Genomic DNA, 288358 nt, shown 5'->3' with positions numbered 1-288358 from the left:
CCTCAAGGGTCTAGAACCAGAAATACCATTTGATCCAGCCATCCCACTACTGGGTATATACCCAAAGCATTATAAATAATGCTGCTATAAAGACACATGCACACGTATGTTTATTGTGGCACTATTCACAATAGCAAAGAATTGGAACCAACCCAAATGTCCATCAATGATAGATGGGATTAAGAAAATGTGGCACATATACACCATGGAATACTATGCAGCCATAAAAAGGATGAGTTCATGTCCTTTGTAGGGACATGGATGAAGCTGGAAACCATCATTCTGAGCAAACTATCGCAAGAACAGAAAACAAGACACCGCATGTTCTCACTCATAGGTGGAAATTGAACAATGAGAACACATGGACACAGGGTGGGGAACTTCACACACCAGGGCCTGTCATGGGGTGGGGGGAGGGGGGAGGGATAGCATTAGGAGAAATACATAATGTAAATGATGGGTCAGTGGGTGCAGCACACCAACATGGCACATGTATACATATGTAACAAACCTGCACGTTGTGCACAAGTACCCTAGAACTTAAAGTATAATAATAAAAAAAGAGAAAAAAAAGGAAAGAAAAAAAGATCTGATGGAGCCTGACTATGGGGTAATGATAAAGGATAGAAAGTGCTGCATCCATTCCTGCCAAGCCATAGTAAAACACAAAATGTTCCAAGGAACATGAGGATCAGGATATAAGAACCAAATCAAACAGATTGTACCAAATGAGATAGAGTATAAAGGTTTAAGGAAAAGAGTGGGATGAGCCTTTTGATGGTAGGCTGAAGTAAAACAATCCATTCACTGTGGCATTATAATGGCCCAGAGTTAACAAAGTGAACCAGTTTCTGACAGCACTGTTAATGCTAACTAGCTAGCATCAATGAGTTGATAAAGCCCTGAGGATGTATTTTCTAACTAGTTAGCATCAACAGGTAAGATTCATCCATGCCACTCATTCATTCTATAAACATTCAATTCTTGACAATAATTTCTAAATCTGAATCACTTCTACAAAAAAAAATTGAAAATTCTTACAAGATTTTTCTTTTAGCAAGGTAAAATTTAAGCATCTTCCTAAGATTGCAATAGATCTGTACAAAATCTTTATCCCTTTCAGTTCGTTGAGAAGACGATGTTAGGAGAAGAGTTTATATAAGCTGAAGTTAATAAAACTTACCACCACTTAGGAAATGCTGATGTCCCAACTAAGCTACCTGACAATGGAATCTGATTTTTATCCCCATAGGAGCAATTGATCTTCTGAAACAAAAGACCATGAAAGTGAAAAGCATTGCAGAGATTGGAGTTGGGGTCAGTGGACTGGCTGCCACTAAGCGCTGTCTGGAGGAAAGACTTCAGCCCATTTGCTTTGAAGAAAAAGTAGCATTGGAGGAATCTGAATATATGAGGTAAGTTTGGGTGACTTCCAAATCTCTTACCTGGGAAAGCCACACCTGTGGTTCACCCACTCTACCCTAATAGCAGCACTGGACATTCCTATTTCTCAAACAAGCTACTACCATGCTTTCAACAAATGCTTACCAATCTTCTCCTATGTCAGGCACTTATATATATAACATATTATAACATATATATAGGAGTTTACAGTAAACAAAGTATGTAATATAACATATATTTATAACTGTAAATAAAACAGACAAAAATATCTGCCCTCATAAAAGAGATAAGCAATAAACAAGATAAGATAAATATTAATACATAAAATGTGTTGTATATTAGATGACGATAGTTTTTAGGAAGAAAAAATAAAGTCCACAAGAGGGATATAAAATGTGGTGCAGTGTAGGATTTAATGATTAGGTAGCCAGAAAAGCCTCACAAGAAGGTGATTTTTCAGTAAAAACCAGGAGGAAGGAATGGGCATGCAGATATCTGCAGGGAGAGAACTGAAGCAATTTGAACAACATACAGAAGGATGGCTAGTATGCTTGAGGGACAGCAAAGAGGTCAGTGGAGCTGGAGAGGAGGAAATGGTGGGGCGAACAATAGATGATATCAGAGAAGGAGCAAACAGCCAGATGGGAAGCCACTGGAACATTGTGAGCAAACCAGAGACATAATTCAAAAGGATTTCTGTGACTGCTGTGCTGAAAATATATGACGATGGATAAAGGCAAAACTGGGGAGATAAGTTCGGAGGCCTTTGCAACAACCTGGGCAAGAGACGATGGTGGCTTGGATCTCGCTAGTGGTAGTAGACTGGTGAGAAGTGACTGGATTGTGGATACATCCTAAGGACAGATCCTGCAAGATAGAGAAGACTGCAGGAGAAATTGGTTTGTTTGGTAGGGCGAGAGGAAGGAGGAATTTGGGATGCCATGGTGATTCTGTCTGCACCCCGCCCTTATTCTCAGCCTGGACCTCTTCAGCATGTGCTGCCCACTTCCAATTGCCAGAATTTGCATCACTTGCCTGTGGGCTTTCCTCAAAGCTACTCTGCTCACAGGAATAAACCAAAAACGCCTGGGAGCCTGGGATCAAGCTTCAAACAGCAACCGACAGGATTTGGCATATATAATTATTCCATCCTCCCTGAGGAGTTTAACTCTGAGGTCTGTGTTCTACAGCGTTTCCTTGAGTTTCCCCACAGAATGAAGCCCCAGTCAGCCCCAAGTAGCTGATTTGATAATGCATTCCTTTGGTCTTTCATTCCTTGTCTTGCTCTCCCACTCACCTACTGAGATATCTTCTATCTTCCAAGAAAAAAAAAAAAGAATAGGTATGGGCATTAAATCCTTGTTTTAGGGTCTGCTTCTGAGAGAACCAAAATAAAACCAAGTGAAAATTTTAAGTAGGCAATTGAAGATATACTTATGGAGTTCAAAGGGGAGCTCCCAGATAGAGATAAAAATTTAAAGACATCAGAGTATAAATGTTATGTAAAGTTGTAAAAGCAGATGAGATTGCCCAAGGAGTGGGTGTAGTTAGAAGAGACCAAGGAAAGAGTCCTGGAGAACTGCAACATTTAGAGGTCTCCAAGATGAAGACGAACCATAAAGAAACTCAGGAAGTGCAGTGAGAAAGAGAAAAGGAAAACCAGGCAAGTGGAGTGTCCTGGAAGCCAAAAGAAAGGAGTCATCATCTACGGGAAAACTGCAGATATGTCAATTAAGACGAGGATTTACAAAAACCCATAGGATCAGCAGCTAGCTTGGAGGTCACTGACCTCAGAAAGAGCAATTTCATAAAGTTGTGGGGTAAAAACCTGATTAGAATAGATTCAAGAGATAAAGAGAGATGAGAAAATAGAGACAGCAAGTATAGACAATCCTTTAAAGAAGTTTTACTGTAAAATGAGGTAGGTAGAGGCTGAAGATTCAGGGAGAAGTGGAGGTAAGAGTTTTTTCTAAGATGAGAAAAATGACAGCATGTTTTTATGTTGATAAGAATGATCTCATTGAAAGGGGAAAGATAAGCTGGAAATTTTAAAAATTAAATTAAATTTAAAAAGAAAGGGGAAAGTTGATAATGCAAGTTGGGGAGGGGGATAGAATTGCTGATGTGATGTCCTTAAATAGGTGAGAAAAAGTGTGATCTATGACTCAGATGAAGGGATTGGCTTTGGTTAGGAACCTTAGTAACAGAAGAGTAAAATATATGGGCACAGATGCAGCTAGCTGAGTAGATGAGATGGCGAGAGCTTTTGGAAGTTCTCTTCTGATTGTTTCCATTTTTGGCAACATAGGAAGCAAGGTAGTGAGCTAAAGGTAAGCATGAGGAAGGAGATGCAGAGTTTGGAAGACAGAGAAGATATGAAATAGCCATTTGCAGAGTGGAATAAAAATGGTCTAGAGAAAGTTTGATTGATGGGCAACATTCAAGGCCCAGGAAACTGGCTCAATATCATAGCCATGGAAATATTTTAGCAGCTCTGCTGGGAGGTGGGATCTGAATAGGGCTTCCAAGGCTTTGAATATTCAGGCCTTTGGGTTTATGTGACCACTCCCTACCAACAGGGATCTTTTCACATACAAATATTTCTAGACAGACCCCTGAAAGTCTGCTCTTGTTTGTAGTAAGGCAAAACTTACACACATTCAAAGATTTCCTAAGCCATTTCAGTGTCATTTAATGTGCAATGAGCCATAAATTCTATTCAAAGGAGAGACTAGACTTGGAAATAATAATGTACAATGTTAAAAGTTTATTTATTATTCTACTTTTGTTAAATCATAATGTCTTCTTCTTTAAATATTAATTTATTGTTCACAAAGGTAAATGTTTTATACCTTGGTGGGTTCACAATGTAATTGTTGCATTGTTTTTTGATTCTCTACCATTGTTATTTGTTTCTACTCTAGCTTTTATTTCTCAATTTATCTTTACACCTTCTTCCCCCCAAAGGAAACCCAAGGAATTTTCACTAGCCTATCCTCCACTTTTTCCTCTTCAATACCACATTTTTAATAGCTGTAAGATTTATTTTTGATAGCTGTGTGATTTATTGTATGGGTCTTATTTTAAAGGAATTATTCTACCCTTTATAAAATGTAAATGTTTGTATTTTTTCTTTTAGACCCCATCATATCATGAAAAAAAATCTAGACATTGGATATAGAAAACCTAGGTTCAAGCATTAACTACCCTGCTTAATTGATATATGACTTACGGATTTAACATTTCCAAACCACAGTTTCTCAAATTAAAATGGAGATAGTAATTATATCTGTATTATATGTGTTGTAAGGATCAAATAAAATAGTTTCTGGCATAGACTTTTTTAACAGTAATAAGTTTTGTAAGATTGCTATAACAAAGTACCACAAACTGGGTGGTTTAAACAGCAGAAATCTATTGTCTCACAGTTCTGGAAGCTAGAAGTCCAAGATTAAGGTGTTGACAGGATTAGTTCCATGTGAAATTTGTGAGGAAGAATCTGTTCCATGCCTCTCTCTTATCTTCTGCTGGTTTGCTGGCAGTCTTTGGTATTCCTTGGCTTGTAGAAACATCACTCCTATCTCTGTCCCAATCTTCACATGGAGTTTTCCCTGTGTTTGTGTCTATCACCACATTTCTCCTTTTTATAATGACATCAGTCATATTAGACAAGGCTCACCTTACTCCATTATGACCTCATCTTAACTAATTGTATTAATACATCTGTAAAGACCCTGTTTCCATAGAAGGTCACATTCTGAGGTACTGTGGCTTGGACTTCAATATACGAATTTATAGGGGACAAAATTCGACCCATAACAGGACCCACACTTCTTGTAAAGAGATTGCCAGCAATCTCTTAGATTGCTTAGAAAGTAGAGATGTATCTTTGCCTGTGATGCCTTGGTTCCTCCTCAGATTCAGCATCTGAAACCCAAAGTATGTTCTTCTTCATGATAAAGTAGGATCAAAGCCTTAAACTCATTGAAGACATCATTTATCTTCAATATTTGGCCTTCTTCATTATTGCAGATAATGAAGAATCAACTGCTTTCTACTTTCAACAAATTATTACACCTGGAAGCCTCGTGTTGTTCAGTTCAGGTGTCTTTACGCCCTGCAGGGGAATCCTGAAGGCTGAAAGCCAAGTGTGTACAAATCTGCTATCTGCAATGCCTCTAAGCAAATTAGAAACTATAATGACTATCCTGCTCCTGATCATTGTCCCAAATATTTGCATAATTCTAAAGTTATAAAGTATGTCAGGATGTATGCCAGGCATTTCAACCTTAAAAAATACATCAAATTTCTGATAAGAAAAGATCGGGTGTAGCATAATGACACTTTTCACTGAAGAGTCTGTAGAGTTCATGACTATCAAAGCAATGTTTTTTCTCACTGCAGGGATCACCACAATTTTCACACATTGTTGATATTGTTTAGTTTTACCGTGCGCCTCTTAGGAGAAAGCACAGAATCATGCATTTAGAGCACTGTGGACATGGTTTTCAATTCGAGTTTCTTAGTTACACTTGGTTACATGTATAGAAGTCTAGGAGTTTAGAAAATCAGGTGCATTTGGTGTCCTATACAGTCATAACCACAGCCTATTTTCAGTAGAGCAGGCAGCAATAAAAGTCTCATGAGAAAATTCCTGAAGACTTTTAATAGAAAATTAGGCACTAGATCCTACCCCAGGTAAGAAGAATAAATCATCTGTTCTTCAAATTCTGGAAAAAAGATGGAAGTGTAAAAATAGTGGTCAAAGATTAAGGTTGTCTCTTTGTTCCCAGTTGAAGGTGTGTATTGTGAAAAAAGATTATGACTTATCTTTCACCAACCAGTAGTGGTAGAGACTGAGGGAGGCAGGAAGCCCTCATCTTTTTTTTTTTTTTTGAGACAGAGTTTCGCTCTTATTGACCAGGCTGGAGTGCAATGGCACAATCTCGGCTTGCTGCAACCTCCGCCTCCCAGATTCAAGCAATTCTCCTGCCTCTGCCTCCCAAGTAGCTGGGATTACAGGCAGGCACCACCACTCATAGTATTTAATAGAGACAGGGCTTCACCATGTTGGTCAAGCTGGCTTCAAACTCCTGACCTTAAGTAATCCACCTGCTTCAGCCTCCCAAAGTGCTGGGATTACTGGCGTGAGCCACTGAGCCTGGCCTAGGAAGCCCTCATCTTTGATGGGGTTATGGTGTGCAGCAAGCAGTACACTGACTGCTTTTTGCTACTGCAGTTCTTCCAAAATAGGTCATCTGAAAGACTATTTCTGGCGATTCATGGTACATTATTCCTGAATGTACTCTAAGTGTATGTTTGTGGAAAGAAGTATCTTTTCTTCTTTTTCAACTGATTTGAAAGAAATGGTGTGACTAAAGCCATAGAAGACCTTCCTGTTTGAAGAATTTGCTTTAGTTGTAAAATTACAAAACCTAACTCATAGGGTAAACTGAAAAATAGGCCCCAGCACCCTAAGGTGATCAGGAATAGCAACCTTGAGCTTTGCTGTTTGTGACCATTAAATATAGTATTAGGAAGACAGATTTTCACGGTAAAATTTGTTTTTCAAAGAAAGAAAGAGGATTTTTTCCTTTTTCTTTGCCTCGACTAGAACTTAGCCATGAGATTGCTAAGCCTTGGCCTTGACATGGTGATGCTATGCTTATACCTCCACATCCTACTGCTTGAGCTATGAGACATTTAACCAAATGTTTAAATAAAATGTACTTTTAGTTAAGGAAAAATTTTCCACAATGACTGTCAAAGGAGTCTTCAAGCATGGAAGGTAAGAGCATGGATGCCCCAGTCCCAGCTATCTGGGTTCAAACTGCTGGTCCACTCCTTACTAGCTGGGTAACCCTAAATAAGTTATAAAAGTTTTCCACACAAGATTCCTCTCCTGCAATGTAAATAATTGTGTGCAAATCACAGTTAGTTGTTAAGATTAAATGAGTTACTCTAAGTAAGCCTGTACCTACTGTACCTATGACCTACCATACCTACAATATGTAAGCATTATTTATATTTGCTATTGTATGCTTTTATTTCAATTCCTATAGATTCCTGAATATGAGCAATTCTTCTCTCTTCACACAAGTATCAAAAAGTTCAGCAGTCTGTATTTCCAAGTTGTGACTAAAGAGCACCCAAATATTTTGTAGAGAAAATAATTGGGTTTCTTCAAGATGGCTGACTAGAAGCATCTCAATCATGCCTCATTCATTAGAAAACTCAAAAAAGTGTGTAGACAATCTCACTTTGAATATATTATTCAAAAGGGAACACGAAAGTTCAACAAAAAAAGTTACAAGACACACCTAAAACTAGAAAGGAGAAAGAAAACAGACAGCCTGCTTGGCTGGAATCAGCTGGGAACCAGGAGTGATTCCCCAGTATAAGAGAGGGTGGATGAGAGTCTTTCTGCAGTCCATTTTCACTGAACCATTTTCCACTGGATGAATCATACAATCCAGGCCATGGGAGACCACCATGACCTTCCCAAGATCTGAATCTAACTTAGAGAGCAGCGAAGAGACCATGAGAAGAAATGGCTCCAGAGAGGGAACTCTGAGTCCCACACTTTTTCTGTAACCTAAGCAGATACAGTAAGATGCCATTCTCAATCCTAGCTTAAAACAGACTGTGCACTGTCCTGGAAACCAATGGTGCCGGTCCTGGGAATTAAGGAAACTCAGGCTGCTGCTTGCAGAACTAGGGCATGAGCAGGAGGTAGGCTTCTGCTACCAGAACTGAGAAGTCAGTGTGGCATGGACTGCAGCTACCAGTGCTAGAAGCAAACACAGACTTCAGGTTTTGAGCAGGACAAGAATTGCAACAGAGGCTTGGTGTTGAGCCAGGTTGGGGTTAATATAGCTCTGGGCTGAGTTGCAGGCTAGGCACAAACTGCCAACACAGGTCTTATGCATTGGCTGTGACAGGCAGGACTGGGTAGCTAGCCCCTCTGGGACTGTGGTGTGAGAGAGGCATAAGTCCCCCAACCACTGGCCAAGCCTGCAGCCCTTAGAGCTAGCCTCCCTCCCCTTAATGGCAGGACCTCAGCACAGCAGGGACTGCACCTCACCCAAGCATTCTGCCAGGAGCTTGATGATCACCACACCCCTACCCATCATGGCTAGTGCATGCACTTGCCACTGGGAGACCTCAGTGCAAGCTTACTCAGTCCATCTCTGCCTGGCTTCGCCCCCCTCCCCTCTGACACAAAGTGTAGGATCCAGGGTCCTGGGGATTAGACAACCCAATCCACCACCTGAGACACCCTAGCACTCCTCCTGGGACACTGAGGTTGGGCATAAACACCCTACTACCACCTCTGCTGGCTTCTACCTGCAAACACCTCCTGCTGGCCTGAAGGCTGGCCTACACAACTTGTTGTACCCACTGCCAACATAAGCACACAGCCCTTGGGAACCAGAAGAGCATCTCAGTGCTACTGCCATTGCCCATGCCAATCCATCTGCCCAAGGGCTCCAGAGGTAGCTCACCTGCCCAGTACTTTGCTAAGCTGTCTATAGTCAAGAGAAAAAGTGAATTATAAAACAGCAAGAGAAAACATTCTCGTCATCTGTAAAGGAAACTCCATCAGACTAAAAGTGGACTTCTCAGCAGAGAAGCTACAGGCTAGAAGAGAATGGGATAATATTTTCAAGGGCTGAAAGAAAAAAAGTGGGCAGCCAAGAATTCTATATTCAGCAAGATTAACCTTCATAAATGAAGGAGAAATAAAGTATTTCACAGACAAGCAAATTCATCACGACTAGACAGGCTGTTGAAGAAATACTCAAGGGAGTCCTAAACTTGGAAGTGAAAGGATGACATTAACCTCATGAAAACACACAAAAGTAGAAAACTCACTGATAAAGCAATCACACAAAGGAGGAAGACAAAGGAATCAAATGGCACCATCACAGAATTCCACCAAATCAAAAAGACAATTGGAGAAAAAGAAAGAAACAGCTAGAAAACCATTAACCATATGACAGGAACAAAATCCCACATGTCAATATTAACCTTGGATATAAATAGATTAAGTGCTCCACTTAAAAGATACAGATTGGCTGAATGGTTTTTTTTAAATGATCAACTATATGCTGCTTACAAGAAACTCACTTTACCTGTAAAGACACAGGCTGAAAGTAAAGGAGTGGAAAAGATATTCCATGCAAACAGAAACTAAAAGCAAGCAGGAACACCTACATTTATATCAGATAAAACAGACTTTAAGTCAAAAACAGTAATTTTAAAAGAAGACAAAGAAGGTGATTATAGAATGATAGAGGGATCAATCCATCAAGAGTATAGAACAATTCTAAATTAAATGCACCCAACACTGGAGAACCCAGGTTCATAAAACAAATCTTACAAGACCTAAAGAGAGAGAGACAGAGCAATACAATAATAGTAGGGGACTTCAATACCCCACTCACAACATTAGGTGGGTCTTTTAGAGAGAAAATTGACAAAAACATTGAACTTAAATTGTAATTTAGACCAAATGAATTTAAGCATTTACAGAACATTCTACTGAACAACTGCAGAATATACATACCTTTCGACAGTCAGTACATGAGGCATTCTCCAAGATAGACCACATTTGGCTACAAAACAAGTCTCAACAAATTTTTAAAAATCAAAAATGTATGAAATGTCTTCTAAGCCTACAGAGAAATAAGCTGGAAATTAATACTAAGAGAAACTTTGGAAACTATATAGATGCATGAAAATTAAACAACATACTGCTGAACAACCATTAGGTCAATGATGAAATTACCAAAACCTGTGAGATACTGCAAAAGCAGTGCTAACAGGAAAGTTCATAGCATTAAATGCTTACAATAAAAATGTAGAAATATTACAAATTAACAATTAACAATGTACTTCAAGGAACAAGAAGAGCAGGAGTCAACTAAATGTTAACTTAGTAGAAGAAAAGAAATAAAGATCAGAGCAGAATTAAATGGAGACTAAAAGCACAAAGCATAAATGAAATGAAAAAAATGGCTTTTGAAAAAGATAAACAAAATTGATAAGCCACTAGCTAGACTAACCAAGAAGAGAGAAGACCCAAATAAATAATATCAAAAATGAAAAATGACACAGTACAACTGATACCACAGAAATACAAAAGATCATCAGAGACTATTAAGAACAACTATATGCTAACAAACTGGAAAACCAAGAGGAAATGGATAAATTTCTGGAAACATACAACCTCCCAAGATTGAACCAGGAAGAAATAGAAAACCTGAACAGATCAATAACAAATAGTGAGATTCAATTAGTAATAATAATAAAAAAAAAAACCAAGAAAGAAAAGCCCAGGGCCAGATGGATTCAAAGCCAAATTCTTCCAAACATACAAAGAAGAACTAATACCAATCCTTGGGTAACTGTTCCACAAAACTGAGGAGGAGGGAATTCTCCCTTACTCATTCTATGATGCCATTATCTCCCTGATACTAAAACCAGACAAGGACAAAACAAAAAAGGAAAACCACAGGCCAATGTCTCTGATGAACATAGATGCAAAAATCCTCAACAAAATAGCCACAAACTAAATTAAAAGCACATCAAAAAGATAATGTATCATGATCAAGTAGTTTTCATATCAGGAATGCAGAAACTAAAAGCGAGCAGGAGCACCTACATTTATACCAGATAAAACAGACTTTAAGTCAAAAACAGTAATGAAAAAAAGACAAAGAAGGTGATTATAGAATGATAAAGGGATCAATCTATCAAGAGTATGGAACAATTCTAAATTATATGCACCCAATATTGGAGAACCCAGATTCATAAAACAAATCTTATAAGACCTAAAGAGAGAGATAGCGAGCAACACAATAATAGTAGAGGACTTCAATACCCCACTCACATTAGGCAGGTCATTTAGACAGAAAATTAACAAAAACATTGAACTTAAATTGTAATTTAGACCAAATGAATTTAAGAGGCATTTACAAAACATTCTACTGAACAACTGCAGAATATACATACTTTTCAACAATCAGTTCATGAGTCATTCTCCAAGATAGACCACATGTTTGGCTACAAAACAAGTCTCAGCAAATTTTTAAAAATCAATGCATGGATGGTTCAACATATGCAAGTCAATAAATGTGTTATATCACATAAACAATCAAGGACAATAAACCATATGATCATCTCATAGATGCAGAAAAAACATTTGATAAAACTTAGCATCAAAATAGACATAGAAGAACCACACCTCAAAATATATATGACAAACCCACAGTTAGCATCATACTGAATACAGAAAAGTTAAGCCTTTCCTCCAAGACTGGAACAAGACAAGGATGCCCACATTCACACTTCTAGTCAACATTATACTGGAAGTTCTAGCCAGAGCAATTAGGCAAGAGAAGGAAATAAAAGGCATCCAAATTGGTAAAGAAGAAGTCAAATTATCCCTGTTTGCTGATGATGTGACTTTATATCTAGAGAAACCTAAGACTCCACCAAAAAGATTTGATCATGAATTAAAGTTGCAAGATACAAAATCAATGTACAAAAATTAGTAGTATTTCTATACACCAATAATTATCTATGTAAGAAAGAAATCAAAAAGACAATTCCATTTAAAATAACTACAAAAAAATACCTAAAAGATTTTACCAAGAAGGTGAAAGATCTCTACAAAGAAAACTACAAAACACTGATGAAATAAATTGTGGATAACAAAAACAAATGGAAAAACATTCCATGCTTATAGATCAGAGGAATTAATATCATTAAAATGGCCATATTGCCCAAAGCAATTGACAGATTTAATGAAATCCCTATCAAAATATCAACATCATTTTTCACAGAACTAGAAAAAAAAACAATTCTTAAATTCGTGTGGAACCAAAAAGAGCACAAATAGCCAATGCAATCTTAAACAAAAAGAACAAAGCTGGAAGCATCATGTTACCTGACTTTAAATTCTATTACAAAGCTATAGTAACTGAAGCAGCATGGTACTGGTATAAAAATGGATGCATACATCAATGGAACAGAATGAAGAACTCAGGAATAAAGCCACACATTTACAGCCAGCTGATCTTTGACAAGCCAACAAGAACATACTTTGGAGAAAGGCCACCTTTTTCAATAAAAGGTGCTCGAACAATTAGATTGCCATATGAAACAGTAAAAAACTGGGCCCCTATCTCTCACCATATACAAAATCAACTCAAGATGGATTAAAGACAGACATTTGAGAGACCAAGGCAAGAGGATCACTTGAGGCCAGAAGTTTGAGACTCGCCTGGGCGACACAGACCTGTTTCTAAAAAAAAAAAAGCTAGCAAGTTGTGGTAGTGCATGCCTGTAGTCCTAGTTACTTGGGAGGCTGAGGTAAAGGGCCACTTGAGCCCAGGAATTCAAAGTTGCAGTGAGTTACGATCACCCCCACTGCACTCCAGCCTGGGTAACAGAGAGAGACACTATCTCAAGAAAACAAAGCAAAACAAAACAAAAACTCCAACTATAAAAAAACCAGAAAAAATCCTAGGAAAAACTTTTCTGGACATTGGCCTAGGCAAAGAATTTAGGACTAAGACCTCAAAAGCACATGCAAAAAACACAAATAGACAAATGAGATTTTATTAAACTGAAAAGCTTCTGCGCAGCAAAAGAAATAATCAACAGAGTAAAAAAACCAACCTGAGAATGGAAGAAAATATTCACAAACTATTGATCTGACAGGGAACTAATATCCACAATATATAAGGAACTCAACAACAAAAACAATTCCAAGTAAAAGTGGGTAAAGTATATGAGTAGACATTTTTAAAAGGAAGACAGATCAATGACCAAGAAGTATATGAAAAATGTTTGACATCACTAATCATCATAGAAATGCAAATTAAAACCACAATGTAATATCACCTTGCTCCAATCAGAATGTCTATTATTAAAAATAAATAAACAACATGTTGGCAAGGATGCAGAGAAAAGAGGATGCTTATACACTATTGGTGGGAATGCAAATTAGAACCACCTATGGAAAAAAGTGTGACAATTTCTCAAGAACTAAAAATACAACAACCATTCAGTCCAGAAATCTCACTACTGGGTATCTACCAAAAGGAAAAGAAATCAATGTACCAAAAACATATCTGCACTGGTTTATCATAGCACTGTTCACAATAGCAAAGACATGGAATCAACCTAAGTGTCCATCAACAGATGAATGCGTAAAGAAAATCGGGTATAGATGTACAATGGAATACTATTCAGCCATTAAAAAGAATGAAATCATGTATTTTGCAGCAAAATGGATGAAACTGGAGGTCATTATTTTAAGTGAAACAAACCAAGCACAGAAAGTCAACTTTCACATGTTCTCACTCATAATTGGGTGCTGAAAACTGTGTACAAATAGATGTAGAGATTGGAATGATAGACAATGCATACTTGGAAGGGTGAGGGCGTGAAGGGGTGTATTTGTTGAGAAATTAGTTAATAATTAGTTAATAGGTACCATGTGCGTTAACTGAGTGATGAATACTGTAAAATCCCTGACGTGGCCACTACACAATCCATGCGTAACAAAACTGCACATGTACCCCATAAATTTGTACAAATGTTTTTAAATAGAATTGTACTCAGCATTGGGAATTCCGGAGCAGATATTGCATGTGAACTGTACTACATTACTAAGCTGGTTTGGTACCCATGCCTCTTCCCCTAGACCATAAGCTGAGTACAATAAGGAACTATTTTTATTCACTTTTGCATTCATAACACCTGTTCAGGATCTGACCCAGAATATGTACTCTGAAATATTAATCATTAATTAATTTAAACATTCTGTTCCTAGATGCAAACAATTCTTCAATGTTTTACACAATTCACAGCTCACTTAGAGCTTAGACTTCTAGGCATTACTAAGGAATAGTGGCCTCATCCAACCAGGCCATTCATATTTAAATACTTCAAACCTATTTTATTAAAGATAATTAGCCTCCCATAAAGCCATTTACTTTGGTGCTTGGGGAGACATTAGGAAATGTAAATATTTTGCTTACTTCTAAGTTGAGACTTCTTCAAAGAGAGACAGAGAAAAAAGAGAATTTTAAGCAAATTTCTAAAGTGTTAGAGAGGATGTAGAAGGTAAAAATGACAAAAACAGATAAAATAATCCATTACTCAATTAAACATTTCTGAGCTAGTAAAATACAGATCAGCAAAGTGAAATGATTGTTTTGTATTTTTTTTCTCTTTTTCAGGTGTTTCTTAGCACAAGGTAGAGTGCATGGATATGGAACAGAATCTGAGATAAGAGGTCACCCACAGATATTGCTGTCTTCACTCACTTTAAGAGTAGTCTGACTTCCTTCCCATTTCTTGATCAACTACTTCTCAGAAAATTAAATTAAATGCCAAATTTAACTATGCTATTTATTCTGCAAACCACAGCATGGATATGGTGTAGGATTTAATTTAAAATTCACAATTGGGGTAGGTTAAACAACCAGACATAGAATGTAAATTTATTTTGGTAGGGGGAGACAGAGTTTCCCTCTGCTTCCCAGGCTGGAGTGCAATGGGGTAATCTCGGTTCACTGCAACCTCTGATTCCTGGGTTCAAATGATCCTTGTGCCTCAGCCTCCCGAGTATCTGGGATTACAGGCATAAGCCACCATGCCCAACTAATTTTTTTATTTTTAGTAGAGACAGGGTTTCGTCATGTTGGTCAGGCTAGTCTCGAACTCCTGGCCTTAAGTGATCTGCCCACCTCGGCCTCCCAAAGTGCTGGGATTACAGGCATGAGCCAAGTCACCTGGCCAGAATGCAAATTTTAAGCCTGATGGATACCTTACAGAGTTCCAGTTTTAAAAGCATTACAAGAACCTTGATCAAATCAGTACTGTGTGGAGGAGATGTGCACCACCTCTTCTTATTTACCTCTGGGAGATGGTACTCAGTAAGCACAGGAGGGAGAAATTCAGTCCCTAAAATGTCACAGCATCTTCGATTGTTCCCACTTTATGTACATTGTACTACTTTTGTTCCCCCTTGGCTATTATTTATTTTTGGTTGTTGGCACAAAAGATGGATGCACACACAACTTTACATCTCCCATCATGATACTTATTACTATATTGTAACTCCGAGAGATAAATACCTCCGTAACCTCAACACCTATCATGCATTTAGCACTCAGTAAATTTTCACTTAACTAATTTGATATGGTTTGGCTCTGTGTCCCCACCCAAATCTCATCTCAAATCTGCAGGTGTCCAGGGAAGGACGTAGTGGGAGGTGATTGGATCATGTGGGCAGTTTCTGCCATGCTATTCTCATGACAGTGGGTGAGTTCTCATGAGATCTGATGGTTTAAAAGTGTTTGGTAGTTCCTTCCTCTCTCTCTCTCTCCTGCCACCATGTAAGACACGTCTTGCTTTCGCTTTGCCTTTTGCCAGATTGTAAGTTTCCTGAGGCCTTCCCAGCCATGTGGAACTGTGAGTCAATTAAACTTCTTTTCTTTATAAATTACCCAGTCTCAGGTGGTTCTCTATAGCAGTGTGAAAATGGACTAATACATAATTCATCAAGAAAAACTTACATAATTTGGCCAGGTGCAATGACTTATGCCTGTAATCCCAGCCCTTTGGAAAAACAAGGGGAGAGAATCACTTGAGCTCAAGAGTTTGAGACCAGCCTGGGTAACATAGGGAGAAAATCTCTACAAAAAAATAAATTTAGAAAAATTAGCCAGGCATGATTTCACATGCCTGTGGTCCCAGCTACTCAGGAAGCTGAGATGGGAGAACCACTTGGGCCCGGGAGGCTGGGAGTGCAGTGAGCCACGATCGTGCCATTGCACTTCAGCCTGGGTGACAGAATAAGATCCTATCTCAAAAATAAAAACTTATATAATTTAATGTAAATTCTTTCTTAATTAGTTAATATAAAGAAGGATAGCCATACACTCCCACAGACACTGTTGCAATCACACGAGTCTTAATATGATCATTTTTGTCCTCTCATTTTATAATGTAATAGGTCTTTCCACCTGACTACATTAGTAACATTTACCTTTATACAGTCACTTTTTTGTTTTTTCTTTTTTTATTATTATTAAACTTTAAGTTCTGGGTTACATGTGCAGAACATGCAGTATTGTTACATAGGTATACACATGCCATGGTGGTTTGCTGCACCCATCAACCCATCACCTACATTAGGTATTTCTCCTAATGTTTTCCCTCTGCTAACCCCCACCCCCCACAGGCCCCAGTGTGTTATGTTCCCCTCCTTGTGTCCATGTGTTCTCATTGTTCAACCCCCACTTATAAGTGAGAACATGCAGTGTTTGGTTTTCTGATCTTGTGATAGTTTGCTGAGAATGATGGTTTCAAGCTTCATCCATGTCCCCACAAAGGACATGAACTCATCCTTTTTTATGGCTGCATACTATTCCATGGTGTATATGTGCCACATTTTCTTAATCCAGTCTATCATTGATGGATATTTGGGTTGGTTCCAAGTCTTTGCTATTGTGAATAGTGCTGCAATAAACATATGTGTGCATGTGTCTTTAGTGTAGAATGATTTATAATCCTTTGGGTATATGCCCAGTAATGGGATTGCTGGGTCAAATGGTATTTCTAGTTCTAGATCCTTGATCACCATACTGTCTTCCACAATGGTTGAACTAATTTACACTCTCACCAACAGTGTAAAAGTGTTCCTATTTTTCCACAACCTCTCCAGCATCTGTTGTTTCCTGACTTTTTAATGATCACCATTCTAACTGGCATGAGATGGTATCTCATTTGGTTTTGATTTGCATTTCTCTAATGACCAGTGATGATGAGCATTTTTTCATATGTCTGTTGGCTGCATAAATGTCTTCTTTTGAGAAGTGTCTGTTCATATCCTTTGCCCATTTTTGATGGGGTTGTTTGCTTTTTTCTTGTAAATTTGTTTAAGTTCTTTGTAGATTCTGGATATTAGCCCTTTGTCAGATGGATGGATTGCAAAAATGTTCTCCCATTCTGTAGGTTGCCTGTTCACTCTGATGGTAGTTTCTTTTGCTGTGCAGAAGCTCTTTAGTTTAATTAGATCCCATTTGTCAATTTTGGCTTTTGTTGCCATTGCTTTTGGTGTTTTAGACATGAAGTCTTTGCCCATGCCTATGTCCTGAATGGTATTGCTCAGGTTTTCTTCTAGGATTTTTATGGCTCTAGGTCTTACATTTAAGTCTTTGATCCATCTTGAGTTGATTTTTGTATAAGGTGTAAGGAAGGGGTCCAGTTTCAGTTTTCTGCATAAGGCTAGCCAATTTTCCCAACACCATTTATTAAATAGGGAATCTTTTCCCCACTGCTTGTGTGTGTCAGTTTTGTCAAAGATCAGATGGTGGTAGATGTGTGGTGTTATTTCTGAGGCCTCCGTTCTGTTCCATTGGTTTATATACCTGTTTTGGCACCAGTCCCATGCTGTTTTGGTTACTGTAGCCTTGTAGTAAAGTTTGAAGCCAGGTAGCGTGATGCCTCCAGCTTTGTTTTTCTTGCCCAGGATTGTCTTGGCTATGTGGGCTCTTTTTGGTTACATATGAAGTTTAAGGTAGTTTTTTTCCAATTCTGTGAAGAAAGGCAGTGGTAGCTTGATGGGGATAACATTGAATCTACAAGTTACTTCAGGCAGTAAGGCCATTTTCACGATATTGATTCTTCCTATCCGTGAGGATGGAATGTTTTTTCATTTGTTTGTGTCCTCTCTTATTTCCTTGAGCAGTGGTTTGTAGTTCTCCTTGAAAAGGTCCTTCACGTCCCTTGTAAGTTGGATTCCTAGGTATTTTATTCTCTTAGTAGCAATTGTAAATGGGAGTTCACTCATGATTTGGCTCTCTGTTTTTCTGTTATTGGTGTATAGGAATGCTTGTGATTTTTGCACATTGATTTTGAATCCTGAAACTTTGCTGAAGTTCTCAGGATCTCAGATCTCTTTGCTGATCTCCTCATCAGCTTAAGAAGATTTTGGGCTTAGATGATAGGGTTTTCTAAATATGCAATCATGTCATCTGCAAACAGAGAAAATTTGACTTCCTCTCTTCCTATTTGAACACACTTTATTGCTTTCTCTTGCTTGATTGCCCCAGCCAGAACTTCCAATACTATGTTGAATAGGAGTGATGAGAGAGGGCATTCTTGTCTTGTGCCGGTTTTCAGAGGGAATGCTTCCAGTTTTTGCCCATTCAGTATGATATTGGCTGTGGATTTGTCATCAATAGCTCATATTATTTTGAGATACATTCCACTGATACCTAGATTATTGAGAGTTTTTAGCATGAAAGGCTGTTGAATTTTGTCGAAGGCCTTTTCTGCATCTATTGAGATAATCATGTGGTTTTTGTCGTTGGTTCTGTTTATGTGATGGATTACGTTTATTGATTTGCATATGTTGTACCAGCCTTGCATCCCAGGGATGAAGCCCACTTGATCACGGTGGATAAGCTTTTTGATGTGATGCTGGAATCGGTGTGCCAGTATTTTACTGAGGATTTTCGCATTGATCTTCATCAGGGATATTGGCCTAAAATTCTTTTTTTTCTTTTTTTTCTTTTTTGTGTCTCTGCCAGGCTTTGGTATCAGGATGATGCTGGCCTCATAAAATGAGTTAGGGAGGATTCCCTCTTTTTCTATTGATTGGAATAGTTTCAGAAGGAATGGTACCAGCTCCTCTTTGTACTTCTGGTAGAATTCGACTGTGAATCCATCTGGTCCTGGACTTTTTTTGGTTGGTAGGCTATTCATAATTGCCTCAATTTCAGAACCAGTTATTTATCTATTCAGAGATTCAACATCTTCCTGGTTTAGTCTTGGGAGGGTGTATGTGTCCAGGAATTTATCCATTTCTTCTAGATTTTCTAGTTTATTTGTGTAGAGGTGTTTATAGTATTCTAATGGTAGTTTGTATTTCTGTGGGATTGGTGGTGATATCCCCTTTATCTTTTTTATTGTGTCTACTTCATTCTTCTCTCTTTTCTTCTTTGTTAGTCTTGCTAGCAGTGTATCTATTTTGTTGATCTTTTCAAAAAGCCAGCTCCTGGATTCATTGATTTTTTTGAAGTGTTTTTGTGTTTCTGTCTCCTTCAGTTCTGCTCTGATCTTAGTTATTTATTGTCTTCTACTAGCTTTTGAATTTCTTTGCTCTTGCTTCTCTAGTTCTTTTAATTGTGATGTCAGGGTGTCGATTTTAGATCTCTCCTGCTTTCTACTGTGGGCATTTAGTGCTATAAATTTCCCTCTACACACTGCTTTAAATGTGTCCCAGAGATTCTGGTATGTTGTGCCTTTGTTCTCATTGGTTTCAAAGAACATCTTTATTTCTGCCTTCATTTCATTATTTACCTAGTAGTCATTCAGGAGCAGGTTGTTCAGTTTCCATGCAGTTGTGTGGTTTGTAGAGATTCTTATTCCTGAGTTTTAATTTGATTGCACTATGGTCTGAGAGACAGTTTGTTGTGATTCCTGTTCTTTTACATTTGCTGAGGAGTGTTTTACTTCCAATTATATGGTCAATTTTACAATAAGTGCGATGTGGTGCTGCGAAGAATGTCTATTCTGTTGATTTGGGGTGGAAAGTTCTCTAGATGTCTATTAGGTCCACTTCGTCCAGAGATGAGTTCAATTCCTTGATATCCTTGTTAATTTTCTGTCTCGTTTATCTGTCTAATATTGACAGTGGGATGCTAAAATCTCCCATTATTATTGTGTGGGAGTCTAAGTCTCTTGGTAGGTCTCTAACAACTTGCTTTATGAATGTGGGTGCTCCTGTATTGGGTGCATATATATTTAGGATAGTTAGCTCTTCTTGTTGAATTGATCCCTTTACCATTGTGTAATGGCCTTCTTTGTCTCTTTTGATCTTTGTTGGTTTAAAGTCTGTTTTATCAGAGACCAGGATTGCAACCCCTGCTTTTTCTTGCTTTCCATTTACTTGGTAGATCTTCCTCCATCCCTTTATTTTGAGCCTATGTGTGTCTTTGCACATGAGATGGGTCTCCTGAATACAGCACACTGATGGGTCTTGACTCTTTTTTTTTTTTTTAGACGGAGTCTCGCTCTGTCACCCAGGCTGGAGTGGAGTGCAGTGGCACAATCTTGGCTCAGTGCAAGCTCCACCTCCCGGGTTCACGCCATTCTCCTGCCTCAGCCTCCTGAGTAGCTGGGACTACAGGCGCCTGCCACCACGCCCGGCTAATTTTTTTTTGTATTTTTTTAGTAGAGACAGGGTTTCACCATGTTAGCCAGGATGGTCTCTATCTCCTGACCTTGTGATCTGCCCACCTCAGCCTCCCAATGTGCTGGGATTACAGGCGTTAGCCACTGCGCCCCGCCTGGGTCTTGACTCTTTATCCAATTTGCCTGTCTGTGTCTTTTCAGTGGGGCATTTAGCCCATTTACATTTAAGGTTAATATTGTTCTGTGTGCATTTTATCCTGTCATTATGATGCTAGCTGGTTATTTCATCCATTAATTGATGCAGTTTCTTCATAGCATTGATGGTCTTTACAATTTGGCATGTTTTTGCAGTGGCTGGTACCGATTGTTCCTATGCTTCCTATCTAGTTTGATGCTTCCTTCAGGAGCTCTTGTTTTGTTTTTTGTTTTTGGTTTTGATTTTGGTTTTGTTTGTTTTTTGTTTTCTTTTCTTTTCTTTTCTTTTGAGATGGAATCTCGCTCTGTCACCAAGGCTGGAGTGCAGTGGCATGATCTCAGCTCACTGCAACCTCTGCCTCCTGGGTTCAAGTGATTCTCCTGCCTCAGCCTCCCAAGTGTCCTTCAGGAGCTCTTATAATGCAGGCATGGTGGTGACAAAAATCTCTCAGCATTTGCTTGTCTATAAAGGATTTTATTTCTCCTTCACTTATGAAGCTTAGTTTGGCTGGATACGAAATTCTGGGTTGAAAATTATTTTCTTTAAGAATGTTGAATATTGGCCCCCACTCTCTTCTGGCTTGTAGGGTTTCTGCAGAGAGATCCACTGTTAGTCTGATGGGCTTCCCTTTGTGGGTAACCCGACCTTTCTCTCTCGCTGCCCTTAACATTTTTTTCTTCGTTTCAACCTTAGTGAATCTGACAATTATGTGTCTTAGGGAGTATCTTTGTGGTGTTCTCTGTATTTCCTGAATTTGAATGTTGGCCTGCCTTGCTAGGTTGGGGAGGTTCACCTGGATAATACCCTGAAGAGCATTTTCTAACTTGGTTCCATTCTCCCCATCACTTTCAGAAGGTACACCAATCAAACATAGATTTGGACTTTTCACATAGTCCCATATTTCTTGGAAGCTTTGTTCATTTCTTGTCACTCTTTTTTCTCCAATCTTGTCTTCTCACTTTATTTCATTAATTTGATTAATTTGATCTTCAATCACTTCTGCTTGATCGAATCAGCTATTGAAGCTTGTGTATGCTTCACAAAGTTCTTGTGCTGTGGTTTTCAGCTCCATCAGGTCATTTAAGCTCTTCTCTACACTGGTTATTCTAGTTAGCCATTCGTCTAACCTTTTTTCAAGGTTTTTAGCTTTCTTGCAATGGGTTAGAATATACTCCTTTAGCTCAGAGAAGTTTGTTTTACCAACCTTCTGAAGCCTACTTCTGTCAACTCATCAAACTCATTCTCCATTTAGTTTTGTTCCCTTGCTGGTGAGGAGTTGTGTTCCTTTGGAGGAGAAGAGACATTCTGGTTTTTGGAGTTTTCAGCCTTTCTGCTCTGGTTTCTCCCCATCTTTGTGGTTTTATCTACCTTTGGTCTTTGATGCTGGTGACCTACAGATGGAGTTTTGGTGTGGATGTCCTTTTTGTTGATGTTGATGCTATTCCTTTCTGTTTGTTAGTTTTCCTTCTAACAGACAAGCCCCTCAGCTGCAGGTCTGTTGTAGTTTGCTGGAGGTCCACTCCAGACCCTGTTTGCCTGGGAATCACTAGCAGAGGTTTTAGAACAGAAAATATTGTTGCCTGACCCTTCCTCTGGAAGCTTTGTCCCAGAGGGGCACCTGCCTGTATGAGGTGTCTGTCAGCTCCTACTGGGAGGTGTCACCCAGTCAGGTTACACGGGGGTCAGGGACCCACTTGAGGAGGCAGTCTGTCCATTATCAGAGCTCAAATGCCATGCTGGGAGAACCACTGCTCTCTTCAGAGCAGTCAGGCAGGGACATTTAAGTCTGGAGAAGCTGTCTGCTGCCTTTTGTTCAAATATGCCCTGCCCCAAGACATGGAATCTATAGAGGCAGTAGGCCTTGCTGAGCTGCAGTGGGATCCACCCAGTTTGAGCTTCCCTGCTGCTTTGTTTACACTGTGAGCATAGAACCGCCTACTCAAGCCTCAGCAACGGCAGATGCCCCTTCCCCCACCAAGCTCCCGCATCCTAAGTCGATCTCAGACTGCTGCATTAGCAGTGAGCAAGGCTCTGTGGGTGTGGGACCCACCAAGCCAGGCACAGGAGGGTATCTCCTGGTCTACCAGTTGTGAAGACCGTGGGAAAAGTGCAGTATTTGGGCAAGAGTGTACTGCTTCTCCAGGTACAGTCACTTATGGCTTCCCTTGGCTAGGAAACGGAAATCCCCCAATGCCTTGCCCTTCCCAGGTGAGACAATGCCCTGCCCTGCTTCGGCTCACCCTCCATGGGCTGCACCCACTGTCCAACCAGTCCCAGTGAGATGAACCAGGTACCTCAGTTGGAAATGCAGAAATCACCTCTCTTCTGCATCGATCTTGCTGGGAGCTGTAGACCAGAGCTGTTCTTATTTGGCCATCTTGGAAGCGACCCCCCTTTTTTTTGTATTTTCAAGACAAGGTCTCACTTCTGTTGTCTCACTCACATCTGTGCAGTGGCACAGTCATGGCTCACTGCAGCCTTGACATCCATGGGCTCAGGTCTTGACCTCCCGCTTTAGCTTCCTGAGTAGCTGGGACTACAGGAATGCACCACCATACCTGGCTAATTTTTGGATTTTTTCTATAGAGACACGGTCTCACTATGTTGCCCAGGCTGGTCTTGAACTCCTGGGCTTAAGTCATCCACCCACCTCAGCCTCCCAAAGTGCTAGGATTACAGGTGTGAATCACTGTGCCTGGCCCAAAGTCACTTTTAATTGCTAGATATCAATATTTCTCAGAGAACAAACTTACCCAAAGCTGGTTAATCCTTTGGAATTTCCCACTGTCCACAACAGGTTACCACAAACACTGGAAGGATAGACTGATGCAAATCTATGTATTCTATTAAAATATTTTAACCCAAAGTTCCCTGTGGAGGAATATAATTTGATGCATTGTTATTCTTCCCAGAGACATTTACTTAGCTCCTTTCTAAATAAAATTTACATTCACTCCCTAGAATCTCACTTTGTCTTACAGATTTCTCACCCATCAGGTTACTGTTAGTGATGATCTGCCCAACCACATAATTTCTAGAAGAGTGCCGGTAAAACTGAATGTGAAGGAGTTCACCTGGACATAGACCATCTTTGCGGATGGCACTGAAGAGAACATTAATGTTATTATCTTCACCACAGACTACACCTTGTCTTTTCCTTTCTTGGAGGATGGCTCAGCAATCCTGGACAGCCAGTGCTCCATGCTGAATTTTGTGTTCCCTCCTAGCTGGAGAAGGCAACACTTGTTTTCATTGGCTTCCTGCAGCCAGGAGGAGGCACTATTCCCATTTTAAAACTTCAGAACCAATGGGCTGTACCTGTATTTAAAAGTATGTCTTGCCCTACTCAATATCATAGCAGAGTGGACTTCTGACCACATGGTATAATTTGAGAGGCACCCAGATAAACCAGAATGCAATATATATTCCTGTCAGTCCAGATTCAATATCTGAAATGCAACAAACCCCATTTTTCTTGGGTTTTAAAGACTTATCAGTCTTCACTAGCCCCTCAGTAAAATACAATCCCTCTATAAGAGCTTATATGTTAAATCATTTTCAGATTGGTGGAGCTTATTATCAGATACTTTCCAGATATAGCCACTGGTAAAAGTTAAACACTGTGGGAATAGACACAAGGTAAGTCCGTAAGTAGTGAAGGGAGACTTCCACCACAAAGAAAGTTGAGGGACTAATGGAATAATTGAAAATATCTTTTTAAAATTTTTATTTTAAGTTTGGGGGTACATGTAAACATGTAAAGTTTTGTTAGATAGATAAACACCTATCACAGGGGTTTGTTGTACATATCTTTACCTCACCCAGGTATTAAGTCCTGTACCAAATAGTTATCTTTTCTGCTCCTCTCCCTCCTCCCACCCTCCCCGCTCAAGTAGACCCCAGTATCTATTGTTCCCTTCTTTGTGTTCATACGTTCTTATCATTTAGCTCCCACTTGTAAGTGAGAATATGTGGTATTTGGTTTTCTATTCCTGTGTTAGTTTGCTAAGGATGATAGCCTCCAGCTCCATTCATGTTCCCTCAAAAGACATGATCTTGTTCTTTTTTATGGCTGCATAATATTCCACAGTGTATAGGTACCACATTTTCTTTATCCAATCTGCCATTGATGGGCATTTAGGTTGATTACATGTCTTTACTGTTGTGAACAGTGCTGCAATGAACATACACATACATGTGTCTTTATGGTAGAATGCTTTATATTCCTCTGGGTATATACCTAGTAATGGGTTTGCTGGGTTAAATGGTAGTTCTGCTTTTAGCTCTTTGAGGAATCACTGTACTACTTTCCACACTGGTTGAACTAATTTACACTCCCATCAACAGTGTATAAGCTTTTCCCTTTCTCCGCCATCTTGCCAGCATCTATTGTTTTTTGACTTTTTATTAATAGCCATTCTGAGTGGTGTCAAATGGTATCTCATTGTGGTTTTGACTTGCATTTCTCTAATGAGCAGTGATATTGAGCTTTTTTTCATATGCTTGTTGGCTGCATATGTCTTCTTTTGAGAAGTGTCTGTTCATACCCTTTGCCCAATTTTTAATGAGATTGTTTGTTTTTCTCTTGTAAATTTGTTTAAGTTCTTGTAAATGTGTTTAAGTTCCTTATAGAGGCTGGATATTAGACTTTCTCAGATGCATAGTTTGCAAATATTTTCTCCCATACTGTAGGTTGTCTGTTTACTCTGTTGATAGTTTATTTTGCTGTACAGAAGCTCTTATGTTTAATTAGATCTGATTTGTCAATTTTTGCTTTTGTTGCAATTGCTTTTGGAGTCTTTGTGATGAAATCTTTGCCTGTTCCTATGTCCAGGATGGTATTGCCTAGGTTGTCTTCCAGTGTTTTTATAGTTTTGGGTTTTACATTTGAGTCTTTAATTCATCTTGAGTTGATTTTTGTACATGGTGTAAGGAAGGGGTCCAGATTCATTCTTCTGTATATGGCTAGCCAGTTATCACAGCACCATTTATTAAATAGGAAGTCTTTTCCCCATTGCTTGTTTTTGTCAGCTTTGTCAAAGATCAGATGGTTGTAGGTGCCTTAATTCTGGGCTCTCTATTCTGTTCCGTTGGTCTATATGCCTGTTTTTGTACCAGTACCATGCTGTTATGGTCACTGGAGCCTTGTAACATAGTTTGAAGTTGGGTAACATGATTCCTCCAGGTTTGTTCTTTCTGCTTAGGATTGCCTTGGTTATTCGGGCTCTTTTTTGGTTCCATATATATTTTTAAATAATTTTTTCTAGTTCTGTGAAGAATGTCATTGGTAGTTTGATAACAATAGCATTGAATCTGTAAATTTCTCTGGGCAGTACAGCCATTTTCATTATGCTGATTCTTCCTATCCATGAGCATGGGATGTTTTTCCATTTGTTTGTGTCTTCTCTGATTTATTTGTGCAATGTTTTGTAATTTTCATTGTGGAGATCTTTCACCTCCCTGGTTAGCTGTATTTCTCATAATTAAAAATTCTTTCAGCCCAGGTACAGTGGCTTGCACCTATTATCTGAGAGCTTTGTGAGGCCAAAGTAGGAGGATTGCTTGAACCAAGGAGTTCCAGAACAGCCTGGGCAGCATAGCAACATCCCATCTCTATAAAAATTTTGAAAATTAGCTAGATGTGGTGCTATGCACCTGTGATCTCTGCTACTTCTAAGGCTGGTGGAGTGTATTGCTTGGGCCCAAGAATTTGAGGTTACAATGAGCTATGATTGTGACACTGCACTCCAGCCTGGGCAACAGTAAGACCCTCATCTCTAAAATAATAATAATTATTATTATTCTAGTAAACAGTTTGGACAAAAGTAAAAATTCTCATCTCTCAACCCTTTTCTCAAGCCCACATTCAAATACAATCTCCATTGAAATTAAAATCTGATCATATGAAAGGGTCAAAATGAAGTTATACAAAGTTGACTGTTATTTCTTAGACCTAGAATAATTCTAGAAAAAATTCCCATATTATTCTTCCAATTCTATATAATTACAACTTATAACTACAGACATGCTTGGCTAACTGGTCAAGCATAAATTCACACAAGTATGTATTATGTAGGTGTTTTTAGAATGAGTTCTTGAGCTGTGATTTTTTTATCCTGTATTAGGAATGACAGTAGAAAAGTTGTAGAGTAAGAGGTATATTGGAAGATGACAAAAAATAACTGGGTGACAGGTCAGATAAACTTTTTTGGAGATAACAGAACCATCTGAAGAAAATGTCAAACTATAATGAATTAAATGCCTGCTGTACACATAGCATTATATATACACTATAATTAAGTATTTATTTAAAAGAGTCAAATTTTAATATGGGAACTTGCCATGAAAAGAAACACACAGTGCATATTTTTGAAAAGTAAGGAATCCATTTGTAAAATGAACATTTTCCATAAGAGGAAAATGATGATGATATCTATTATTTTCCATAAGAGGAAAGGATGATAATATCTATTTCACACACTGTGAGAATTAAATAGATAGCTTATGTAAATTTAGCACTTGCCACAGCATCTGACTAGAATCAACTTCTAGCCTTATGTCCTGCTACTCACTTGTCTAAACTTGTCCTTCAAATTACATTGTCTCTAGAAAACTTTCCACGACAAGATTGGGCTTGTAAGATTGGGCTCTCCAACATCCTTATTGCCTAACTTCTGGGAGTTGCTTGTTGGGACAGGAGAGCCAGACTTTATGTGTTGGCAGGGCTCCACCTCAGAGAGCAAAGGCCATCTTGGAAGCGACCCCCCCTTTTTTTGTATTTTCAAGACAAGGTCTCACTTCTGTTGTCTCACTCACATCTGTGCAGTGGCACAGTCATGGCTCACTGCAGCCTTGACATCCATGGGCTCAGGTCTTGACCTCCCACTTTAGCTTCCTGAGTAGCTGGGACTACAGGAATGCACCACCATGCCTGGCTAATTTTTGGATTTTTTCTATAGAGACACGGTCTCACTATGTTGCCTAGGCTGGTCTTGAACTCCTGGGCTCAAGTCATCCACCCACCTCAGCCTCCCAAAGTGCTAGGATTACAGGTGTGAATCACTGTGCCTGGCCCAAATACTATATTAACATATTGTATTTGCCCAGTGTGTGCAGTGAACTGTGTTAAGCACAAAAAATAATAATAAAATAAAATAAAATAAAATAAATCCTTCTTGCCCTAAAGTCAAGTTGGGAACAACAGGCAAGCAACCAATTACAATGAACAATGATAAAGACAGGCATCTGATAGAGGTTTGCAGTCACTATGGAAGATGGAAGGATCAAAGAGGCAACCCTTATTCCCTCTGACTTGGAGGAAAGGGAGAGGTATAGAGTGTCACAGAAAGTTTTCCAGACACAAGGTCGCTTGAAGGACAAGTGTAGATGAGCAAGCAGTAGGATATAAGGCTAGAGGTTGATCCCAACTAGACCTCTTTGTGCATATTGGTGTGCATTGTTTTAGAATATTTTTGAAAATCTCAAAAATCCAGAGAACTGTTTGTGCTCACATATTTTTGTTATGTTCACCTACTGGCTTCAGGGGATTCACATGTTCAAAATAACCTTCTGAAGTCTAAGTGGCAAGTGCTAAATTTACATAAGTTATCTAATTAAATTCTCACAGTGTGTGAAATAGATATTATCCTCATTTTGTAGATAAGGAAACAAAGTGTCAGAGGTTAACTTCTCCAAGGTTGCAAGACTAGTGAAAGATGAAGATCACACAAGTCCAACATCCTTAGTTCTGTTCGGCATCTCTTAAACTGCTCTTTCCAACAATGCTGTTCTTTCCACCATACACCATCCACTATAACTCCTCCTCTTTTTTTGCCATTTCCTTCTTTTTTATCGGAAGAATTGTTGGATTAGAATATTTTCCATTATTGTATGTACCATTAAAAAAAAACTGATATTGAGGGATCGCACATTTATTTCCAAGACTTAAGAAGGTTATTTTGAACATGTGAATCCCCGGAAGCCAGTAGGAGAACACAACAAAAATATGTGAGCACAAAAAGATCTCTGGATTTTTGAGATGTTCAAAAGATTCTAAAACAATGCACACCAATACAAACAAAAAGCCTCTGGGTAAATGCTTAGCATCACAAGACATAAGATTTTGAAAAATTGAGAATAAATCCAAATAATCTGTTTCATATTTTTTAAAAAGATAATTTTTATTTCATGGCTCTGACAAAGAGCAGAAGTCTAAAAAACTCTCCTACTACTCATTTGTCTAAACTTGTCCTTCAAGTGACCGTGTTTCTAGGAAACGTTCCATGACAAGATTGGTAAGTAGGAAAGTTTCCACACACAGATGTTACCTGTAATGCACGTCAGTTTCTTCCTAAACTTATTTTGTGATTTGATTCTTTAAGAATCATCTCCAAATTCTAGATTTTCTTTCCCAGAGCTGAACAAATTACTGTCAGTGCATGACATACAAGCTGACATCAAACAGAACAGGATCAACTGGAGAAAACAGTAAGAAATTTAACCACAATGAAACCAGATCAATTTCTTCAAGTGATAATACTACGTGCCCTTATATTTTGTCATTGAAAAATCAGAGCATAACCAAGATTTCAAAAGAGAGTGGCTGTTTACACTTAATGTCATCCATAATTACAGCCATTTATACATTGCCAGTGGCAATACATAGATGAGAGATGCCTGTAACCTCAGTTCTCCAGTGACTATGTAAAGAAGCAAAACAAAAAGGGTGACAAAATGTGTGCTTGGTGCTTGCCTGGTTACCAACAAGTTCTAGTCTTATAAATGAGGTGCCTTAGGAAACCAATGAAGTAATAAAGGATCAATGTATTCCTTTGAAGGGCCAAACTCAAGCAAAATAATATAAATAATTAGTAAAAAAATTATTCATAAAAATTTAAGTGAGTTGAGAAACTTCCAGGTAGATTAATCTTAGTGGAAAATTTTTCTCAAAGATCAAAATTAAGAACAAGTGTAGAACTGAGATTCTTCACACATATCAAATTATCTCTACTCTGAAAACCCAAATTCTAGGAACATATGATAACTCTAATTGAAGGGAAAAAATTATATTTCAAAGGCATTTTGAAACAAGCTAATTATACTCTTGTGCTGAGCTATGTACAATATAGAAGTCGGATTTCTATCACAAAAGCTGTATTTTTCTTAATTCATGTATTAACACTTAATGACCAAAGTGGCTTAATATCATACGGTAACAACCAGCTTTGGGAAAAAAAATTAAATGACCAAAAATATATACACTAGAAAAGGAGAATATTCATTAAAAAGCCAAAACTTCACACAACACACCTATGACTATCTAACAATTTCAGCAGTTACTGAAGAATAGAAGGTGTGCTGGTAAACCAATACATGAGACTAAACACGAAGCTATTTGTGGCATATAAAAGGCCACAAATAGGCATGAAGAGCAGACTTAATTCAGCTAAGCTTTTCCATCTACCACATTCCATGTGGTGTAAGGAAGGGAAATAGTACCTGAAGATGAGGATAGAGAACAGAATCTGGTATGAGGTTTGCAATTGTTTCTTCTGATTCTAGATTCTTGAGAAGGCCATGGGTTGCTCATAGAGTGCCATATGTGAAGTACATGGAAGAAATTGCCTCTGCAATAAGAGTGAAGCCCAACCTGCTCTCTCTTTTCTTTTCAGATCCCAAGCTGGACAAAGAGGTTGTCTTTGGTTCATGCTTCCCATATCAGTACTGTTTGCAGGGACCAGGAAAATGGGATGGAGCCAGGAAAGCCATCCTGAAGCAGGGCAGTGGATTGTCAAACCCATGAGAATTTACATCTTCAGTAGCGGCCAAGCCCCTTCCTCTATGTCATTTTGGCTTAAAAGTGTCTGTGCTGCTCTTCTTCTCTTTGTTTTTTTCCTTATTACTTTTATAGGATAATTCTCGACAATATAGGCCAAAAGTGGTATAGATTGGTTAAAGAACGAAAGTAGGCAACTACTAGATTAAACTAATGTGGCTGCAGCAATGAAATAACATGCAATTTAGACATTTCTTATATTAATCAACTCACAATTCACAAGATTCTTCAAGCTACATTGATATTTTTTTAAGAGATGGGGTCTCACCAGTTGCCCAGGCCAGTCTTGAACTCCTGGGCTCAAGCAATCCTCCCCACTCAGCCTCACAAAGTGCTAGGATTACAGGCATGGGCCACCACACACCCAGCCTACATTGATGTATTATTGAAGAATATTCCCAAACACTTTTTGGAAAGTAGTTTTGTTTTGGGTTTTTTGTTGTTGTTGTTTGGTTGATTTTTTGTTTTTTTGGTTTTTGGGTTTTTTTAAGTGTTCATCATGCCATTCTCCAGGGTACACTTAAGAAGAGTTTTGTTAGGCTTAGGAATGGATTCTTTTAATATTATGTTTGTTGGTTTGTTGTTTTTAATGTGGGGATGGGGAACAATACGTAGAAATGGATTCAGGATTTATTCAGGAAGGGAAGTGATAAGGGTAATCTTTCAAGGGACATCCCAAATGAAAGTCAGAATGTGTTGACATTGTTTATGAAGTACAGGAACTCTCAGTGATGATGATACAACCTCAGCCTGCCTTCTGTTACTGAATTTTCTAAGGAGTACTGGCCTCCTTATTTCATGTAGATTCGGCTCTACGAAGAAGTGGAAAGTCCTAATTTTTTTTTCTTTTTTTTTTTTTTTTTGAGACCAAGTCTCACTGTCACCCAGGCTGGAATGTAGTTGCACATCTCAGCTCACTGCAGCCTCCATCTCCCAGGTTCAAGCGATTCTCCTGCCTCAGCCTCCCGAGTGGCTGGAATTACAGGTGATCACCACCACACCCGGCTAATTTTTTGTATTTTTAGTAGAGACGGGGTTTCGCCATGTTGACCAGGCTGGTCTCGAACTCCTGACCTCAGGTGATCCACCCGCCTCAGCCTCCCAAAGTGCTGGGATTACAGGCATGAGCTACCATGCCCAGCCCAGAAGTCCTAATTTGATCAACCAATTAATTGAAGAAGATCCCATGCTTTCTTTTTTCAAGTGGGATATTTTATAGCCTGAACTGAACCTCTTGAAGCTGTAAGTATTCCCAAGAGCTGATCACAAACTGAAAGACCACTTTTTACCTTCTCGTTACTGTCTCACACAAAATTAAGGTCAAAAAAGCATATTTCTAAAAGTCTCAGCCATTCATTCAATGAATATATTCAAGTACCTACTATGTGCTAGACACTGGAATCATAGAAGAAAACAAGACAAAACTAGTCCATGTCTCTACAGTTTAAATCTACCCTCTAGGGATTCCCCACTGTGCAAGTGACAATTTTTCTAGTATTGACAAGATTTTACATCCAATCCACATCCTAATGAGAATTGTGATTTGAATCCATCATCTTTGTGAACACAAAGGCAATTAAAGAATGGGTCCTACTTTTGGGGATTCAGTCAGTGCACTCTGGTGAGTGGGTGAGAAAAAGCTGGGAGGGGAGGCTGACGTCCAGGCTTGAAGAGAATGGTTCAAAAGTTAGAGTGTGGTGAGGGCAAGAGCGCATCACTGAAGCTTTGGGGCAGGGAGATGACATAATCAGAAGTATTTTGATAAAATAACTTTCAGCAGAAAGAAGAATGAACTGACACAGGGAGACACAAGCTAAAGGTTCTGCAGGGTTCCTACACTGAGCCAACTTTGAGAACTTGGGACTTGTTAGCTTTATTCTTACTCATACCTAACATTTGCTTTTTCTCTTTTTTCTTCCTCTACTTCTTGCCCTCGTTTGCCTGCTTCTATCAAATTTCCCTACTTAACAACTCTGCCTGTTTTCCCTTCCTTATGATTTATACAGTAATTACTATATATAACTTTTAATATATTTAATATATTTTCTATCTGGCCCCAAAATTAATACTCCATACAGTTTCCCAACAACAACAAAATAACCTAAAAGTCTATGTTAGAATAACTGCATCTTAGGGTCCTAGATACTTGGAATATTTTCCTGTTTATAATCAATATGTAATTTTATCATATACATTTAATATTTCTTCATTTCTATAAAAAGACATTCAAAATTCTAAAAATAATCAGTATCACTCTAATTCCTCTCTTAAGCAAATTCAATAAAGATTACCAAATGTTCTTGTGATACAAATTGCAACAATCATCGCAAGGATTTGCTTTTCATTCAGAAAATGTCCAGTGAATTTCCTGAGTTTCAGACACAGTCTTCTCTATCTCTGTTGTGTATCAGCAACTCCATTTCCCAATGTTAGCTGAGAGCAGTCACCCCAGCCAATACAGTAATCCTCTTCTCCGCTTGTTGGTTTAGTGGCATAAGAACCCCAAATTGTTTGATGTTGGATGTTCAATTGTTATGGGACCATTGCTGTATCCTTCTAACTATCTATACTGTGTAACAAATCACCCCCAAAACTTAGTAGCTTAAACCACCATGGTTTATTATTTCTTACAAGTCTATAGGATAGGAATTCAGGCAGGGCTCAGCTGAACCATTCTTTCTTCATATGGCAACAGTTGGGATAACTCAGCTGCATTCACCTGGTGGCTAGCTGGGCTGGAATATCCAAGAAGGTTTTACTCACATGTCTGATTCCTCGGTGTTTCTCCACATAATTTATCTCACTCTCTCTCTCCACATAGTTTCTCATTATTCAATAGTCCAATCTTCCTTATAATATGCTATCTTCCTCCAAAGAAAAAAACTGAAACTGCCAGTTGTCTGGGTTTGAAAGTCCCAGAAAGTCACTTCTGCCACATTCTATTGCCTGCCCTCCACTCCCACCCCCAGTGTGGATGACCTTCATCTAATCCACTGAAGGACCAAATAGAACAAAAAAGTGTAGTAAGGGAGAATTTACTCTCATCTCTCTGGTTGTCTTTGAGCTGGGACATTGGTGTTCTCCTGTCATCAGACTCAGACCGAAACTTAGAAACACCACTGGCACTCCTGGTGCTCTGGCCTTCAAACTCAAACTAGAACTATAGCATAGGTTCCTCTGGGTCTCCAGTTTACTAGCTACAGATTGTGGGACTTCTCAGTCTCCATAACTTCATGAGCCAATTACTTGTAATCTCTCTCTCTCTCTCTCTCCCTCCCTCCATCTATATATCTAATGATTGGACCCACGTACTCCAGGCCCATGAAAGAAACAACTTTATATATCAATAGATATATAGATATGTAGATATTTCCTTTAGTTCTATTTCTCTGGAGAACCCAAACCAGTATAGATTTTGGTACTAAGAGTGATTCCAGAGGAAGAAATTTAAGAATGTGTTTTCTGAGAATATGTTTTCTGAATTGGTTCTAGAGTTTCTGGAATTGGTGCTGTAATTCAATTAGATTTTAAAATGCTAATGGGTCCGTCTTACCCTGTCCCTTCCCATCAGCCATGAGTTCCACGCAGTTCAACAAGGGGCCTTCTTACCAGCTTTTTGACGAGATCAAGAACCAGCTCCTGTTCAAATGCGACCCTCAGAAGCAGGCGGCACTCCGCAGCTGGATCGAGGGACTCACCCGCCTCTCTTTCAGCCCCGACTTCCAGAAGAGTCTGAAGGAAGGGATTTTCTTATGCACACTCATGAACAAGCTGGGCTCAGTCCCCAAGATCAACGGCTCATGCAGAACTGGCACCAGCTAGAAAATCTCTCCAACTTCATCAAGGCCATGGTTAGCTACGACATGAACCCCATGGACCTGTTCGAGGCCAACGACCTGTTTGAGAGTAGGAACATGACGCAGGTGCAGCTGTGTCTTCTAGCCCTGGCACGGAAGGTCAAGACAAAGCTGCTGCAGAATGGGGTGGACGTCGGGGTCAAATACTCGAAGAAGCAGGAGCGGAACTTCGACGACACCACCTTGAAGGCCAGCCAGTGCCTCACTGAGCTGCAGATGGGCACCAACATATGTGCCTGCCAGTCGGGCGTGACAACTTAGGGCACGATGAGGCATCTCTATGACCCCAAGAACCGTATCCTGCCCTCTGGACCACTCGACCATCAGCCTCCAGATGGGTGCAAACAAGTGCTCCAGCCAGGGGGCACGACGGTTCCCGGGACCCCGCAGCACATCTACAACACCAAACTGGGAGCCCACAAGTGTGACAACTCCTCCATGTCCCTGCATATGGGCGACACGCAGAGTGCCAACCAGAGCTTCCAGGGCTTTGGCCTGGGCCAGCAGATATACTATCCCAAGTACTGCCCTCAAGGCCCGCAGCCAGTGGGGCTCCTTTGGGTGCCGGCAACTGCCCAGGACCAGGGGAGGCCCCTGACGATCCCCCCTGCTCCCAAGAGGAGGCCGCTACTGAGGCCCCCGAACATGCTGGCTCCCTACATCATCGCCCTGTCTGTGTTTGGGGGATTTTTCTGTATTTTCGTCTTTCTTTTTTTTTTAACCTGTTCAGTGCTGCCAATCGAGGGTCTGTGAGTAGCTGCGTGGGGTCAAGCAGCAGGGTTATTTTTGTTTGTTTAATTTTTTTTTCCCTCCTGCCTTAATTCCTTCACAGGACTGAGACACCGGGCTTGGGAGGAAGGGGTCAAGGCTGTATCTGGATGAATGTGAAGTGGGGGTCGTTGCCAGGGCACATTCAGGCTGTGGGCTGAGCGGTGCAGGGGAGAAGAGGTCTGGGCAGCGAGGGGAGCCGGCCGCAGAAGGTTTCCGGTTGCTTCTCCTTTTCCCTTTTGTCCACCTATCAGTTTGTGGTTTCTGTACCTACAGAAGTTTCAGAAGTATTAACAAAAGAAAAATATTTCTTTTTTCCTAGGGAATGGGGAGGGGACAGTGGAGAGAGTGCTGGGAAATGGGTGCCCTGGGAGAAGGCCAAGGCCAGGATGCTAAAATATCTTAGGCCCATGAGTGACTGGATTTTCCTAGGACCCTCAGACCTGCCCAGGGGCCGGGTGGGGAAACAGGCTTATGCAAGACAATGGAGTAGTGAGTCAATTGGGGCTAAGCCTGACCCCTCTCCATGCTCACCAACCCCCCCATTTGTGTCCCTCATTAGATTTTAAGGAGCCCCCAGCCCTCCTTCTCCCCTTCTGGGACTAAACAACTGCAAGGCTCCGTCTCCCCCCACCACAAGCCCTGCCAAGTACTGCTCAGGGGCCCCAGCCCAGAGCCCTGCACCCTTAAATAATGTGAAATACCAACTGTGGACCAAATGCAATAGAAACCTCTGTTTTTAGGAAGAAATAAGAATAGTAACTATTATTAATAAATAAATAAAAACAAAAATGCCAATGACTCTATTTCTAGGAGTAAAGAGAACACTGATAATCCATGGTGTGATCTAGCAATAGAAATTTGCAAAATATCTCCATCGGATACTCCTAATCGACCACTTACAAAAAGCAAGGAGTTAGGTGACTGTGTATGTAAAACTTTCAAACATGTTTGCAAAACTAATAAATATATGAAGTTGGTTGGTTGCTCCTAATGTCTGTGGACAAAGTGGTCACAAAAAAAGAGACACTCAGGAATTGTAATTCCTCAAGTACCTCGTAAATGACCTGAAATCTCCTATGTGTTTCCTGAAAAAAAACTTTTATCTCCTGTAACCATAGGACTGAGATTGCTAATAATAAAAATGACAATTCATAATTCCTTTTAGTTACACAATTTTCGGAGGTTCCTGCATGCTGTCTCTGCATTCTAGGACAAACCTAAATCTTCTAGAGAAGCATCTTAAGACATGGACTCTTCTATAAAGAAGCTGAGGGGGAGGAAGCGATTGATTTTCATCAGGAAGTTATAGGAATAAGACTCCCTCACTATGATTATTATTTAATCAAAAGTTTGCTATCCATCACTCTATGAACTAACCACTCAGAACTTGTGGGCCCTTTTATACACACAATGGTGACTACCAAGCTCCTCCACCCCAATGTTGTGAGCTCAAAAAAGGTCCTACCTGGACTTAATTGTGCCTAAAGGAACCAACCCTTTGTTTGGTTTTCATTTAGGAATGTGGTTTTTCTATCTCTGCCAATGAATCTGTTTCAAAATTCAATTTTTATATACATAAGACTATTGTGAATACCAAGTGATTGTCCTGTAGAAGAGCCCTCAGATGCCAGGAAATTGTAATATCTCTTCATTATCTTAAAAAACAATGAGACAGATATGTCGAGTTGTCTGACCTCAGGCACCACACTGACACATAGCTGTGTGTAGGGAGGGTTAAGCCCAGGAACTCCCTGCTTTAGATTCTGTTCTTACAATAACAGAAAATTACCATGTCAGCTTCCACTCAGGAGTGAAAGCCAATCAGTTGGTCCATATAAGTAAATGGCAAGTCAAGTCAATGAACAACTTATATTTGGACACCACGTCTCCCCAATATAGAGAGCTCTTTCTGTAGGCACTGTGAAAATTAAAGGAGGAGGAGAAGATCGAAGAGCTGGATTTCTCAAAGGAAAAGATGGAACAAATAATTGAAAATTTAAAAATGAGTAGATGTTTGTTGTGATTAGTAGTTATTACTGCATACTAAATCATCCCAAAATTTAGTGACTTAAAACAGTAACAATAATTGTATTCTCTCATGATTTTTGTGGGAAGCTCTGGCTCAAGTGTTTCATGAGTTGATTCCAAGTCTTTGCTATTGTGAATAGTGCTGCAATAAACATACATGTGCATGTGTCTTTATAGCAGCATCATTTATAATCCTTTGGGTATATACCCAGTAATGGGATGGCTGGGTCAAATGGTATTTCTAGTTCTAGATCCTTGAGGAATCACCACACTGACTTCCACAATGGTTAAACTAGTTTACAGTCCCACCAACAGAGTAAAAGTGTTCCTATTTCTCCACATCCTCTGCAGCACCTGTTGTTTCCTGACTTTTTAATGATTGCCATTCTAACTGGTGTGAGATGGTATCTCATTGTGGTTTTGATTTACATTTCTCTGATGGCCAGTGATGATGAGCATTTTTTCATGTGTCTGTTGGCTGCATAAACGTCTTCTTTTGAGAAGTGTCTGTTGATATCCTTCGCCCACTTTTTGATGGGGTTGTTTGATTTTTTTCTTGTGAATTTGTTTAAGTTCTTTGTAGATTCTGGATATTAGCCCTTTGTCAGATGGATAGATTGCAAAAATTTTCTGCCATTCTGTAGGTTGCCTTTTCACTCTGATGGTAGTTTCTTTTGCTGTGCAGAAGCTCTTTAGTTTAATTAGATCCCATTTGTCAATTTTGGCTTTTGTTGCCATTGCTTTTGGTGTTTTAGACATGAAGTCCTTGCCCATGCCTATGTCCAGAATGGTATTGCCTAGGTTTTCTTCTAGGGTTTTATGGTTTTAGATCTAACATTTAAGTCTTTATCCATCTTGAATTAATTTTTTTATAAGGCGTAAGGAAAGGATCCAGTTGCAGCTTTCTACACATGGCTAGCCAGTTTTCCCAGCACCACTTATTAAATAGGGAATCCTTTCCCCATTTCTTGTTTTTGTCAGGTTTGTCAAAGATCAGATGGTTGTAGATGTGTGGTACTATTTCTGAGGGCTCTGTTATGTTCAATTGGTCTATATCTCTGTTTTGGTACCAGTACCAGGCTGTTTTGGTTACTGTAGCCTTGTAGTATAGTTTGAAGTCAGGTAGCGTGATGCCTTCAGCTTTGTTCCTTTGGCTTAGGATTGTCTTGGCAATGTGGGCTCTTTTTTGGTTCCATATGAACTTTAAAGTAGTTTTTTCCAATTCTGTGAAGAAAGGCAGTGGTAGCTTGATGGGGATGGCATTTGATCTATAAATTACCTTGGGCAGTATGGCCATTTTCATGATATTGATTCTTCCTATCCATGAGCATGGAATGTTAATCCATTTGTTTCTGTCCTCATTTATTTCATTGAGCATTGGTTTGTAGTTCTCCTTGAAGAGGTCCTTCACTTCCCTTGTAAGTTGGATTCCTAGGTATTTTATTCTCTTTGAAGCAATTGTGAATGGGAGTTCACTCATGATTTGGCTCTCTGTTAGTCTGTTATTGGCGTATAGGAATGCCTGTGATTTTTGCACATTGATTTTGTATCCTGAGACTTTGCTGAAGTTGCTTATCAGCTTAAGGAGATTTTGGGCTGAGACGATGGGGTTTTCTAAATATACAATCATGTCATCTGCAAACGGGGACAATTTGACTTCCTCTTTTCCTAATTGAACACCCTTTATTTCTTTCTCCTGCCTGATTGCCCTGGCCAGAACTTCCAACACTATGTTGAATAGCAGTGGTGGGAGAGGGCACCCTTGTCTTGTGCCAGTTTTCAAAGGGAATGCTTCCAGTTTTTGCCCATTCAGTTTGATATTGGCTGTGGGATTCTCATAAATAGCTCTTATTATTCTGAGATACGTCCCATCAATACCTAATTTATTGAGAGTTTTTAGCATGAAGGCTGTTGAATTTTGTCGAAGGCCTTTTCTGCATCTATTGAGATAATCATGTGGTTTTTGTCTTTGGTTCTGTTTATATGCTGGATTACTTTTATTGATTTGCATATGTTGAACCAGCCTTGCATCCCAGGGATGAAGCTCACTTGATCATGATGGATAAGCTTTTTGATGTGCTGCTGGATTCGGTTTGCCAGTATTTTATTGAGGATTTTTGCATCGATGTTCATCAGGGATGTTGGTCTAAAATTCTGTTTTTTTGTTGTGTCTCTGCCAGGCTTTGGTATCAGGATGATACTGGCCTCATAAAATGAGTTAGGGAGGATTCCCTCTTTTTCTATTGATTGGAATAGTTTCAGAAGAAATGGTACCAACTCCTCTATGTACCTCTGGTAGAATTCAGCTGTGAATCCACCTGGTCCTTGACTTTTTTTGGTTGGTAGGCTCTTAATTATTGCGTCAATTTCAGAACCTGTTATTGATCTATTCAGGGATTCAACTTTTTCCTGGTTTAGTCTTGGGAGGGTGTATGTGCCCAGGAATTTATCCATTTCTTCTAGGTTTTCTAGTTTATTTGCGTAGAGGTGTTTATACTATTCTCTGATGGTAGTTTGTATCTCTGTGGGATCAGTGGTGATATCCTCTTTATCATTTTTTATTGCATCTATTTGATTCTTCTCTCTTTTCTTCTTTATTAGTCTTTTTAGTGGTCTATCAGTTTTGTTGATCTTTTCAAAAAACCAGCTCCTGGATTCATTGATTCTTTGAAGGGTTTTTTGTGTCTCTATTTCCTTCAGTTCTGCTCTGATCTTAGTTATTTCTTGCCTTCTGCTAGCTTTTGAATGTATTTGCTCTTGCTTCTCTAGTTCTTCTAATTGTGATGTTAGGGTGTCAATTTTAGATCTTTGCTGCTTTCTCTTGTGGGCATTTAGTGCTATAAATTTCCCTCTACACACTGTTTTAAAGGTGTCCCAGAGATTCTGGTATGTTGTGTCTTTGTTCTCGTTGGTTTCAAAGAACATCTTTATTTCTGCCTTCATTTCATTACATACCCAGTAGTCATTCAGGAGCAGGTTGTTCAGTTTCCATGTAGTTGAGCGGTTTTGAGTGAGTTTCTTAATCCTGAGTTCTAGTTTGATTGCACTGTGGTCTGAGAGACAGTTTGTTATAATTTCTGTTCTGTTACATTTGCTGAGGAGTGCTTTACTTCCAACTATGTGGTCAATTTTGGAATAAGTGCAATGTGGTGCTGAGAAGAATGCATATTCTGTTGATTTGGGGTGGAGAGTTCTGTAGATGTCTATTAGGTCCACTTGGTGCAGAGCTGAGTTCAATTCCTGGATATCCTTGTTAACTTTCTGTCTCATTGATCTGTCTAATGTTGACAGTGGGGTGTTAAAGTCTCCCATTATTATTGTGTGGGAGTCTAAGTCTCTTTGTAGGTCTCTAAGGACTTGCTTTATGAATCTGGGTGCTCCTGTATTGGGTTCATATATATTTAGGATAGTTAGCTCTTCTTGTTGAATTGATGCCTTTACCATTATGTAATGGCCTTCTTTGTCTCTTCTGATCTTTGTTGGTTTAAAGTCTGTTTTATCAGAGACTAGGATTGCAACCCCTGCTTTTTTTGTTTTCCATTTGCTTGGTAGATCTTCCTCCATCCAGAAAAGGGGTCTTTTGAGCTCCAATTCTAGGTGCTACTCACTTTAATAACTCTACAACTTCAACTTCAGAGTTTTACACTTCAAATGGGAACAGTTTGACAAATTCAAGCTGATTGCAATACCGTACAGGATGAATATCTATAATGAAAAATTGTTTAATTCCTTCTCAATTTCCCTCACTGCAAAAATTATGATCAGTAAAAGCATTTTTGTTAATGATCTCAGATTCCTACTAGATAAGAATTGAGGCTCATTTTTATATAAGACACATTCCATCTTAGAATTTTCTTCCTTTTTATAATCATCTAAATCCAATTTTCTGCCTTTGGGAATTTGGTAATGGCGTTCTGTGTCTATTTGGCATTTTCTCTTTAAATTTAGAAGATTACTTCTTTCCTTTCTAGCCTTGATTTGTTTTGTTGTGTAGTGATTTGCTATTAATATTTAAACCTATTCTTAAGAGGTTATCCCTAATGAGTAGCATTTTTCACAAAACAAATTACCTCTTCGCTATTTATTGCATGTAGAAAAGGTACAAATTATATAAATTATCTGGAATGATATTTTAAAACTAAAACTTTAGCCATCTAGTAAATGGCAACACTTCTCCCCTTATTTTAAATATCAGTGGTTCTCAACCCCCATAATACTCTTAAAATTATTGAAGACCCCCCAAAAAAACTCTTCTTTATGTGAGTTACGTCTGTTGCTATTTACCATATTAGAAATTAAAACTAAGATATCTTAAAAATATTTATTTACTGTTCATTTTAATATAATAGTAATAAGCCCAACATATATTAACATAACCTATTTATGAAAAAATCTATATTTTCATAACAAAGAAATTTTAATGAAAAAAGTGGCATTGTTTTGTATTTTGCAAATCTCTTTAAAACCTGGCTTGATAGAAGACAGCTAGATTCTAATATCTGCTTCCACATTTAATCTGTTTATATATGTTATTTTGATTGACGTTTATGAAGGAAATACAGCCTCACTCAGATGTAGTTGGAAAAGGGAATCATGTTTTAGTAGCCTTTACAGATAATCATAGATATTTATCTTTGACAATAAAACAAAAGTCAGCAAGTGGTAGTTTCTTAAAGGTTAGCTACAGCATGGAACCTGGAATTGTATTTATAGTCTACTACATTAAAATTGATTGATCTATCTTGCACTTTGAACATACATTTTCACCATTCATAATTCTGCAACATCATGCATTGGTCATTTAGAAAACATTAGTTTCCTGAGTTATGAAGATTTTCCAAATGTTGACACTATAATATTATACAATATCAGAGGATCACATTGCTCAGCAGTAAAGCCTTTATGTATTGGGAAGCTATCAAGCTTGGAGTAGCAGACACAAGTTTTTCTACATTCTAATTTTTGCTTGAATGCTCTAATTTTATTATTGAAGACAAATGCTGTCAGTTGCTTTCCTTAAATTGACAGGCTGACTTCATTCATTTTTCAGAAAATGTCTGCCAAATACCCGAATCAGAATAACCAGAGTTTGTGTAAGAGTCATTTTTTTCCAGTAAAAAATGGTGTTCCATGAGAAAAGCCACTAGTTCAGTTTATAACTTAAACAATTGCATAAGTGCTTTTTCCTGGAGATAGACATCATATTTCAGAATGTATCAGAGTGCTGTATGCACACTTCTCTTTCTATTACACAGAATGTTAAGACTCAAGGGTCAAGATTTAATTAATAATTCATCAAGGGCACTTAGGTGAAACTGACTTTTTTAACGCAAATGCATAGATGAGGAATTAAACGACTACTAAATGGTGTGGTGCCACTGCTTTGATTTGTCTTGAGGCACCCACCATTGCTTTTGCATCATCAGTGCAAATGTCAGCACAGTGAAAAAAGCAAATAAAGAGGATATTATGATAAAAATAGTTTCCTCCTCACAGACTTTCTGAAAGCTTCTCTGAGACCTGCAGAGATCTGCAGATTAGACTTTAAGAACTGCTGCTCTACATAATGTTCAGTTTCGTCCTAACTTCTAAGGCTCAGATTTAAAACATGCTAAAACTTTAGCAGTGTGGCCTCATGAAGATAGGGAAAGGAAGCCAGAACCGAGAGGTTAAAAAGGACAAGAAAATCAGCCCCATCAGACAAATACCCCTTCAACAAAGTGAAATCTAGTCAGGTGAAAGTCCAAGTCAGCCTAGTGGTAAGGAAGGCAGCACTGTTCTTTGAGGTAGGAATATCTTTATTGACGTGATCTAAAAAAGATCACAGCTGCTGGCTAGGGGACAGAGATAAGAAGTTATCCCCCAGAGATGCCATCTGGCAAGAGCTAAATAGGGTAATAAGTCCCCACTTGGGTAGGTTGAAGTCAAACACAGAGTTCATTCCTAGTAGCATAACTGTACATAAACAATGTGCTAGTCAGTAAACTGAGGCAGATGCCTAACAATTATGGAGGGAACCAACTGGGGCAGGATGTTGGTCTCAAGGAAGAGAGAGAGGTTAAACCAATGCAAATCAAATAGTATACAGGTTCCAAAGGCATACAACCAAGTATATCAGGTCTTTGATCTATAATAATAAGATTAATACCAGACTATAACAGCTGGCCTCTCAGGCTAATCATAAACCTTATTCCTTCATAAGCTGTAGTCTTGAAACTAGGGGTGACAGAGTTTGCAGATGGAAAGTTTTAACAGCTCTGTCGGCAAGGTTGTCCAGAAGGCAAAAATAGACTTGCTTACCTAAACCAATGCAAATTATTTTATTTTGGTAATCTTAATACTCTGATAAATAATTATCATTATTAGAATGAAGATATAGAAAGCAGTGGTTTTCAAGTCATAATTTTCATGATCCTAGGAGTTAGAGAGAAGAGGTTATCACTGTAGAAAAGCCAAGCAAGCAGGCCTCCCTCACCTCCAATTCGACCAATGAAGCTCCACTGCTATCTGTTATTATATATTAAACTTCTGAGTAAGAATTCATTTGCAGTAATAGTCATACATATGAATATTAACATTTAAAGACAGTAAGCATTGGCCCTGGTACATGACTTTTCATATGGCCCTTGCTCATATACTTTAGCATATGTTTTTGCATGGTTCCAAAAGAAATAATGTTTAATTTGATGCTCTAAACTTGTGTTTTTAATATGTATGTAAATATACTAATTACTAATATATCAATAATTATATAATATAAATGTAGTACATTTAATATTACATATATGTACTATATATTATAAATATTACACAATTATACATTATATAGAAATATATGTAATATAACAATGAGTATATGAGCAAGGGCCATATGAAAAGTCATGTACCAGGGCCAGTACTTACTGTCTTTAAAAGTCACTAAGAACTTTTGCTTCCAGGTGGGATACACAAATATCAGCAGTTCATCACTCCCACTTCAACAACTAGGAAAAAAAAATAGACAAGTCACAAAAATCTTAGACATTGAAGAGCTTGAAAACAAAGGGTTCTAAATGAATTACAATTCCAGAGTTGAAAAAGCCCTTTTTAGGTGAACAGAAATCATCAGCCTTTTCTTCCCTGGAGACATTTGCTGGCATGACAGATTAGACTATAGAGAGATCTCAGATACACAACTAGTTTTGCCCATGATTCAATACTGAGTACTGAAGTGGCACAGGAGGTTGAGGAGAGGGGAGGGCGTCGGACCTGAAAGGCAGAATGAGATCTCATGTAGACTCATGTTGCCTGTAATCCCAGCACTTTGGGAGGCTGAGGCAGGAGGATAGCTTGAACCCAGGAGTTTGAGACTAGCCTGCACAACACAGTAAGACACTATCTCTACAAAAAATTAGCCAGGTGTGGTGGTGCACATGTGTGGTCTCAACTACTTGAGAGGCTGAGGCAGGAGGACTGCTTGAGCCCAGGAAGTCAAGCTATGATTGTGCCACTGCACTCCAACCTGGGTGACAGAGCAAGACTATTTCTAAAAAATAATAATAATAAAAATAAATAAATAATTTTTTAGAAAGAAAATGAATTGCAAAATGGCAGATATGTTATATGACAGAAAAGACAAATATATATATTATAATAATGACACTAATAATAACTACCAGAGGTACAATTCCCTGGCTGAACATTTCACACGAATATTTCATCTAGCCCTCACAGCAATCTGATAGATAAGTATTCCTATCTCTATTATATTCTTGGTAAGAAAATCATGACTTTTAGTATGAAGCAGAGTCAGCTCTAGAATCCGAGTTGCCTGACAACAAAACTCAAGTTTTTAGCCATTCTGCTATTAGGCCTCTCTTTGGATTACAAAGTAAAACCAAGACTATAGACAACCCCAACTACAAAGTGATGAATTTACTTTGGGAAATTTCCATTACTATGAGAATATAATGAAAGACTCAAGACTATTATATACATATTGTCTTAGCTTATTTGCACTGCTATAACAAAATAGCACAGACTGGGCAATTTATGAAGAACAGAAATTTATTTCTCTCGGTTCTGGGTAATGGAAAGTCCAAGATCAAGGCACCGGCAGGTTCAGGCGTCTGGCAAGGGCTGCTCTCCACTTCCAAGATGCAGCCTTCATTCTGCAACCTTCAGAGGATAAGAATGCTGTCTCCTCACATGGTGGATGGCAGAAGACAAAGCTATCCAAAAGCTACACGAAGCCTCTTTTATAAGGGCCTTAATCCCATTCATAACACAGGAGCCCTCATGGCCTAATCACCTCTTAAAGGCCCCACCTCTTAATACTCTTATCACATTGGCAACACCTGAATTTTGGAAGGGATACATTCAAGCCATAATGCATATGTGTAGGTGTGTGTGTGTGTGTGTGTGTGCTTGTATATAGCATACACATATGTATGTAGATATAAACTAGCTGTAAACAGAAATAAAAACTAAATATAAATATAATAAAGCGATTACATATACATGTATGTGTAAAAGTTTGTATATGTCTATATATCTATTGATCCCTCTATGTGTCAACCTATCTATCCATTGTATCAGGGCCTGACATTTAAAAGAATCTTTATTTTGAAACAACTACACAGATATAAATAATATTATTTTCACTTAAATAATGCTTAATTTTTTTAATTAGAAGAGGTTTTGGAATTCAATGGCAGAAAACAATAAAATCAGTTCAATTTAAAATCAGAAAGTTTCTAAACTCAGAAATTTTGTATCTGGATACATACTATTACTGTATTACTGTTCTTTAAGTTTAGGAATGTATAATAGACTATGTATATAGCTTAATCTGTTTCTTACTTTTAAAAATTTATTTAGATGTTATACAGTCTAGAGAATACAATTTGCACAATTGTTTGCCTCTTTTCTCTGGAAGTGAAAATTGCTACCATAGAGTATTTACTCATTATTACTGGTGGAAGGTACAAATACCTGTAGTGGTGAGTTGATTATAAAATTGAATGGTATATAAAGTGAATATAGAAATATTCAGGAACAGTTCAAGTATTCCTGATACCAGGACTCTAAAGAAATACGTCAAAATATTTCATCACTATAAACAACAGTGCATTCTCTAAACTGATGAGATGAGAGAGGAGTCTGTGACACAAATATAAATAGCACAGAATCCAAAATCTGTTTATACATCCTTGTCTTAGAATTTTCTCTAACAGATCTAACTTGTCAAAAATGTTTAGCTTTATCAAATAAGACAAATACCGTAGATCACATGTGAGCGTCTATATCCACAGAAACAAAGGCAATCATGGCTAGAAGAGGGAAGACAACAAGACAACCTGGGACTAAATTTCATCAAGGTAAATTGTCTGAGAAATGCCTAAGAGCTGGCTGGGTGTCTTCTAATAACATATAATCAAACCACAGTCTTAAAATAAAACGTTTTACAGAAGAAAGAAAAAAAATTACTGGCTGTGTCTAAGTTATTCCAGGCATATCTTTAATGACACTTTATTTTTTACAGAATGTTTATCAATATTACGTATTTCAATAAACATGTTTCAAGGGTCTTGAAAAACTTCACCGAAGCCTGGAGTAAAGAATAATTCAGAATCAGAGTAGCTAAACTGAACTTTTGGTGTTGAGGTAGGAGGCGGGACTGAACTCTGGAGGTGAGGCTCAGATACTGGACAAATTGAAGACTAGCTAAAAAAGGTTCAGAGCTAAAGTAGCTTTGGAAAGGACAACTCCCACCAGTGTGCCATGTCAGTTCATCATTGCCATGGCAACACTCAGAACTTACTGCCCCTTTCCATGGCAACAACCTGACAACCTGGAAGTTACCACCCTCATTCTAGAAATTTCTGCATAAACTACCACTTAATTTGCATATAATTGAAAGTAGGTATAAATATTAGTGCAGCATTTCCTCTGAGCTGCTACTCTGGGTACACTGCCTGTGGTGTGGCCTTGCTCCTCAAGGAGCAGTACCTCTGCTGCTGCTGTACAGTTGCTGCTTTGATAAAAGTTGCTGTTTAACAGCACTGGCTCACTCTTAAATTCTTTACTGGGAGAAGCCAAGAATCCTCCTGGGTTAAGCCCCAGTTTGAGGGCTTGCCTGTCCTGCATCGGTGTCATCTTCTAAATCTCAAATTACTTGCAAATGGTACATCTGTGAGTTGCTCTTAAAGAGCCTAGCAGTCCTTGTGTTAGTTCAAATCCCTAAGTGTTTTAAGTCTTGCATGTGCCTGACACTGTATTAAATTCATTGGGGAATACAACTGAAGTCTATGACAAAGTCTCCGGTCCCAAGGAATTTATCTTCTCATTATGAAATCGAAAGACTCATGCCTGGCCATACTGCCCGAAACAATCTACAGAGTCAATGCTATTTCCATCAAGTTTCCAGTGTCATTTTTTGCAGAACTAGAAAAAAACTATTTTAAAATTCATATGAAACCCAAAAAGGGCTCAAGTAGCCAAAGCAATCCTAAGCAAAAAGAACAAAGCCAGAGACATCACATTACCTGACTTCAAACTACAATATAAGGCTACAGTAACCAAAATAGCATGGTACTGGTACAAAAACAGACACACAGACCAATGAATGGAACAGAATAGAGAACCCAGAAATAAAGCCACACACCTACAGCCATCTAATCTTTGATAAAGTCAACAAAAACAAACAATAGGGAAAGGAGTCCTGATTCAATAAATGCTGCTGGGATAGCTGGCTAGCCATATGCAGTAGAATGAACCTGGATACCTACCTTTCACCATATTAAAAAAACCCAAGGTGGATTATATATTTAAATGTAAGACCTCAAACTATAAGAATTCTAGAAGAAAACCTAGGAAACATCATTCTGAACATTTGTCTTACAAAACATTTTATGACTAAGTCTTCAAAAGCAATTGCAACAAAAAAAAATTGACAAGTGGGACCTAATTAAACTAAAGAGCTTCTGCACAGCAAAAGAAACTACCAACAGAGTAGAGACAATCTACAGGATGGGAGAAAACATTCACAAACTATACATGTGACAAAGATCAAATATTCAGAATCTATAAGAAACTTAATTCAACAAGCAAAAATAACCTCGTTGAAAAATAAGCAAAAGATATGAACAGATGCTACTTATTTTATTTTATTTTATTTTATTTTATTTTAAGTTCTGAGATACAGGTGCAGGACGTGCAAGTTTGTTACATAGGTAAAGGTGTGCCAAGGTGATTTGCTGCACCTGTCAACCCATCGCCTAGGTATTAAGCCCAGCATGCATTAGCTATTTATCCTGATGCTCTCCCTACCCCCACACCCCACTGACAGGCCCCAGTGTGTGTTGTTGCCTTCCCTGTGTCCATGTATTCTCATTGTTCAGCTCCCACTTACAAGTGAGAACATGGGGTGTTTGGTTTTCTGTTCCTGAATTAGTTTGCTGGTGATAACGGCTTCCGGCTCCATCCATGTTCCTGCAAAGGACATGATCTCCTTCCTTTTTATGGCTGCATAGTATTCCATGGTGTATATGTACCAAATTTTCTTTATCCAGTCTATCACAGATGCACGTTTGGGTTGATTCCATGTCTTTGCTATTGTGAATATGCTTCAATGAACATACACATGCATGTATCCTTATAATAGAATGATTTATATTCCTTTGGGTTTATACTCAGTAATGGGATTGCTGGATCAAATGGTATTTCTAGTTCTAGGTCGTTGAGGAATGGCCACACTGTCTTCCACAATGGTTGAACTAATTTACATTCCCACCAACATTGTAAAAGCATTCCTATTTCTCCACAGCCTCTCCAGCACCTGTTGTTTCTTGGCTTTTTAATAATCACCATTCTGACTGGTGTGAGATGATATCCCACTGTGGTTTTGATTTGCATGTCTCTAATGCTCAGTGATGTTGAGCTTTTTTTCATATGTTTGTTGGCCACATAAGTGTCTTCTTTTGAGAAATGCCTGTTCATGTCCTTTGCCCAGTTTTTAATGTTAGCGTTTGTTTTCTTGTAAATTTGTTTAAGTTCCTTGTAGATTCTGGATGTAAGACCTTTATCAGATGGATAGCTTGCAAAAATTTTCTCCCATTCTGTAGGTTGTGAACAGACACTCCTTAAAAGAAGACATGTGGCTGGGTGCGGTGGCTCAAGCCTGTAATCCCAACACTTTGGGAGGCCAAGGCGGGTGGATTATGAGGTCAGGAGTTCAAGACCAGCCTGGCCAACATGGTGAAACCCGTCTCTACTAAAAATACGAAAATTAGCTGGGTGTGGTGGCAGGTGCCTATAATCCCAGCTACTCAGGAGGCTGAGGCAGGAGAATTGCTTGAACCCAGGAGGCAAGGTTGCAGTGAGCCAAGACCACGCCACTGCATTCCAGCACACAGCAAGACTCCGTCTCAAAAAAAAAAAAGAAAAGAAAATACACAAGCAACCAACAAACATATGAAAAAAATGCTCAATCATCAGAGAAATGCAAGTCAAAACCACAATAAGATACCATCTTATAGCAGTCAGGATGGCTACTATTCAAAAATCTAAAAATAACAGATACTGGCAAGGCTGCAGGGAACATGGAACACTTATACAGACAGAATGTAAATTAGTTCAGCCACTGTGAAAAGCAGTTTGGAGATTTCTCAGAAAAACTTAAAAGAGAGCTACTATTTGACCCAGTAATCCCATTACTGAGAATATATCCAAAGAAAATCCTTCTGCCAAAAAGACACTTCATCACAATACTATTCACAATAGCAAAGACATGGAATCAACATAGATGCCCATCAATGGTGAATTGGATAATGAAAATGTGGTACATATACACCCTGGAATACAATGCAGCCATAGAAAAGAATGAAATCGTGTCCTTTGCAGCAGCATGGATGCAGCTGGAAGCTATTATCCTAGGCAAATGAACACGGGAACAGAAAACCAACCACCACATGTTCTCCCTTATAAAAGAGGAGCTAAACAATGGTTACTCAAGGACATAAAGATGACAACAGTAGACACTGAGCACTTCTAGAGGGAGAAGGGAGGGAAGAGGACAAGGGTTGAAAAACTAATTATTGGATATTATGCTCAGTACCTGGGTGACAAGATCAATCATACCCCAAACCTCTGCATCATGCAATATACCCAGATAACAAACCTGCGCATGTACCCTGTGAATCTAAAATAAAAGATGAAAGTATTAAAGAAAAGAAAAGTACAAAAGAAGTACTTTTATCCCCAAAAAGCAGCATTGCCTTTTACCTTTTAGGGATAAAAGTACTCCTTTTATAGTTTTCTACAAAAGAAGAACTAGAATATCACTTTTGCTGGTTGCTTGTTTGTGAAGATTAGATGGCTGTAGGTGTGTGACTTTATTTCTGGGTTCTCTATTCTGTTCCATTGGTCTATGTGTTTGTTTTTGTACCAGTACCATGTTATTTTGGTTACCGTAGCCTTATAGTATAGTTTGAAGTCAGGTAATGTGATGCTTCTGGCTTTGTTCTTTTTGCTTAGGATTGCTTTGGCTATTTGCGATTTTTTTTTTTTAGAATAGTTTCATATATCGAAGTTAAAAAAATTAAGCATTTTAATATTATGTTATACATGTTAACAGGAAAGTCATCATCATCATCATAATGTATCTACTTTTCTTGAAAAAACAAAAACACAACTAAAATAGAGAATGAAATAAGACTGTAAAATGTTAAGACATGTAATAATTATGATAGAGAGCTGCATTTTAAGTGGATCTCAAAGGAAGGATAGAATTTTGGTAAGTGAAGATTGAGGAAAGGGCACTCATTTTTCTAGCAGTTCGTATTTCATCACCTTCTGAAGATGGATGAGAAAACCATATCTGGGGTCAGCAAGAAGATTGGCCTGTTTGTAAAACTGATTGATATGAGGAGCAAAGGGATTGGAAAGTGCATTCATAATTTTGGGTGCCTAACACGGCATGACAATATTACTAGTAGATATGGATACGGATGTAGATATGGACAGAGTTACAGATATAGATTCTCACTTAGGCCTTGCAGCAACAGCCTTTTGTAGTAAAATCAGTATTTCCCCCATTTGCACCTACAAAACTATAACTTTCCTGAAGCCACACAGCTAATAAGTGGTGGTGGGGCCAGGATTCAAACCCAGATTGTTGTTTGTTTTTAATCATCCAGACCAAAATGTCAACCAGGTCCTTTTGACTGTAAAACTACCTGTGTTGCATAAGGCCTGGATAGGCATGGAAGGTAAAATCAGGTTGAGCCTTAGAAATTATAGTGTTATCTCTTTCACAATCCCAGATCAGGGCAAACATAACAGAGCTGAGAGCTCCAGCACTCTCTGTGATGCTCTGAGAGGCTTCTTCATCTCCCATGGAAGCAAGTGCACTGGCTGTGGTCAGCGGTGCACAAAGCAGTTCAGGTGCCCTTGACTTTAGTGTCTTAGCTAAAACAGAAGCTAGCCAGAGATTAGCATTTAGCCACAGATTGCTTTACAAGATGGCATAATAAAGAGCTGAGTTCTAACAACTATATAAACAAACTAGAATCTTGCATTAATCCACTTTACAGAAGAAAAAAGCTAATAGCATCTGGTGGCTAAAAACATTCCGCTTAATCTCCTCATGGACTCGTTATCTCCTTTGCCTAACAGCTGCTGGTAATAATTGACTAGAATTTTTTGGCAAATACAGAATCTGAGTACATTATATTTAACTACACCATTATGTTACCACCTAGTGGTTAAATATAAACTAACTTTCCACATTAATGTTATGAGGGAATAAGATCATATGCCCCTGATGTCCTTCCCACCACATCATTTTATTAAATTGAAATCATATCAGAGTCCATTCTCTGTGATAATCAGAAAACACCCCAGGGTTTGCACCTGCTGAACTCTAAGCTCTTTGAAGGAGGAGTATATCTATAGGCATTTAACAAATATGTGTTGAATGAATAAATGAGCTTCCATTTTTCTTCTTAGAACTTGCACTTCTCTGAACCAGCTGTAAAAGAGGTATTTCTCATATATGTAAAATAATAATAGGTAAATGTCTCTTAAGTATATCCTCAGGGATCATAGAGCTACCAGATGAAAATTGATGTGGCTTATGATTTTATCATATAGGTGCTATCAACCCCTTAGTTAATTATATTGAAGAACTAAGATGCTCTTAGCACTATGCTAAAATATATGAGGGAGATATAATTCCTGGTTCCTATTAGCAAGCTTACCAGGAAGATATAATATACCTAAACCAAAGAATAATGTAAAAACTTTATATAACCAAACAGAAGATGGAGAGTGGTATAAACAATAAATATTTTAGGAAGAGATAATGATGGAGAGGAATGGTGAAAAAAAGCTCCAGGAATGTGGCAGACTACAGTTCTCTGCTCCCACCCTTGTCAGAGCGTTATACAGCCCTTCCCTTGCCTTGCCTCCTCATGGGTGAAGTATGCTTCCACGCTCCAGTGTCAAGCTTGGCCAGGTGACTTGCTCTTGATAATGGAATGTGAGTGGAATGTGTACACTATAAGCAGCCAGAAATTCTAAATGCACATGCTTAGTTCTGTTGGCCTTTGCATTCCTGCCCTCTGTTATAAGAAAAATATGTCCTAGATATACCACAGAAGCTGCCCTTAATGAGCTAGAAATTATCAAATCTACTGAGTTAGAAGGTTAAAAGAGTATGACAGAAAGAAAACACTTCGGACCTGGCCTGAGTAGGTCAGGAGAGCACAGATAAGTTGCATGCTCCAGACTCCAATGTCACTTATTTCTAATGCATAGACATCTTTCCTTCAACTTAATTCCTCAGGGGCCCTACAATCAACCAATGGAGAAAGAAAATCTCAGGCCTGGTTCACGGATTGATTGCCTTGATATGTTGGTACAAGCTGAAGGTAAACAATGTAAATGATCTGGAAGGACAGTGAGGAAGTGAAATCCTCCCAATGGGCAGAACTTTGAACAGTATACTCGGTTATTTCTCTCGTATGAAAGGAAAAATGAGATGCACTAGGGCTCCTGTGCAATGGACAATGCATTAACTGATTGATCAGGGTGCTGGAAAAAGCAACATTGGCAGATTGGAGACAAGTATAGGGAAGAGGCATGTGAATGGACCCATTGGAGTGACCACAAAGTGCTTAGATTTGTGTCTCACCTGATGTCCAAGAGGGAGTCATCCACTAACCTGGCAAAGATCCTCTTTCCTTGACCAGGCTCTTTCCCTGGCCACTACTTTGCTTGTGCATGGGTCCATGGTGGCCATGATATCAGTGACAAGTGCTATGCAAAGGCCCAACAGCATGGGCTTCCTCTCGCTAAAGCTGATCTAGCTTCTGCCACTGTTGAGTGTTCAATGTGCCAGTAGCAGAGACCAATACTGAGCTTTGATATGGTATCATCTCTTGCAGAGGCTGGCCAGCCACTGTGTGGCTAGTTGATTGCATCAGATTTCTTCCACCATAGAGGAGGCAGCAATTTGTCCTTACTAAACTGAAACCTATTTTGGATGCAGTTTGCTTTCCTTGCCACAGTGCCTCTCCAGGGCTTTACAGAACTCCTGATTTACCAACATGAGGTCCTGCATAGCATCACTGCAGACCAAGGGAATCTACATTACCACGAACCAGCTGTATGACTGCAGACAAGTTATTCACTCTAAGCCTCAATTACCTCATCTATAAAATGAAGAATTTAATAGTAATGTTATGGGATCTTTGGGGTTGTCACTATTCTGGCCAGAAACCTCTGTGACCATAACACTGTTGCCCAAGTTTTTGTCCTGCGTCCAGGAAGAATGAGGTACAAAGACAAGTAAAAGGTGAACAAGATGAAGATGGGCTCCTCTCTGTAGGCAGGTCATCCAGCAAGTGTTCAGGTCTCAGCAGAGGAAGGCCTGGAGAGGATAGCTCCTCTCTGCAACTGGTCATCCCAATATCTGCAGCCCTCAGCCAAGAAGAGACCCTGGAGAGGGAGAGCATGGTTCCTCTTGCAGTCAGGTCGTCTCTGCAGCTCTCAGAGAGAGGGTAGCTCCTCTCTGATGCTGGTCATCCCATCATCTCTAGCTATCAGCAGAGAGGGTACTCCTCTCTGCAGCTGGTCGTCTTGTCCTCTCTCTGCCCTCTTCATCCTCTGGCCATCCTCTGCCCTGCTCTGGCTGAGCCCTGGGCTTTTATGGACCTCAGAGGGGAGGAAGTGAATGCCAATTGGTCCATGGGTGGCCATGGGCTAGCAGAAGAGGATCCATGAGTCCCCACTCCAGTCCAGGGGACTGGCAGCCCAGCCCCCAGCCTTCAAGCCTTCCCTAGCCTGAAAGTGGAGCCTTACTGGGGACCCATCCACTTCCACCCAGGAATCTGTCTACCATTCATGTCCCTGGGGCTCGGTCCCAACCCTGCTCTGAGATTGGAGTTGCTGCCGGTAGAGAAGAGGTGGCACCAGGCAGCTGGAGCAGACATTTCTGAGCCAGCAGGGGAAGGCGGGCCATTCCCGGCCTGATGATGCAGGCTGCAGAGATACCCAGGTGCTGCACCTGGGGAGCTCCTGCCCCTGCCCTGCCAACTAGGAAGGGGCAGGGCTCCCGCTTGTCCCCAGCTCCTGCCTGCTCCATGGAGTGGGAGGGCCAGGTCTGCAGCTGAGGGTCAGGCAATTTCAGCTGCACCCCAGAGGGCAGATCCTGCCTGCTCCCAGCCTGCCCCAAGAGCACAGGGAGGCTCGGATCCAGAAGCCTCTGTATGGGCGGCTGTAGCCCTGCCCAGGAGGGCGTGGCTTCTGCCTGCTCCATAGAGCAAAAGGCCTGGGTCTGCAGCCTTTTTCTGGGAGGCTGCAGCTGCACCCAGGGAGCTCCTGCCCCAACTCAGAAAAGGCAGGGATTCCGCCAGTTCTATGGAGTGTACAGCCCCTGCTGCAACCAGTGTGATGACAGCAGCCACTGGCATCAGTAATTTTATTGATTATAATTTATATAAAGACATTAACATAAAAGTCCATAGTGAATTCCAGTTCTATTTCCTATCTTCATGGTCTATTTGGTCTCCCCATCATAAGCTGGGGGGAAAAAGGGTGGTGGAAAACAGTGCCTGAAACCCAATCAATGTTAGGAGTGTGGTCTCAGAGACACCTTGAAGTTATGTGAAGACTAATACCAAATACTGCACTGATAACCTGGCATTCCACTGTCAGGGGCTCTCCCCTTTCAGCTTGAGGCTTATCTAGGAGGAATCCACTTTGCTGCAAATATTTGTTTTAATTATCCTGAAAAAAGTTACTACGGTATGTAATATTATGTAATATGATCAAGTAGTTGTAATCTTTAAGACAGGAAATCAACATGGTGATCTGCTCCATTTTCTCCCTGAGGAGGAAAAAAAATGAGAGAAGCTTCCAAGGAAGGTCAGTTAAAGGAGATATGAAAAACCATTTAATTGCACACTTAAAATGGGTGAATTTATGGTATATGAATTATATCTCAATAAAGCTTTTAAAAAAAAACTATTGAGAAAACCTGTGAGGGAGAAAAAAAAAGGGAGCTATGAAGACAATGACAGATCTTAAGAAATAATTCTAGATTGCCACTAACCTAACAGCTTTCATGGAAATAAACTGTATCATTTTCTCTTCTCTATTCAATTTGGAATGACTGAATAAAAGTCATTTTATTTCCTTGCCTAGCAAACCTATCCACATTGGTAACTCCAACACCCATTTTTCATAAATATCCAGTACCTGATTCTTTCAGCTGTCCTCCAGTCATGAACCTGCTCATAAGGGCCAGCTGTTACATTTTCAGGCCTTTTGGTCAGTGTTTGTTAAACACAGCCATCAGTAAAAATCAAACTAAACTCAAAATTAAATAAATTAAATTAAATACATAGGTGATAAATACCCCAAAGTTATCCCTTCCCCTATTACTTTACTACTCTTGTTATTATCTATGCTCTGAAGTGTATTTCTATCTATTGAGGTTATTTATGTCTATTGGACAGAAAAAGATCATCCTGTGCAAGAGTCAGGAAGGGCAAGAGAAACAGGAAGAAAGGAGGAGGCCATCTGCCACTGTTAGCTACTAGTATTGTTATCACTGCTGCCATTGTTGCTACCAGTAGACACTGAGCCCCACAGTGTATAAGCTATGGCACCCTTAGCAGTTGGCACCCTTCTAAGAGTTCACCCCAAAAGATCTTGCACACCATGGCCCAAGAAAGCCTGGTCACCAACAAGCTAAGAATTCTACAAGGCTCAGAATTTCCAACAAGCTCAGAATTTCCACAAGGTTCTGCTCTGTAGTTTTGGCCTTATCTTTTATTTCTCCTTCCAAAGATAGCAATAGTGTTTTGCAGCCCCTTAGAATGTGTTGCACTCATCTACTGTACACGGCAATGGTTTGTCCACCAGCTTGGTTCCCTCCTCTACTCTAAGAGAGATTGAGCTCCAGTAGAATCTGTCTGTATTAGTCTATTCTCGCACTGCTATAAAGAAATACTTGAAACTGGGTAATTTATTTAAAAAAAAGAGGTTTAATTGGCTCGTGGTTCCACAGCCTAGACAGGAAGCATGACAGCATTTGCTTCTGGGGAGGCCTCAGGAAGCTTTTACTCATGGTGGAAGGCAAAGTGGGAGCAGGCATCTTCACATGGCCAGAACAGGGGGAAGAGAGAGAGCAGGCAGGAGCAACACATTTTTATTATAAACAACAAGCTCTCATGATAACTCACTCACTATCATGAGAACAGCACTGAAGGGATTAATTTTAATTCTATTTCCTATCTTCCTGGTTTATTTGGTCTCCCCACCATAAGCTGGGGGAAAGAAAGTGTGGTGGAAAACAGTGCCTGAAACAAATGGGTGCTAACCCATTTCTGAGAACTCCATTCCCATTATCCGATCACTTCCCAACAGGCCCCACTTCCAACACTGAGGATTACAATTGAACATGAAATTTGGGTGGGGAAACAGATCCAAACCATATCATTCTGCCCCTGGCCCCCCCAAATCTCATGTCCTTCTCACATTGCAAAATACAATCATGCCTTCGTAACAATCCCCCAAAGTCTTAACTCATTCTAACATTAATTTGAAAGTCCAAAGTTCAAAGTTTCATCTGAGACAAGGCAAGTCGCTTCTGCCTATGAGCCTGTAAAATGAAAAATAAGTTAGTTACTCCCAAGATTCAATAGGAGCACAAGTATTAGGTAAATACTCTCATTCCAAAAGGGAGAAATTGCCCAAAAGAAAGGGGCTACAGGCCCCGTGCAAGTCTGAAACCTAGAAGGGTAGTCATTAAATCTTAAAGCTCCAAAAATAACCTCCTTTGACTCCATGTCTCACATCCAGAGAACATCGGTGTGAGGGGTGGGCTCCTAAAGCCTTTAGGCAGCTCCACCCATGTAACTTTGCAAGGTTTGGCCCACACAGCTGCTCTCATGGGCTGGTGTTGAGTGCCTACAGCTTTTCCAGGCACAGGATGCAAGTTGTTGGTAGATCTACCATTCTGGGATCTGGAGGACAGTGGTCCTCTTCTCACAAATACATTAGGCAGTGCTCCAGTGGGGACTCTGTGTGGGGGCTCCAATCCCAGATTTCCTTTCTGCACTGCCCTAGTAGAAGTTCTCCATGAGGGCTCTGCCACTGCAGCAAGCTTCTGTCTAGACATCCAGGCTTTTCATCCTCTGAAATCTAGGCAGAAGCTTGCAAGCCTCAACTCTTACACTGTACACACCCACAGGCTTAACACCATGTGGAAGCTGCCAAGGCTTATGGCTTATATCCTCTGAAGCAGCAGCCTGAGCTGCTGGGCTCCTTTTATCCATAGCTGGAGCTGGAACTGCCTGGATACAGAGAGCAGTGTCCTGAGGCTATGCAGAGCACTGGCGCCCTGGGCCTGGCCCCAGAAACCATTCTTCCTCCTAGGCCTCAGGCCTAAGATGGGAGGGGCTGCCACAAAGTTCTCTGAAATGCCTTGGAGGCCTTTCCCATTGTCTTGAATATTAGCACTTGGCTGTTTTTTCCTTATGAAAATTTCTATAGCTGGTTGAATTCCTCCCCCAGAAAATGGGCTTTTCTTTTCTACCACAAGATCAGGCTGCAAATTTTCCAAACTTTTACACATTGCTTCCCTTTTAAATATAAGTTCCAGTTTCAGATCATTTCTTTGCTCATGCATATGAACCTATATTGTTAAAAGCAGCCAGGCCACATCTTGAATGCTTTGCTGCTTAGAAATTTTTTCTACCAGATACCCTAAATCATCACTCTCAAGTTCAAAGTTCCACAGATCCCCAGGGCAGGGACACAATGCCTCCAAGTTCTTTGCTAAAGCATAACAAATATGACCTTTACTCCAGTTCCCAATAAGTTTCTCATCTCCCATCTGAGACCTCATCAGCCTGGACTTTGTTATCCATATCACTACCAGCATTTTGGTCACAACAATTTGCCAAGTCTCTAGGAAGTTCCAAACTTTCCCTCATCTTGCTGTCTTCTTCTAAGCCTGTCACACTCTTCCAACCTCTGCCCCTTACCCAGTTCCAAAGTCACTTCCACATTTTCAAGTATCTTTACAGCAATGCCCCACTCCTCAGTACCAATTTTCTGTATTAGTCCATTCTAGTGCTCTTGTAAAGAACTACCTGAGACTGGATAATTTATAAAGAAAAGAGGTTTTATTGGCTCACAGTTCTGCAGCCTGTACAGAAAACATGGCAGCATCTGCTTCTGGGGAGGCCTCAGGAAACTTGTACTCAGGGCAGAAGGCAAAGTGGGAGCAAACATCTTCATATGGCTGGAAGCAGGAGGAAGAGAGACAAGAGGGAGGTGCTACACACTTTTAAACAACCAGATCTCATGAGAACTCACTCACTCACTATCATAAAAACACCACCAAGGAGATGGTGCTAAACCATTCATGAGAACCCTATCCCCAAGATCCAGTCACCTCCCACCAGACACCACCTCCAACACTGGGGATTACAATCAAACACGAGATTTGGGTGGGGACACAGGTCCAAACAGTATCACTATCCAACTTGCATTTTTTTCTTTTACTAATCTAATAATTCTAATGGATACAATAGATCACAGGTTATGATATCATTGCTTGGCTATTTTTGTTAGTTAACAATAAATATCTTTAAGCTTTTATCATATTGTAAACCTTCTGAAGTTTCCATAAATTATAAATGTAATTATCACACCAAATGGCCTCTTTCCCTCAGGTTCTCTTGAAACATCCTTTTGGTCTCACCTATATTACTTCCCCCTTCAGGATCCTCTAACCTTTGAAACTTTTTGTAAATCGAAAGGCCCTTGAAGAATAATATGAGGCATATTCATTAACTCCTTATCTTCTTTCTACTTATTTCAACTCTGTACCCATCTCCTGCTCCAGGAAGCCTCCCCTAATCACTTCAGCTCTGTCTTGAGCCACCTGTGGGAAATGGAGTGAAGTGGTTAAAGGAAACGGTTTGGTCTTTGGTTTGTTTAGGGCTCATACACCAGGCATGGAGACTTCTCTTCTGTGGGAGGGACATCTTTCTTCTTGATGGGTATGGAGTTGAATAGGTAATTACTTTTAAGGACAAGTTCACCAATTTCCATAATCAATATGTGTCTAAAAAGATAAAAGCAGCAAAAATCGGGAATAAATATATAAAATAGTTTTAAATTTTTAAATGTATGAAGTGAATATATATTCCATTAAGGTAGTCCATTGTTAAGTGTTTTTAATGCCCACAGTATCTTTGTCCCATCTCTGTCTTCTTTTTTTATTTTTCCACCGTGTGTCCATTGTGTTCCAGATACTATGGGAGGCACTTGGCACAGATTGGCTGATTTACTTCTAACCAAAGGGGGAAGTGAGGCCACAAAGGTGGGGGTAATTTCCCCAAGGCCAAAAAAGCTCAGCAGTAGCAAAGTTGGTATTAGACCCTTGATGTGTCTCATTCCAAAACCCAGGATTTTGTAATATTATTAATATGCATTTTTACTAATACGATTCTTATTACTTCTAATAATCCCACCTGATTCTTCAACATCCTCACAGTGTTTTTTTTCTAGGGGTGCTACAAAGAACAAGTAGGAAGTGAATTTCTTCAGAGGTTGCTTCCTAGCTTATTATTGCGAATTTTACCGCAGTATCTATTTCTTGGGGTAATTTAGATATGCCCTCCTCCCCTCCCGTCCCGGCTTGGTGCAGAGCTCCTGCCCTACCCAAAATGGACAGCAGGGGCAGGGCGCTCAGCCTTCAGCCCTCCCTCACTCTGCAGCATGTGTGGTTTTAGGGTTTGATGCTACCCTTTTTTAGGTTTCCAAAGCACCTCTCTCAAAAGGAAAGTTTAAGGAGAAGGGGAGAGGGGGAAGAAGTAGAAAAGATTGAAGAGACGCTCCAGAGAGAACGTGCCATCGTCACTCAGGCTTGCTGTGGGGAGCACGGAAATAGCACGAATGAAAAACAACAGTGTGGCTAAAGGGGTAGTGGTATTGTGCGGTGCCACGGGGACGCCTCTATTTTCCACATCTGCCTTTTAATATTTGATGTTATCATGAGAAGGGCGCTTCCTCTACATAAACCTCAGTCTTCTCATCTGTAAAACAGTAGAAATAATACCTGCCCTGCCGATTTCATGGGAGTATTGCAAGGATCAAATAAAACAATGAGAGTGAACATACCCTGAAGTGTCAAATCTTGTGTAGGTCTGGACTACTGCTATCAATGTGGAGAGTGGGGTGGCATGGAGGGGAGATAAGGAAGGTAATAGCCAACATAAACTGAGTGCTGACCTTGTGCCAGGCCACGTTTCAAGAGCTCCATGTGTACTGAGAAACCTAAGACGGTAACACAAGGGTCACAGACAAGAACTATGAACCATCTGCCTTGCTGAGCCACCCAGATGGAAGCAGTGACCGACATTTTTTTTTTTTTTTTTTTTTTTTTTTTTTTTTGAGACGGAGTTTTGCTTTTGTTGCCCAGGCTGGAGTGCAATGGCGCGATCTTGGCTCATCAGCAACCTCCGCCTCCCGGATTCAAGCGAATCTCCTGCCTCAGCCTTCCCGAGTAGCTGGGATTACAGGCATGCACCGCCACACCCGACTAATTTGGATTTTTAGTAGAGACGAGGTTTCTCCATATTGGTCAGGCCAATCTCAAACTCCCGACCTCAGGTGATCCACCCGCCTTGGCCTCCCAAAGTGCTGGGTTTACAGGCGTGAACCACCAGGGCCAGCTGTGACCAACATTTTTAATAAAAGAAAAAGAAAAAATAGCTGTCTTTGGAGATGAATAAACTCAGTCCTGCCACTAACTGCATCAATCTATTACTACATAATATTTCTAAGTTTTGCTTTTCTTTCAGTAAAATGGAAATAACAATACCCACTGTGATGCAAAAATTATATGAGATAATGCAATTCCTTCCTCATTTTTTCCCATATTCTTTTTGCTCTGGTAGTTTCTTACCATTGATAGAGCAGAAAACACAGTTCCAAATTTGTGAGGGTGGAGGCTCCAGCCCCTACAACCTCATTCTATGGAGGACCATGTCCAGCCACAGAGCCACAATCCCGTGAGGTCTAACAGTTAGGACCAGTTCCACAGCATGCTCATTTCCCTGCCTACATGGATTTCTGAGCATGATAATACATTGCACACACCTCAAAACAAAAACTCCTTAATCAAGAAAATGTTTTAAAGGAAAAATGAATGGCGGGGGAGACTCTGTATTCTCATACTGAGCACCCTTCACAATTGTCTGGAAATCTTGGTTTCAAATAAGCTGCCTTACTAGTTATCCATCCTCAACTTCGAATGTGTCAAATTGAGTGTTCTCATTCTGGGGTTAAAAATAAGGTCACACTACTTTTTATAATTAGAAATCTCTTCTTTTAAAAAAATTCTAACTTATTAAGTAGAAATTACTTTTAGATTAATTTGGTCTACATTACTGTTAAGAAAAATTATCCAAAACTTGGGAATTAGACAGAAGGAGAACTGCATGCCCTTTCTTTTTCTTTTCTTTTTTTTTTTTTTTTTTTTTTTTGAGACAGAGCCTTGCTCTGTTGCCCAGGCTGGAGTGCAGTGGCACGATCCAGGCTCACTACAAGCTCCGCCTCCCGGCTTCACGCTATTCTCCTGCCTCAGCCTCCCCAGTAGCTGGGACTACAGGTGCCCGCCACCACGCCCAGCTAATTTTTGTTGTATTTTTAATAGAGACAGGGTTTCACCATGTTAGCCAGGATGGTCTCGATCTCCTGACCTCGTGATCCGCCCGCCTTGGCCTCCCAGAGTGCTGGGATTAGAGGCATGAGCCACCGCGCCCGGCCTGCATGCCCTTTCAATGTGAGACTGAAGCTTTGTTTAACAGGCTCACCCCAAAATTACTTGATTCTCTAGTAGACATACCTTTGTTTGACTTGCTATTTATTATTGATTGGGGCCCAGATACTGTGAGGTTAGATGATAACTTGCAGATTTTCATTAGGTAGCAATGCAGACAATTCCTGTACTATAGAAAGGAGGACCACAAAGTTATGGTTTTATTGGCCAGTATGATATTAACCCAGGTTTGCATATAACCTGGCATTCAACATTCTTTCCTCAGTGCCTAAAACTTCTTCAAATGATCTTGACACCAGCTTTACCATCTTGCTGATCCCCTTATTAACAAGCTTAATAAATCTTTGATGTATGTTCATTCTATTTTTGTATGAGTATTTTGTTTTGTTTTGTTTTGAGACAGGGTCTTACTCTGTGGCCCAGGCTAGAGTGCAGTGGCACAATCTTGGCTCACTGCAACCTTAGCCTCCCAGGCTCAAGCAATTCTGCCTCAGCCTCCCGAGTGAGTAGCTGGAACTACAGACATGCACCACCATGCCTGGCTAATTTTTGTATTTTTAGTAGAGATAGGGTTTCATCATGTTGGCCAGGCTGGTCTTGAACTCCTGGCCTCAAGTGATCCACCCATCTTGGCCTCCCAAAGTGCTGGGATTACAGGCGTGAGCCACTGCACCCAGCCAAGTATGAGTATATTTTTCAATTTTAAAGAATTATTCTTTGACATTCCTTTCCCTCCCCTATTTTTCACCACTGCATCAGTGAATGATAGGATAATAAAATTCCTGATTGTATATCACAAACCAGAAGTGGCTGCAATAAACAAACAGTCTGATTCTGTAACCACTGCCAGAAAAAATAATTAGCTATTCTATACTAAAATGAAATGTATTATCTTTAAGACAATCTCCATAATCTAATATGTATACATCAAATAACTACTTTCTGAAGGTCATCTCGTCCTGTTCCTGAAGGTATATTTTGCAGATTTACATTCTAGTATAAACACCAGGAGGCGGAGTTACTCATGATTTCTTCATCTATTGAGCATTAATTTCTTGTGGGCATCCTATTTGCCACAGACTGCTCTGGCTGCCAGGGTTGCAGCAATTAACACAGTAGACCAAGTCCTTCCACCCATGGAGCTTACATTCTAGTCAGGAAAAAGATAATAAATAAACAAGTAAACATAAAGATGGTGTTAAGTACAATGGAGAAAATGAAGTGGAATGTAGGAGATAGAGAATGTGGGGCATGGGAAAGCAACTACTTTATAAAGAGTAATCACAGAGGGCCTTAGCTGGATGGGGACATTGGAACGGAGAAGATGAGAGTGTTCCAAGGGAAAGGAACAGCAAGTGCCAAGGCTCAGAGGAAGAAGGGATGGAAGGCCTTAGTAGACACAGTAATAGCTATGAATCCTACTATGCTGATTAGAGGGATTTGAGCAGAGGAAGGACCTCGCCTTTTTAAAACAGTCTGCCTACTGTGTTGAGAACAGGCTGTAGGGGAGAAAGGTAGAAGCCAAGTGACCAGCTATGAGGTCATTGTCAGTGGCCTAGTGAGAGGTGATGGCAATTTACTCAAGGATGGGGATGGTAGAGGAGGACAGACTATGCATATATTTTGAAGACAAAGCCTACAGAATTCCTAATGGCTGAAAGGAAAAAGAAAGGAATTAAGAATAACAGCCAGATCGATTGAAATTATGGAGCTGTTACTTAATAGAATGGGAAAACTATAGGAAAATAACTTGGGAGTAGTGTCAGGATTTCATGTTTGGACAGATTTAATTTGACATACCTATTAGACATTCAAATAGAAATTTCTGGCAGGCAGTTGGATATATGAGTCTGCAGTTCAGAGGAGAGGTCCAAGCTGGAACATCAATCAATGTGGGTCTTGTTTCAAATGTGGGTATGTAAAGCCAGGAGAACAGATGAAATAAGGAAATGAGTATAGAAACAGAAGTCTAAGAAATGAGCCCTGAGGCATTCAAATGGTCAGCTATGTGGGAAATGAGGACAACAAAGAAAGCTAAGAAGAAGCAACAAGAGAAAAACAATAGCAGTGATATCCTGGAAGCCAAGTAAAGACAAGGTTTCAAAAAGTAAGTCATGATACAGGTACTCAAATAGATACTTGTATTCCAACCTTCATAGCAGCATTATTCACAATAGCCAAAAAGTGGAAACAACTCAAATGTCCATCAACAGATGAATGGATAAACAAAATGCAGAATATACATACAATGGAATATTATGCAGCCTTAAAAAGGAAGGAAATTCTGACACATGCTTCAACATGGATGAAACTCAAAGGCACTATGTTAAGTGAAATAAGCTAAACACAAAATGACAAATATTGTATGACTCTATGTATATGATGTACTAGAATAGGCAAATTTATAGAGATAGAACTTATAATGGTGTTGCCTGGGGATGGGGAATGGAGGAATAGAAGTTATTGTTTAATGGATAGAGTTTGATGTGATAAAAAAAAAAGTCCTGGAAATGGACAGTGGCAATGAGTACACTAAATGTAAATGTACTTAATGCTACTTGTACACTTAAAAATAATTTAAGTGGTCAATTTTGTGTTATTTGTGTGTATATTTTACCATAATTAAAATAAATATATACACATATTTATATATAGGCATGCCATGATCAACTTTATCAAATGCTGCTGTGAGTCAAGCATATCAGTTGTTTATTGCTGCATTAAAAAGCACCCCAAAATCTAGTGACTTAAAGCAACCATTTTATTGCTCATGATTCTGGGGGTCAACAATTCAGATTGGGCTCAGCTATGTGGTACATCTGCTAGTCTTGCTTGGGATCACTTACACAGCTGCAGTCAGACACCAGGTTGGCTAGAAGCTGGTTATTTCCTGATAGCCTTGTTCACAGGCCTGGTGGTTAATGTGGGCAGCTGCACCTTGACTCTCCTCCACATGACCTCTCCAGCAGGTTAGCCCAGACTTCTTTTTTGGCAACTGGGCTCCAAGAGAGCAAGAACCAATGCTCAAGTGCTTGTCAAGCCTCTGCTTGCTTCAGACTTGCTGATGTCCCATTGGTCAAAGCAAGTCCCATGGCCAAGTACAGAATTAATGAGAGAAGAAAGCATACAATGCATGGATCCTGAGAGGTATGAATCTTTGGGGGCCAGCCATGTAACCATCTACCACAGTCAAGTAAGGTGGAGATTACGAATTGGTCATTCCGTTTAGCAACATGGACTTTCCTGATGACCTTGACAAGTTCTGCTGCAGAAAAGCATTGGAAGAGAAAACATGATTAGAGAATGTTCAAGGGGAAGATGGGAGAGAGGCATAGTAGACAGTAAGAACAAAGGGATTTTGGCTGGGTGAAGTGACTAACACTTGTAATACCAGCATTTGGGGAGGCCAAGGTGGGCAGATCACTTGAGGCCAGGAATTCAAGACCAGCCTGGCCAACATGGTTAAACCCCATCTCTACTAAAAAATACAAAAATTAGCCATGTGTGTTGGCACATGCCTGTAATCCCAGCTACTCAGGAAGCTGAGGCAGGAGAATTGCTTGAACCCAGAAGGTGGAGGTTGCAGTGAGCCAAGATTGTGCCACTGTATTCCAGCCTGGGTGACAGAGCAAGACTCTGTCTCAGGGAAAAAAAAAAAAACAACAACAAACGGGTTTTTGTGGTAAAGGCAGCAAAGAAAAGGTACTTGGAGGGAGTTACGAGGTAAATATGGTTTTTTTAAAATATTTGGTAAAATGTTTTCTTTTAAATAAGTGATATCACAACATGTTCCTCTGCTGACAGGAATGACCCAATAGATGGTGTCTTCATCAGTTTTATGTTACTATAACAGAATACCTGAAACTGGGTAATTTTAAAAGAAAAGACGTTTGTTTAGCTTATGGGTCTGCAGGCCGGGAAGTCCAAGTTTGGGCAGCTCATCCAGTGAGGGCACCATGCTTCTTCAAGTCATGGAGCAAGAAAGGGGGAAGCTGAGAATGCACAAAGGAACTGTGAGCCAGAAATAAAATTATACATCCCTCACTGACTAAATGGAACCCCCTCTTGGCCAAGGGGACCTGAAAGAAACCTGAAAAACTAGTTCCGACCATAATGGGAAGGAGAGGTAGGACAGGCCTCATTATACCCTACTCCTTTTGGAGTTTAGGCAAAACTGGACAGCATTAATATTAAAATAGAGATCACAAGACTGAAAAACAGACTCATTGCAGCAATAAGATACCAAATTCCAACCTGACTCTGGAATAGCATCACATGACAGATTGTTAACCCTGAAGGAAATTGAAATATTTTACCCCAAAATACAGTCTTTTGACATATTTTGAAATGGCCCTGCAAAGCTGTCTCTTGTGGGGGAAAATTTGCCTTCTGCAGAGAATCCCTCCACTTACTCAGTCTATTCTGGAGAATCTAACACCTTTTAAATTCCAAAAAGAGACATTTACCATCTATTCTCTCTGAAGCCTGGAGGCTTCATCCATATGACAAGAATCTTGGCTTCTACAACCCCCCCTATCTTAACTCAAGCATTTCTTTTTGCTAACTTCAACTCTTCAGGCAAAGCCTCTTTCAACCAGTCACCAATTAGGAAATTTTTGAATCCACCTGATGTGGTTTGGCTCTGTGTCCCCACTCAAATCTCATCGTGAACTGTACTCCCATAATTCCCACATATTGTGAGAGGGAACCATTGGGAGATAATTGCATCATGGGGGTGGTTTCCCTCATACTATTCTCATGGTAGTGAATAAGTCCCACGAGATCTGATGGTTTTATCAGGGATTTCCGCTTTTGCAGCTTCCTCATTTTTCTCTTGCTGCTGCCATGTAAGAAGTGCCTTTTAGTCCAGGCACAGTGGCTCATGCCTGTAATCCCAGCACTTTTGGAGGCTGAGGCAGTGGATCACCAAAGTCAGAAATTCGAGACCAGCCTGACCAACACGGAAAAACCCCGTCTCTACTAAAAATACAAAATTAGCCAAACATGGTGGCGCATACCTGTAATCCCAGCTACTCAGGAGGCTGAGGCAGGAGAATCGCTTGAAACCAGGAGGCAGACGTTGCAGTGAGCTGAGATCGTGCCATTGCACTCCAGCCTGAGCAACAAGAGCAAAACTCCATCTTGGAAAAAAAAAAAGTGCCTTTTGCCTCCTGCTGTGATTCTGAGGCCTCCCCAGCCATGTGGAACTGTAAGTCCAATTAAACCTCTTTTTCTTCCCATTCTTGGGTATGTCTTTATCAGCAGTGTGAAAACAAACTAATACAGTAAATTGGTACCAGGAGTGGGGTATTGCTAAAAAAGATACCCAAAAATTTGGAAGCAACTTTGGAACTTGGTAACAGGCAGAGGTTGGAACAGTTTGGAGGGCTCAGAAGAAGACATGAAAATGTGGGAAAGTTTGGAACCTCCCAGAGATTTGTTGAATAGCTTTGACAAAAATGCTGATAGTAATATGAACAATAAGGTTCAGGCTGAGGTGGTCTCAGATGGAGATGAGGAACTTTCTGGGAACTGGAGCAAAGGTGGCTCTTGTTATGTTTTAGCAAAGAGATGGCAGCATTTTGCCCCTGCCCCAGAGATTTGTGGAACTCTGAACTTAAGAGAGATGATTTAGGGTATCTCATGGAAGAAATTTCTAAGCAGCAAAGCATTCAAGAGGTAACTTGGGTGTTGTTAAAAGCATTCCATTTTAAAAGGAAAACAGAGCATAAACGTTCAGAAAATTTGCAGCCTTACAATGCAGTAGAAAAGAAAAACCTATTTTCTGAGGAGAAATTCAAGCTGGCTGCAGAAATTTTCAAAAGTAACAAGAAGCCAAATGTTAATCCCCAAGACAATGGGGAAAATGTTTCTAGGGCATGACACAGGTCTTCATGGCAGCCCCTCCCATCATATATCTGGAAGCCTAGGAGGAAAAAATGGTTTCATGGGTGGGCCCAGGGTCCGCATGGTGTGTGCAGCCTAGGAACTTGGTGCCCTGCATCCCAGTCACTCCAACCATTGCTAAAAGGGGCTACAGTACAGCTCAGTCCATGGCTTCAAAGGGTGCAAGCCCCAAACCTTGGCAGCTTCCACATGGTGTTGAGCCTACAGGTGCACAAAAGTGAAGAACTAAGGTTGGGAACCTCCACCTAGATTTCAGAAATGTATGGAAACTCCTGAATGCCCAGGCAAAAGTTACCTGCGGGGGTGGGGTCCTCATGAAGAACCTCTGCTAGGGCAGTGCGGAAGGGAAATGTCAGAGCCCGCACACAGAGTCCCTACTGGGCACCACCTAGTGGAGCTGTGAGAAGAGGGCCACTGTCCTCCAGACCCCAGAATGGTAGATCCACCGACAGCTTGCACTGTGCACCTGGAAAAGCTGCAGATACTCAATGCCAGCTGTGAAAGCAGCCAGATGGGGGGGTGCTATACCCTGCAAAGCCACAGAAGTGGAGCTGCCCAAGACTATGGAAACCTACCTCTTGCATCAATGTGACCTGGATGTGAGGCATGGAGTCAAAGGAGATCATTTTGGAGCTTTAAACTTTGACTACCCAGCTGGATTTTGGACTTGCATGGGTCCTGTAACCCCTTTGTTTTGGCCAATTTCTCCCATTTGGAATGGCTGTATTTACCCATTACCTGCACCCTTATTGTACCTAGGAAGTAACTAGCTGGCTTTGGATTTTATAGGCTTATAGGTAGAAGGGATTTGCCCTGTCTCAGATGAGACTTTGGACTGTGGACTTTTGGGTTAATGCTGAAATGAGTTAAAGCTAGGGGGACTGTTGAGAAGGCATGATTGGTTTTGAAATGTGAGGACATGAGATTTGGAAGGGCCAAGGGCAGAATGATATGGTTTGGCTCTGTGTCCCGACTCAAATCTTATCTTGAATTGTATTCCCATAATTCCCATGTATTGAGGGAGAGATCCAGTGGGAGATAATTGAATCCTGGTGGTAGTTTTCCCCATATTTTTCTTGTGGTAGTGAATAAGTCTCACGAGATATGATGGTTTTATCAGGGGTTCCCACTTTTGCATCTTGCCAATTTTTCTCTTGCCACCACCATGTAAGAAGTGTCTTTTGCTTCTGGCCATGATTCTGAGGCCTCCCTAGCCATGTGGAACTGTTCAGTTAAACCTCTCTTTCTTCCCAGTCTCAGGTGTGTCTTTATCAGCAGCATGAAAACGAACTAATACACCACCTAAGACCTGGAAGCCCCCGTCACTTTGAGAAGTCCTGCCTTTGTGGGCTGAACCAAGGTATATCTTCCATGCATTGACTTATGTCTTTGCCTATAGCTTCTGTCTCCCTAAAATATATAAAACCAAGCTGTAACCCAAACTCGGGCACATGTTCTCAGGGCCTCCTGAGGCTGTGTCACAGGCCGTGGTCCTTAACCTTGGCAAAACTAACCGCTAAATTAATCTGACCTGTCTCGGATACTTTTTGGTTTACTCTGTTAAATCTGCTCTCTTCCTGCCAGAGTGAGAACTCACTCACTCCGTTGAACATCATGAATCTTTCATGAAGGTGGATACCTCAAGACCCAAACTTCTCTCAACACAATCACATTGTCAAGGACAAGTCACATCCAAACCATAGCAGATGAGAAATTATATTCATGGGACTATTACTCTTCTATAACTTCTACAAGACAACTTGTTACAGTAGGTAGCTAGTCAAGCATGAGCAGGGCAGGACAGGGCTCCCCCAACCCACCAGGAATGTCAGGCAACCATCAGGTGATAGTCTGGCAGTTGGCACCCTGCCTCTCTAAAATGATAATTGGCAAGCCCACTTGCCTAATTCCTGAGATCTTATTGGAAGCTGCCAATTACCAATTTCATGTATTTCATCTATTGGCAAACCACCTCTCCCTGGTGCTGGCTGCGACCAGAGCACGTACATTAAGAGGCAAAATGGTAGAGTATGCACTTCCAAGGGCATTCCACCGGAAAGGGGAAGAAAGCCTCAGGTGAGCCTGCATACAACTCCAGTAAACACACCATGCATGCTCACCTACCAAGCACAAGCAGGGCACCACTCTTGCTGGCAGCTCACCCTATGGGAAGAATGAAGGGAAAGGGGAGCAAGATGCCTGAAGTAGGCCAGTATATAAAATCCTAGGTTCAACGTTAAACCAAGCACTTGACCTCCAAGATGCCCACTTGGGTCTCTTCCAAGTATACTTCCCTGCTCTAAAGCTTTTTGATAAACTTCACCTCCTACTCTGAAACTTGCTTTGGTCTCTTTTTTCTGCCTATGTCCCTCTGTCAAATTCTTTCTTCTGAGGAGGCAAGAATTGAGGTTGCCGCAGACCCATATGCATTTGCTGCCAGTAACTGGGATATTTGCCACAGCTAACAAACTGTTAACATATACTTAAAATTTTTCCAGATCAAAATTATGTTACCATGCTTGAGGTTTAGAACTTTAGGGATTCCACCAAACATGTACTGATCTAAAATTACTTATGAAGAAAAGTGTGACTTTGTCTACAGATGCCTTTTTATCCAGGCCACTTAATTTTTGTAATTTTGTAGTTAGATATCAACTCTTCCTCTGCTGAAGTGGATTCCAAAGCACTTAGAATCTTCCGGTGGGCAATATAAGACACTAGCATTTCGCTCTCTCATTAGAGAAGTGTCTCCTTTCTAGCCCCTAGCAAAAGCTAGGCTGGGAACAATGACATTTAGAGAAGACTAAACAGCAAGTAAGCACCCATTTACTCCTCCAAAATCTCTAAATTCATTCCTTCAGTGAAAGTTTGGACACCTAATGGATAAATATTACATTTAATATATTTATCATCTTACTTAGTTATCTTCACTGAGCCACAAGTTGATGTCATTCCCTCAGCTTTTCCTAAGAAACAACCATTTTCATCAGTGATATGTGTTTGATGAAAATTTCAAGTGATTTTCATTCTCTTCCATGAGTAAAAGAATTTTTTTCTAATAAGAGAAGCAGTTTCCAGTCCAAGCATATAAAGAGCTTAGAAGCAGTAACTCCCATCCTCACAAGAAAAAATGCTGAACAAACTGAAAATTAACATTTTTTTTTTAGATCCATCAGAAAATGGAGGTCACAGGGCAAGTTGCCACCTCAACAAATGGAGAGACGGGGGATATAGAGAATCATGGCTTACAGGTGCAGAAGCCACTGCTGGAGCCTGTACAGTAGGAACACTTGTCAGAGGCTCAATGTGGACCCACAGGCAAGGTAACCTCTCCCCACCAGGGGAGGGGCAGTTGTAGTGGAGCCCCCACACATTCAGAAGTTTTACCTCCAGAAGCTCTATCAGGTTCTCAGGGTTAAAATCCGAGAAAGTTCCCCTAATGCTTCTGGCAAGGGGAACGGGACATCTAACCCTTTTGAAACAATCCCAGAGCATTCTGTTCTCAACTACAGCCTGCCCTCAAGGGAAACTATTTTATCAGAGCCTAACCAACATGGGTTTTACCAGAGTCTACCAGACCTGGGGAAGGGAAATGCCAAAATCCAGCCCGCTCTTCTTGTCTCACTTAGTGGGGAATGGGAGGAAGCTGAGAAGCCCTTGTGAAGGTCCCAGCCCAGGGACACAGGCTCACTAAGACTGAGACCTAATCTTAGGATCAAAGAATGCTTCTTCTCCCTCCAAATCCTACCACCATGTCAATCAGGCACCTGTCTAGTAACAGCGGCTTACAGATAAAAGAAATGCAAGCCTCAGACTGTATTTAGGAAAGAGTCTACAGAAATCCAAAGACGGCAGTGCAGACAAAAACACAGGCATGAGAGGAAATTTTAGACTCCAACACTACAAGCACAGCAAACAATAAACCCAGCCTAACTCCCAGCCACATATACATGAAACCTCACACTGAAGGCCTATTCATCTCAGTTCCTTTTACCTAATAGATCTAGTCTGGTTTTCAACAAAAAAAATTACAAGGCATGGTAAAGGGCAAAAACAAAAACACACAGTTTGAAAAGATAAAGCAAGCATTAGAACCAGATTCAGACATGGCAGATAGTTGGGAATTATGAAAATTGAGATTTAAAATAACTATGATTAATATGCTTAGAGATCTAATGGAAAAAGTAAACAACAAAGAAGAACAAATGGGTAATGTCAGCAGAGAGATGGAAGTTGGAAGAAAGAGGAAATTCTAGAAATAAAAACTATCATAACAGAAATAAAGAATGTTTTAATGGGCTCATTAGTGGACTGGACACAGCCAAGGAAAGAATCAGTGAACTTGAAGATATGTCAAAAGAAACTTCCCAAACTGAAAATTAAAAAAAAAAAAACAGAAAAGAAAAAAATACCAGAACTATGGGAAAATTACAAAAGGTATAATACACACATAATGGAAATACCAGAAGGAGAAGACAGAAAGAGAGAAACAGAAAAAAATAGCTGAGAATTTCCCGTAATTAGCAATTGACACCAAACCAAACAGATCCAGGAAACTCAGAGAACACCAAGCAGAATAAATATCAAAAAGTTTACACCTAGAAATATCATACCTGTGATGGCTAATTTTATATGTCAACGTGACTAGGCTAAGAGATGCTCAGATAGCTGGTAAAACATTATTTATGGGTGTTCCTGTGAGGGTATTTCTGGAAGAGATTAGTATTTGAATTCGCCCTCACCAACATAGGCAGGTATCACCCAATCCACTAAGGGTCTGAACAGAACAAAAAGTTTTTATTGAGCTGGGTGTCCATCTTCTCTTGCCCTCAGACACTGGAGCTCCTGGTTCTCAGGCCTTCACACTCAGGTTGAATTATAACACCAGCTTTCCTGCCTCTCCAAATTGCAGACAGCACACTATGAGACTCAGCCTCCATAATCACATGAGCCAATTCCCTTCTTCTTCTTTCTTCTTCTTTCTTCTTCTTCCTTCCTTCCTCCTTCTTCTTCTTCTGCTTCTGCTTCTTCTCCTTCTCCCCCTTCTCCTTCTTCTCTCTCTCTCTCCCTCCCTTCCTCCCTCCCTCCTTCCTCCCCTCCCTCCCTCTACTCCCTTTCTATATAGAGATAATACACACATTTTCCAAACTTCTCTCATACAGGTGTGACCATGTAACTGATCCCAACCAATGGAATGTGAATAAAAGAGACATGTGTCACTGTAGGGGCAAGAAAAGATTGTGCCTTCTTTGTTTTCTCTCCCCTTCACTCTGGCAGATGGAGAAAACCACAGGCCCCAGGTGGCGACAAAGCCAAAAGACAGAAGGAACACGGATCCTAAATCACGGCATCAGGAGTCACCTGTGGCAGAAACATGCTGGACTATTACATCAACCACACTTCTGTTGTGTTTGTGCCTTTATGCATTTGGGGTCTGTTTGTTACAGTAGCTATAATAGTATGACCCTAAGTGTTATAATTCCCTTTCCTCTTCTAAAAAAACCACTGAGTGTTCCTTAACTCTCTGAGGTGCTCTAACAACACACCTCCTCTCCAAGAACTTCTAAGTCCTTCCAAGGAACTGACCAGAGCAGGATTTTCCTTACCATTTTATCAAGATGTCCCAGGAATAACTTCTGGCTTTATTGGGTAATATTTTTGAAAAAAGATAGGGTCTCACTATGTTGCTCAGGCTGGTTTTGAACTCCTGGCCTCAAGCAATCCTCCTACAGCCTCCTGAGTAGCTGGGATTACAGATACAAGCCAGCATGCCTGGCTTCTTATGGGGTAATTTCTAGGGCTAGGGCTCATATCTTGCTCTTCCTCTGAAGTGCCAGAATCCCAGGAAAAAGAAAGATACAGTCAGCAGTGATGCTCCTTCCCCATTTGGTTCTCTCCTCCTTTCCTCCCCATCTAGGATTTCCTTGTCCACATACCTGAGGATATCTACCACAAAATGGTCAATTCTCCTTCTCCTGCTTCAGAGCAACTCCTTGAGGGCCAAGGCTGGGAGCCCTAAGGCCAAGGTTGCCTCTTGTCATCATCTCAATAAGCTACACCCTCAAAATTGCTCTATAACAAGGCACCCCAGAACTCAGTAGCTTAAAACAACAATAATCTCTTCTAATGGTCACTGGTCTTCATATTAGCAAGGATAGCTCTGTAACACATGCCTCCTTCTGATGCCTAAGTTGGAGGGGCAGTGACTACTTAAGCATGCTTTTGTCATAGCAGAGATCAAAAGCTCCCAGAGGTGCAAAGAGAAACTTCTGAGGCCTCTTAGGACTCAGGACTCACACACAGTCACTTCCTCCCACATTCCACTGGCCGAAGCTCACCATAGAAGCAGGCCAAGTGAAGGCGCATTGAAGTACATTCTGCACATGACACTTCAGCAAAGGTGTGGCTTATAACACTACCACAGGGACACAAAGTACCAAGACTATTAATTCAGTCTACAGCAGTCCCCGAGGAACAGACGTATGTGGGCCCGTGGCTATATTGACCCGGCCATGGGGCCTCTGCTGAAGGAAATCAGAAATGTGTATTCACCAGGGAACAGTACAGTTAGAAATGAGTATTTTGTAAAATTTGAGGCTCTTTGGAATTCCTATGGTTTGGGTACTATAATAATTCAATAGGAGGAAGGATGAAGTCAGACCAACAGCATCATTAAAGAACTATTATGTTGATTAAATGGATGTTCGGCTGATATTAGCCACCAACTAAGAGAAACCCATCCTATTGAATTACCAGAGTAATGCACTGTCTCAAAGACTGGCTTCAATCACTCCCCATTCAGACTCAGATAAAGTCTTATGGAGAATGGGAACAATAACAGAGCTGAGAGAATGTTAGGACAATATATGGTTCAACTCTCTTTTTGCAGATGAAACACCAGCAGAGAGAAGCACAATGACTTAGAAAACCACTTAAACATGAGTCTGCAGTGTATTGTGCCTAGGCCAGCACGTTGCTCCTTAAGTCTTGTTAGCAATTACAGACCCGTAAAAAAGTGGATCCTCTAAGATCCTCTAACAGTAATTGAGATCATGGGGCTGTGGGCTCAAAGTCAAGAATTCGGGTGGGTCACTGTTAATTTCTTCCCATGGACACCTAATCCAAGCCCATGAGAACATTAGGGCTCTCAGAGACTAAAACTCTAACATAGTAGGGTTTTTCGTGTGTGTGTGTGTGTGTGTGTGTGTGTGTGTGTGTGTGTGTATCTCAAAACTGTATTAATTTCTTTTCTAAGATGCTGGGGTGCCAGCAACATCCCTATTACTCTTCTCCCTTCCTAATGTCCTCCTCACTTTCTGTTTGAATCTGCCATTTCCTCAGAAAAATTAAGAGGGCAATGTCAATCAATTCAAACTAAGATGTCACTCCTGTTCTACAAATACTTACTTTTACACAAAAATAATTGTTCATTAAAACAAAAAAATAAATTCTAGCCTCCCTCCCAATATTTGAACGATCTTTTCCACCCACAGATTAGATCTTCTACGGTCTTGGGTTGTCACCGTGATTGCACTTCCAAGATGTGTACGTTATGTCATGCTACATTTTACGTGTTAAGAGCACAGTGCACAGTGACCTCTCCCATGACTGAGAGAAGTAAAATTCACATGTAAGTAGTAGTGGCCACGAAAACTTGGAAAGACAAGTCTTTTCCAACAGATATTCAGGTCTCAGAGACAATCTGAAGAGTTTGACGGACTCTTTCCTTGACCAAAGTTTAATCAGGCTTAAGTCCTCTTCTTCAGCAGGCCTCCACCCTGGTCCCCTGACCACTCACCCCGAACCTTTGGCCTGCCCAGCTCTATTTTAGCAAGAACCCTGCTAAGTTAGGTTAGAGAGAAATCACCACCCTGATCACCCTGGATATCTGATCAAATTTCTCATTCCCCCACCCTTGATATCTGATCGCCCTAGCCTGCCTTCAGCAAGAATCCTGTTAAGTGGGTTCAGCAAGAATCCTTCTAGGTGCTTGATGTCTCGTATCAGTAACTTTCCATCTACTGACCCCTTCGTTCTGCTCCTTGGCTATACATCCCCAGCTGTCCTTACTGTATTCCGTGTTAGACCTCATCTCTCCCCCCAGTGTGATCATCTTTACACCTATAGCAATAACCCTGTATAAAGTCTTCCTTACTGTTTTAACAAGTGTCAGAATAATTTTTTCTTCAACAAGTTCTCAACAAAAACCCATACCCAGAATCTTTTTCTGGAATGAAAAGGGCTTCAGGGCTTCTCGGGTCACTTTTGTTGTATTGTCCACAGAGCTGAGAGTAAACAACTCCTTTGGACATTTTGGAGAAGAAAGGTCCTTCTATACACCCACTTCATCCAAGGCATTACATGCTTGGGATATTAAGCAACAGCTACAAAAATCAGGAAGTTCCTTCTCCATGTATATGACGAAGTTCTGGACAGGAGCCTGCTGCCAGAATACGAATACTCTTCCCCAAAGACCCCTCCTCATGCCCCTACACGCTCTTGCCGGTCTAGCCTTTCATTCCCTGAAGCACGGCGAGAACGCCTGGAGAGCTCGTCCAAGCAAGTGCAACCCGCTGGTGACTGCAAATGAGCACATGGAACTGTGCGCCCACGCTACGCTCGGTTAAAATCAATCTGGGCTCTTCCTGCCTCGTCCACGCCGAGGTCACACGCAGCACTGGAAGCGGCCTGCATCGGGCGGGGCGGGTAAGGCCGAGGGCACGGCTGCCCAGGCCCGCCAGGGACTGCCCGGACGGGCCGGAAGCCGCGCCTAGAGGAGGGCCCCGGAGCTCGCGCGGGCGCCGTCCCCCGGCGCCGCCGAGGCCTGCTGACATCAGCCGCGCTCCTCCCCTCGCCTCCCAACACCCTCAGCTCCGGGCCGGACCCTCCCTCCTCCCACCACGTGTCCTCCCCGCTCCCTCCCGAGGGGCCGCGCGCACGGGAGGACGGAGAGGCGGAAAGGATGGCGCTGTGACAGCCGGGCCGGAGCCCTCGCGTCCCCACCCCGCGCCCTGGCCGCTGGGCCCGGCGGTGAGTGCGCGCGGGCGGGGGCGGCGGCGGCGCGGCCCCTCCCCCGGGTCCCGGGCGGCTGGGCCGCGGCAGAGGCGGGGGCGCCGAGGCTGCGCCGCCGCCGCCGCCGCCTTTGTTGCGGGCCCGCCGGGGAGGCGGGCGGCGCCGGCTCTCGCCGCCCGGCAGGTGCGCTGGGGCCGGGAGGGGGCCAGGTGGGGAGGCGGGCCGGGCGGAGGGGGCAGCGGAAGCGCTCCCGGCGCGGGGCCGCGGAGAAAGGGAAATGGGGCAAGATGGCTGGAGAAATCCGAACGCGCCCGGGGGCGCGGCGGCGGTGGCGCAGGCGGGGCAGGGCGGGCGGCGGCCCTGGTTGCGGCACCTTAGCGCGGGGAGGCGGCCCCTCCCACCTCTGCCCCGGAGCCGGCAGGGAGACCGCGGCCAAGTTCGGGCCCCAGCTGCAGGCATCTGAAGCCTAGACCCATCCATGCCGCGTTCGCCTATCTTTTTTGGAAATATCGAAGGAACCGACTTTGAACTCCAGAGGGATCTTTTCTTTGGAGGTCCCCCGATGCAGCCCTCAAGATGCATCCGCACTCCACACCTAGGAATTGCCCGCGCCCATAGAGGGCAGGAGCGCGGCCCTTTGTACTGGCCAAGAATCAGCGAATAGAGAATTTGCAGCCCAGAGGCAATGGGTTATTTCCCTGTCGGGGTGGGCCCCAGCCGATTTCTGCACCTTTTTGGGTATCCAGGCATAACCCTCACTATGTTTCACTGACTCCTGGGTTTGCAAAGTCCCTTAAGGTAGAATGACCCTATTTTCTGAACCAGCTCGTGGACAGAACCTTTGAATTTGGAAAATCCAGGCAATGGGCCTACTGAGCCAACCGCTCCGCCCATGCTTAACTGGCTTCTAGCACCCATTCCAGTTGAGTAAGTGTCCAATCTGTGTTCAGACACCTTCACTGATAGGAAATCAGCACCTTTCCCCTGCCTCTGATTCCTGTTTGGGTGGCACTGGCTGTGAGAAAGTACTGCCTTTCTCACTGCTTAAAACCTTTTCCAGGAGTATTTACCCACTGGCCGGCCTCTGTTCTGCCGTCCAGTCTCTACAAACCAGTCTGGGTTCTCTTCCCCAGATAGCTTTTTAAATATTTGAAGGCAGCCAGATACGTTATCTACCCACAGCCTCTCTTATCATAATTAAACATGTCACCCTGTAGCTTCCTGGCCGACTCTTGTTTCCTTACTTCCCTCCAGCGGGAACAGTGCTTGGGGCTAAAGAGGTTTGTATGTGGCTCAGCCTCCCCCATCATAGGCTTTGGGGAGGTCACAGTGACACCTGGTTTTTCTGAACCTGAATCTTGCTTGCAGAGATGGAGTCCACAGCCTACCCTCTCAATTTGAGCCTGAAAGAAGAGGAAGAGGAAGAAGAGATTCAGAGCCGGGAACTAGAGGACGGCCCGGCAGACATGCAGAAAGTACGAATCTGCTCTGAGGGCGGATGGGTAAGTAAGAAGGTGTGGAGTCCACACAGCCAGCAGATGCAGGCCTGAGAGCCCAGCTTGCTTTAAGTCTCCTCCTCAGACAGACGTGGGAAGTAAAAATAGCCCAGCCCGGTGTGTTTGCATTCCTGAGAAAACAGCTCTGTGGCTTTAAAAGGCAGTGCAAAGAATGGAGGAGGTGGTTATGGAAACAGTCCCTCAGCCATGTAGCTTGTCGTCGTTCAATTGGAAGTCCTAGAAGCCAGGACCTTGTCTCTCTCGTTCACCCACTTATCCTGCACTGCGTTTGATGCCAGGCACATTGTAGGCACCAAGTAAATGTTTGTTGACTTACTGCTGGTTGAAGGGAACCATTTTAAATAAGACTCGAGTCATTGGGTTGACATGAGAGGTTAGGCTAGTTGGTTCTGTGTGAGCACCTCTTACCACAGTTGACACAGGAGAGCTGCCTGTCCAGCTGACCTGGATAGAAATGGTGGGCAGCAGGGAATACAGAGATTCAGGGTATACACGCAGAATAGTATGATAGAGGTCAGTTTATACAAATGCAAATGCAGTAGATACTTATAGTTACAGATAGTTATTCACCGTAGTTACTGGACTTCGTGGTAATTAGGCATGAATAGTAAACATTTTAAATAAGCAACAAATTGACATTCCTTTTCTCTGCTTATTTTCCGTTGTGTATAAACATTGTCAGTATACATAGTATCCTTTGCTTCCATGAAGAGCCCCTATCCATACAAGCATGGTACTTCTAAATTGTTCCCTACCAGAGGAGAGAACTGGGATGCAGAAAGATTATCTGCCTTGCCCTAAGGTTACACATGAACACTGACATTTGTTCTTCAAAACAGGTCTCCTGAGCTGCACCCTTAAAAGTAATGCATTTTACCATATGTATGCTATACCTTAATTTAAAAAAAAAAAAAAAAAACAGTGCAACCACAGGCTCTCAGTTTGCCAGTCTAGCTGTGGACACTGCGCTGCCTTTGTCTCATCAGTGTTCTTTGCCCACCACATCCTTCTTCCCAATTGTGATCCAAGCAGGCGTCAGGTCTATTTAGCCTGGAACAAGAACTCAAGGCAGTCAAAACTCAGGGCTTTGAGGCTAAATTGGTCAACCCAGAACATCTAAATGGAGAGCCTTGGAGAACAGGTGCAATGAAAGTGAATGTGTTGGGACAGTGAGGAAGGAGCAAGATGAAGACCAACCATGCTTAGGTGGGAAAAGAAGGAAGTAACCAGAAGGGCTGGAGGAGGGAGTCCAGCAGCTGGTGGTGCTGGGGATTGGGCATTTGTGGCCTCCAGGCAATCAGCCATCCATCCACAGTTACCAAGCACAGTGCTGGGCGTAAAGAGAGACTCTTTTCCTCATGGAATTTCCAGTCTTGTGAGCAAGGCAGGAAAGTAAACATAAGTAATAGTAAGCACAGTGTGCAGAGTGCAGTGGTGGAAGTCTGCAAGGATGCACCAGGAGCCAAGATGAGGGGATGCCTCATTCAGGCTGAGAACTCCGGGGCTTCCTGGACAAGGCCTAATCTTGAGCAGTGAGCAATTTTGCCCCCACCCCTGGACATTTGGCAACATGTAGAAACACTACCCCCTTTCCCCACCCCTGGATATTTGGCAATATCTGGAAACACTTTTGTTGGTCTGACTTGGTGGGGGTGCGTTGGGGACTGGGAGATCCTCCTGGCATCTAGTGGATAGAAGCCAGGGGAGCTGCTAGGTATCTACAGTGCACAGGATGCCCCCCCACCGCCACACACACACACACATACACACACAACAAAGAAGTAACTGGCCCAAAATGTCAGTTGTGCTGAGGTTGAGAAACCCTGCTCTAGAGCATTAGAAGAAAAGAATCTGTTTTTAAAATATGTATTTTGGTTATAGAGAATTATGTTAGGGTGATCAGTGAAAGCTTTTCAAGCATAAGAACTATGATAATATATTAGGATAAAATTCCATAGAATTGAAATAGAAATACAATTTTAAGTAGAAAAAATAAAAAATGTGCTTTGAACTGAGTCTTAGTCATTATGGAATCAGCCAAGGGAAGGGAAGCGGGTTGCATTCCAGGCAAGAGGACAGCACAGGCAAAAGCACTGAGGAGAAGAGCTTGGGTGCAGAGTTAGGAGCAGCTCCTGCAGCTAGAACCTGAAACTCATGGCAGGGAGTGGAAGGGGATCAGGTATAGGAGGCCAGGCCAGGGGCCAGAGCCAGCCAGGAGGACATGCAGTGCTACGCCAGCGAGTTTGAGCTTTCTCCTTAGCTCTGTGGAATGAGGCCTTAGCCCATCTTTCTAAGGGAGGCCTCAGGCTCTCTACAGCCACCATGCTAAGGCCTGAGTGGCCTGCTAAGAAAGCAAAGCTTTGGCATCAGACTTTCTAGCTCTGTGACCTTGGACAAGTTACTTAACCACTCTGTTTCCTTACCCATAAAAGTGAGGTAGTGATCCCCATGTCCCTAGTTTAGCAGATTCGGTGAGAGAATATATTTATATGATTGAGTGTCCTATACAGTGCTTGGCACATAGCAGGCACTCCATCAGTGGATCAGTACAAACTACCCCAACCTCTTCCCCCGAGATCCCTGCGTCTTTGCTGGGTGGCTGCAAGGCTTTAGCGAGGCTGTGCAAGGTGTAAGCACTTTACAACATTTACCCTTTGAGGATAGCATTGGAATGCCAACTTCCTGAGCAGAGCAAGGCAGTGCACACAAGCTAGAGGAAGAACACTTATCCAGTGAGCCCTTGATCTTCTGAGGAAAGGGAGGAGGGCAGGGATTGAGGGTCCCTACCTGCAAGGCCAAGAAGGGGTGTCTGGAGGTGGTACACAGACTGCCTGATTTCTCAGTTTTGCCCGGGGCCGGCCCTGTTTACCTTCTGCTATGTTGAGCCAGATAAAAGGCCTCTGTGGAGCGAGGGGAGGCCTGCGCGGCAGGGCCTGGCTGAAGGATCGCTCCATTCTCACAGAGGCTTGCTGTGAGGAGAATGTCTAAGCCACTACACTGTGCCTCTGGAGCATAATGTGGGCTTGTTTGAAGATCCTCCGTGGCTCAGTCATTGATAGGAGGAGATGAATCCTGCACCAGCCCCCAGCTTTCTTCCTGCAGCTTCAGGGCTCCTGGTACCTGATGTTTTTACCAGGCCTAGAATATGTTACCCCCTCTAAGAGTATTGATGGCCCCTCTGAAATGACAGGCATAGACAGTCCTGTTCCCATTTTATCAGCAAAGGGAAAGGGACTATAAATAGGTATGACCTAGATCTGGAACTTCCCAGGGAGAAAAAAAGGCCAAAGAGACAGTTCTTTAAAAGCCTGGGAATTGGGAAAGGAGTAGGGTGGAAAATTCCTGGGCTGACTGGCTTTCCAGGGTGAGGAAGTCTGAGGAAAGCCTGAAGACGAATCCATTTTACCTCCTCATATTTCACACTTAGGGATGTTTGTCCATTCTTACTCCAAAGAGTAGGTTTGGTTTTATGACAGATAAAATTTAATGATTCTTTGAAACAGTTCCAAGTAGAACAAGAGAAGGGAAATCCAGAGATTTGCCTAGATCGTATATTCAAAAGCACATTTTTCAGTGACTACTAGCTACAGGAAGTGTCCTAGGCTTAGGGAAGCAAAAAGGAGTAAGTACAGGTCCTGCTTTCAACAAGCTCAGATTCTAGTGGAGGGAGCAGACAAGTCAACCAAAAGAATTCTGCAGTGTGATGAGTGCCCCGGGAGTGTGGAGCCCAGGACATTTCAGGGGCATGTGGGTGTGCTCACAGCGTGGCACAGAGTGGGCTTCCTCGGGAGCAGGGATTTTGGGCTGAGTCCTGGAAGATGGGTGGGTGTCAGCCAGACCAAGAAAGGGGAGGCCCTCCAAGGCCAGGGGAGAATATGGGCCAAGGTGTGGGGACGTCGGGGAATGGTTGTTCAGGGAACTGCACACAGCTGAGTACAAGTGGAGCACAGAGCTGGGGAGAGTTGAGGGTTAGTCATCAGGGAGGCAGCTGTGCTCGGTATTGCTGGATCCTTGGGGTCAGGCAGTGGTGGCCCCAAAACACAACCCCACCATTTATTGGCTATGACATTAGCCTGGAAATGAGACCTCTCCAAGCCCATATTCTCCTTGATTAAGTAGGGGCATGGTGGCTTGTGCCTCTAATCCCAGCTACTAGGGAGGCTGAGGCAGGAGAATGGCTTGAACTCAGGAGGCAGAGGTTGCAGTGAGCCAAGATCGTGCCACTGCACTCCAGCCTGGGCAACAGAGCAAGACTCCATCTCAAAAAAAAAAAAAAAAATAGGCGTATCTACTCCTCCACAGGCCCATTGCGGGGAATAAATGAAGCAGTTACAGGCCCTTTCCTAGTACTTGCTTCCTATGTATGAGGTGCTGTGGAGGTGGGGAGAGAACAAGGGGGCTTCCTTGGGTCAGGGAGGAAAGGCCAATGTATGTAAGTGACTGTTGGCCTGACCCCTGAAGTGGCTGCAGGCTATATAGCATATGGACACTAATTTTCTAAGCTGAGGAAAAACAGTATCATAATCACCCAGACCCAAGATACAGCTTTGGGAAATAGCTTCGAAGGCAAGAATACAAAATAACCAGCCTGAAACAAGCCATCCAGTGCCTTCTTATCACTAAATAGGATGAGCTTTGGAGTAGGATTTTTAATGACTGTAATAAGAAATACAGTTAAAAACAAAAAGAGGAGGTTGGTTTGGGTGGCTTGGCTGCCTTGGGCTACTGAGGAGCCCCCTGGTGCTGGGCCAGGAAGCAGAGGAACAGGGGAGGGATGCGGTCCTTTGGGCTTTCTGCCTACCTGGTCCAGGATCAAAGTGAATGAGTTTGCTCTGGCATCTCATTACATATATTAAGCTGTAATTAGCCCTTCTTTCTTCCTCTTCATGCTCTTGTGGATTGGAAAGGCCAAGTAGGGCCCCTTCTCTCAGTGGCTCCTCCCTGGGCAGCTGTGGGTTCCAAGTCTAACACTTTGGTTAGTACCCTTGGAAATGCAGTGCCCTGGAAACCCACAAAGATCCCACGGAGGGCAGTGATCCTATTCAGATTTACAAACCCAACTCACCCCGCCCGGGGCCGAGGGTCTTTTTCTGGGGTGGGAGGGAATTGGGGGTGCTTGTGTTGGTGGGACACTTTGTCTGGGTGTGGGTGGCTTAAGTCTTGGGTCAGAGGTGAGCCGTGAGCAGCTCTCACCACAGTGCATGAGGTACGATGTCCCAGTGTCCTCCAACCGGTGATCATGGTAGGGAGTTAGTTTTCTTCTCAATGTGCTGCTTACCTTATCTGAACTGAGGGTGGCAGCCGCTGTGGTGGGCACAGAAGGACTGTGCTCTTGCCCTTGTTGGCTTCCAGCAGCTGTATGAATGTGGACAGTCCGTTTTCCCCTGGGTCAGGGTCCCTCACCTGACCTGTGAGAGGACAGGCTGTGCTGGGCTGTCTGTAAGGTCCTGTCCGCTCTGAAAGTCTGTCTGCATATGCCTGTTTGTCATTGTGAAAGGGCTGTTCACTCTTCCAGGTACCGGCCCTATTTGATGAGGTGGCCATATATTTTTCCGATGAGGAATGGGAAGTTTTGACGGAGCAACAAAAGGCCCTCTACCGGGAAGTCATGAGGATGAATTATGAAACTGTCCTGTCCCTGGGTAAAGCTGTGTTTTCCTTTGTCTCCTGGAAGCTCTGAGCCCAGAGAATTGTTTCCATGCCTCTCTTCTCTGGTATATCCAATGTCCCTCTCTCCTGAACTTAGACTCTGCCTCCTCAATGTCCGTGCCCATTTATTCCAATTTTTGATTTGGGCAGTATATCAATATTGTGTCACCCTACTCGGCAATCCGTGCTGCCTCAGAACTGCCCCCATTCAACCCAGGCATTCACATTTAAGGATAAAAACCATGTAACCTTAGAAATGTCACCATGGATCTGGGCCTGTGCCTCACTGTTCCTTACGAGAGAAGGCAGGCGTTAATGTTACCCTGTCAGCCTCAGAAGTTTGGGGACATACCCTCCCAAAGACTGTTTGCTCCTCTCCCCAACTTCCACCCCAAATTGATATCACACATCTTATCAGCAGAATGTAATCATTTCAAGAGATTTCCCAGTTTGCTTATACAGGTACCAAAATGTTAATTGGATCAGCAGCTGCATTCACCCTTCTCCCTGCTAAATGCAGTTCTTTTATTGTTGGTGCCAATACCATCCCTCATTAGGAGAGATCTACCCATTCCTTTAGACAGACCTATTTTCCATTATCTTTTTTCTTTAAGTATCCCTGAGCCTCTTTCCCCTTGTTTTTCACAAAGAAGGGGAGAGTGGCTCTTAAGTATTTTGAAGTACTTATTTTGGTAGTGCTCCAGGACAGTAACACACAGCTGTTACCTATTTTATTTCCTATAAACAGAATTCCCATTCCCTAAGCCAGACATGATCACCCGTTTGGAAGGGGAGGAGGAGTCTCAGAATTCTGACGAGTGGCAGCTCCAAGGAGGCACCTCTGCAGGTACTACAAGTAAAGCAGTTCAGCGTCCATCCAGCTGGGAACATTGTGGAGTGGGATTTTCAGTGTACATTCCACGGGGTATTTAAGAGGTAGAAGGATTATGGGTTTTGGAGTTTTGAAATCTCCCTCTTTGCAGTGCTAAATGTGTGACAGTGTGTGACAGGCAACTGCTTTTACCTCAGAGCTTCCATTCTTCCTCTATCAGCTCTGAGTAACAAGACTGATGTATGACCTTGTTTGTGGATGAAGCAAAATGAGGCTTGTGCAGCATTTGGTCTAGTGCACCTTCTGGCTGAACAGGGCTCCCTCAGTGGCGTACCATGTGCCTCTGCAAACTAAGAATAGTGAGAGGAAGCACACTTCCTGAGTTACCTGGCTCCCTGTCCATCTCATACTGGATAGAAAAAGCAATAGCAGTCATAGCATACATTTGAGCAAATGTATCTAAGAAGTACCTAGTCCTTTGTCAAGAAAAATGGTTATTGAGGCCACAGTTGAATAAATATAGCATTGCCTCCAGACGGCCAAAATAGTTTTGTCTTTTCTCCGGAAGTAAGAGTTTAAAATGCCATATTTCACTGACTCTGAGACATGTTTTTCTCCCATTGCTTTACTGTCTCTGAAATTGAGAATGCCTCTTAAAATCAGTGGCATGTCATAGCTTAATTAGTAGTGTTTTCTTTCTTAATGGCACATAATGATGCATCCTACAACTGATGACATTTTAGTTTGGGTGAGATAGGGTAATTTCCCCAAATCATATTCAACTTCTGTGACCACCTTCTAAATATAAAGTGAAACCTGGTTGCACCATTAATGTGCAAGAACTAATTTTCTGCCTTATAAGCTTAACTTTGCTAAGTGTGGTTTTTGCTGTAGGTTTTCTTGGTTCTAAAGGGATATGATTCAGCCCTTGATGCATCTCTGTAATATTATATGGTAGTATGGTTAACATTTGGCTTCTCATTCACATAAAAAGTATTTTGATGCAAACATGGCCCCCAAATTATTTGGTCCAAGCTTGGTTCCTCTGTTGAGTTCCCAGCTCTGCCACTTTCTGGCTTGGCTACCTTGGTGCATTATGTAACCTCTGTAGCCTCCCCTTCTTCATCTGCAAAGAAGGAACAGTGATTAAACTTAGAGTTATTAAGAGAACTAGGTGTGGGTAGTCCACATAAATTGGCATATGGATAAGGACTTAGGCAATGTTACCTGTTATTAAAGTTACTACTTTTGGTGAACTTCAGATTAAGGTATTCTTAGCATTTCAACCCCCAAAAATCAGGGTATAAGCCATTTTACTTACTGGCATTATTTTTGCCCCTCACTATTTGTCTCCCAGAAAATGAAGAATCTGACGTAAAGCCTCCAGACTGGCCAAACCCAATGAATGCTACCTCCCAGTTTCCTCAGCCTCAGCACTTTGACAGCTTTGGCCTCCGTCTGCCTCGGGATATCACAGAGCTGCCCGAGTGGAGTGAGGGGTACCCCTTCTACATGGCCATGGGCTTCCCAGGGTATGACCTCTCGGCTGATGACATAGCTGGGAAGTTTCAGTTCAGCCGGGGCATGCGCCGCAGTTACGACGCAGGGTTCAAGCTGATGGTAGTGGAATATGCTGAGAGCACCAACAACTGCCAGGCTGCCAAGCAGTTTGGAGTATTGGAAAAAAACGTTCGAGACTGGCGCAAAGTGAAGCCACAGCTTCAAAACGCCCACGCCATGCGGCGGGCATTCCGAGGCCCCAAGAATGGGAGATTTGCTCTGGTGGACCAGCGTGTGGCTGAATATGTCAGATACATGCAGGCCAAAGGGGACCCCATCACCCGGGAGGCGATGCAGCTGAAAGCTCTCGAAATCGCCCAGGAAATGAACATTCCAGAGAAAGGGTTCAAGGCAAGCTTGGGTTGGTGTCGAAGAATGATGAGAAGGTATGACCTGTCTCTGAGGCATAAAGTGCCCGTGCCCCAGCACCTGCCGGAAGACCTGACTGAGAAACTCGTCACTTACCAGCGCAGTGTCCTGGCTCTGCGCAGGGCGCATGACTATGAGGTAGCTCAGATGGGGAATGCAGATGAGACGCCCATTTGTTTAGAGGTGCCATCACGGGTAACTGTTGATAACCAGGGCGAAAAGCCTGTCTTGGTCAAGACACCAGGCAGGGAAAAACTGAAAATCACAGCAATGCTTGGTGTCTTGGCTGATGGGAGGAAGTTACCACCGTACATCATTTTGAGGGGAACATATATCCCCCCAGGGAAGTTTCCCAGTGGGATGGAAATCCGCTGCCACCGGTATGGGTGGATGACTGAAGACTTGATGCAGGACTGGTTGGAAGTGGTGTGGAGACGGAGGACAGGAGCAGTGCCCAAGCAGCGAGGGATGCTGATCTTGAATGGCTTCCGGGGCCATGCCACAGATTCCGTGAAGAACTCCATGGAAAGCATGAACACTGACATGGTGATCATCCCAGGGGGTCTGACCTCACAGCTTCAGGTGCTGGATGTCGTGGTCTACAAGCCACTGAATGACAGTGTGCGGGCCCAGTACTCCAACTGGCTTCTGGCTGGGAACCTGGCGCTGAGCCCAACCGGGAATGCTAAGAAGCCACCGCTGGGCCTCTTTCTGGAGTGGGTCATGGTCGCGTGGAATAGCATCTCAAGTGAGTCCATCGTCCAAGGGTTCAAGAAGTGCCATATCTCCAGCAACTTGGAGGAGGAAGACGATGTCCTGTGGGAAATCGAGAGTGAGTTGCCAGGAGGAGGAGAACCACCAAAAGATTGTGACACCGAAAGCATGGCTGAGGGCAACTGAAGGGAAAGGGAAAGGTAACCACTCAGGAGTAGATACTCAGTGCCTTTGCTGACATGTCTGTGTTCTACAAACACCTTCTCTCCATTATTTTTCTGTTTTTAAGTTCCCTTAGAGCCTACAGTGCAGTAGTGTAGATCAGGGGTCCCCAACCCCCAGGTCACGGACCATACTGGCCCATGGCCTGTCAGGAACTGGGCTGCACAGCAGGAGGTGAGTGGCAGGTGAGCAAGCATTACCACCTGAGCTCCACCCGCTGTCACAGCAGCGGCATTAGATTCTCATAGGAGCACGAACCCTGTTGTGAACTGCACATGTGAGGGATCTAGGTTGCAGGCTCCTCAATGCCTGAGGATCTGAGGCGGAACAGTTTCATCCCAAAGCCATCCTACCGCCCACTACCCCGCACTTCCTGGGTCCCTGCAAAAATTGTCTTCCATGAAACCAGTCCCTGGTGCCAAAAAAGTTGGGGACTGCTGGTATAGATAACAGACCATTAGCATTTTCTCCTTTATATGAAACATTTATTATTTGATTTATGTGTGTCTATTTTGCTCTGTGGCTTGGACCCAGAAACACTTGTATAATAGGTGAAATGAACAAAGAATGAGCTGCCAGAACATCTGAGAGCTGTAAAGTTGAAATTATTTGGACCCAAAGAAGCATAGTCTGACATTGTTCAGTTCACACAAAATTTTGTCTGAAAAGCCAACTTTTTTCTTTCCCTTTTAAATTATGCTGAACATTTAGGGCCAGTATGTGTAACTGACATGCTGGGACAGTTGTACTCACTTTTGCTGGCCTGTAGGACCGTGACATAGGGAGAGCACTAAGTGTGCCTTCAGTACAGTGTCCTCCGGGCCTCGGGTCTCAGTCCTGGAGCTATCTACAGTATGCTACCAGCGAGTAAGAATAATAGCTTCTACTTGCTTTTCCCTACAGAGTTCAGGAGTTTTAAAACGTCACCTTAGTCTCATTATGACCTTCACATGGGCTATGACAATAATTTCCTGTAGTCAGCAGATGTCTGAAGGAAGATATTTTTTAACTGAATCTTTACACCAAAAAAAGAAAATAAAACGGTGCGTATCTAGGACTCTAGTGAGGGCTGAGGACAATAGGCCTGGAATTTTCTGGGTTGAGTACACAAGAAGAACAGCTTTCAAAGGAAAGTAGGAATGGAGGCCTAACTGAGACAACACTAGTGAAATGACCCCACCCACCTACACCTCCAGAGAGGAGGAGGATGAGCATGTACAGCAGGGGGGACACCCACAAAGAACAAACAATTCATTTACCTGTTCGTTCTCATCTCCCTAATTATAAATTAAATTGATCCTCCAGACAGTGTTTTATATGAAGGAAGAAGCCACCTCTTTTACAGAGGACCTGAAACCGTCAACCATCTTCACACATTCTTTTTCTTTCTTTTAAAGTATAATTAGGTATTTCCATCTTCCTTGCTTTTTTCTCCAAATGAAATGCTAATGGGAGCCTTATTTTACCCACTTCAGCTATATAAGTCCATCTGTGTTTCAAAGAGTGACTTATGTCTCCTGCCTTGCTTCCAAATTAAATTGTACTCATATTGCTGAATCCCATTGTAATTCTGGGATCCCTGGAATTACAATGGAGCAAGAAGTTCTTACTATTACATTCAAAATCACCAAAATTGCTTTTTTTTCCCCCTTGGGTCCTCCTTGCTTTGAGAAACCCCATGAATCCAGCCTCCCTTTTCTGCTGACCCTTATATTGCCTGCGTTGGATATCAAACTGAATTACATTGAGTTTCCATCTTTTCTTCATTTACCTTTTGCTTTTCCCTCTCCTTGTTAGATAACATTTTTGTGCACTTTTAATTTCCTAAGCTCCTTACCACCTCAGGGACATGATTAAAAACTTCCAGAAGAGGAAAGGAGAAAAAGCTATGCTAAGTTGCATTTATGAATGTTGGCCTGCAATATTGGTCATGAGCTTTTGCTCTTCTAGACTGCCACAATTCTCTCTGCAGCTCCTGAGGAAGTGATGGGAGTAGACAGATTCACAGTGAACAAGAGATTTGGGAGACCAAGTGGGCATAAAACTACGTCTTGGCCTCTATTTGGAAATCAGAATGATGGAATTATTATGTTTGTTAAAAGTTATACCAAAAAGCCAAGGGTTAATTCATTTAGGTTCTCTCTGTTTTCCAGCAAATGGAACTCTGATTTAAACAGCTGGGGATGAAATTCCTCAAGATGATTATTCCTGAAAGTGTGGATGCGCTGGATGCGCAGGGAACATCAGGAAAAGGCCACGGGGCTCTGAACAGCCCCGGTCCAGACAGCAGCCTGTACATCCATCCCAGGACACAGCCCAGCCCCTCCCCACACCATACAAGGTATCAGAAAAGTCTAGGACCTATCATTTCATCAGAGACATGATCAGAAAAGAAACTGCTTCTGCCCCATTTCTTGTTTTGGAGATTACTCCATCTGTCCATCAAAAGAAACCTGTAAATATGAAAGAACAAAGGTTATTTCCTGGAGAAAAGACAATTTATTCAACACCAACAAGGGACTCATCATATGGGCACAACTCTGGTGTCCTTCTATGGAGAAAACCTCAAGTAAAGTTTTATTCTGCCTTTGAAAATGCTTCCAAAAGTAGACCCTGTCCCCACACAGGTCAAGACTACAGAGAAGGCTTTGTAGAAATGTGTCACCTGTGTACACCTGCTACTTACACATTTCCTCTTTTGGAAAAATGAGATACTTAGAATAACAAGAAAATTAAGACATACTGGCCTGGTGCCAGCAGATGGCTTTTCTATAGACAAACTAGGTTAGTGTGGAAGATATAGGTTAAAATAAACTATGCTGTTTTATTTATCTTCCCAACCTGATTGGCAGCTAGACTTTTTTAGGGTCTCATTTAATGGCCCTGTTTTTTTTCATTATTATATTTAATGATAGGGCAGGATTTCATATGCAAGCTCTTGTTTCTCAGGCTGCCTGCAGAAGAAGTCGCTATAAATTATCTGTTGTCTACATGGTGCAAGGCCCATTGACTCATCTGATGCTTGTTTTGTTAATTTCTTTAATATTTTTATCACGGGGCAGTGGGAGGGCTTGGGCTTTTAGCCACAGCTGTTTTAAGACTTCTGATCTCCTGCCCTGCAGGAATAGGTGGGAAGTCATTGAATTTTTACACTATAGTAATTTGCATTCCCACATAAGTTTGAGTGTTACGAAAACATTCCTTTAAAGGGATCTGTGCTACACAAAATATGCCAGGACCTCACAGACAAAGCCATTGCTAGAAATGTCATTCCAATGATCAAATCTGGAACCAGGCTGCCATAACCACTTTTCCTTCTTGTAGACTCAGCTCACCTGTATATTTAAACTGTTCTTGGCATCTTGAAACACCTATTTCTACTCAGGTACTCATTGTCCTGTTACTGATTCACCTTTCTGATCCTTTTCAACCAGTTTTCCCCCAAGGGGGGAAATTTTACTTAACCTCTAGTATTTGAACAACTCAATATTTCAATTGTTGCCCCATTTGCTTTTACCTGTACTGTATTCTTGGTCATCTCAAATGGCGTCTAAACCCAGCTACTTTGCATTCCAGAAGTTTCCATTCCCTCCAATTCCACCTAATTTTTCATCTGTCCTAGTTACTGGCTCTTTCTTCATGTCTTATTTCTCTTGCTTTGGGAGCTTAAAAGATTTTACAAGACCTAATTTTGGGTTCCTTCCTTGGAGCCATAGTTACCCTGCCAAGAAGAGTAGAAAATGGGTTCAACTCCTGTTTCGCTCCACCAACACCTCCGTGAGTCTCATCATCAGCTGAGCGATGATGCCTTACAGGTTGCATAGCACTGGAACTTTCCTAGAGTAACGGCTCTGCTGCCAGGGTTTCTCTGGGCTCATTCTTCCACTGACTTAATTATGATCTATGCCTAACAGAGCCCCAGTACAACTATTTTGCAGAATGGCTGTTACCCTAGAATTACTATAGCACATATTGAGATATAGTTGTACTCCCTAGTAGATAGGAACTGACCCCAACAATAAACTTTGATAATAAAGACAATAGGCTATGGTGGTTTTATTTCTTTACCTATTAGCATTGTGAAAAGTTACATTCAAGGTATTGGCTACACCTTATTCTCCATCCGGTTTGGTACCAATATATTACATCTTTCAGTCAAAAAGTGTTCATGAGATGCAGTGTAAGTAATATTGGTATCTGTGAAGACACAGGGAAGAACGTGTGCAGTGGGGCAAGTTTGACATAAATAGCTTTTTTCCTCAGTCATGTTTTGTATGCTCTCAGCAGTGGCACATTACCAAAATCACATGAAAGAAATCCCATAAAGGGATCTGAATTTTAAATGAAAGTATGATGAACCCGCAAGTCTTAATTATGCACTTTTAATAAAATTAGTCCTGACAATTTACAGTGCCCATAAAGTAGTAGTCGATTCTCCAGGAATAATCTGGCAGTGTTATTTTTCCTTTTCAACCCATCAGCATTAAATGCTGAGCCACTCTCCAAGTCTGACCCCTAGACTAAGCTTCCTTACTGTTACTCTTCCTCCCAGAGGCATTTTGGAATGAGTCAAAGGCATGGTAGGACACGGCATTTACCTGTGGTCATCACTTCAGGCAACAGAAAGGAAAAGGGTTTGTCCTTGGTTGATCAGAGAAGTGGGTGATAAGAACGTGCTAAATAACAAACCTGCACACTTGTACCTCTGAACCTAAAATGTTTTTTTTTTAATTCAGAACAACAAAAGAACATGCTAAGCGAGTCCTCCCACCTGCCTGGTAAAATACAGCCGGCTTTATCACACCTGGTTTTGCACAGTGATAAATTCCTGCAGGAAAAAATAAGTTTTATTCTAAGTCTGAAATTATATGGTTTCCAACAGCTTTTTCCCTCGTTAAAATAATTATTTTTCTACATGATGCTTGATAATAAGCATTTGTTTCTTAACCTAATTAGAGAAGCGATTGCACTCAAGAGTCCCCACAGCTGGCAGTGGTGTTACAGATGGAACCAGCCTTTGGTGGACAGAGTTCAGATGTTTCAGGGGCTCTTGTGAAAATGCTAAGTATTACTGTTTCTACCTTACTGCCCTGCACTTTACCCCATCATCTCCCCTCTTTAGAAAATGATTGATTTCATAGGAAAATTGGCATGGAGAGCAGATAGTAGAGTGTAGACCTGAAATACATGAGGCAAAGGCAGCCTTCCAGCATTCTATGGTCCCACCAGGTGGGTAGGTGACTAGGAATTCAGGCCAGGTCCTAGAGAGTAGTGAGAAGTTTTCCAGTTTGCAGTTTCCTCCGTGCTGTACGTACAGCCATACAGCCTATGGAACCTGACATTGCAGTGGGCAGCAGGACATGGTCAAGACTCCTAGCTGCCTCTCCATCTATGGAACTATGAAATTTCACACATATTCCCTAGGCAGCATTAAGGCCCAGGTATATTGAGTAGTCCAAACCAAAACTATATTCGAGTATCAGTTCAAATTCTTCCAAGCCCTAAAAATTCTTACGTAGTTTCTCACCTAAAACTAATGGCTTGTGCCAAGAACTGAAACTAAGCTATTGATTTTTTTTTTTAAGAAGTCTTAATCTATACATAAGAAATTACATACCTGGCCAGGTGCAGTAGTTCAGGCCTGTAATCCTAACACTCTGGGAGGCCAAGGTGGGCAGACTGCTTGAGCTCAGGAGTTCATTACCAGTCTGGGCAACATGATAAAACCGTGTCTTTACAAAAAAAAATTTTTTTAATTAGCCGGGCATGGTGGTGTGAATCTGTAGTCCCAGCTCCTTAGGAGGTTGCGATGGGAGAATCACCTGAGCCCAGAGGTCCAGTCTGCAGTGAGCCATGATCACACCACAGCACTCCAGCTGGGGTGACAGAGTGAGACCCTATCTCAAAAAGAAAAGAAAAAAAAAAAAAAAAAAGAAATGGCATACCTTAGTTGGAATCTGCTTTTTAATCTTTCTCATCTAGTACATTATTTTGAGAAGTCTCTGCCAAGCCCTCATAGAGCAGGCAATTTTTGTATTTCTGTAGAAGGCAATATTCCTTATAATGTTTAATAAACAACAACGTTTTCTCCCAAAAGGTTTATTTGTCACATTTAAAGTACAAAATCAAATACACAGATCCAGATATGTGAACCATATATACATATCTATACAGCCATTATTTAGACTTTCACAAACCTATCTATACATTCTAATTTATCTATCAACACTATCCCTTAAGTAAAAAGCAACATATCTCTTAAGAAAAGTAGGTTTGTTATCAGTAACACTATCGAATGTAAATTATTTTCACTTCATCACTTGAAACGGTAGAAATAGGTACCTCCTAGAAACTGGGGAATTACCAAGCATATATCCAATTTGTATAGATTTCTTAAAATACATTCTATAGGAATAATTAACTGAAGAAACTGCCAATCAAAGTTTTTGGGCATATTTAACAAAACTTGAGTCATGGGAAGACATAAAGTTAATTAATTGCATTACAAGAGTTTTGTTTTGACTTTGGTTTTAAATGCAAAGAGGGGCTTTATTTTGTCTAGTACACAGAGCACTTCCAAGTCGTATTTCCTGTGGAGTTATAGTGATAAATTTCTCAGGGGCTACCTATCGCTATTAAAATTTGAACTGGTCACTAAAGGAGGTATCTGATTTTTAACACTGTGTAGGTTATTTCAACCAAAATGCAAGAACACATTCTTTAGGAGAAAGGCAGAAATTTTAGACTTCTAGATACAGAATGTATGATGTCACTGAACACACAGATATCCTGCTGATCAGGGGGATTAAGTTAAAACAGCTTCTTTGTTCTAGGATGTCATCTATCTTACATGCAGACCACAGGACACTAAGCCTCAGGTACCTAAATATCTCCATTCCAGGCACAGGATTTCATTAGTGCCTGCTCCCACAACTGGGAACACATAGAGATATGGGTCATTACCAAAGATTTATATTAATGGCTTCACAATAGCAACACAAAATGTACTCAATGTCACATTTCCATAGGAAAGGTTATATATACACTATACACTTCAGCCTTGAAATGTGGACCCAAAAAACATTCAATTTTCAGTAATCAATGAATTTGGTGAGGGTCCCACACCCTCAAATCCTAATTTAGCACAGCAAAAGCCCCTCCTTGGCTGCCAAGCGCTGGCGGTGAACTTTGTCTTGCTGCAGCTCTTCATGATTTGGATGCCAGAGTTTCGTGATGATCCTTTCAATGTTAAGAGCATAGACAGTATGTGTAGGGATGACTTCCCTGTGCACCTGGGATTAAAAAATTAACGCATGTCCAATTATACTTCAGTAGACTTATTTTTCTGACATATAAAAGGGTTTACATCAACAAAACATACACACAATCTATGAACTTTCAGTCATACACTAAAATGAATCACCAATTGGATAATAATAAGATAAGGAAATAACAAGCTTCTGAAACAGGAATAGCAGAACAAGGGATTTTTTTTCTTTTCTTTCTTTATTGGGGAGATAGAAGATGGGCTCAGGATTTGAAAAATGAGGCTAGTATTAATAACGGCTTTTATAACAGACAAAACTGAAAAACACAAAGCCAAGAAGTAGAAAAAACCAGTGAATACCTTTGTAGACTTAAAGAATCTCTTAACCTACCCATAAACCTAGGTAAACTTTAAGGAGCCAAGACTTACCTGCAAAGCTTCAAAGAGATCGTACATGTTCACCGGAGGCAAAGATGCAGGTAGAGTGTCTCCGGAGCATGCCAGCAGGAGTGCAGCCTGCTGCTCAGCATCATCAGGGGGTGGGTGAGAAGCTGGATTCTGACCAGCACAGGGAGCAGTAAAAGCTGGAGGGCTGAAAATAAAAATTTCAGAAATAGTCCCAGCACAGAGACAACTGAGCAACAAGGACAGGAGTGGCCTGCTAGAATCTTATTTTAAAAATCTTTAATTGAATTAGAAATCCATTCAATGTCTACTCCTGTAGACATGAATAATCTGTAATTTTAATTTTTAAAGGCTGGAAATAAAACGTAATGCAACTATATTTACCCTCCTTCTTCCACAATGTTAAAATATTTACCTAGCTCAGGATACTGAACTTCCAGTTGAAAAAACTAATAGACCTTAACTACAGGAATATAACATTCAAAACAAATAACTTAAAGAGGGAGGTGAATGGTACTGGAAACAACTGGTTCTAAAATAAATTAGAAGAAAAGAAGACATAGCACAGAAGCAACAGGCAAAAATGGAGAGTGGGGAAAATTAATCCAGAACCTGCCAATTTCCCAAAATAGAGCTAGATACAAACTGAGAAGTCAGACATAGTTTTTACTTCATAACCCAGTAGGAGATAACCTACACAATGCTGAGGACATATCTAGAGGTAAAACAAAAGAGTAAAGCAGTAACTCAGAGGAAAGCACAGTGGAACGTTAGCGTGGGACTGAAGCATCAGACAAAAGCAGCCCTGTTAGAGTAACAAGTGGCCAATAGAGAGGCAAAAGCCCTCAGAGACTGGCCAGCAGGGCAGAGAGGGCTTGGGAGTCCCGCCAGGGCCAGAAGCTGCTCCCAACATCACCCGCTACAAGGAGCCACTTTTGGGGATTTGTTTTTTTCTAGAGAAGAATGATCCCAAACAGATACGCCTGAATGGGATTCAGACAATAAATCACCACATATGGCAATCTAAACAGTAAACCCAATTTAAGATGGGTTAAAATAGGCCCATGACCCCTGTAAAGGTCTTCAGAGTCATGAAATGGGCACTGGCACAAACTCCCACATGTGGTATCAACACTCTCTCTATCCAACTCTCTTAGCTTTCCCACCTACACCTCCTGCCTTCCCTTCCTGTTACTTCACCAATCACCCTGCCACCCTTCCCAGTCATACATACTTTTTTCTCTGAACTTGCAAGTTCCAGTTATCTCTTTACCTCTCTTCTCCCAAACTAACCAGATATGCAAAGTCCAGCAAATCACAAGAAATTCAAGTCACTTCAGTAACCATAAAGAAAATTACATTACTACTTTTTTTTTCCTTTCCCAAAGGCTTAAAATTCAGACTAAATTCCCTTTGGGGGAAGTGGAGGACAAAGGGAGATGGAAGGATAAGAAAGACAACACAGGGATGAAAGTAATCTAGGTTGTTTCATAAAGGGGCGACTCAGGACATAGAGACATCCTGAAGCCCTCAATGGGAAGAGGACACAGGAATCCCAGAGGTGAGCTGAGAGACCATGTCTGCACAGCAGGAGGCCAAAAGCAAGTGATGACACCAGGCACAGACCACTATCTTGAGCTATGCCTACAAGAGCCAGATGAGGGCCTGGAGAAACATCTACCACTCCTCCTCCTCCCACCTCCAAGACACCCAGCTGTGACCCAACAATCCCAGGCCCTGCCTCTAACTGAAAGCAGGCTCACTTCCCCACTGGGCAGGTGATGCCCCTCAGGAGCCCTCAGGATGCACTGCCTATGCACTACTCCACCGCACCTAAGAAAGTCGGGGCGGGGGGACAAGCACATTAAACCCGCATGCAGAAGCCAAACTCTCATAAAAGGAGTACCAAAATAATTCACTAGATCTCAGGCAAGTATAGGACTTTAAAAAATAAAATTGTACTCCTATTAAAGGTACTTTAAACCTATGAAAACACAATCAATTATTTAACAATGGTCTATTACATAAGAGGAGTATAAACAACTAGCAAAAGATGGAACAAAATCACAAGAAACTTCATTTACCTTTCTATTAAGTTGTTGTAAGCTACTACACTATTCTTCAGGTATGGCTGCGGGGTCACGTTACTGCCAAAGGCATATTTAAAATGACCATCTCGTAACCGATAAGCTTTCCTTCTTGACACAACTGACGTCAGTATATCTTTAAGGTGATTCTGTAAAAATACAAAAAGAAAAATAGCATGATATCCTCTTTAAAAGCAAATCATAGAACTTCCATTGACCAAAAAACATTTATTGGCATTTAGATGGAGATGCAGAATAGGTTAGTACATGCTAGAACCAAATGAATGTTCACATGAAGAGCCACGGAGCCACACCAAAGGAGTAGGAGGGTATGGGAAAGAGGGGGACATGCTTATTTTCATGTATTAATAGTTCTCTTTAAGAGGGGCTTGCTATACATGAAATTTGAAAAGTCTTTACATCTCTAAATTGGCTCCTCTCTCTCAAAAATGAGTTTTAGATGGCTTTAAAAGAAGTACACAAAAATGACTTTTTTTTTGAGATGGATTCTTGCTCTATTGCCCAGGCTGGAGTGCAATAGCACGATCTCAGCTCACTGCAACCTCCGTCTCCCAGGTTCAAGCGATTCTCCTGCCTCAGCCTCCCAAGTAGTTGGGATTACAGGTGCCCACCACCAAGCCTGGCTAATTTTTTATTTTTAGTAGAGGCGAGGTTTCACCATGTCGGCCAGGCTGGTCTCGAACTCCTGACCTCAGGTGACCCGCCCACCTCAGCCTCCCAAAGTGCTGGGATTACAGGCATGAGCAAAAATGACTTTTTAAAAAGAGACAAACTATGCTGAAACTTTGTTTAAAATAGGACAAAAAGTTTTAAGATCTGATATTATTGGAACCAAAATCCTTGCGTGAAAAGAACCTTGGCTCTCTCAAAAGCCACATAAACAACAGATATATAGGAAATAAGCACAAAATAAATTAGGTGCTTGATTTCTCTTCACTTTCATGAGAGCCAAGTATATAAGAAAAGGTTGAGGAAGCCTGTGAAAATAGAGTGACAGAACTCGTCCCAGGCTACCATTATTAGTAGGGGAGCCAGCATCAGGCAGGGTGTTTCAATTATACCAAGGAAAATCCACTTATATCAAGACATTATTGTACTATTTAAATTGGTTTGCATGCAGAATTCATTTAATGTTTATAACTTCATGGGACAACTGTTATTATTTTTGAGGTACAGATGAAGAAAATAGGGCTCAGAGAATTGAAAATCCAATGTCACCTGACCATACTCGTGCATTATAGACCCCATCAAATTAGTTTTGTCAAGTAACTAAATGAATAAAATGAATGGACAAATGAAATCATGAGCAGAGACAAGAATTCTGCTGTTCAGATGCCAAGACTAATACTCTTCAGTGCTGTACCACAGCAAAAACAAGTGACTTTAATCTATAGGATTCTCAATTTCATTTCTTTCCTTAAAAACCGTTCCCCTGTTGACAAAACATCAGATCAACCAGAAGAGTTATGCCATAAATAACCTTTCTGAAAAGCTTAGTCTATTAACTAAAGACAACTATTTGGATTATAATGAGTTTCTCCTCTTAAAAGAAAACAACTTTTAGCCAGGTGCTATGGCTCACACATGTAAATCCCAGCACCTTGGGAGGCCAAGGCGGGAAGATCACTTGAGCCCATGAATTCGAGACCAGTTAGGCAAGACAGAGAGACCCCCATCCCTACAAAAAAAATTTTTTTTTAAATTAGCTGAGTATGGTGGCGCACGTCTATACTCCCAGCTCTTGAGAGGCTGAGGCAGGAGGATCACTTGAGCCCAGGATTTCCAGGTTGCAGTGAGCCATGATCGTGCCACTGCACTCCAGCCTGGGAGACAAAGTGATGCTGTCTCAAAAAAAAACAGAAAACAACTTCAACAATGACAATTCTGTGAAATCAGAGAGACATTTGGATTCTTTTCTTGCAATACCAACTTTAAACAACACACAAGCCTATCACATTCAACCTGTAAGATTATTTCTGCCAACAGCAAACCAACCTCCACAGCATAGACAACAGCTGAAACAGCCTCCTCGGTGACATTGTCCAGCCCATGCTCATAAGCAGTCACTATCATTCTCCCTTCAAGCTGGCCTCGAGTGGGAAGCATCATTGTGTGGGAACAAAGTTTCAAGTCGTCATCATCTTGGGGATCCTTTGCCACAAATTGCTGGGCTCCTGAGAGAGGATTTTGAGGCTGGAATCTATGCTATGAGTAAGAAAAAGTTTTTTAAATTACTCATTACAGTAGCAAACAAGACACAAAAGTAAACTCCTGTACTGAAGTTGAGATCCTCCAAATTAATGCCACCAAAACTATACCACAGGGGTTAAGGAAAAAAAGAGTTAATTCATGCACAAATAATCACAGATTCACATCCAATACAAGGTAATAATGAAGACATGGATTAAGGGGAATAATAGTAGTTTGCGTAGTAGTTTATTCTATTCAATTGATACCTTGGTGATCACAGAATGTATGGCACTGTGTTAAAAATAACTGAAGGAGAAGGAGAAGTATTGAACTATATTCAAACAAGTCAGAGCATTTTAAATCGAACCGTAAGCAGGTTCTAAAAGTATAAACATATAATGAATGATTCAATTAAATCTTAAAAAGCCTAGCTAACCAATATGGCAGATCTAGTAACAAATATTCCAAGATAATGCTATGTAGTGTAACTATTTAATTGCTGTTATTTTCTACTTAGAATTCTCAACACAGAACCTAAGATACAGGCATGACTATTTTTCTCAGTCTTTTTCATTCATAAAATCTCAGCCTTCCCCAGGGAGATTCTGATAGCCCATTCATGTTCTCCATCACCACCTGGAGTTATGCCCCAGTACCTTTTGCTTAAGGCTAATATAAAAGATTTTGTAGTGAAGATGGTTTGTCCCTGTTTGAAATTGATATTATGAAAACAACATGGTTATTTTTCCATTTTCCAAGTACAAAACTACTTTATATTGAACATCTCTTTTTAATTCAGACATGTCTCTCTGGAGATCCCGATGGCCTCTACATTCTTACTGATATAAAGCATATAGTCAAGGTGAAAATAAATAATTGTTTATTGATGTTAATCAATAAAGCTATCAATACCCCACAAACCTATAAAAGGGTTACTTCAGGGAAGCTTTTTTCCCTAAATATACACTGAAAAAAGCAATTTGTTTTAAAATGCTTACAAATTTTATAGCCAAATGCCTTCATGACATCTCTACTAGTCCTCAAAAGGCTCAGGGCCCAGCTGGGCATCACCAGGACCCCATCAAAGGCCTCCAGGCTGCCTGAGCCCTTGAGACAGATGTCTTCATCCAAGAAACATTATTCATTCAAGAAAAATACTTAACAGGAGAGACAAAGGCATTGTTTTGAATAACTGAAAAATCATTAGGTACTAATGATAACATTACTATTTAAGCAGTAACAAACAAGAACTATAAAAATTCAGACACCTAGAACTCACAATCCTTGAAACCCTTTTCTTCCCAAATCATACTCCCTTTTTTTCAACTCTACTACCAGTATTTTAATATTCATTTAAAAACTACAGCTAGTCCCAACATGCTACTACTTCAATCAGTCATTATCAAGACCTATTAAAGAACAACCTACATCAAATTTCTGACGAACAGAAGAAAGCTTTTTCTTTCCCTTGGGTTTTCCAGGTTTTGCTGCGGAACCCCCTGGCCAGGGCAAAGATCCAGCACCATCTAGGAGACAGAAATATATAACCATAAGTAAAAATAATGACAACTGATAACTGCTAAGTTTGTTTTCATTTGGGGTAAAAAGCATGGAATGCTCATGAAATGCAAATAACTAATGAATGCTTAAATCAAAACCTTCTCTTTCTACTTCTCTAAATAAAATTATCGATCCTCTCAAATCACATTTTTTTCCTAGCTGCAACTAAAATTTTTTAGGAAGACAAATTTTTTTATATTTTCAATTAATGTTTATTGGGTGTTTTGTTTATTAGCAGTAGTATTATTATAGATGTAGGACAGAATTTGCTGGTCTGAGATGATGAACTGAGCACATGTATTTATCTCCTCTCCCAAGACGCTACAAAATATGAAAGTAAGGAAGGTAAATGGCACACTTGCACAACAGAGGTTAAAAAGGAAAATGAGTGGCAGACACAATGAGATGTCAACAAATTTCTAGGATGGACTAAAAGGGTGCAGACTCGTGAAGCAGACCCATGGAAGCTGTAACCTAGGCTAGGCAAGGAAGGTGGCAAGTGAGGCAGAAGCAGGTCAACCTGCCTGGAAGAAACCCACAACCTGGATTGGGAGAATGTGAGTAAGTGGAAACCAGGAGGGATCTGTAAGGCTAAAAACAAAATTAATGGAATGTCTATATCCTTAAATCATCCACACAGACCCATTCACTCACCCCCAAAAGTGGGTTCAGTACAAAATCAAAGTGCTGGGCCTCGTGTTTAAAAATTAAGAATTTCAAGATAATGATGGTACAAACCAAGTGCAGGGCCCTTCTGTGCAATGCAGGTCACAGGCCCAGGAAGGCTCATTCCCATGCACAGAATGACACAGAGCAGGGTATTTATAATAGCTAAGGCAGGGGGTTAGAAGGAAGGTGGGGAGGGAATAAGGACTCTTCTCTAGTTAAACCAAACACAATTTCTGGGATTTACTAAGGTAGCTGGTATGGATGTTGGTACCCTACAGCAAAGCTCTCTGTATATGGGAATTTGGGAGACCCCCAGTTCAACAGTAGGCTTCCTGTCAGCTTACTCTAAAGCAAAGTCTCTAGGCAGTTTTATGCTTCATTCTTAAACATGAAAAGGACAATAATTAATCACCAGATATTTGAGAATATTCTTTCACATGACAAGAAAGAGCAAGCTAAAAAAATAAAGATAAAAAAAACGAGGTCCTAGACAGGAAATGCAAAAGAATTCTGATAAATTTCCAAAAGGTATCCACAGAAAACTTTCAGAACATGTTTATCCATGAAACAAGATGCTATTAAAATTGCTGAATTAAAGAATGCATTCAACAGAAAGGCCCAAAGAGTTCAGGAAATCTCAAACACAGAGCAATAAGACAGAGATGTTAAAATCAGTTAATCCAGAAACAGATTTAAGCAACTATGAGGGCTAAAGAGGTCCCACCAGAAGAACAAAAAACAAAAAGTAGTTGCCTTTGGGAATAGGTCTAGGGGTAGGAACAAGCTTTTATCATAAAACCTTCTGTGCTATTGATATTTTTTTAACCATGAACATATATTGTTTAATGTTAAAAAAAAAAAAAAAGTAATACAACCTCACTATAGTACACTTAAAAAGAAAACTCAAGGCCGGGTGCGGTGGCTCAAGCCTGTAATCCTGACACTTTGGGAGTCCAAGGCGGGCAGATCACGAGGTCAGGAGATCAAGACCATCCTGGCTAACATGGTGAAACCCTGTCTCTACTAAAAATACAAAAAAAAAAATTAGCCAGGCGTGGTGGTGGGCACCTGTAGTCCCAGCTACTCGGGAGGCTGAGGCAGGAGAATGGTGTGAACCTGGGAGGCAGAGCTTGCAGTGAGCCAAGAAAGCACCACCGCACTCCAGCATGGGCGACAGAGTGAGACTCCGCCTCCAAAAAGAAAACTCAAAAAAATTTTTAAGAAAGAAAAAAATCACCCATAATCATAGTAAAATGTTCCTACAATTTTGATATTTTTGGAAAGAAACGTTTTTAACGCTTTGGAAAAAAAAATATTCCAGATTCCTCAGTTTAAAAAGAACTGTTTGGGAAGTCAGATTCCTCTTATCTTTGGCATGTACAGATCTCACTTGATAAGGTCAGCCAATCTTAGATGATTTTCCCAAGAAATCCCTTCCTGATAAATGAAACTGGATGCTAAGTGATGACAGGAAAGTAGGCTGGACATGCAGACGATGATGCAAAGGAGCAGGCCTGCAAACTCAGAGCTTACCAGCTGCTGCTGTGTGGCCAAGCAAAGCATGCTAAGGCCTAACCCTGACAAAATGGAAGGCTTTTTAGTAGCACTTAGATTTCAGTTTTGATCCAACACATCCAATTACTAGCTGGATAAGGCCTAAGGCAAGTTTTTCTTTTGTTTTGTTTTCTCTTCTCTTAATTTTATTTCCTTATCTATAAAAACAGGCTAACACCTACCCTGCAGAATTGCTGTGAGGATTAAAGATAATGCATATAAAGTGTCTAGTATTCTATACTCAACAATTATTATTATTAAAATCATCTTTCCTGACTAGCTTAGAAAACTAGAATACAACCCATCCAAAATTGTGAGGTACAAAGAACTATATTTTACTTTTAATAGAAATCTTCTCTTTGTTGCTAACAAATATTAATTTCATTTTGAGAAATTTGGGGTGTTCAACGGAAGAATACATTCTCAAAATCCAAATGCTTCTTCATTTATTTTAAAATAACTATTAACAACCATTCAGAATATCAAAGGTTTTTATCTAATTAAAATCAGCCACCTGTACTTACGAATACCACTTCAACATTTGTTTGGCAATTTTTTTTATTATTATTTTTTTTTTTTTGAGACAGGGTATTAGTCTGTCACTCAGGCTGGAGTGCAGTGGCGCAATCTCGGCTCACTGCAACCTTCGCCTCCCAGGTTCAAGCGATTCTCCTGCCTCAGCCTCCCTAGTACCCGGGATTACAGGTGCCTACCACCACGCCTGGCTAATTTTTGTACTTTTAGTAGAGATGGGGTTTCACCATGTTGGCCAGGCTGGTCTTGAACTCCTGACTTCAGGTGATCCACCCACCTTCGCCTCCCAAAGCGCTGGGATTACAGACATGAGCCACTGTGTCTGGCTGGCATTTTTTTATTTTTAAAATCACTTTTTTATAAGTTCTTTCATCTGTTTTTTCATAATCCTACGGGGTAGATATTGCTGTACTTATTTTATAAATTTGAAAGCCCAAGTAACTATATTATGTAAGGTAGTGGCAAAACCTACACTTGAACCTAAGTCTCTTGACTCTTATCAACCAGGGTTTTTACCTCTGATCACTCCATTTATCTTTGGCGTATGTGGCAATTTACAATATGCTTCCCTAAAAAGTAAGATTCACAATATTGGCTTTTCTGATCAAATTAAATTTTATATAACAAAATAGATTATGATTTAACTTTGGACATAAAAGAAGAATGGCTAAAGTCTACTTGTATATAAATTAAATAGCACATCAAAAATCTGACACAGTGTAAGAATGTGCGGTGATGAGTGTGGTGAGGGGAGGGAGGCAGTCACTGCTCTCTAAAACAACCCCACAAGCAGGTGCTCACAGTTTACTACACATTAACAACGACTTCTTTGAGGGTCAAAGAACGAGGTGTTAGGAGATCTTATGTGAATTCTTTTTTTTTTTTTTTTAAACACAGTTTCACTCTGTCGCCCAGGCTGAAGTGCCGTGGCACAATCTCTGCTCACTGTAACCTCTACCTCCCAGGTTCAAGCGATTCTCATGCCTCAGCCTCCTGAGTAGCTGGGACTACAGATGTGCGCCACCACGCCCGGCTGATTTTCTTTTTTGTATTATTAGTAGAGTAGGGGTTTCACCATGTTGGCCATGCTGGTCTCGAACTCCTGACCTCAAGTGATCCGCCCGCCTCAGCCTCCCAAAGTGCTGGGAATACAGGCGTGAGCCACCACGCCCTGGCTGTGAGTTCTTTATCATACAGTAGAAGTAAACAGAGAGAGAGGATTAAAAAATACCAGCCATTTATAGATAAAACATGAGCTTTAGATATATGATCATCAGAATCACCCTAAGCCCTTAAAAAATTTCAATTTAGATCCCCTCTCCCTCTCCCTCTCGGTCTCCCTCTCCCCACGGTCTCCCTCTCCCTCTCGGTCTCCCTCTCCCTCTCTTTCCACGGTCTCCCTCTGATGCCGAGCCAAAGCTGGACTGTACTGCTGCCATCTCGGCTCACTGCAACCTCCCTGCCTGATTCTCCTGCCTCAGCCTGCCGAGTGCCTGCGATTGCAGGCGCGCACCGCCACGCCTGACTGGTTTTCGTATTTTTTTGGTGGAGACGGGGTTTCGCTGTGTTGGCCGGGCTGGTCTCCAGCTCCTAACCGCGAGTGATCCACCAGCCTCGGCCTCCCGAGGTGCTGGGATTGCAGACAGAGTCTTGTTCACTCAGTGCTCAATGGTGCCCAGGCTGGAGTGCAGTGGCGTGATCTCGGCTCGCTACAACCACCTCCCAGCCGCCTGCCTTGGCCTCCCAAAGAGCCGAGATTGCAGCCTCTGCCCGGCCGCCACCCCGTCTGGGAAGTGAGGAGCGTCTCTGCCTGGCCGCCCATCGTCTGGGATGTGAGGAGCCCCTCTGCCTGGCTGCCCAGTCTGGAAAGTGAGGAGCATCTCTGCCTGGCCGCCATCCCATCTAGGAAGTGAGGAGCACCTCTTCCCCGCCGCCATCCCATCTAGGAAGTGAGGAGCGTCTCTGCCCGGCCGCCCACCATCTGGGATGTGGGGAGCGCCTCTGCCCCGTCACCCCGTCTGGGATGTGAGGAGCGCCTCTGCCCGGCCGCGACCCCGTCTGGGAGGTGAGGAGCGTCTCTGCCCGGCCGCGACCCCATCTGGGAGGTGAGGAGTGTCTCTGCCCGGCCGCCCTGTCTGAGAAGTGAGGAGACCCTCTGCCTGGCAACCGCCCCGTCTGAGAAGTGAGGAGCCCCTCCGTCTGGCAGCCACCCCGTCTGGGAAGTGAGGAGCGTTTCCACCCAGCAGCCACCCCGTCCGGGAGGGAGGTGGGGGTCAGCCCCCGCCAGGCCAGCCGCCCCATCCGGGAGGGAGGTGGGGGGGTCAGTCCCCCGCCCGGCCAGCCGCCCCATCCGGGAGAGAGGTGGGGGGGCTCAGCCCCGCACCCGGCCAGCCTCCCGGACGGGAGGGAGGTGGGGGGGTCAGCCCCCCGCCCGGCCAGCCGCCCCACCCGGGAGGGAGGTGGGGGGGGTCAGCCCCCCGCCCGGCCAGCCACCCGGTCCGGGAGGGAGGTCGGGGGGTCAGCCCCCCGCCCGGCCAGCCGCCCCGTCCGGGAGGTGAGGGGCGCCTCTGCCCGGCCGCCCCTACTGGGAATTGAGGAGCCCCTCTGCCCGGCCAGCCACCCCGTCCGGGAGGGAGGCGGGGGGGGGTCGGCCAGCCACCCCGTCCGGGAGGGAGGTGGGGGGGTCAGCCCCCCGCCCGGCCAGCCGCCCCGTCCGGGAGGTGAGGGGCGCCTCTGCCCGGCCGCCCCTACTGGGAATTGAGGAGCCCCTCTGCCCGGCCAGCTGCCCCGTCCGGGAGGGAGGCGGGGGGGGGTCGGCCAGCCACCCCGTCCGGGAGGGAGGCGGGGGGGGTCAGCCCCCCGCCCGGCCAGCCGCCCCGTCCGGGAGGTGAGGGGCGCCTCTGCCCGGCCACCCCTACTGGGAAGTGAGGAGCCCCTCTGCCCGGCCAGCCGCCCCGTCTGGGAGGCGGGGGGGCGGGGGTCGGCCAGCCACCCCGTCCGGGAGGGAGGTGGGGGGGTCAGCCCCCCGCCCGGCCAGCCGCCCCGTCCGGGAGGTGAGGGGCGCCTCTGCCCGGCCGCCCCTACTGGGAATTGAGGAGCCCCTCTGCCCGGCCAGCCGCCCCGTCCGGGAGGGAGGTGGGGGGGGTCAGCCCCCCGCCCGGCCAGCCACCCCGTCCGGGAGGTGAGGGGCGCCTCTGCCCGGCCACCCCTACTGGGAAGTGAGGAGCCCCTCTGCCCGGCCAGCCGCCCCGTCCGCGAGGGAGGCGGGGGGGTCGGCCAGCCACCCCGTCCGGGAGGGAGGTGGGGGGGGGTCAGCCCCCTGCCCGGCCAGCCGCCCCGTCCGGCAGGGAGGTGGGGGGGTCAGCCCCCCGCCCGGCCAGCCGCCCCGTCCGGGAGGTGAGGGGCGCCTCTGCCCGGCCACCCCTACTGGGAAGTGAGGAGCCCCTCTGCCCGGCCAGCCGCCCCGTCCAGGAGGGAGGCGGGGGGGTCAGCCAGCCACCCCGTCCGGGAGGGAGGTGGGGGGGGTCAGCCCCCCGCCCGGCAAGCCGCCCCGTCTGGGAGGTGAGGGGCGCCTCTGCCCGGCCGCCCCTACTGGGAATTGAGGAGTCCCTCTGCCCGGCCAGCTGCCCCGGCCGGGAGGGAGGTGGGGGCGTCAGCCCCCCGCCCGGCCAGCCGCCCCATCCGGGAGGTGAGGGGCACTTCTGCCCGGCTGCCCCTACTGGGATGTGAGGAGCCCCTCTGCCCGGCCATGACCCCGTCTGGGAGGTGTACCCAACAGCTCATTGAGAACAGGCCATGATGACAATGGCGGTTTTGTGGAATAGAAAGGCGGGAAAGGTGGGGAAAAGATTGAGAAATCGAATGATTGCCGTGTCTGTGTAGAGAGAAGTAGACATGGGAGACTTTTCATTTTGTTCTGTACTAAGAAAAATTCTTCTGCCTTGGGATCCTATTGATCTGTGACCTTACCCCCAACCCTGTGCTCTCCGAAACATGTGCTGTGTCCACTCAGGGTTAAATGGATTAAGGGCGGTGCAAGATGCGCTTTGTTAAACAGATGCTTGAAGGCAGCATGCTCGTTAAGAGTCATCACCACTCCCTAATCTTAAGTACCCAGGGACACAAACACTGCGGAAGGCCGCAGGGTCCTCTGCCTAGGAAAACCAAGACTTTTGTTCACTTGTTTATCTGCTGACATTCCCTCCACTATTGTCCTATGACCCTGCCAAATCCCCCTCTGTGAGAAACACCCAAGAATGATCAATAAAAAAATAAATAAAATAAAAAATTTAAAAAAAATTTCAATTTAATCTACAACAGGAGTTGGTAAGCACAATTGTAATGGTAACTTTTGTAGTCTTATGAATAGATATAAATTGCAATTTAGAAACATAAAAACTACTGAATAAATCATTTGGCTTAATTTTTTTTTAAAAGTCCAGTATGACTTTTATCATGAGGAAAGTTTTCAATGTATTTAATTACTTGTTTTTGACTGATTAAAATAAGATGGTTGAGGTGACTTATAGCTTAATCTTCTCTTCAGGTTAAAGTGACAGTTTCGTTTCCACCTACCCCCTCAACATGCTACTATCCCCTACCTCTTGTTATCTACCAATAACCTGCTGAAACACAGGTGCTGAAGCTTGACCTTTCAGGTGCTATCTTACCTAAGAACATAGTGGAAGTCCAGGTTCCCAACATATGCTGGGTTCCCCCACCTCCCCACTACGGACACCTTTCAAGTTAGGTATCCCTTAGGTACAGGACACCTAACACCAACTGCCCTCTCTTCATCTCCCTTACCTTCTTCATCCTGATCTCCCACCCTCTTCCTCACTTCTCATTTACTTAAGTAATCTAAAATGTAGCTGAGTGGGGACTCAATATCAAAAGGTAATGTAAGTACAGGGACATAACCTGCTTTACAAGGCTCTGTAGATTTGGGCAGTCCCTGCTGCGGTGCTCACCCTGCGCCCTCTTGTTCCCGGGCTATCTCCTCGTTTGCCTTCTGGCTCTCTCAAGCCCTATTCTGAGGGACACCACTATTTCCCCCATTGAGCAAACTGGCCTGTGGGGGAGGGTGGCACACAGAGCAGCCTTGCCCAGCTCTCCCAGCATAACACGCCCGGACCAAGGGGTCCACGGGGGCTAGGACTTGGACATGCCTAGGATTACACAATACCACCTACGGAGAAAGCACTTGTGAAAACAAACATTCAGATAGTCCTTCCTTCTGGGTGTTAGAAAAGAGTAGTGCCACATCTGGCTTGGCTGAAAAACACTTTACTGATGTAGGAGCTGGCATCATAAGATGAAGATTATAGAGGAAATGTTGGTGTTGTACAATTCAATTTTGGCAAAGAAAAGTTTGGTGTCAAAAATGGTGATCAAATTGCATAGCTCATTTGTGAACAGACTTTTTCTCCAGAAACAGAAATTCAAGCTTTGGATGACACTGAAAGGGGTTCAGGAGGTTTGGGTTCCACTGGAAAGAATTAAAATGTATGCCAAGAACTGAAAATGAGAAATCATACCTTTTTCTTAAAAATAAAGAGTTTTTGCTTTAAAAAAAAAAAAAAAAGATTCTGTAAAAGAATTTGTATCTACCTAATAAAACTTTTCTTCTGAGTAGTTCAAAAACATCTGCTTTACAAACACTAGCTGTGTCTATTAGAGAAAGCTAAAGTCTAGTGCTTTGCTGACTTACACACACTGTAAGTATTTCCACTCCCTTACCTGGTGTAGAAACCAAAATCTGACAACGCGTGAGAATGGCCAGGAGGAAATCATTGTGAGAATGGACTGAAAAAGGAAAGATAGTGACAATCAAATTCAAAACATTTTCAACATAAGGAAACCACAACTTTGGTCTAGCGTCTCAAGATTTTGGATATCCCCTATTCTGCCATGCTTTATACTTAATTTTAAGTATCCACATTATTAAGATAACCTTATACACCACAAAACCAAAATTTCACTTTTTAAAAAGGGAAAAGACTTTACTACAAATCTAGGAAAACTACAGAATAGTAAAATAACTCTGCAGATAATTATTTTACCATTATCCTGTGTGAGAAGTCTATGAGCTTCAAGGTCAAACTCCTCTTTGCTGATCTTCTGCTTGAACCACAGCTTTAGGTTAGCCCAGTATCTGCAGAGGCAGAAACAATACTAAGAACCACAGATTTGGCTGCTTCTAGTTTTTTTTGTTTGTTTTGTTTTTTTAAAGAGACGGGGTTTTTTATTCTGTCACTCAGGCTGGAGTGCAGGGGAACAATCAGAGCTCTGAACTTCTGGCTTTAAGCTACCCTCCCACCTCAGCCCCCTGAGTAGCTGGGACTACAGCATGAACACATTTTGCTTCTTCCCCAAGTTCAGCATACACGCTCCAACTCTCAGGAAAGGAAATTTTGCATTCCCTGGCTCTATGGGCTGAATTGTGTCCCCCCACAAAAGTCCTGTGTTAAAGCCTTAACCCTAGTACTTCAGAATATGACTCTATTTGGAGATTGGGCCTTTAAATAGTAATTAAGATGAGGCCATTAGGGTGGGCCCTAATCCAGTATGATTGGTGTCCTTATAAGAAGAGGCAATTAGGACACATACATTCACAAAGAAATAACCATGTGAACACACAACAAGAAGGCTGTCATCTATAGGAGAGAGGCCTCCTGCCAACATCTTGATCACAGACTTCCAGCCTTCAGAACTGTGAGAAAATAAATTTCTGCTGTTGAAGCGAACCAGTCTGTGGTACTTTGTTATGGCAGCCCTAGCAAACTAATACACCTAGGAATCAGAATACCAACAAAGAAAGGAAAATCCTCCCTAAAAGGGGACTGGCCGGTGCGGTGGCTCATGCCTGTAGTCCCAGCACTTTGGGAGGTCAAGGCAGGCAGACCGCTTGAACCCAGGAGTTCGAGATTAGCCTGGGCAACATGGCAGGACCTCCCTCTCTACAAAAAATACAAAACTTAGCTGTGCATGTTGGTGCATGCCTGTAGTCCCTGCTACCTGGGAGGCTGAAGTGGAGGAACTGATTGAGCCCAGGAGGTCAGGGCTGCGGCGAGCCATGATCACACCACTACACTCCAGCCTGGGTGACAGAGCAAGACCTTGTCTCAAAACAAATAAAAGGGAATTGGCAGGTAGTCACAGAATTGGACTCATGATTCACTTAGCCCAAAACTATTATAGCTATACCCTTGTTTCTCACTGTCACCTTTCTAATAGACCTACTCTCCAGAATCCTGCATTTAAGATTTATATTTTAAAGTGTGTGTGTTTAACGGAGAGGGGAGTAGTCATTTATATTTGTTTTAGGTGACATCCTTCCCTTCAGATAAACTCAACTTTCAATCTAACTGGCTGAAAAAAAAAATGGGTTTCTAAACATCTCAGCACAAAGAAAATGCCTGGGGATATGAGAAACTTGGTAGTTTTTAAAGTGAAAATCAACACCTAATAATAAAAATTACTTGGTAACTGGTAGAAAAAAAATGACTTAACCTTTTACACTTTAACAACAGTGTTAGGAATTAGAGTGAAATAATGTCACTTTTCACACCACATCCACAACTCTGGTTTTGGTACTTAAGGAAGCTGCTTCTTATTTATGGAATGGGATGAAAAATTACTCAATACTTGAGTTCCTAACAGGAAAAAAAAAATCAGATTTCTCAACGGGATGATTTAATATTTTCACTGCCATATAATGCCCATGGCAGATCTCCCTCTGTGTGTGGATTAGCTTCAAGTCATCTTAGTATCTCTATATGTAATTGACTATGATCATATGTAGTTGCATGCAAAGCTTTGGGTTCATGTTTGTTGTTGTTGTTGTTGCTGTTTTTCAGGAGAAAACCCATAGCTTTTATGGGGTCTTAAGTGGCCCAAAACCCACGACACTGCCATCTTTCAGGCCCATTTCACTTAACAACAGAACACATGCAGCTCTAGAGCTTGGTACCCTTTCCACTTGATAGCTGCACATTCATTAGTCAATAGGTCAACAGTAACTTTCCAACAGTGGACACTTTTATACATTTTTTTAAAGGACAGGAATAATAATGAAAGAAATAAAATAAAGCTCCACAGGAAACCAAAGGTCTTTTCCTATCCCATTCTATCCAACAACAACAACAACAACAACAACAAAAAAATAGTAACCTGGAGAAAAACTCTATTATTTAAAAGTCCTATGTCAGTATTTTATAAGAAGCAAATGTATATTTGGAAAGAGTGAATTTGTTCCAGAACTAAAACAAGGCTCTACCAGGAAGCTCTGTCAAAATAACGCAAACTATTTTCTCCAGTGGCAAAAGTTTTAGCCCAAAGAGCTAGAACTAGCTACCAAGAGTTAAAAGACTTGCTCTCCAATCCTGGTCCCTCTGTTAACTCACTGTATAGCCACAGACAAATGACTGTTTCCCTCAACAATACTGCTATAGTTTGGATATTTGACCAAACCTCATGATGACATTTAATCCTCAATGGTGGAGGTGGAGCCCAATGGGAGGTGTTTGGGTTATGGGAGAGGATTCCTCACCAATGGCTTGGCGTTATCTTTCCTGGTGGTAATGAGTGACAGCTCGCTCACTCTGTGAGTTCCTGCAAGAGATTCTCCAAGAGCTGGTTGTTTAAAAAGAGCCTGGCACCTTCCCCATTTCTTGTTTCCTTTCACAAAGTGATCTGCAGGCCAGGCGCGATGGCTCATGCCTATAATCTCAGGACTTTAGCAGGCCAAGGCGGGCGGATCACCTGAGGTCAGGAGTTTGAGACCAGCCTGACCAATATGATGAAACCCTGTCTCTACTAAAAATACAAAAATTAGCCAGGTGTGGTGGAATGCACCTGTAATCCCAGCTACCTGGGAGACTGAGACGGGAGAATCGCTTGAACCCAGGAGGCAGAGGTTGCAGTGAGCCGAGATAGTGCCATTGCACTCCAGCCTGGGCAACAAGAGCAAAACTCTGTCTCCAAAAAAAAAAACCAAAGTGATCTGCACATGCAGGTTCCCTTCACCTTCCACCATGAGTGAAGCCACCTGAGGCCCTCACCAGAAGATGCTGGTGCCATGCTTTTGGTACAGTCTGCAGACCTGTGAGCCAAACTAACTTCTTTATAAATTACCCAGCCTCAACTATTCCTTTATAGCAACACAAACAGACTAAGGACAAATACCAAAAACAAAGTCAATCAATCCCTGTGAAGGTCAGGACAATGGGTAGAAGTATAAGTGGGTCAGACTACGAAGCACTGGATATACCTAAAGAATATTAAATAACATATGATCATGGCCGGACGCAGTGACTCACGCTTGTAAGCCCGGCATTTTGGGAGCCCAAGGGGGATTTGAATCACTTGAGGTCAGGAGTTCAAGACCAGCCTGGCCAACATGGCGAAACCCCGTCTCTACTAAAAATACAAAAATGAGTCGGACATGGTGGCGGGCGCCTGTAATCCCAGCTGCTCAGGAGGCTGATGCAGGACAATCACTTGAGCCCAGGAGGTGGAGGTTGCAGTGAGCCGAGATCGCACCACTGCACTCCAGCCTGGGTGACAAAGTGAGACTCTCTCTCAAAATAAATAAATAAATGCATAAATAAATAACATATGATCAAATCCTCAAAAGAAATCAGGCACCTATTTGAACATGGCATTCTACTGGCTACTATACAAAGTGAGTTGCCTAGCAAAGCCCATGTCTTCCTGGAAGCAGCTTGGGCACACAACCCAACCAGTCAGACATGAAGGATGTTCAGACCACTGGATAAATAGCAAATAACTCATATCCAGCCTCCGTGCATAACCCTGTATGTTTTGCCTACCACCAAGGACCACACTTAAATAGGTTGTGCAAACCAAAGCAAACTGCTGATGGAGGAAATATAAGAAATGACTGTACAGTACAAGAGTATTACTGACTATTTAACCCAGAGGTACTTTTTAAGGAGAAGGGAAAAGAACAATGAGAGAATGGAAAAACAAATTTAGAACTATATGTTACCATTAACTGTTTCTGGCATAAAAATCTCTTTTGATTGCATTTTAGTGGGGATTCACACTCCAGATGCACCAAATTTTGCTTCAGCATCAGTATTTGACCAACATCAGACAGTCGGCTTTGGCCTTTAAAAACTAAATAAGGAATGCTAACTTCAAAAACACTTTTGGCAGCCCTGAACCTGTAACTGATGAGTATGGGATGACAGAGGTCACCATTGCATCTAATCAGGGTTAAAGGCAATCATACACAAGCCAGGTCCTTCAGATTTATTTTGGTATATAAATGTTTGCTTTCAAATATTTGTAAGCATTCTAGATGGAACAGAGTGAAATGCCCCTTATGTGCTTAAAAATGTAAATTTTGGCTGGGCGCGGTGGCTCACGTCGGTAATCCCAGCACTCTGGGAGGCCAAGGCGGGTGGCTCACGAGGTCAGGAGTTCAAGACCAGCCTGGCCAAGATGGTGAAACCCCATCTCTACTAAAAATACAAAAATTAGCCGGGCGTGGTGGCGGGTGCCTGTAATCCCAGCTACTCAGGAGGCTGAGGCAGAGAAGTGCTTGAACCCAGGAGGTGGAGGCTGCAGTGAGCGGAGATCATGCCACTGCACCCCAGCCTGGACGACAGAGCAAGACTCCATCTCAAAAAAAAAAAAAAAAGGTAAATTTTATCAGTCGGTATTACAAAAGTAAAAAGCTACAGTAATTAGGGTGAAAGCTGTCAATTTTACCTATTAAAATAAGTAAGAATATTTAATTCAATAAGCACAGTGAACATCAATATTGAAAGACAATTTTCGGTGGTACATTATAGTCGGGTGTGGTGGCTCATGCCTGTAATCCCAGAACTTTGGGAGGCCAATGCGGGAGGATTGCTTGAGGCCAGGATTTGAGATCAGCCTGGGCAACACAGCAAGACTTTGTCTCTGAAAAAAAAAAACTTTAGCCAGGATTAGCGGGGCGTGCCTACAGTCCCAGTTATAGGCTCACAGCAGGGGAGGACCTCTTGAGCTCAGGAGATCAAGGTTGCTGTGAACTGTGTGATCAGGCCACTGTACTTCGGCCTCTGCCACAGAGCAAGACCCCAACCCCCAAAACCAAAGTGAAACATATCTCTGGGCGTAAATAAGTGTTCACCAAAAATTAAATAATTATGCTAAAATAACAGTTTAGATTTTAATTTTAATCTTTTTATAGTTTCCGTTATTATCTTGTTAGGATGAAAAGGAGACTGTCAACTCTGCCACCCCAAAATTTCACATGAAGGAAAAACTCCAAAATTCATGTATGACATCCAAGCTAAGTAATTTCAATCCAGTAATAATAAAGAACAGAGAAGGATGAAAAGAAGGTATTGGAGAAAAATTAAGTATTCCCAAATTGCTCCTCCACCAACATCATTTAAAAGTATGCATCCATTGAGTAATGCAAATGTGTAGAATACCAGAGAAGCCATCTAGCAGCAACAACACAGGCACTATAATTTTAAACGTTTACATTTGCTTCCTATATTTTTGAAAAATAAAGTTGTAATAACAACGTTTTGAAAATTTCCAAACTCTTCCTTGTATCCCAGAGGTTCCTTTTTTGCTGTTTGGCTTTGGCTGGCTCCTGATTTTACCCTTGGCCATTCTGCACCTAACCTGACTGTGCACTAGGTCCCCTGCCATAACCTGGATGAAGGTCTGGCTGAGCGTCTCTGGGATCCTTTACAGCCCCTCTAATACATCAGTCGGGAATCAAAAGCGTGGGTCCCAACTCTGACTGACTTTTGAAGAGTTACTTGTCCGCACTAGGTCTCAGTCTTCTCATCTGTCAAATGGGAATAACAACGGTACCTATCTCACATCTGTTGTAAGGATTAGATAATATATTTAGAGAGCTTAAAATGTTTAAAATGTCCGCTACTACTATCATCACTATAATTGTAGTGTTCAATGACTGTGACTTCACCAGAGGGTCCATCTGCCTTACGAAATTGCTGTCAAAAGAGCTTACCAATAATCCCTAGCAGATCACACCAGCTCAACAGGCCTCCACCTCCAGGAAGCCCTCCAGGGGCGGGCCGCCCTGCGCTATGCCCTCTGGCTGGGCGCGTAGGGCTCCGGCTCACTCGGCCCAAGTCAGCCTCCCGCATCCCGCACGCCCGCGCTGGGGCCCGCACCTGCTCAGCAGGCCCTTGGGTGCGAAGTGCGCTTCTCCCGCCCCACCCAGGGCAGAGAGTCCCGAGCAACGGCGCCCGCCGATGTCTCCCGGGCGCCCAGGAGGCCCGGTCTCTCCAGGGCGGTGAGTTCAGGTGGCCCGCCCCGCCCCGGCCGGAGAAACCCCGAAGCCCCGCCGCCGCGGACCCCAGGCTGCACAGGCCCCCGGGCGACGCGGGCGTCTCCGGGGCGGGCTGGCAGCCCAAGGCCAGGAGAGCACCCGCGTGTTGGCCTGGACGCTGTGCTGGGGCAGCTCTTACTGTTTCACGTTGTCCCCCAGGGCCTCGCTCAAGTTCTTCTTGGCCGCCTCCAGCTCGCTCACAAAGGTCGCCATTGCTCCGCGTGTCTCAGCCCGACCGCAGACCGCCCGGCCACCGCGACCAACAACCCAAAAACCAACTCGGCGGAAGGCCTTGGCTCTGGAAGCTAAGCCGGCCGCCGTCAGTCCCGCCCCCAGTCTCTCAGAAGTCGTTTGTTTGGTTTTCGGCTCCGCCCGCCTTTTTGCAGGGAAGGTGCCCGGCCAAACTCTGCTCTCTTCCTCCCGCCCCTCGAGTCACGTGATCCGCTTCACCTTGTCGCGCGCCCATCCTAAACCCGCGCGCCCCGCCTCGGCTGCAACGTAGCTGACAGGCTGGCGTGTCCCAAGCTCTTTCATTCTGTTACCGCTGGGGCAATTCCGAATTCACCCTGCTGTTCTTCTGCCTGGAGGAGTACCTTACCCCTCCATTTCAAAAAGTAAATGCAGTATCAGTTTTACTCTTTCCTTGCCTTATTTTTCCCCGAGCACTAATCGTCTCATATGACATTTAGTTGATTTATCTTGTAAATGTTATGGCTCGAGGACAGGAGTTGTGTTTTATTCACTGTTACCCGCAATTCTCTAGAGCAGCGCCTGGCACATAGTGGATGCTTAATAAGTATTTGAGTAAATGAGGTAACTATGTAAAATTTGGAAAATACACAGAAAGATAAAGATAAAAAGAAGGAAAAAGTGTTTTACCACTCCCGGACAAACACTTAACTGAGAGAGATTTCTCCTTCACTTCGCACACTCCCATGACTTAAAATACTCTATGTTCAGTTTTGCACGTTTTTAAACTTAAGGATTTATCTGTAGTATTACGTTGTCTTTAGAATAATTTTAATGACAACATATTAAATACCCCCACAGATAGAAGGTACACAACTTGTTTCCCAATTGTTAGACTGTGTCCATTTCTTCTCTATTAAAAAGCAATACTGTAATATTGCTTTTGAAGCATATAGCATAATGAAGCAAAACTTGTTTATGCATAAAACTTTTCCTCCTTTAGGATTATTACTTTAGCATAGAGTCCCACAAATAGAATTACTGGATCAAATGATGGGAATATTTATAAATGCCTTGGTGTATATTGTCAAATTGCCTCCCAAAGTTTTTTAAATAATCCTAGATAGCTTTTAAATCTTGTGTAATTTCTCCAAAGATGTCCCCTTAAGTTCATTCATTCAACTTCCTCACTGCCCAACCTAAACCCACAAGCCCTGTCCTGGCTGCAATGCCAGCCGGGCACCTTCTCTTCACTTGAATTCATACAGTGAGCTCCTATTATGTGTCTGGAACTCTTTGAGTACTGGAGATATACAGGTGAAAGGAGATACAAAGGTCAGGCAAAGTCTTCCTCTCTGTGTCAAAACTCTGGGTAAGTTTTGACACATTTAAAAAATATCCACTTAAGTTTTCCATGGCTCCCCACGCTCTGCTGAACAAATTCCAGACTCCAGCATTCAAATGTTCTCATGATCTGAACTCACCCTACCTGTGTACCTCACACACCACTGGCCTTCCCACATAACCCCACACTTGCACTCAGCATTCTAATTAACTTGACTTTAACAAATCACATGGCTCTTCCCCTTTACGCATATTTCCTCTCTGCTGGTTTTGAGACTTGTGGTTGGCTACCTCCATTTTTTTTGAATCAGGTTCAAACATATATATGAATCTATTCAAGGATCAAGTCAACAGGACTAGGAAAGGCTACAGATAGTTGGGTACATCTTCCAGGAAGAATCCCTGTTTCTCATTTGTCTCTAGCCACGAAGAAAGATAGGCCTCAAAGATTTTCTTTTTGACCCATGCTTGACAATATTCATACGTCTAGCTCAATGAAATATTCCTCTCTCTCAGCACTTATACACCTATTAACACTAATTTTACTACAGTTTTTCAGTTAAATGTCCATTTAAACTGTAATGTTAGACAATATAATATACATAAATGGACATCTGACCAAACAATGTAATATTGAGAGGTGAAGCCGCCTGAGCTTCTGGGCTGGGTGGGGACTTGGAGAACTTTTCTGACTAAAGGATTGTAAACGCACCAATCAGCGCTCTGTGTCTAGCTAAAGGTTTGTAAACGCACCAATCAGCACTCTGTAAAAACACACCAATCAGCATCCTGTGTCTAGCTAAAGGTTTGTAAACGCACCAGTCAGCACTCTGTAAAAACGCACCAATCAGCACTCTGTGTCTAGCTAAATGTTTGTAAACGCACCAGTCAGCACTCTGTAAAAACGCACCAATCAGCACTCTGTGTCTAGCTAAAGGTTTGTAAACGCACCAGTCAGCGCTCTGTAAAAATGCACCAATCAGCGCTCTGTGTCTAGCTAAAGGTTTGTAAATGCACCAATCAGCACTCTGTAAAATGGACCAATCAGTAGGATGTGGGTGGGGCCAAATAAGGGAATAAAAGCTGGGCACCTGAGCCAGCAGCGGGAATCCAGTCCGGTCGCCTTCCATGCTGTGGGTGCTGTGTTCTTTCGCTCTTCACGATAAATCTTGCTGCTGCTCACTCTTTGGGTCTGCACTACCTTTACGAGCTGTAACACTCACTGTGAAGGTCTGCGGCTTCACTTCTGAAGTCAGCGAGACCACGAACCCACCGGAAGGAAGAAACTCAGGACATATATGAACATCTGAAGGAACAAACTCCGGACACACCATCTTTAAGAACTGTAACACTCACCGCGAGGGTCCACAGCTTCATCTTGAAGTCAGCGAGACCAAGAACCCACTGGAAGGAACCAATTCCGGACACAGTATTATAAATGAATACCAAGCCAGGGGTGATGGCACATGCCTGTAGTCCCACCTACTGGGGAGGCTGAAGTGAGAGGATTTCTTGGGCCCAGGAGTTCGAGTCTGCAGTGAGCTATGAGAGCACCACTGCACTCCAGCTTAGGCAACAGAGTGAGACCTCAACTTTAAAAAACAAATTTTTTTGAAAGGAAATGAATATTAAAACCACTTGTAATTTGGAAGGTTACTTTTAAAGGAACTAATTCTAAATCTTTTATTATAGCAATATTTGTACAATGCATAGTGCAACTAATAAATAGCTTCAGAGAATGTGTGTCAAAATGCTTTATAAAGAGCAAGAAACTTGACAAATGTTTAGTCTAGTTTTTTTTTTTTTGGATCATCCAGCTGGTTACAAGCTGGTTTGAGAGTAACTAGTAGAGTCAACTCAATAAGTTGCTGAGAACAGACATCTGAGGATCCAACCTTACCTGACATCTAAGTATTTATGAATTTTTCTCCAAGTATATGGATTATGTGTGTAAATATGTATATGTATTCTCCACTTATATAAAATAAAATTTCCTTTATATTATCCATATCTTTTTCCATTTCATTAGATAGATAACTGAAGGTTGGTGGTATTATTCATATACACTGCCTGTTTCTATACAACTTTTTTCCTTCATAAATATAATTCTGTACAAACAAAGGAAAACCCTCTAAAAAGTGTATTCTCATAGCTAGTTTACTTACATATTTATGAGAGCCTGGGCTGTACCTCCTTAATTTTTCCCATTCCTATTCTGTATTTTATTAAGCACTGGTCTTTTAACATTAGGATTTCTTTTTTTTATTGTGGTTAGAACACATAATACGTGATCTTCCCTTTTAACAATTTTTTTTTTTTTTTGAGACAGAGTCTTGCTCTGTCACCCAAGCTGGAGTGCAATGGCACGATCTCGGCTCACTACAACCTCTGCCTCCTGGGTTCAAGAGATTCTCCTGCCTCAGCCTTCCGAGTAGCTGAGATTACAGGCACGGACCACCACGCCGCGCTAATTTTTTTTGTATTTTCAGTAGAGATGGGGTTTCACCGTATTAGCCAGGATGGTCTTGATCTCCTGACCTCATGATCTGCCCACCTCAGCCTCCCAAAGTGCTGGGATTACAGGCGTGAGCCACCACACAGAGCCCCCCTTTTAACAAATTTTTAAGTGCACAATACATTATTATTGACTACAGGTACAGTGTTGCACAGCAGATCTCTAGAGTCTATTCATGTTGCTTGACTAAAAGTTTATGATTAGTGACTCCTCATTTCCCCTCTCACCAGTTTCTGTTAACCATCATCCCACTCTTTGAGTCTATAAATTTGACTATTTTAGATACCCATATAAGTGGAGTCATGCAGCAGTATTTGTCTTTCTGAGACTAGCTTATTTCATTTAGCATAATGTTCTCAAGGTTCATCCATGTTGTCACATATTGCAGAATTTCCTTCCTTTTTAAGGCTAATAGTATTCCATTGTGTATACACACACACACACCTCCCACATTTTCTTTATCCATTCATCTGTCAATGAACATTTTGGTTATTTCCACATCTTGGCTATTGTGAATAGTGCTGCAATGAACATAGGAATGCTAATATTTCTTTGAGATCCTAATTTTAATTCTTTTTGATAAATACCTAGAAGTGGGATTGCTAGATCATATGGTAATTCTATTTTTAATTTTTTGAGGAACCTCTACACTGTTTTCCATAGTGGCTGCATCATTTTGCATTTCTGTCAACAGTGTACAAGGATTTCAATTTCTCCCCATCATTGCCAACACTTGTCTTTTGGATTGACATTAGGATTTGATGTTGAAGGAGTTCTGAGATGTTCCAGCTCCGAAGATTATATAGTTATTATTCTGTCTTTATCCATTATATGATATTTAGATTTAGTTTAATTTTTTTAATAAATCATAGACTCCTTCTTTACAGTCGCCAGGGCCTAGCATAGCAAAAATATTTGATTGACTTTCTTACTCCACTTACCCATTACCACTGACTCATTAGCCTTCTCGAAGCACTGTCAGCAAATGTGCGAGTTGTTTCCATTTCAGACATCAGCAGCTCTGCTTTACTAGAAGGACTCTTACAGTTCAGCTTTAAAATATTATTAATCATATATTCAATTTTCTTGTTGAACTTATAACATTGGCTGTAATTTGTAATACTTATATGTATGCTGTGGTACATAAGGTACACGCATATGGTAACTATACATATGGTACCTATAGATATGGTTATACTATGGTACATGGTGGCTCAAACTCAACATAAATGTGTGCTGGAATTAAATATTTTAGAAAATTCTATGTAATGTTTTCCTCCTCTATATCTGCATCAGTCTACAGATTTTAATATAGTTAAAGGTTATAAACATGGAATATATTAGGCCCTAGTAAAATTTATGGTTGAAAATAAGTTGAGAGTCATCTTGCCCTGATACTATATCTATTTATTTTATGCCTGATGGAAGGAGGTAAAGAGGTTCTTAATCCTCTTTCTTTCAATGCCATGGATCTCACTGCCAGTCTGGTGATACCTTTGGAGTCCTTCTAAGAATAATGTTTTAATGCATAAATAACGTAGGATTACATTTAAAACAATTTTATTGAACACAGTTCTATCATGGGCCTTTTTGGGGCCCATGGGCCCCAGCTTAAGACCCTCTTAAGTTTTATAGGTACTTGCCTTAGTCCATTCAGACATCTACAACAAAATACCACAGTTTAGGTGGCTTAAACAATTGAAACATTATCTCACAGTTGTGGAGGCTAGAAGTTTCATGTTTGGAAAGGTTTGGAAAAGAACCCCTTCAGACTTCTGTAACCACGTAGCCAAATAAAATTTGGAAATTTTGAAGTCTTTGATCACTACTCAGAATGTGGATAAGAGCTTCTCTACAGTGCTAAAAAATATACATTTGTATAGTGACGAAGGTAAAGCATTGGAGAAATCTTTGGCACTCTCAGCAGGTAGAGATTCCAAACTGATGCACTGTCACTGAAGTTGCTACTAACATAGCAAGACTACGCTCGATGAAGACTAGGCTACTGACATCACCCTCTGGAAGAAGGGAAAGCCACAAGTGCTGATCCAGAAAGATGAATTGCTGTCTGGTGTCGCCCTGAAAAATCTGACCCCAGGGAAGGAACTTGATAAATGAATTTCAGAAGATTTGGCCAGATTTGTTGGTGGAAATGTAGGAGGTGGTTCACTGTCTGGAATTACAGCCACAATTATACCAAACAGCATTCTCTATCCTTGAGAGCCAGGACTTCTCCAAAGTAAGGCGTTCAGTCTTGCATCTTTTGGAGATTTATGCCTAATTTCTTTTACAAATGTTGTTCTCGTGAAGAGATTTTTTTTTTTTTAAAGGCAAGGTCTAAGTCTGTCATCCAGGTTGGAATGCAGTAGTGCAGTCTCAGCTCACTGCAACCTCCTTCTCCCAGGCTCAAGTGATCCTCCCACTTCAGCCTCCATCCAGCATAGCTGGAACTACAGGTGTGCACCAGCGCGCTCAGCCAATTTTTAAATTATTTTGTTGAGATGAGGTTTCCCTATACTGCCCAGGATAGTCTTGAACACCTAGGCTCAAACGATCCTCCCACCTCGGGCTCCCTAAGTGGTGGGATTACAGGCATAAGCCACAATGCCCAGCCTCCTATTACGTTGTCTAATTTGGTTTGTTGGGACTTCGGAATCCAATGGAGGCAAAATAGCATGGTGTTAAAGTGCAAACTACAGAGCTAGTTTGCCTGAGGCTTGAATCCTGGCTTCTTCTAATTTAGCTGTGTGACTCTGAGCAAGTTACTTAATCACTCTGCCTCAGTTTCCACATCTACAGCGTAGGAATAGTAATGCTACTTCAGGGTTCTTGTAAAAATTAAATTATTGTAACATGTAAGAGTGCATGAAAGCCTTGGCATAGTGCCAGATGTGTAGTAACAGTCAATATGTCATAGCTATTATTATGCCTATCTTGTGTATACTGACATTGCTAAACTCCTTTATTATTTCTAATAGTTTACCGGCAGATTTTTCTTAGATATTCTATCTGGGCAATCATATTGTCTACAGATTAGGAAAAGCTTGCCTTTTTCTTTCCAACCCTTAGGCCTCTTTTTTCATTTCTTCATTTTTGCGTTGGCTAGACCAGCTTTGTCCAATAGAACTTTCTACAATGATAGAAATGTCCTAGAGCTGGGTTCTCCAATACGGCAGCCATGTATGGCTATTTAGCACTTGAGATACAGTTAGTGAGACTCAGGAATTGAATTTTTAATTCAATTTAAATTTAAATAACCACCTGTGACTAGTGGCAACAGTATTCAACAGCTCAAGACTAGAACTTCCATTGCAGTGCAGAGCATTGGTACTCACGGTGGGCCTCTTGGCAGAGCACCTGGCTTTCATGGCACTCCTTCTCACATTTCACCAGGAAGTATTATATTTGTTGTACATTTGGAAAGTCACCCTCTATTCCCAGTTTGCCAAGAAACAGAACCAATAGAAAAAAAGTGTGTGTGTGTTTATTATCGCTCATGAGATTATGGAAGCTAAGAAGTCCCACCATCTGCCATCTGCAAGCTAGAGAATCAGGAAAGCTGGTGGTATAATTCAGTCCTAGTCCAAAGGCCCGAGGAATGGAGGCGACTGCGGGAAGGTGAAGACACGGCTATAGGTCCTGCACTCCTAAGGCTAAGGAGCAGGAAGCCCCAGACCATGGGCAGTGAGCAGAAGGAGACGATGTCTCAGCTCAAGAGAGATAATTGGCCTTTCCTCTTTCTTTTTGTTCTAGTCAAGCCCTCAACAGATTGGATAATGCCCACTCACACAGGACAGGAAGGACATCGCGCACTTTCAGGCCGGCTGGTTCGGTCTTGGCCTCGTTGACTTATGTTGACTCTCAAGGGCCACCACCCAGGCACCTGCCCAGGTGCGTCCTAGGTTATCTCAAGTTCAGGAACTCACCGGCTCTGGCGGCGCGGGCGGCGCGGGTGGCCCTTGTCCCTCAGGAAGGACTCTCCCTGTGGTCACCCAACTCTAGGCGCTCACGGCCTCTCAGCTTGAAAACCCCGCCTCCTGCAGAAAGTGGGTGTGGGAGGGTTAGTTGGCTTTGGGGTCGGGATGGGCGGGCGGCACGGTGCTGCTCTTAGCACTAAAGCGGCTGTTGTCCGAGAAACGAAGCGAGAATGCAGAGCTGGCCCCCGGCGCGAGCGAAATGTCTCTGCAGCAGGACCGCCTGCCTTCGCTAGAGGAAGAAGAGACGGCCCTGCGCGCAGCACCACTTCGGCCGGTTGGAGTCTGCCCGGCTGCCGCCAGGGGGTGATGCGCCCTCACCTTTCCTCCAGGATGCCCGGGATCCCAAGGAGGGTCGTGGGTCTCCGCGTCCCAACCTGGAGCCTTGGCCCGGGATGATACCCTTGGCCACCGGCAGCAGGTCTCTGGTGGCCACCTGACGCTTGCGCATTCCTTCTACGGACCCTGGGAAGTCCTACCCCTTGGACTCATAAAACATCTTGGTTGTCCAAAGGTGCGACTTTCAGACCCTCCAATAACGGCAGGGATAGACTCAAAATCATTGACATTACAGGCAGGGTTGTTACCTACAGGAAGAAATTGACGAATTGTCACATTTGGGGACAACCTGGGAGCTGCGGACCAAAGGGGCCTGAGAGCAGTTGAGTGTAAAGGCAGGGCATACAGAGGCCACCTGTAGAGTTTACCCTCTCCCCCGCCCTACCACCCACCTTGGGTCCTGAATGAGGAAGAGAGTAGAGTGCAACCCATTGTGAGCTCTTTCTCATCAGGCTCTAGGAAATAACAACAGCTGATATGTACGAACTCCCTGCTAGGAAGTGGGTCTACTACATTACCTCCTTTAGCCCAAACCATAATCCAGTGAGGTTTGAATTGCTGCTATCCCCAGGCCATAAGTGAGGGAACTGAGACTCAAGAAAGTTCAGTTGCTCTAGGTTACACAGGAAGTGGCAGAGTTAAGACTGGAACCTAGATCTCACTGACACCAGAGTCCATTTTGCCACAATAACCGCAAAAATATGTTAACTCCAGTGAGCACTTAATATCCGCCAAGCATTGTACTGAATATGTTTTTTGGCAATGATTTAAAATCCTTGCCACAACCCCCCACAAGGTAGGTACTACTATTGTTATTCCCATTTTACAGGGAGATAAACTAAGTCATAGAGAGTTAAGAAACTTGCCCACAGTTACACATCTAGTAACATCTAGTAGAACTGGACATAAGCCCAGTAAGCCCCATTCCAGAACTCATACTCTAGCTACCATGTTCTACTGCTTACTCTAGTGTGAGTGCCCCTGTCCATTTCTTCCCAAAGATTTCATCTGAGACAAGCTGGAATGGTCTGAAAACTCCCTGATGCCCTCCAACCAATGTAGCTGATGCCATCCTTTCAACCATCCACATTCTACTACACCTCCCTGCAGCTCCATGATTTCTACACACTGTGGGGATGGAGCTCACGCATGCCCTGCGCCCACATTTTGAGAGACTCCCCCTCTACAGGCTGCACTGTCCTCACTAGATGCACATCAGATAGGTAAGAGATTTAGGCAGAATAATCTTTTTTGTTTTCTTTTTCTTCCTCTCCCTCCTTCCCCTCCTCCTCCTTCTCCTCTTGCTCTGTCACCTGGTTAATTTTATTTTTTATAGAGATGGATTTTTTTTTTTTGGAGACAGGGTCTTGCTCTGTTGCCCAGCCTGGAGTACAATGGCACAATCATGGCTCACTGCAGCCCTCGATCTCCTGGGCTCAAGTGATCCTCTCACCTCAGCCTCCCAAGCCGCTGGGACTACAGGTGTGTACCACCATGCCCAGTTCTTTTTTTTTCTTTTGTAGAGATGAGGGGACTTTCTGTGTTGCCCAGGGTAGTCTTGAACTGCTAGGCTCAAGCAATTGGCCAATCTCAGCCTCCTAAAGTGCTGGGATTACAGGTGTAAGCCACTGTACCCAGTCCTGTCTTTTTTAATTACAAATATATGACACCTGAGTTTATTGCTTTCCCCAAGATACCAATTGTTTTGTAGAGTACAAACCTAGAAAATAGTATCTGAATGGTTGACCCCAGTTCAGGAAGATGAGGCAGGTCTCACCCACATGAAACTAGGACTACTGCAATTTCCATATGTTATTTAAAATGGATTTTGTGGAACTGTACCTTTATGGTAGATCCTAACCCAGCTGGCTTTGCTCTGTTTCCTAGTAGGATTTGCGGGGCTTGCAACTTCAAACAAAAAATTCCAGAAGTGTGCCCTTTGCTACTTCTGCATTATTAGAATCTGTTGGAAGCCTGTGATGTTCCATTTGCCTGTGAAGAGGGTGACAGCTGGTGTAAACCAGGGTCATGAAATTTGGCTGCTTCCATGGCAGTGATTTCAACCTGAGGGATGACTACCCAATACAAAATAGTAATGGCGGTCACTGCTAGATATAACGGACTCCTGGGTAGCCTCAAACCTCAAAGTACTTGTGTTGCTTTAGGCCTGCATGGCAGGTTTTTGCAGAATGCCAATAATAGGAGCCTCAACCTTTTCCACTATGTGCAGAAAAGAGGACACTGGAAAGAAGGAACTGTCTGTGTATGTTCTAATGCCAAGCAGAGCCAGCTTCTCAACAGATAATAATAATGTTAGGAGACATTTATGAAACACTTAACATGTCCACATAAATTAATGTCTAGTCTATTCCAACAATTTCCATGTTATGTAGGGGATACTGTGGAACCAACCAGGCCAGGGCAATGGAATCCATTCTATCTGGTTGCTATGGAGAGCCCAAGGGGGACTACAGAAAACATGCAGTGTCTGCCCATCATTTCTGGAGCCTGATATAACCAAAGGAGATTACTGGACTTTGCTTGCTTGAACAGATTATTTCTACTTAATTCACCCTACAATAGCTTTCATAAGAGCAGTGGTTCTCAACTTCGGTGTTAGAATCACTTGGGAGAATTTTTAGAAATTCCATGCTCTGGCCGTTCCCCAGAACGATTAAATTAGAATGTCTGGGGAATGGAATCCAGGTATCACTATTTTTCAAAGCCCTCCAGAGATTCTAATGCGCAACCATTCCTCATAGTTTTCCCCCTAAACCTTATTTAATAAGCAATAGGGCACCTATGTGACAGGCTGATGCAGGACACCTACCACATCAGCCAGGGCAGAGGACCCCTGTGGGCTGGGAACCCCAAACATTCCTGGAGAGCCTAAACATTAAGTACACTGAATTAAAGGAGGCAAATTCCAAGATGTTTGCTATGGCTCAAATCAGAAACCAATTTTACAGAATCATTTTATAAAAAGTTATAGATTCTTGTTGAGGGCATTCCAGGATGGAGATAAACTGGCCTCACTCACATGGAGGTGGTTGAGCCTGGGCCTTGTTCCCCAAAGCAGTCTCATCTGGTAACCAGCTATGAGTTTCCCTTTGGCTATCCCGACGCTTTAAGAAAATTCACACCTGGCTAGGTGCCGTGGCTCACACCTGTAATCCCACCACTTTGGGAGGCCGAGGCAGGTGGATCACAAGGTCAAGAGTTCGAGAACAGCCTGACCAACATGGTGAAAGCCCGTCTCTATTAAAAAAAAAAAAAAAAAAATTAGCCAGGCATGGTGGCGCATGCCTGCAATCCCAGCTACTCAGGAGGCTGAGTCAGGTGGATCGCTTGAACCAGGGAGGCAGAGGTTGCAGTGAGCAGAGATCACGCCACTGCACTCCAGCCTGGCCTGGGCGACAGAGTGAGACTCCACTTCAAAAAAAAAAAAAAAAAAAAAAAAGAAAAGAAAAGAAAAAGAAAATTCACACCTAATATGTGAATCTACTTTCAGTTGTGCGTAGGGAATTAGGGAAGAGCCTAAAGGTGAACAGATAAAAGAGAAGCAGTCACTTTGTTTAGGCCTACATGGTGGCTGGACACTGCAGGACAGGGTTGGCAGTGGCGTGAGCAGTGACCAGAGCCAGGCAGTGGCAGAAACACAGTGCTGTTACAGACTGGCCTAAAGCCTGTGTGAACCCCTTCAGCTGCCACGACTGCTGAAGTTCTCAGTGCCCCTGAAAGTGAGGCTGGAAGTTCTGTGTGCAGACAGAGGGGCAAAGAGACATTATTATTTGGACATAATGATGAATGCAACCTCAGCTGTACTCATTAAGCAAGTCACGTTTGCCACATATTGGCAATAATCAAATAATTCAATCCCTAATCAAATTCCCCATTAAAACCAAGTTTCACTCCCAAATATGTGTGTTTCTCTTGGGCTATAAGTATTGGACAGAGGTCTTCATGGTTGCTGCAGGGAAGAAACGTATGAGTAGTCTCTCCAAACAACCAAGCAGCCTGGGGATCAGAGGTCCAGGACACTGGGCCGCATATGTGATGTGTGTTATATTGGATGCTAACATCTTTGAATGAAAGGCTGTTCCTATCTGGTGCAGTCATGAGCAGAAATGACCAAATAAAGCTTGTGCTTGTCTTAATCTGTGTTATTTGTGAATTATTTTGTCTCTAGTCTCCCCAAACAGAACAGTGGGAAAAACCAAGGCACTAACTTCAATTTGGCAAGTAATAGTGTCATTTTGAAACATCTGTAACATACCTGTTTACCTTTTTCAAAATTTTCACTGACAAAATCACACTATCCCTCTAGTCATAATCTGAAGCACTGTGTCTCCATAGTGATGATTCAGGCTCCCGTTGCCATGGTGATCATTCTATGGGCTAAAACACTTCCATCAGTTCTTCCCCTCATTCTCATTACCATTGTCCATTTCTCAATCCAGGCCCTTATTATGTCTTTGGGATCTAGCACTGGGCCTGACAAATAATAGGTGGTCAATGTATTGAATGAATAGCCCAACTGAGATGATTAAAATACCTCTTACCTCGTCTTTCTGTCTCTAGGCTTTGTCCTGTGGGTTATTATGCCTTATCTTTTCATTTCATTCATCTGTTTTCATTTACTGGCACTTTTACAGAAGGAACACTTGCTCATTTTAGAAAACTCAAACAATTTTAGATACCTACAAAGTTAAAAGTAAACATTCCTCTCCACCAAAATAAATTCCAGCTGGATCAATGATTTAAACATAAAAAAATGATAAAAGTTCCAAAAGAATTTATAATCTGTGGTGAGAAAGGCTGCTTTAAATAAGAACAAAATCCGGAAGCCAAAAAGAAACAAAATTAACATGTTCAACCATATAAACATTTCAAAACTCTGTATGAGAAAAAAATGTCATAAACAGTCAAAAGATTAATAGCAAACTGGAAAAATGTGTTTGCAGAACAAATGGTAAAAAGTTAAACTTCCTCAATTATCAAAGGGCTTTTACAAGTCAGTATGAAAAAGATGACCAAACCAGGAGGAAAACGGTCAAAGGTTATTAATGTTTTTAGAAAAAGGAACACAACTGGTCACAAAACAAATGACAAATTAGTCTCTCAGAATTAAATAAATACAAATAAACAACAATTAATAAATAAGATTCTTTTCACCTCTTTTGCAAATATAGATGTTTAATGACACGTAATGCGACAAACCTAAAGGGAAAATGAACACTTTCCTGAGTCATTGGTGGAAATGTGCATTGGTGTGTTCTTTCTGGAGGATAATTTGACAATATCTTTCAGAATTTACAATGCACATCTCCTTTCACTGGTAATCCCTCTGCCAGAAATTTACACAATAGATATAGTTGCAAATGTTTAGCAAAATATATGTACAAGAATATTTATTGCTACATTGTTTTGCCACAGCAAAAGACTGGAAACACCCAGTATTCATAAGTGGGGGCAAGTTAACTAAATAACAGTAAACCTGTATGATGGAATAAGGATGCCTCTGTGAAAAGACTGAGGTAGTTCTGTGACCTCAAGAGTCAAAAGAACCAGTTGCAGTACCACATGTAACATTTTTATAAGAACAGACAGATACATATATGGTGTGAACATATGCATTAAAAGAGTTTTTAGAATAAATTACAAAATTAGTTTTCTGTGGTATGGAGACTGGTATGAAGACAAGGAAAAAACCTTTTACTTTCATTTTGTATCTTTTGCTCATCAAATTTTTCATCTTAAAGGGAGTCAAGCTATGAGGATGCAAAGGCATAAGAATGATACAATGGACTTTGGGGACTTGGGAATGGGAAGTGGGGGAGGTGGGTGACGGATAAAAGATCATGCATTGGGTACAGTGTATACTGTTAGGGTGATGGGTGCAGCAAAATCTCAGAAAACCCCACTAAAGAACTTATTTATGTAACCAAACACCACCTGCTCCCCAAAAACCTATTGAAATAAAAATTTCTTTTTTTCATCTGATACATGTTTCATGTATGACATTTAAAAGAACTATTAGCAGGGGTTTCCTTTACTTCCCTCAACTGCAATGCCCAAAGATATATTTTACATTCAGTTTTTTCTATATGTATATAAGAAAGATGCAAATATGTATCTTTGAATATGCATAATTATCATCTCTGTTGTTAAAAAATGGGGATTATATATAGTTCTGAAATTTGCTTTTCCAAATTTTTATATTATTCACATCTTTCCATTTAAGGACATACTGCATAAAATTCTACAGTAAGAATATGCTGTAACTTATTTACCCATTCTTATATTGTAATGTTATTTCTATTTTTTTGGCCTTTACAATTAATTCTGCAGTGACCATAATTTTACATAATTAATTTTTGTATGCATGTATTTTTGTAGGACTGATTCCCTAAAGTGGAATTCTAAGTAAAAGCAGAGACGACTGAGGCACAGGAGGTCACAAGAAACCTCCTGCATGCAGGTCATTTAAAATATCTGCTATTATCATTGTCTCTTAACCTTCCATTGGACAACACGAGTCACGGAGGTGGTGAATTACACTCTGCCCACAATGTAGCAACAGCAAGGACAGAGACAGAAGGAAGATTTAGGGATATATAATAAAGTTTGCCACATTGCCAGGATGTGTGTATTTTTGGTTTTGTCTTTTTCTTTAATGACATAAATTTCTTGAGCAGCTGCTGCCAATGTCCCACTTATATCCCCCTCACATTCACCTCTATAAGCCAATGCTGTCACCATGAATATCCAAAAGTTCTGCCTGAGGACTTTTCTTCAGCCCGGCAAAAAGGATAAGCCAGAAGTTCTGGAGAGTCATGCCCTCAGAAGCAGTTCTCAACCGAAGATGGGCAAGGAGTTGAGGAATAACTAGTCCAGATTCCTCACTTCTCAACTCAGGTGAAGGAGACATTCCTATATAGCCTCCCACATTCATCCATCTGGATTGAGCTCCAGTTGCAGGAAATGATAACTGTCTTAACAATGTATTCTTTATTGACGTCCTTCCTTTCCCTGTCTCACTTTCCCAATAAACTCTCTACAATAAACTACTTTCCTCAAATCCTTATTTCAGGGTATGCCTTTTGGGGAACACAAACCAAGACTGTCTTACTCCAAATATTCATAAATTAATCCCTTGTGTGTTAAGAGTTTGGTGTAAAGATATGTAGAACATATCTATGGATTCTAATTTAGTATATCAATATTAAAGTACAAAATCAAGAGCTTTTTTAAAAATCCTAGATAATTCTTATATATTAGACCTATTTTTTTGATATGACATTAAATTCAGAGTCTTTACCTCACAATGACTGTTACTTCTTATTTTCCCACTAAATTCTAACAAGTGAACTCTGAGAAATGCTCAGAAAAAGTGAATCAAATATAAGATGATTCTTCTTCAAAGAAAAATATAAAATTCACTCTATCTTCCTGCCTAGCTTCATCTTTATGAACTCTATGTCCAGGCTCACTTTCACTTTTCGTCAGTTATTTTCCAGGAATACAAATTTATTCTTATGCTATTATTATTATTATTATCATTTTTGAGATGGAGTCTCACTCTGTCACCCAGGCTGGAGTGCAATGGCGTGATCTGGGCTCACTGCAACCTCTGCCTCCCAGGTTCAAGTGATTCTCCTGCCTCAGGCTCCTGAGTAGCTGGGATTACAGGCATGCGCCACCATGCCTGGCTAATTTTTGTATTTTTAGTAGAGATGAGGTTTCACCATGTTGGTCAGGCTGGTCTCAAACTCCTGACCTCAGGTGATCCACCGCCTTGGCCTCCCAAATTGCTGGGATTACAGGCATGAGCCACTGCGCCCAGCCTATTATTTTTGACTAGAAGCATGCTTAACAATTTAATCTCTTATCACAGGGTCTCTGTGACACTCAGAGTCTAGCTAATAAAGGGAAACTATTACTATTCCTAGGGCAAAAGGGACAAAGAGAAGAGTGTTACTCATGAGAATTGAATTATGGAAGATATATCACTCCTCTAGATGTCTCTGCTTTCATCAGAGATATGACATCAGGACAGATGTAGTGGGTTAAATTGTGGCCCCCAAAAGATATGTCCAAGTCCTTAGCCTTGGTACCTGTAAATTTCACCTTATTTGGAAATAGGGTCTTTGCAAATATATTTAAGGATTTCAAGATGAGATCATCCTGGATTTAGGATGGGCTTAACGGGTCCTCCTGCATTTAGGGTGGACACCAACTACTTGTGTCCTTATAAGAGAAAGGAGGAGATATGAGACTCAGAAAGATACAAGGTGAAAAGTCATGTGAACATAAAGGCAGAGATTGGAGTTATGTGTCTACAAACCACGGAATGCCAAGGATTGCCAGCAGCCATGAGAAGCTAGGGAAGAGGTGTGTGAGGGATGGTCTCTAAGAGCCTTTAAGAGGAGCTAGCCCTGTTGGCACCTTGATTTTGGACTTCCGGTCTCCAAAACTGTGTGAGAGAATAAATTTCAGTTACTTCAAGCTACCCAGTTCACGGCAATTTGTTATGACAGTCCCAGGAAACTAGTATGGCAGGGAAGGAATGGAGAAGAAATACCCTGGCCTCTCTCTCCCCCTGCCCACTGATCTCCTTCCAGTACTTTCCACTGGCCAAACTGAAATGGCAAGGAAGCACAAAAGAGGCAGTCTGCAGAGCACAGCATGCAGTAGATCTAGAGAGGAGCAACTGAAAATCCCAGCACCATAATGAAATAAAAATTACTGTAAACAATAACTATTTTAAACAAGGTAATAAATGAAAGCATACAAGAGACAGCTGCTGAATTGCTTCACCTAGACAACCAAGGCTAAAAATAATTCATTTGCTGTGGGGCTTTGTTAAATCACAAAAGTAAAAGAGAGCATTAAGATCATCCAACCCAAGTGCTTTCTCATTCCGTTCATCAAGAACAGGCTTGCAGAGATTGGTGACTTGTGCACCTTCAGTCAGTAGGTAAGGGAAGGAGCTGGGCCTGAAACAAGATCCGCCCAAATCTCCATCAGTTTCCCCAGGGCTGATGTGTTATTTTCCTCATCTACAGAGATTTCTTTCCATCGAGAACTCCATCATAGTGTTTTTACTTTCTCCATTTTTATGCTGTTTACAGAAACAGAAACTGTCCTTTTCAAATGGGGTCTCAAGCACAGCCCAACATACCACAGGAAGAAATTGCCCTATCTTCCCTGGAGAAAATGCCACTTGTAGCATCAGGCACCACTGATTTCCTGCAGAACTTTACTATGAAATGTCCAGAGGTATGGCTGGAGTCAGCATGCTTTAGGACAGCTAGCTAGCTGTCTACACCCTGATTCGCTGATTCAGCACATGTGCATTAATACGTGCCAGGCCTTGCACCAGACAGTGAAGGTGCAGCACCAAAACCGAACACAGTCCTTGACCTCAAGGGGCTCACAGTCTAGCAGAGAAGATGAATGGCAAATGTGTGAATTGGGGGGTGGCAGGTGCAGGGAGTACCTACCTCACCCAGCTTGGGATTCAGGGAGGCTTCTGAGCCACGGAGAATGTAGGAAACTACTTTTTCCTCAAGCACCACAGAAGCTCATGAACAGATATTTTCCTCATTCAATGGCATTGATTTTTTAAATACAATTTATCTCTAGAACAATTCAGGGTTCACATCAAAATTGAGCAGAAAGTATAGATTTCACATGTATCCCCTTCCCCCTACATACACATAAGCTCCCTCACTATCAACATCCCCTGTTAGAGTGGTTCATTGTTACAGTGAAACTACACTGATGTATCATTATCGCCCAAAGTTCATAGTTTACATTAGGCTTCCCTCTTGATGTACATTCTATGAGTTTTGACAAATGTATAATGACATGTATTCACCATTAAAGTTTAATACAGAATACTTTCACTGCCCTAAACATCCTCTGTGTTCCACCTATCACCCCTTCCTCCCCACTAACCTCTGGCAACCACTGATCTTTTTCCTGTCTCCATAGTTTTGCCTTTTCCAGAATGTCATATAGTTGGGAACCTACAGTATATAGCCCTTTTCAGACTGGCTTCTTTCACTTAGTAATATGCATTTAAATTCCCTCCACATCTTTTCATGACTTGATAACTAATTTGTTTCTAGCATTGAGTAATATTCCATTGTCTGGATATCCCACAATTTATCCATTTACCTACTGAAGGGTATCTTTGTTACTTGCAAATTTTGGCAATAAAGCTTCTATAAACATTTGCGTGCAGATTTTTGTGTGGACACGTTTTCAACTCATTTGAGTAAATGCCAAAGAATGTGATTGCTAGGTCATATGGTAAGAGTATGCTTAATCTTGTAGGAAACTGCCAAACTGACTTCCAAAGTAGCTGTACTATGGTTTCTTTCTGAAATGACTTAATCTTGTACCCAGCAGTACCTGGGTATACACAAGGTATGCTTTCAGCAACTCCAACAAAAAACCTCCCTGCTGGCCAGGTTCTTCCTTCTAATTGTAAGATGTCTCTCCCACTGTCCTTTATATTTTGTCTTCTTAGTCTAAGTCAGAATGTAAACCCCTGTACAATTGGTAACAGTTTTTATTGTCATCGATTATGTATACCTTGAATAGGAACGAACATTCTAGGAATGTTTTAATAAAGCAAAATGCAGTGAAGGTTAAGGGAAAGAAGAAGCAGCGTACACAGTTGATTCATGAACTTCCTGTCCCAGGAGTATTTGCTATATGCACGGGGAGAGATTTGTCCTGTTTAATCTAATAAGTGGGGAAGGAGCTAACAGCCACCAGGCGTTGAACTAGAACTGGGGATACAAAGGTGAGAAACTGTGTCCTTGAGAAGCTCGCCACTCAGGCATGTACAAACACAATTTCAATATCATATGATAAGTACTATAATTGCAAAAACCATTTTTCCTTTATTTTCAATAGTCTGCCTAGTTGTCAATAGAGGTGTCACATCATGTGTTGCAATCTTTGATGCAGAAAATATAGTTTACTCCAAAAGAGGTATTAAAGCACCACAGAAGTGCAGAGGCTTAGAGGAACCTCAGTCTGGAATGCCTGAGATATCTTCACTGAGGAGGCAAAATCAGGCCTTAATGCTGTAGGGGATGAAAGAATATCTTTTCTTCCCATCTTAAGTTTATGGCCGAGGCCCCTATAATGAAAGACAGGTTTACAAGAGAAAAGCATATACATTTATTTAATATATTTATGAACATGGGAGGCTTTGGAAATGAAGACCCAAAGGAACAAGTAGACTTGTATATTATTATGTTTAGGTTTGTTGAATCATGGACAGTCATAGAGAAATACAAAGGGAGGACAAAATTGTATAATCTAATGCCAATAAACTGCAGGGAACTTAGCAAGCCCTGTTTGTTCAGATTCTTCTCTGTGTTCTCATGTCTTCAGAGATAAGCACACTCCATTCTTCTCGGTGTTCCCATGTCTTCATAGATAAGCATACTCCATTCTTCTCGATGTTCCTATGTCTTCAGAGATAAGAATGTTCCTTTATCTTCAGAGATAAGGAAGGGCACCTCTCAAATGAGGGTCTTATGTCCTGCTTCAGGGCAGACGAGTGATGGGGAGGTGAGGGTAGCTTCTGCTTCTGCTGTTTTCTGAAATGCCAAGGTACCATATTTTAAAGTAGCACGTCCTGAACTCCATCAATGCTCAACAATATATGTCACTTTTTCTGGCTCTGTTACTGAGAGAAAGAACTTTTAAGGCAGACAAGTCAGCATCGACAAAGGTGTAGAAGTGAGAAATAGAATGGTCTATTTGGAGGAAGAGCAGATGGTTTGGTGTGGCCAGAGAAGGTGCTGGTGCTGCTGCTGTTGGCAGGAGGTATGGGATGGCAGGAGATGGGATACAGGTGGACAGGAGTCACCATGTGAAGGAGTTGGATGCCACAAGCTGGAAGTTTTCTTTGTACTGTAGGCTTGTGCTATTGAACAAGACAGTCAATGGCTCTCAAGTAGGTAAAATGTGGCTTCTACAACTAAGCGGAAGAATTTTAATTTTATTTAATTCTGTTCATGTAAAGTTAAAAATGGAAACAGATATATATATATCTCATGTTGAAATGATATTTTAGAAATTTTGGATCAAATAAATTATATTACTAAAATTAACTTCATCTACTTTTTTTTTTTTTTTTTGAGACAGATTCTCACTCTTGTTGCCCAGGCTGGAGAGCAATGGCACGATTTTGGCTCACTGCAACCTCTGCCTGCCGGGTTCAAGTGATTCTCCTGCCTCAGCCTCCTCAGTAGCTGGGATTACAGGCACATGTCACCACACCCAGCTAACTTTTTATTTTTAGTAGAGATGGGGTTTCACTATGTTGGCCAGGCTGGTCTTGAACTCCTGACCTCAGGCGGTCCACCCACCTCAGCCTCCCAAAGTGCTGGGATTACAGGTGTGAGCCACCATGCCCAGCCTACTTTTTTTACTTTAAAAAAATTAGGCTCCCAGAAACTTTGAAATTACATATGCAGCTTACATTATGTTTCTATTGCACATTGCTGCTATACGCAATTGGGAACCATTGAGAGTTTTTGTGCAGGACAAGAATATGATCATGTTGGGGCTTTAGAATAACAACTCTGATAGCAGAGTAAAGGATGACTTGGTGGGAAAATACAACTAGCAGTAAGGTGACCAGTTAAGAGGCTATTGCTACAGTCCACATTAGAGCTAATATAGACCTACACAGTGTCAGTAGAGATGGAACAGAGGAGCTGTATTTGAAAGATATTTAGGAGGGGAAGTTGGCTTGGCTTGGTAATGGGTTGGCTGTGGGTGTGTGTTGTATATTAAATAATTTTGCTGGTCTTTATCTCTGGTTCCGGGGAGGCAAACTCTAAACTTTGGGATTTCCTGAGTGACAGGAGTGTCTTTGTAATTTATGCTGGGCTTCCTGGACCACCCCTAATTTATGCTAATGAGGTGATTCATGGTGTGCCACTAGATGATTTCAGGATGGGGGCTGGCCATGCCAGTAAGATTAACTATGTGATTAAAAGTTTGGAGTTTTGAGCCAAGTGAAACCGACCGGACCTCCCAACCTTAGGGAGGGGAGGAGTGGGGACTTGGAGATTGAGTTCAATCACATGGACAATGGTTCAATCAATCATGCCTATTTAATGACACCCCAATAAAAACTCTGGACAACAGTGCTCAGGTGAGCCTCCTCGTTGGTAATATACATCAATGTCCTGGGAGAGTGACACATTCTGAGGACAGAGAAACTTCACATTTGGGACCTCCCCAGGCTTTGTTCTATGCATCTTTCTTTTGGCTAGCCCTGATTTGTACCTTGATAATAAAATTGTAATTGGAAGCATAATGTTTCCCTGAGTTCCATAAGTTGTTCTAGTAAATTATTAAACCTGAAGTCATCATGGGAAACTCCAAAATTTGTAGCCAGTTGGTCAAAAGTGCAGGTGGCCTGGGAACCCTTGAGCTTGCAGCTGGCATCTGAGGTAAGGGCAGTCTTGTGATGGAATGTGCCCTTAACCTGTGACATTTGAACTCATTCTGGGTAGCTACCATCAGGGTTGCACTGCACAATGAAAGAAAACAAGTTGACAATGATTCCACAGTTTCTAGATTAAACAGTATAAGACACCCATAGGAAATGAAGTCTAGTTGGGGCACAAATTTGGTATTATGCCTGTTGTTTTTGAGGAGTCTATGGTCTTCAGGGTTGAGATGTCTAGGAAGCAGTGCAGGTGGACTTCAGGAGAGAGTCCAGGCTGGAGACAAAGATTTAGAAGTGTTCCATATACAGGATGTTGAAATAGAAATATTTCTGCCTCAGGGTTCTCTAAAGCCCCTTGATCCCCACATCCACTTTCCTCTGACTCGGCAGATCATTCTGTGTCTTTGTCTTTTCTACCAAAACTCCACCCCAAAGCTATTCTTTTCTTTTTGTGGTCTTCCCACCCTGGCCCAAAGTAGCTCCCAGAACTCTTCCAGCCTGTGTCCAGCCAAAGGTCCAGAATGGCTGGATAACCAGGTGGCTCAAAGCACACCCTCCCTACCTGGTGTGTAATGTAGCTTCTGCTCTCACCAGTTTTTCATCTGACAATCTTTCCACCTCTTCTGGATAAGGAGGGCAGACTCTGAAGCTTTGCATGTTATTTCTCTTATCACTTGTACATGATATGACATGATGAGATCATTTACTTTTCTTAATGCCAAAGACATTCATTTTTTTTCCTAACAAATATTTGGGTCCCTAGTATGTACTTAGTGTTAAGGAAACAAAGACAAAAAGGAGGCCAGATGCAGTAGCTGACACCTGTAATCTCAGCACTTTGGGAGGCCAAAGCGGTAGATTGCTTGAAGCCAGGAGCTCAAAGACCAGCCTGAGCAACATAGGAAGATCTCATCTTAAAAAAAAAAAAAAAAGAAAAATTAGCCGGACATGGTGGCACATACCTGTAGTCCCAACAACTTCGGAGGCTGAGGTGGGAGAATCCCTTGAGCCTGGGAGGTAAAGTCTGCAGTGAGCCATGACTGCCCCACTGCATTTCAGCCTGGGTGACAACGGAAGATCCTTCTCTCAAAAAGCCAATAATTATGATAATAACAAAAAGATGAAAAAGACATGATTGGCCGGGTGCAATGGCTCACGCCTGTAATCCCAGCACTTTGGGAGGCCAAGGCAGGTGGATCACCTGAGGTCTAGGAGTTTGAGACCAGCCTGACCAATATGGTGAAACTCCGTCTCTACTAAAAATACAAAAATTGGCCGGGCATGGTGGTGGGCACCTGTAGTCCCAGCTACTTGGGAGGCTGAGACAGGAGACTTGCTTGAACCTGGGAGGCAGAGGTTGCAGTGAGCCAAGATCGTGCCACTGCACTCCAGCCTAGGTGACAGAATGAGACTCCGTCTCAAAAAAAAAAAAAAAAAAGAAAAGAAAAGAAAAAGAAAAAGACACGATTGCTATCCTCAAGGAGTTTACAGTCTGGGGGAATTTGAACATACACGTGCTAACCAAATTCTTTGGTTATGTGATTGTGTAAGTTGTAATTGAGTGTAATCTATTTCACTTTACAAGCTGACAGGAGTTAGCAGATTCAAGATGAGCCATGGGCCTTTTTGCTGTCCTCTCAAGAACTTGTTCATAGAAAAAGCTGGATTTCAGAAAATCAAATATTTCTTCATGTTTTATGGCTAAGTTGATACCAAACATTCAAGCATTTAGATCTGCTTTTAAAATCATTTCAAAATATGTATATATTAGCTTTTTTCAATACAACCCTTCTTCTCCTTGCTCTGGTACTTATGTGAATATCTACAAGAGGGCTAGGGGAAGATGAAGAATTATTTTGGGACAAGCTCCATGAGAGCAGAATGCAAACAGATCTGTAAGAGTTCCAAAGATGGCTACATAGGTCAAAGGACAATGCAAGAATTGGCTCTACTCCCTTGATACTTTGAGTCATTCAAAATCCAGCACAATCGACATCATCTGGGAGGCTGTTAGAAATGCAGAATCTCAGGCCCCACCTAAATTGTGCTGAATCCTAGTTTGTATTTTCAACAAGACAGCCAGGTCATTCAAATGTCAGTATATATCTCTCTCCAAAGTTCCACACTCAGGTCAGCCTCCCAGCCTCTCTTCTCTCTATTGCTACCCTTTCATGCCCCCCATGGCAGCCTCCTTCTCTCTATTGCTACCCTTTCATGCCCCCCCCATGGCAGCCTCCTTCTCTCTATTGCCATCTTTCATGCCCTCCACCCCAGGGCTGCCTCACCCATCGCCCTCTTCAAAAACCCTGAGTTGTTCATGTCTGTCCCTTTTCCATTTCCCACTATTCTTTTGCTCTCTGATGTCTTTTCTCACAAGCATCCTACCCCCACAAATAAAACATTTCATCTCATTGCACACACTTTGAGATTGCCATAGATAACAAATGCAACAGATATTGAAAAGGTAAAATCAACAGGACTCAGTAATTGCTTGGATAATTACAATATTCTCTAATATTTACTTCTTTCTATGAAGCAGATAGGGTTGTTATCCATATTCAAAGATGGGTAAACCACAGCTCAGAAAGGCTACATAACTTGTTTAATTCACAGACCTGGAAAGTGGCAAAGACGGGATTTGAATTCAGGAGGTCTGACTCTGGGACTTGGACATTTGACTCCTGTACTGGTGTGAGAAAGTAAGAGAAGTCTGTGATGATTCCTAGGACTTATATTAATTAACTGCAGTTGATGAGGCCACCAACAGAAGTAGAAAAAATAGATGAAAGCATAGAGCTTTTGTTTTGTGGGGTGGTATGGGTAGTTCTAAGTTACCGTTACTTTTATGTTAAAACTCCAGTTTATTTCTAAGGTTAAATGAAAAATTGCTTGCTTTGGATTTTCCCACCTTCTCCATTCGACTTTTGTAACAATTTACTCTGATGTTTAAAATCCCTAGACCAAGCTCTTCCTGAGGGAATACAAGATGACAGGTGGAGCACACCAAAAGCTCATTCAAAAGCAGAAGCAAAGCCCCAATAGCTTTATAGCTTTGCCTGGTCTCTTTGGTCACCTTCCATTTTTAGCAATCAGAGTTGGTGGCCTGGAAGTATAGTCTGTGGCTACAAGGGGCTCACACTCTGTATATCTAACACAAACTAATTGAGCAATGCCTCAAATGCTCCACATTCCCCGAGTTTCTCAGGTTCTTGGCAGCAACACCAACGATTGAAAATAAACTCTGCTCCCTTCCTCTTGGGGGAAAACAGATGGCCGGATCCCCTTCAACCTTACAATCACTAGGTCCCCCAGGGTTATTACAAACATTAACTAAGAACTTCTCCTACAGCTCCTCTCCATGGCCAACTATGAACAGCTTTTGAACAAGTTCCTTATTCATAGAATGACAAGCAAGAAAGCCCCCCAACCAGAGAATCTGTCTGCCTGGAGAGCAGGTGAGGCTTTGACACCAAGACATTATTCTTGCTGGTCCTCTCCTCTTCCCTCCCTCATCCTGAACCAAGGCTCCTTTTGCCCTCAATGGCACTGTCCCAATTTGTTTTTTTTATATTCAAGGCCTGATTTCTCAAATGTTATAGACGTGACTTCCAAAAGGGAGACAGTTTTAGAATCCTCTGTGATCATTCTCTCACAGGCCAAAAGACTGGATTTCTAAAACACAAAAACCAGGGCCAGCAGGGTTTTATTTTTCTGCCTTCTTCCCTAGTTCCCCCACAGGGCTGCTTAGGCTCATTGGTTGCAGACAGATATCTGTGTTAACAAAATACAGCCACTGACATTCACATTACCTCATCCATGCAGCAGTTTTGTCGTATGGGTCCCTTTGATATTAGGAGTGACCTTCCCCCTTGGTGCCAGAGAGATTTTAGCTGGAGTGCAGTGGCGTGATCTCGGCTCACTGCAACCTCTGCCTCCCGGGTTCAGGCGATTCTCCCGCCTCAGCCTCCCGAGTAGCAGGGATTACAGGCATGTGCCAGCATGCCCGGCTAATTTTTCATTTTTAGTAGATATGAGGTTTCTCCATGTTGGTCAGGCCGGTCTCAAACTCCCGACCTCAGGTGATACACCCGCCTTGGCCTCCCAAAGTGCTGGGATTACAGGCATGAGCCACCAGGCCCAGCCAGTTTCTTTCTTTTGACAGATGTAAAAGTCTCTCTTTTTCTGTGAGATCCTGGACCTCCTCTGTCTGCCAAGGCTGCACATGTCTCTCTCCCCACTTTACAGATTAGGAAGAAGAAATAAAAAGCTAAAGTGCATAACATAAACTCTGAATCAATCCTTCTTCCTGTCCTTCCCAACAGAACCTGAATTTGCCTGGGTGTCATATACTGCCCTCTATGCAACAGCTATGACTCAGAGAGCAGTAACTCCAGGCCTATTCCTTATTCATCTAAGCCAATCAGAGGGCAGTAACTCCAAGCCTATTCCTTATTCATCTAAGCCAATCAGAGGGCAGTAACTCCAAGCCTATACCTTATTCATCTAAACCAATCAGAGGGCAGTAACTCCAAGCCTATTCCTTATTCATCTAAGCCAATCAGAACATGACAAGCTAAGTCAGAAAGTTCAGGCTACAAAGACTTGTATTATATAATTAGAGAAATGACTTCTCTCTTCCTTGTTGGAGGTGAGTGAGGAAACGCATTGTCTCAGTCACCGACCACAAGAGGAACCAGCATTAGAATGAAGCTTAAACTTGAATGGCAAAGAGTAGAGTTAAAAAGATATTGGCAACATATTTAAACTTTTGGAACAACCAATTATTGTAGCCCGTTCTACATTTTGTAGGCTAATAAATGTCCTTATTGTTTTTGCCAGTTTATGTCAAGTTTTCTGAGTTTTGTTTGTTTTGCAGTCAAAGCATCCTATCCTACCCTGCACTTCAGTTTTGTCCACCTCAAGAAATTCCACTGCTGTTTCATTAGTTATTCAAGTCAAAGACCTAGGAATCATTTTTTTTTCCTTTTCCTTCACTGTCTCCAAAATTGAATAAATCAACAAGCCTATTTTCTCTACCTCCAAAATACATTCATAATCTATCCTGTATATCCTTCCCCACTGCCATCGTCTTATTCCATTGTCCCCCACACAAAATCTGCATTCGCCCTCCAACAGTTCTCACTTCTTCCACTCTCGTCTTCCTGTAATCTGTTCTCCATACAGAAGTCAGAATGGTCTTTTTCAAACATAGGCCACATCATTCATCTGTTTGAAACTTTCTAATGGTTTCCAACTTAGAAAAAAGTCCACATTTCTCATTGATTTAATTACAGTAAAGACTATATCACTATAATAAAGACCTCAAAATGCAGTGGCTTAAATAAGAGAGAAGTGTATTTCTCTTTCACTTAGTCCAGCCAGGCAGGCCAGTTCTCCATGAGGTCATTTGGGAGCCGGGTTCCTCCCATCTTGTTGCTCCACCATGCCTAAGGCTAGTACATTGTCCTTATTTGCATGGTTGGTCACTCAAGGGAAGGAAGTTAAAGGCAAGTAATTTCCCTTCAGTCAAGTAAGGTGGGTGTTGCACGTATCTCTTCTGTTCACATTCCTTTGGCAATAACTCTAGTCACATGGCCACAACTCACAATAAGGAAGGCTGGGAAATTTAGTCTCTGGTTAGCTATCCAGATAAGAATCTTTTTCTAAGGACAAAAAAGAGAAGAGATTTGGGGAGGGTGCCTAGCAGTCTGGCATCTTTATAATGGCCTTCTCAGCCTAAATGATCTAGGTGATGTTGGGGGCCCCTGCAGCCTCTTCAACATCAGCTCCTACGTCCTTCCTTGTTCACTAATTTTGAACCATGATGGCTTCCCTTCTGTTCCTCAAACATTCTGAAATCATGCCTACCTCAAGCACTGTTCACTTGTTCTCCCTTTCCTTGGAACTCTGCCCGATGGTCCTCTCAATCTCAGTTTCTTCTTATCCTTCAAGTAACAGTTTGAAAATGTCCCATCCTTTGAGAGGCCTTCTCTGACCACCCTTCTAATATTTTCCTCCTCTTAGCAGTCAATGTCCATGATCCTGAGTTATTTTCAACACTGATCCTTTTATGAAATCATTTGAGTATTTGTGTATTGGCTGTCTCCCTCGCTGGAGTTTGAACTCCATAAGGGTAGGGGGCCTTATTTGTCTTAATCTTATTCACTGCTGTAAGCTCAGTGCCAAACCATTGTATAGACATAATTAGTGCCCAACAAATACTTTTTAAAATAACTTGAATAAAAGGATAAGACTATCCTAAGCAATATCTCCCCATCTTGTCCTTGTGCAATTATCTTTCAGATCAAAATGTGAGATTTTGCATTTATCCCTTCTCATTTCATCTTGTTAGATCTGGCCCATTGCCCTCATCTATAGATCTCTCTTGGGTGTGACTCTGAACCTGCCCCCTGCCAGTGGATCTGCAGGCCCTTCTTACCACTGCATGTTAGTAGGCAGGCAGCCACATGGCTTGCACTGTATCAATTGACACTCAAGGTTCCCCACTTCTTTAATCTACACTTCTTGTTCATTGCACCCCCTTTTCATATGAGCTTCTACAATCTCCGTAGTTGTTTACAAAGCAAGAACTGAGTGTCATGGGGAATAATGAACAAGGATTCAGGAGATCTGGATGCTAGCTCCAATTCCACTGCTGTTTGTTGCTATTTTCTAAGTCACCTTGAGAAGTCATTCCCCTCTTTGTGGTCTTGACTATTGGATCTGTAAAACAGAGAAAATCATGCCTGTTTTGCTTTACTCAGAGGCTCAGATAACAATGTACATAAATATACTGTGGAACAATTTAAAATTCTGTTGGAGTAGAGGGTAGTATTCCAGGACAGCCAGGGCCAGATCACAGGAGTCAGAGAGAGTCTGTGCAACATGGGGAGATTGTGGGGGCCCAGATGCCATTCTCTGGAGCACATCTTCCAAAACCCCACTTCACTGTACACAGTAGGGCATCTTGTATTTTCCTCCCCTGGTTTTCATGCCAAGCATGGAGACACCTCCTCAAAAAAACTGCAAAAGAAAAAATCCCTTTGTGCTAGGTAACAAGATAAAGGTCTTACTCAGAAGGGAGACTTAAATATTGTTATAACCAGTTTAACCTATGGCCCTATATTGCACATTCTAAAGTCTCTCAAAAATCCCAAAGGGGATTGTATTCGTAATAAAAGTTGAAAAACTTTAAAAGCTTCTTTTTATCTCTCAAAATCTCATATAAATACTGGTTATACTCAAAATCTGCTTTTTTTCCTCTCCAAACTCTGCTAGCCCATTCTGGCCATGATCTCTTTCATCCTCTTCTCTCCCACGGTCAGCTGGTTCCATGTAAATCAATTGAGCCGAGCCAGGTTCCACTGGATTCTTTCCTTGTGAACCCATTAAATCGTTTAATACCACAAAATTGCAGAAGCTGAGCCAGCTGTTCAGCATTTGGTGTGCACTGAAGGAGAAAGTGTTTGAGTAGTGCTCATAACATTTAAGTCTTCTACCTATCACACTGATTTGTTACCTTTTAGACTAAATGAAACTGAGGCTAAGATATGGTGGAAAGGGAGCAGACCCAGGGTCTACCAGAGATTAAGTAGCTTTCTCTAGTAGTTCAGTGGTTTACCCTCCCCTCTACCTCGACAGGATGTTTTCCAGGCCCCTCTGAGATGTCCAACCCTGATGTCTCTAACTTATACACATAGCTTATACTATTTTGTGGTTCTCTGGAGCTTGGGAATAGTAATTGTATGTGCTGATAAAAACACATACAAACACCTTTTGGACTGGTTGCCTCCTTCATGTCCCAGCCACAGCATCATTTAGAACCTCTATAGCTACAAATAAATCATCAGTTGGAGTGAGCAGCCAAGGTTGGAAACTGATAGAGGGCCTCTGGTGTTTCTACTTCCAAAATCTGTGGCCATACTCTATCTCAGAATCTCTTTTGCCCACGGCTTATAAGTGAAAACAATCCTCATCGCTTGCCTTCCTCACTCCTCCAGGTTTTTATGTGAAAGGAATCAGTTTTTTGGCAAGTCCCTTTGAAAAGTTTTCCAACCTCTGTTCTAGGGTATGACTAAGCTGAAAGTCTTAAAGTGACTGAGATCATTTGTACTGGCTGAGATGTGACCTGGATGTAAAAGTGTTTGCGCTTATTCAACCTGCATGGGAGTGACTGCTCCGCAGCCTTCCTGAGGTCAGAGCTCTCAGGATATCATAAAATGATCTCATTTTGGTTTAGTTAAGCTCACACTACAAGACCTACTGCGTGCCACATACCACAGTGGTATGAAGGATACCAAGAAAAAGAATACTTTCAAAGAACTTGCATTCCAGTGGGCAACCAGACACAAAAATAGATCATTTTGTGTTTATGCATTGAACATGGTGACAGGGCGAACACTGCAGAGGAAGCATGGACCTGGGGCTCTTAGCTCAGCCTGGTGGGAGTGGGGCTTCCTAAAAGATGCAACATCCAAGCTGAATCTTAAAATGTATGTAAGAAAGTGCTCAGAGAAGGGGAGGAAGGTATTCTGGAATAAAGGAACAGAGGTATAGAGCAACACAGTGTAGTCAAGCTCTACAAATGTTTCTGCGTATTACAGCATAGCAAAGAAGTAGAAAAGAAGTAGAGGTAGAGACTGGCAATGAAGCTGTGATGGCAGAAAGGGGTGGGATCACAAAGAGTTTTGTGTGTTCTAAGGCACTTGACAATATGTGAAAAAGACTATGGAGAGCCAGAAGGGTTTTAAGCAGAAAGTGGCAAAGTCAGACTTCAGTCTTGCCAGGTATCTTAATTTCAACTGAACCACTTGTTATTTGAGTTTTCTGCTTAGGAAACGTTTGGAGGTCTGGAATTTCATGACTAAGAGTCCTTATCAAGATATGACGTGGCTGTATGTGAGAGTTCAGATGTACCCTCAGGCTCACCCTCACGAATAAACTGTGTGATGCTCTAGGGTTTCGCCTGGACCTAGGGGGCCCAGCCACCCATCAGTTCAGGGCCTCCATGGCATGCAGCCCAGTGCCCCATTGCCCCTGTCCTCTGTGCAGGTCGGCACTGCCCACTGCCAGACTGCCCTCTACCAAAAACCAGGGTTAAGTAGCTCCCTTTCACCACTTACAATTCTTACAGCGCAAGTCTTTAGGTCAATTTTTTCTTTCTGATACTGTGAGGATAATTTGGCAGCATTATCAAAGCTGCTGGTCTCCTTAAGTCAAGAATTTAAATCATTCCATTTAGTTCTGAACTTCCTTGAGAGAGAGAAAAAAAAATGTGTTGATGAGTTCCTTGGAATGAGAAATATATTTGCTGTGATGAACAGCTGTTTGCCAGTTCTTCAAGACGTTTCTCTCTGAAGCAATGAAAATATACACAAGAGCCCTCAAGTGTCTGGAGAAGAGGTTTCCTTTTGAAAATTCCCCATGGCCTACTGTGACTGACTTGAGTATGGATCACTGTGAAAATCCACCTTCATGTGAGAGAGTTATTTACGTCTCAGGAATCGCCATGGAACAATGAGCACTCTCCAAGTTCTCTTCATGGAGCGTGCTGTAGGCCTGTTCATTTCTTTTGAGGGAACATCTCTTAATAAATGGAGTCTCCCCACTCCACAATCTGTTGCTCTAAATTTGCTAAAACGTTTTCAATATTTTGTCTGAATTCCTGTATCAAATTCTGGAATCGAAAGAAAGTTTAGTATCATAGGTAATCAATAATCAGAGGAATGTGAGATATCGGTTGCTTGGAAGCAATTAACAAGTTTTTTTTAAGAAAACATATTTTAAAAGTTATATAATGTAATGTAAAAATTATACATATTTTGAGTGACATAGTCCTATTCTTCCATGACCAATGCTGTACATACATAAAGGCTACGAATTAAATGGGAGCTCACCAAAGAACAACCAACTCCCAAAATGCAGGGTTTCTGATAACCATGTTAGAGAAGGCCGCTTTGGTCTGAAGCTGAGATGCACAGAAAGGACTCTGCCCAAGTCACATGTTCTCCTTCACATGAGAGAAGGAAGCACAAACGTGCTGGCCATCCCTGAGAACAGGAAGTGAAAGGTGTAGGACCAAAAAAGAGAATGTGGGGTGCGTAAACGCTTACTTTACACTGGGAAATGTGGCATGATGAACTTCAGACACTCAAGGAATCCAAGTAGTTCTCCTTTCCTGTTTATACAGAAAGGAATGAAGAGGTGGATAGGTGTCTTAGTCACTTCAGGCTGCTGTAACAAAAATACCATAGACTAGGTGGCTTAAATATCAGAAATTTATTTCTCACAGTTCTAGAATCTGGGAAGTCCAAGCTCAGTGCACCAATACATTCAGTTCCTGGCGAAGGTCCTTTTCCTGGTTTGCAGACAGATACTTTGCTGTATCCTCACATGGCAGAGAAAGAGAGGAAGTAATCTCTCTCCTGTCTCTTCTTATAAGGACACTAATTCCATCATAAGAGCTCCACCCTACTGACCTAATCACCTCCCAAAGGCCTCATGCCCAAATACCATCACATTAGGGATTAGGATTTTGACATAAAAATTTGGGGAAGACACAAAACACTCAGTCCATAGCAACAGAGAAGCAAAATGTCCCCTGTTCTATGGAACTTAGAGAGGAAGGGAGAAGCACCTTGCCCAGCATTAAGTATTTTTATTGAAACTGTCTGGAACCTCTAACAAAAAAAGTAGAAGGTGAATAATTAGGAGACAACAGGAAGTAGGAGACAAGAAATGAGGGTACCGGAAGAATCCAGGGAGGAGACGAAAGGTCCTAATGAAGGCAGTGACACAGAGATGGATTTCTAAATTCAGAACGAGACAAGTATAACCAAGGACATTCACTGGTATATGGAAGGCTCTGGTAGGATTGGTCACTGAACTGTGGTAAAAACAGCCTCCCTGAAGCCTTGGGTCGGAATAATACGTGTGAGGGAATTGGCAACAAAAGGAAGCCGGAAAGGCTGGTTGTTCAGGGCTCTGTGGCTGCAGATAAAGAATCTTTTTGGATGCAGTAGCAGATAGCTGTTGGTGTTGTGTATGTGTTTTGTCTGCCCAGCATCACTATTCTCACTTCTTCTATTAATAACAACTCTCTTCTCTCTTTGGAGAAATCTTCCTATCCCACTATCCAGTCCATCGCAGTCTCACCTTCCTGGTCATAAACAGACTGGCCACATCTCTGGCCACATGATTAGCTCAGATATGGGCACATGACTCAATATGAGTTGACCGCAGTCTTTCTCCAGGATTGTTCTCATGAGTAAAGCCTTTTGCCTGCTTGGTCAAATGAGCTGGAAAGTTGTGACTCTCAGACTGCTAGTGGCTATATTCCTGCCTTTTGGAGTAAGTCTATCCTCACTGAGAAAATGTATTGATGTAAAAACACAAGTAGGTGTGGATGATGGACAGGGAATCTTAAATCTTACTACATTGAGACCCAGGTTTGTTCTCAGTTCCTACAGCTCTTCCAGCCTGTGAGCTACTCCAGGATCTCTCTAATAGATGAGCTCCATTTCTCCTTTTCTTGTTCTTAAGCTAGTCTGAGCTATCTTCCTGTCATTTGCAACCAAAAATTTTTTTACTAATACAGCTGCCAAAGGAATGAAACATAAGAGGCTATCGCCTTGGCCTGAGGGAATGAGAAAAGCTCGGTGCCTAAGTCATACCAGCAACAAAAAGAGGCTGGGAGGGTGGGGTTGTATATTAATGTCCATTATAATTTAACTACATTCAGTTGAACAAAGCGTTTTTCCAAAAACAAGGTTAATAGAAATTGACATATATATATATGTGTGTGTATACATACATATGTGTGTGTATACATACATATATATATATATATATCCTTCTAGCTTTGCTCTACTGGACATTAACGTCTCAGAGAAAGAAAAAGAGCCAGAAAAAATCCACTGTGGCTATGCTTCTACACAAAATTTGTAACAAAATGTGAGAAAATATCTCCAGAGAGCAAGGATTGTTTTAAAAAAAAGTAAAGTGTTTTAACATGTCTGGAATTTTCTCCTCTGCTTGGTTTTTAGAGACAGTGAGAGAGAGAACAAGAGACAGAGAGATTGATTCATCTTTGTACAGCTGAAGACTAGGGAATGGACTACTTAGGTCCTTTGGTTGTACAGTTTGATGACACGGTTTTTGCTTGTTAAAGAGAAACTGGCTTCACCATAATTCTGCAGAATCAGAGTCCTGACCTGACTTCAGAAAACAATTGTAATTCCATGGTGTTAAAAGCACACTTTAAAATAGCTTTAAATCACAAAAGGCATGTACCTAAATCCCACTTGATCCCAAGCAAAAACCTCATGGTTTTCCCCACATTATATCCACAGAAGCCTGCCTCAAAAACATAATACGGCAAGTTCTAAACTTGCAAAGTGTAAGAAAAACATATCACTTTTAAAGAAAAAATTCCTAATGCACTTAATTTGTTTTTCAAAAGCCAAATTCATCTATATAAATTCATATATAGCATTAAAATAAGCTATATAAATTCATATGTAGCTTTTCCCTTATGTGAGGCACACCTCCATCCAATACTGGAAGGTTAGCAATAGAGTCACTCTCTTGGATGTGTGCCACTAGATGGCGTGTCAGACCAACTCACTCACCTCTAAGCAACTTCCTAGCTACTTCTACACCTCATGCCATTTTTGGTGAGTCATCTTAGGCCACCTGATACGTATTCAGGAAATGCTTATAACCAATTCAGCAGAAAATATAATTTTCACCTAAGTGGTGTGATGAGTATGATTAGGATGTCTCTGCCAAGATTTTCTAAGAGAACCTGAAATTAGCCTACTTCTTATTTCTTGAAATGAAAGCATATAAAAATTGGATTAGAATTAGATAATCATAGGGAAAAATGAATTATTTGTTTTGCCTAATTTTAATCCATCCTATGAGTCTAGTCCTTCCTTGCTGCTTCTTTTTTTTCTTGTCTTTTTAAATTTTTACCTTTTTGTGGAGGATGGGATCTCACTATACTGCCCAGGTAGGTCTTGAACTCCTGGCTCAAGCTATCCTCCCACCTTTGTCTCCCTAACTGTTGGGATTTCAGGTGTGAGCCACAGGGCCCGGCCTTCCTTGCCTCTTGAATGAAATCTACATCCATAATTTATTTGGCCACTCTTAACAATTAATAGCCTTCTGTTCACTCTTAAACCCTAAAACAGTCTATGTCTATAATTAAGACAGCCATTCTCTTATATTATCAAACTCTAAAGAATATGTAAAGTTAAAGCCTCTTGCCCTCCCCATCTTAAGATTTTGTTTGCAGTCTACAGGTTGCATTAGAAAGAAATGCACGATGCATGTATGTGTGCCTTTTTCATTTTTTCCCATTTAGCACACTTACTTCTTCCTTACTCAATCATTCACTCTTCCTGGCTCCCCCAGGGTTGCTGTGTATATATAGAGTCATTATGGAGAAATGTAAGGCAGATAAGGAGCAAGAGAGGTTTTTCTTAACAATGTAATATGGCATTGCACCACACATGAGCTTAAAATAAAAAACTATAAAACCCATAAAGAAACAAAAAACTGTAAGTGAAAGTTAGCAGAAGTAACAAACTCTAAAAGTAGACCCACAAAGACTGTAGATATTGGAATTACTGGATATAAAATTTTAAGTTAGTATCTTTAAGATATTCAGATAAATAAGAGGGCATTGTAAAAAAAAAAAAAAGAGTAAGTCACAAGACGACAGGGACTATGTAGATTTGAAAAAGAACTAAACTCCTAGAAATGAAATACATATTAATTAAAATTAAAACTCAAATAAAGGAGATTAGAGCTAGCTGAAAAGAAAATTAGTGAGCTGGAAGATAAACCTGAAGAAATTTACCTGAATAGGGAATAGAAAACACAGAGAGAGGAAATACAAAATATAGATTAAACAATATGGGGCATAGAATGAAAAAAAACCTAACACTTAATTGGAATTCTCAAGAGAGAGTTTAAAAAGAAGAGGAAATATTTGATGTGTTAATATAGCTGAGAGTTTTCCATATTTAATGGGAAATCCAATCCACGGATTTAGGAAACACCACAAATCCTAATTTGGATAAATAAAAAGAAATCCACACCTGGTCACATGTTAATTAAACCAAAGAACACTAGAGACAAAAAAATCTTTAGAACAGTCAGAGAGACCTGACAGATTAGGAAGGATAATTAAACTGGTAATTGACTTCTTAAAAGCAAAAATAAAAGTCAGAAGGGAGTGTAATAATAACTTCAATGTCCTGAAAGAAAATAACTATCAATCTAGAATCATAATCAGTGAAATTATCTTTCAAGAACAAGAATGAAATAAAGACTTTTACATCAACAAAGACTGATGAGTATCCTACCAACAAATCATTACTGAAGTAAACTTCCTTCAGAAAGAAAATATTTCAAAAGGAAGATCTGAAATATAGGAAAAAAAGATGTGTAGAAAAAACATGTGGGTGATTCTAAACAAATACTTTATAAATAAAAACAAAAATATTTTATAAAGCTGAAAAACCTAAATGGAATTAAAACACAAAATAATACAAAATCCAGAGGTAATCAAACTGTTTTAGAGTCTATCTTTAAGTTAAATCTACATGTTAACATTTTTAAGTTAACTACTTAAAAAAAATTGAGCCCAGATGCTTCAAGCAAAAACAGATTTTCTGCTTGACAAGGCCACTAAAATCTGGAATTCCCTTGAGAGGGCTTAGCCATCCAAAACAGGATTAATAGTTCTCAGAGGTATTTATCACTTCTCTTGCTAACAAAGGTTTTTAATTGCCTCCTCTTAATTATGGTGCTGTGGAATTTCTCAAATCTTAACAGAACTTGAAATGTCCTCCCACGAATAGCTTCCTTCCTCCCTTCCCCAAGTGTAATTTCTAGCAGGCATATGCTTGTGCCCATCTTCGAAATGAGCTAGGTACCATCACCTTATCCAACCACCTTTCCTACCCTTCATCTCCTTCTGAATGTTACAGTCTGTGGAGAGCAGTAAGAGTGACAACAGAATTTATCTAGCTTATTACAATCTGTAAAAGCATACCTTTTGCTCTGTCAGTACCAGCCCCCTCTGTAACCCCACAATATGTATTCCTCTATTACTGTACTTACAACAATCAGAGAAGGACATGTATCATATGATTCTTTCTCTTGCTGAGGTCATTTAATGTCAGATCATGATTAACCATAGTTGTGTTAATTATGAGTTCTTGGTAACAAATGTAGGTAAGAATTCTTTATTACGTTTAAAACATTACAACCAAATTCAATTTGTATGTCTGACACAGAAAAAAAAAAGTCATGGACAACAGTAATACAAACATTTCAGTTTTGATGTCACAAACAAGGCACAAAAACAACTGACAGGTGGCCCTCACGAAGCCAACTTCTCACCCTTCTCTGTCCCACCCTCCTACTCCCTTGTTCTTTATTCTCACAAAGCAAATTTCTTATGCAGTCGTGTCTACTACTTTTGTTAATAAAACGGCTTTTCCTTAAAGCCAAGGTAAAAGAGAAGCTATCTGTGTCTCTTTTAGCCTTCCCAGAAGAAATGAGTCAGACTAGTTACTTCATGGCCAGCCCCACCAAGAAACTCTAAGAAAAATTTAGCGAAACTACTATATCTTTTTCCTTCTCACATTCTTTATTCCTCTATATCTGATCCCTCTTAGTTCTACCTAAAATCTTAAAATGTAGTGAAGATGCCAGATTTTTGCTGTTAAGCAGCTTCTGCTTGGAGTTCTGAATCCAGATGAATCTGTCGTTTCGTTCAGAAACTTCTCTGCAAGAAGGATTCTCCAGAAAACCTGAAGCACATATTACCCCTCACAGCACAGCTGATGAAAGTGAGGCTCTCAGCTGGGTTCAGTGGCTCATGTCTGTAATACCAGCACTTTAGGCAGCCAAGGTGGGAGGATCACTTGAGGCCAGGAGTTTGAGACAAGCCTGGGAAATATAACAAGACCCCATCTCTACAAACAAACAAAATTTGCTGGACGTGGTGGCATATATCTGTAGTCCTACCTACTTGGGAGGCTGAGGGAGGAGGATTGCTTGAGCTAGGAGTTTGAGACTGCAGTGAGCTGATAGCACCACTGCACTGCACTGCACCATGGGCCACAGAGAAAGATCCTGTCTCAAAAAAAAAAAAAGAAAGAAAAAGAAAACGAAACTCTCCTTGAGTGAAGCCACAACTCCCTCTTAGATTAGCATTTGAGGAATGAATGGTCCTTAGTTGGATGAAGCAGCAACGGTATCTGTCTTCATAGCTTCGCCACATCCATGACATATGAACAAGCATCAAGTCTACGGCTCTTCTCACCAGATGTCTGGCTGTGAAGAGAAACTGGAATCTGGAATACCCAGATTCCAGTCCCATGAGTATTTAAGGAATTGGAAAGGACACTAGACAAGACAGTCAGAAGGCCTGGCTTTATAATTTTAAAAACCATTTGACTACAGACAAGTCACTTAGTATTTTTCAACCTCAGTTTTACATTCTGTGTAATGAGACCACAACATCTGCCCTGCCTCTATCACAGCAGTTGATGTTGGGATCAAATGAAAGTGTTCTGTAAACAGTAATATATCATAAAAACAACACAAATATTATTAGTATTAACCTTCTCTCCTTCAAATAGTGCTAAAGCTCAGGCTGCTGCTTAAAGCATCTCAACACTGCCCTTGCACCACTCTGATGTTAAATGCCCCTTCTTCAAGCTTCATAGATCAATTCCCCAGATGACTAGGGGGTAGGATAATGGCAGAAAAACGAGGCACTTTTTCCTTCTAGGACTTTATGTAGCTGGCCCCCTATTTTAGTGAATTTGGATTTCTACATCCTATCAATCAATTTCAGACTTCCATTAAGATGCTGGCAGCATTTAAATCTGATTTTGGAAGGATATAAAATGAGGACTTTTATTATTCTTGTCCACCCAACTTTAGGTAAGACCAAAGTGGAAGTGCTATTGGCCAGTCATCCTTATGATTTGTATGCTTTATAAAATGATTGAGTTTTTCTATTTCCCCAATGGCATCTTTTCCTTCTATTCATGATTTAAGTTTTGCTAAAAATATATCAAGAGAATGAGAAAATTACCTGTAATTCTTGTTGTCTGTTCTGAGACTGTCACAATAGATCACTGTTCTGGGAATGGAAATATCTACAACAGCCTCCCTGGGAGTGCTCCTGACACTCCTTTCTCTCTGCCTGTTTTCCCACTACCACTAGCGTACTCTGGTGAGCCCATCCAGGTCACAGCAAGACTTCTGAGTGACTCACCACAGCCAGCCCCAAAGGATTGAGAGGGACCTCACCAGGACATTTGAAGAAAAAATTCTAAGGCCCAAGGAAGCCTCAGGACTAGCTGTTTGGAGTACCCAGAGGTATGACTTAGTGCAACGATTTCCAAATGCATCTGATCACAGGAGTCTCCTGGAATGCATATTAAAAATATGAATTCTGGCTCTAGACCCACCCAGTCTCCAAAACAGGGTCCAACAATACCTTTTTAACAGCAGCTATCAAGTTAATTCTTATGGTTAGGCAATTTTGGGAAACACTAATCAGCAGAAAAGATCCAGAGGTTGGGAGTCTAAAGACCTAATAGGTTTGTGACTTCATTAATGGGAGTGATGGTTTCTTCACCTATTAAAAAAAATTGGGTGAGGGGCGGTGGTAAATTACAACAGTATCTGTGACTTCAGCTTCTCTCAAAGGCAAGATCTAATCAGACTACCTATGTGAAATTTTGTGGACTATTCAGAAATATTTACAGATGTGGTCAGGTGCCTTGGGTTTGGGTGGCAGCCTTTTCCCATCTCCAGTATGCCTAATCCTATGTCAAGTGCACAGTGAGGATCATGAGAAGGGGGATGTGAGGCCTAGCATCTCCGTGAGACCTGCCCTGTGTTGGTGAATATGGGCAGCAGCACTCACAGCTGCAGAACTGAGCCCCAGGAGCAGCTACGCTGAGCTCCCCTGTGAACGTGCTTGGATGGAATAGCTGCCATGCACCAGGTCCATGGCCATTGTCTCCAACTTCCTAATGAATCCATGCATGGCCTAGAGAGGCAGCTCATCTACCAGGGGACACCTCCCTGCCACCTGCATCCACACTCCCTCCTCCAGCGTGTTCCTGACTCAGTAGTGACTCACAGGCAAGCACAGCAGCTTATGCATCATCCCTCTGGGACCCCTGCTGCTCACCCTTTCCTGATCCTAATTCACCTCTTTTCAGTTCAGACTTTTGAGTATTGGCTTTTCAGATCACCGAGTCTATGTTTAAATAAGATGATGGACAAACACATACAACACTTTAATATCAAAGTATTCTCATTTAAGTTTTTAAAAAAACTAAATCTCTGGTTTTATTATAATTTATCCATAGCACTATTTCATACTCTATGTATAAAATCTCCTTTCTTGAGCATGTCTTATTTCCCCTATTAAATTACGGGGTCCTAGTGGACAGAGATTATGTCTTACACAAGATTTACTTTGTACCCCAATAAGACCTAGGAAAGAAGCTAACAAATATAACCATTTCCTATTCAGGACACACTATTCAAGGGAGAATAAACAAAAGGACACATAGAGGAAAGTCAGGGGTGCTGAGGACAAGAAGTTTTGACTTGTCAACTCAGCCTTAACTCCTGTCCATATACCCAGAAACAACTGCTTTTTCTCTCTACTGAAAGCCTGGAAGTCTGAATGATTTATCCAGTTCTACAAAGGACAACCTGGTCCCAACTCCCAAGGTTAATTCAGTAGCCTGCTATCTTCTTTGTACTTTTCAGTCTATCTGTAGTTTTGTTGTCTTTGGAATTGCAGGTTTCCAATTTTAATAATTCTTTAATTCTTTCCCATTGCTACCCTCAACCTTCACCAAAATCATACGTCTGTAGCTTTAAAAAAAACATTATTTTTGGTCTCTGCAGCTGGTGCTATGAGGCTCTTTGGTGGTGAAAAGCCTGACACAGTGCTCAGTATAAAGCGATAATAGCTACCACAGCTACCCAATATTCTCCAAAATTGCCTGAGCAAGTTGAAATCCAAAGCTGGTGACTAAGAAATGTTTTTTATCATCTTTTCCATCTGAACTGGGGTCCAAACAGACAGGCTAGACCTAGGCTTTCAGAGGCCAGGGACACCAGCAAGTCTAAAACTCAGCACCAGGGTTATGGCTTGTGTCTTCCAGCCCTTGGAAGTGCCAGCACTGGGTTCAACTGTTCTCCCGATTTCTCTGGGACTGGCCAAAGCAACACGGAAGTCCTTTGGTAGGTCAATTCTCCAAGCAATGACACATACCAGCTCATCCCTCTGACCCTCACCCAGCCACTTTCTTATTTCATTGCAAACATAGGACTTTTTTTGGAAATGTCATGAAGTACAAATGGATACTAGAGGAATGGTACTTTGAGAATAGGGTCTAGCTCCAGTCGGGTGGCTCTGGAGAAGACCAAAAAGATGGTAAAGAAGAGATCTTCAGAGGTTGTCCACGGATCCATAGACAGGGAAGAAACCACTGCTGGATTAAGGGATAGCAAAGTCAAGCATTATCCTCCACTCCACAAGAGTGCAGGGTGAAAAGCTTTGATAAAAATCTGTCAACAATAGTGGAGGCTATGAGAAACACAAGTTTGGATGGAGTAAGAGGTTCAGGGATGAACATTCAGACAAGAACGAGTCAGGTTTGTTCTTAAAGAGAAATGAATGTAAAGAATGCATCAACTTCTCATGCCTCGAGTAGGAATCAGAAATTTGGGCTGGGTTCAGCTAGGCAGTTCTTCTATTGGTATCACCTGGACTCACCCATGTCTGCATCAGCTGGAAGTTGACGGGCTGTCAGATAGGGTGACAGGGGTAACTGGGCCCTTTTGTTTTGTCATGCAGCAGGATAGTCCAGGCTTGTTCACCTGATGGTAGTTGCAAGGTTCCCAAGAGCAGCAAAAGAGGACAAGCCCCATGCACAAGAACTTTTCAAGTCTCTGCTTGTGTCACATTTGTTGGGCTACTGGCTAAATCAAATCACATAGCCAACTCCAGATTCAAGGGGTTGGAAAAAAGATGGCACCTCTTGATGAGAAGGAAAGAGTTTGTGGCCATTTTTGCTATCTACACAAACGATAAAATCCAGAGATCTAGCTTTGGGATTTAGGCAAAATCTATCATTTAGGCAAGGGTGGGAATAGGAAGTACTCCTTCCTGAGAAAGCAGTATCTCTAATCTCTTGAAAGCAGCCATAGTGGCAGTCTAGTCAGGCCAAATGCTGTATGTTCCACATCCCCCATGTCCTAGAATGGCAGAACTGGGATGGCAGAAACAATTAACGGCAAGTGAAGCACAAAACCAGAAAAGACTGAGTGAAGTTTGTGGGTGAAATGGTCCACATTCAAAATATAATGAGATGATGTTATTTCCCTTTTAAATTCCTTCTCATTCTTTTCTACATGCATTACTGCTTTCTCCTCTTTCCTCCCTCTTCTCTTTCATGTGTATATTTTAAGCATTTATCATAAGGCATTCAATGACAATCTAATCAGAGTGCAGAGGGAGGCAGGGCTCTGTGTGTGGCACCAACCTGTGGGAAGTCCAGGAGAGGGGAGGAAGAGAAGAGCCCTTAATGTCTAAGACTCAGATATTGACATGTGCAGCAGAAAAGGAAAAAGCAGTTTACGTTCTCAGAATGGAAAAGGAAATACCACTTAGACAGCTTTTCAAAAAGGTATACTCGCTTTTGCTTTGTCCTAGCCACTTAAGAATTGTCATTCAGAACAGCAGTGAAGTCATTTCTGTGATTGTCCCAGAGGTCACTGTCACTGAGTTCACCAAAGGCCTTTTGATTTTAGTGTAACAACAGTCATTGACTAATGACTGGAAAGTGATGGGGATAAAAGGTATATTTTGACTTGAAGCTATCTTCCCTTGTCAGAAGAAGGCCTTCTAATAGTAGTAATAAATTCTTCTGTCTCTAAGTATAGCACAGGAGGTATAGAAAAGCATATTGTAGGCATAGGCAATTTCTGGAGTTTAGCAGTCCAGAGCTAACTCTCTTTCAGAACTGCAAATGGAGTCCTGGTTCTGTTAAGGGAGGAGGCTGGGCAGGATAAACGCTATAGTTGAGAAACTCTGTATGTAGGAATGTTCTCACACATTCTTGCTTTCTTGGTAAGCTTCTCAAACTAGTTAGATGGGCACAGAGGTTTGAAATCAGCCTCCCTTAAAGGCTGCCTGCCATCCCTTGCCAAAGCAGAGATCAGCAAATCTTCCAAGGTGATGGCCAGAGAAGGTCCTGGGCCTGCTGGTTCTTGGATTTATGTCTTGTCCCCGTAGTCCATGTCTGATTTCTCATTATCCAGAGAAATGTTGACAACATCAGACCACAAGGGACATCCTGGTTGGAAAGTCATTCTAGGAAAGAGCAGAAAGAGCCCAACATTAAGCCACATGCTAGTTAAAGAAAACAACGAATAACAGATGGTTCTCTGGGCAGAGTCCACAACCCGTTCAGTGCCAGGCACCCCTGATTCTCAGAACCTTTCATTAGACCTGTGATGGTTGATCCTAAGCCTCAGTAGAGGCTAAAGCCAGCGTACATCTGATAGGCTTAGTTCCGTGGTCACAGAATAACTTCTCACCCCCTTTAGGATAACTACTATGTTTAGAGCTCCACAACAGCAAGTGTGGTTGGTATTCCATAAACCTGAAATCGCCTGAAAGTTTCTTCCCTACTCATAGTACTTTGGTTATTGCATTTTTTTATTTAAGGAAAAATAAAATACACTGAATTCCTTTGGAAGGGTTAATAATTGTGTCAAAACCTTTTTCTGTTTATATTCCTTCTCCCCATACTAAACACGAAAGAAAACGTCCAGCTTGGATTCATAAAAAACGGAATGGTGGGGAGGCAGGGTAATTGCGAAGGGGGAGAAGCAGTTGTGCTTGGAGAGTGATCTCCAAAGCATGGGGGTCAGAGGCCCTTGGTACCCCACAGCGGACATTTGTGACTGTCCCCCAACATTTCTCTGAGGTCCAGGGCTCCCATTTTGGGGCTGTGGGATGGAGTAGGCAGCTCTTGGCATTTTGAAAATAATGAAGTCTATATAAGACCACTTACAAAAGAGACAATGAACTGGGTAGGGACCAAAGGATTTCCTTCACATATACGGGCACAATGCAGTTTACACTCAATAAAACGTCAAAAGAGGACAGACATGAGTTGTCGTTTGCAAACAGCAGTGGCTCTTAGCCTTCTCTGGGATGTGGATTCTTGGAAATCGGATGCAAGTTACAAACCCTCGCCCCAAGCAGGGCTGGGGAGGAATGCACATAGAAGGATGCATTGAAGATTCTGCACACAGACCTCAGAAGCCCACTAAAGGCCGGTGGTGGTGATGGCTCCTGGGATCCCTGATGCTAAAGGCTTCTGAGTTGGTTAAATACCTAATGATCCCTGTAAAACCATGTACACGCCTTCAACTTTCTGCCTGTTTTTCACCTCTCCCAGCCCTTGCTTCCTTCCTTCATCTGGCCTTGGACAGAGTGAGGCTGAAAAAGCCCCCGGCCTAGCATCCGCGGACGAACTCGCCCAGGCAGGCCCCTGCGGCCTCTCCGGGAAGGACCCTCCCGCCTCGCCACCTCCCCGGCCCCCAGACAGCGACACTGCCCGCCCTGCCTGGAGGCTCCCGCTCAGTCCCCTCGGAGGAGGGGAGGCAGACGCAGTCTCACGGTTTTCTTGGCGGGCTCCTTTTTCCTCTTCTTCTCCGAGTTGCTGTGGTAGGGCAGGTCGCGGCCGCGGTAGGACGGGCCGCGGGTCAGCTCCAGCTCGCTGTAGGGCGGCAGCGCGTCGTCGGACGCGTCCTCCTGGTCGTCCTGCGACGAGCCGGCCTTGTAGGTGCCGGGCGGCGACCAAGCGTAGTAGGAGGCGCTGCGCGGGCCGAGCTGCGCGCTCCGCTTGGATGGCGTCTCCAGGCTGCCACCGCGGCTGGCGCCCTCGGGCCGCGCCTGGCGCTCCCGCGCGCTGCCCAGGTACGAGTGGTCGTATTTGGGTGCGGTGCCTGGCGTGCGGCTCACCAGCCGCGGCAGGTGCGCGTCCTCGGCGGGTCTGCGGCGCGCGGGGCTGAAGGCCCAGCCGCGGTCAGCATCGGTCAGGGGCTCACGGCTGCGGCTGCGCTGACCGTAGTACTCCTCCAAGGAGTCGTCCTGGTAGAAGCCGCTGTGCGCCCGCGACTCCGAGCGCTCGAAGCGGCTCCCGCCCCGCGCCTCGTGACTGTTGCCGTCGGCCCGGCGGGGCCGCTGGCCGTAGGAGTCAGCGAAGGCCGCCAGCTCGTCCATGGAAACGGCCGGCACCCCCGTGGCGAAGTTCTTCCGCGACAGCATCTCGGACTTGGAGCGCGGCTGGCTGCGGGCAGAGAAGGAGGGGGTCAGACGGCCGGTCCCTCCCTGGAGCTCGAGGTAGGGCTCCCAAGAGCACCCATCGTGTCCTGGGGCCACGCTCAGGAGACGTCGGCCTGAGCCTCAGCTCCGCTCCAGGCTGGATGAAGCATTCCAGGCTCCTCTCACACCCCAGAACGTCAAGTAGGGGCAACCGAGTCTATTCCACTCGTGTGCCACGCATCAAAATGGGGTTGTGTGGATAGAACATATTCTGTATCCTATGGAATACTGACCCACTGTGGGGCTGCCTTCTGGTCATTATGTTGTGACCTCTGGTTGACAGCCACACGTCTCCACCCTCAAGGCCAGCGCAGGTGTCAGTATACACAGTTATGGTCCCAGGAGTCCCTGTAATGTGTGGTGACACACAGAGAGGCCTTTTCTTCCCTCAGAGCCAAGGGCCAAGTTACCTACTGGGGCAGGAGGGGAGAAGGACACTTGCAATTTGTAAGGGAAAGGCAATGTTCACTGTCTTTTAAGGTAAAGGACAGATGAGTGGTGAAGGTGCTATTTAGGGGGAATAGCAAATCTTAGCCTCCCACAATTGTTGTGGGAGGCCACATCACCTGGGTAAGTGCCTTAGCACCTAGAAGTTTCCATTTTCCCAGCTTAAAATAGGGGCATTAATAGTAGCTGCCCTTTAGCGTTATGAGAATTAAATGTAAGAGAAGTGTTTGGCATTTTACCTTTCATATACTAAATGATCAAAAATGAGGGAGATGGCCAGGCATGATGGCTCATGCCTGTAATCCCAGCACTTTGGGAGGCCAAGGTGGGTGGATCGCTTGAGCTCAGGAGTTCAAGACCAGTCTGTCAACGTGGCAAAACCCTGTCTCTACCGAAAAAAACAAAAAAAAGATGGAGATGATGGGTGGGATTTTTTAGAGGTTATAGGATAAAATATATGAGAAGGGCAGAGATATATTAATGTTCATTAAAGGGTCTAGGGGACCCATTTCAAAGGTCTTGAATAATTACTTCTACACATGTTGTCACAAGTGTTCCCTGTCTTGACAAATGTGAGATGTTCAATATCCTGTAGAAAGAGAGATGTGTCAGGATAACCTGGAATGGGAGACAGAGATGCTACTGGATGGCATCTTCCTTGCCTCCGATCTACCCTGCCTTCCAGCTCCTGCCCCCTCACACCGACCAGACCTGCCCCTCACAGCCATCACCTGTGCCTGAAGCTCTCTCGATCCTCTTTGTTATACTCCATGGCTGAGGGCCCGCGGCTTGCCCCACTGCTGCCTCCCATGACACCTGACCAATAGTCAGGATTGCTCTCCAAGTCCCCAGACACAGGGAACTGCTTGCTTCTCATCTGATGGAAAGACTGGCGGAAATTGCTGTCCTCCTCATGTAGGGAGCTGAGTTCTGAGATGGTGTTGTTATCTGCAGGGACAAAATCAGGCATGATAGAGCTTTTTGTGTTACTCTGTTTTAGACAGGAAGAGAATCCTGTTAAGGGCTGAGACCCTAGGCTCCAGGAAACTCCTGCCTCATTCCTGTCCAGGGTGGGTTGTAAACCTGAACTAGTGGTGTTTGTATTCTTAGCTCAGCAGGAATTGGCTCCAGTTTGAAGCCTACTTGCTTACAGAGAGGGAGGTTCCTACATGCTCTGTTCTTGGAATAGGAGAACAAGTTTGTTATTGTTGCACCTAAGGCAGGCTTTCCAGAACTCAGGATCTCTGTTGCTGGCCTCCTGCTAGTACATCATCATCCTTGTTCAAATGTTTTCTTCTTCCTTTATAATTCTGTGATGAGCTGTGTTGATCCTAGACATGTTAAGCCAAAAACAGAAAAAGAGAGACAGAAGCCATAGATCACAGCATCTTCCTTACTGCTGGCCCAGTCCTAAGATGGACCTTCAGAGCCAGTACTGCCATATGCTGTAGAGGCACTGCATTCTGGCCTCCTTTGGCTGTGCCCCTCCCCACAGAGCAGGAAGTCCACAGAATAGTTGAATAGTCAAGGGGAAATCTGTACCTAGTATCCATATACCCCCTGCCTTAGCCCATGCTCATTTAGGAACCTGGAAGATCCTGCTCAAGTAGCACCAAGCCTACTTCCAGCACTTGGGCAGACCTCTTCCCCTCTCCCAAAAAAGTTTTCCAGGGGTATGTGTCCATGAGTGGCTAGGCCAGCATTTTGGAAGTATGGAAAGAAGAGGAGGGTGTGCTGTACTTATACCTGTGGGCCTCTACTTATACTCTGGCCCCAGCCCAAAAATACAAATGGGGGTATCTAGTCACAGCTTTCTAATTTCCTAAAGTGGCCTAAGTAGCTTTTTGCAAAAGCACTTGTGAACAAGGACCAGAATCACAGTCTGGAAAGGAAAAAATAAGCAAAAACTCAACTATTTATTTATAAAACTTTGAAATGTATTGAATTTCATTGTACTTAAAAAATAAATCTACTGAATCTATTTGCAATGTAACTGAATCCATTGGTTTTCTAAAGTCCTTTAATTAGAACTTCAAAATATTATCAAAAACAACATTTACCAAATTTCAGGCCTAGCTGTTGAGTGAGAGGTGGGCCAAGATAAGATGTGGAAATATGTGCCTCAGATTCCCTCTACTTTCCCCCCTCGCTATCCCCAAGAGTCCTTGGAGGAACAGGGGATTTTTGCACAAAGATGAGGGAGGGTCTCCCAACACAGCCTCCTAGTTCTGTTTCACCAGGGGCAGAGCGTTTACCACGAATGCCATTCAATTTTATCATGCAATCAGTTGATTTTTAATTATAATTTAATTTTTAACCTTTTCTTCCATCTAAGAAGAAGGGACTATGCCTATTTTAAGGAAAATAACTCAGATACTATTGATTAATAAAATCTAGAACTTTCCCTTTCTCATGATCCCCATGAATTCCAGTATCCCAGGGATCACACAGAAGAGGCCTTTAAAATGCACCAAATGACCCTACTGAAAAATAGCATTGTTGGCTCAGAACTTTCCTTAAACTTCAGGGAATACTTGACTTTTTTTATTTATCTAGATAATGAGGATGATCTGTGTTTCACTATTCACAGTGATGGATTGTCTAAGTTGTATATTGTGCTAAAATTTCTGCCAAGTTGAACACAAACATCGACCTGCCCCCATCTCACAGACATCCACAATGTAACTCTAGGATAGGGGTAAGCAAACTTCGTTTTGTAAAGGGCCAGAGAGTAAATATTTTAGGTTTTGCAAGCCATACTGGCACAAATATTCAATTCTGCCACTGTAGCATGAAAGCAGTCATAAATGCAACATAAGTGAATTGGCATGGCTATATTCCAATAAACCTTTATTTATAAAAATAGGAAGTGGGGCTGGGCATGGTGGCTCATGCCCATAATCCCAGCACTTTGTGAGACCAATGAGGGAGGATTGCTTGAGCCCAGGAGTTTGAGACCAGCCTGGGAAACATGGCAAGATCTTCATCTTTATAAAAAATTAAAAAATTAGTTGTGCATGGTGGCACATGCCTGTGGTCCCAGCTACTGGGGAGGCTGAGGTGGAAGGATCCCTTGAGCCCAGGAAGTCGAGGCTGCAGTGAGCTGTGTTTGCGCCACTGCACTCCAGCCTGGGTGACAGAGCAAGACCTTGTCTCAAAAAAAAAAGGAAGTGAAATATATTTGGCCCGGGAGATATAGTTTGCTGAGCCCTATACTAGAACTTCCCAGACTAAAAACATCCCCTAAACAACCCCCACCATTTAGAAGGGCAAAGCAAATGAGGACCATACTGGCTAGCAAATTCATGAGCCTGGACCTCAAACTCAATTCTTACAGAATCTGTTACTCTCCTGCCCCAACCTGAAACCATGAGATCCATTTTATAATGAGATTTCAAGATTGCCCAGTTCCATGATCCAGCCCATGGTTTACTATGTTCTTCAGGAACAGGACTTCTCAAAGTAAACAGTATTCCTACTTTATCTCTATGCAGTTGTTATAATATTAACTTGCAGGTTCCAGGAGATCAGGGTTCCAGTTCTGGCACTGGCACTGAGTACTGGTGCTTGTTACTTTCCCTTTCTACCTTAGTGAAGGGGGCGGATTCAACAACCTCAGAGTCCCTTCCAGCTCTGGCATTCTAAAGTCCTACTAGCTAGAAGGCTGTGGTCTCTGAACAGAATGGAGCCATGGAGCCATCCACATTACAGCCATGGAGCCATCCACAGTTTGCCCAAGAGTTTCTTCTGGAAAGACCACAGGACTGGGAATCAGAAGAGCTGGAATCTGGTCCTAATTGTTTCACCGCATCCCTAGGCTTCTGTTTCCTCACCTGCACACTACAAAGGTTAACCTAGGCCATCTCTAAGACCCCCTTTGACTCTTAAGAGTCCATTACCTTATGACCATTAAGCCCCTAGAGACCATTTTAATCAAGTAGAGAGACAGGAGACATCACCTAAACCAGAATTCTTCCTTTAGTTTTAACCTTAGCTGTTAACTTTTTCTCTGAGCTGTGAGATTCGCAAATTTCCTGCACAGACTCCTCTGTGGTCCCTGACTCACTCTGTCTCTGGCCCCTTACAGGGATCCATGACAACATTGTTACAACTAGCTTGTCAAGTGCAGTGACATCTGCATTCCTGACATTCCAATCTGGAAATGGTCTTTTTATAGTCGGTGTGGTGGGAGGATACAGCAATGGATACAACGCAGACAGGATGAATTTAGAATTGCAAACTGGGTGGAATATGTTGTCCTTAATCTGAATAAAGCTCCTCTAGTCTGGGACTGTTTCCCCAACAATTCCGTCAAGTCTCTCGTTAGTTCCAAGAAGAGGAGGGTAAAGAGACAGCATAATGACCTCACTTCCACACCCACCAGCACCCTCTGATAATGAGCCTGTCCATGTGGGACCTGCCCGGTGTTACCTCCCATGATACATAAGTTGGAATCCACCCCAAGAATCAGCTGTGTCAGTTGCAGAGTATCCAAGGGCTGGGGGTGAGTTAAGGGTTGGGGCCCGGCCACCTCAGACTTAGTATTCAAAAAGTTCTTTTGACAAGAGGATCAGCCTCTTTGCTTGCCCCTTAATCTCTGTTGTTTGGCATCTTCAAGGAGCAACAACCTCTTTTTTCCAGATTCACGTGCCAGACTTGTTCTTTCACTTTCAGGAGGCCTCCATGCAGCGAGTTGGTGGTTGTATTATCCAAGGCTAGCACCCTTCACGTTGGAAAAAACTGATACTTAAGCTTCCACATCTTAAGACATTACTTTGAATATATTTTAAAGGGAGTAGAAGGGAAAGACTATTTGGAATGCTTTATTAAAATAGTCTTTCCCTTCTACTCCTTTTAAAATATATTCAAAGAAAGTTGGTTCTTTATTCAAAGAAAGTTTGAATAAACTATATTCAAAGAATGTTGGTTCTATCCATGGGGCATGGATAACACAGCCCCAGAAATACTGACTGCCCCATGGAGAAAACCAACATAAACCAAGATGCTATCGAATTGCTCTACTCGTCACACCAGAAGACCTTTTTTTCCCCTCTGTGTACTGAGAGCTACTTTCTTCAGTAGTGTCACCAGCACCCCTGCTAATTCTAAGCCTGCAAGCTCAGGGCTGCCCAAGTTTGGTGACCCCCAAATCCCCTTTACACACTAACTCCTGCATAATGCACAGATCACAGAAAACTAACAGATGCTCACATCTGCCTCTCATCCTTCTGGCTGGATCAAACTGAGCCAGCTCCTTCTCAACATAGTACAGGACCTTCATGGAGTCTCTCTCTTTGTCAGCCTGGATCCGGTAACCTTTGCGAACTGTTGAGAAAAGCACAAGAAGGTGAGCTGAAAAAGGAAAATATCAGGAGAAGGAGGCCTCCATTTATTTTACCAAGTAGAAAATAGGGTTTCCAATTATAACAACTCTTTTTGAAATCACCCAGAAATAACGATCTATATTTATACATATGGGACCATATCTGTGATCCCCTTTATCAGATGGCGCCACTGGAATGGAGGACCTAAAGGTCAACAACAAAATTCCATTACAGTCTATTTTTAGTCATTTGTTAACTTCTGCTTCCTATCTTTTGACCTCTTACAGCTCCACTTAGCGCTCATCTTCTCAGCGCTTTTGCGTTCCATTGGAGGAGCGTATTCACACTAAAAAAAGACCACTTTCTAGATTGAGGACATGCGTCACTCTAGCATCTGAGGATCCCACCTTCACTTTGTGAGAGCACAGGTAACTTACAGATACTCAAACCTCAAGGACCTTGACAAAGTTGGCCTGAAAGCTTTGAGTTGCCTAGGAGATAGTGCAAAAGTTCCTTAAACTGAGTTTTGTATAAGAGCTAATATTAATTTCTAGACCATATACATAGTAGTACAAAACAAAATTCAAACTATGTGGATTTTTAATTATGGTTCCATTTCATTTCTTTAGCATTTTCCTTTTAGGAGAAGGAATACTGTGTTTTAGACATGATTAATTTGACCTGCTGCGATGTGGTTACAAGCAGCTGTTATTTTCAGGGCTTAATAAAAAACAAAACTAAAGCAGGAGAGAGAACATCTCTTACATCTCTATCACTCATATTGTCAGAGACAAAGGCTATTTAAGCCCCATATCACTTAAGTGTCAGTCTAGCCCAATACCAGCCCCAAGAGTGATAGATACCAGTGGGCCTAATTTACAGATAAGAGAAAGAGGAAAAAACGAAAGAGAGAAGGGAATGATGGGATGGGTACTGAAAAATAATGGTAATTAGTCAGTACTTACTGGGCACTGAAATTGTGCTAGGTACTGTGCTAAATGCTTTACATGGACATTTGTTCCTCAGAACCACCTAAAACAGTACTGTTATCAGCCACATTTTATGTTTGAGAAAATTTTGGGTCAGAGGGGTTTCATAACTTGCCCAGGAAAAATTTAGCAGTGCCAGGGCTGGAACCATGTAGTCTGATGGAAGCTTAACCATATTTGGGCATCTTGCCTCTCTAGAGTCTAAGAAGAGAGGTAGTGAGAAGAGACAGGTGAGAAAAACAAGGAAGGAAAGCCCAGAGTAAGAACTGCTTTAGCTATGCCATGGGTTGTATGGTCTGCACAGCATGGTCCTATATTCCAGCTATTAAGGACTTTTCAATGGGATGTAAGCTAGTGACCTAACTCCAACATTCCCTGTTCCCAAAGTGGGGCAAACACCATAAAGAAACCATATGACTGCATGTAAATTCAGAGAAAACCCTGCTGTATAGTGTCTGGCCATGTTACCCTGGCTGCGGACAAAACCCTCCCACGCAAGCTATTTACATGGAAGATTAAAATATAAAATTCCATAGCACTCTAATTGTAGTCCAAGCACTAAAAACAGAAGTCACCCACACACCCATTTGCAGGTGCACTGAATTTCTATATGAGAATATACTGGGCAGTCCACATTCATCTCAAATTGTGGCATTACTTAGAAAAAAAATTAATGAATCTCAGCACACACTTTTTAGTGGCACTTTCTCCCAGAGGTTAGATCCATAATCCTTGTGTGGAAGCAATGATTAGCAGAAATAATTTTATTTATCAAGCTAAACATTCTTCCATCTCTACAAAGGCATTTACTGAGTCGTACAGAGAGTTCAATTAAAATGCAATTATCCCACAGAACTGCTGTGTCTGTTCTGGAGGCAGTTATGTCTGATGGATGAGACTCCAGCCTGGGAAGTGGGGAACTGGGCATTGTGTAGGCATGCAGTGCTATTTATTGAGGGACCTCAAAGAAATGGTGACCTATGTAGGACTCAGTTATCATGTCTATAAAATGCAATGAATACTTGCCAACCTTTAAATAATCTCTTAAAGATGAGAGGACAACTAAGACCAAATCAGTGGAGCACTTTGAGTTCTCTATCATTATCAGGAGCTGCTCAAATGCTGCCTCAGCCAAAGGGCTTTCTTTGATTCTCATAGCTTGAAAAGTTCTGTCTCTCTCTCTCTAACTTACAAATCATTCAGTTTGAATTTTATTATGGCCCTTAATATATTCTAGTTTGTTTCAAGTTATCTGTATAAATGTCTAATCTTCTCAAAGATTCCTGAAGGAAAAGAATCCTTACAGTTCTGGATCTCCATGTGCCTAAAACCATGCTTTACACATAGTGGGGAACTTAAAAAATATTCGTTGCATTGCTGTCAGCCTAGGAATTGGGGCAGGGTTAATGGTTTCTTTAAGAAGTGCATTTTCAGTAGAGTTTTCCCCTCTAGACTGCAAACTTCCTGAGAGCAAGGACTAGGTTCACTTCTGTATCCCCAGCACCTAGCATAGAGCCTGGCACATTGTAGACATTTGAAATATGTGTGTTTGTAATGAATGAAGGAATGAGTGAATGAATGAGGAGAAACTGGGAATAGAAACCATATTATAAGAGACTACAACATATAGCAGATGAGGCCATATGGGCGGTTTATTGGAGAATTTTGACCAGGAAGGGAAAGGCTTGGATCGTAGAAAAGTTTGGGTAAGTATCATGATTATTATTATTATTAATTTTTTTTAAGGAAAACTAGCATGTCTGTATGCATTATGAAAAGGGCCTACCCTACCTGGAGCTGTGGTTTTATCTAGGTGTTCTAATTTCTGAAGCACTGTTATGGTAAACATTCAGTGATACTGCGCTAGAGGTCATGGGGGAGGGGGCCCATAAAGTTGTTGCTATATGGAACAATGTACCAGCTGTGCCCTGGCAGACAGACATGGTCGGTGAGAGATGGCTGCCACCCTGAGAAGCAGCTGGAGGATCCTCAGTTAATTGCCACTTGGACTAGAGCATAGTTTTCTATGTCATTATAACAAATTACACTCCTCATTATGATACAGATTTGATTGTGTATGCATAGGTTATCATGTCCCTGAAAAGTTACAGTAACCATTTATAGCCTCAAATGAAGATGATAGTTTTGCCTTCAGTGCTGGCATTATAAAGAGACTCCACTGTACCAGATACTTTCAGCCTTGACTTCTTAGTCACAGCAGCCCATGACTTCAGAAATCTAAATTCCTCTAATTTGTCAAAAAAGACAGAGGCAAAGTATTGATCTTTTGACTTTAGGAGTATCATCCATTTGGTTTCAGTAGCTAAAAACCTGGGCAATTCTCCTTCTAAAAGCTATTGGACTTTTTAAAAATGATAAGCTACAAGTTCAAATATACTAAACTATTCTCTGATCCTGGTAGAATCTGGCTCTATGTCACATACATTCTGAGGAGCATATGAAACACCAGAAAACCTTTCCTGGTCCCTCCTCTCCAAGGATGAGATTTTCCTTTCTGGGCTGGCATTATGGATCAATCTTATACTGCCTTGTATTACTTACTCATTTTATTTCCACTTACAAGCCCCAGCAACCACCTGGTAGACTGTACATTCCTTGACGGCAGGTAAAATTTGTTAGCATTCATTAAATTTTTCTTGATTTGAAAGCAAACAGCATGGTGTCAAATTGATTTTTATCTGTAATTTGTCTGAAGATCACAGAACTGTCTGGGACGTATGGTGATGTTTTAATAAGAAATGTCCTAGACTATTGGCCAAAGTTCAGCATATTTGGAAAATGACCTTTTTCCCCAGTGATGTTTCAGTTTAAGATTGATGGATGATTTATCTGTTTTCAAGTTCAGTCTGGCCCAAGTCATTTGGTTGCTGTGGCTCTTCATACTTCACCTCCTCTAATTTATTAGCCTTGCCAACTTCAATTTTACTGGAGAGGGGATATTGGGATATTCACTTTGATGCCAAACTATAATTTTAAAAATTCTTATTGTTAAAGGATTTTTGCTGATACTTTTGACCCAATTAAGGTTTAGGTAGTTTTCAGCTAATTTCCTCATTACAGCCAAAATCCAACTTGTAAAACTTGCAAAAGAAGTCTCCGAGGCAGATACTCATGGATATAGCCTTGTTCTTCCTGTCCTATCTTAATAAGCTAAGTAAAGCTGTTTATGGATGATGGAACAGCTGCCAGATTCCACCCCCAAGGTGACAGCAGCTCAGCTGTGGGAGAAGTGATTCTTAAAATTTGCATATTCTCTGTATACATACAGTAGGCATATATATAGATACACATCCTTATTAATTTTGAAAATGACATTTCAAAACCCTACTTGCCTACTCAATTCTTTTGCATGAAGAATGGGTGGAGGACAGGTAGATGTGGAAACAAAATGGATTAGAGCAAAGCAGAGTAGATGTGGAAGGACCAGGTGGGAGATGATTGTGTTAAGCAAGGTGGGAGGTAATGGCAGCAAGGACTAGGACAGTTTCAGTAGAGATGGAGAAAAGGAAACCAACTCAAGGTTATTTTGAGTTACAATCTAAAGGACTTGGTGACCAATTGGATGAGGGAAGTGGGGGAGAAGGAAGGGATAAGGATGAAGTCTCTGCTTCTGGTTTGGGCTAAAAGGTGGACAACAATGCCATCCGCTGAGATAAGATATGTAGAAGCTGGTTCGAAGTGAAGAAGCAGCAGATTAATTCAATTTCCTAGGGGCTGAGGTTGAAATGCCTGCAAAACACCCAGGTGGAGATGTCCAGAAGACAGTTGGATATACGGTATTGAGGAGCAAAAGAGAGGCTGGAGATAATGATCAGAAGTCATCAGCATATAGATGATGATTGAAGCCACAGGAGTGAATAAGGTTGCCCAGGGAGAGGACCTCAAACAAAACAGGAACATCTGGAGGATGTACAGTGGAAGAACACCCAGCATACACAGAGATAGGTAAGAAAAATTACAAAGTACAGTGCTGAGAAAGGCAAAGAAAGATGAGCGCCTCAGAGTGGCAAATGCTTTTGAGAAGTCAAAGGAGGTAATGATTGAAAAGGATCCATTAAATTTAGCAATCAGACAATCTTAGCAAGAGCTGGTTTCTGGAATGGTGAAAGCAATAGCAAGATGGAAGGGAGCTGGGGAGTTGGTGAGAGCAGAGGGAAAGGAAACATTTAATATTCAAAACTCTTTCAAGGAGTTTGGCTGTGAAGAAGAGTAAAGGGACAGGAAAGCAACATCTGAGGACCACAGGATTTTTGTGAATTGTTGTATTTTAATGGGAGAGACTTTAGCATATTTTGAATGCTGACAGGAAGGAGTCACTAAAGATGAAAAGAATGGAGATGTGAGGTGGGAACAGGGCGGAGTGTGGGTGTTCAACACAGAGAGAGCCTTGACAAAGCTTAAAGGGATGGATCCAGAGCAGCACAGGAGCAGGCAGTCTTCCTGCATGGTAACAAGGTCTCAAGTAGCTGCCTTGAAGAATGGGAGAAGGAACTAGAGTGCCTCTTACCTCTTCCATTCAGGAACCAACTGGCTATACTATACATAGTTCATCAAAGATGCCCTTTTCAACCACACAGTGTTCAACAGACTATTGTGTACAAATGTAATCTGAAAAATTACTGTTGTGAAATAATTACCCTAAAATTGAAGTAGTATATAAATATAAAATAGGCTAAATTGACATTTTTGTAAATTAACATTTCTTAACATTTTTAATGTTCTTTAAAGAATAATCTACATGGAACACTGGCATAAGCCACCTTTGCTAAAGGAGGACTAGCCAAACACCATCACTAACACTCCCCATGGGACCATGAGTACAGAAGCATGCCTGGTGAGGATCATGAAGAAGTCTGTCCTGGCTCCACCAGCCAGACCATGACAGCATGGGCCAGACCAGCTGCGGTGACACTGATTGCCACCCTTCCTCTTCTTCCTTGCTAACAGAACCATGATTTTGTTCACTTCCAAAGTAAATAGTTGTTTAGGACTAAGAGGTGCATCCTGAGTAGTTCAAGCCAATTTTGTTTATGAATGGGCATGAGCCCAATTCTTGCTGATAAAACTAAAAGGGAAAGTCTGCTGGAAAAGTTTTTCTCACTCTTGAGAAAAGTGATACAAGGAAGAGAATACCACTTTCAATCTCTGAATTTGCTTAATTACCTGGAACTATGCAGTCATCAAGAGATCATGAGGTAAGCCAGCTGAGGAGGACAGGGGATGTGCTCAGGATAACAGAAGAAAAGACAGAGGAACTAGGTCCTTCAGGGCTGCCACCTGAACTGTTCTATTAACCAACCCTGGAACTACCTTACCTTGACATTTCTATTTTAATGCCACTTCTAATTACAATTGGTTAGTATGGCAGAATGAGACCAAAATGGTTGAACTGCAACAAAGAGAAACTGGAAAAAGACAGAAAATGACAGAGAGTAAGTATTTGCTATTCTATGAATAAGAACAGTTTTATTAGATAATCCATTAAATAAAAAATAAGGGGGAAAGGATTCTGGTGGGAAGAAAGATTAGAAAAAAGACAAAGAGTATGAGATAAGTTCCACTAATGTCTCTTTTGCCCACTTCATCTTTCATGGAAATGGACTATATCGTCTTTATTTCTCTAATTCTCTGTGTGTCACTGATCATTAACTTTTACTTCTCAGTCTGTGACTCATTCTGTATCAGATGTCAGAATTCTAATAGCTCCTGGGAGAGAAAAACACAAATCCTAATTACTCACTGAGGATAGCCACTCATTCTACAATCAGGCACTGGCAGCTCATTAGGTGGGCTAGATACCCTTCCCCACTTCACAATGGAGGCAGTCCAGATACCTCCAGGGAAGAAATGTCTGTTTTACCAACTCCAGCGGCTCATCTACATCTAGGGATTTAAAAATCACCTTCTAAATCTATAGCACATACAATCCTAACCTTCACTGCCCTGTAATCCTGTTCAAATGCCTCAAGAAGAGCTATATTTTAATGCCCCTCCACCTCTCCACCCTACCCTGCCCCTCCACCTACACCTCCTACCTACCCCTGCCTATAACCACAAATTAATAGTGCCTCAAATGGGGCTAACCTTCAGCTAAATCAGCTCTCCTTACCACTTATTTCAATTCTGTCTTATGATCTATGACCTAGACAACTTGGGGTCATCCTGAAGCCTCCTTTTCCTTCATTCCGCAATATCTCATTATTTCTTTCACAGTGTCTCTCAGCTTTACCCACACATTTCACTCCCATTGTCTCCATCATAATCTAGATGCTCACATATCTCAACCACTTCAACCACACCTTAGCTCATGGTCTCTGGCTCTACTGTCTCCCACTTGCCACTCCCTTTGTCATGGTGCCACCTCTGCCCTCAGGAGCCTGCCCACAGTGGCTCTCACACCAAGCCCCAGATCTTCTGGAGGGGTTTCAAGGCCCTCCCCAATCTGGCTCCGTCATATCCTTCTACCTTCTTCCAGTCAATCTGACAAATTGGACACTGTCACATACTCACACTGTGTTCTCCCAGCTCTGGGATTTCATCACGCTGACCTTCCCACTTGGGGTGCTCAGCATCCCCTGAATGTGCTTTCCTAAATCCTATTCATTCCTCTAGGCTCAGCTCAAATTTCACCTCCTCCCTGAAGATTTTGTGACCAGTCCAGTTCTTTCTTCTTCGAACTGATTGTCTTTAGCATACTCTTTAGCATCTGATTATCCTAATAAAGGTCCGTTCTCTCCCTGACCAGGCCATGCTGCTTGTCAGAGAAACCATGTCCTACACTTCTTGCAGGCCCTCACAGTAGTAGTGGACTCCTATAGGTAGGGATGAAACAACTATTTGCTAACTGAATAATCAACATTCAAGGGATATCTTGTCTCTTTTCTTACAGTTCTAGTAATTGAGGAGTCTAGGGAGGAGGCAGGGGTCAGCAATGTCCTGCAGCCTTTGGAAAGCATGAATGTACCCTAAAAGATATCTGACATAGCTGGAAGGATCCCATTTCTGGAACAGAGAAAACTATTTTCCAAAGACACATCACTGAACTGACTGTTCTTAACAACAAGGAACCACTGTGGGGGCCCGAGACAAGCATGGGCAGGGCAGTCTGGAACTACATTTACCACTGTGGCTTCCTCCAGTGGAGTCACTTGGTGCCAAGGGAGGTGGATGCGGCTTGTCCATCAGCATGCCAGATGAGGGGGCTCCTCCCAAAGGGACAGAGGGGATGGAGTAAGGGCCGGGGACACCGGAGACAGAGGGAGGGTACCCGGCCTTTGCTGCTTTCCCTGCTTCATACACTGTGGAGGGAGATCAAGAGCAAGAGAGATTACGTCGTCCCACCCTCCACAACCCTCACACCAAAAATCCCTGAGGATGCACTTCAGGGAGCTCCTGGATGTGTGTATGTGCATGTGTGAGCGTTTGTGCTTCTAAAACTGAACTGATTCATCAGAATCACTCTCCCCCACTCCCTTGGACTCTCCAGCTCCACCAAACGGCAACGACAAAAGGAATTACAATGTTTAGTACCTGGCAACTAAATAATTAAGTGGTTCTGGGAGCTGTCACAGCAGCATCCCCAGTGACAGCAGCAGCCCACTCTTACCCACACTGTCTGGAGGCTGCCTCGGCCCCTCTGGAGGCAGCCTAGCACAGGGACTGCCCAGGGCTGCTTCAAGGAGAATCCTGAACCTTCTCTTGAGAAGGAAAGCAAGTAATGGGCTTGCACATGGTCCTTGCTCTGTGATTTCAAAAGCAGAGCAAATAACCTGAGTCTTCCTAGAAACTGCTTTATTCCTGAAGACACTAAAGATAACTGGTGTGCCTCTCTCTTTCAAGATGTGTTTGGTTTACGGGAGGGGTACCAAACTTAATGTCTATATGGGCTTGGCCAGTAAGGTAAAAATTGTGAATCCTCAAATAAGAACTGGGCCCTATTGTGGCCCATGTCATCATGGGAGTAAATAAAACAAATCTGTGGCTGGGTGGGTGCCCAAAGGCCACAGTTTGCACACTCTTCTTATATAAAAAGGAAGTTCTCTGCATAGGAAGGGAATGACCAGAGAAGGTTTCCTCTAGTTTGAATGCCCCAGGGAGAGGGAACAGTCTTACACCACAAGCTCACCACGCCAAACCTGCCCTTCCATTTTATCAATAGTGTCCATGAGAATTCCAAATGCATGGAGTGATAGATATGGATAAGAAGTGTGGAGAGGTGTATGTAGGTGAAACGGCAAATGAGAATGGTCATCCCTGAGGCCAGGGGCACCCAGCGGAGAAGAGTCTGGAATGACCAATCTTGGGGGTGGCAGGACAGGAGGTGGAGGAGGAACCCAGCGCACACAGCTGTCAGGTAGAGAGGTAGACATTTCTCTCGATCGCTCTGTCTCCCCAGCGGTCACTGTACTCACAGGCTTGAGGGCAGCAGCAGGAATCTGGGCAGCATGGGCAGCGGACATAGCAGCAGCAGCTGTGAGGGCAGCACTGGCACCAGCAGATCCCCACCAGGACGAAGAAGAGGAAGACGCCCAGGAGCACCAGGCCAACAAACACCCACTCTGGAAGGATGCACAAAGAAATCCACACTCGAGGCAGCCCACCTCCAGGGCAGGGTGCACTTTGATTGGCATCTCCCAGTGAAAGGGGGAGAGGAGGAGGGACCTAGGGAAGAAAGCTTCTCTTAACAGGAGACAGAGCCCCCACACTCAAGAGGAACTCTGAGAGTCAGGAGTGCAGACCCTCAGTCCCGGGGAATGGAGAAGAGGGAAGAAGGTTATCTATGTTACATTGGGTACATGTAATAACCGGCACAAAACAATGTGGGGATTTCAGAGTCCTATACTGGGGAAAGGATTTACACTATTGACTGTAGCATCAGAATAAGGATGGGACCAGAGCTGAAAGAATCCTGGCTGGGGGGAAGGAGAACCTTGTCTGCTGGGCTACGAAGTGGTGGGTTCTGTGAATACTTATTTTTATTTTTGTCAAGTTAATCCTCTCTATAAAAGTCTAAGTCCTGAGGAAACAGTCTCTATGTCTAGGGGTCTAGATGTAGTTTATAGTTAGGTGGTTCCAGGCCCCTTATGTAATGTATTCACCTGCTTTCCCTGCTGATTGTCCCTAGAACAGCTTTCCTGTACTCAGCACCAGTTCTGAGATCCAAACTTTTTGCTTATACCAGGACAACAATCCATGGCTAGAGAAAACTAGAGACATGGTCTCCATAGAGAAGACACTGTCCCCGTGAACAGAGAATGAGTTTGGTTTGATCACACTCAAGCTGCCCATGTTAGGCAGCCAACATAGCCAAGGGCTCAAGTGGCTCTGAGCTTGGATAAATGGCAAGGCTGACATGTATGTCTGGGTATGTTTGTTAACTCCGCCTCTTTCACAGCTCTGCCAGAAGCTGAATGTGAATTCCATTTCATTTGCCCATCCAAAAGATTAAGAGAAAGGAAACAAATTGCGAGTGGCTTAGATAAAAATTACTGTGGCCCACAGGTGACTTGTCTCAGCATCATACTTTAGAGACTTGGCTACAGGACCCAACTTCCCCCTGGAGGCCTGGACAGACTGGGGAGAGCCATGCTTTCCTTTAAAAGCCAAAAAGACTAAAGCAATTCATTTTGGTTAAAAGCCATCTATCCCAAATCCCTTTACAATGAAACTCAAGCACACATTGTTTTTCTTAGATTTTGATTATCAAATATTCCTTCAATTAAATGGACATTCCTGGGAGCTTGAGAATATGATATTTTTATTAAATAATGGGTTGTATAATAATGGTTAACAAAATGACTTTGTTTAGATCATAATTTCCTCAGAGAGGAAACAAACAACATGTTTCCTGAATGTCCCTCCTCACTAATCTTTCTGAAATACATTCAAATTAAACAGGTCAACATCTCTTCAGTGAGGGAATGGGAAGGCCTTCTGCCTGGCTGGAGTGACCTAGAGAGCATTCATGCCGAGGACAATCGATAGCAGAAGGCTTTGGCCTAAGCCTTAGTAACAACACAATAATGCAACATAGCCTGAGATAGATATGAGCTCTTAGGTTTAGATGAGCTGTATGAAGTGGTGGCTACAACTTGGGTCAAGCAGTCAAGGATAAGACTGGAAAGTTATATGTGAGAAACAAAAGAATATTATCTGTGAAAGGATTCTTGGAATCAAAGGGAGGGAAATTTAGCCATATGGGGCCAGATATGAAAAACACAGTAACTCTTTCTTGAGACTGGGACATGTAACATCTAGTTTCAAGCACTGCAATGTAACATTGTTTTTGTGATGAACAAATGCTTACAAATTGAGGGAATTCTGGATAAGGGGATTACAAAGAGGCATACATTTGTGTCCTTGGGAGCAACATCAGTAAAAAGAATGTCTGTGTTTGGGTTGGCCACCTAATGGAAAGGGACTAGAATTCATAGACGAATAATTAGTGAAGCTCAATGGTGAAGAATCTGGATGTTTTTAAAAATTTGAATTAAGCTAAAAACCAATACCCGGGAATATTTTATATCTCTGTTGCTATTAGGCAGCTCTTAAAACTTTGGCAGAAACCCTCCAAGACAAGACTAAATCATCCTTTTTCCTACTGTTTGAGTTTAGATATGTTCTTCCCCACAGTTCATTCTTGCTTCTCTCTGTGCCTCCCTCAACTGCAGACCATAAAGCTGTACCAAACTGATGTTGTCTTGTCTAGGTTGGTGGATTCAACTGAAGGTACATAAAAAGACAGAGATGTATATTTGTCCCAGATGTCCTTCACATATGGTCCGTGGACCCATAGGGATTCGAAGGGACTAATAAGTCCCTGAAATTGTGTACAAAGTAATGTAGGTCTGCAAATTTGCATTTTTCAAGGGAGGAGGGGTACATAGCTTTCCTAAGGTTTGAAAAAAAAGTTTGATGATGTTATAAAAGGCAATTCAGAGTAACATGGTTGTACAATAATGAATCAGTAAACATATAACTTAGGAAATAAGGAAGGCAGATAAATACTGATTCTATTAAAAATACTTTTAGGTATATGGGTACAGCTGAAATACTGAAATGGGCATGGAGATTGCCAAAGAGCCTGCATGCCTGACACTGAAGGACTGGGTTGCCATCTCAGCCTATTTTTAATTATCATTATTCTTTTAAGGCCTAGTAACAGAAGGAATGCAATTTAAAAGCCCTTCCAATGGGTTTAGTTAATCCTGGAAAAGATCAGAGACATATAGACAAATGTGGCAATAAAGTAAAGAAGCAATTAGTGACTAATGCAAAAGCAAGACAGATGGAATAACAGCAAATCAAGCAAATAAAGAGTTAAATGACCGAATACCTGGCATAATCTCCACAGCAAAACTGGGCAAGAGATCAGCAAGCAGCCCTGTCCTGCCTAGAAGAAGTGGAAGGAAAAGAAGAAGGAAAGTGGTTATTCCAAAGGAAAACGTAGCCTAAAGCCTGGCTCCAGTTGGTACCATCCACACGTGGGGCCATTAGTGCATGCTCTTTGTGATATGAGAAGCACATCACCAAAGCTAGGCTGAGACAAGAGAATGACTTTCCCTGTCAATCTTTGGCAGCCATCTAAGTGAACTCTGCACCTAAACTAAGCGGAAGCAGAAACAGAACTTTCTCTCCAACTATTTATAGGAGGAGGAAATCTCTGCTTGAGCAGACTGACATACACTATCTCCATTCATTTATACATCCGTCTCCATACACTTCATTGGAAAGTCAAGCCCGTCTGTATCCAAATGTTCAATCTACATTTTCATACATCCATACACAGTCCTATGTCCATATAAAAACAAAAGTACATATTTGGTTTTAACTCAGAATTATCTCACTACATGATTCTATTTGTGGCCTAAAGATATTTCAATGATTAAAATTTTCAAAGGCAAGGGAAAGATAAAACTAGATCAGTTACACATTCCTCTACACTCCTTCTGGCTTCTGAAATACACTGTACATATGTAGATGGTATGGCTTTTCCATATGGCACCCACAGCTGGCATTATATGGACCCAAGTGCCTTCTGCGTAATATGGCAAAGAAACTTAAAAGCTGGATTCAGAACAGGTGCCCCTCAAGGACTCTGGGAAGCAAAGAGCTGTGCAGGAAACAAGAGGCTGGAAGACATAAGGGAGCAGATTAGTCCGTTTTAAAACTAGCCTGATTTACAGAAAGACATGATGAATGCTTTCATCATGTTCTCATATCAAGGTGAAGTCCTGTTATGAACTTCTGCCCCTGACATTATATCTCTACCACACTGAAGCCTTGCTAATAAACTAGTAGTACTGTAAACAACTAGCAAATTTCCCTCCTTTCAGACTTGTGATGGTGGTAAAAAGTCACAGTAGCACCTAAACACGCAACTAAATTCTACTTCATTTAGGTACCTGACATATACCTCTAGAACAGCACCAGCCAACAGAAATATAATGCAAGCAATGTGGATAATTTTAGCTTTTCCAGGAAGTACAATAAAAAGTAAAAATAAACAAAGGAAATTAATGTGATACTATTTTTAGCTTATGTGACTATCACTAAAATATTGTCATTTCAAGGACTTAGTAGACACATGTTGCTATTGGACAGCACAGCTCTGGTGATCTGTTTCATGCATATAGATATGGCTCATTTAGAAAACAATTCCTTCATGTTAAAGTTTGTTGAGGTGCATTAGAGAAAAGTTTACTCATATGTGTGGTTCATATTTTAAATCTAAGGTCATGGTTGGTCACTTGTCCCTTCCTCTATCAAGTCACCCACAGAAAAGAAGCTCTGACAAAGGTCAAAGAAAAAGGGGCTCCTCCAGGACACTAGGGGAGTATGCTGGAGCTGGGGTAAGATTTAGTGAGCAGGGTAGAGGGGTCTTTGCTCACTTTTTCTTGGCTCTCCTCAACTCTACAAGGCCAGTGTGGTAACATGTGTCCTAGTCTATGTGGGTGATGGTCCCATATTTAAAAAGCTAATGGGGACCAGAGTATATTCCAAGGTAAGGAAGTATGGGATGGGTGACTTAGGCCAACTCTGCTTTTGGCCTTGGCAAATACAGCTTCCTTCTTTCTGTCCCCCATCTCATGCAGCTGACACGGTAAGATTGCTCTGCTGCTTGCAAGGTCTCTTGGAAGGACAAGTAGGAGTCAAGTGGGACATTGGAAAAAGGTGTCTTCTCAGGCTAGTCTTTGACCTAAGCCTTCATAAAAGACTAAGAGATGCCCCTAAGGCTTACGCAGTTCCCTAGGGTAGGAAACTAGTAAAGATTTGGGGCCAAAGCTTGAGAAAGTGATTAAGAGACAGCATGCATTGGTCTCCTCTGAGTGTTCTCTATAAAAATATCTCTTGGAAACTCAACGAGGTAATAAACACCTAATCAAAGATTTGGGAATTTGGGCTCCTGGAGATTTCTTGAAGACCAGGCAATAATCAATGATCAAGAAGTCAATACATACTGTTTTTTTTAGCAATCCAGTTATCAGATATGTACTTGATGGTGGATTTTTGTTTTTTTCAATCTGCATAATTAGCACTTGTAAATATATATCTTGGTGTATCTTGTAAAATCAGAAACTTTGCTAGTGTTTACTCTCCACTTCTCAAGATTACCAATGTTTTAAACATCTCTGGATATGCTATGATCCAAATCATTACTTAAATTCATGATAGAAATGTCACTGATGATATAAGCTACCAATTCGTGGGCTCCTATAGCAAACTGTGATAATTAATTAACTATAAAAATCCATACATTCAAGGAGGATGTGGTGCTTATACATATTATATAGAGCATGTTATATTGGAAAAAGCAGTGAACTGGGAGTCAGAATACTCAGGGCAACTTTATCATTACTTCACTTGGTGATTACTACAGGCAAATTACTTTCCCTTTCAGGGTCTCAGTTTTTTCATTAGTAAAATGAAGGGGTTGAATGGAGTAGTCTACAAACAGAAAGACCATCTATCTTGGTTTGTCTAGGACAGTTGTGGATTATGCCTATGGTCCAGGTGTAATTTTTAATAGCACCCCTTTTTACTCTCAAAGTATTCTAGTTTGGACAATTAATTATGTGGTCACTCTATTTTATATCACTTTTAGTTCCCAAATCTGATACTCAGTGATTGGAGTTAAAAACTCAAATGTCTATGGGCACCAGCAGGTAATGCAAATGAGTGCAGCTGGCCAGATATAATATAACAGGGAGTAGCTAGAGATGTCATCAGGAGGCTGCTACTAGTCACCTCTAGCCACTTGTGGCCCCATAGAAATGTGTCTTCAGGGTTTCAGATCATCCTATTTTTCAATATTTTCCAGGCCCCAGATTTTATGTGAAATAACTTGATTTTCAAATGTTGGCAACCAGTTCATTATTTTTAAAACACTGGGTGAGCCATACACAGTATGTCTGCAGGCTGCATAGAGCCCAGAAATCATGAGTTTGCAACCTCTGAAGGGTATACACACACAGATAAATTTATGGGGTGGTAAAACACAAAGCTGCATTTCCCCACAGGCTGTTTAGGTTACCTTGATGGTGTTCTAACATTACTTCCACACACAGAATAACAGTAAATACAAGATCTAGTCACCTATGTTCAAATTAAAATTGGAAACAATAGTATTATGCACGAAATTGATAGCCCTTCTTATTTCTAGGGAGCTAGAATGAGCAGCATGGAAGAACAATGAAGGAACTTGCATTTTTTTACTTTAGACTTTTTTACTTTTGTAATGGAAAAAATTAAAATAAGGAAAGGGTGTATCAGACATATGGACAGGTGATTCACAAAGCTTTTCACTCCAACAGGAAGACATACATCAAGCTTCTCATTCTCCCTGAAGCAACAGTCAATATCTGATGCTTCAGAAGGTGAAGCCTTCCCATAATGCACCTGTGTAGTGTTAGCCACAGGGTAGTGTAGGTGATATGTGCAGTAAAGTGGGTGAAATTAAATATCTTCAGAATTCAAAACATAGTAGGAGTTTTGGGAGAGCAGACAATACCAATATATCATGTCAACAGCAGGGACGGTGCAAAGCTCTATAGCTTTGGCCGGGCGCGGTGGCTCACGCCTGTAATCCCAGCACTTTGGGAGGCAGAGGCGGGTGGATCATGAGGTCAGGAGATCGAGACCATCCTGGCTAACACAGTGAAACCTCGTCTCTACTAAAAATACAAAAAATTAGCTGGGCGTGGTGGCGGGCGCCTGTAGTCCCAGCTACTCGGGAGGCTGAGGCAGGAGAATGGCGTGAACCCGGGAGGCGGAGCTTGCAGTGAGCCGAGACTGCGCCACTGCACTCCAGCCTGGGCGACAGAGCGAGACTCCGTCTCAAAAAAAAAAAAAAAAGGCTCTATAGCTTTTACACCATTACTTATATTTTATTGGAGCTAAAGGCATTTTAAAAAGTGGATTTATGCTGAATATTTATGCTGAATATTTCTGAAAATATTCCACTTCCAACTTCTTCCCTAACAATTCCTAAGAAATGTTATTGCTAGTTAGAAATGCTTTATCTTTTCTTCTATCATATCCAATGAAGGCCTGATCTTACAGAGTCTAAACAATTGCAGTAAATACATTCCAGATTTCAGCAGCACTTTACCAACACTTGTGAATCGCTGTCATTCTTCCAGGATTCAGTTTAAGAGTGGCAATTACAAGTCACTTTAATGTCTGAGGAAAGGATGGAAAGCAAGCCCTGCAAATAGAAGGCCACATTTACTCTTTTCAAACCACAGCTCAAACTATCAGTGGAAAATACAGTTTTTATGTAAGCGCTCAAACAGTTTTCCCCAAATCTTGCAGAATCCATTACTTTTAAGAAATTTCCACATGAATAGACCAAACGAATCAGGCATACTAATACTTTGTACATGCACACACACAAGTGCCAGTTCCATATCATACTGTCACAAACTCTAAACACATTCACACGCTTCGGATGAAATGATCAGGGTAGAAATATGCATTGTGAATAAAATAACTTACCTATCTTACCCATAAAATTCCCCATTTCAGTTGTTTTCTGCCACTGCCACTTTTGAAGTTATCCTCAACTGAACTCTTTGTACACATTCCTGCAAACCAGCTCACTGTTGGAATGTCTCTCATTTATTCATTCATCATTCATTCATTCAACAAAGAAATTTATATTTAGCTAGGTGGAGACACAGGCGACAAGATGTGTTCCCTTGAGACACTTGAGAGGCTCACAGTCTAGCCCGCACAGAACTCAGCTTTAGTTATCTGCTTCTGTGCCACAAGAACTATTAAATCTTCCCGCCAAATTAGTTTTCATCAGCCCTCTTTGCATTTTTGACATCAGGTTCTGCCTGGTCATGGGGCCTTTCCCTAGAGACCTAGTCCTTGCCTGGTTTCCCACTTCTACTCAGAACATTATCTTTGCACATTTCACAACAAATTATGTCCTAGTGGCATTTCCCCAAGTTTTTTTACACCTTTTTCTTGGTAGGTTAGCCCCCTCAAAGCAAACTTGATTTACTTTCTTTGCTCAGATAAGCATTTCAGTTGCTTTGTTCAATTCCTTACCACAAAGACCACAAGACTGAGATATGTTCTGACACAGCCCTGTAAGAATGCTGCACTAAGAAGGTGCTTCCTCCTCCATGCTCCCTAGGACCACTGCACATGCCTTCACTAAAGCAGTTATCTCGTGGCTGCAATGTGCCTTTACTTTTACGAGTGCCTCCACTACCAAGATGGAAACCCCTCCAGAGCAGGGACTATGCTCTACGCTTGGCATCTCCAGAAGCCCAGCGTGAGGAGGCACCTCACCCACCCATCAGGAACTTGAAGTGTTTCCAAAAGCAAATCCCCTTGTTCAGTATGCAGGGTTTCTAGCTGGACTTATGATTTGCTGCGCATTATAGTGACTTTATCAACCTCAGGTGGAAGTAGGCTTTTAATGAAAATATGAAAGAACTATTCATTTATTCATGCAGCATTATTCTATATACTGCACAATGTTTAACACTTCTGAACTCAGGGAAGAATGCCAGGAGCATTCTCCAGTCATTGGAATATCCCCAAATGCCATCTTGCTATCTAAGGAGACAAAAGCACCACCCTATCCCACACCAAAAAGTTGAATAGACCAAACGAATCAGGCATACTAATACTTTGTACATGCACACACACAAGTGCCAGTTTCATATCATACTGTCACAAACTCTAGAGCTAAACACATTCACACGCTTTGGATGAAATGATCAGGGTAGAAATATGCATTGTGAATAAAATAACTTACCTATCTTACCTATAAAATTCCCCATTTCAGTTGTTTTCTGCCACTGCCACTTTTGAAGTTATCCTAGGGTATTTTTGAGGAAGTCATTACAGAGATAAAATACACATAAAACTTTCAGCCAAAAAGACTGTTTTGGTCTCTACTCTTAAAACTTAAATCCAAGCTCTAATCATTTCCAAGCCTTCAAAGTTACAATGGAAGGTAAAGAAGTTCAGGATTTAGGACAAACCTGTTTTCAGAACCTGCTTACTCAATCACTTGATAACACATTGTTTAATGCATTGGAACTTAGGAAAAGGAAGTATAACATTTCCTTTATCTTTATGACACCACTGCTGACAGCAGAGTTACCTCCATTTCTTTAAACTTATTAAGTTGGAGTCCTTCTAGGGTTTGCCAACACACTATACAGATGAACTTTCTGTTTAGGACAGTGAGGAATGCCTTTCTTCCCCAGCTCCGTGTGGTTCCCCTCTTCTCCCTTATGTTTAATGCACATCTCAGCTTCATCCCACTTTCAAGCTTTCCTCAGATGCCCTAGATCCATTTTCAGGGATGTACTGTATCCACCCCCTGTTCTGTCAGCTCCTAACCCTCCAAAATGTTTCACTCCTATGTCTTTGAGGAGAACAGATGCCTTTCTCTGGCCCTTTTAAGTGTAAAGATGTTTCTATGGCTATGCTTTTAAGTGTTAAGTTGTTTCTATGGCTATTTGGAATCCCAAATAGATTGGAAATTTCCCAAGGGCACACACATCCCAGTTTTTATTCTATATTCCCATGGTAACCATGCATTTAATAAATATAGTTTATGACTATCACAAATGTGGATATAGCCCCCTTTTCTTTTATATATATTTATAAACTATGTTCTTAAGCATTTCATATGTTTACTTTTTCTTTCTGTGTCCTTTACAGTTTAGTTCACTTTAAATTATAGTCTTAAAGGAGAATAATTCTGAAACCGAATTCTATCCATAAAATAACTAGTATTGGACCATCTACAATTAACTGTTAATAAATGCTTTGAGGTTGGTTTTTTGTTTTTTGTTTTTGTTTTTGGCAGTAGTTATAAGCTTGGCCTAAGGAGCTGACTTCTATTCCCACAGAATCCTAGAATCAGATTTTATAACTAGAAAGGATCTTAGAGGTCATCTAGTCCATATTCTACCCTATGTTTCAGGGATCTGAGGCTCTGAGAGGTTAAGAATCTTACCCCAAGTCACACAATTCACTAATGATCAAGCCAAGAATACAACCAGGTGTACTCACCCCAATTCCAGTTTTTTTCCCAATATCTCACCACCCCAAAACTTTGCTTATCTTTCATCTAGAAATGTGCACCAACTGCTTTCTAGTCTCCTAATATTTGTAGTGAATGACCCTGAAATGTGTTCATGTTTTTGGCACTACTGCTCTACTTATGTAATTAAAATACAATTTTTGGATGTAGGAAATGTTGGAGATAACTGAAATTTTCAGCACCTTTTAAAGTTGCAACCGGAAAAAATGATCACTGAATACATCATAACACAGTATGGGCTAATTGAAAGGCATTCACCATGCTGCTACAAACTAATAAACAACAAAAATGATTGCAAAGTAATCTGACTTCACAAAGTGCTATAGTGATTCAACCTCCACCCCCAGAGAGCGAATAAATACAAAATATTATTAGAAATATAACATGGTCGACTTGGCCTGAAGTGAAATGCAGAAGACTGCTAGATTGACTTTAAAATGCCGTGGAGGAGCGTGGGATGTCATGGAACGGGGAAAGTGAGTTTCTTGGAGCCCAGTGTGGTGTCTTGAAGTCACCGTGCTCCATCCATCAGACTGCCACAGATACAAAGATAGCAAGAATGGCCACTTTCTTTAACCAAAAAAGGCCCTGGCGGTCTCAGGCAGACACAGAGGGGCACACACTTGGTAGGTCTCAAACTGTCAGAGTTCCTGCCCTTTCCTCCGTGGCCAGCCCCCTTAGTGTGAAGGGGTTGGCCATGGGGCCTTTCCCAGACCCTCTCATGGGAAGCCAATTCAGCAAAGTCGGAGGCACAGCCCCCGTGTGAACGCAAACCTGCACGCCTGAATAGCGGCAGCTGGCTTTGGAGAAAAATGGGACAACTGTCTCCTGCCCGGCTTTCAAGAGCTGCCATTCTTTCTTTCCAGGGGCTGAGCCGATTTCTCGGTGCCACCCACTCTCGCGCCTGCCCCCCGCCCCCGTTTCCTCCCCCGCTCGGGCCGGCGCGGGTCCACCCGACTACAATGCAGCGCGCGGCTGACCCAGCTGCTCCGGCTCCTGCCCGGGGTAACCACGGTAACCGCGGGCCGCCAGGAATGCGCGCTAATTGAAGGCCGAGTTTCCTCCCACAGTGATGAGCAACAAGTGAAGCAAAAATAGTGAGGCGGAATAAAGGCTGCGAGGAGGGGGCGGCGGGCGCGACCGGGGTGGCTGGGGGCTTAGGGAAGGGGAAATAGCGCCTGCAAGACCGCATTTGTTCTCTTAACACAGGGCAGTGAACGGCCGCGAACGACGTCATTTATGGTTCAAAAATCTTAGGGCAAATTTTTCAGAAAACAACTATTACGTCAAACCCCCACCTCTTTGCTGGACCCCTTTGCTCGATTCAGGTACCTAGATGAATGGAGATGTACGTGCACATACATAGGTCCCCAGGAACGAAATGCCAGCTAGCAGCAGGGTTCAGCAGGTGGAGGTGAGCCGACACTAATTTCCCCCCCAACCCTCTGGATCTTCTGTTCTCTTCAATCTATGGGAGACCCTTCAAGGTGGTCAGCAGCTAAAGATGGGTGACCATCATACCAGTTGGCCTAGACAGTTCCGGTTTATGCCTGTTGTCTTGCCAGAAATTATTAAAAGTCCCCCCTTTTCACTCTCAAGAGTATCCTAGTTTGGATGATAAGTTGTAAAGTCACCCTATCTAAAGTCTTCCCAAGCTCACCCAGATCCTAATCCAAGTCCAGTGTTCTTCAGATCCCTCCAGACTTCATCAAATGGCCTGGCCTGTGTGACCTAATCCTTGTATTTAGGTTAGGCAGTAAACACCCTGCAATTAACTAAGGGTCATCCACTGAGAAATGGGGGCTTCCAACAGCAACCAAAAGATAGCATGCTGGGACAGAATGCTTTCAAACCCACTAGCAGGAAGATTTCCACTGGGCTGATTAGGGTCACCACTGGCAAAACACAGTACAGATGTCATTGAGAAAATGTGAATCTATTAGCAATAGGATTGCCAATTCACAGATGGCCATTAAAGCCTCTGCCCGTGGAATGGGCTAAAGGAAAATCAGCTCTTTAGCAGGAGTCTCCAAATGTAGAATTCCCTAAAGAGGGTTCCCTCAGATTAGGGATGAAACGCTGGCGATGTGGTGTGGGGAGTGGTAAGGGGTGGGAGAAGGGAGCTAACATTTACTAAGTTCTTTGTGCATTTAATCTTCACAATAGGTCTTCCGTGTAAATTTTATTACCCCTCCCCATTTATTCAGCTAAGGAAACCCATGCTCATAGACGTTGACTTGTCCAAGTTCATATTGCTGCACTGAGTCCAGGGCTGTCTGACCCTGAAGCCTCTGCTGTTCACAGTGGACTTTATCCAATATCCAGAGAGACCTTTGGTCAAGATCAGTTTCACAGCCTCAGCACTATTTCTATCTGGAGCCAGATAATTCCTTTGGGGAATGGGAGAGCTGCCTTGCATATTGTAGAATGCTTAGCAGCCTCCCTAGTCTCTACCCACTAGATGCCACAGCATCCCACAAGTTGTGACAACCAAAAACTATCTCCAAACATTGCCAAATATCTCCTGGAAAGGCAACAATTGCCCCTTCTTGAGAATCAATGGCCTACATATTTAATATCCAAATACAGCTTTAATATTTTCTTGTATTGTTCTCTAACTGCTTCAGAAATATATCTTTTATCTTCACCAAAAGACAGTAATTTTTATAGAGACAAGACACTGTCATTTATTTTGTATCCTCACTGTGCTAGGGATATAATATGCAAAAAATAATCATTTTTTAAAATCATAATTTAAATACAAATCATACTTGAAGCAAAACTGACTCCACTCCATGGTGCCTATCAAAGAGCAAGGTTGAGATTATGGAGTAGAAAGGTCTGAAGGCCAAAGGAAGATTCTTGCAAAGAATGAAAGGCATGATCCCACATCTTTGAAGGAACCACAAGCCCTACTCCACTCTTCATTCAGTAGAATGAATGTTATTGGCAGTCACTAACCAGAATCAGATTCTAGCTGACACTTGGCTAACTTTTCTGGCTCTTCCCTCTCCTCCATCCCTTCAATGCATTTTTTTCTGGTTCTTTTTAAAAACAAGACCAGCAGAGGCATCTAGGTAAGCTCAGGGCAGAGCAGGCCAAAGCTAGGAGAGAGTGCTGGGAGAAAAGGCAGTGGGGCTGAGGCCTGAAAAGCCACTCCTCATTTGTTTTCTGTCTCTCATGGAAAACTATGGAGTTATTTCAGCTGTTCTGGAAACCTGAAGGCACAGGTGTCTGCTGATGATAGAAAGGATGATTCTGCTTTCTTTGGGGAATCAACTCTACTGACGCATAATCTGAAGCATATCTGATGCATAATTGAGTTTACAAATGAAAATGTAGGTACAGCTCAAGTCAAAAGATGTTCCAAAGAAGTAGCCTCCAAATTTATGGCGAAAGTGTGGCTCTGTAATTAATTCCTTTTCTCCCTTCTGCCAGGAGTAAACTTTTTCTTCCTTCTCCCTCATTCTTTTTCCCTCTTCCTCTGTTTGTAAATCTTAGAAAGAAACAGCAGCAGCCACTCTCAGAGATCAAAGTTTTAGCAGGCAACAAAGACCTCCAAGGAGGCTGTTGCCATGGGAACTCTGGGAGCTGAGGCCCTTTTAATCGTCAAATCTCCTTGGTTAGCAGCACCAGGCTGGGGCTGGCAAAGAGAAGGAGAAGGAGAGAGGGGAAACATTGGCAACAAGTAGCCTTTCTGAAGAGACTGAACTAAAGTCACAGGGGTAGGGGGTGGACAGGATTCAAACTGAGGCAGCAGTAACACAGGGGTAGGTGCGGGGGCATTTCTGCATAGCCTTAAGACACATGCTCCCATTAAACATCCCTAAAGTCAATTGCAAATTCTGAGACGTCCCCTCCCAAGAATTCACTGATTTTATACTATATGGCTTTTTAATACTAGTGGATGGAGAAGTTTATTTTAAAGCAGAATAACAATTTCAGGCACAGTATTGTGAATAATTTGATCTAAAATACACACACACACACACACACACACGCCTGCCCATTCCTTTACCACTTATCTATGTAATATAACTGTACTTCTGGTTAAATCACAGGAGGAGATAGAAGAAAAAAATAGGAGCGTGACAGGAAAACAAAGGCAATTCTGTGGGCTTACATTCATGGGGAAGAATCAATCCCAAATGAGTGCCTTACTCACAAGGACCTGCTGGGAGCATACCTATTTCTGGCCTCCTATCTGGATTAGCATTGCATTTGGACCATAAAGAAGCACAAATGGATGAATTCCCCAAAATGTTCATGTTTGTTATTTGCCTGCCTGACATTGTTTTCTTCATTTGGAAACAAATTGCCAGAGTTTCCTTTAGGAAGTTACTCTTTTTCACTTTTCCCTTCAGTTCATAGGTTCAGTTGGGGTTGGGTGGTATACTACAGTCCTCTCACACACAGGCCACCCCCAACAACAGGACTTTTACTGAAACTATGGGGAAAGAGGCACTTTATCCTCTTGAGATGGAAGGTGCTAAAGACCATGGAAGGGTGGATCTGCTGGGGGCCATCATCTCTGCCCCATGCAGAGAGATCCTGACTGGAAATGATGCTAACACAGAGAGTGCAGAGCCAGGAGATGGAGATGAGGAGACAGAGATTCTTTAACACATAATCTGAAAACCAGGACTTAGCCATGCTTGAAGCTAGGAATACCCCCGGATTTATCTGTTACGTAAATCAAATTATCTGTTACCAGAGTTCCCCTAAGCCAGTTTGAGCCTCTATCCCTTACAATAAAAGAGTTCTGAAAAATACAACAGTTACCTTTGGATAGTGAGATCTTTAGGAGATACTTTCTTTTGTACTTTTCTGTTTTGTTTGAAATTTTTACAATAAGCATGTATCTTTTTTTCTAAAACAGAAACAATATTAAAACAACACAAAACAGCAGTATTTGAGGTATCACCCTCAACAGGGAATTAATTCTGCCATCTATGGATCTTTTAAATAAATCCAGAATCATAGAAAGTATTCCAAAAAACCATCTTGTTTATCGTAATATCCCCGACAAGAGAAACTGTTCCATATTAAAAGTTCATCAGAGGAGTTTCTTATAATTTCCCTCAACCATCCATAGTTTCCAAAAATTGTTATTTACCATTAGGAATGTCTTCCTTAGGATGAATCTAAACACCCCTTCCCTCATATCCTCTTATTCTATTCTTGGCCCACAGGCAGGGGTGTTCATCCAGTCACATTTCCTCCCAGGCCTTTTTCCCCTTTTTCTAATTAAAGGCCTTTAAAAAATAAGCTACCACATAGGACATCAGAAAGAAGGGGTCAAGCCCTCAGATTGTACATCGAAAGACATAAGAACAAGGAGAGCTGCTTTTAGATTTTAAAATAACTTCCCTGTTTGAGCCTTCCTGAAATGGTGAAGTCCTTTGCCTGCCAGCTGGAGATGCCCCAGGGAACTTTATTCCTGTCCAAACAGTGGCGTGGTTCCAGATTATAAACAGCCTGTCCTTACCATGGATCCTAGACAAATTCCTAATCTTGGATGGCAGATTTCTAGACACTCCCATCTTCTGTGACTGCTGGTATGGCCCTGTGATCCCAAATGACTGTCTAAATATTTCTAAGGTACCTGTCACTGTCATCTTAAAGCACCAAAACACTATGCATTTCCATCTTCACAATGACTTTACCTTCTGAATCATCAAAAAGACATTAAAGGGTGTTCAGTATAGTTTTTGTGTTTAATGTTGAATCAGTGGTTGTCCTCCCATTTCTGTGAATCACATATCTTTGGATATTTCTGAAACCACTGAAAGAGCCATCCATAGCGATTTGTGGATGGTCAGATGTATAGGATGGAAGGAGGGGTGAGTCATGCTCAGTGGGAAGGAATGCAATCTAGACAATAACAACTATGCCTTTGAAGTTAGAGCTTCGGTCAATGGTTGTGGGCAGTTTGACTAAGAAATAAAGTGAAATACTGAAGCAAACCTGGAACAAGTAACAAACATTACCCACGGCCTCAAGCAGTAACCACATTTTTTTTTTAACATAGCTTATTCTATAGCTTCTTCATACAGACAGGTCATGTGGTATTGTGGAAAGAGATAAGGCTAGGAATCAAAACACTTGAGTTTGATCGATGACACTTTTTTAACTAGGATATTAGGCATAAAACACAGACATCACTTTTTTCATTTGGAAAATAATAACTGCCCTCCTACCTTACAAGATTATTACAGAACAATTTTATAAACTACAACTTATTTTCAGTGTACATTAGTATTAGTGCTAGATGTAGTAATGGCATCCTCTGGTAGACACATATTGTTTTTTTGGCATCCCAAATCTATTCTTCTTTTATGTAACAGTGTCTTAATTTACTTTGGAGAATTAATGCTTCTCTGTGTCTTGATAAAGTAACTATGAAGAGCCCCTGGTCTCAAAAGGCTAAGCAGGGGACAACTGACCAAAGTGAGTCAACAGGAACTTCACCTACCCTGCTTGCTAATAATTGTTCTGACCCTAAGATCTAATCCGATTCCTCTGTTAAGATTTCTTCACTGGTTCCCCTAACTCTTCAGAATCTAGTCCAAACTTCTTAGTCTTGCATATAAGATACTTCACAATCTTGCTCCATCAACTTTTCCATCCTTACCTTTCTGAGTATAATGAAGAAACCAAATTCTTCTTAACTTTGCCTCTAATTTACATCTTTAACCCATCTTTTCTTACTAATTAATCTTCTGTAATTTCAACCTGTTTTCTGCTCCCCATTTTGTGATCATCTCCAAGAAAAGCTACAGCAGTTGACTCTTTCAAGCCACCATCAATAGTTTTTTTCTTCACTCTTGAGGGATTAGTCCTCTTAGCCCTGACCTACTGCAAAAGACCACAGTTTATTCTTCTGGGTTCCTTGTGAATGAACATCAATCACCCTGCATGTTCTTGTAACCAATCTGTTACTCTGTTTTTCTCTGTCATGAGGATTGATTTCCTGGGAGATCATTTTCTTATTCATCAAGGGAGTCACATCAACCATGTTCATCTACTTTTTAAACCAAGAACTTTACAATAGAAATAAAGCTCAAAAGTAACTTAACTGAATACCTTTTCCTGTGCATAAGTACCTCCAGGGACATAGAACTCATTTCTGAGAATACTTATTCCATCTTTAGATGTCTCCAGTTGTTAATGTTAGATGTCGCCAGCTCTTCTTTTACAGTGAGATAGACTCCCTCCCTTTGTTACTTCCACTCCTGATTCCATTTTATCTATCCAGACAGAGTATGTTTCCATTCTCTCTTCTATATAATTTCACTTCAAATATTTGGAGACACTTCTCATGCTCACTGTTCCAAGTCCACTTTTGCTAGACCAAATCCTCCAATCACTCCTCATATAAAATTCAATGACTGAGCCAGTGGTTCATGAACATTATAATTAGCAAACTGTGGGTCCCAGTTATCTTCTCACAGAGGTCTTCATCTCCTTAGAAATAAACTCAGAAATCAGCTTGCTCTCCTGGTCTCACATAAAAAGAATACTTAACAAATAGGCCAGCAGGATGAAATAATCCCAAAATAAGAAATTTTACAACTGTGATGGCATTTTGAAATATTGTATAAAGGGATGTGAAGACAAAAAAGACTCAGAATTTTGTATTTGGAAAGTAAATACAGTGCTTTATGGACTCAGAAAATTTTTTGTAGATTTCTAACTAACCCCTTTAAATAAGTAACACAGCTAGTGTTGCCCTAAAAAGTCCATGACAAATTTATCATGCTTTGAACATCTCTAATGTTGAACAAAACAGAACGATGTGTTTCTTCCCTACCAAGAGCCCTAGCATGTCTCTGTTTCATAGACAGGCTGCTTCTACTGCAACGAGTTTGGATTTGCAGCCTTGGTAAGTTTTCCTTTATGATTCCTTTAGAGTAATACTGATTTTTTTTCTTCATCTTTCCTCCCATAATTGGCGACTACTGTCATCTGAACTTCTGTTTTACTCACCTCTCTGCTGCTGGCCCTTTTTTTCCTTGAGAATAGCATTTTTGCCCAAGTTGCTTTGCATGTTTTGATCCAGAGGAATGCCCTTCATACACTTCAACACATCCTCAGATGACAAAGCTTTCACTCTATTTATTTCCCCATGTTTGCAGAACAACTGGGACCAAATTATTTAAAGTGGTTTTTACCTGGCCTCCTTTTCCTGCACAGGCAACTACTTCTCTGCAAATGGCTGCCCTGGCCAAATAACTATGTTCACAATTAGCTAATTGTGGGCTCAATGAGCCACTTGTTCCTTCAAACTTGGCTATTAGGGTTGTGATTAAGCAAAAATGTGTCTTTTTATTCCTTTTTGATTTATAGAGTCACAGCAGATCCCAGATCTGATCTCCCTGTGTTCTTTACAATGTCAATATAAGCCTTTTACTTTTTCATTTCCTGCTGAATATCAGTCATATTTCCATTCTTTTACAAGTCACAAGTTACACTTTATATATTGGACCCAAAGACTTTGTTTGAATTAAGTCAACCTTCTAATAAGGCAGACCATTATCACCTTAATCCAATTTACAAAATATTATGAGGCTGGGTGGGCGAGGTGGCTCACACCTGTAATCCCAGCACTTTTGGGAGGCCAGGGTGGGCAGATCACTTGAGGACAGGAGTTGGATACCAGCCTGGCCAACATAGCAAAACCCTGTCTGTACTAAAAAATACAAAAACTTATCAGGGCATGGTGGTACACGCCTGTAGTCCCAGCTACTTGGAGGCACGAGAGTCACTTGAACCTGAGAGGCAGAGGTTGCAATGAGCTGAGATTGAGCGACTGCAATCCATCCTGGGCGACAGAGTGAGACCCTGTCTCAAAAATAAAATCAAATAAAATAATTTTAAAAAATAAAACAATAAAAAACATAATGCTAAGGCATCAGAATAGTTGTTTTGCCAAAGTCACACAATCATGATAAAGACTAAAACTAAAAATCCTAAATAACAACTGCCACTTTCTCCCTAGGGATTGAGTTTCTACAATTTTTATATAGGGTACAAATCTACCTTCAACCTCATTTACTTTTAATAGGAGGCACCCTTACAAATTACTCCAAATTGCTATCACCTGGTTTCTTGGAAGCTATAAAAATGTAATTTCTTTTGAAAATGGCTTTAAGTGTATATCCTGAACTACCTTTTTCCCTACAATTATGCAGTTTCTTTTCTTATTTCTGTATGTTCTAATTTTCTTGTTCAAACAACATTAATAGAGCACAAAATATGTGCTCAATTTTCAGTTTCATACAGAGGTCAGCTCCCACTGACATTCCTCCAATCCACAAAAAAGGAAAGTAGCCAAAAATAATGAGTTTTCACTTATGAGGAGATTAATATTAATAAGGATTAGATGTATTTGCTTTGAGCATAACTTGGACACTTTCAGGTTTCAAGATATCTGGCTTCCAATTAAACACTAGTACATCTCCCAAGCAGCTCTTTTTATTGGGCATCTTTTATTACCAAACTCTCTAGTTTACAGCTGTCTTTTCTTATGATTGTTTTAAGTGGAGATAATCCAGTGGGAAAAGATTCCTGATGTCTCCGGAGGTTCTGACACATCAGTGAATTCTTATCTGTGTAATCTCTACCTTGCTTCAAAGGCCTCTAGCATTTTCTTCAAAATTAGCATATAACAAGACAAAGAGAGAAATCAAGGTTAAAGGTGAAAGTAGAAAGGAGAGAAAAAAATGAAGAAAGCAGAAGAAATATTCAGGACAATGATAAAAGGTGGGGGCGGGGGGTCATAGCTTTCAAGAAGTAAGACATAATAAGTACAGCTACTGCTCATAAAGAGCATATTCTAAAAGGGAGTGTGCATGAAAGATAAGACTGTGTATGCAACCTGCTAATGCACACAGGGGAGAAGTGAGAAGAGGGATAGGATACAGTGCAAGTGCAAGCGGTCTAAGATGAAAATGTCACCTGTTGTTTTCACTTACCCAACACCAGCAGTTCCACTGAGTCCTCATTTTTCCCCTCCAGGTCATCTGGGGTGGTGATAATACAGTAATAGAGTCCGCTGTCTCCCCACATAAGCTTTCCAATTTGAAGATCTGCATCTGTTATCACAAAAAGAAGGACTCAGTCCTAAAACTCTGTCCTCTGAAAGAAAAACACTAAACAATGGGGGTTAGGAAGGGAGAAACCTTCTGGGGTATCTGCAGTATTTTCTTTCTTTATCTGGATGGTGGTTGAAAGATGTGTGCTTTGCTTAAAACAAACAAACAAGACCAACAGAACCATAACAGAAACTAGCATCTCTAAGGAAGGACAACTAGAGCCTGTCAGAAACCAGTCTAGTTCTAGTGCAGTTTCAGGAGTAGGAGATGGCTTTGAACCAGGCCTGCAGAGGCCCCTAAGAGCCAGGAAAATGCCAGAATTATTCTGAACTCATGGAAATAAGCTAAAATCACAGGAGTTCTTCAAAATTCAAATAATCGAATAGATCATATCGGACTTTTGGGACCTTTTGAGGTCCAGAGCTTTAGAGAGCAAGAGAAAGGGTGGAATTGATGCAAAGCCACCTGGGGCTTGGGCCAAGCATCTACCTGGCTCTGTTATTTGTATGCATACGTCCCTTCTCCCAGCAAAAAAGTCTGCTTTCCACATTTGGGAAAGGACCCTAAAGGCTGATGTCAAGGTATAGGATGTTTGGCTGAAGAAGTTTTTCCCCTAAAACCCGTGTCAATTCAGCTCTAAAAACAAGCTCCTGAGGCTTGATGCTGGGCTCTGTAAAGACTCTTTCCAAAGTTCATCTGTATGTCTTCAGGAGATTTTACACGATCCACCCTTTTCCCCCTCACCATCCCGTTAGGGCAATGATAGGTCTCTTGATGCTCCCATTTCCAATAAAATAAAAGTCTTGAGGGTCTGAAAGGGTGAGAGGCTAGAATATCACCATATTGACATAAGGGAAGGGAAGAATGAAACTAACCTCCCTCCCATTTCCTAGACTCAAAATAGGGGCATTATTACCATGAACAATCGTGATCTCTCTGCCCCTGTAGAAATCTCCCAGGGTGACAGTCGAGCCCTGTTTTGAAGCTACTACTCGAACAGTCCTCCTGCTGTCCAAACAATCCAAGTAGGGGTCCCATTCCAGGTTTCTCTTGCTGAGAGATTGGGCCCGGGTAGAGGACATGCCCAAGGATTCTCCCATGCGATCCTGGCAGTAGGACTTGAACTTCCACTGCACAACTGCAGGCTGATGGGAGGATGTTGAGAAGTGGCAGCGAAGCACAGTGGGCTGGAAGAGCATGGCCACCTTCTTCTTGTCAGGCACTGTGACCTGAAGGCCTTCGACCATGGCTGCAAAACAGAATAAACATGTCCGAACAGTGTCCATATCCTGGACCTCACCTTCCATCACATGATCACACCTTTCCATTTCAATTCCCTAACTTGTGTCCCCTCAACCTCATTTTCACAATTATAATTAATGGCATTAATATCCATCTGGTTGCTTTGTGCAGAAATATGCCCTCTAATATAGTTTGGATTTGTGTCCCTGCCCAAATCTCATATCAAATTGGAAGAGTGGCCTGATGGGAGGTCACTGGATTATGGGGGTGGGTTTCCCCTGTGCTGTTCTCGTGGTAGGGAGTGAGTTCTCACGAGATCTGATGGTTTAAAAGTGTGTGGTACTTCCCCCTTCACTCTCTTTCTCTCCTGCTGCCATGTGAAGAAGGTGCTTGTTTCCCCTTTGCCTTCCACCATGATTGTAAGTTTCCTGAGTCTTCTCAGTCATGCCTCCTGTTAAACCTGTGGAACTGTCAGTCAATTAAACCTCCTTTCTTCACAAATTACCCAGTCTCAGACAGTTCTTTATAGCAGTGTGAGAGCGGACCAATACAACCTCACTCCCTATATCCAGTCACGCATTAAGTCACATCAACTTAATCTCTTAACATCTTTAATATTTCTTCCCTCCTCTTTAACCCCATTACTATTGCCTTTCCTTAGACTCTCTTCATTTCCTCCTCGTAATATTACAATAATCTTTTGTTTGGTCTCCCTGCCTTTAATCTGTCAACATCCAGTACACTCTTCTTGCTACAGTTCAGATGATCTTTCTAAACTGATTGTTATGGCTCTCTTTCTTAAGACACTTCACTCATCCTCCATAGCCCTCAGGATAAAACCCAAAGTCCTTGGCAAGGTACTCCGTCATCTAGTTCCTCTTACCTCCTCAGCCTCACCTCTCACCTCTTGAAACACCTCTCTTTGAGCACCAAGCTCCAAGAATATCAAACAACTAATAGCTTCCCCAGTGGGATATCCTGTTTCATGCCTCCAGGTCTTTGCACATGATGTCTCCTGTTTCTGGGATGCTTTTTCCTCACTTCTTTGCTTGGGCAACTTTTTGCATCTTTTAAAACCCAGTTCAAGGGCTTCTTGTAAAGCCTTCTCTGACCAATAAGTTTATCACTTCCTCCTTTGTGCTATCAGTACACCCAGCATTTTCTTCTAAACATTTACTCTCATAGTCTTCCGAGTACTTCTTTTCATGCCTGTCAGGCCTGTCAGACTCGTCAGGTGTGGAAGGTATCTTCCCTTGCTGCCCTGGCTTGTGAAGCCCATAGGTACTCAACAAATATTTGATAAATAATGACAATGAAGCCAGGAAGTATCACTTCAGGAGGAAGTGACTTCCCTTCCAGTGGTGACCCAGCAAAGGGGACAGAGATGAAGAGGAAAATAAGTCTTTGAGAGAAATGGAGGATTTCAGATCAAATGCAGTAGACTAAGTTCAAAGCTTTGAAGGATAATCAAAAGAAGGAAAAAAAGTGGGGGCTAAAAAGCAGATGAGAAGTTTAAGTGGTAAAAAGATCCAACCTGATGCTTGGTGACCAAGAAAGAATGAGAAATTTCAGTGAATGAGAGACGAGGGGAGTGTTTGAGAAGCAAAGGTCCCACATGAACTCAATGATAAGATCTAGAAATTCCAAGCAAAGAGAACATAACTTTCTCAGTTGAATGGGAGAGTCAAGAGTTTCTAGCTTGATGTGAGGTTAGAAGCAGAAATAGAAATATGATGAGAGGCAGAAAAAACGAATATGAAGATATGATAAAGAAGTTCCAAATTGAATCCAGGAGACTGCTAAGTCAGCTTCAAGTAGCTTGGGGCAGAGACATGCAAAAAAGGACTACTTTCCATGGAGTCCTGTCCTTTATTAGTGCCAGTGTTCACAATGACATCCTGCAAAGCCAATTCACTCCCACAGCTAAAGCATAAACTTATTTATGAATATGCCTCTTTACTGAAGGACCCTCGACAAGGGCAAGATACATATTTGTACTCATATCTTCTGACATCCAGACCAATGTCTCTATTCAATGAAAGGAACAATGAAAAAGTAGGTCCTAATTCCTGTTGGGGAAAAGGGTTTCTGCATTCTGTAACATCTGGAAGTGAATACAACAGAGTATTTGAGATTTATCAAATCTTAAAGCATTTTGGACCTACCCTGTGCTCAATAGCTACCTACAGAATAAATGAAGAAATGTATGAGCAAGTGAATGGCTATTAATATAGGAATTTCTAGGACTTTGCAGATGAAACTAGTTAAATGAGTCAGAAGTGTAGTAAAATAGTGTTGGCATCAAATAGGAATGGCTTTGAATCTCATCTGACCATACGCTAATGATGGTTTCTTAAGCAATCTGAGACTCATTTTCCTCACCTATAGAATGAGCACCATAATGCTTACTCTCAGAGTTGTTAACAAACATTCTTTCATTGGGCACCTTCAGAGAGGAGACTCAGTAGAAGAGCACTGTGACCGGTAAAGAGTAGGTCTCAAATGCTAATTCTCCCTCACCTTGCCAAACTTTCCCCTCACCTCCCATCCTGAATCTTGATAACCATACATCACCACCAGGCTTGATTACATCCAGATTATGTAGATCAGCCCCATCAAAAGGCAAACAATTCCATCTGGAAGCTCATTGAAGAACCCTAGTTCCCATGCTTCCCTTCACCACCACTAAATGTTGATGTGGCTAATTCCATTCTCCCTCACTTATGAAGCTAGATTAGGAAAATAAATTTCTTTATAGTTTCTCCTTAAATTCTAGCGCATTATTAATTTTTTAACCTTGTAATTATTCTTCAAATAGTTACACCTCAATTTTTCAGGTAATAAGAATGGGACAAGAGAGGTGAAATGACTTCAATTAGCAGTGGTTGAGGCTGGATAACCACTCACAGGCACCATTCCCATACAAGGCTGTGTGCTTGACCACACCCCTTTTCTGCTCCACTGCTATTCTGGCACTGCTTGGGAAATCACATTTCTTAGCCTATCTTTTTTTCTTCTTTCCAACTTTTGTTTTAGGTTCAAGGAGTACATGTGCAGGTCTGTTACATGGGTAAATTGTGTGTTGCAGGGGTTTGGTGTACAGACCATTTCATCACCCAGGTGGGTGCTCTACAAAAGTGTAGTGAGATTTATTTATTTTTTTAGAGAGGAAGTTTGGGGTTTTGTTCATTAGATAATTACTAAGAATAACCTCCTTCCAAGCTCTGTTCTCTGTTAATGAGATTAGCCACTTGAGCAAGCCACTGGACTCTCTTAATCAATTATTAATAGAGGTTGGTCAATTCTCAGCTTCTATGACATAAACATAAACTCATGCTCCAAAAAAATAAAAATAAAAAATACATTCTCAGAAACATCTGCCTTTTTATAGCATGATACTTAAAGGCATGGATTTTGCAGTCAGTCCTAAGTAAGAATCCAGGCTCTACATGACCTCAAGCAAACTACTCAACTCTGATGAGTTTCAGTTTCCTCACTGGCAAAACCAGAATAATAGTAACTACCTTATGGAGTTGTTTGAGGGTTAAGTAAGATTGTATCCTAAGTATTTAGAATAATACCTGGTATACAGTGAGCATTCAATAAATGTAGTTGCTAATGTTGCTGAGGCTATCAAGAGCAGTCTGCTGACTTCTGTGAAGCTACAAACCTAGAGCTACGCAAGTACAGAGATCAAGGTGTCAGATGCCGAGTGTGTACAGGGCAAAAACTGCACAAGAATGCTAGAATACATCATTAGGAGTTCAATAGTGACAGTGCCTGGGTATGCTCCTCACTGCACATCACTTATGCACCTCCTGGAACTCAGAAGTAGAGAGTAACCCTGCACGTGTGTGCACACATGCATACACATGTATACATGTACAGGCACAATGGGACTCTAAGCTAAAGGTAGATCTGGAGAAGACAGGACTAGAATTCCAAGTAAATGTGAGTTTATTGGATCTTTGAGAACCACAGAGTGAAGTGTTGGAGATAAAAGTAAAAATGCCAATCCCTGCTTCCGCACTACAGGTTTCAAACTGTTAGATGAATGCCATCCAGTCCCCAAACTGCCCTGACCAAGTTTATCGGGACCCCCATTCCCACTGGAGGGTAGGGTCTAGAATAGCTCTTCTGGCCCTAACCCTGGATCCCTGGTGTCTAGGTTTCCTATACCACTGGGCAGCATCTCTTTCTCTCAACCTGTGTTTACCTTATTTAGAGACTGTTTTTCCACCTTGGTATCCTGATTTGCAATCCAGTTGCTCCACTGGGTCTGAGAACCCTTGCCCTGAACTCTGGCCTGCTTGTCTGGGGCCCTAATACCAGCCCCTTCTCCTGAGGGTTGGGTATTGTTTCCTATACCTTCATGCATGGCTGATCCAAATCTGAAACTGTGATGCTGCCATCCATCCAACTTCAAAAAATACCTCTCATGGGACCCACATAGATCAGGCCCCTCAGAACTGGTAGCTAATTTGGGTGGGGACTAGGATTGCCAGTCTCCTGTGGACACTGAAGTTTGACCTGGAGATACCCTCTCTCTGGCTCCCATTCCCAAGAGGTCTGCCCTGGGAGTAGGGGAGTATCCTGAGCTGGGGTCCTACCTCTTAGAGTTTTGTTTTTGTTTTTCAATTTTCCTACTTGTCAGATGCCAAAAACCAGGTACCAAGAACAAGTACTTCTTATGCTGGAGTCTATACAGGCTAATAAGAATATGTAACTATACATTTGAATTCCAGATAAATTAAACATTTTCAGCCTCTTTGTAGTGATAAGCTGTGCATTTGATTTAAGAAATCTGATTTACTCCCAAGGTTCCAACTACCAGTTATGTCTCACACCCCCAACTCCCTTAAGCCTCATCTGCATATTTAACAAACACTTTAAATTAAACATGTCTAAACCTCATTCATCATCTCCTCTTTTCCCACCCTCTTTTTTTATAAACTCATCCTTTCTCTATCGCTTGCTCTTTTGCCAAAATACCACTTAATCTATTGCCCTAGATAGAAATCTTAGTTTTGATAATTTCCTCTCTGTCCCTGACCACATTCAGTTGGTCGCTAAGTCTAAATATCTCTCAAATTTTATCTTTCTCTATTCCCACTGTCACTCCCTTAAATCAAGTTTCTATTTCTGCTACTAGAAAATAGCTGTAAAATGCTTACTGTGTGTCAGGGATTGTGCTAAGCACTTTTCATGTAGTATCCTAATGAATTCTCTCAAAATCCTATAAAGTAGGCATTGTTATTACACCTGTTTTATAGACGAAGAGACTGATGCTCAGATAATGTATGTATGTATGTATCTTGCCTAACATCTCAAGGTTAGCAGGTGACAGTTTAGGTTTGAACCTAGACTGACTGGCTCCAAAGATCTTCACCATCATTTTACACAGGTCCTCACCACCACCTGGGTTTGAGAATAGCCAACTAAATGGTCTTCCTACTTCCAACCCAATCCACTCTCCATATTTTTCTAGAATACCGTTTTTAAAACACACATCAATCATGTCAGTTCCTGCTTTAAGGCCTCCATCGATTCCCCATTCCCTCCAGGACAAAATTGAAATACTCCAACAAGGCATATAAGACTTTCTCCTTGACATGGCCCCCAGTATGCTCCAGCCATACTGAAATATTTCCAACCCTTTGACTATAAGTATGTTATCCCCTCCTCCTGGGCAAATATCAGGCCACGTAACTGAAGGAGTTCCTGGGAGGCAGACATAGAGAAGCACTGAAAAAGGGTCTTGCCCACACGTAAACAAGCACACGCTGGTACAACAGGAAGGCTGGGCCTCCAAGTCCAGGCACTGGTAACACCATATGGGACTTGAGTTTCAAACTCCTATAAAGAAATTTACAGAGGTGCAGAAAGAACCTGTGCTTCACCCTATAAACTAAAGCAGGTATTCTGGAAAACTAGAGAGAGGCACCTTAGGAGAGAGAGCAAAAGAGAGGAAAAGAAGTGAAGCAAGGTAAAGAATTATACTGGAGAGAGTATACCTGTAAAAATTAGACCTTCTAAATCTTAAAAAAAAAAAAAAATTAAGAATTCCTCACTAAAAGCAGCACTAGAATTGAAGACCACAGGTGGTTTTCTGCTTTGCAGAGGAGGGAGTCATCATTCTTAGACCACCAGACTATTCTTTTAACTGTTTTGGTGCCCTGACCTCCAGGAAAACCACCCTTGACTATCTAATTTTAATTCGACCAAAAATGTATTTTGAAACACTATGCTAAGTTCTGGCAAAACAGATTTAAAAGACCAGTCCCTCATCTTGAGAAATTCAATATAAAGTTCATTTCTAACTATAAGGTCCCTGAGGGCAGGGGCCAGGATTTGGTTGACTTTGTATCCCTAGTATACAGCAAAGGCAAAGAATATAGGTGAAGCTAAAAAATGTGGAATGAATTAATGAATGAATGAAAACCGAACCTGTGAGTCTGAGGGGCCTTTCTTAGCAGGTGGTCCCCAGCTCAGAGAATGGATTCTGGCCAATAACTAGGAAACCTGCCTAAAGGTAGAGTGAAGAGTGACAGCTCTTCTCCCCCATCTCAGCCCCCATCTCAGCTAATCTCCAGGTGTAGGTACCTCGTCACCAGTCACCAGGCTAGGGAAGATCAGCTTCAAGTGCAGACAATGTCTCGCTGCATGTGCAAAAAAAGGTCCTGCCCCAATTCTCATGTAAAGAGAAAGATTCTATATATGATGAACTGTGTTCTTGCAAGAATAACAAACACAGACTCTAAGGCAATGCTATTCTTATTTTTAGCACTTTCATTTTTTTCAAAGCAAGTTCCTTTCCCCCACTAGTTGTAAGCTATTCCTGCCAGCATCTTTGGGAGGCAGATCTATAAGCACAGCCCCATTTTAGAGAAACAAAGATTGCTGCTAAAGGTCATGGAAAATTATCATCATTAGAGACAGGCATCTTTAGAAATATTGTATAATGCTCACCCACCCCTTAACTCTTTGAGTACCAAAAGCAGGATTTGACCTCAGAATTGCCCATTCCTCAGCATACCTTGGCCTTCAGATTCTTTCTTCATTCAGTATGATAATATAGTTTGAGTATCCCTTATCTGAAATGCTTGGGACCAGTAGTGTTTCAGATTTCAGATTTTTTTGGATTTTGCAATATTTGCATACATATGAAGAGGTATCTTGGGGATGGGACCCAAATCTAAACAGAAAATTCATTTATGTTTCATATATACTTTATACACATAGCCTGAGGGTAATTTTATATAATATTTTTAATAATTTTGTATATGAAACAAAGTTTGTGTACATTGAACAATCAGAAAGCAAATATATCAGGTACAGAATTTTCCACTTTTGGCATTATGTAGGCACCCATAAAGTTTCATATTTTGGAGCATTTTGGATTTCAAATTTTCAGATTAGCAATGCCCAACCTGTACAAATCTTTCTTTGCCTGCCTTCAAGTTAGGTTTTTTTTTTTTTTTTTTGACAGGGTCTCTCTCTGTCACCCAGGCTGGAGTGCAGTGGCACCATCTTGGCTCACTGCAACCTCTGTCTCCTGGGTTCAAGTGTTTCTCCTGCCTCAGCCTCCCACGTAACTGGGACTACAGGTGCGTGCCACCATGCCCAGCTAATTTTTTTTTTTTTAGTAGAGGCGGGGTTTCACCATGTTGGCCAAGCTGGTAACTTAGGTATTCTTTAAGACATTCATCTTTTGTTTTTACAGTTTTAACATGTTGTCCCAATTTCCTAAGATACTTTTTAGGAACAACCAATGGGCAGGTTTTTTAAGTGTAGGAGATGAATAGGGAGATGAGTAAACATCTCCTCTGAGTTTGGTCATAATTCAGACAAGGAAAGAAAGCTTGTTCAGCCCTTAGTAGCACTGTCAGGATGAGAATAAAACATTTTGGGAAATATTTAAAGACAAGGCTAAAAGTATAAAGACAAAGAAGATGCAGCTTGAATCTTTTTTTCTTCTCGAAATAGGAACTATTCATCGCCTTGATAAACTTGTGTTAAAAAAAAACCTAAAAAACTAAAATAAAAAGGCTTTACCAAGAATAGTAGACATTGCCTTGGAATCTGCCTATTTTCTGAGCCTCATTCTCCAGCTTTGCCATTGATTCTGTGAGTTAATCAACTTCTTTCCAATAAAGTCCTTTCCTGCTTAATTTGGCCAGAATCAGTTTCTTGTTGTTACCATGATATACCTGATTGCTCAATCCACTTTAGGATTAGGGTAACCAGATGTACCATCTTGAAATTTTTAAAAACATGATAGTGTTTTCGTATGTTTCCCCCCCAAGAGTCTCAAAAGCAGCAATATGTCACTCTTTTCCAAAGAGCCATGGTAAATACCAGTGCTGCCACTGCCCAGGTGGATTTTTGCTCATGGCATAGTTATTATTTGCTGCCAACAACTCTGGTGTTTGTTTACACAAATCTTGCTATTCATCAAGCATATTTTCTCTGTGTCCAAGTGTGCCATCCTTTCTTGTACTCTGCCATCACTGCGTAGGTAAAAGCTAGAAACATTTTCTTTCTGTCTCATTTGCCTCATCTTCCACAGATCTGAAATGAGTTCATAGGTGTTGTCTAGCTGGCTTACACGCAGTTCCAATGGGACAAAGCAGTGCTAAAAGAGGTCAGTCTTTACCCTGCAATGTGGAGGTACTTTGAAAACTGTCTTGGTTTCCAAGTGGGTCAGACTTCTGGGATGGAACAGCCACTTAGACAGGAAAAAACTCCTCTAACAAAGCTCTTATCAGCCTTTACCAACTTGTTATCTGTATCTCCTGTCTAGATCTCTTTCCTAAGCTCCAGAATCAAATATACAACTTCACTGTCTATCAGGATGTTATGCAAGCACCTCAAACTCATCCATCTGTAGATGGAGACACTAACCATCTCCTTCTTCCTTTCAGTAATAGAAATTCCCAGGTTTAATTTGGCCAGCCAAGTAGTATATATTTCCTAGCCTCTCTTTTAGCTAAGTGTGGCCATGTGACTAGGCTCAGGACAAAGGTATGTTAGGAGAAGCGATGTGTGTAACGTCTGGGCCACTTCTCTCAAAACAAGTGGCTTGCCCTGGAACTCTGCTTTTCTTGCCCCTTCCTGCTGAGAAATGGCTATGAGCAGTCTCGGAAGCTGCATGTTGGAAATGGTAGGCTTATCCCCACAGATTTGGACTCTTACAGGAGAGAGAAATACACTCTTTTGTGTGGGTTACAATATTTTAGGATTTCTTAGTTATAGCAGCTTAGGCTATACTTTAAATGGGAAGGAAGGACGGTAGGAAGGTAGAAACGGAGGGGGAAGGGAGGGAGGGGAAACTTCATCTTCTTTCCTTAACATATTTCTCCTGGCTGGATGCGGTGGCTCACACCTATAATCCCAGCACTTTGGGAGGCCGAGGCAGGCAGATTGTTTCAGGCTAGGAGTTCGATACCAGCCTGGCCAACATGGCGAAACCCTGTCTCTACTAAAAATACAAAAATTAGCCGAGCATGGTGATGTGTGCCTGTAGTCCCAGCTTCTTGGGAGGCTGAGGTACAAGAACTGCTTGACCTGGGAGGCAGAGGCTGCAGTGAGCTGAGATCATGCCACTGCACTCCAGCCTGGGTGACAGAGTGGGACTCTGTCTCAAAACAAAACAAAACAAAACACATTTCTCCTCTTGTGTTAGTTCATGTTGATGAATGGCATCTCCAGCAGTCCCCAGCCAGAAACTTGGAGGCACTTTGACACTCTCTCCCTTTCAACCACCACATCCATCCAAGTCAGTCCTATGTGCTCCACCTCTGGTCACTCTGTCCAATTCTCTCATCCTCACTGTACCATGTAAGTTGAGGATCTCATTGTGTCTCGCCATGCTTTCTGCAAGTGTCCCCTAGTTGATTTCTGCTACAAGCCTTGTCCATGTCTAATCTACTCTCCACACTGAGGTTCACATGATATTTCTAAAATGCACATCTGATTGTGCCACTGTCTTGCTCTCATTCTTAAAATATTCCCTCTAGCCTTCAGGAGCACAAAAGCTCCTTTCAGATGGGGCCACTACCTTCCATTCTTCCTACAGTACTAAATACTCTAACCATACTAAAGTATTTCAGTTTTCAGAAAACATCATGCCCTCCCCTGATTCTTGGCCTTTGCACAGGCTGTTCTCTCTGCAGATTCTCCTTCCCCCATCCCACTCTTCTCTGGCCAACTCCTACTTATCCTTCAGGACTTGCTCAGCTATCACTGCCTCTAGAAGCTTCTTCCTGTTCTTACAGCAGTCACAGTACCCCAAAGAATCACATCACTTTCCCTGAGAATTTCTTATTTAGCCATCTATCTCCCCCACTAATAAAAAGCTCCCTCTGCAGACTTCTAAAGACTGATACATGGTAAGTACTCCATACATGTGTTGAATAATTTAACCCAGTTGACAGATTATAGTATTTATTCCCAATGATTTGTTTCCTTCCCATCCTTGCATTGGTCCCTGTAGGCAGAGTATACTTACCCCGTAGACTTAAGCTTGGCCACATGACTTGCTTTGGTCAATGGGTTGTGAGCAGATGTGCCATAGATATGGCCAAGCAGAAGCTTTAAAGGCATTTGTGTGGTTTGGCTCTGCCCTTGCCCTGACCCCCTTGAGCATTTGCCCTCCACTGTGAGAACAAAATGCTCAGATAGTGGCTGCTCCTTCATCCTGGGTCTTAGAGTAAGAAGAGAATTGGAATTGAGCCAACCCCATCAAACCTAGCCAATCCATAGCTACCCACAGCTGACTGCAGGTCTCATATAATATGAGCAAGAACTAAGTGTATGTTGTAAGCTATTGAGATTTGGGCGCTGCTTGTTTCTGCATCAAAATACTGACAAATACATCTAGTTTGGGTTCATAATCAGTATTGAGGGCCTACTGTGTGCCAAATATTGTGCTAGAAGTTTTATATAATTTAATTTTAATTATCACAACAACCCTATAAGGTAGGTTAGCTTTCCATTATTAAAGCAACAACAACAACAAAAAAAGACAAAATCCTAAGCTGGCATCAAATCCAGTTCAGTTTGAGCCTCAGCATCCCCCCTACACGCTGCCTCTTGGTGAGCCAAGGGCATGGAAGGAGTGATGATACAGGGTCTCAGCTGAATGCAAGGGCCCTACTCCTTATTCAGCACCACTTTCTGTAGGGTTCCACATGCTGAAGGAGAATAGAGGAAGCGGCATGTTCTTCTGAGTTCTTCCTTGTTCCTTGGCCTGTAAAGAACTCTAGTCATCCAAAACACTTTCTTTCATTTTCAGAAAGCCAAAAACTATCTTGAAGACTGAGACTTTAAGCATGCATATGCTGTAGCTACATCCTGTGTGGCTCCTGAGAGCACAGCAGCAGCCCCTAGTCCCAGATGGGCTCTGATGTGCCATCAGTTTCTGCTCTGTCACTGGGGCACATCCTCTGTTCTCACATGCTTTGCTGGAGTCCTCTTCATTCGCTCCTTTCCCACTAGATCTTAGGATTTCATTACGAAAAACTAACTGCCATTCTTTCTCACTTTTCTTGCACTATTTCCCTGAGTTCTATGAACTCTGTGCCTCAATATCCAATGCCCCTTAATAGACACCATGTATGTTCACCTAAATCAGGAGTTACAGTTTGATCTACCTTAACCAGAAAAGAATGTTTCCCTGAATTCAGGCACTTCAAATAACCAAGTCATATTAAGGCAGTGACATTATTTCTTATTCTTTTAACCAGTAAGATATCATGGGCTTGGACAAGTCATTTATTTCCTCTGAGCCTTGGTCTTCTTAAGTGTAGGTAGGCAATACCAGCCTTACTTACTTGGCAAGATCAAATGGGATAATGTCTATGAAAGCCATTTAACACATAGAAAAGCATCATAGCATGTAAATAAGTGAGAAAAACATTGGGAAAAAGAAGGCATAAGAGTAAAAATAGTTGGAAGGGGTGAACAGGTAAGTCCCAGAACAAAAATTTGGGACTAGAAGGGACATTCTAGGACCAGATTGGCTGGAGTAAGATTCATCCCATCTCGTCCAAAGTACTTGCCTCACTTTACCAGTTCCCAATATGACCACATTTAATTGTTCAGAGTAGAACCTGTCCTGTCCAGCAACAGCTCCATTTGTTCTTCTGAAAATTTGAGGAAGAGCTCTTCCTTTCTACCTGTTTTTCATTCCAATCATTAATGGTCTGAGAAAGTCTGAAAAAAAATAAATAACTGGGTCTCCCTTGATGGCTCTTCCTGGGTAAATTATAAAAGGAATCATGTACCTGTCACTCTTTAGCTTTCATTTACAACTCATCAAATTTTAATGGGGAAAATTTCAGAACCCTAGAATCTTAGAGCTGAAGTTAACTTTAAAAATCACCTTGCTCGATATTTAAGACCAAGATCCAAACCCATGGTTATACAGTGATTTATGGAGGAGGTGGGACTAGAACCTAATCCTCAGCTCCCAGGTCAGGGCTCTTTCTACTTACCGTGTCCTGGTACTAATACTAACACTGAACTAAGCACTAGGTACTTGCACCATAGTGCGAGTAGTGCAAGACTACTCATACTGATACTCAATTCTATATAAACTAGCCACCCAGAATACTCCTATGTCTAAAGTGTAAACAGTGATGAGGATATTCAAATAACTTCCCTCTCCTAGTCCAGAGAGAAGCATCCAGGCTGGGGGACAATGCCGAGCTGGGAGAGCTGTGCTAAAGTGACGAAAGAAGATGAACGAGGTACGTTCCACAGAGAAAAGTAGAACAGAGGAGGAAGAGAAATTGGAAGATATACAGGACAGGAAAAGAGATAACGGAAGTTGAGGTGTCAGCAGTCTCTAAAAGTGATTCTTCTTTCTCCAGGGCTAATAACATTTTAACTCTTTACACCCAAGCCTATCCTTCAGTCACCAGGTGTCTACCTGAACATGAAACCAGACCAACTAATGATCATTCCCTATACCTCCCTTCCCACTGCAGGCTGGGTTGGGGGCCCCTTCAAGGCACTCCAGAGTACAGATCTGTATCACTGCTTTTGCACAATGCTACTCCATAACTGGTGTCTCCACCACCAGACTGAGTACCTTAAAAGCAAGGACTATGACTTACTCATCTTTTCAACCCCAGCATAACTTCTGGGACATAGGAGTAAGTCACTCACTGACTATTCATGAACAAATATCTTAACTCAGCCATCACGTTTTCTGGGAATTTGTTTCAGAGCTGCTGCACCAGTCCTGGTTTGGGTTGAGTGTGCTTCCTCTATGCTCTCACAGCAGGGGTGTGGCTCTCATCAAAGGACCTTTAACTACCACGACAAAGTGACTGGAAAACTTGGTTTTTGGTTTTTGTTTTGAGACAAGGTCTCACTCTGTCACCCAGGCTGGAGTACAGTGGCACAATCTCAGCTCACTGCAGCCTCTACTTCCCTGACTCAAGCAATCCTCCCACTCAGGCCCTTGGGTAGCTGGGACTACAGGTGCAAGCCACCATGCCCGGCTAATTTTTTTGTATTTTTTGTAGAGATGAGGTTTCACCATGTTGTCCAGGTTGGTCTCAAACTCCTGGGCTCAAAGAGATCCACCTGCCTCAGCTTCCCAAAGTGCTGGGATTACAGGCATGAACAACTGTGCATAGCTGAAAACTTATTTGAATCACTGACTAGACTGACAACGCTTTGAGGGCAAGGACTATGTTTTTTAGTGCCTCATTCTCAGCACTTAGTATAATACTTAGAAATCACAGGAATTTAATATGTGCTTGTAGAATAGACAAACAAGTGAAATCAAAAGAAATGCTAATAAAGGGCCGGGCATGGTGGCTCACATCTGTAATCCCAGCACTTTGGAAGGCCAAGGAGGGCATATCACCTGGGGTTGGGAGTTTGAGACCCACGTAGCCAACATGGTGAAACCCCAACTCTACTAAAAATACAAAAATTAGCCAGGTGTGGTGGCGCGTGCCTATAATCCCAGCTACTTGGGAGGCTGAGGCACAAGAATTGCTTGAACCCAGGAGGCAGAGGTTGCAGTGAGCCGAGATGGTGCCAATGCACTCTGGCCTGGGTGACAGAGTGAGACTCTGTCTCTCAAAAAAAAAAAAAAAGAAAAGAAATGCTAATTCATCAAGCAATCTTTGTCATAGAGATACCCAAAGAAGCCTCCAGGAAAACACATCGCTTGCTCCAGGAGTGTGTTCCCAGAGTGTCGACACAGCTCCAGCGTTTCTCACAGCCTCTGCTGCCAGGAAAGGATAAAACACCACCCATATTCAGGAACAAAGACAGAGTGAACCCTCCTTCAAGTCTTATTGCTAGATGGCACCTGTTGCTAAAATAGCAGCTGGTAAGCATTTTGTTTTGTTCAAAATAACAACAACAACAGCAACAATAACAAAACCAATATATTACAGGAAGCAACATCACAATGGCAATAAGGAATCACAAGGCTAAATATATAACAGGAAGAAATACAGAATTTTAGTAATGAAAGACAAGGAAGAAGCTGCTAGAGCCTGGAGGAAAAAACTGAAGTGCTGATTAGAAATCGCTCAGCTTGCATTAAAAAAGAGAAACAGGAGGAGAGGGGAGAGGAGGAGAAATAGAGAGGGAGTGGGAGAGAGATGGTGGGGAGAGAAAGGGAGGGAGAGGAAGAATGAATGTGGTTTTTTTCCTGGCTCTCTGTCTCATTTTTAATCTGTTCTTCCCTGTCTCCCTTCCTTTCTACCACCCCCTCAAAAGAGAATTCATTGATTGGGCTGGACTAAAATTTCTCACCTTTCCTCTCATGGTTCTCTGCGAAGAATGAGTCTGAATTCATCTCCTCCTTGTCTGCTTCTGTCTCCTCCCTCCCCTCCCCAGCCGCCATTGTTGGCTCCTCTACTTTGCTGAGGCTGAGAGGCAGCTTGTCTGTCCACACCTCTGACAGCAGTGATGGGATGAGGAGAAAGCAGGAGCAGGGAGCAGAGGATGATCAATGGGATCCCAGGAGTCAGTCTCACTTTCGGAGCAAAGAATCCCCAGCCATCTGACAGCTGAGCTGGTCCTGATAACTAACCTGTTGCCTGATTCCAAGCAGAACAGCCTCTCCAGGTGCAGGTGGCAGAAGGCACAGACAAAGCCATCACCTCCCTCAAAACAAAAATAAAACAAAAAGCCCTCCAGCAAAAAGCCCAGAGAGGCAGCTTAGGAGAGGGCAAATGAGACTGGTCTGGAGTTTGAGAGAACTGGAATCTAGTCCCTAATCAATCATGAACGTGCTATGTGCATATTGCCTCTCTAGGACTCCATCTCTATAAACTGAGAGGGCTGAACTACAGTTCCTGTAGTACCCTCCAGTGATATGATTCCATTTCATAAAAAGCTGTGAGCCATCTAAAGAGAGCTCTATGTTTCCCTTCTTCTCTCACTCCCTGCAAACCCCCAGAGTACTTCTTTTAGGCAGACCCCAGCGTGTCTGTAAAGAGCACCTCTGACTCAGGGACCCCTCCCCCCCCGATGCCTGGCTGACTTCAGTGCTGTTGTGATACAGGCTCAAGGACTAAGTGCCCTGAGAATATTGATAACCGAGAGTAGAGGCAGATTAAGGATGTGAAGAATCAGTGAGGGTGGGAGTGGAAGGCACTGGGAGGCCAGGGGAGCGGGGTGGCATGGATCAGCCAAACCCTGAAATTAGAGATGATTCATATCTGAATAATGTGGGAGGGATGAACTCAAAGCAGCCAAAAGAAGAGGCTAACTCTGCTGAGGATGCCTCCCCCAGCCTAAACCCAGCAGTGGGGCAACGGCAATGTTAGGGGCATTTCATTTGAAATGGGAAAAATATTTAGGCAATGAAGAATCTTATTCTGAAGCTAAGGGAAATGGGGTATTTGCCTTTTCTTGCTAAATGTATTTTACCCCCTTTACATGACTTGTTTTCGCTATTTTAAGCTTGTTCCCCTTTGCCTAGTGCCTTGATTTTGTCCAGATCTTCTGGCTGGTGACGCTAGAGGTGACAAAACTTCTCATGTGGTACTATTGTTCCTCTTCTCTCCTGCCTTCCACCCCCATCCTGTCCTCACCTTTCTGATCCCTTTTTCCATCTCTTCCATCATTCTGCCTCCACCTTGATTTGAATGGTTGCCTCTGACCCAGTCCAAGCTATCCAGACATTCCTCACCCCCATCCCACTCCCTTCAGCAGGGCTGCTTTGTGAATCTCTCAGGGCTGGCCACCCCAAGGCCCTGTATCCCTATGGGAATCGGAATCCTCATGTGGGGAAATGGGTTAAGAACAAGAGCATCTACTGACCCCAGCAGAATGGGGAGAAAGTTCACCAAAAAGGAGGGGAGGGCACAGAGGACCCAGCTAGACCAGTGACTTTGATGCTGGGGAGAAGCCCAATGCCTCTAAATCTCTCTGCAAATTATCTTTTAGGGAGCGGAGAGTGAACCTATTAGAAAGGCTCTTCTGCTTTCTAATTATCATTTGGGACCACTCCCCAAATGATACCAAGTAAGAGAGAGCCAGGCTCTAAACTCCACAACCAGTGAAGGTTCCATCCCCATCTTCTTCCCAACCTCCAGTTCCTTGCACCCTCCAGAGAGCCACAGAGAGAATGCCCTGGGTCCCCCTCCTTCTCTAGGGAAGAAATTAAGGAGACAGTCCTCTAGCCTCCACCTCCAGAAAACCAGTTCATTTAATTAATCAGCTCCCTCTGAGCTTCCTTTATTCCAGCCAGGCTTTTCACAAGACTCACAGCATTACAAACTCAGGATAAGACCGAAGGAGAACCGTTTTATGGAGGGGAAATGCATTCGAAAGGACAACCTCAGCGCCAATGAGTCAAACACCTGCATCTAGATGCGTCTCACTTGTCATTGGGCTTCTCCCCCGCCGCCCCCATCATTCTCTCTCTCTCTCACACACACTCACACACAAACACATACACAAACACACACGTTGCCCCCTCCCCCACTTTCCACCAGACCGCTAAGCAGCTTTAAACATGGTCAGTAAGGAGGAAAATGGGGGGGCGGGGGGCGCGGTGAGAACAGAACCACTACAGGAATATACAAAGTTATTCGTTTCTGTTGAAAAGGACTCTTACCTGTTAGCCAGAAGAGAGAAATCCACCTCAGCAAGACCCTATCCATCTTCCCCAACTTCCCAGCCGAATTACGGAGTGAGGAAAGTGGGAAACGGCTGGAACAGAAGGATCGCTGTCACCCCGCGGCAGCGGGCGGCGGCGGAGCGGCGGGCACCGGGCGTCCCTGGGCGCAGCGCCCGCCGGGCCGGCCGCGCAGGCGGGGCCGGGGGCTGGATCGCGCCGCCGGCGGAGCGCGCGCTGCCGCGGGCTTCCGGGGTCCGCGCAGCGCTCGGCGGCGCATCCGCACGCCCAGGCAGCGCGGCGCGGGGCGAGCGTCTCCCCGCCGCAGAGCCCGCCGCGCGGGGGAGCTCGGCCGCCGCACCGCCTCCCGCGCCTCCGCCCCGCTGCCCGCGCCGCGACTGCCAAAGTTTCTCGGTCACGTGCTGGCCCCCGGCGGCCCAAAGGTCAGCGTGGAGTGATTGAGGCCACGCGGGGAGAGGGGGTCGCTGGGTGGCAGGCAGCGAGAGGCGCGGGGGAGGCCGCCCCGCGGGCCGCGCCGAGCGGGGAGCGACCATCGCGGCTTCTCCCAGGGACGCCCGCGCTCGGGAACCCCGGCGAGAACGCTGGCTGGGGACTCGAGCAGGGGAGCCTGTGTCTGCGGGCAGCCACAGCCAACCTGAACGGGGAGAGAGTGACAGCGGCGAGGGTGGGGGACGACGGGGACTTGGCGTAACTTCTTACAGGACTTAACTAGCAAGTCCTCTAGGCTAGAATGTTCGCTTCTGCAGTACCCCCGCCCCTCTGTCTGGTTTCCTTTTTGACAGTTTAAGGAACCAGGCAAGAGGCTCCGCAGAATTGAAAAAGGTAGGCGGGAATCTCGCGTCATTACTTTTTCCTGTTAAAATATGAGGTAGAATAAGGGCATCCGGCCCTTTAACAGAAAATATGTAAAACCAGAATGAGATAAATGATTATAACGGCTTAAATCCATCCAACACTTTATAGATTCCAGCACGCATTCACATGGATTATTCCTATTTGTCAGACGGATTTGTCTTGTGTCTCAAAATGTATGTGTTGAGAGAGAACTGAGAAATGTATGATTTGCTTAAGAAATATATTTATGAAGCCTCTACTAGGTGCTAAGAACTAAGGTTACAAAGTGGAATGAGATAGACTTCCTGCCCTTAGGAGCCTCATCTTGGGTCGAGGAAAGGGAGGAAGGTCAGACCATTAAAGACATGATACTTATTCCTAGTGAAACGGGGCAAGTGCAATAATGGAGACATAGAGAAAGTGCCTTGGGAACATAGAGGAAGGACTAAGTTAGTCGTGGGTGGGGAGGGGGCACCACGATAAAGGAGGGGTAACATCTGAGCTGGCATTTGCAGAAAGCACAAGATTTGAGCCATTCAAGGATCCCTGGTGGAAAGGGGGCAGGCGAAGGCATTCTGGGCAGAGGAAAGAGACATAGCAGAAAGGTCTCAAGTAGCATCTGAAAACAGAGTGGTGCCAGGCTGGAGGGGAGTTCCTGGAGCAGACAGACTCCACACCTAAGAGTGAATGTGTACACAGACAGGGAGAATATGTATGTGAACATGTGAGAAATGGTAAGAATAGACCCTGGGCAGCCGTCTTTTATGGCTGCCTGACATCTCAATTCCCTTCTTATTCTGAGAAATTCCAACTGCAGAAGCCAGAAAGTCTAGAGCCACCTCCCTGACCATCCCAGCTGGAATGCAGGCCCGGGCCCCTGGCATAGCCAGGCTGACCTCTCCCTCAGAGCTTTTTGATTCTGGAGCAAGTGGTGGATATAAGAAACAAGGACAGCGGAGAATTGATTTTGTCACTGAGGCAGCAGCAGCATCCAGTGTACACGATCAGCTGTGGCAGAGGTCAAGCCACCAGGATGCTCCAAGGTGTGATTTTTGGCTGTGGTCTTGCAGGCTCTCTGGGTTCTAGCCTCTCTTCTACACTTGGCTCTTCACTTCCCCAGCAATTCTTTGAGCCACCCAATATCCTTTCATAAACTCTTTCTTTGCTTATTTTGGCCAGGATGATTTTTTCATGCTATGTACTGCATGAGAGAAATTTGAGGACTATTTCCTTTCATATACAGAAAAATAAAAATATAGGAGGTACCTAACATTTGTGGGTTTCCTTTAGGTTCTAGGCAGAGTTCTACATGTTTAACAAACCTTCTCATTTAACCCTAAAGAGGGAACTTAGGCCCAGAGCATTTAACTAACTTCTCTAAGATCAGGCAACTAGTAAGTGGCAGAGCTAGGATTTGAATCTAACTCTAAAGCATATACTGTTTGCACCACAAAAAGAACATCTACACCAGAAGATTGAGATGATATATTTGTATTATGCTGTGCCATTTACTGCATCTATGTGTGTGTGTCACACAGTGCACAAAAAAGCTTGAATAGTGTTTATTATCTAAGCACACATAACAGTGGCATTTTGGCCAGGTGCAGTGGCTCACACCTGTAATCTCAGCACTTCGGGAAGCTGAGGTGGGCGGATCGCTTGAGCTCAGGAATTTGACCAGCCTGAGTAACATGGTGAAACCCCATCTCTACAAAAAATACAAAAATTAGCCAGGCGTGGTTGTACATACCTGTAGTCCCAGCTACTCTGGAGGCTGAGATGGGAGGACCACTTGAACCTGGGAGGTTGAGGCTGCAGTGAGCTGTGACCACGCTACTGGACTCCAGCCTGGGTGACAGAGTGAGACCCTGTCTCAAAAAATAATGGCATTTTATGCAAAACTTGGACATATGAGCAAGTTTATACATGTGAAAAATGGGAGATGGACTGAGTGAAGGAAGCCTGGATGTGTATATGAAGTGGAACGTGAATGCCCACAGAAATGAACTCATGTCTGCTCAGAGGAGGTGTCTATGTGTAGTTGAATCAGGAGACTTGGAGAAGAGCTTGTGCCACAATGAATCATAGAATGCAGTTGCCTTGTCCATCATCCCAGAAATGTGTTTTCCATGTAGTGCCCTGCATGTCTACTTTATAGCCAGAGAGGTACACATGGTGTATCCTGAATCTTCCTGAGTGAGTGGCGCCCAGGCCATCCTGAAGGGGATGCTAAACTGGAGTGAATCACAATGTGTGCCCCTCCATCACCTTGCACATGTTGTTACCAAGGTGATGAAGGGTTAATATAAATTTTGAAATATATGTAATGATTCAAAACATGTAGCCTAAGGGATGGAGGTGGAAAGAGGATGGGAAAATGGTGTTATTTTGCCATATTGGTGGTGGGTGATGGGATATGGCACCCAGAGTCCCAATGTGGTTTCTGAACTTCCAGTATCAGGATCATATTACTGTGTTTGCTTAAACACAGATTCCCAGGCTCTACTAAGAATAATGAGCTCAGAAACTCCAGGTGGAGCCCATAAATCTGCAGTTTAACCACTTTCCCCAGGTGCTTCCAATGCACAGTAATGTTTAAGAAGCAATACCTATCTTTTTGGTCTCCTGAGAAGCTGTTGAGCTGATGTTTTCTAATGAGCCTTGTATCTGGTTAAGCTCCAGTTGTTCATTCATTCTGACCTAATAGGACAGGACCCCAAATAGATTGATTCATCACAGCCAAGGAAGGGGTCTGGCTCTGCAATACTTCAAACTTTCTACTGCAATGAGACAAACATGTCACAACAATGACCTGTATGGGACCAGAACAAGATTCCCAGGAAGCCACAGCTGGGATTGTATGTGGTGGGGGGACTAACAGGCTGCTTCAGCAAAGCTCTACACTAGAGAACAGAATTAGGACACAGAGAAAAGAGAAGTGAACCACCACAAGGAGACATACTGGTAGCTGGTAGCAACCACATAGTTATAAATATAATGTAGCTGAATCCTCTTTAAAACATGATTTCATTGCAGACACACAGGCATGCATGCACATGAATACTGCTTAACGTGAGTCTGTTTAAAGCACACAGATAAAATCATATTTCTACTTCTCCTCTCTGATCCTGCATTCCAAGAGGAATATATGAAGTATGACTCTGAAACAGATACCATTTTTCTCACGTAAGTTTGGTCCATCTTTTTTTTTCTCTTGCTACCTTTTGGGTTTGTTATCTTTCCCATCCTCCATACCTTCAAAACCACCCTCAATGAATTATAAGTTAAAAAAAAAAACTAAATTAAACCAAGGAACTAAAAAAACTGGAACCCAGAAAACCAAGGAACTAAAAAAACTGGAGACTCTAGGCACCCTATACTGAAAACCAAAAACATTTTCAATCTTGAAGTCTTTTCATGTTGAATAAATTGTTTCATTAAGAAAATGCTTTAAAGAAAGGAAATGCAAGTATACAAATGCATTATGCCAAAACAAAACAAAACAAAATCTGAACTGGCAAGAACAGTGGACACTAGACACCACACTATCTAGAAATTTAAAAAGGTAAAAGCCTGGGATAATGTGTTGAAAATTCCATGTACTTCCAGCAGATTTAATCCAAGAACCTGCAGTCTCAGGCTTCAAATCCAACTGCAGTGGTGCTGGGTGCTGAATTAGGTGATGCTTTGTGTGCCCCAGCCTAAAGCTAGATCCTGCTCAACAGTGGGGGCAGCCCTTGCCTGAATTAGCTCTCTACCAAAGCATTCCCTAAAAAGGTCCATCCAAGGATAATGTGCAGAAGAAAAGAACATAAAAGTATATTTAGAGCTTGGTATCAAATATGAAAAAATACATTTAAAAGGGACAAAGGAAATAAATGAGTAACAATGGTTATCTCTGGGAAGATCATCATTCATTTATATTTTTTCTTTATAATTGTCTTTCTTTCTTTTAGAGACAGGGTCTGACTCTGTCACCCAGACTGGACTGCAATGGTGCCATCGTAGCTCACTGCAACCTTGAACTCCTAGGCTCAATGCTATCCTCCTGCCTCAGCTTCCCAAGTAGCTGGGACTGCAAGTGCATGCCACCATGCCCAGCTAATTTTTAATTTGTATTTTTTTTTTTTTTTTTAGAGACTGCATCTTGCTATGTTGCCCAGTCTGGTCTCAAACTCCTGGGCTCAAGCAATCCTCCAACCTCAGCCTCCCAAAGTGCTGGGATTACAAGTTTGAGCCACTGTGCCCAGCCTATAATTTTCTATACCCTCTAATATTTCTATAATATAGGAAAAGGTGCTGGACAAAAGCTGTGCCCATGCCAAAATTTACTCATTGTGAATTTGTCCTCCAGTCTCTAGGACATCCCTGCAGAAAGGAGAGAAGCAAGGAGAAGGAGTGACAGGTGTTTTGTCAGGCCTGTATCTTCAGCCAGATACAAAGCCCCCACATGTACACCTGCTCTCATTATGTCTCATTCGTGAGCAGTTAATCAAGTTAATTATGAGCAGTTGAGCCCTGGGAGCTTTTACTGACAGTGCAACCTATAATTTCTTTGAAAGTTACAGAGCCAGAGATGAAGGTTACTGCTCTTTTAGGAGCCCTGTCTCCAGTTTTTGCTTTTGTTTCTGTTTTTATTTCATTGTTAGCATCCTTTGGAGACCAGAACAGCATTGACAGCCCCCCAGATGAGCAGCAGAGCAATTCTTATACTAGTGGTCAAGCAGCTTCCTACAGCCAAAAGGCTATAGGAAGAAAGGGTAACTGGCTGCTCTACAGTTTACACGATGAAGCTGCCTTGGGCTCTGGGTCTTGGTGATTTAGCCAGAAGATTGTTTCTCAGAGCTCAGCCCTACACATTCTCCTAAAGGCCTTCTTCCTGGCATAGGTCAAAGACAGAACCTGAGAGAGGGAAATGAGCCAGAAAAAATATGTCATCCGATGACCTCACCCCCAGCAAATGGGCAGGGAAGAGAGCTAGAATGAGAAGGCCAGAACATGGAGCACCATGAAAAGAAACTGCTCAAGCAAGAGAAGTGGCATGTGGGCTTTAAAGACCAGGGTTAGAAAACAGCAGCCCTGACCTTTGTGTTGAAGTAGCAGGGCGAGGATCTCTCATAGAAGTGTTAATTCTGTACTCCTTCCCCAATTCTGAGTAGGTGCCTTTTACATAGAGATGATCAATGTGTACTTGTCTAATTAATTACAAACTGCCCCCAGTGTATTCATCTTCCCTTTTCGTCATCTCTCCTTTTCTTTTCCCTGAATTCATTCATTTATTCCACACATTTATTGAATACTTACTATATTCTAGACACTATGCTATCTAGAAATTAAAAACGAATATGAATTCAAAGATGAATGAATCACAGCCCCTTATGTCAAATAGCTTACATTTGAGTTGTCTCCATGTGTGTAGAGAGGGAGGGAGGGAAGCAAATATGTGGTCTTTATGATGGTGTGACAGGGCCTGTATTAGGACATGTGCCAAATATGGTAGGAAAATTAAGTGGGGGAGGGTCAATTAGTTATCAGTAGTCCTGGTCAGAGATATCTTCATGAAAAGGTGACCCCTGAGCTAAGCTTTAACATCATCTGGACAGAATTTCTAGGGGCAGAAAGGGAGCAGGAGGTAGTACAGATGCACAGGCAATAGGCAGAGGTGAGAATAGGAACTGCTGCCCAGAGCATAGGTTTACAAAAGGCAGAGTCAGCAATAAGGCTGGAAAGGTAGGCTGAGGTTGAACCAAGGGAAACCAGGCTAGCAGATCTGGATGTAATTCCACCGGCAATGTACCATCCATGAGAATTTCTAAGTAGAACAAGATCAGACCTGTGTCCCAACCAAGTTATTCTGGCCACAGGGTGTAGGATGAATTGATGGAGACAGAGACAACAGATTGAGGTCTCTTCCATGGGAGAGCTCATTACAAGAGCTCAAGAAGTAACAAGCACCTAACAAGGGGCAGCACGAAGAGAATGCTAACATCAATTGAGAAAGACATTGCAAGGAGTCACAAGAGGTAGAATTCACATGTATATTGCAAGCAGGAGGAATCAACCAGACATCAGGTTGAGTTACTAAAGATCTGAGAGCACATTCAAACAATGTCTAGATGGTACTCAGAAATGTATCACTTAACTTTGGCAAAGCATCAGGTAATAAACAACCTTGAACATCTAAGATAGATTGGAATGAGTGTTAAGTTGGGATCTCATAGATGTCAAAGTCACTCAAAGGCTGTGTGGCATGTGGAAGTCACTTCACCACTCTAAGCCTCAATTTCCTTTTCTGCAATATGTGGATAATCATGGAATCTATTTCATAGGGTTGTTGTGAAGGGGAGATAAGATAACCCTTGTGGAGTGTTTAGCAGAAAGCTGGATGTAGCTTGCAATGAATGTCACCTATTATTACTACTATTATTATTATTAGCACAGGAGGGAAGATGCACACTGAATAATGTTGGCCTTCACTTAAACTACCATCAGGAAAAAACTCAGCCACATTTTCCAAGAACACTTGTGGTGCTCTTCAGTGGTTTGCATAACACGTACTTGGTTGAAAATCACACCTTATACTTAATTTAAAAAAAAAAAAGTAATAGTCATCCAAATCTCCAGTGGTTTCCCCCAATTTAGACAAAAATCTAAAGTCCTTATGGAGGCCCTGTAAATCCTGTATGATCTGGCCCTACCTCCCTCTCTAATATTCTCTCTACTTTCCCCCTCACTCACTTTACTCCAGCCATGTGACTTACTTTGCTTTTCCTCAAACATACCTGATATGCTCCCACCTCAGAGCTTTTGCACTTGCTATTCTTTCTGCCTGGAATGCTCTTCTCCAGATATCTTCATGGTTTGCTTGCTCTCTTCCTTCTAGTCGTTGCTCAAATTTCATTTCTTCATATAGGGCCTTTAATAACCACCCTAAAATTGTACCCTCTAACTGTTGCTATTCCCTTATCTTACATTATTTTTCTTCATTGGACTTATTGTCCAAAAAGATGTTCTGACATCTTGTTATATACATAATAGTTTATTTATTTATTACCTGGGTTTTTTTCCACTATAAGCTTTTTTCTATTCAACCTATTGTGCTTAAAATAGAGGCTGGTATTCAGTGAGCTCTTAATAAATATCTATTGAATAAATGAACCACTTGCTACTGGAATCACTCCCCTCTCTTGGTTTTCCTGCCTTTCTTCCTACTTTTTCACATGTTCTTCTCAGTCATCTTTACTGGGTCTTCCTTCTCTGGCTTCTAAACGCTAGTGTTCTTCAGGACTCCATCCTGGATCCTTTTTTTCTCTCTCTTCACTCTCTCCTTAGATGATCTCATCTAGTTCATGAATTTAAATACCATCTTTATGTGGCTTACTTCTGGATTCTTTCTCAAGCCCAGAACTCCAGACTTACATGGTCAATTGCCTACTTGACATCTCCACTTGAATATATAGTAGGCATCTCAAAATGAACATGTCCATAATAGAACTCTTGATCCACCCCCTCCACATATTTCAACCCAAACCTGCCACCCTTTAGAATTTCTGAATAGAAAAAAATCAATCTGGTTGGAAAATGGGGAAAGCTGTTCTGTTTATGTAGGACTTAAGTAAAATAGAAAAAAAATCAATTTTATCAAAGAAGGAGAGGAGCAGTGGCTCACACCTGTAATCCCAGCACTTTGAGAGGCTGAGACAGGCAGATCACTTGAGCCCAGAAGTATGAGACCAGTCTGGGCAACATGGCAAAACCCCGTCTCTACAAAAAATACAAAAATTAGCTGGGCATGGTGGCGCACACCTGTAGTCCCAGCTACTCGGGAGGCTGAGGTGGGAGGATCACTTGAGCCCGTGGGACTGAGGCTGCAGTTACCTGTGATTGCGCCACTGCACTCGAACCTGGTTGACAGAATGAGATCCTGTCTCAAAAAAAAAAAAAATGGACCTATGAGGAGAGGAGCAGATAATAGAAATTATTGGGAGCTTTGGACCTTGGACCCTCCTTGGCATTAGCACTGTCTCCCTCTGCCCCAAAGTCCTCCCTATCTTAGTAAAAGCACTAAGTGCCCATGGGTTACTCAAGCCAAAATCCTAGGACTCCTCCTTTTTTCTTACTCCTACAACCAATCCATTAGCTAGTTCTATTTTTCCCAAAATACAATTTGAGCCCAGCCTTTCCTTTCTGTTCGAGGTTGCCATCATCACCCACATGGACTCCTGAAGGAGCCTTCTAACTGGTCTCACCATGCCCATTCTTAATGCTTTGAACCCTTTCTCCAAATAGAAAACATGACATGTTTTTTAAAAACCCTTAAATAGAGTAGATCTCAAGTGTTCTCACCACAAAAAAAGTATAAGTATGTGAAGTACTGCATATGTTAAGTCATTCGATTTAGCCATTCCACAACATATACATATTTCGAAATATGTTGTACACAATAAATATATACTATTTGTATCTGTCAATTAAAAATAAATAAATAAATATAAAATAACCCCCCTAAATGAACAACAATTGTACTTAGAGCAATACTCGAACCCCTTACAATGGTCATGGTCAAGCCGAAATCCCTGTTGATCACTCCAACCTCAGCAGGCACCATTCTTCACCTGACTAGATACAGTACAGCAACACTAACTAGTCTTCCATCTGTTCTGAAGAGACACCCAATTCTTTATCACCTGAGGCTTTTACACATACTGTTCCCTCTGTCTAGAACTCTCTTCTTTCAATTCTTCACATGACTAGCTCTATTCCTTCCATCCTTTCCCATTATAAAAGCCACCTGCTCCTCATAGAGGTTTGCCCTGATCACCCATCTAAAAATTTGGTAGTTAAATCTAGATATGGTTTTTAAAATGTTAAAATATGAAAAAGCCATCTTGCCCAAGGTGGAATAACAGGAAATGAATGTATGCAGTAGCTTGAAACAAAACTGCAATTACTTTTGCACCAACCTAATAAAAAAACTGGTCAAAATATATGAAACAATGTTTCCAAACACTAGACACTGGGGAGTAGAGATGAGTAACCCCTGAAAGAACCACAGCAAACAAGGTGAGCTCTGTGATTGCCACAGGTAGCTGCCTGGAGAGAGTACCGGAATGCAGTATCACAATGGGTTACCTAGGCAGAGCCCAGTGGAGTCTCCTTGAGTTGAGGAGATGGAGGTGGGTGTCAAGGTGCACCACAGTGGATAGAGTTTGCAGGGCAGAGTACCAGAAACAAGGGAACAGCACAATCACCAAAAAAAAAGGCTCTGGAGATATGGTAAGGATCTCCCTTGAAGCCTGAGCTGAATACTGATCAGTGCATGTGTGGGAAAAAACTACACAGAGCCAAAGAAAGAACAACCTGAAAGGATTACAAGTAACCATCCTTGGAATTCACATAGGACTAGAAATAGTTTATATTCCCATCAGCCAAAGTGGAATTTGGCTCCAAATTTTATGGAATATCAAGTACAGTACTCAGAAAGATGTTATATCAGTAGAGGAGAAAATTAGCCTTAAAGATTGCTCTGATCTCAAATAACAAAGCAGAAAAGTAAGCCTAAAAAGAGTGAAAACCAGACTCAAACTGTTTCCAAGTAACAGAACTGTGTCCCAAAACAAAGCCCAAAAATGTTTATAAGAATATAGAAATATGCAGCATTAAACAGGGTAAAATTTACAATGACCAGCATCCAATCAAATATTACCAAGCATACAAAAGAAGCAGGACAACATAATCCATAAGAAGAAAAATCAATCAGTAGAAACAGACCCAGAAATGAAACAGATAATACAATGAGTAGACAAGAATTAATGGTTATTATAATTATATTACATGTTGCAACTGTATTCCATGTTAAACAACGTAAAGGAAGGATAGACTATGTTAAGTAGAGATATGCTTAAAGATTTTTAGATTTTTTAAAAAGACCCAATCAACTTCTAGAGATGAAAATAAACAATCTGATATGAAAAATACACTGGATGGAATTAATGCAGATTAGACATTACAGAATAAAGTATTACTAAACACAAAGACACCAATGGACACTATGCAAAATGAAACAGAGAAAAAAGACTGAAGGAAAAAATGAACAGAGCATCAGTAAACCATGGGCAACTTCAAGCAGTGTAAAGGAGTAGTGAGGAAACTTTAGGGGATGGATATGTTCATTATCTTGATGGCAGTGACGGTTTCACAGGTGTACACGTAAATTTAAATTCAATAAATTATACACTTTAGATATATTGTGTTTATTATAGTTCAGTCATATCTAAATGTTGTTATAAAAAAAAGCAATGTGAAATTAAAATCCCAGATGATACCAACGTGGGAGACAGAAGTGGGACGGTGGTGCGTGGAGTGAGAGAGTCTGAGTGGGAAGAAGTAATAATTTTCTAAGCTGCTTGTCTGTTTGGGAAGAGGGGATGTGAATACCTATTAGCTGTAAAAGTTGTGATAAAAATGTAAGTTTTAAAACAAGTACACTAAAATTTATGGGTAACAGCAGAATGAAGAAAAATAGAATGTATAACTTTAAAACCAGTGGAAGAGAAAGTACAGCAAAAAATACTTATCAATCCAGCTCACGCAGAGAAGGGAAAAATTAGAAACATAATAAACAGGCAAGAAAATAAATTGAACAAAGCTTTTTATTCAAGAAACTAAAAAAAGAAACATAAAACAGCCTGAAGTAGAAACAAGGAATTAATAAACTTAAGGCAGAAAAGTGTGAAAAGGCAAAGAAAAACTGTAAAGTGGATCAATAAAATCAAAAGTGTTTTTTAAAAGATCAATAAAATAAAATTTGGCAAGTATTAAGGAAAAAATCTGGAAGGCATAAATAATTAGGAATGAAAAGGAAGGGGATGTGTGTGTGTGTGTGTGTTTAAAATTACAATCAACTGTTACATTTGTTTTTATGCCAATGTTTTTTAAAGTCAACTTTATTGACTTTAAAATGAAACACACCTATTTTAAGTCCATAGTTTGATGAATTTTGACAAATATATACTACTAATAGCCACCAACACCACAATTAAGATAGAGAACATTTCTGACAACCCAGAAGGTTCCCTGTGTCAGTTCTCAATCTCCCCTCCCCACCTCCTGGCTCCAGGTAATGCTGATCTGATTTTTATAACTACAGTTTTACCTTTTCTCAAGTTCTGTATACATTGAATCACATCCTATGTATACTTTTATGTATGCCTTCTTTCACTCAACAAAATTTCAAAATTCATCCATGTCGAATATCAATAGTTCATTCCTTTTCATTCTTGAGTAGTAGTCTACTAAATGAATGTGCCATAATTTATCAGTTCACCTGTTGATGAACATTTGGGTTGTCCAGCTTGGAGCTCTTATGAATAGTGCTACTCTCAAAATTCATCTACAAGGCTTTGTGGATACATATTTTCATTTTCCTAGAAGAATGGAATTGCTGGGTCCTATGATAAGTATAAGAAACTGTCAAGCAGTTGTCCCACCAATAATGTATGAAAGTTCCAGCTGCTTCAGATCCTTGCCATATTTTATACCAATACACTAGAAAAATCTAAATGAGATAGACACTTTTTCTAGGAAAATATAATTTAAAAATTAGGTGAAGAAAACTAAGAAAACTGAGAAGACTAATAACCATACAAAAGATATTGAAATGGTAGTTAAAGGTGGACGCACCCTCCAAAGATATAAAAGATCAGAGAGTTTTACTAATAAGCTCTACCAACCTGTCAAGGAATAGATAATTCCCGTCTATTATTCTATCTGAACACAACCCTGATACCAATATTTGGTAAAGAAAATACCACAAAATCTATACAGTTCAATATTACTATAATCAAGGAAGCCGAAATTCTATATTATGTTTTTTAAAAAATAAGCAAAGCCTCATGATCAACAATAGTTTATACTAGGAATGGTAGGCTGCATCAACGTTAGAAAACTCTAGCAATATTCTTTATGTTAACAAATTAGGCCAGGCTCAGTGGTTTACGCCTGTAATCCCAGCACTCTGGGAGGCCTAGGCAGGCAGATCCTTGAGCCCAGAAGTGTGAGACCAGCCTGGGCAACATAGGGAGACCTCGTCTCTACAAAAAACAGAAAAATCACCAGGGCCTGGTGGTGTGCACCTGTAGCCCCAACTACTCGGGGGGCTGAGATGGGAGGTCCTACTTGAGCCCAGGAGGTCTAGGCTGCAGTGAGCCGGGATCGTGCCACTGCACTCCAGCCTGGGTGACAGACTGAGACCCTGTCTAAAAAAAAAAAAAAAATTTAAAAGATAAAACCGTGTGATTACCTGAAAAGATTCAGAAATTTAGCAAATTTTCAACTGCCATTCTTGATTTTAAAACATATACATACCCCATATATACATACACTTAGAAAGCTGACCCGAGAAAGGAATTTTCTCTGGGAAACGTAATTAGAAAACCGAGAGAACCAACTAGCACGATGTAAACTAGTATAAGAGATCAGCAGTGTGACTATATACACAGGACCAACACTAAAATCAATAACTTCTCTAGACATCAGTAGTAACCAATTAGAAAATATAATTTTTTAAAAGAAATTTTTCATAAAAACTCATATTGTTAATTAGGAATAAAACTGACAAAAAGGAAACAGTTTTATGAGGAAATCTATAAAACTTTAAGGATATTTTAAATCTCAACCTCTTCCTCTGTTTCCTTCTAACACTTATTTTTGAATGTACTTTTTAAAAATTCGAGTTTTGTTGCTTCACTGGTTTTTGTCATCCTCTCCTCTCATTCGATTGTAAACTTGAGGGCAAGGAAGACCTTAATTGTCATTTTCCTCATACATGTTCCTCAACACTTTTCACAGTGCTTGGCATAAACCTGGCTGGCCCTTTGTACCTGTAAAACGCGGAAACACCCGCAGCTCCTCTTTTTCTCTACCTACTTTGTCGCACATTACGCAATAATGTACAGAAATTGCTCCAGGCCTCCCATGTGACAATGCCTCCGCCTGCCACGCACCCAGTCAATCAGAGCACTTGGCACCTGCGACGGCGCTCTCCCCCCACCTCACCCGCAAGGCGGCACGAGCCGGAATCTTCCAGTCTCAGGCTGTTTGTTCCCCCGCGGGGCAATGCGACTGCGCGTCGCTTCCTGATTGGCTGAGAGTTGCGGGCTGCGTGCGCAGGCGCCTACCTCTGTTACTTAGGGCGGGAGCCCGGCGAGGGCGCCGGTGCTTTGTTCTGTCTGAGGCCAGGAAGTTTGACCGCGCTGCCATGCCGAACCGCAAGCCCAGCCGGAATGCTTACTATTTCTTCGTGCAGGAGAAGATCCCCGAACTACGGCGACGAGGCCTGCCTGTGGCTCGCGTTGCTGATGCCATCCCTTACTGCTCCGCAGACTGGGCGGTAAGGCTGGAGCGGAGTGAGAGGGCTGGGCCGGGCAGTTGGGCAAGCCGGAGGGTGAGGCGGGAGGGCAGAAGGCCTCGAGGAGGTCAGGCGGCTTGGCCCTGCCAGAGGAAGAGGAAGGCCCCCGTTTGTGGCCCTGGGCAAACCGACACCAGAACCACCTCCCTGTAATGCCCCAGCATCTGCCTGCGGGCCCTAGAGCACGGGATCCTCACGGCTGTTTCTCTTCTTTGCCCCTTCAATCCCCAAAAGCTTCTGAGGGAGGAAGAAAAGGAGAAATACGCAGAAATGGCTCGAGAATGGAAGGCCGCTCAGGGAAAGGACTCTGGGCCCTCAGAGAAGCAGGTAAACTTAACGAGAGAAGAGCCGCCATCTGCCTGGCACATAGGCATATTCAGTAAAGGCTGGATGAGTGAATGAGTGAATGTCAAGGGTAGACTGCTTTGGGGGTTCGGTTAGTGCGAAGACGACGTTCTTCTTTTCCCCTGGTGTCAGAATGCCTGTTAAAAAAAACCAACAGCCTCCACAACTAGGACATGCACACATTGGTGTAATTTGATGGTGAAAGGCCTGGGGAATTCCTGTTAGGAAACCTGTAGACAATACGCTTTGATCGGTAATGGGAGTGTAACATCTAGGGGTTGTACTAGATGACATCAAGGTGTCCCTTTCAACTCTTCTGTGATTAATGAGCCTTGGTGGGGGGTGGGGGGTGGGCAGTGGGGGCTTAAAAGTAGTTTAGACCATTCTGCCTTTTTTTCTTTAGCAAAATATACCATTCTTTTAAAAATGACACCTGAAACAAAGCCAGCTGCTGTGTTTAAAATATTGAAATAACAAGACTTGGATTAGTTGGTGTATGTGTGTATGTTTTACAAGAGTTGAATAGGCTGGGCACGGTGGCTCACGTCTGTAATCCCAGCACTTTGGGAGGCGGAGGTGAGCGGATCACTTGAGGTCAGGAGTTTGAGACCAGCCTGGCCAACATGGGGAAACCCCAACTCTACTAAAAGTAAAAAATAAAAAAAGCTGGGTGTGATGGCAGACGCCCGTGGTCCCAGCTACTCAGGAGGCTGAGGTGGGAGAATCGCTTGAACCCGGGAGGCAGAGGTTGTAGTGAATCGAGATTGCGCCACTGCACTCCAGCCTGTGCGAAAGAGCAAAACTCTGTATCAAAAAAAAGAAAAAAAAAAGTTGAATGAAGTTTATTTGGGTAAATTTCTGTGTAGTAGAATGTTAAAGTACTAAATAAAATTTGTTTTCTTGTTGATTTGTATCAGGAAAGTGCAAGGTAATTGTTGGTGCTACCCTACCCTTTGTTTTTTCCATTCTTACATGGTAAAATTCCATTCTTAAACTGTCAACATTGGATTGAAATTCAAGAGATAGTTTTATTTTGTGGATTTATGAGTAGAAGCTCAGTTGAGCTTGTACTTATACTTGCAAGCCTTATTCTTACAAGATATCTCTCCTCAAAACTTAAGCTATGGTGTATGTGTACCTCATGTGAGACTTGGAGACAACATAATCTGGTTTTGACTTTAAGTGAAAAACAAGCAACATTAGAGTACTTTGGGGCATAGTGTGCTTTTGGCCACTGGCCTGGCATGTAGTAGGTGGCTCAGTATGATTACCTTGGATAATCAGTAGTGGGCAAAATGGCTTTCAGTAGTAGTGGCATTGGTTATTTACCACTCCCCTTCTGATTCAGAATATTTATAATTTGTTATTCTGCCTTTGGGTGTTGGTATTATTGACAGATATATTTATTCACTGGATTCATTGACCTTGGTAATCTATAGGCTGTTTTGCAGTTATTTAGCTAAATTTTAATGTATGGTCTAAAGTGCCCAGCAAGAGTTTATGTGGCCAATCATTCTCTTCCTCTTTAGAAACCTGTTTTCACACCACTGAGGAGGCCAGGCATGCTTGTACCAAAGCAGAATGTTTCACCTCCAGATATGTCAACTTTGTCTTTAAAAGGTGATCAAGGTAGAGTAATCCTGAAATATTTTGCTTAGATAAATTTGAGTGCCCAAAACACTATATTTGTCAGTAAAAATATTTTCTGTTCATTTTGATCCTCCGTTTCAAAGTAAATAACTGCAAGTGTTAAATATTGTGGTACTGACATTATAAAAGATTAGGTAATTTGTTGAAATAAAATAGGAGAGTGGTTTTTTTTTTTTAACAAAAATCTGTTCTCTGTTTCTACCACTTTATATGTTGTTAAACATAGGTATTTTTTAGACTTGTTTATAATTGGACACTTAAATATACTTAAGTTAAAAACAAAAGTAAACAGGTGGAAGAACGTTTTCAGATCTGTTCTACAGTGTGATGACTATGTTAATGTATGTTTCAAAATTGGTAAGAGTAGGTTTTACATATTCACACCACAAAAAGGTGATGGATATGTTAATGAGCTTGATTTAATCATTCCACAATGTATACATGTATCAAAACTACATTGTACCTCATAAATATGTATATAATTATTATTTGTCAATTAAGAATAAAATATTTAAAAATCCTGGGTGGTGGAGGGGGCTTATAAAGATACAAATGAATTATGGAACTTGCCAAGAAGAGAACATAGTTAATAAGGGTTGTTGCTATTCCTTCTGGCTGTTTTTATTGTGTTCTGCCTTTGTTGAACACTGATAAACTTTTAACAGTCTTAAATGTGTCCAGTCTTGGTAAATAACACTTCACACATTCTCACATTCCTTTATTCCTTTAGAGGATTTATAGGTGGTCTTATATATATTGGTAAAAAGTGAAAAAAGAATGAACTAAATTGTTCATAGTTTATATTACAATCTTTCTACATTGATTCTGCTCAGCTTCGTTTCCCAGACCTATATATTTGTTGAATATGGGTCACTGCTCTGTGTCATTCCTGAGATTCAGGGCTTATCTATGGCCGAATTATGTAGAGCTGGCTGCAAGTTGGAATAATTTTGTTGCTTCATGCAAAGAGTGGTTACTTTAATCCTTGATAATTGTAATTATAAGAATTTTGATTTCTTTATTTGGTACGGCTGATTGGTTTTCTCTTTTCCAGCTCATTTAGGAATATAGGAACAGAAAGAAAATTGTTCTAAAACATTTTTTCCCTTCAACTAAAGAGGCTTTTGTGGAAGAGGTAAATTTGAGACATTCATTTATTCATTTTATCTTACAATTTTTTTTTAGCTCTCCTTGGAGGCATTTTTTATTTTTTGAACATTTTTAGCCATGGCGAGCTACCTCCTCATTGTGAACAGCGCTTCCTCCCTTGTGAAATTGGCTGTGTTAAGTATTCTCTCCAAGAAGGTATTATGGCAGATTTCCACAGTTTTATAAATCCTGGTAAGTAGTCAGAGTAGATGCTAGATCTTAAACGTGTATGGTTTTTTTTTTTTAAATCTTGACTTTATTTGATAATAGTACTTTTTCTTACAAGCTCATGTACAGCTGTGTTGTTAATGTAACAAGACTTCATAATGCTTATTGAAAAACTGTTAGGAATTAGGTGTTGACAAAGGGTTTTTTGGTTTAGGCTTTTAACCTCAAGTTACCATTAAAATCAGATGGATAGACTATCTGAACAATTCATAGCCTGCTATTCACCTACCTATGGCCTTACATCTTGGGATTTTCTAAAAGCCGTGTATGCCATGGTCTTTTCTTTCTCTACCTCATCCTTCACCTCAGTGGTGACTAGCTTTTTAAGCTGCTATTGCTTTGTAGCCTTGAAGAAATTACTTCACCCCTCTGAACCTATTAGCTCATCTGTAAAGTGGGGATAATATCTATTGGAGGATTGTTCTAAGGAATAGATGACAAATATGGAAATAGCCTAATACTTAATCAGCTCTCAGATATTATCAGCATCTCTTCTTCCTACTGTTCCATCCCATTAAAAAGCAAGGTAGGTATGAAGACATAGGATTTGATACCCTTGAAGGTAAGTAGGAAAAATATATAGGGAGAAGAGATTGGGGACATGACTTCATTTTTAGTTTTGTCAATTATCAATTACTTTAAAATTAATTAGGACATCCCAGCACTTTTTCCTCATTTTTAGATGACAGAAAAGCTAATCATCCTACTCACACTTGTGAGTGTTGCTACTTAGGACAAGTCAAAGAGCTGCTTTTCCCCACATAGGTTGTAAAATATTAAAAAGATAGAATTTGGGGACTGTTTTTCCTCTGAGAAACGCATATACACCTTGCTGTATCAACGCCCTTATGACCCCCTGAGGCCCATTCATGGACGTGGAGCTAAGACTCTTTTGACACATGCTTTCTTTATCTAGCATTTCTTTCTCTGTAAGGAGTAACTTACTTTTAAAAGTAGCTTAGACAGTATACCAAATTCTTTAACAGTTTTCATACCTTTGGTTAAAAATAAACCCTATAAAAGTTTAATCTTTTGTATTTTCATGTAATAAAAATTACCTTTCTGTGTGATAACTTGGTCATCTTGTAGAGTATTACTGTAGCACTAGAGAACTTTAAAATTTCTGCTTCTCAACAAGATATTGTGTATTACAGGTGAAATTCCACGAGGATTTCGATTTCATTGTCAGGCTGCAAGTAAGTATAAAGGAATGGGGTAGGATTTGTGACTTGAATCTATTCATACCTGGTTAGACTTATTCCTTTTACACACAAACTATAAAATAAGAGGAAAATAACTTTAGGTTATTGTTAGAGAATCTGCATAGATGTGATAGATGGTGTCTGTGATCTTTAAATTTTTTATAGACTGATAGTATACTGTCCCTTTTCTTTTCAGGGAATTGTTTTATTTTCTGTATATATCCTTTGACCTCAAGGTCGGCTGTTCTTAGTGGCTGGGTACTTAGGAAAACCTTTTAAGAGGTCTCAGATTATCTAGATTTAGGACTGTTTTCAGGGACATCCATTTCAATTGTGTTTTATAAGTTAATACTTCAAAAATAAAGAGTTCTGAATTTTTTAGATGAGGAAAACAGTTTTCTAAGTATTTTGCAACCAAAGGGCATGACTGTGTATATCTAAGCCCTTGAACTAAACCCTTTTTCTGGGAATTAGGTTTTAAGTGATTTTCTGCTTAAATAGAATGAAAATCGGAATAGGTTTATTTTTAAATGTATATTAAAAGTGTCAGTGCATAGGGACTATTTAATGATTCCTGTCTGTAAGGTAATTTTTTTTTTTTTTTTTTTTTGAGATGGAGCCTTGCTCTGTCACCAGGCTGGAGTGGAGGGGCGTGATCTCGGCTCACTGCAATCTCTGCCTCCTTGGTTCAAGCAATTCTTCTGTCTCAGCCTCCGGAGTGGCTGGGACTACAGGCACATGCCACGGTGCCCAGCTAATTTTTATATTTTTGGCAGAGACAGGGTTTCACGATGTTGGCCAGGATGGTCTCGATTTATTGACCTTGTGATCCGCCCACATCGGTCTCCCAAAAGTGCTGGGATTACAGGCAATGAGCCACCGTGCCCACCCAGTAATTTTTTTTTTTTTTTTTTTTTTTTTTTTTTTGCTTAAAAACGTGGACAGCTAGCCTCTAGAAGTGTTTGAAATTAAAAATAAGTTTTTCAAATCTGCCACAACCAGCAGCTATAATACTTACAACACTGTTCTTTATAAATGAACATATTTTGGACTTATATTTGGTTGTATATTTTGAATTCTTAATATGTACTAATTCATTATTTGTTTGACTGGAATCAGGGCTGTAGGCTATGGAATAAGAAATGTAAGGGAGAATTGTCCTAGTAGTTCCTTTTTTGTTTTTTTTTGGAGACAGAGTTATGCTCTTGTTGCCCAGGCTGGAGTGTAATGGCACGATCTAGGCTCACTGCAACCTCCGCCTCCTGGGTTCAAGCAATTCTCCTGCCTCGCCTTCCAAGCAGCTGGGATTACAGGCATGCACCACCACACCTGGCTACTTTTGTATTTTTTGTAGAGAGGGGGTTTCTCCATGTTGATCAGGCTGGTCTCAAAACTCCTGACCTCAGGTGATCTGCCCGCCTTAGGCTCTCAAAGTGCTGGGATTACAGGCGTGAGCCACCGTGCCTGGCAATAGTTCCTTCTTATATAGCTTTGAATGGAAAGTAATTACAATATGGAAGAAAAATTCTGTACTTGCTTTAAAGTGTGTACATAGCTAATATCCCCAACTGTTACATCATCTGAGGTTATTGAACTAGATGGCAGTTAAAAAAAAATTAAAAAAATTAAAAAAAATGGAAACTTAGCCGGTGAATTAATTTTCAAGTTTTACTTAGACTCTGTTTCAGGTTTATTCATCTGTTAAATGCATTGGAATCCCTACTATGTGCCAGACATTCATTTCTGAGACTGTCACTGGCTTACTGTTCCTTTGCTATTTTGATTCTGTTAAATCCTTCTTAAAAATCTATTTTTGACGACCTATTTTTACAGCCTTTTCAAATTAATCAGATTAACAGAAAGCATGGTTCTTTAAAAAAATCTATTAAAGATTCTAGAAATGTTTTCTTAATTTATTTTTCAACCTAGTCGAAACTGAGTACAATGTTTCTCATTCAAGGAAACTTAAAATGTTTGGAGCTTACCAATTTGAGTGTGTCTTAAATTGCCAATTTGATAATCCCGGGAAATGTGCCAATTAAATAAGATAAAAATGACTATTAGAGTCACACCTGTCACCATAATAACTAAAAATGCCTATGCTAATGTAATTGAGCTGATTTGGAGGAGACCATGTTTTGTATAGTAACACACTGGAACAAATTTACATGTGGATGTGAAGAATTTGAGTGGTATTTAAGGAACATGCATATGGATCTCTCAAATACTCCTGTGCTGTCTGATCTTTTTTGAACTATGAGTGAGAGTATAGGAGGTCCTGGTGCTTCTCCCTCCCCACTTTAACCAGATGAGCTCTGCTTCTCTCCATTTTACTGGTTAATGATTTTTCTTGAGAGAAATTCTGCTTTAAAACATCAAAATTTTGAAAATTGCTTTCAGCTTCCTATACAAAAGGTCCATCAGCTTTTCAAAGGAAGCTTCTACACACAGAACAGATTATAACATTTATTTAAGGTATAAAGAACATTAATAAAAAAGCACCCACAAGTCAACTGAAAAAATAGCACATTTCCAGTGCCATTGAAAGTCCCTGTATCTCTCCCTGATGGCATTCCCTTCCCTCTTTATGAGAAAACTACGATTCTGAATTTTGCGTTTGAATTTTGTGTATTTCTTTTCTGAATAGTTTTACTACATGTACATATTTGTTTAAATGATGTGTTTAATTTTACTTGTTTCAACGTTTATGTAATTAACATATTGTATGTTTCAGGGTGCCCAATCTTTGGGCTCCCGTGGGCCACATTTTTTCTTTTTTTAAGACGGAGTCTTGCTCCCTCGCCCAGGCTGGAGTGCAGTGGCACGATCTCAGCTCACTGCAACCTCCGCCTCCCAGGTTCAAGTGATTCTCCTGCCTCAGCCTCCTGAGTAGCTGGGATTACAGGTGTGCATCACCATGCCCGGCTAATTTTTTGTATCTTTAGTAGAGACAGGGTTTCACCATGTTGGCCAGGCTGGTCTTGAACTCCTGACCTCATGATCTGCCCGCCTCGGTCTCCCAACGTGCTGGGCTTACAGGCATGAGCCACCACGCCTGGCCCCCCCTGGGCCACATTGGAAGAAGAATTGCCTTGGGCCACACATAAAATACACTAACACTAATAATAACTGTTGAGCTAAACAAACAAAAATCACAAAAAAATCTTGTAATGTTTTAAGAAAGTTTATGAATTTGTATTCGGTTGCATTCAAAGCTGTCCTGGGCCGCATGAGGCCTGCATGCCGCGGGTTGTACAAGCGTGATATATATATTTCCTTTCCTGTGTTTTTTAACTCAGTATCTTTCACTCGTTTTCTGTTGAATCGTTTTTTTCTTACTGATTTGAGGAAGTTTATCTTATCTGCTGATGGATTTTTAAAAATTGTGTGCAGATACCTGTTTTCAGTTTGTGTCTTGTATTTTTTACTCTCTTTATGGTGTCTTTTAATGAACAGACTTTTTAAACATTTTTTGATTTTTAGAGATGGGGTCTTGCTTTATTGCCCAGGCTGGAGCATGATGGCTGTTCACAGATGCAGTCGTAGCTCACTGCAGGCTTGAATTCCTGGGCTTAAGTGATCCTCCTGCCTCACTCTCCTGAGTAGCTGGAACTTGAGGCATGCACAACTGTGCCAGCTTGTTTTTATTTTTAATTTGGTAAATGTGTCGATATTTTTTATCATTTATGGGGTTTTGTGTCTTATTCAAGAATTCTTTACCCCAAGGTTGTGAAAATAATCTCTATTTCTAAAAATTATAGAGCTTTATTTTTTGTATTCAAGTTGTTATTCTACCTGGAATTGACTTGTGTATAGTATGAGGGAGAGATTCACTTTAATTTTTAACCATGTGGATAATCATTTATCACAGCATCATTTATTGAATAATCAATTTGTACCCCAATATGTAGTGCCACCTGTATCATATCATGTTTCTGTTTGTGTGTAGGAGGATCTTTTGTTCTCTTTATTTTGTTCTGTTCTACTTTTTTGCTGTCAATATCATATTCTTAAACACAGTAGTTTGATGATATAGATAAGCCCCCGACCTCATTCTTTTGGAATATCATGGCTGCTTTGACCCTTTGTTCTTCCATACACTATTTAGAATCAGTTCTTCATGTTTTACATTAGGTCATTTTGGAGAAAACTGGTATCTTCATTATATTGAATCTTTATATTTGTAAACATGGGGCTTCCCTCTTATTTTTTAGATCCGTAATGTCTTTCAATAAAATTTTATAATTTTCTCCATTAACAATCTGAATATCATTTGTTAAATTTATAGTTTATCATGCCTTTTGTTGCTGTTACAAATGATATCCCTTGAAATTATATTTTCTAATTGTTTACTTTTATATTTTGGTTTTGTCCCACCCATTGGTAAACTCTTGAGTTTTTAGCAAATTACTTAATCATATCTGTTAAATCACTTTGTTCTTTCTAATCTACATATCTTCATTTAAAATTTTTAAAATTTGCTTTGTCTTAGTATGCTGACCAGTACCTCTAGTTTCTAGTGTTTCGCCAGTGAGTATGCTATTTGCTGTAGTTTCTTCTTTCTCTCCCCACCCCCGTTTTTGGTGTGTGCTCTTTATCAGGATAAAGATGTTTCCCTCTACATGCACACCTTGTTTTATTGCATTTCACTTTATTGCACTTTGCATATATTGCATTTTTTTACACATTGAGGTTTCTGGCAGCCCTGCATTGAGCAAGTCTATTGGCATCATTTTTCCAGTGGCATGTGCTTACTTTTCTCTGTGTCACATTTTGGTAATTCTCGCAATATTTCAAACTTTGTCATTATCATCATGTTTGCTATGGTGATCTGTGATCAGTGATCCTTGATTACTATTGTAATTGTTTTGGAGTGTCATGAACCATGCCCATATAAGATGGCAAATTTAATCAATAAATGTTGTATGTGTTCTGACTGCTCCCCTGACTGGCCATTGCCTCATCTCTTTCCCTTTCCTTGGGCCTCACTATTCCCTGAGACACAACAATATTGAAATTAGGTCAATTAATAACCCTACAATGGCCTCTCAGTGTTCAAGTGAAAGGAAGGGTTGCATGTCTCTCACTTTAAATCAAAAGCTAGAAATGATTCAGCTTAGTGAGGAATGCATATCAAAAGCTGCAGTAGGTCAAAAACTAGGCTTCTTGTGCCAAATGACCAAGTTGTGAATGCAAAGGGAATGTTCTTGAAGGAAATTTATGTACTACTCCAGTGAACAACCAATGATAAGAAAGTGAAACAGCCTCATTGCTGATATGAAGAAAGTTTTAGTGGTCAGAATAGATCAACATTCTCCAGTTACCACATTCCCTTAAGCTGAAGCCTAATACAAAACAAAGCCTTAACTCTCTTCAATTCTGTGAAAGCTGAGAGAGGTGAGGAAGCTGCAGAATAAAAGTTTGAAGTTTGCAGAGTTTGGTTCATGAGGTTTAAGGAAAGAAGCCATCTCTATAACATAAAAGTGCAAAGTGAAGGAGCAAGTGCTGACGTAGACGCTGCAGCAAGTCATTCAGAGGATCTAGCAAAGATAACTGATCAAGATGGCTACAGCAAATGGCAGATTTTCAACGAAAATGAAACCACCTTCTGTTGGAAGAAGATACCATCTGGGAGTTTCATAGCTAGAGAGGATAAGTCAGTGCCTGGCTTCACAGGACAGACTGATTCTCTTGTTAGTGACTAATGCAGCTGGTGACTTTAAGTTGAAGCCAGGGCTCATTTACCCATTCTGAAAATCTTAGAGCTCTTAGGAAATTATGCTAAATTGACTCTGCTTGTACTAGTAAAAATGGAACAACAAAGCCTAGAAGACAGCACACCTGCTTATTGCATGGTTTACTGAATATTTTAAGACCACTGTTGAAATCTGCTGCTCAGAAAAAAAGATTCCTTTCAAAATTTTACTGCTCATTGACATTAGACCTAGTCATCCAAGAGCTCTGGTGGAGATGTAAAGAGATTAATGTTTTCATGCCTGCTACCACAACATTCATTCTGTAGCCCATGGATCAAGGAGTAATTTCAACTTTCAAGTCTTATTATTTAAGAAATATGTTTTATAAGGCTATAGCTGTCATAAATGGTGATTCTTCTTATGGATCTAAGCAAAGTAAATTGAAAACCTGAAAAGGATTCACCATTCTAGATGCCATTAAGAACATACATAATTCACTGGAGGAGGTCAAAATATCAACATTAAAGGTTGTTTGCAAGGAGTAGATTCCAGCTCTCATGAATGACTTTGAGCAGTTCAAGACTTCAGTGGAGGAAGTAATAGAAGAGAACTAGAATTAGAAATGGAACCTGAAAATGTGCTGCAGTCTCACAGTAAAACTTGAATGGGTAAGGAGTTGCTTCTTATGGGTGAGAAAATAAACTAGTTGCTTGAGATGGAACCTACTCCTAGTGAAGATACTGTGAACACTGGTGAAATGACAAAGGTCTAAGAATATTTCATAAACTTGGTAAAGTAGCAGCAGAGTTTGAAAGGATTGACTTAAATTTCAAAAGAAGTTCTGTGAGTAAAATGTTATCAAACAATATCACATGCTACAGAGAAATTCTTCATGAGAGGAAGAGTCAGTCAATGTGGCAAACTTCATTGTTTGATTTTAAGAAATTGCCACAGCAACTGCAGGCTTCAGCAACCATGACCCTGATAGTCAGCAGCCAGTAACATCAAGACAGAATCTTCCACCAGCATGGGAATGTAAACTAGTACAACCACTATGGGAAAAAATATGTGGAAATTTCTTAATGAACTAAAAGTAGAACTACCATTTGAAAATTCTAACAATCCCGCTACTGGATATCTACCCAGAGGAAAAGAAGTCATACGAAAAGGATAACTTGCACACACATGTTTATAACAGCACAATTTGCAATTGCAAAAATGTGGAACCAGCCCAAATGCCCATCAATCAACAAGTGAATAAGGAAACTAGTATATATATGTGTGTATATATATGATGGAATACTACTCAGCCATAAAAAGGAATGAGTTGATGGCATTCGCAGCAACCTGGATGGGATTGGAGACTGTTATTCTAAGTGAAGCAACTCAGGAATGGAAAACCAAACACATGTTCTCACTCATAAATGGGAGCTAAGCTATAAGGATACAAAGGCATAAGAATGACACAAGGGACTTTGGGGACTTGGGGGCGGAAGGGTGGGAAGGAGGTGAGGGATAAAAGACTACGAATTGGGTTCAGTGTATACTACTCGGGTGATGGGTTCACCAAAATCTCACAAGTCACCACTAAAGAACTTACTCGTGTGACCAAATACCACCTGTTCCCCAAAAGCCTACGGAAATAAAAACATTTTTTAAAAAAGATCTTTCGCCAGCAAAAAGATTGTTAAGTCACTGAAGACTCAGGTGATCATTAGTATTTTTAGCAATAAAATATTTTTATATTAAGGTATGTTCATTTTTAAAACAATGCTACTGCACACTTAATATAGTCATAACTTTAGAGTACAGTAAACATTTATATGCACTGGGAAACCAAAATATTTGTGTGACACTTTATTTCAATACTTGCTTTATTGTGGTAGTCTGGAACTGAACCCACAGCATCTCCAAGATATGTTTATATTCCCTATCTGGCTAGGGAGATAGCAGTTGCACATTTTAATGAATGCTTTTTCTGCATGTCATATGATTTTTATCTTTTGTTCATGTGGCCATTTATTTACTTTTTGAGACAGAGTCTCACTCCATCACCCAGGCTAGAGTGCAGTGGCATGATCTCAGCTTGCTATAGCCTCTGCCTACCAGGCTCAAGTGATTCTTGTGCCTCAGCCTCCTGAGTAGCTGGAATTATAGGTGCACGTCACCACACCCAGCTAATTTTTGTATTTTTATTAGAGACAAGGTTTTGCCATGTTGGCCAGGCCCATCTCAAACTCCTGATCTCAAGTGGTCTGCCCACCTTAGCCTCCCAAAGTGCTGGGATTACAGGCGTGAGCCACTGTACCGGCCTCATGTGGTACTTTACTGGTGTTAAACGAACCTTGTCTTCCAGGAACAAACCCAGCGTGGTCACTATATATTTTACATATAATATACCGAGTTTGGTTTGTTACTATTTTGTTTTAGGACTTTTCCATTTATGTTAAAGACTGAGATTATCTAATTTTATTATCAAGGTTATTTTGCCATTATAAAATGGGTTTGGGAATAGATTTTAAGATTTTGAATTTGATTCTTTTTTATGGCTCTACAGAAATTACTAATATTGCCTTTAATTTCCCTAAACATAATAAGCCTAGTTATTTTAAAAGTGTTATGTTGGATAATCCTCTTATCGGGATCTTCTTTTTGGAGTTGATTTTATAGTCTGTTGGTTATGGTGATGTTCAGTCAAGCTAACAGAATCTCTTCATATGTCTAGTTATTTTCGAGTGCTAAACAGTGTATATGAAATCTTATTATTTCTCTCCAAAGAAGATTTATGATTGTGTCTGTCAGAAAGCTGGAGTCACTAGCATCTCAGATTACCCTAATGCATTTTCATGGATTGAGGTGGTTTTAAATTGGGTTTCAGACATCACAAAAGTTAATTTGTAGTTGGCCTTTACTAGAAAAGGGGGAAGGATGGACAGGTAATCACCAAAGGATTATTAGTAAAATTTACAGTTGACTTCACAGCATAAACAATGGAAGCCAGAAGACAATGGAATATTTTTTTAATTATAAATTTTTATGTAAGTAATATTGCAATAAAATATTTAGTTCTTACCAACTCTGAGTTTATTGGAAACTCTGTTCTGTTTCTCAGCCTCTAAATCTCCTCTTCCAGAATTGGTAACGCCCTGGGAAGAAACAAACCCAACTGCCAGCCAGATTCAGCTCTCTAAGATTTCTTCCTTTCCAAGATTTTGGGCCCATGATTCATTCACTGCATTTTTGTCTCTGCAGGTCTTTGAAGAAGGTGTTTTATTTGTTCAGCTTTTCCCTAATCTATCATTAGAAGTTGAACAACTCCTGCATCTCTTTGGGGGAGAGTAAAGGGGAATGGAGTTCTTGCTCATTCACTCAGGCTGGAGTGCAGTGGTATGATCATAATTCACTGCAGCCTCAAACTCCTGGCTCAATTGATCCAGTCTCAGCCTCCCAAGTAGCTGGGGCTGCAGGTACACTCCACCACACCTGGCTTCCTGAATCTTTTTTTAAATATACATAATTAACAATTTTATGCTAAAATTGGTAATTTGATCGCCTCAGACATAATTATGTAAAATCTGTCTATTCAAAATCTGGAGTACCTGTGGGTATCTTTCTGTCAACTATATATTTGTTCTCATTCTTGTTTTATTGTGTACCTGATTGTTCATGGAGTATTTGGTGGAAGTAATGATTTCAGAGTCATTTGAGACTTATGATAATGTTAACTTCCTCTGGAAAGGGTTTCAGTTTGCTTTTTTAAGATACCTGGGGGCCTAGAAGGCCAGGCCTAGAAGCTGTTAAAAGCACTCTATTCAGTCATTCAGCTTCCTCTTCTGGAATTGGCAAATGATCGAGAGGAAAAACTTCCCTAAAGCTAATCTCACCTCTCTGAATTGATATATTCTCTAATCTTAACCCATTAATTCCTTAATGCTCTATGTGATCTTAATATCCTCACGCTTTTTTATTTTCTGTGGGAAAGTTGGTCTAAATTACTTGGTCTTTTTTTCATGTGAAGTGGGTATCATCATATAACTTTTTATAAAGCAGTCATTACTGTTAAGTTCTCAAGCCTTACTAATAAAAAATTTATGAAAGGCAGCATGGGAATAGTAAAACACCGCAGGCCTGGTTACTGAACAAACCTGGGTTTAAGTCATGACTCAACTGTTTACCAATTATTAACTTACTGATTTCTGTGATTCTCAGTTGTCTCTCATACACACACACACAAACACAGACACACACATCAAATCAAATCATAGAATGGCTGTAAGACTGTGGGTTAAAATATGTAAAATCCTTAACAAAAACAGGGCTTTGTACAAGTACTTAACTGTGTGTTACCCACTACTCTCTTCTTGTACCCCCACTTCCATACCTACCCCATAATATTTATCTTGCTCAAAGTTTGAACTTCTCCTTTTTATTTCCCTCAGGTGATTCTAGTCACAAGATTCCTATTTCAAATTTTGAACGTGGGCATAACCAAGCAACTGTGTTACAAAACCTTTATAGATTTATTCATCCCAACCCAGGGAACTGGCCACCTATCTACTGCAAGGTAATTTCAGGTTCAGAAGTTCTTTTAAGGTATCAATTTATAGTACCAAAAGATCCATAAAACAAAGAATTTTTGCCTTGCCTGTGTATTTTTGTCTGTATATTGTGTGTCTTAAAACATTCATTTTGAATTGTTTTGAATGTAATTAGGTATTGTGCCTATTTTAAAAATGTCTCCAATTTTGGAGGGATTTTGAAGACTGCAAAAGCTAAACATATTTCTATTTTGGTAGAGTTCATGTTCTCTGAGTTCTTCTTTCTGAAATATCTGCAGTATCTTTTTACCCTTAAGAATGGATGCTCCATTCTATTCTGTACACCTATCTTTCGAAACAAGAATACCTTTTCTTCAAAACTGTCTTTGTAGCAATCCCTTCCTTCTTTGTTTGTAATATTTAGAGAGATTATATTCTTCCAGGCTTGGAGTTGAAAAGTTGGGTTTTAACCTTGCTACTTAGTATAACCGTGAGGTGATTATCTGATCTTTTTCTGAACATTGGTTTCTTCATTTGCATACCCTAGGTCTCTCTTGCTTCTCATAAAGTATCTTAACATTTCTGTATAAATGTAACTGACTAATAATAGCTGTAGTCTTTTCTAATATATGTCAATTTTTTATAGTTTTCATTTCATTGGCACAAACTCTTCAGTCTTTCTCCTGTGCCCCCTACCTCCCAACCCCCGCATTTTGAAAGGACAGCATTAGAAGTCATTCAAAGTAGGAGAAGATACAAGTAGTTTTTTTGTTTTGTTTTTTGTTTTTTGCTTTCTCCAGTCTGATGATAGAACCAGAGTCAACTGGTGTTTGAAGCATATGGCAAAGGCATCAGGTAAGTAAAACTCTGGGTTGCTGCAGAAGTGCTTTATAGTTAATATCTGTATTTGTTTCCACTTTGATATCTTCCAGGTATCTAAATTTACTAATTGTATGTGTTTTTCCATTTACTAATGGAAGAAATCAGGCAAGATCTACAACTTCTCACTGTAGAGGACCTTGTAGTGGGGATCTACCAACAAAAATTTCTCAAGGAGCCCTCTAAGACTTGGATTCGAAGCCTCCTAGATGTGGCCATGTGGGATTATTCTAGCAACACAAGGTATTGCTAGCATTTTTGTTTTAGAGTCATTTTGACTTATTTTCTAAACTAAGAAAATATGGTAGGACTATTTTTGCCTTTTTATGCAATATTTTCCCATGAAAGCTTGGAATCATTGTATTTCCCTGAATATAAAATTTCATTGATAGTAAGATATATTGTTACTTGTGTATCACTAAAAACAAACCTGCCAAATAAACTGTTCTTTCTTATCACTTAGAATTTCTATACTGATGAGAGAATATCCCTAAATTTATTTAGACAGATTTTTATTACATAGAACTCTTGTACTTACATGTAAAAGAATATATAAGTGAAATAAATTGGCAAAAGTATTTTTTATTTTGAGATAATTTTAGACTTACAGAAAAGTTGCAAAAATAACACAAAGTTTACTATTCTCTGTTTCCTTAATTGCTAACATTTTAATACATTTTCTTTATAATTTTGTTTCTAAATATATATACACTTTTTCAAAATCACTTGAGGGTAAGTTGCTATCATTATGCCTCTTTATACCTAAATACTTCAATATGTGTTTCCTAAGAATAAGAATGTTTAGTCTACGGCCATAGCACCCTGAACACACCTGATCTTGTCTGATCTCACAAGCTAAGCAGGGATTGGCCTGGTTAGTACTTAGATGAGAGACTGCCTGGGAATACTGGGTGCTGTAGGCTTTTACTGTGTGTGTGCGTGCATGTGTGTGTGTGTATAGAACATTTATATTACCATAGTGTAATGATCAAAATCAGGAATGTTGAATATAGGACACAATACTATTATCTAATCCGAAGACCATATTCATATTGTATTAGTTATTCCACTGTGTCTTTTACAGCCAAAAAAATTCTAGAGTCCAGTCCAAGACCACATGTTGCACTTAGTTATTATATCTCTTTAATCTGGAACAGTTCTTCAGTCTTATTTTCACTTTCATGATCTGGACATTTTTGAGTACAGGCCAGTTACTTTATAGAATGTTTCTCACTTTTAGTTGATCTGTATTTCCTCATGGTTAAATTGAGATTATGCATTTTTGGCAGGAATACCACAGAAGGGATTATATGACTGACTGCTCAGTGTGTCATATCTGGAGGTATATGATGTCAGTTTGTCCAATTACTGATGATGATAACTTTGATCACTTGTTTAAGATAGTACCTATCAATATTTCTCTATTGGAAAGTTACTGGTTTTTTACCATATATATATATATATATATATATACTTTTTTTTTTTTTTTTTTTGAGACAGAGTCTTGCTCTATCACCTAGGCTGGAGTGCAGTAGTGTAATCTCAGCTCACTGCACCCTCCACCTCCCGGGTTCAAGTGATTCTCGTGCCTCAACCTCTCGAGTAGTTGGGATTACAGGCACCTGCCACCATGCCCAGCTAATTTTTGTATTTTTAGTAGAGACGTGGTTTCACCATGTTGGCCAGGCTGGTCTTGAACTCCTCACCTCACATGATCCGCCCGCCTCAGCCTCCCAAAGTGCTGGGATTACATGCGTGAGCCACTGCTCCTGGCTTTTTACCATATAATTAATAAATATTTTGTGGGGAAATACTTTCAAATTGGGTAGGTATTCTCTTCCTCAAACTTTCATATACAAATTTTAGTATCAAGTGCTGATTTTTGCCTGAGTCAATTATTACTATCATTGTGAACGGTGATTTTTCTAATTTGATTGTTCCTTCTGCATTTATTGTTTGGCATTCCACTGTAAAAAAAAAAAAAGTTTCTCCTTTTTACCCATTTATTTATTTTTTTCATTTATATGAGCATGGACTCATGGATTCCTATTCAGTACATTTTAATCTATTATTGTAACTTATTTTTATGATCAAATTGTTCCATATATGGCCAGTGGGAGTACCTTCAAGCAGGGGTTTGTGTGTCCTTTTGACATTGCTTCATTGCTTTCTATCTAACAGTGCTTCTTTGCTTTCTATTTGGCACAATATGTTCCAGGCCTATCTTGTACTTTTCTTTGTTCCAGCCCTGGATTAGCCATTTCTCCCAAGAATCTCTGGTTTCTTTTAGTGGAGCATAATAGTTAGGAGATAGAATCTGGGTGGTAGGTGTGCTCATTTCTTACTAGAGTATCATTGATTCTAGATCCCCTTAGTAGAGAGCTAGGAAATATATGTTTGTGTGTGTGTGTGTGTGTGTGTGTATGTACACACACACTCCATATACATCTGTTTGTAGCTAGGTCTCTCAATCTTTTTATCCATCTCTATCTTATCATGAGTTCACACTTAACCTGTAATTTCAATCCAATACCATAGAGTTCTCTAGTTTTTTTACTTTTTAAAAAATTTCCTTTCTCTGAGAATGAGAACCCTGGCTGTCAGTATTTTTTAGAATTATATGGTACCACTATTTTTAAAAAAAGACATACAACTGTTTAGAGTTTGTTTATAATCGCTTTTAGTCTGAAAGTATATAGTCAAAATACTTTGTTCAGAAGTTATTTAGGTTCTTTTTTCCCCTTTCAGTACAAATTACTATTTTGAAATATATTAATAGTTAAGTTCATTTGCTTGTTTGTATTCCATTTTTGCTAATTTAGCTTTTGAATGTCTAAAGCATTTCCGTTTTGTAAACAAAAATAATATTCAGAAGTGTCACTTTATTCTAGCTTCATTTAAAAAAGCTTGTTAGGATTGCATTAAATTTATAAATTAACTTGGGGATAACTGAAATATTTATATTGTTGAGTTGTTTCCAAAGACTAGGGACATCTTTCCATTGTTCAAATCTACTTTTGTGTCTTTCAAATATGTTTTAAAATTTTTCTCACACAGATTGTGCATCTCTGGGACTGGCGCATTTTTGTGGGAGCAGTTCCTTGATAACTTTTTCTGTTCTTCTATGGAAATTGGTTTTATTAGGCTTTCTAATTTTAATGGGGTAAATTTTGGTAATCTGTATGTTTCTAGAAAATGATACATGTTATATAGCTTTTCAAAGTTATTTGTTTAAAGATCTGCAAGGAAGTGTGGTCTCTTTTTTTAAATTTCATCTGTTTCAATGGTTATCTTGTCATTGTATATTTGTGCTCTCTCATTTTTTTGTAAGCAAATGTGTTGTCTTTTTTAATTTTTCAAAACAATAGGATTTTAATTTATTAGACCTGTTTTTCTATTCTCTTCCTAATTAATTTTTGCTGTTATTCTCTTTGTATGTTGTTGTTCTTTTTCTAGTTTTGGGGGCTGGAAATGTAATTTATCTTTTGCCTGATTTTTTTTGATGTGTTTAGTAGAGTGAATTTTCTCTTAATCATTGTTTTCAATGAATTTACGTAGATTATTGCATGCAATATTTTCATTGCCATTTTAAATAAATTATGTCATTTTAACTCTCAACCACCATCTCTCTTTAAAACAAGGCTTTTAAATGTCCAGGTGAAAAGGACTTTCTGCATTTTGTTTCTTTTAGTAAATTCCAGTGTTTTTACATTGTGATCAGAAAGTGTTTATAATATTTTTACTTTATGGAAGTTACTGGTCTTTAGGGGTTTTTTGCTGACTTAATATATAATCAATTTTTGTGACTGTTCTCTTGGCATATGAGAATATACTTTCTTTTCAGGATATAGCATTTGAGATCCACACACATACATCATCTACATTAATTGTATTGTTTACATTTTCTTTAGTTATATTTTATCCAGTTGATATGTCTTGTGTTGACAGTAATCTCCTATTATTACTGTGTTTCTGTCTGTGTTTCATTGCATTTCCTGTAGTTGTAAGCTGGCTGCTGTGATATTTGATGCCTTAAAAGTTAAAGTTTGCTGAACCTTGATACAGTAAATTGATCAGGGGCTCATGGAAGAGTATTCCCTGTGTTCTTGCATGTTTAAAACTTTTTCTAATGGTGTACACCATATTTCCTTGAGTTTCTAGAAAATGCAACTTCATTTCATGGCTTTGTGTGTTCCTTTTGTGAAATTTGGTCAGTTAATTTTCTTGGCCTTAGTTATCTGATCTTTTTGACTGGAGTTAGTTGATCATTTTGCCTGGAGACTTTAGTCTTTTTTCATTTTTAAAGTCTAATACTGTTGCTAGGCTATTTCTCTGAGTTTATATGCAGGTCCATTTTCTAAGACATTTGGTGAGCCCTTTCAATATGCAGAATCAGGTTCTATTTTTTTTTTTTTTTTAGATCATAGTTTAATGTTAGTTTTGTTCCACTGTTTAATGTTTCTTCTTAAAAGGAGTCCAATATATATGTATGTTTGATCTTCTTTGCCTTTCATTTTAATCACTTTTTCTGACCCTTTTTACTTTGTTTATTCTCATGATAGTTTCTGCTTTCTTCAGTTTCTCTTATTAACTTTACAAATGAATCTGTTCAGCCTTGGGCAGTTGGTAATTTAGTTCTTTTCTGTAATGTTTTTGTCTTTTTTTTCCCCTCTCTTTCTTGAGTTAAGTAATTTCTTCATTTTTTGTTTATTTCTGTTTCTAGTTTTGAAGTTTCTCATTCAGGGTGTGTTTTTATATTCTCACATTCTTTTTGAGGATATTTAATTTAACATGGAATGGTAATTGATATAGTTTGGCTCTATGTCCCCACCCAAATCTCACCTCGAATTGTAATCCCTATGACCCCCGTGTGTCAAGGGTTGGACCAGGTGGAGGTAACTGGATCATGGGGGCGGTTCCCCCATGCTGTTCTCATGAGATCTGATGGATTTAATAAGCATCTGGCATTTCCCCTGTTTGCACTCATTCCATTCTGCTGCCTTGTGAAGAAGGTGGCTGCTTCTCCTTTGCCTTTCCCATGATTGTAAATTTCCTGAGGCCTCCCCACCAATGCAAATCTGTGAGTCAGTTAAACTTCTTTCCTTTATAAATTACCCAGTCTCAAATATTACTTCACAGCAGTGTGAGAACAGACTAACACAGTAATGTTAGGTTTTTCCCCTCCTTCATATTTTTTTGGGGGGTGGGGGTATGAGAAATTATCAGCTAAAGTGTTTTGATTCTCCTTTTCTGTTTTCTTTTCTTTTCTTTTTTTTTTTAAGAGAGTCTTGCTCTGTCACCCCAGCTGGAATACAGTGACACAATCATAGCTCACTGCAGCCTGGAACTCCTAGAGTCAAGCAGTCCTCATGCCTCAGTCTCCTGAGTAGCTGGTACTACAGGCATGTGCCACCATGCGTACCTAGTTATTTTTCATTTGTCGTGGAGACAGAGTCTTGCTGTGTTGCCCAGGCTGGTATCGAACTTCTGAACTCAAGTGATCTTCCTGCCTCAGCCTTCCAAATTGCTGGGATTACAGGTGCAAGCCATCATGCCTGGCTATTTTCTTCTTATAATAGCTTGTTTTCTTCCCATAATAGCTTTCTGTAGATGAAGATACATTGCTCCTTTGCGTTTCTTGGACAAGGCTGATAATTTAGCGGGAGGTTTGATTGAGAGTCTTTTTTCCAAGAACCTTCCTCTCTGTCAATGTGACAAAGTACAGGTTCTTTAATGAATGTTTTCAGGGTGGTGGGAGTCTGGTTGTAGGTTCTTAGAATTTTATTTCCTGCATGATCTTAAATTTCCCCCTTTGCTTTTTTTTTCCACCTAATTTCTAAAGGGCCCTTCCCCCTTCCTCTTTCACTTAGCATGGCACTTGCCTATAGTCAGTGCTCTGATCTACTAGGACTGTTTGAATATTTACGTAAAGAATGGGCTTCCTCATTGTAAGAATGATTTTAATTTAATCTTAGGCTCTCCATTTTCTTTCTTCCTTCCCCAAGTTTTTTCTGGACTCTACTGCATATAAAGGTTGGGGTAGGAGATTTAGAAATTGCTCCATTGGAAATTACAGTTTTCATTTTTCTATTTATAGACAACTGAGTTTTGTAGTGTTCTTCTAGTTATGCTGTAGGTGTAGATTTTGTTTTCCCCACGTTTGTTGTTGTTCTTGTTAATCTGTAAAGCTTATGAATGATGTGTTAAGATATTTGGATTTATGTACCATTGCCTCAGTTACAGGCTGAAGTATTTCTAAAATTTCACATTGAGTCATTCATTGTCCATGTTTTTATACATTATTGTCCTCTGTGCCATTAAGAGTGTTGGCGATACAGCATTTCTTAAAAAATAACTCCACTGTTGTCTCTGGGGTTTTCTTCTAAGCATATCCTTTCTGCAAGTTTTGATGCCAGTTCTTTCTTGATCTTTTCAGAAGAGGTCAAAAGAAAGTTTTCAGGGACAAACTAATATGTCCTCAAATAATCTTTAAATGGTTTATTGACTAAAATGTTGAAGGATTACAAATGTCTGGTTACCATCAAGATTAATAATTAAATTTGTACATGGTTAGGCAATGGCAACTATTTCTAGACTGTCAAATAGACATTGTGCAATACCTTCAATTGTAAGATGCATTCTAATTTTGGTTAAAATGTCAAGAAAATGTGTTTTATAATTGAAGAAATACAGTGTTGAGTTCAGCAGAGTAGCTATACTCTACAACAAGACTAGAGTAGCTCTAGTTTGAGACATTATTTGAGGTCCATGCCGTGGGATTTTGTTAAAGGTAAAACTCTTACATAGTACTGTAGGCACTTTACTAAACTACTTTGGACAGGATGGATCTACTTTTTATTGAGCTTCATAACGTAATAAGATTCAAATGTATGATATTTTACAAGGGAGTTTGGATTGTAGTGTACAATAGAAACTGTTAGAATCTGTTAATATAAGCAAATGAAACTTATTCCAACCACTGCTCTTAAATGCTTACTAAAAGACCTTAAAGTTTGTAATAAATTTGTGATAAATGTTTTGTCTAGTTCTAAGAGAAATGGGTAGATTTTGTATTGGTGAAATTGAGTACAGTTAGGCAAATTGAATATTAGAATCTTAAGTAAACAGTCAGTTGATAACATGCATTTTGGAGGCTAGAATATTTATAATTTTTATAGGTCCCCTAGTCTCCTGATGCTTCTTGTCATAATTCTTCTTGGACTAATTCACTGTCTATGATCAGCTGACTAAACATGGCAGCCTTTATTTAATCAACAAATATTTATTGAGCACCTCCTCTGTGCCAGAAGATGATCCAAAGGTGAGCAGAATTAATGTGGTCCCTGCCTTCAAGAAGCTAACAGTTAAGTAGGAAAGAAACATACAGTACATAATAAAGAAAATGGTAATTTTAGCTTTTGATAAGTGCTAAGAAGAAAATCAACAAGACACTGTGACAGAGAAGAATGTATAGAAAAGTAGACCACTTTGTAGAATGGTCAAGAAGACTTTGAGGGTGTGACATTAGAACCGAAGTGGGAGAAAGATGCAGCCATGCAAAAAATGGTAAGAAGAGCACCCTGGACAGAGATAGAAAAGCCTTGAGGTAAAGGCTTGGTGTTTGCTAGAAATTGTTAGACAATCAGTGTGACTGGGGAGTAATGAGTGAAGAGGAGAATGCACAAGATGAGGTTGAAGCAGTTGGGGGTCATAAACCATTAGAAAAAGTTTTAAACGTGCAAGAACACAGGGAGAGATGGAAAGGAATAGGTTGATTTAAGATAGGTTAAAGTCAGTAGACCTTGCTGATGGACTGGACCCAGGGAGAGAAAACGGAAAGAAATAATGAAAGATGACGCCCAGGTTTCTGGTGTATACTACTGGATAGATGAGGAGGAGAGGAGCAAGGTTACAGTGTTCTGAGGTCCTGGTGAGGCATCACATCTGGAGATAGCAGGCAAGCAACTGTCGTCCTGCTAGAGCTCAGTGAAGTGGTTTGGGTAGTGTCAGCATTCTTTTCACTATGTGCTGGGCACTGAAGATACAGTACAGGAAGACAAGTCTTCTGCCTTGATGGACCTCACAGCACGTAGATGAGATCACCTCGGCAAACAGCAGAAAGAGAAGAGGACTCGGCACAAGCCCTGACGAGCTCTGACAAGTTAAAATGTGGGCAGAGGCTTTTCAAAGTCTCAGTACCTCTCAGCCTGTAAGTGTTCCTATGTTATACAAATCATCATAGCCATCATCAGTGTCGATGAGGGTTGAAGACATGAGAAAAACTGGGATTCTGGATGTAATAATTTCATAAATCTCTGTGAAGTATTTGGTCTTCTTTACCACTCTGTAAAGTGCTCTGTCTTTCTACACAATCTTCTATATCCTGTTAGGGCTATTAGTTTGCTTTTGTTCCCTGGATTATCTCATTCTTCTGGATTGTGAGTTGTGGTCTCCCTGTTTTGTTCTTTTTCATGTTGCAGGCTTTTCTTGAATGCCTGATTATCCTTGATTGCATTCATATTTAGAAATGAGGCTACAAAGCCGAGTGTTCCATATTGTTCAGTGGGGATTGTTAACTGATGAGGCTTTCCTGTAAGGAAAGCAGACAAGAGAGATGTTTAGTTGGAGGCAAAATCCTAAATGCTAGAATATGAAAGGCTTTGCTCTAAGGTACCAGCAGCCATTCTTGCTGCCTGGTTTTCCAAGAACAGTTTACTTTTTTTCATGGGGGTTCAGGGAAGTAGACTATTCTTTTTACAGAAGTTCAGCCTCGTGTCTTCTCTTTCTGCTCTGTGAGTAGAGACATGTTCACAAGTCCAGAGCCTCTCCAGAGTTCTGATAGGCAGACCTTCTTCTGCTGCTAGCCTCTTGAGCACTGAAGACTGTGACTTCTTTCCAGCTTCATCAGTTACCATTTATTTTATTTGCCACAGATTTGTTAAAATGTCTTCCATGGAGGCCTCTTCCTGCTTTTTTCCTTTATTGTGGACATCTACCATTTTTATTCTTTGACTGTCATCTTCACAGCGTCTTGGGACCAAGAAGAGATAAATTTGTGCAGGTGTTTAATTCACCATCTTGAACCAGAAACCCCAGCAATAGTAGTATTAAGAGATGCAGTTTTATACTTTATCACTTTAGAATAGTTTTTCTTAGTCCATTTTAATGAGCTTTTGATACTTAGCAGGATTGGAGCTGCTCTTGTACATAAGGCACTTGTATGGGAAAGTTTCTGTGGGAAATATGGGAGTGACACGATCATCCTTGGCCTCAGAATCTCCTGTCCAATAAGACTCTAGTGTGAAGATACTAGTCATGTATGGTAAATTCTGGTAGAATTCCAAAAGAGTTTCAAAAAGTTATGAAAAATCATATGCAGAAGACATCACTTAAGTGTTGTTAGGGTTTAAAAACTGTTAACTAATATATGGAATAAATGTTTTATTTGTTTCTTCTGTGAAGATAGAGTTTCTTAGAGCAGAGATTTGGGTTGAAAGCGGGGACCTTTCCAATAAAAAATGGCCTGAATAGTGACTCAGAGAAATGAAAGCCTGCCAGGCGCAGTGGCTCATGCCTGTAATCCCAGCACTATGGGAGGCCAACGTGGGTGGATCACCTGAGGTCAGCAGTTCGAGACCAGCCTGGATAACATGGTGAAACCCTGTCTCTACTAAAAATACAAAAATTAGCCAGGCATGATGGCACATGCTTGTAATCCCAGCTACTCAGGAGGCTGAGGTACGAGTTATCATTTGAACCCTGGAGGTGGAGGTTGCAGTGAGCAGAGATCGCGCCTCATAGCTAAATATGAACACAATTAAGGATAATCAGGCATTCAAGAAAAGCCTGCAACATGAAAAAGAACAAAACAGGGAGACCACAACTCACAATCCAGAAGAATGAGATAATCCAGGGAACAAAAGCAAACTAATAGCTCTAACAGGATACAGAAGAGTGTATAGAAAGGCAGAGTACTTTATAGAGTACTATGCCCAGCCAGTTTAGAGTTTTTTTGTTTTCTTAATTTTTATTTTTTGCCGGTACATAGTATGTTTATATAACTTAACTTTTGTTTTAATCTAAGGCTTCATGTTACAGTTTTGTGAACTACCACATTTATAGGCTCACTTTTCTTTGGAAAAACAGTGGGAAATTCTTAATTTTATTTTTAAGTAGTCTTCCATTCATCCATGCATGAAATAACTTTCATCCAGTGCAAATAATGGATTTTTACACTGTTTAGTGTGTTTATAATTTTAAATGAAGACTTTTGCTAAGTTTAAGCAAGCTTTGTATTGTACAAATAGAGCTGCTCTGAGTCTTAATAGACTGTGTACTCATTGGAAAGATATACACAAGTTTATAACAGCTCTTGTCATGAAAGTGTGCTATTTTAGTGTTTGTAACCTTGTATTGACTTACACAAATTATTTCCGTCATTTCCTCACCAACATCACCTCCTGAGATCTCCACTGAAACACCACCTTCTCAGTGTTACCTTTCATTGACACTTTATCTAAAATGTTGTTCCTCTCCAATATTTTATATCATCTTTTTATTTTTAAATAAAGTCCTATCCTTAGAACTTTCCCAATTTTCCAATTTACTGTGTATTATGCTTGCATATCTTTCTTGATCTGTCTTTCCCTCTAGAAAGTAAGTTTTGTGTGGACAATAATTTCTATTTTTTCAATACTGTATTTCTAGTGCCTACCACAAGGCCTAGAAAATAGTGTACATTGAATAAATGTTTGTTGAATAAGTGCATTTTGTCACTAATGTGCCAGAAGCACTCATTTTATTTCAAGGTAAAATTTGACTGTATGGTTATGTGTAGGTTGCGTAGTATCATGAATTTGTATCAGAGAATGTAGCATTAAAATCTGTTTTTTAAAAATCTTTGTGTTAAATTTGAAGTTTTAGTCTTCAAGTAACCTCATTTTTTAAAAGATTTCAGATAGAAATATGGCATATAAAAACCTTTAAGCAGTGCTACTTCAGTTAGGATATTAAAGTCCATTTTTTTGTACAGGTGCAAGTGGCATGAAGAAAATGATATTCTCTTCTGTGCTTTAGCTGTTTGCAAGAAGATTGCGTAAGTTGGGGAAAGGAGTTTCTTCATAATACTGTATTCTGATTAAATTATTCTGTGCCATTTTGCTTGCTATAGCTTTGGCAATCGGGGTAACTCTGTTTCCACAATGCTCTTTCAAAACAAAGGGGGTCAAATCAAAACTACAGTGAGATATTATCTCACCCTGGTTTAAAATGGCTTATATCCAAAAGACAGGCAATAATAAATGCTGGTAAGGTTGTGGAGAAAAGGGAACCCTCATACACTGTTGGTGGGATGTAAGTTAATATAACCACTGTGGGGAACAGTTTGGACGTTCTCCAAAAAACTAAAAATAGAGCTACTGTATGATCCAGCACTTCTACTGCTGGGTATATCCCCAAAGAAACGAAATACATTGAAGAAATATCTACACTCCCATGTTTGTTGCAGCATTGTTTACAATAGCCAAGATTTGGAAGCAACCAAATATCCATCAGCAGATGAATGGATAAAGAAAATGTGGTACTTATACACAATAGAGTACTATTCAGCCATTAAAAAAATGAGATTCAGTCATTTGCAACAACATAGATGGAACTAGAGGTCATTATGTTAAGTGAAATAAGCCAGGCACAGGAAAATAAACATCTCATGTGCTCACTTATTTGTGGAATCTAAAAATCAAAACAATTGAACCCATGGAGATAGAGAGTAGAAGGAATGATTACTAGAGGCTAGGAAGGGTACTAGAGGGGTGAGGGGGAAGTGAAGATTGTTAATTAGTACAAAAAATGGTTTGAATGAATAAGGCCTAGTATTTGATAGCACAACAGAGTGACTATAGTCAATAATAATTTAATTGTACATTTGAAAATAACTAAAAGAGAATCATTGGATTGTTTATAATACAAAGGATAAATACTTGAATGGATAGATATACCACCTTCCATGATGCGATTACTACACATTGCGTGCTTGTATCAAAACATCTTATGTACCCCATAAATATATGCACCTACTATGTACTCATAGAAAATAAAAATAAAGGTGGTTTTGTACATCATATTACTTTTATTTTCTGTCCATGTCACCTCTCCTAGCAATATGGGTGAACCTTCAGAACCACTTCCTTATTGGGGTACTCTAACACATAGGTCTTTTGTTCTCGTTTTGTAGTGAAAGTACCTGGAGCCCCAGATAATCTGGGTGCTCTGGTAGCCCAGTGGGTGATATTAGTTCACAGGATAGATTAGTGTTTGTGGTTGTAGTGTTATTTCTGCCGCTGCCCTCTCCTTGCCTTAAACATTTGGGAATCCTGGTAATCTTTATCTTCATTGCCATGCCCTTAAAATGAACCTAAAATTTTATCTGGCAATCAAAAGATTGCTTAGCAGTAATAACCTGTTTTATTATATGTATTGCTATTTATTTATATGTCTTCTCTGAATCTCCAAATTTATTTTTTCCCAGTTTATAACAGTACCTCAGATGCTTTCTTTTTGTTAGAGATTTGAAAATACAAATACTTTTAGATGAATTAAATTAGATTCTGATAGTGAGATTTTTATTTCTTTTAAAGGTACTGCATCAGTAATTCTCTGGCCACTCTCTTTGGAATCCAGCTCACAGAGGCTCATGTACCACTACAAGATTATGAGGCCAGCAATAGTGTGACACCCAAAATGGTTGTATTGGATGCAGGGCGTTACCAGGTAAGGAACTGACTTTTAAGAGCTGCTGGTCTCTTTAGCTGTTCTACTCAATGTGATTCTGGCCAACAGCAGCAAAAGATCAGCCTTTGTTTGGTTCTTTCCCTCCCCTTAAACATTATTTTGAAGTACTTCATGGAATGTCAAACAGTTCCTAATCCAGTTGTGTCTTGTGTAAAATTCTTTTTTCTCTGGTATATTTTCTACCAATTTAACAAAGTTTTAAGAAAGTTAAAACTGGTATTTAATCTTTATGTAAAACATTTCCAAAGATTTATTCCAAAAATTAAATATCTGAATGTAAGTAATATAAATATTCTAAACATCTACCTCAAAAATACTTAAGACCTGATTTAGGATTTGATTAAAAGCTATCTAATTTCTCTACCACCTTCCTTCCCTCCCTGCCGTTTACTTATTAGTAGGCCTCTAAACCACTAAGTGCATAGCAGTTAAGAGTATGGGCTCTAGGGTCAGAATTCCTGAATTTTATTTTAGGTTCTGCTACATACAAGTTTTGTGACTTTATGCACAATACTTGAACTGTCTGTACTAATTTTTTATGTATTAAACAAGAACAATAATAGGGGCTAGTATTTGTTAGGATTAAATGCAGCAATATATGACAGTACCAAGGCCTCCCTGCCTTAGAGCTTAATAGATAATAAATATTGTTATTTTAAAATAAACACTTACTGAAAAGGAAACTCAAAAAATGGCATGAACTACTGATGAAAACAGCTAGATTCATCCTAGTTAATTATGCTGAACAAAAGAAGCAGTCTCCAAAATTACGTACTTTAGAATATACTGTATGATTCCATTCATATGACATTTTTTTGAAGACTAAACTATAACAAGAACAAATTAGTGGTTCCCAGGAGTTAGGGGTGGGAACAGGGTGTCTGTAAAGGGATTGAGCATGAGAGAGGTTTTTGAGGTGATAGAATGGCTCTGTATCCTGATTGTGGTGTTTACACAATTCTGTACATACGTTAAACTTCATAGATGTGTACACCAAAAAAAGTTTTACTGTATGATAATTTAAAAATAAAAACGGAAGGACTTCAGAGCTCTCCATATGTACTCTGGGCAAGACCCTTCTCTACCCTCCCTTTAAACCTTTGGCCCAGTGGTTCTCGACTCCATTTTGTGTCCTCCATGGGACATCTGACAATGCCTGGGGACATTTTTGGTTGTCACATCTGGGGAGGGGGTGCCCCTGGCATTTAGTGGATAAAGGCCAGGAATGCTGTTAAGCACTCTATCTATACAGGACAGCCTTCCACAACAAAGCATTTTCCAGCCTAAAATATCATTAGTGCCCAGGTTGAGAAACCCTACCTTAGCTTCATCACCACTATCTGTGTTCACATCATCAGAATTAATCTCAATAATGTGCCTTTTCATTGTTTATATCAGTTACTATAGGAAGCCTAGGACTCTTAGATTCTCTCTCATCTCCCAGACTCACCTTATTTGGCTGGTCCTATTTCCCAGCCCTTCCCAACTCCTGAGAAACCTTCCTGTGGGTTTTCTCAGCCTTAGTTATCAGCAAAATTTCAGGTATCTTCAGTGTCTTTGGGGCAAAGTCTATTTACCTTCTTGGTTCTAACTAAAACTTGACCCTCCTCTAAGGACACTGCTTCTCTATTAACCTTTTCAAATGGTGACATCTTTTGCTTCTTCATGTGTCATAGGGCCTAGATTTGAAGTAGTTGTCCTTGATCGTGGCCTCCAGACTTCTTTATATAGTCTCCCCAAAATTCCTAGGCATTGAATTTCCTGTTATCCAGGATGTAGTACCTTTTTGGAATCAGTAGACTCCAAATGGCCTCTTTTTGGAGTCAGTAGACTTGGAGTCAGTAGACTCCTGAGTTGGTTCCCCTCGTTCTTAGAGCAACACCAATCCAGAAAACTGGTTTTTCCATCAGAGTTATTTATTTCAATTTCCCTACACATAGTCCTTCCAGCTGCCTAACCTCTCAGTTTGATTTCCTCTCCTTCAATAATCCTGTCTTCTACCTAACAATCATATCCTGGACCCCAGTGGTACCTCCTTCATAATCTCAATTTCAAACATCCCCCTCTCAGACTACCACCATCTTCTACTACCCCTGTGCCAACAATTATTTAGTCTCTACTGGGATATACAATTCATTTATGCCTCCACTGTTTTATACTCCCTTACAGGGCCACTTCATTGCACAACTCCAGGGCACCATTCACACTAGTAATGCTGTAGACTCATGTCTCCTCCTTTACCACCTTTGTCTCTACCCTTCACCTCCTTCCTTCCCAACTCAGATTCCTTGGCCTATCTTTTCCACTGCCTTGCATGCACTGTCAACTCCATTGGCCCTCTTTTTTTCCTCATACTTGACAGATACTAACCCTGATTACATGTAACTCTTCACCTACTCTCCTCCTATGCCTGTGACACTAAATGCGGCTGGAAAGGAACTACCACGCTGACCGATCTTACTGACTATTCATCACCACCAACTTCAAGGGGCCTTTATTGTTGCCTGACATACCCATTTCTCTAGTCTGATTAATTTCCTACTCTCCTAGACAGTTATTTCTCACCACCTTTTTCCTTCAGATTTCATCATCTCTTCCCTCACCTTTGCTCTAGCTGATTCCTTTGCCTCCTACTTCTCTGAGAAAATAGAAACAGTTGGGAGAGATTTTCTACATATTCCTACCACTCATCTACGTGCATCTACCATATCCTCTGCTTTACTCCTATTTTAATGAATGAATTTTCTGTGTTCCTATCTAAAACCAATCTGTCTGCTTGTATATTAGATTTCCTTCCCTTACCACTCAAGGACATGGCTTCAGTAATTTTCCCCTCCTGTATCATCAGGGATTCCCTCTGTTCTAATTCATTATCAGCAAACGTGCTATAAACTCACTTTAAAAAAAAAAGGCAAACCCTTTTTTGCCCTGTAATTCGTAATCTCCCTCCAAAGTCTATCCTATTTTCTCCCCCTTTGCAGCAAAAATTGATAAGACATTGGAAAAGTATTTGAGTGTTAGTTTGCATTTTTAAAGAGTAATATGAAATTGAAGACAGACCATCCAGTAATGGATAAGAAATAAACATTTTTCCCCCTGGTATTTTCCTGTTACTTACAGAAGCTAAGGGTCGGGAGTTCAGGATTCTCTCATTTCAACTCTTCTAATGAGGAACAAAGATCAAACACACCCATTGGTAAGCAACTTATATTTTACAAAAATGCACCTAAAGGATGTTAGAGCCTATTACTAAGATCCCAGGTGTGGTATTTAAACAGTGGTATCTAAATTAGCTTTAGGATATAAGAAGCTTGTTGAATTGAGGGTTTTATTTGGCATTAGCACCTTAAACAATTTAGATGTGTACATTTTTGGGTCACTTGGATACATTGTAACTTCTCAGAATTTGTTAGGGCATTTAAAAGAAAACCTGTTTTTCTTGTAGCAGCAATAGCTTTATAGTTTTGATTTTAATGGTATCTTTTGTGGGGTGAGAAACTTTAAAAGCTAGTGACATGAAATTTCAAGTGGTGCCTAAAGAACTTCAATTAAAAGTTTCCTGGGCTAAAAACAAAAACATTTTTCTATTGAATTATGGCTTAGTGAAAGGCCTACAGTAGGATGAGTCAGTTAATTGAGGCATCTCTTTGTAATAAAATTATAAAATTGCTGTATCTCTTTTCTTGTATTTTCAATATCCTAGGTGACTACCCATCTAGGGCAAAAATTTCTGGCCAAAACAGCAGCGTTCGGGGAAGAGGAATTACCCGCTTACTAGAGAGCATCTCCAATTCTTCCAGCAATATCCACAAATTCTCCAACTGTGACACTTCACTCTCACCTTACATGTCCCAAAAAGATGGATACAAATCTTTCTCTTCCTTATCTTAATGATGGTACTCTTTTCAATTTCTGAAAACAGTAACAGGCCCAACTTCCTTCTTACTACAGTCATATTAAACAGATCACATCAATGACAAATGTCACTACTATAAAAACTACTTAATTTGTAAGGAAATTGTTTCATAGATTTAAAAAAATTGTGGTTGGAGAGCATCTTGGCATTTGTGCTTTTTTTCTTGAGGGATTGTTCTGCTTCCTGGCTGTATGATGGGTATATCATTAAAGTTTGGAGTCCTGTATGAACAAAACTGACATTTTTAGAGTTGTACTTTTGGGAATGTTATAGATTGATCATTCTTTCTCCTGATAATAAAGGTATTGAATATCTGTTATGAAAGGTTCTAAAATAGTGTTAATCTGTTTCTTCCTGTCATGAAATGGGAACCTTACACTGGAGACCTGCAGGCTGTCTTTATTGCAAATAACTAAGAAAATTAGCCTTTAACAAACACAGAATTTTGCTACCTTAAAAAGTTTTTGAAATATACTTACTTTGGCAAAAGAAGGCACTTGAAAGATGAGAAGGCAAAATTAGAAAGGTTAAGTAATTTACCCTAAATCACATCACATGGCTAGATATTGAATGAATTTCTCATCCATTGGACTGCAAAGCAAGCAGGTATTATATTGAGTCAGGTGTTCACTCTGTGACTGACTTAAACTGGCTTATGTTCTCAACCTGGGGTAATATATAACCTAGGATGAGTAAAACAGGTATGGTAACCCCTTTTACTTTAAACCACAAGCCAAGACCACACATGACATTGACAGAGGCAACAATTTGGTTTAAGTCTGTCTGACTCCAAACTCTGGTCCCTCTGATTACAGAGAATGATTGTCCTGGGCCTCTGGTTTTTATTAATACCCATATTTTCCTTTACTAACTGTTGAGTACCTACCTTGTGGACGTTTTATATGTGTCATCTTATTAAATCCTTATTACCACTCTGAAGGAGGCGATACATGTTAGAGACCAAAAAATGCTCAGGTCACATAGCTCCTAACTGAAGGAACTGTTGTTATTCCAAGTCAGTCTGACTCCAAAGACCATGTTCCTTTTTTTTTAATTGGCTGACCTTTTGTATAGATCATGTTCCTAATGCACTATATTATCCTCCATCTCGCATTCATCTGTTTCTGATACCAGATCTTTGAACGAGAACAATTCATAGACTAAATTTATATGTTATATTTTCTAGTAGTATATTTTTCTTTAAAAACTTCATATCCGAGCTTTGAAACCATTGTGTCTTTCTTAAAAATCAACTTCTTCAGAGGGTGGTGGCTCACACCTTTAATCCCACCAGTTTGGGAAGCTGAGGCAGCAGGATCACTTGAGGACAGGAGTTTGAGACCAGCTGAGGCATAATAGCAAAACCCCAGCTCTACAACAAGTTAAAAAGTTAGCCAGGCATGTTGGTGCATGCCTGTAGTCCTAGCTGCTAGGGAGGCTGAGGTAGGAGGATCACTTTAGCCCAGGAGTTCAAGGCTGCATTGAGCTGTGATCATGCCATTGCACTCTAGCCTGGGTAGCAGGGCAAGACCCTGCCTCTACAAAACTAATAATAATAACTTTGAAAAACTCAGCTTATTAATAATTGGATGGAGAAGATGAGGAAGGTCTAACAGGCTCATGACTTCAGATGCCTAAGTCTTGTTCTCTGTCACCTGAATTCAGTCCTCTGTGAATTGTTCAAGTTAATTTTTTAATTTAAATAATAGTATTGGTTGTACTTTTGAGGTATATGTCAAATAATGAAAACAATTCAATAGGCCCCAGGGATTTATTTTAAGAGAACAGCTGGTCTTTCCCTTCAAAGATAATCAAAATTCCCAAACCATATTATTAGTAAAATTCAAACCCTGTCTCCTCTTTAAAAAAAAAAAAACCTTTTGGCATTGAATTTGAAGTATTAATTGCCCTTCAGGAAGACTAGGTGAGCGATTGGTATACTCATGGATATCCTGGTTGACAGTGATTTCTGCCCCCTCTAACTCCAGTAGTATTTCCTTTTTATTATAACATTTAACGGTTTTTAATTACAGCTATTTTGGTTCATGACATCTCTCTTTCTCAATTGCAAACTTTGTGGTACCCATATTTCTATATGAGAAGGTGTTCACTACATGTTAGAATCAATAATTGCCAATTTGAGTAACGGAGAAGGGATGTCAGAATTTCAAAGCCACTTCATAAGGTAAAGTACTACATGGGAAAGGGAACCATCTTTATTGTAGACTCCATTCCCATTCTTTTCCTCAAAACTAAGTGGTTAGTTTGATTTGTTCAGTGAACATGTTTTGAGAGTCTGTTAAATGCTGAGTTAAAAATACTAAGATGAATAAAGATGTGGCTCCTGATCTCAAGGAACTCACAGTTTAGTGGGGGAAGTAAACAATTACAGTGCATTAATAAAAGTGGTCTTAAGTATGAGGAGAGATGTATGTAAATCATTGGAATAGAATTGAGAGTCTATTCCAGAAATAAACTCATGTATCTGTGCCAAGACCATTCAATGGAGGGAAGAATAGTCTTTAAAACAGTTGGTTCTAGGGCAACTGGATATCCACATGCAAAATAATGAATTTAGATATGCTATGGTTTGAATGATGATGTCACTTCAAAATTCATGTTGAAACTTAATCCCCAGTGCTACAGTATTAAGAGGTGTAGCCTTTTGGAGGCCTTCGAGCAGAGCCTTCATGAATGGATCAGCACCCTTGTAAAAAGGCTCAAGGTTGAAGGAAGCACACTCTTGTTCTTCTGTCCCTTCCACTATGTGGGGACACAGTGTTCCCTCCAAAGGATGCAGCAACAACGTGCCATCTTGGAAGCAGAGAGCAGCCCTCACCAGATACCAATTCTGCCACCACCTTCATCTTGAATTTCCCAATCTCTAGAACCATGGGAAATAAATTTCAGTTCTTTATAAATTATTCAGTCTCACGTATTTTGTTATAGTAGTACAAATGGACTAAGACAGGGACCCTACCTAACACAAAAATTAGTTCAAAATGGATTAAAGACCTAATGTAAGAGCTAAAATTATACAACTGTTAGAGGAAGAAAATACAAGTGTAAATCTTCATGACCTTAGATGAGGAAACAGTCTCTTAATAGGACACCAAAAGAACAAACAAGAAAAAATAATTTGGAATATATCAAAACTAAGTCCTAAAAAGCAGACTTGTGTGTTAAAAGATACTATCAAGAAAGTGAAAAAGACAACACACAGAATGGGAGAAAGTATTTACAAATCATTTATCTGATAAAGGTCTAGTATACAGAGTAATAAAGAACTCTTAACAATAAAAAAGACGACCCGGTTTCTAAATAGGCAAAAGATTTGAAAAGATATTTCAAATATCTGTTCCAAAGAAGAAATACAAATGGCCAATAAGCATACAAAAAGATGTGCAACATCATTCATTAATCATTAGCATATGCATATCAAAACAAAAAAGATACTACTTCATACTCACTAGGATGACTATCATCAAAAAAAGGAAAATAAGTGTTGGTAAGGATGTAAAGAAATTGGAACCCTCATACATTGCTGGTGGGAATATAAATGGTACAGCTGCTATGGAAAACAATTTGGCAATTCCTAAAAAAATTCAATACAGAGTGACCATATGATCCAGCAATTCCATTTCTGTGCATGTTTCTACAGAAACTTGCACATGACTGTTCATAGCAGCATTACTTGTAATAGCCCCAAAATGGATACAACCCAAATAGCCATGAATTGATAAATGAGTAAACAAGAAGTGGTGTATCTACACAATGGAATATTATTCAGCCATAAAAGAGAATGAAATCATGTCATTTGCAGCAACATGAATGGAACTGGAGGCCATTAAGTGAAATAAGCCAAACACAGACAAATACTGCATGTTCCCACTCGTGGAAGCTAAAAAAGCAGATCTGATGAAGATAGTAGATTTGTGGTTACCATAGGCCAGGAAGGGGAAGGGCATGGGGGACATGAAGGAGCAAAAGGAATATAAATGTATTTATTACCACTGAACTGTACACTTATGGTAAAGATGATAAATTGCATATGTCTATTTTACCTCAGTAAAAAATATAGACTGGGTAGGAAGATGAATAAATTATCAAGATGACTAGATCAATGAATTGGAGGTAAGATTGAAGGATAGATAGAGATTTTGTGGTACCAGGAGGAGTGAGCTAGAAAGACAGGAGGTTGGTGGTCAGAGAGTGCAATGCATGAAATTAAGATTATAGAAGGTCGCAGTTAATGACAGTGAGATAACCTGGGTATTGTTTTATGAATGAGTTCCTGAGGGAGGTAGAGAACAAGATGGTTGGAGGAGAGGCGTTTAAGGAACTGAGAAGTCAGCAGTGAAACAGAATAGAGAATCCAGAAATAAACCCAAATACTTACAGCCAACTGATCTTTGACAAAGCAAACAAAAACGTAAAGTGGGAAAAGGACACCCTATTCAACAAATGGTGCTGGGATAATTGGCAAGCCACATGTAGGGGAATTAAACTGGATCCTCATCTCTCACTTTTTACAAAAATCAACTCAAGGTGGATCAAGGACTTAAATCTAAGACCTGAAACTATAAAAATTCTAGAAGAGAACATTGGAAAAACCCTTCTAGATACTGGCTTAGGCAAGGATTTCATGACCAAGAACCCAAAAGCAAATGCAATAAAAACAAAGATAAATAGCTGGGAATTAAACTAAAGAGCTTTTGCATGGCAAAAGGAACAGTCAGCAGAGTAAACACAGAGTGGGAGAAAATCTTCACAATCTATACATCTGACAAAGGACTAATTTCCAGAATCTACAACAAACTCAAATTAGCAAGAAAAAAAATCCCATCAAAAAGTGGTCTAAGGACATGAATAGACAATTCTCAAAAGAAGATATACAAATGGCCAACAAATATATGAAAAAATGCTCAACATCACTAATGATCAGGGAAATACAAATCAAAACCATAATGTTATATACCACCTTACTCCTGCAAGAATGGCCATAATCAAAAAAACCAAAAAATAATAGATGTTGGCGTGGATGCAGTGAACAGGGAACACTTCTACACTGCTGGTGGGAATGTAAACTAGTAGAACCACTATGGAAAACAGTGTGGAGATTCCTTAAAGAACTAAAAGTAGAACTACCACTTGATCCAGCAATCCCACTACTGGGTTTCTACTCAGAGGAAAAGAAGTCATTATACAAAAAAGATACTTGCACACTCATGTTTATAGCAGCATAATTCACAATTGCAAAAATGTGGAACTAACCCAAATGCCCATAATCAACAAGTGGATAAAGAAACTGTGGTGTATATATATACAATGGAATACTCAGCCATAAAAAGGAATGAATTAATAATGGCATTTGCAGTGAACTGGATGAGATTGGAGACTACTATTCTAAGTGAAGTAACTCAGGAATGGAAAACCAAACATCATATGTTCTCACTAATAAGTGGGAGCTAAGCTGTGAGGATGCAAAGGTGTAAGAATGACACAATGCACTTTGGGGAGTCAGGGGGAAAGGGTGGGAAGGGGGTGATAGATAAAAGACTACAAACTGTGTGCAGAATATTCTGCTCGGGTGATGGGTGCACCAAAATCTCACAGATCACCACTAAAGAATTTACTCATGTAACCAAACACCACCTTCTCCCAATAACCTATGGAAATAGAAAAAAATTTTTCTCTAAAGAAATGAGAGGTCAGGATTTTGGAAGAATCATCTCCATGTACATTGAAATTACCAGTAATTAAGACTTGGAGAGAGTGGTAGTATCCCAGGAGCCAAAATTATTGAGAAAATGGAGGGTGGAGGTGGGGTTAACCCAGGAGTTGATAGGTGACATCAAAATGAGGGTGATAGGTGTTAAAATCTGATGACATGGAAATCAAAGCTGAGAGTTTTAGAGAGAAGGAAGATAGAAAGTAACAGTGAGAAACAAGGAGGCACTATCTCACCTCCAGGCCCAGTGGTAACAGAGGTATGAGAAAGAAAAATAGCCAGTACTTGAGAAGGCTACAAGGGAATACTGCTCTCAGGAAAGAGCCAGATTTAAGTTTTAGCAAGGAAATGAAGGGAGAAATCAGAAAAATGCTTGAGGCTGGGCACGGCGGCTCACGCCAGGAATCCCAGCACTTTGGGAGTCTGAGGCAGGCGGATCACTTGAGCTCGGGAGTTCAAGACCAGCCTGGACAACATGGCAAAACTCCATCTCTACAAAAAATACATAAATTAGCCAGGCATGGTGGCATGTGCCTGTAGTCCCAGCTACTGGGGAGACTAAGGTGGGAGGATCACTTGAGCCTGGGAGGTTGAGGCTACAATGAGCTGAGATTGCACCACTGCACTCCAGCCTGGGCAATAAAGTGAGTCTGTGTTTCAACAACAACAAAAAAAAAAAAAAAAGAAAAGAAAAGAAAAGAAAGAAAAATGGTTGAAATTAAAGCAGTTTTGCTGATAATGAACCATAAGTTGTAGGGGGTATGGTAGAAGAGTTCAGGAATTGGTGAGGAGAAGAGGCTGCAGTAGAGATGACAGAACCTTAGGGAGATTTGGGTGTGGGAGATGAGCAGTGACTTAGGAGTCTGGTAGTTCTTGTAGTAACTGATATATACAAGGATAAAGAACATAAGAAAGTTGGTCCTGGTGGAGTCAAAGCAGATAGGGATGGGAAGGTTACGATTGTTAGCAGACTAGGAGTTTCTGTGACTCTTCACTCATGACAATGAGATTAAAGAGGATATGGGAGTTGTGCTCCTAGAAGCAGTACACTAGTTCAAGTAGACCTCTTTTGAGTGAGTGGTCATCACTCTAAGCATGTCTGCCTCATTTTGACCGCTGTAGATGGACTGAAGGAATTTTAAGGAAGCTTAGAAGTTGGGAAGGGATGGCCTGGGAGTTGGGGGTAGGTGCAAATAGCACTGCTATCATTAGTCTGAGCCTAGGGTCAGCAGCAAAGTAGAGAGCCTAAGCCTAAGACTTCTGCCTCTCAGGGAGGTGAAATTGTATCAGGTTGGTGGCAACCCTTGGACACTGTCAGAAACAGGTAACAATCCTCTCTTAAGAAATGTTTGTCCATTTTCGTTTCCCAGGATTCCTACAGATCAAAATCAAGCAGTAAGCTCATTAAACAAAGCCTTAAAAAAGGTGACACACTGTGAGAGTAGAATCAGCAAGTAACAGTTACCCACTGCAGATACTGAAATTGTCAGACGTAGAAAATAAAAGAGCTATGCATGAAATGTTTACATAAAAGACTCATTCACAAAGAAGAGCAAGCAGATGTATTTGAAGAACAAGAAACAAAAGGAACTTCCAGAAATAAAACAAATTACTCCCTCCCCCTCCCCCTCTCCCGTCTCCCCGGTCTCCCTCTGATGCCACCAAAGTTGTGAAAGCCGAGGCTGGACTGTACTGCCGCCATCTCGGCTCACTGCAACCTCCCTGCCTGATTCTCCTGCCTCAGCCTGCAGAGTGCCTGGGATTGCAGGCATGCGCTGCCACACCTGACTGGTTTTTGCATTTTTTGGTGGAGACGGGGTTTCGCTGTGTTGGCCGGGCTGGTCTCCAGCTCCTGACCGCGAGTGATATGCCTGCCTCGGCCTCCCGAGTTGCCGGGATTGCAGACGGAGTCTCGCTCACTCAGTGCTCAATGTTGCCCAGGCTGGAGTGCAGTGGTGTGATCTCAGCTTGCTACAACCTCCACCTCCCAGCTGCCTGCCTTGGCCTCCCAAAGTGCCGAGATTGCAGCCTCTGCCCGGCCGCCACCCCGTCTGGGAAGTGAGGAGCGTCTCTGCCTGGCCGCCCATCATCTGGGATGTGAGGAGCGCCTCTGCCCGGCTGTGACCCTGTCTGGGAACTGAGGAGTGTCTCTGCCCGACCACCACCCCATCTGGGAGGTGAGGAGCATCTCTGCCCAGCCGCCCTGTCTGAGAAGTGAGGAGCCCCTCCACCCAGCAGCCACCCAGTCCGGGAGGTGGGGGGCAGCCCCCACCCCGCCAGCCACCCCGTCCAGGAGGGAGATGGGGGGCAGCCCCAGCCCGGCCAGCCGCCCCATCTGGGAGGGAGGTGGGGGGCGCCTCTGCCCGGCCACTGCCCCATCTGGGAGGTGGGGGGCACCTCTGCCCAGCCACCCCATCTGGGAAGTGAGGAGCCCCTCTGCCCGGCCGCCACCCCGTCTAGGAGGTGTACCCAACAGCTCATTGAGAACGGGCCATGATGACGATGGCGGTTTTGTCGAATAGAAAAGGGGGAAATGTGGGGAAAAGAAAGAGAGATCAGATTGTCACTGTGTCTGTGTAGAAAGAAGTAGACATGGGAGACTCCATTTTGTTCTGTACTAAGAAAAATTCTTCTGCCTTGGAATGCTGTTAATCTATAACCTTACCCCCAACCCCGTGCTCTCTGAAACGTGCTGTGTCCACTCAGGGTTAAACGGATTAAGGGCGGTGCAAGATGTGCTTTGTTAAACAGATGCTTGAAGGCAGCATGCTCGTTAAGAGTCATCACCACTCCCTAATCTCAAGTACCCAGGGACACAAACACTGCGGAAGGCGCAGGGTCCTCTGTCTAGGAAAACCAGAGACCCTTGTTCACATGTTTATCTGCTGACCTTCCCTCCGCTATTGTCCTATGACCCTGCCAAATCCTCCTCTCCGAGAAACACCCAAGAATGATCAATAAATACTAAAAAAATAAAATAAAATAAAATAAAATCACACTAAAAAAAAAAAAATTAGAATTGTTGAAGTGAAAAAACCCACAATGGGAAGTTAATCACAACTGAAAAGAAAATTACTGCGTTGGAAAATAGTTCTGAAGAAACGTAGAAAAAAGAGACTGGAATGGAACATAAGAAAGAGATGTTAAGAGATATGAAGGAAAAAGATGAGGTTTAAGAATAGAGAGACGGATGAGAGGCTATATTTAAAGAGATAATGGCTGAAAATTGTAAGAAATAATGAAAAACATGAATCCTCAAGATAAATATAAAAACCTATCCCAAAGATATTGAAGGGAAAATTCATGAACACCAGAGTAGACTTCAAAAGCAGCCACAGAAAAATATCACCTACAAAGGGACAATGACAGAAAACTCTGGCAGCAGCAAAGGCAGTCAGGAGATGTGAAATAATATCTCCAAAATGTTGAGAGAAAATCATTATCAAACTAGAATTGGGTACCCAATAAATTATCTTTGAAAAAAGAGGATCAAATAAATACATTTATACATTTAAAAATCTGTTGCCACCAATTGAACTAATAATAAAGGACTTCTGAAGTTATCCTAGAAGGACAGTCTGAGATGCATGATGAGATAGGAAGGAGATAAAATGGCAAACGTGCAAATCTAGACAAATATTGTTTGTATAAAAATTGTAATTATTAGTATATTTATTAACTTGTGAGGTTATAAAAGGATGGGACTAAAATACTGGATCTATAATAACATGTAAGTCTGAAGGAGAGTTAAATGAAATTAAGGTATTCTAAGTTATTGAATGGTTTATTAAGAAATTAATATATTATTTTACACTCGATATGATTAAGTCAAATAGGTGTGGCAAAATTTCAGAGGTAGCCATTAAGAGAATATAAATAAAGTAAATAATTCCAAACCAATAGAAAACAATTGGAATAAGGAAAAATGCAATCAACAACAATAAAATTAACTCATACCTCTGGAGGCAAGGGAAAAAAAAGAAAAACATGGGGTTGGGGAACAAGGAAAATAGTATAAAGTAAAATGGTAAAATCTAATGCAACATATCAATACTTAAAATAAATATAAATTGACTAAACTCACCAGTTAAAAGTTTGCCATTCTGAGTTTTTAAAAATCCAGTAACATGCTGCTTATAAGATTTACACCTGAAGCTAATTGCTACAGAAAGATGAAAAATAAAAGGATAGGCTGGGCGCAGTGGTTCACCCCTGTAATCCCAGCACTTTGGGAGGCTGAGGCGGGAGGATCACGAGGTCAGGAGTTTGAGACCAGCCTGGGCAACATAGTGAAATCCATCTCTAGTAAAAATACAAAAAAAATGAGCTGGGCCTGATGGCGGGTGCCTGTAATCCCAGCTACTTAGGAGGCTGAGACAAGGAGAATCACTTGAACCTGGGAGGCAGAGGTTGCAGTGAACTGAGATAGCACCACTGCACTCCAGGCTGGGCAACAGTGCAAGACTCAGTCTTTAAAAAAAGAAAAAAGAAAGAAAAGAAAAAAGAAAAAGGATAAAAAATATATATACTGAACCTAAAATAAAAGTTTAAAAATAGATAAACAGAGAAATACCAATCCTGTCATAATTATATTAATATCAAATAAAAGAATGTTTAGTATAAAAATCATTGCATTAACCAGGAAATATAAAATACTCAACATTTTTATATTTCCTGGTTAATTCAATGATGTTTCCTTTTATACACCTATTATAATAATTTCAACAAATGCAAAATGGAAACTAATAGAATACAAGGAAAAACAGACAAATCCATCATCATGCCAAAAGATTTAAACACAAGTCTATTATTGATAAGTCAAGCATACCAAAACCCAGTAAATATATGGAATATTTGAAATTTTAAACTAACAAATTTGATCTAATGGACAATTTGTCAATCACATTCATTTCAAACAGACATGCAACTTTTTCAAAAAACAATAATTGACCAAACCATAAATTAAATCTCAATAAATTTCAAGAAGTTGACATACAGTCATGTTCTTTCTCCACTATTCATCTATCAATAAAATTTTTTAATAACATTTAAAACCTGTAAGTCTGAAAGAAATAATGGATTCTAAAACCTTCTTATGACTAAATGATAGTAAAAATTCTTCATAACAACTGTACAATAATCAAACACTACATATTAGAATATAGAAGTATTGAGAAAATACTTATATTGCAAGTAAAGAAGGGCTGAAAATTCAACAATTAAATACCAACTTAAGAAGTTAGAAAAAGAATAAGCCCATTAAATATAGAAGGAAGGTGATAACAAAAAGAAAGCATCAATGAAATAGAAAAGATATAATAGGTTCAACAAAGCCCAAGTTGGCTCTTTGAAAAATATTAAAATAGATAAAACTCTGGTGAGATAAACCAAGCAAAAAGAGGGAAGGCACAAACAACATTATGTTCCAAAAGGGGACATTAAGTTCAGACCAGCAGGGGTTAAGGACATAAAATAATAATATGAACTTTCCATACCAATAAATTTGGGAACTTGGATGAATTGGAAACAAATTCCCCGAAAAATATAATTCACTGGAAGTGTCTCAGGAAGAAAGAAAGCCTATATTTCCTGAAACAGAGAAATTGAAGCAATAGTTTAAAGTATTCTAAAGAATAAAATGCCAAAGCCACAGAGTTTCAGCTGAATTCTAAACTTACAAGGAATAGAGTGTTTCAATATATTAAAAAAGTCAGGTCCAAGTTGAGTTTCTTCAGGAGAGCAAGATGATTTAGCATTCAAAAATCTATAAATGTTATTTGCCATATTAATAGATTCAAGGAAGAAAAGTGGTGCTCACCTGTAGTCCCAGCTACTCAGGAGGATTGCTTGAGCCCAGGAGTCCGAGTCCAGTCTGGGCAACATAGTAAGACCCTGTCTCTTTAATTAATAATAAAGAGAAATTTTATGAGAGGCTTTTTGGTGACTTGGGCAGTAAAATATTGAAGTATAGAGTTTTCTTTCTCTCAAGTTAGGGTATCTTAATCTTTAAGACAGTTGATTTGGGAAGAGCTAGAGTTAATGAGTTGCCTGAGAATTTTCCTGTTTTAGAAAATAAAGGTGGAAGAGTTCTGTGTGCTTTTCCAGTAAATCAGTTGTCTTTATCAGCTGCTGAGCTGAAACTCTGTGTCCTTACTTAGCTTTAAAAAAAAATAAAAATAAAAAAGAAAGAAACGTTCAATCCAGTCCTAGTTGGATGCCACCTTGGGATTTTATTCACCCACCACATCACAGTTTGAGGAACTGGAAAAGTTCATTTCACTCTTTGAGACGACAGACAAGGATGGCAATTTAAATAAATTTGGCTTTCCAGGAGCTAAGAATCAAATCTGCCAGCAGAGTCCAAAGAGCATCCACCATTTGCACTAGACTTTGCTAAAAATAACATGCATTTTCTGTCTCCCGCTGGCACACAATGGTGTTAAGCACAGCTACTTCAACACTGGAACAGATCACAAAAGAAGGTGATGAGTGTTTAAAAAGCTTTTAACTAGTAATATTAAACCCTTGACTTTTACCAGATGCTAGCAGCACCCTTATGGAACTTTACATATTTTCTGGCACCTGCTTTTACCCAAAAAACTTGTTGGAGGCTAAAGCACTGCTGAACATGACCTGAACTTGGAGACTGGGGCATTCATTCCAGTTCCATTGAAGTATATTTAAACAAAATACAAACTCACACTTGTACCTAAATTTCCACCAGCCCTGACTTTCTAGCCAAGTCTGGAATGCAATCTCATCTCTGCCTCTCTTAGGACACTAAACACTTTCCATTTTATAATAAGAAGTGTATGTATATTTTGTCTCCCCAACTTGAAAACAAAAAGACATCCTTTTAAATTAATATCACCATTACTATTTGTAATTGGCATTGTATGTATGTAGCTCAAATTCAAAAGTTACCAGGGATACATGGTAACCCCTAGGGATGACACCATTGTCCCCATGTACTTAATTCCTTTCCCCAGGACATCAATGTGGCCAGTTGTTGGTTATTTTTCCAAAGTATTATACACCTATAGAACTATAACAATCAGGCATACAGTCATATATTCTTTATTCCTTCTTTGAAAAAATGGAAATTGTTATGTGAGGTGGGGAGGATATCTGTCCTTCTACCCATCTTAGGTTCATGGCTGAGATCCTGTAACAAAAACAGATTAACAAGAGAAAAGCATACACATTTATAAATTCTATGTGACATGGGAGCCTTGATAAATAAAGACCTGAATAAACAGTTAAACCTAAGTGTTTTTTTTCATAGATTTCATAAAGAATGGATAGTCATGGAGAAATACAATAGGATGAATTGGTATGGTCTAATGGTAATGAACTGGGAGAAACTTAGCGAGGCCTGCCTGTTCATATGCTTTTTGGCATCTCTTGATCTTCAGAGATAAGGATGTTCCTTTCCTTTTCCTCCAGGTACAGGAAGGGCACCTCTCACATGAGGGTCTTATGACTTACTTCAGGGGAAGGTCAGGTTGACAAGTTATGTCACCACTCTTCCTCATTGTTGCTGTCATCTACTCCACCAGATCACTCCCACTCATTCTTTGATTATTTTAGCTCTGAGCTCTGTCACACTCTCCAACACTACTTCTGCCTTAGTTCTTGGAGAGTTCAGTGTCCATGAGATGATCTTCTCATGGATCAGATGTCTTGGTTCTTTGACATCCTCTCCTCAGGAATTTGCCTTTCACCCTGCTTCTACTGTCCACTTTCTTAGACATATACCAATATCACAATTCCACACCTTCCATTTCAACATTATACTCTCTGCTCACCACCTCCATTTTTAGCTCATAAATTCTGGCACCCCAAGTTAAACAATTCTCCTATTTTTGAACTTGTAGGTTTAATGGGACCTACAACTCATTAATTTAATCATATTTTTTCCTGTGTCATACAATTCTTTTGTTCACATTTTGACCCTTACCATGTTCAAAGTCCACAATCAAGTGTTATGATACCTCCCTGGTATACATTCCCACTTCCCTTACTAAATAATTGTGTGGCACAATCTAAAGCCTTGCTAAACACAACTCTCTGCCTACTTCACACCAACACCTACACATCTGAATAACGCTGAAGAAAAGCACACTGCCATGCTACCTGGTCTCACTGTGAATTCATGACCACCACCCTCAATGAGGCCCTTAACACTACTGCATTTCCCTCATCCACTGCCTCTCAAGTCATGCTTTTCTTTTCCTAGTCCACTCACTTGCTAACTCTTCTTTTAGATGACTCTTTCATACCTTCTCTTCTTTCCTTAAAATGCCAACATCTCCTTCCCATCCTCACTTTTAGCTTCACACTTCACTGAGGAAGAGAACTTCTATAAGCTCTCACCACCATATGCTGTGTCCCCGACTCCATCCTCAACCCTGCCTGTTAGAATGAATAACTTGTTGGTGCTCCTCTTAAGGCCAATAACTCTCCTCTTCTCTAAATCTTATCCCAGACTCAGAGTGTTGAACCAGCAGTTCTCCCCTCTTTGGCATCATTAATGGTTCCCTCCCAATTGGATCATTCCCATCACTGTACAATTAGTTCTCTCATTAAAAATAAAAATAACCCTTGAGCCCCTCTCTGTCTACTGCTTCATTATCGGCTCCCTTTTGGAGCAAAGCTTCTCAAAAGAATTATCTTTTCTTCCTGTCCTCAATTTCTCTCCTCCCATTGTCTCTTGAACTCAATCAGGCATTTGTCCATGTCACTTAACTGTAATTACTCTTATCAAGGCCACCAGTGACTTCCACATTGCTAAATCGAATGGTCCAAGTCTCAGTCCTCAACTTAATTGACCTATAAGCAATATTTTGTAGACACAGTTGAAACAGTTTCTTCACTTGGCTTCTAGGACCACGCATCCTCTTGGTCCTCTCTTGCCTTACTGGTTGCTCCTCAGTCTTAGCTGCTCTTTCATTATCTCCCTTTCTCAAAATTTTATAGTTCCCCAGAGCTCAGCTTCCAGATATCCCAATTTCAGACTTATTGCTGCCAGAACTGTGAAAGAATAAATTTCTACTGTTTTAAGCTACACATTGATGGCAATTTATTTGGCGGCTCCAGGAAATTAATGCATACTTCAATAAAGCTGCTTAAAAACAAACAAACCTGTACTGGTTCTTCATCTTAAGTCATGTCAAAGTTCAGAGTCAAAGTCCTTTCTCTAGCCGCTAAGACCCTGCACTATCTCCCTGGCCTTGCTTCCCACACACCTCTGCTCCATCTGCTGCAGCCACACTGTCCTCCTTACTCTTCCTTAAATACTCCAAGCACACTTCTGCCTCAAGGCCTTTGCCCTAGGTGGTTCATCTGCCCAGAATGCTCTTCCTGTAGATATCTGCATACCTCTCTCCTCACCTTCCTCAGGTGTTGACCCAAATGTCACCTTCTCAATGAGGTCTTGACCCCTTCTTCAAAATAGCAGTTTTCCACATTCTGTAGCCCCCTGGCCTGATTTATTATCCACCATTGTAGTTACAAGCATTGGACATACTTTGTTTTACTCATTCATTTTTTTTAGCATTACCTTTTCCCACCACAGGGAAAAGAAATTTGTCTTTCTCTTTGTTCACTGCTTTTTTTTTAATTTGGACAAATTTATGGCGTACATGTGAAATTTTATTACATATATATAATGCGTAGTGACCAAGTCAAGGTATTTAGGGTGTCCATCACCTGAGTATAATACGTTTTTATTAACTGTAGTCTCCCTACTCTGCTATCAAACATTAAATTTATTATTTCTATATAAGTGTACAGTTGTGTGCTTTAGCCCACTTCTCTTCAACTTTGCCTACCCTCAACTCACCCTTCCTGTTATCTTTCTATTCTCTGTCTCCACATAATCAAATATTTTAGCTCCCACATTTAAGTGAGAATATGTGATATTTGTCTTTTTGTGTCTGGTTTATTTCACTTAAGGTAATGACCTCCAGTTCCATCAGTGTTCTGTACATGACGTGATTTCATTCTTTTTTATGGCCGAATAGTACTCCATCATGTATATATACCACATTTTCCTTATCCATTCATCTGCTGATGGACACTTAGGTTGATTTCATATCTTTGCTATTGTAAATAGTGCTGCAATAAACATGTGAGTGCAGGTATCTCCTTGATATATTGATTTCTTTTCCTTTGGGTAGGTACCCAGTAGTGGGATTGCTGGGTCAATCTATTTTTAGTTTCCTGAGAAATCTCCATGCTGTTTTCCATAGTGGCTGTATTAGTTTGCATTCCCACCAACAATGTGTAAGAATTCCCTTTTCTCCACATACTCAGCAGCATCCATTATTTTTTGTCATTTTAATAGTAGCCATTATAAAAAGGGTTATGGGGTATGATGATATCTCATTGTGGTTTTGATTTGCATTTCTCTGATAGTGATATTGAACATTTTTTTCATATACCTGTTGAGCATTTGTATGCCTTATTTTAAGAAATAGCTATTCACATTCTTTGCTTGCTTTTTAATGGAGTTGTTTTTTCTGTTGAGTTGTTTGAGTTCTTTTTATATTCTGGATATTAGTACCCTGTCAGATGGGTAGTTTGCAAACATTTTCTCCCATTCAACAAGTTGTCCCTTCACTCTGTTTATTATTTATTTTGCTGGGCAAAAAGTTTTTAGTTTAATTAGGTCCCATTTGTCTATTTTTGGTTTTGTTGCCTGTGCTTTTGAGGTCTTAGTCATAAATTCTTTGCATAGACCAATGTCCTAGAGTTTACTCTAGGTTTTCTTCTAGTATTTTTATAGTTTCAGGTCTTATGTTTAAGGCTTTAATCCATTTTGAATTGATTTTTGTATCTGGTGAGAGCTAGGAGTCCAGTTTCATTCTTCTGCATGTGGCTAATTTTACCAGCACAATTTATTGAAGAGAGTATCCTTTCTCCAATGTAAGTTCTTGTTGGCTTTGTAAAAGGTCAGTTGGCTGTAAATACATGGCTTTATTTCTCAGTTATCCATTCTGTTCCATTTGTCTATGTGTCTATTTTTATACCAATACCATGCTGTTTTGGTTACTATAGCTGTTCACTGCTGTTTTTACATTGCCTGGAACAGAGTAGATAATGGATAAATATTTGTGGAAGGAAAAAAAGAAGGAAGGAAGGGAGGGAGGGATGGAGGAAGGAAGGAAGGGAGGGAGGGAGGGAGGAAGGGAGGAAGATAGGAAGGAAGGAAGGGAGATTCCCTATACTTTTTTTCAATCAAAATGCTGGGGCCATCTTGTTATTTGATATAGGGCTTTTGTTTTTATTGTTGTTTTTGTTGGTTTAACTTTTTATTGTAGAAAGTTTCAAACATACAAAAGTAGAGAAAACATATAAAGAATCTAGTGTACCTCTCACCCTGATTAAACAGCTATCAATACAAGTATGGCAAATTTTGTTTCACCTATACCCCCACCCATTCCCTATACCTCCCACCAGATTATTTTGAAGCAAATTTCAAACATATTATTTTAATTTATAAGGATTTCAGTCTGTGCCTTCGAAAGATAAGGACTAAAAAGAACAAAAACAAACCCAAAAAATCAGGCAATCTCAGTACACACCTAAAATCCATTTATAATAATACCTTAATATTATTCAGTAGTCAGTCTTCACATTTTCTCACTTGTCTTAGAAATGATTTTGATTTTGCTTTTTGTTTTACACTTTGATAGTTTGGATTGAGATACAAATAAGTATCATATATTCTAATTTATTGATATGTCTCTTTTATTCTGTAGGTTTCCCCTTCATTTTCTGCAAACTTAAAAAATTTTGTGATAAAACAAGCTCTGTAATTTTCCATAGTTATACTGTAGTTTCCTATAGTCTTGATTTTGCTGACTGCATGGCTGCCCTAAAAGATCATTTAACATGTTTTCCTCTGGCCTGTATCACTTATGAACTGGTAATTACGTCTAGATACTTGGTCACATTTTTCCCCCACCTCAGGCCTTTACGGGTGGTGTTTGTATTTCTAATAGGAGGGACAGTCTCTGTTGTTTTCTTTTTTAAGGGTGATGATCATTGTCCAAATCCACTACTTCAGTAGGTTTTGAAACATAACGATACTATAATTCTATCCCATTCTCTTTTTCTTTTTCTTTTCAGCGGAAATACTTTTGCAAAGAGAAGCCCCTCTGCCAACACATCATATCAAATATCTGGTTTTTCTAATCATTTAAGAAAGAGAGAACAAATGTTTTATTTACCTATTTTTAAATTAATAATGTGGGTTATTCCTAGCATCTTCCAAAGGGCACCAATGAGTTGTTGTGGTTATTTTAGTATCATTATAAAAATGGATATGTGGTTTTAAAGTTTTTACTGTAATAATTATCTTTATTATCATTGCTTAAGTCATCCTGTCTTTTGGCCAGTGGAAACTTATTTAGATTGACATCTGAGTCCTAGTGACACAATTCTAATAATCTTTGATAGCTTCCTTATTCCTTTATATTTTTCCTTTTTAATAGCCATTCTAACTGGGGTACGATGATAACTCATTGTGGTTTTGATCTATACTTCTCTGATTGTTAGTGATGTTGGACATTTTCTTCATATACCTGTTGGCTGTTTGTATGTTTTCTTTTTAGAAACGTCTATTCACGTCCTTTGCTCACAAATAACTTAATGAAGTTATTTGTTTTTTTCCTGTTGAGTTGTTTGAGTTGAATATATTCTAGGCTCACCTTCCTTAGACCTGGATTCAGCCATTTCTCCAAAAAGCCCTATTTTTGTTTGTCGGCAATGGTATTTACCACAATCTGTGTACTAGTGGTGCCTTGCTGTCAGTTTGCAGCAAAGGATTAACTCAGCAGGCATGGGTTGCCCAAACCCTGTACATTCCACAGAAAGTTTAGCCCTTGACCAACTCCTGGGAGATAACTTTGAAGGCCTTGGGATGTCTTTCCTGGTAAGAATGTCTGTTTCTTTAGGACCTTGGAAGGTAGTCTATAGTACCATACCAGGTAGTCTATGCTAACAATGTGATTTTTGATAGATGCCTTGGGCCATGCAGTATCAGTTGACCTTTGGAAATTCATGCCCACATCACTAACCCCAGATTTAAAAAAAAAAAAAAAGGCTTCTGTGGTTGGCACTACCTTGTATGCACTGCTACACATCATTGCTGGGAAAAATTAAGGCTGTCCATATGACTCCACTGGGACAGGAAAAATGGAAGCTTGTATCTTGTCTTTCTTGCAATCTGCCCTATGTGCCTTTTTCCATTGCTGATTTTAATCTGTATCTTTTCATTGTAATGGACTGTAACCATGAGTACAGCAGATTTGCTGAGTTCTGCCAATTTTTCTAGAGAATCACTGAACCTAAGTTTGGTCTTGGGGATCCCTGACTACAGTCAGAAACTCTGTCTGGATTTCTTCAGCAGGCAGAACTAGAAAATATATTTTTAAGATTAAAAATGTCATGATTTCATGCAGATATTCCAAATGAAATACAGGTCTACAGGTTCCTACTTAAACTTATCAATCTTGCATCTGTATCTCCTTTCAACCACACCAAAAATATATAGTTCTCAATGAAACCAAATAATCACTTTTCTTTATCCTACAACACAGTAGTCTCAAAATAGCAATACCAACTCTACCACCAACAATATGACTACTGAGAACAGGTCAAGGTTTTGTTTTTGTGTTTGTTGTTCTTTTTGTCCTTAGGATTGATCTCAATGGGAATATATGGCCAAATTGCTGTTTTAAAGTCATGTGAAGGCTGGGCGTGATGGCTCATTCCTGTAATCCCAGTACTTCGGGAGGCCAAGGCAGGAAGATCATTTGAGACCAGGAGTTTGAGACCAGCCTGGGCAATATAGTGAGAGATTGTGTCTACAAAAAGCTAAAAAACTTAGCTGAGCATGGTGGCACGCGCCTGTGGTCTAAGCTATTTGGAAGGCTGAGGTGGGAGGATTGCTTGAGCCCAGGAGGTGGAAGCTCCAGTGAGCCAAGTTCAGATACATGCTCTCAAAAAAAAAAAAAAAAAAAAGTCACTCGAGGTTGCTTTTGTAGCTTAAGTGTGATGATTGAGTTTGCATGTGCATGTGTGGGATGTGCCACCCTCGAACCTTATTACAGCATGGGCACATTACCCATCTGACATGAAAAAATATAAAATAAATAAAGTCATTTGAAATTATTTTTCTTTGTTTCATAATGGTGTTTACTGGCTACACAAATATAATCACATTTTATTTTTGCTTTGGGGGATTATGTATTTATTTAATTTTGTTTTATAATTAAAAAATAATTTATGTTTCTAAAGACAAATCTTTGGAATATTCAAAGATATTCCTCCCTCTCCTCTTCTATACAGCTATTTAAAAATAGTTTTTATTCCCTTATTGGTTTTTATAATGTAAGCAAATGCATACCTACAGAGATAGGTAGATAGGTTCTACTCTTTCTTTTATATGTAAATGGTAGCTTACTACACATATTTTTCTTCACTTTGCTTTTCTCATTTAACAATATACCCTAGAGATCACTTACTGTATAGAGATAATCCCCATTTTACACTGCAGTGTATCATTATGTGACTGAAGCATTGTTTATTTAACTATTGTGCTATCAATTCTGATTGATGCCAGTCTTTTGTTATTACAAATAATGCTGTAACAGTACCTTATACATACATCTTTTATCATATTTTTGCTACTGTGGCTTTGGGATAGTGTTCTAAAATCTAGATTTCTAAAAGATAAATTTCAGTATGATTGCCGAGTCAAATGGTAGATGCACATATAATTTTGCTAAATTTCCCCCTATTCCCCTCCATCATCATGATGCCATCTTTTATTCCTACCAGCAATGTAGAAGAGTGTTTGTTTCACCCTAGCCTCACCAATAAAGTATGTGGTCCAAATTTTGGATTTTTGCCAATCTTACTGGTGGGAAATTGTATCTAGTGAAGTTTCAATTTACACTTATAAGTGAATGATGTTGAGCATCTTTTCCCAGGGTTAAGTATAATTCTCACTTCTTTTCCTGTGCATTGTCTGTTTGTGTCTCTGATGAGACTTTTCCTCATGCTTCAAGTTATTATATTTTTGTTAACTAACACAGCCTTAAATTCTAGCAAGATCTGACTATGCCAAAGAGACCTCAGGTCCTATGGAAACTCAATTGGAGGGTGGGGTATGGGGACCATGGAGTATCACAGACATGTACTTAGCACATGGACAAAAACAAAGATTTTCAAATATTAATTAGAGTCTTGAATTTTAAGAAATATTGGATTTCTTGGATATTTAAGTTTATTTTATTAATTCATTAATTCAAGTAATATTTGTTGAACACACGCTATGTCCAAGCACTGTTTTAGGCACTGGAGTTACAAGAGTGAACATCTTTTCCTTCCTCAGAAAGTAATGGAAAAAGAAATGACGTTATTCTCCTGATTCAGGCTGAAAGACCATCTCTAAAAGAATAGACTATTCTTTCATATGATTTTCCCCATATTCCCATTTGCCATATTCAGAAATTGCAGGTCAACTCCACTGATAAGTCAAAAGCAGAGGTAAAAATATTGGTTTCTTCCATACAGATGACTGTTGGCGCTAGAAGAGGATCTTGAACCTCTTCCTGACTGATTCTTTTATCAATAAGAGGGAAAAAAAACTCCAGAGACCTTGCCACTGTTCAAAGTCACACGAAGCCGGAGCACCTGGTTTTTAGGTCTTCCTCAATTATTTCCATGGTATCAAACTTGTAGAGAAGCTAAGGGAGCAGAAATAACACAAATGCAACCCTGCTTTTTGGTCCTGTCGGGTCTGGAGAACAACCCTTATTAATGGGACCTTGGGCGATATTTGATGGTGGCATTGTTTCTCTGCTCTGCTTAACTGTTCCCCGGCCAAGCCACAGAGCTCTCCTCTGTCATGTAACAGGTTCGAAGGGACTGCAGGATGTTTTTAGTTTCATAAAAAAGACAATGAAAGCCAGTTAGAGAAAAGTCAGAACAAGAAGATGAAAGTAACATGCTGGGAGAGGAGGAAGGCTGCCCTGAGCTGATAAACCATATAGATTGTTCCTGAAGGGAGAGACTAAGGCTCATGGTATGAATTGTACTTAAGCAACTAACATCTTTATTTAAGGGTTCTCAATCTCTTTCTGGGGAAAAAAAAAATCTATAAGACAGCCCAGAACTAACATAAGACAGCCAAACTAAGTTTGGGCTCTATCTTTGTCACTAACCAGCTGCATGTTCCTTAACAAGTCACTTTAATATCCCGAGCCTTGGTTTCCTCATCTGTAAACTGAGATGAATAATGCCTGGCTGATAATGTGGCTGTGAAGATTAAAATGGGTCATGCCTTTGAATATGCTTTATAAAATTCAGTTCTTCTTTCATTTCCTCAGCCGATTGTTCGTGTTCCTCTAATACACTGTCCCTACCCTGGACAACCTCTAGCAGGTATATGCACACCTGAAGATACTGAGACAGGGAGACTGACTAGTTGCGATTCACTGAGGCTGATGTGTCTAGAAAGTTGCTCACTAAGTATTCCCGCAGGGTGTTTGAAGCCTCTTCCTGGATGCCTGGTGAGACGAGACACTTTGAATCCACCTTGCAAAGCTCCTGCTCCAAGACAGCTGCAGCTTGTGCTCTGTAGAGCGATATGAAATAATTGCCCGTTGGCACAATAAGCCCATCTCCTCTCCGGGCAGCACAAAAGAAAGCTCAAAAGCATCTCCGGTTTTGATTGCCAAGTGGGGGAGGCAGTGAAAGTACACTAAATTATGAGTCCAGGTGCCTCTCTACAGAAATCCACTTCCGCCTCGCTGCCGCTCTGAAGGCGCGCAGTGGGTGTTGACGTCACCTTCGGCCACAGGAGCTTGGAGAGGCTGGGGCCCTGGCTCCCCGGGGGATCCGCTGGTAGACCAGGGTGTGCTCTCAGACTGGAAGTGCAGGAAGGCTCGCTTACTCTCGCCATAGACCAGACTGACAGGGGTCTGCCAAGGCTGCTGGGAATGCGGGAAGTGAACTTTAGGTGGAAACAGAAAAGCTTCTCTCTCCGTGGGTAGCCTTTTTTTTTTTTTTTTTTTAGTTCAGGAGAGAAAAAAAAATCACAGAAGCCTGCCAAGCCAAATAAACTATGCTCAATTAAGTCTTTCAACTGTGCAATTCCTCTTGTTGATTTTATGAGGAAAAGGGCAGAATAGAAACATGATGGGCTTGTTTAAAATACTTCAAAAGGGAAGAACCTATATTCTCCTGCTTCCCAGCCCGTCCTCTTTCGGGCTTTCCTCCAGCCTTGCTGCAGGCCTTTCACTGTCATCTCCTCCATCTGTTATAAAGCTGTCCTCAGAACCAGTCCTCAGCTGCTTTCTCACCATACACCCTCACTCAGGACATGTCCTCCATGTCATGCCCTTCATCCGGGCCTGTGACTCCCAAGGAGCTGAATCAGCCAAAACTCTCCCTCCCCAACCCCAACTCCAGGCGCTTATACCTCACTCCCCACAGCTGTTTTTATTATTCGTATTCACTGCTACTCAATCCCATCTTGTTTTCAAGAGGACTTAAGGTGGATTCCACAAATACATAAAAGATGAGAACTAAATAAAGTCAAAATCACTGTGAAGATAAAATGAGGGCAAAAAAGGAGAGAGAGCGAGATGAAATCATGGACAAAGTTAGTTCACCAACTCCATTTAGAAAAATCCTGAACAGTTCCTTGACATATATGTTTGACTCTGAACTTCCTAGCAATCATTGCAATGAGGAAAGCACAAGTTGTATATAATTCATGGTGTCCTTAACACAATGTGTCTATAGCAGACTTGCTTATGTGTAGCAAAAATTTATGACCTAATGGGAATAGAAAAAAAAAAGAAGAAACCGGGTGCAGTGGCTCACGCCTGTAATCCCAGCACTTTGGGAGGCCGAGGCAGGCGGATCACCTGAGGTCAGGAGTTCGAGACCAGCCTGGCCAACATGGCGAAACCCTGTCTCTACTGAAAATACAAAAATTAGCTGGGCTTGGTGGCAGATGCCTGTAATCCCAGCTACTTGGGAGGCTGAGGCAGGAGAATTTCTTGAACCCAGGAGGTGAAAGTTTCAGTGAGCCAAGATCACGGAAAAAAAACCCAAAAAACTGAGCAGCAAAAACTTTCCTAGTAAGCAGACCTGAGAGAAAATTATCTGGTGGATTTTCATCAACAAGTAATTTACAATGTAGTGAGCAGTGTCCTCAACAATACTCTGATGATAAATACAAAAATGAGAGACCTAATATTGCTTCTAACAATTTCCTACAATGATGCCCAGTGGAATAATGCTAAAGTAGTTATGTAAAAGAATTCCAGAGGGACTCAAGGTGATTCCAACCGAAGATGCAGATCCGATGGCTTGGCTTGAGACAAGGAAAAAGTAAAGAATATTCTATACTTTGTACAACTCTCTGTAAGTACTATTTCTTTTATTGGAAGTTTTGAAATGTATCGATCAGCAGTAAGTCCAAACTTATAATCTCTTGAAATTTCTGGGGTGCAAATATTCTTAGTTGGATTTAAGTGCAAATATTCTTAAATTTAAGCCAGCCTAGAAGGGTGGAGTGGGGTTAGGGTGACATCCTTTTATGAAGGTTGAAATGCTTAATTTAGACACTTGCCCATGCAGAGGCCACTTCCCTGGTTTTGCATAAAGTTGGCTTGAAGGGCTACCAATGAGCAGAAAACAAGGTTTGCTCCAAACCAGGAATAAATAAGCAGATGAGGCCAGGTCTCTATGCCCCAGAACAATGCTGCAACAGAAAGGAGAATGGGGAGGAGGAAGACTCATAGGAGAGATGCTAAAGGGATAATGTCTTCAAAACTGGCCACTAGTTGACTTAAAAAAAAAAGTGGCATCTAGGAGGACTCTCAGGTTGGGAAAAACTTTCATTCAGGGGCTCTTTTCTTGTCATTGTATTGCTCTGAGCAAATCATTCCCTGTCCAGTTACTGCTGGTAAAGAGAAAAGGGGCTGCTGCAGCCCAACACTACAGGAATCAGCTGCAAGCTTCAAAGAGGGTGCCTCGCCAGAGAAAATAACAAGAGAGGGACTCCCCCGAGCCCATACTTGTGGCCGAGTCACTGCAATCAGGAGCGAAGGCTTCTGAAGAGAAGCAGTGCCTGAAGCTGAGGTATAAGCAGTCTCCCAGGGTCAGGGTCTCCCTGAGGTGGGGAAGCCTGTAGGCTGTCCACCCTGAGGGCCTGGGCAAGTGCTTGTGGTCCCTACACCTCATTCCCTTGGTCACCTGCTTGTAGTTCAGCTATAATGGACAGGTCCACGCATGATGCCTCTGCACCTACTCAAGTGCATGCTACACTCTTCTTTATTCCCTCAGGAGATTTCTACCAACCTATGGGGGGCAGCTGGGAAGTGTAGGGGAGGTGACAGCCCCAGAAACAGCCCTTAGCCAGTAGATCCCTATGGGATGGAAGTGGTAGATAAATGCCCCAGCTGTTCCTCCCTTCAGTGCTACAATCCTGAGGCATATTCTACAGTTTCTCAGAGGGCCCCTAGTAGAATGAGCCCTAGTTGCCCAGGAAGCAGAAGTTATGGAACAAGAAAAGTGGGACAGAAAAAAAGTCAACAAAATCTGTGTTATGGAGTGGGCTATTGCTATGGGATCATCTCCTAAGTAAGACAGGTATCATGATCTCAGGCTCCGCTTTCACAGAAACCTAGACTAAGCCAGCCTCTATCCCAGAATTAGTGAACTATAAGATTGGGTCAAGGAACACTCCCCAAAAGGCATTAGGAAGGA

General features: G+C 41.3%; 4 protein-coding genes, 1 non-coding gene and 2 pseudogenes across 30 annotated transcripts; 5 read left to right on the top strand and 2 right to left on the bottom strand.

Moving 5' to 3' along the window:
• The first annotated feature begins 34232 nt into the window (after positions 1-34232).
• On the top strand, positions 34233-36142 carry LOC100992246 (calponin-2-like; annotated as a pseudogene).
• Positions 36143-77419: 41277 nt separating this feature from the next.
• POGK (pogo transposable element derived with KRAB domain) lies at positions 77420-92483 on the top strand. 7 transcript variants are annotated; one of them, XM_057302238.2, is made up of 6 exons: positions 77420-77597; positions 78948-79081; positions 84612-84738; positions 85494-85592; positions 86935-88338; positions 90596-92483. In XM_057302238.2, the coding sequence occupies exons 2-6, from the start codon at positions 78950-78952 to the stop codon at positions 90613-90615; spliced, it is 1782 nt and encodes a 593-aa protein (XP_057158221.2). In that variant the 5' UTR covers positions 77420-77597; positions 78948-78949; the 3' UTR covers positions 90616-92483. The 7 variants fall into 7 exon arrangements, with proteins under 7 accessions (XP_057158221.2, XP_063454699.1, XP_034795439.3 ...); XM_034939548.3 differs by having other exon boundaries at positions 77425-77597; positions 86935-88420; XM_034939549.3 differs by lacking the exon at positions 77420-77597 and adding an exon at positions 77637-77762 and having other exon boundaries at positions 86935-88420.
• Positions 92484-94525: 2042 nt separating this feature from the next.
• On the bottom strand, positions 94526-117493 carry TADA1 (transcriptional adaptor 1). Its single transcript, XM_003824590.5, has 8 exons — positions 117200-117493; positions 110792-110883; positions 110469-110534; positions 101841-101938; positions 100218-100427; positions 98199-98350; positions 96139-96301; positions 94526-95734 (listed from the first exon to the last, which is right to left on the bottom strand). Exons 1-8 carry the CDS (start codon positions 117271-117273, stop codon positions 95582-95584), a joined length of 1008 nt encoding a protein of 335 aa, XP_003824638.1. The 5' UTR covers positions 117274-117493; the 3' UTR covers positions 94526-95581.
• Positions 117494-136623: 19130 nt separating this feature from the next.
• On the bottom strand, positions 136624-216373 carry ILDR2 (immunoglobulin like domain containing receptor 2). 10 transcript variants are annotated; one of them, XR_004666739.3, is made up of 11 exons: positions 213862-214526; positions 198749-199081; positions 197713-197832; positions 180494-180550; positions 177570-177716; positions 176280-176456; positions 168036-168149; positions 163556-163772; positions 161670-162342; positions 159523-160352; positions 136624-137048 (listed from the first exon to the last, which is right to left on the bottom strand). XR_004666739.3 is itself a non-coding variant. In XM_024930279.4 (10 exons), the coding sequence occupies exons 1-10, from the start codon at positions 216219-216221 to the stop codon at positions 160317-160319; spliced, it is 1920 nt and encodes a 639-aa protein (XP_024786047.2). In that variant the 5' UTR covers positions 216222-216373; the 3' UTR covers positions 154158-160316. The 10 variants fall into 10 exon arrangements, 9 of the variants coding, with proteins under 9 accessions (XP_024786047.2, XP_034795435.1, XP_054968095.1 ...); XM_024930279.4 differs by lacking the exons at positions 136624-137048; positions 213862-214526 and adding an exon at positions 216176-216373 and having other exon boundaries at positions 154158-160352; XM_034939544.3 differs by lacking the exon at positions 136624-137048 and having other exon boundaries at positions 154158-160352.
• Positions 162263-263164, top strand: MAEL (maelstrom spermatogenic transposon silencer). 11 transcript variants are annotated; one of them, XM_034939581.3, is made up of 15 exons: positions 216570-217018; positions 217833-218073; positions 220171-220216; positions 230337-230420; positions 230673-230765; positions 232313-232412; positions 233619-233774; positions 234965-235006; positions 245148-245272; positions 246047-246101; positions 246227-246368; positions 257158-257220; positions 258761-258893; positions 262035-262110; positions 262618-263164. In XM_034939581.3, exons 5-15 carry the CDS (start codon positions 230709-230711, stop codon positions 262803-262805), a joined length of 1137 nt encoding a protein of 378 aa, XP_034795472.1. In that variant the 5' UTR covers positions 216570-217018; positions 217833-218073; positions 220171-220216; positions 230337-230420; positions 230673-230708; the 3' UTR covers positions 262806-263164. The 11 variants fall into 11 exon arrangements, with proteins under 11 accessions (XP_034795454.1, XP_034795467.1, XP_034795460.1 ...); XM_034939569.3 differs by lacking the exon at positions 217833-218073 and having other exon boundaries at positions 216561-217018; positions 229880-230420; XM_034939595.3 differs by lacking the exon at positions 217833-218073.
• On the top strand, positions 246930-247048 carry LOC112438328 (5S ribosomal RNA; annotated as a pseudogene).
• Positions 263165-282603: 19439 nt separating the features above from the next.
• LOC112438709 (small nucleolar RNA U13) lies at positions 282604-282705 on the top strand. Its single transcript, XR_003027085.3, has one exon. It is a non-coding gene; the product is annotated as a small nucleolar RNA U13 (small nucleolar RNA).
• The last annotated feature ends 5653 nt before the right edge of the window (positions 282706-288358 follow it).

This window comes from Pan paniscus, chromosome 1 (genome assembly GCF_029289425.2).
Source record: "Pan paniscus chromosome 1, NHGRI_mPanPan1-v2.0_pri, whole genome shotgun sequence".
NCBI lineage: Eukaryota > Metazoa > Chordata > Mammalia > Primates > Hominidae > Pan > Pan paniscus.
The sequence above is the reverse complement of the archived record's forward strand: the minus strand, read 5'-3'. Positions and strand labels throughout refer to the sequence as shown.

What these genes read in the sequence shown, in the direction of transcription:
- POGK (XM_034939548.3), top strand. Translation starts at nt 78,950, where the DNA reads ATGGAGTCCACAGCCTACCCTCTCAATTTGAGCCTGAAAGAAGAGGAA. An exon ending in TCTGCTCTGAGGGCGGATGG is followed by an intron (nt 79,082 to 84,611) that starts GTAAGTAAGAAG and finishes TCACTCTTCCAG; the next exon opens with GTACCGGCCCTATTTGATGA. An exon ending in CCAAGGAGGCACCTCTGCAG is followed by an intron (nt 85,593 to 86,934) that starts GTACTACAAGTA and finishes TTTGTCTCCCAG; the next exon opens with AAAATGAAGAATCTGACGTA.
- TADA1 (XM_003824590.5), bottom strand. Translation starts at nt 117,273, where the DNA reads ATGGCGACCTTTGTGAGCGAGCTGGAGGCGGCCAAGAAGAACTTGAGC. An exon ending in ACTTCTCACACAGGATAATG is followed by an intron (nt 110,535 to 110,791) that starts GTAAAATAATTA and finishes TTCCTTTTTCAG; the next exon opens with TCCATTCTCACAATGATTTC. An exon ending in TACAACAACTTAATAGAAAG is followed by an intron (nt 96,302 to 98,198) that starts GTAAATGAAGTT and finishes TTTTATTTTCAG; the next exon opens with CCCTCCAGCTTTTACTGCTC.
- ILDR2 (XM_034939544.3), bottom strand. Translation starts at nt 213,952, where the DNA reads ATGGCGGCTGGGGAGGGGAGGGAGGAGACAGAAGCAGACAAGGAGGAG. An exon ending in CACTGGAGGAAGCCACAGTG is followed by an intron (nt 168,150 to 176,279) that starts GTAAATGTAGTT and finishes TTTTCTCAACAG; the next exon opens with TTCGCAAAGGTTACCGGATC. An exon ending in CGAGAGAGCTTCAGGCACAG is followed by an intron (nt 162,343 to 163,555) that starts GTGATGGCTGTG and finishes CTCTGCCCGCAG; the next exon opens with CCAGCCGCGCTCCAAGTCCG.
- MAEL (XM_014341979.4), top strand. Translation starts at nt 226,154, where the DNA reads ATGGGTTACCTAGGCAGAGCCCAGTGGAGTCTCCTTGAGTTGAGGAGA. An exon ending in ACTGCTCCGCAGACTGGGCG is followed by an intron (nt 230,421 to 230,672) that starts GTAAGGCTGGAG and finishes AATCCCCAAAAG; the next exon opens with CTTCTGAGGGAGGAAGAAAA. An exon ending in TGGATGCAGGGCGTTACCAG is followed by an intron (nt 258,894 to 262,034) that starts GTAAGGAACTGA and finishes TGTTACTTACAG; the next exon opens with AAGCTAAGGGTCGGGAGTTC.